The sequence below is a fragment of the Lepidochelys kempii genome, chromosome 1, assembly GCF_965140285.1.
Source record: "Lepidochelys kempii isolate rLepKem1 chromosome 1, rLepKem1.hap1, whole genome shotgun sequence".
In the NCBI taxonomy this organism is placed as follows: Eukaryota; Metazoa; Chordata; order Testudines; family Cheloniidae; genus Lepidochelys; species Lepidochelys kempii.
Genome location: NC_136380.1, coordinates 244,301,166 through 244,526,035, shown reverse-complemented (window position 1 = coordinate 244,526,035; position 224,870 = coordinate 244,301,166). Strand labels below are relative to the sequence as shown.

General features: G+C 42.1%; 1 protein-coding gene across 5 annotated transcripts; it reads left to right on the top strand.

Moving 5' to 3' along the window:
• The first annotated feature begins 43,043 nt into the window (after positions 1-43,043).
• TMTC1 (transmembrane O-mannosyltransferase targeting cadherins 1) lies at positions 43,044-224,389 on the top strand. 5 transcript variants are annotated; one of them, XM_073321270.2, is made up of 20 exons: positions 43,044-43,107; positions 55,466-55,643; positions 57,567-57,640; positions 58,083-58,259; positions 60,117-60,323; positions 101,647-101,728; positions 102,781-102,884; positions 117,571-117,760; positions 134,515-134,636; positions 159,997-160,164; positions 169,420-169,533; positions 194,954-195,097; positions 202,758-202,866; positions 210,454-210,556; positions 214,163-214,298; positions 216,799-216,943; positions 217,550-217,687; positions 218,294-218,416; positions 219,428-219,505; positions 220,503-224,389. In XM_073321270.2, the coding sequence occupies exons 1-20, from the start codon at positions 43,058-43,060 to the stop codon at positions 220,641-220,643; spliced, it is 2,583 nt and encodes an 860-aa protein (XP_073177371.1). In that variant the 5' UTR covers positions 43,044-43,057; the 3' UTR covers positions 220,644-224,389. The 5 variants fall into 5 exon arrangements, with proteins under 5 accessions (XP_073177371.1, XP_073177362.2, XP_073177365.2 ...); XM_073321261.2 differs by lacking the exon at positions 43,044-43,107 and adding an exon at positions 43,405-43,895; XM_073321264.2 differs by lacking the exons at positions 43,044-43,107; positions 60,117-60,323 and adding an exon at positions 43,755-43,895.
• Positions 224,390-224,870: the final 481 nt, after the last annotated feature.

The following is a 224,870-nucleotide window of genomic DNA, read 5'->3' as shown; positions in this document are numbered from 1 at the left end:
TCGTCTTTCAGACATCTTTGCTTCCCTTGTAGAAAAATTGGACTGGTAATAGGATCAACAGGTGGGAAAAAATGTGTAAGGGTCCGGTTTGTTGGGGGAGATGAAAGAACCACTTGTTGACAGTGAATGATTGGTTTCTGTAACACCAGTGTTGTCCAGATTAGCAGTGAACACCTTTGTGTAATGCTATAGATAATATCTAGCCCTATTCATTTTCTTTGTTGAAAAATTGAGCAGTTAATTTAGGGATAATGAACTGGGATATGATTTGCGTTATTCAGTATGTAAACACTGAATGGAGTCTTTGTATTAATGCATTTTGATACATTTGTGTTTTTAACAGGCTGATGGTTTGGTGGATGGGGGAATACAGTGGACGTAATATACCTGGACTTCAGCAAGGCTTTTGGCACAGTCCCACTGTGACATTTTCATAAGTAAGTTGGAAAACTGTGGGCTCAGCGGAACTACCACTAAGTGGATACATAAGTAGTTAAACAACCACAAACAAAGAGTAGCTATTAATGGAATGTCAGATTGGAGAGAGGTCTCAAGTGGGGTTCCACAGGGATCTGTTCTGGGCCTGTTGTTGTTTAGCATCTTTATTAATAACCTGGATGTAGGAATTGAGAGTACACTGATCAAATTTGCAAATGATACAAAGCTAAGAGAGATTGCCAACACTTTGGAGGATACAGCTAAAATTCAGAGGAATCTTGATTAAATTGGAGAACTGGGCTACAGTCAACAAAATTAAATTCAACAAGGACAAATATAAGGTGCTACACTTAGGGAAGAAAAACCAAATGCACAAATACAGAAATGGGGGAAAACTGGCTTGGCAGCGGCAGCACCGCTGAAGAAGGATCTGGGAGTTGTGGATTACAATTTCAACATGAATCAGCAACGCAATGCTGTTACAAAAAAAACAAATGCAATTTTAGTTGCATCAGCAGAGGCATAGCATGCAAGTCACAGGTGGTGATAGTACCACTGTACTCAGTGCTGGGTAGGCCTCAGCTGGAGTACTGTGTCCAGTTTTAGTCACCAATGTATCGAAAAGATGTGGAGAAACTGGAAAGGATCCAGAGGTGAGCCACAAAAATGATCAAAGGGATGGAATGCAAGCCATATGAGTAAAGACTGAAGGAACTGGATATTTTTAGTTTGAAAAAGAGGAGATTAAGAGGGATAAGATAGCGGTCTTCAAATACTTGAAAGGCTGCCATAAAAAAGATGGAGAAAAGTTGTTCTCTTGCCACAGAGGGCAGGACAAGAGGCAATGGGTTCAAACTACAACAAAACAGATTTATAGTAAATGTCAGGAAAAACTTCCTAAGTGTAACAAATGTAGGACAATGGAACAGGCTGCCTAGGGAGGTTGTGGAAGCTCCTTCACTGGAGACTTTCAAAAGGAGGCTGGGTATCAGACTAGATGACCCTTGTGGTCCCTTCTCTGATTCTATGCATGTAGAAGTTTGCAAATTGATTGCTTGATTATTTGCTTCATTATCTTTCCTGATACAGTTCCACATGGGAAATTATTAGTTAAATTGGAGAAGATGGGGATTACTATGAGAACTGAAAGGTGGATAAGGAACTGGTTGAAGGGGAGACTACAGTGGGTCATGCTGAAAGATGAACTCTCAAGCTGGCTGGAGGGAGCTTACTAGTGGAGTTCCTTAGGGATTGGTCTTGGGACCAGTCTTATTTAATATTTTCATTAATGACCTTGCACATAAAGTGGGAGTATGCTAATAAAATCTGTGGATGACACAAAGTTGGAAGGTGTTGCCAACATGGAGGAGGACCAGAATATCATACAAGAAGATCTGGATGACCTTGAAAACTTGAGTAATAGAAATGGGATGAAATTTAATAGTGCAAACTGCAAAGTCATGCACTTACGGACTAACAACAAGAATTTTTGCTGTAAGCTGGGGACTTATCAGTTGGAAGAAACAGAGGAAGAGACAGAAGAAGAGAGAGACCCAGGTGGAAGGTCTACACTAGAAGAGCTACATCGGTGCAGCTGCACCAGTGCAGCTGTGCCAATGTAGCACATCTGGTGAAGACATTATATGCTGACGCCGACCAGTGCTTAGGTTGCTGTAACATGTGTTGCTCAGGAGGGTGTCTTTCTCTAACTATCAGCTTAAACAGTTAATATAGATCTGCCCACAGGATGACTGAGCCGTGAATGTGATGCGGCTGTGAAAAAGGCTAATGTAGTCCTAGGATGCATCAGGCGAGGTATTTCCAGTAGAGACAGGGAAGTATTAGTACCATTCTACAAGGCACTGGTGAGACCTCACCTGGAATACTGTGTGCAATTCTGGTCTCCCATGTTTAAGAAAGATGAATTCAAACTGGAACAGATGCAGAAAAGGGCTACTAAGATCAGAGGAATGGAAAACCTACCTTATGAGAGGAGACTCAAAGAGCTTGGCTTGTTTAGCAGAACTAAATGAAGACAGAGGGGAGATATGACTGCTCTTCATAAATACATCAGAGGGCTAAACACCAGGGAGGGAGAGGTGGTATTTAAGCCGAGTGCCAGTGTTGACACAAGAACAAATGGATATAAACTGGCCATCAACAAGTTTAGGCTTGATATTAGATGAAGGTTTCGAACTCCCAGAGGAGTGAAGTTCTGGAAGAGCCTTCCAAGGGGAGCAGTGGGGCCAAAAAACCCAACTGGCTTCAAGACTGAGCTTGATAAGTTTATGGAGGGGCTGGAATGATGATGGCATGTAGTATCTGCATCTGCTAGTAGCAAATATCCCCAATGGTTGATGATGGGACACTAGATGGGGAGGGCTCTGAGTTACTACGGAGTGTCTGGCTGGTGGGTATTGCCCACATTCTCAGGGTCTAACTGAGCTCCATATTTGGGGTTGGGAAGGAATTTTCACCTAGGTCAGATTGGGAGAGACCCTAGAGTCATTTTGTCTTACTCTGCAGCATGGGGCCTGGGTCACTTGCCGGTATAAATTACAGTAAGTGGTGGATTCTCTGTAGCTTGAAGTCTTTACATCATGATTTGAGGACTTCAGTAACTCAGCCAGTGATTATGGTGGGTGGGTGAGATTCTGTGGCCTGCAATGTTCAGGAGGTCAGACTATATGATCATGAAGGTCCCTTCAGGCTTTAAAGGCTGAGTCTATAATGTATTTCCCATTAAAACAATGTACTGATGACACTCCTAACTTAGCCGGACACTGCTATTGACTTTTCATTAAATTACACATACTAGGAGAAGTAGCAGTACAACAAAGAGAGGTAACTTTTCATTCCTCTGTAGAGTTGGGGGAAGGGGAGAGGCATGCAGAGCAGTTTGTTTATATACCCAGGGATGTCTCTTGAATTCTCCTGAGAGATCTTGATGGAACTTTCATGGAGGTATCTGCAGTCCCCTGCCAAAGGTTTCTAGGGATGGCAGCTTTATTTCTTCCTCTGGAGTAGGACACTTTCCCATGCCAGTCAGCGATAACTTTGGCAAGCACCATTTGCAGTACATAGGCTAGTGGCATATGGGCCTGGGCAGTTTCAGGATGTCAGCAGCAGCTGTGCTCTGTGCCTTTGTTACCCTCAGGAGTAAGATATCAGCTAAAACCACTGCCTGTGGAAAATGGTGCCAGTGTTTAGTGCCAGTGCCCTGTACTCATAGCTTAATGTAACTGAGCAATTCCCTTCTCATTTCCCATATCCCTGGTGGGTCTTATTCATCATGGCTGGAGCTGTGAGTGGTGCCGTACACAAGCACTCTGAAGCAGAAGTGTCAATAAGCATGTCTTGCTTAAAACTTTAGGGGAGCAAGGAAGAGGGTTGTGATCTGGGATTGGTCCTGCTTTGAGCAGGGGGTTGGACTAGATGACCTCCTGAGGTCCCTTCCAACCCTGATATTCTATGATTCTATGAACCGTAACTTTTGCTTTCTTGTGTGGCTATACTGACAGCGGTGTATCTGTGTTTTCTCAGTATCTGCCACTCTGGCAGTTCCCTCTCCACATCAGCAGAACATCTAAGACCGATAAGGAGGAGAAAGAAGAGGACTTGGGATTACATATTCAGTGAGATCCTGTAAGCCAGTGCTGCATCGGAGTGTGAGCAGAGGATCTGGAGTGTTGATATTTCAGACTGGGTAGAAGAAAAGAGCTGATAGGAGGCAGATCCAGGAATCCCAGAAGGAAAAGAGGAGCGTGAGTAAATAGTACCATCACCCCTTCAATCGATCAAAACCACATTCAACTGTCATTCTGCACCTGCTGAGCTGGTAGTTGAATCTTTCTTTGGTGCTGTCAAGGTGGCTGGAGTGCAGCTTTGTGAGCTGGGAGGAAAGGGATAGAAGGGGTCCCCCAGGATCACTGTTGGCATTTCAACATTGCCAATCGTAATCTGCCGGTCGGGAAAGCAAGTCCCTGCTTGCAGCTTTCAGAACACTGCTGTGTTCTTAAAGATTACAGGTGTCCTGCACCTTCCCTGACCAACCAACGCTGTTGGTGAAGCATCACCAGTAATCCACCAACACTTGCATAACCATAGAAAAGTAGCCCTTTCCGTTGATATACTCCAGGGCAACATGGGCTGATGCCAATATAGGGTATTCATGCTGTCTATCACTTCACTGCAGATCAGAAATCCCGTTGCTGCAAATCCATCCACTATGTCCTGCATGTGGCCAGGAGTCAGTCCTGTGTAGCAGGAGACGATTAATGGCTCTGCACACTTGCATGACAATGCCCCCCACAACCCTCCAGTGGATTTGCCAACTCTGAAATGTTTTCCCATTGACTGGTAGCAATCTGGCATTGCAAGTTTCCACAGTTTGATCACCACTTGCTTCTCTACTGTCAGTGCAGCTCTCATTCTGGTGTCCCCTATTCTGGATGGCTGGGGTGAGCTTGGTAAATACAGGATTGTGGCCTGTCACATCCAAAAATTCTACAGTCACTGCTCTTTGTCCCAAAACTTTATTACGATGCGAGCCCTCCAGTCAGTGCTTGTTTCGTGGTCACAGAAGCAGCACTCCTCCTTCTGTAGCTGCTCCTGCTACCAACACCCTTGAATTGTTTTTTTACAATATTGCACAGCAATCTGTTCTCCACAAAATTGACACATTCCTTGCAGATGCAGTCATTCTTGGGGCGCTGCAAATACCAGTGGATCATTCATCCTGTGCTTGCAACACTCACGTCAACAGTGCAGAATTCTGTAGGGTCCATACTTCTGACAGAGGCGCTTCTGACAGGACCATAAAAAGGGCTGTGCTGGTTCCTGGGACTTTTAAGAAAAGGCATGAAAAGTAAGGGGTATGGATGATATGGGATGGGGTGGTGCGGTGGATTCATCCTGCACTGGATGGGGAAGGGTTATCTCCACATTGTGGGCTGAGGAAGCCATGCCCCCTCATACCTACTGGGCAGTAGTATAAACGAGAGCAGCTCAACTCCGTCTGGACTGACAGCCGAGGAAGAAGGATGCTCGCTGCAGGCTCTAGCCCAGGAGGTGCCAGAGGCTCCGACAACAGAAACCAGGGATGCTGACTCAGGCGGAGACTCAGATGCCGGCGGAGTCCTGGGAGAACCCAGGGTCACCAGGAGCCATCCACACCTAAGAGACTGGAGACCCCGGAGCACAACTACAAGGGATATAGTAGGAAGTAGCCGTGGAAAATTTCAGCCCAGACAGTTCAATTGGAAAAGTTATAAGCAACTGAAAACAAAGTCTTATTATTAGACTTGGCTGAATTCAATTTTTATTTTTTTATAATTTTGCCACATAATATTGATATTTATTTTGAAACTTTTTAATTTTTTTTCAAGTTACATTTCCACAGTTGTACAAAATGGTGGGTGCATTAGTTAGTAATCGTTTAATGACAGTAGGCAGCTTCAAAAAACTAAAGCTTTATAACCGTTAAAACAAACTGTCAACATCACATGTCAAAATATACAGAGTAAATATCCTTAAATCAAACTCTGAGTTCTCAAGCAGCATTTGTCTTACTTTGCCTATCTGTTAGTTTCAGTTATTATTAATGGAAATATATTTTTCGACAGTTTATGTGGGTACAGTGATGTTCAGTGTTTATCTACATTTACCAATAAAAATTAGGGCTGTCGATTAATCACAGCTAACTCATGCGATTAACTCGAAAAATTTAATAGTGATTAAAATAATTCATTGCTATTAATCAGTTTTAATTGCACTGTTATAAACAATAGAATACCAATTAAAATTTATTAAACATTTTGGATGTTTTTCTACATTTCATATATATTGTATTCTGTGTTGTAATTGAAACCAAAGTGTATATTATTTATTATTACAAATATTTGCACTGTAAAAATGATAAACAAAAGAAATAGTATTTTTCAATTTACCTCATACAAGTACTGTAGTGCAATCTCTGTCTTGAAAGTGCAACTTACAAATGTAGAATTTTTTTTTGTTACATAACTGCACTCAAAACCAAAACAATATAAAACTTCAGAGCCTCAGTCCTACTTCTTGTTCAGCCAGTAGCTAAGACAAACAAGTTTGATTACAATTACAGGAGATAATGCTGCCCTCTTCTGTTTTACCTGCATTCTGCCATATATTTCATGTTATAGCAGTCTCGGATGATGACCCAGCATATGTTGTTCATTTTAAGAACACTTTTGCTGCCGATTTCACAAAACACAAAGAAGGTACCACTACGAGATTTCTAGAGATAGCTACAGCACTTGACCCAAGGTTTAAGAATCTGAAGTGCCATCCAAAATCTGAGAGGGACGAGGTGTGGAGCATGATTTCAGATGTCTTAAGGGCGAAACACTCCGATGCGGAAACTACAGAACCCGAATCACCAAAGAAGAAAATCAACCTTCTGCTGGTGGCATCTGACTCAGATAATGAAAATGAACATGCGTCGATCTGCACTGCTTTGGATTGTAATAAAAAATATTTGTACTAAAAATAAATATAAAATGAGCACTGTACACTTTAAATTCTGTGTTGTAATTGAAATCAATATATTTGAAAATGTAGAAAACATCCAAAACTATTTAAATAAATGGTATTCTATTATTGTTTAACAGTGCTATTAATTACGATTCATTTTTTTAATCACTTGCAGCCCTAATAAAAATCAAATCCTTCCAAGCCTGCTTACGATGGAAAGTGTTAGGTATCCTTAATTATAGTTGTTACTACCAGGTGTGTGTGTGTGTTTATAATGTATCCTCTCTTCATTACCCCCAGTTTATTCTGGTATAACTCTCTGGAGTAAATGGAATTACAACAGTATAAATCTGATGGAACATGGTGGAGAGTCGGGCCCTGTGTGTGTGTTTGTGTGTGTGTGTGTGTGTGTATAAATAAGACTAGTCGTGAACTGAGGAAAAACAGGCTGCTTGTGCGTCATGTAAAAATGACTTCTATATGGTGTATAATAGTTACTGGAGAGAAACATGATGACAAGTTTGTCAGAAACAGTGGCTGGAATGAAGCTGCTGATTTAAACAGCCTCATCATCCTGAAGCCTAAGCAAAAATGAGAAATCCCCATGGGCATGGGGCACGGTAACATTTACTTTTTATTTTTTATTATAATCAGATGTTGGTTGTGTTTACAATTGTTTACAACCAATCCTGGCAGACAGACTCTATTAGCACTGCCAAAGCTGATCATCTAAGCTGAGACCAGTCTGGGATTTTACTTGGGCCTGGGAGGAGAGCAATGGAGGCTCAGGCCTTTTATTCCTGGATTTTATTTTAAGATGCCCCTTCATTGCCCCCCTACCTCCCCACATTGTCTTGACCTCTGAGGCTGGGCTAAGGTCATGGGAAAGTCCATCCTTTTCCCCAAACCTAGATATGTCTAATGTTCTGGGCTGCTTGTAATGCTCCATCTTGATCTCAGGCATCAGGGAAGGAGAACTCTGAATGGGGGAAAAAAGTACCTTCACTCTAATAGTCCTTGCTAATTCTTCTTATAGGAATTCTGTAAGCTATGTCTGCATTATGCAAGATCATCCTTCATATTCAGCTTCATAAATAAGATTATTGACGACTCCATGAAGGATGGCAAGTTGGGGTACACTGTATCAGCAGGGATGCTTACCACATGGATATTCAGCCTTAATATGTTCTTCTAGATATTCTAAACAGAACTTGGCTTAATACTTACATCTTTTATAATGTTGGTTTCAATTGCTTTCTTCTGTGATCTTCATTTCTAAGGTCTTCACTTGCCCATCATATTTCTGTCTCTTTAATAATTTACCATTATTATTTATATAGCAACGTGGGTGTGCATGGCACACAGCAATATTCCTGACCCAAAACATTTGCAGTCTCAGTGTAGGCCTTCATCCTCCAAACACTTAAGCACGCGCTTCACTTAAACACTGTAGGTGCAATCCTGACCCCACTTCAGTCAGTGGCAAAACTGCCATTGACTTTGGCAGTCAGGATTTCACCCCTTGAGTAGTTCCATTTATTTCAGTGGGGACTACCCACCGTGTATAAAGTTAGGTATGTATGTATGTAAGGGCCTTGAGAGCGACACTCTATCTTGCAGTTCTAGCCAGTGCTCAGTACATGGTCCATATCGGATAAATCCATCACCTAAAAAATTTTACAAATGCAATTTTTTAAAAAAGGGCTTCACCAAAGCCCATTTCCCTGAAAGTGAAAGAAAATCCAGTGCAGGCAGCTGAAAATAAGCAACACCACGAGCTGTTCGGAATGCTAGCATTTGTTCTCATGGTGCCACCAGAATAGCAGGTGCAATGATGCAGTAGAACATCAGGCCGCTTTTGTCAGCGGAAGTTCAGCGGGGTGCAATATGTGAATGGGCATGCTGGAGACAACTTCATCGGTTTTCTTTGGGCTAACAAACCAAACAAATGGAAGCATAGCCAGTGAGGCACACTACCATGCTGAGAAAGAGAGAGTTTGTGCTCAGTTTTTTGGGTCCCTCTATAGCAGCTAGTGGACATAGAACTAACGGAGTAACTCCATTAACTGGTAGCAGTAGTAGGTGCTTGGTATGTTTGATGCTGACATTCCCCGTGCTATCCTAATTGATGATCCATGGTGGGTGTTGCTTGAGGTTTCCCTCAGTCCTGGTCCTTACCTTACAAATAACAAGGTTCTTCAGTGGGAAGCAAAGGAACAGAATAAGGAATAGGAAGTGTATGGACTCCGCTACTTTTTCTTTTCTTTATAGGGTTGAATGAAGTCACTGAAGAGTGGACAGGACCAACTTTGATGTCTTTTAATGCCTTTGAGAAAGAAAGACATAGGGTGAAGTTAGGAATAATCTGTCATACTAATTGTACTTGCTCTGCTGCTCATTTGCAGAAAAAAGACACAGATTTTATACTCACACTGCACATGAATTTTCTACTAGCTCCAAGTATTCATAGATTCATAGATACTGAGGTCAGAAGGGACCATTATGACCATCTAGTCTGACCTCCTGCACAACGCAGGCCACAGAATCTCACCCACCCACTACTGCGAAAAACCTCTCACCTATGTCTGAGCTATTGAAGTCCTCAAATTGTGGTTTAAAGACTTCAAGGAGCAGAGAATCCTCCAGCAAATGACCCGTGCCCCATGCTGCAGAGGAAGGCGAAAAACCTGCAGGGCCTCTTCCAATCTGCCCCGGAGGAAAATTCCTTCCCGAACCCATATATGGCGATCAGCTAAACCCTGAGCATATGGGCAAGATTCACCAGCCAGATACTACAGAAAATTCTTTCCTGGGTAACTCAGATCCCACCCAATCTAACGTCCCATCACAGGCCATTGGGCCTATTTACCATGAATATTTAAAGATCAATTAATTACCAAAATCATGTTATCCCATCATACCATCTCCTCCATAAACTTATCGAGTTTAATCTTAAAGCCAGATAGATCTTTTGCCCCCACTGCTTCCCTTGGAAGGCTATTCCAAAACTTCACTCCTCTGATGGTTAGAAACCTTCGTCTAATTTCAAGTCTAAACTTTCCAATGACCAGTTTATATCCATTTGTTCTTCTGTCCACATTGGTACTGAGCTTAAATAATTCCTCTCCCTCTCTGGTATTTATCCCTTTGATATATTTATAGAGAGCAATCATATCTCCCCTCAACCTTCTTTTAGTTAGGCTAAACAAGCCAAGCTCCTTGAGTCTCCTTTCATTGAGTATTGAGATGAAGTATTTAAAGAAAGCATTTTCCAGTAAATTGAGAACATTAAAAAATAGACTTCTAATTCTTTGGTATTCTTGTAATTTAGATATTACTTTAACTGAAGACATTTGTGACAAAGCTGTAATTGCATGATATGAATGAAACACTATGGCACTTTTATATTTAACTTGATATTCTAAATCATAATTTTATCCTTCTGCTGAGCAGCTGTTGCATAGAAGTGTCTTTGATGCCTAAGAGTAACATGATACCTGGACACACTGACACTCCTCTAAATCTCATCTATTTTTTTTGGCCCCCACATAATTCTAAGCGAGAGGTACACTGGCACTTCATAGCTTCAGGGAAATGAAACCTGGATTCAAGATACCTATTTGTTTAGTCGAGGGAAAGTTTTAATAAAATGAAAGGTAAAGTATAGGGCACCAGTGTATAGTGCCCTTAACCCTACTCCACCCCCAGTCTCATAAATGTGGACAGCTAACTAGCAATATTATTAATCTGTATATTTTAACTGTAGTCTGGATCCCGGAGTGCAAGCCATTTGAATGCAGTACTGTATGTACTATATAGTTCAAGTAATTTCAGTTTAAAGATTAATTTTCATGTTAATTTTCCCACTTGCATGTCTAAAGATGAGCGCACAGAGCAATGCAAAATAGGTCCACGTCTCAATTCATTTTGAATCGGAGGTCAATATTGGAGGTCAATTTAAAGATTGCCCTTCCCATTACCATCTGATGCTTTTGAAGTGAAGAGGAAGAGTCCTCTTCCCTTTTTAAAGAAGAGCTTCTTAGAGCCACTCACGGCGTGGGACCCTTCTTCAGATGAGAAAGCTGAAATGGCCTGTTCTTAAAGATATAAGGTTTGTTCCACTTTCTCAGCCCCTTCACCGCTGTCCAATTTGTCTACTCTTTCATTTTCCCCTTGGCATTTTGTTTGATACTATATTCCTTGGAGCAATCCCATGATTTCAAAACATTAAGATTTACTGGGATTTTATTTAATGTAACTAGGCTAAGCGATATAATACAAAATTAAACTCCAGTGGTTAAAACTAGGAGTGAGGACTCCTGGGGTTCTGTTCCTGTTTGTGTCAGCTATTTCCTATATGGCTATCAGCCAAGTCACTTAACCCATCTGTGCCTCAGTTTACTCAGATATCAAATGGGCATAAAATGTGCCTCATGTTTGTGAGTAGAATCGGTTAGAATTTTTTTTTTATTTCTTGCAGAAAGTTTTGACTTTGTCAAAAAAAAGTCTGAAAAAATTCAGCCAAACCCCAACATCTTTTGGCCAAAAGCTGTTGGCTGAAAACTGAAAAAAATATATTTGGAAATGCTACTGTGGTGCCTCAGGGTAGCTATAGTTCAGTAGCCTTGAGTCACTGTTTTCCTCTATGGGCTGGACTCTCTCGCTGGACTGCATCTCCCATGTTGCACCATGTTCTCCCCCTTGCAGAGCTGTCACAGTGCATCATGGGAGATGTAGTCCAATGAGGACCCAGCTGTGCATATCAGGCAGCCAAACTATATCTCCCATGAGGCTCTGTGGTGGCATTTGAAAATCAACAGTTTTTGTTTTTTTGGCAGATGGCTGAAGACTTTTGAGTTTCCAGGTGTTCAGTTTTTCACCAAAAGTTGAAATAATTTGTCAAATGCAGGAATGTTGGAAAACAAATTAGTTTAGTCAAAATGCCAATTTTTCATTGAAGAACAATTGACAGAAATTTTTTTGACCCACATCAGTTGAGGCCTAGTTAAATACTTTGAGGCAACTCCAGCCAAGAGTGCAAGTAGTGAGTTGAGGCCTTCTAGCCCCCAGCCATTGACCCCCGCCTCTCCTCCCGAATGCAGAGGGACCTGCCTAGGGCATCTGATCCAACAGCCTGCCCCCCTCCCTCTGCCTGTAAGTCAGAGCAGTAGCAGCCAGGATGGACTTACAGGGGCTGGGCTTTGGAAAAGTCCAGGCTCTGAGCCCCTCCAAGCTCCATCCTCTACAGGACTCAAAGGATCTGGGCAGAGTCCCAGTTCTGAGAAGCTTTTTATAAATAAGGCAGCTCACATATTTCCTGTCCAATTAGTAAAGAAAAATTTGATATGTGGGTACTGGCAGCCACTTGGAGGTGAATTGTGTGTGTGTTTATGTATATGCGTAAATAAAATATTGGCAAATGAGGGAGGAAACTGCCATGGCTCATAACAACCCCTCCACCTGGTTTTTCTCTGTTTGATTTATGGATGGTCCAGACAGCTGCCGCTGCACAGGAGTCAGCAAACCGAGCTGTAAACAGGGGAGTGTGAGTGGGAGCTCTGCTGGAGGAGAAGGTATTTGTGTTTGGTTTTGTATTGGTAGTATCTGTATGTGGAGAGGCTTGTAGGAGCTTTGTGCTGGGAGAGAAGCTGAGCCCTGATTAGGGGGCGGGGCTTCTCTGACTAGGGGGCCTAAAAGGCAGCAGCCAGTCAGGCCGCGGCACAGACAGCTGCCGCGGCACAGGAGCCAGCAAACAGAGCTGTAAACAGGGGAGTTTGAAAGTGGAGTTTGTCTTGTGGTGCTTGTTTGGGGGTTGTTTTTGTTGTGGGGGGTGGTGTTTGGGTGTGGTTTGTGTTTCCCAGATTAACAGGGTTTAGGTGGGAAGGCGATGACAGATACAGAGGCTGCAGTGGGAGTGACTCATGTAGTGGAAGACACAATGAAGATGACTGGATGTGGAAGCTGCGGTATGTACATGATCCTGGAGGGGGCACCTGGTAAGAGTTTTGTCTGCATGAAATGCCTTCTGATAGAGCTGATGGAGGAAAAGATCCGAGGTTTGGAGATGCAGGTGGAAAGTCTGGTTGAGTTTAGGAAGGGGTTTGAGCAGATGATGGAGCAAAGACATGAGGCATCTGAAGGGAAAAGCTCAGACTTGCAGATGGAAGCAGGTCTGGGAAATTCTGAGGGGAGACTGGGTGAGGAAAGTGGGCAGTGGAAGCATGTGACTAAAAGAACCAGGCAGAGGAAAAGACGGGCTAGTGAAGGAGAAATAGAGCTCAAGAATAGGTTTGCAGAGTTGGAAAATGAAGAAGGGGCTCAGCAGGTAATCACTGAAGATGGAAGGGCAAGGAAGAAGAGAAGACCGGCTAGTCCTATAGGAAAAGGGGAAGAGTTAATGGAGACTACACCAAATATGAGCCCCAGGAGGATACAGGATGTGTTGAAGAGGTTTACAAGGGAGAATAGGAATGGAAAGAACTTGCAGCCAGAGGGAACAGGGGATAGACTGGAGAATAGCACTTTCACCAGGAAAAGGCAGGTCTATGATCGGGGACTCTTTACTGAGAAGAATAGACAGGCCTGTAACCAGAGCTGATCCAGAGAATAGGAGGGTGTGCTGTCTTCCAGGTGCTAGGATATGGGACGTAGACCTGAGGTTGAAAAGGATCCTAAAGGGAGTGGGAAAGAATCCCCTAATTATCCTTCATGTGGGAACAAATGATATGACTAGATTCTCGCTGGAAAGTATTAAGGGAGACTATGCTAGGCTGGAGAAGATGCTGATGGAAATCGAGGCTCAGGTGATCTTTAGTGGGATTCTGCCTGTTCCTAGAGAAGGGCAACAAAGATGTGACAAGATTATGACTATCAACGGATGGCTTAGGCAGTGGTGCTATAAGGAGGGCTTTGGGATGTATGGCCACTGGGAGGCATTCATGGACAGAGGACAGTTCTCTCGGGATGGACTTCATCTGAGTAGGGAAGGAAATAGACTTCTAGGATGGAGGCTGGCACAACTGATTAAGAGAGCTTTAAACTAGGAATTTGGGGGAGATGGTTGGGAGATGTCCAGGTAATCTCCACACCGGATTTTAGCATTGAGAGGGAAGAAAATGAAGTAAGAGAGGATACAACCGTGGGTAGGAGAATGTATATAAGGAGGAAGGGCAGTGTAGATACCAGTCTAATAGGTTATACTGGCTGTAGAATGACCGTGCCTAATAGGGTACAGAATGTGAGTGAAGCCAAACAGCAAAAATTAAGATGTTTGTACACTAATGCAAGGAGCCTAGGTAACAAAATGGAGGAACTAGAGTTACTGGTGCAGGAAGTGAAACCAGATATAATAGGGATAACAGAAACATGGTGGAATAGTCGTCATGACTGGACTACAAGTATTGAAGGGTATGTGCTTTTTAGGAAAGACCGAAATAAAGGTAAAGGTGGTGGAGTAGCATTGTATATAAATGATGAGGTAGAATGTAAAGAAATAAGAAGCGATGGAATGGCTAAGACAGAGTCCGTCTGGGCAAAAATTACATTGGGGAAGAAAACTATTAGAGCCTCCCCTGGGATAGTGCTTGGGGTGTGCTATAGACCGCCGGGATCTAATTTGGATATGGATAGAGCCCTTTTTAATGTTTTTAATAAAGTAAATACTAATGGAAACTGTGTGATCATGGGAGACTTTAACTTCCCAGAAATAGACTGGAGGATGAGTGCTAGTAATAATAATAGGGCTCAGATTTTCCTAGATGCGATAGCTGATGGATTCCTTCATCAAGTAGTTGCTGAACCAACTAGAGGGGATGCCATTTTAGATTTGGTTTTGGTGAGTAGTGAGGACCTCATAGAAGAAATGGTTGTAGGGGATAATCTTGGCTCAAGTGATCATGAGCTAATTCAGTTCAGACTAAACGGAAGGATTAACAAAAATAAATCTGCAACTAGGGTTTTGATTTCAAAAAGGCTGACTTTCAAAAATTAAGGAAATTAGTTAGGAAAGTGGATTGGACTGAAGAATTTATGGATCTAAAGGTAGAGGAGGCCTGGGATTATTTTAAATCAAAGCTGCAGAAGCTATCGGAAGCCTGCATCCAAGAAAGGGGAAAAAATTCATAGGCAGGAGTTGTAGACCAAGTTGGATGAGCGAGCATCTCAGAGAGATGATTAAGGAAAAGCAGAAAGCATACAGGGAGTGGAAGAAGGGAGGGATCAGCAAGGAAAGCTACCTTATTGAGGTCAGAAAATGTAGGGATAAAGTGAGACAGGCTAAAAGTCAAGTAGAGTTGGACCTTGCAAAGGGAATTAAAACCAATAGTAAAAGGTTCTACAGCCATATAAATATGAAGAAAACAAAGAAAGAAGTGGGACCGCTAAACACTGAGGATGGAGTGGAGGTCAAGGATAATCTAGGCATGGCCCAATATCTAAACAAATACTTTGCCTCAGTCTTTAATAAGACTAAAGAGGATCTTAGGGATAATGGTAGCATGACAAATGGGAATGAGGATATTACCATATCTGAGGTAGAAGCGAAACTCAAACAGCTTAATGGGACTAAATCGGGGGGCCCAGATAATCTTCATCCAAGAATATTAAAGGAATTGGCACATGAAATTGCAAGCCCATTAGCAAGAATTTTTAATGAATCTGTAAACTCAGGGGTTGTACAGTATGATTGGAGAATTGCTAACATAGTTCCTATTTTTAAGAAAGGGGGAAAAAAGTGACCCAGGTAACTATAGGCCTGTTAGTTTGACATCTGTAGTATGCAAGGTCTTGGAAAAAATTTTGAAGGAGAAGGTAGTTATGGACAATGAAGTCAATGGTAAATGGGACAAAATACAACATGGTTTTACAAAAGGTAGATTGTGCCAAACCAACCTGATCTCCTTCTTTGAGAAAGTAACAGATTTTTTTAGACAAAGGAAATGCAGTGGATCTAATTTACCTAGATTTCAGTAAGGTGTTTGATACCGTGCCACATGGGGAGTTATTAGTTAAATTGGAAAAGATGGGGATCAATAGGAAAATTGAAAGATGGATAAGGAATTGATTAAAGGGGAGACTACAATGGGTCCTACTGAAAGGTGAGCTGTCAGGCTGGAAGGAGGTTACCAGTGGAGTTCCTCAAGGAACAGTTTTGGGACCAATCTTATTTAATCTTTTTATTACTGACCTTGGCACAAAAAGTGGGAGTGTGCTAATAAAGTTTGCAGATGATACAAAGCTGGGAGGTACTGCCAATTTAGAGAAGGACAGGGATATCCTACAGGAGGATCTGGATGACCTTGTAAACTGGAGTAATAGTAATAGGATGAAATTTAATAGTGAGAAGTGTAAGGTCATGCATTTAGGGATTAATAACAAGACTTTTAGTTATAAGCTGGGGATGCATCAATTAGAAGTAACGGAGGAGGAGAAGGACCTTGGAGTACTGGTTGATCATAGGATGACTATGAGCCGCCAATGTGATATGGCCGTAAAAAAAGCTAATGCGGTCTTGGGATGCATCAGGAGAGGTATTTCCAGTAGGGATAAGGAGGTTTTAGTACTGTTATACAAGGCACTGGTGAGACCTCACCTGGAATACTGTGTGCAGTTCTAGTCTCCCATGTTTAAGAAGGATGACTTCAAACTGGAACAGGTACAGAGAAGGGCTACTAGGATGATCCGAGGAATGGAAAACTTGTCTTATGAAAGGAGACTCAAGGAGCTTGGCTTGTTTAGCCTAACTAAAAGAAGGTTGAGGGGAGATATGATTGCTCTCTATAAATATATCAGAGGGATAAATACCGGAGAGGGAGAGGAATTATTTAAGCTCAGTACCAATGTGGACAGAAGAACAAATGGATATAAACTGGTCATTGGAAAGTTTAGACTTGAAATTAGACGAAGGTTTCTAACCATCAGAGGAGTGAAGTTTTGGAATAGCCTTCCAAGGGAAGCGGTAGGAGCAAAAGATCTATCTGGCTTTAAGATTAAACTTGATAAGTTTATGGAAGAGATGGTATGATGAGATAACATGGTATTGGTAATTAAATATTCATGGTAAATAGGCCCAATGGCCTGTGATGGGATATTAGATGGGGTGGGATCTGAGTTACCCAGGAAAGAATTTTCTGTAGTATCTGGCTGGTGAATCTTGCCCATATGCTCAGGGTTTAGCTGATCGCCATATTTGGGGTTGGGAAGGAATTTTCCTCCGGGGCAGATTGGAAGAGGCCCTGCAGGTTTTTCGCCTTCCTCTGTCGCATGGGGCACGGGTCACTTGCTGGAGGATTCTCTGCTCCTTGAAGTCTTTTTAAACCATGATTTGAGGACTTCAATAGCTCAGACATAGGTGAGAGGTTTCTCGCAGGAGTGGCGGGTGAAATTCTGTGGCCTGCTTTGTGCAGGAGGTCGGACTAGATGATCATAATGGTCCCTTCAGACCTAAAAATCTATGAATCTATGAATGAAATATTGTCCCCTTGAACAGCCTGGTAGTTCCTGGGGCAACACAACTACATGCTGCACCTTGCTCAGGGCTTCTGGCAAAGCTACAGTTTAGCCTGAGTTGGCTCTGAGTTTAGGGAAAAGAGGGTTTTGTGCCCATGGACTAGGTTGTTGCGTTTTGTGATAGGACCTCCAATGTGCTTGGCACTGCCATAACATAGAAAGAGATACAGACCAGGTCCCAAAGAGTTCACAGCTGGAAGAGACAAGTGATGAAGGAAGGGAAAAGACTAAAACACTACATCAAGGAGGCATTTAAATAAATATCAACTATTGCGAGAGGGACCTCTACTGAGCCAATGAGCTAATTTATTGCCAGCATCATGGTACAACTGAATCTTGAGGAGGGATATGTAGGAAGAGAGGGTGGTGACCTTACTAGTCACATGAGGGAAGGGGCGAGATTGAAGATGGTGCAGAGACATTTGCTGAGAAGACAAAAAACGCTGATTGAGGCTGGTAGCACTAGCAAGCTGAGGGATACATAATGAGGCAAGAGTGAATAAGTAGGAATGGGCAGAGTTATTAAGGGATTTGAAGATGGGGACAAGAAAGGAGACCTTGACAAGGTTAAAAATGGGGAGCTAAAAGAGGGATTCAAAATGGGGGGAATATGATCAGGCTGACAGACAAGGAAGATTATTTTAACAACTAAATAAAACAATGGCTACCCAGTGAAGAAGGCTACTAATGGAATGATGCAGACTTTATTGCAGAAATGTGTAGCAAAATAATTTCATTCCAGGCATGATTTATTTACAGGATCTGGGCAGAATCCCAGTTCTGAGTAACTTTTTATAAATGAGGCAGCTCACATATTGCCTGTCCAATTAGTAAAGAGATATTTGAGGACATACAGTATGTGGGTACTGGCAGCCACTTGGGGGTGAACTGTGTGTGTGTGTTTATGTATATGTGTAAATAAAATATTGGCAAATGAGGGAGGAAACTGCCTTGGCTCATAACAACCCCTCCACCTGGTTTTCTCTGTTATTTGATTTACAAATAGTCCAGGAATGAAATGTTAGCTCCTTGAACAGCTGTCCTGCTTTAATGCCTTGTTGTGCTGGGAACTTCATCAATATTCATAAGGACTGGAGGGAAAACAAATTCCCGTAAACAGAGGCCACTGCATGGCTTGGAGTCAACACTCATATTGGCAGCAAGGCCAGCTCCTTTGACACTTGGAGTCACACTTGATGCTAATGCAGGAAATCTGCACTGCCAGTGAAGTGCCTAATTCTGTACTTAGCCTGGGGGGAGGTGGCAGGAATGCTGATGGCTGGAGGGATTCAGATGAGATGCTATGACCAAACTTATCACCTCAAAACAGGAGCAGAAGAAGCTCTAGACACCTTTTCTTGGCTTGTTTAGCCCAACCAAAAGAAGGCTGAGGGGAGATATGACTGCTGTCTATAAATAGATCAGAGAGATCATTATCATGGAGAGAGAGTTACTTAAGTTAAACACCAATGTGGAAACAAGACCAAATGACTATAAACTGGCTATCAGCAAGTTTAGGCTCAAATTAGGTGAAGGTTTCTAACTATCAGAGGAGTGAAGTTCTGTAACAGCCTTCCAAGGGGAGCAGTGGGGGCAAAAAACCTAACTGGCTTCAAGACTGAGCTTGATAAGTTGGTGGAGGGGATGGTATGATGGGACTGCCTACAATGGCATGTGGCAGATTTCTGACTGCTATTAGCAAATATCCCCAATGGCTGGTGATGGGACAGTAGATGTGGAGGGCTCCGAGTTACTACAGAGAATTCTTTCCCAGGTGTCTGGCTGGTGGGTCTTGCCCACGTGCTCAGGGTCTAACTGATCTCCATATTTGGGGTTGGGAAGGAATTTTCCCTTGGGTCACATTGTAGAGACCTGGGGGTGGGGGGGGTTGCCTTCCTTTGTAGCATGGGGCACGGGTCAGTTGCAGATTTAAACTAGCGTAAATGGTGAATTCTCTTAACTTGAAATCTTTAAACCATGATTTGAGGACTTCAGTAACTCAGGCAGAGGTTATGGGTCTATTACAGGAATGGGTAGGTGAGGTTCTGTGGCCTGCAATGTGCAGGAGGTCAGACTAGATGATTACGATGGTCTCTTCTGGTCTTAAAGTCTATGGGACACTTCTCAGGGTTTGCATGCTTGCAGGGTAATGGCATCTGTTGGAAACAGAGCATTGCTGTGAATAGCATACTGGTATGTCTGGTTCCTTGGAGGTGGAAACACTCCGAAGTTATGTGAATGTAATGTTTTTGCAAGGTGCTAGCTTGACAAGACTGTCATTTACACAAAGGCCCCTTTACGTTGTTCTGGCTCCATAAAGTGGCCTTATCGTTGGTATAAATTACATTACATGTACCCTACTTTAAGGCCTGTTTTATTGCCAGAATGAGGTAAAGAGGCCTTAGTGCAAATGAGAAGTGCTGAAATCCTATTTTCAAAAGGACCTAAGACACACAGGCCCCTTCAATGAGGTTTAGGGTTTAAGTGATTTAGGTCCTTTTGAAAAGGGGATTTAGGCTCTTACATCGCTTTGGTGTTTTACTCCAGGTCCTTAAGTCTTCTGTTCACCACCACTGGCCAAGAAAGAAGCAGTGCCAGGTTCCTCTGCACTACCTTGTCATTGCACATGTGTATTGATTTGGAGTAACTGGTATTAGGTTAGGCTCCTATTCAGTCCTTAGCCTTTCTGCTGATTGCCAACAAGGGTGACAGTGATGGTGGTGGATTTTGTGATGTGGGCATCTATTTATGAACAATTGCGTTGAGACCACCAACTCATCTCACACAGACTAACACAAGGTCATCAGACATTGGTGATCCCTGATCACTATTGCAAATCAGTAAGAGTTCCATTCATACCACACTCAGGTGGAACTGTAGGACTCATCTTTTCAACAGAGCATTCACCAGATAACCAGCCCAGAAGTAGACATTGCACTACACTCAGAGGTAAAACCTATGATTAAACCAAGAGCAGGAGAAAGAATTGATAGTTCTCAATGTTTTATATTCAAAAGCAGCATTGAATGTTCTCTGGCCATGTTGCTAAGATGGACAAAAATACCACAGCACACCATGCTTTCAAACTCTCTATTGATACACAAAGGGTTGCACATCTATCTGGGGCCACCTGTGGGGCCACCCCAGAGACTGGTGGATTCACAGGAGTGAGCACGATCTGGGAACTTCACTACACATCTGCTGTGATGCCATCAACTGTGATCACCCTGGCTGGTACAATGGTCTTTAGTAGACTACACGTTTGATGATGATTGATGTTTCTGTAATCCACGTACAGTGAGACGGTACAGTGGTGGCAGGTTCTTCAGATAATAAATACTTACCTAGCTAGATTCAAACCACTAACAGGTTCTCTATGGTACCGGTAATATCCTAAGCAATCCAATTCCCTTTAGTTCAATATTCTACCAGAATGGATTTATATTTCCATAAATGTGGAGAGAAAAAATGGAAATGAAAAGCAAAAAAGAGGAATGGATGGATTTGCTGTATTTTCTTAACCAGAGCTATGAGATGCTCAGCAGTCTCATTTTGCAGGGGGTTGTGAAAGCTTCCCTCCCTGCCCCCAGTTTTAATCTGAATGAAGGTTTGCCTCTTTCTCTCAATGCCCCAAACCTGGCTTAGAGTTTTGGGTTTAAAGTGAAACTGAATCAAAGCTGTTGAGTTTTACCAGATTTCATGTTATAAATTTGACCTGGTTTTGATGTGTAATCAATCACAAACTGGCCCAAGTTCACTCAAAAGTTTAGCAAACATTTCCGTGAGCCTTGTTTATGTTTAAAATTTATAGTGACACCTGAAACCAGGTGCTTGCCATAGTGTCCTGGGGTTTGTAATTAGTTGTCAACACAGCTTTATTTTGATGGGGCCTCTTGTATTGTTTTGTCAAGAGTACTAGACATCTTGTATTGGCAGTTTCTCCCAGAAACATAAGAAGGGGATACCAGGAACTGCTCTTCTTCTGTAAGTGCCTGATCTAGTTCCCACTGAAATCTATGGGAGGCTTTCCACTGATTTCGGTAAAGTTGGATTGTACCTGTACAAAGGGTAGTGATCTGGTATAATAATGATGATAATAAGTTAGTTATGGGCTTGATGTAGGAATCACTTGGTGAAATGCTGAGGCCTGGGTTATGCAGGAAGTCAGGCTAGATGATCATAATGACCTTAAAATCTATGCATCTATGAAAAGCCCAGATACATAGCTAGCTAAGTATTTCAGATCAAGAAGTGGAATTACTTGTTTTAAAGAGGCTCATGAGTGTGCAAAGAAACAACACTTCTGCTTTAGGTTCTTGTTCCTAGATAACCAACATACAGATCCTGAATTTTATGTTATGTTGGAAAAAATGACCAATTATGAATCCATTGCCACCAATTTGTTTCAATAGCAAAAATAAAGGGAAAAGGGGGAGAAAATGTTGTATTTTTTTATTGAAAAATAGCTGATATTTCTATAAATGTAGCCCGAGCTGTGTAGGCAATAATTACATGCCTGATATTTTTGCTTTTACCAAGAATGATTGCTTTATTTTTCAGCTGAAATGCTACTATAATATAAAATAAAAGACCAATTAATTTCTTCACGATTGACCTAATTGAAACAGATTTCAGAGTAGCAGCCGTGTTAGTCTATATCCGCAAAAAGAACAGGAGGACTTGTGGCACCTTAGAGACTAACAAATTTATTTGAGCATAAGCTTTCATGAGCTACAGATCAGCTTATGCTCAAATAAATTTGTTAGTCTCTAAAGTGCCACAAGTACTCCGGTTCTTTTTGCTAATTGAAACAGTATTCCTGTTGCTTGCGGCTTACATCCTTCTCTTCTTGTAATTATTGCCAGTTACTAAAAACATGGCATCCCAACAGTTGGCGTCCACAGGATGAAGGACAGTAGTAGGAGGAGAAAAATCTGCTGAGGTTACACCTAAAAGCAACATATTTAAACCTTGGTCTTGTTAGCTTTTGCAAGAAGTTCAACACTAAAAACCTGCCATCATTAAAGGTGGGCAGCCTTGCCTGGTGTGGGATCCCTTGCCTTTTAAAACACATTCAGATACTTATTCCATCTTCATTAATTTTCTGCCAGTACAATGACTCTGCAGGAAGCCAGCCTGGAAAATGAAGAGCTTTGTGGTGGTTAGGTTTCAACCACAGCATTGTTTGCATTACTTGCAATGTTAAAGCTCAATGTCCACAAGAGATATACCGTAATAGCAAAACACCATTACAGACTACAGTGCATTTTATAAGGATTCCTAATGGTCTCTTGTAATATTTTCATGTAATCTCAGTTTCCCATTTATTAAATCATCGTTTTCCATCTATGACATCCAACGAGAACTGAGCAGAATCTTTAATTTGTTTGCACTAACCTTAGTGAACTCATTACTAACGTTGAAAAAATAAATCACCAGTACAAAGCTATGCAAAAATAATGTAGTAGTATTCCAGGGCCACAATCAAAGCTACATAATAACTGTTAATTAAAATGTTATGGTCCCCATTTTAGAAGAAAGGAGTTCTGTCTGCCTTTGTATATCACTCACTTTGTATGTATGCATTTATGAATTATCTGTTCTTTAGCATTACTGAGCAGGGGCTTATTTTGTCTGGCATGAGATAGTTTGAGAAGAAATAGCAGGTTCAACATCTGTGGGTGTTTGAAATGAGATGTCTTCATGCAATAAAAATCCATCCATCACAAAGGGACAGATTGACTTTCCTTCTAATGCTTTTCATTTCACAAAGTTTGTGATGTTGCTGACAAAATCTAGGAAGCCCAGTTTCATTGGTTTGGACACATACAGAGGAGGAACTAAGAGGACCTGGTGAAGACAGCATGGTAGGAGAAGGCGGTAGGAAAGGGATCCCAAGGAAAGCCAAGGAAGTGATGGATGGATTGCATCCAAGAAGACAGTACTGCCCTTGACAGACAGAGATGGGTAATGGTTACACAATAACCCAACCCAAGGTGATCATAGAATCATAGAATATCAAGGGTTGGAAGGGACCTCAGGAGGTCATCTAGTCCAACCCCCTGCTCAAAGCAGGACCAATCCCCATTTTTTGCCCCATTTTTTGTGATGGGATAAGGGGAAGAAAAAGAAGGTACATGGGTAAAATAGTAGCAGCTGTAACTTGCTGTTCATTTGACCAAATATTGCATGGCTGGGTTGGGTTGTTTCAGGATGACCCAGATGTTGTGATTCTCCTTGGAGCTGTATTCAGTGTAATTGTTAGTTCTCATTTTTTTCCAAGGATTTTAGTGGCAAAGTGCAGATATGTTATCATGTGTGCAAAGCAGACACTTTATAAATGCAGAGAAAGTCATTTTAAAAAGCATATTCAGAAAGATAAGTGGAAATGAATGGAACCCCACTCCATTCTTTTAAAACCTGTGAGTACAGTGTTGGTTTAGGATTTAATGTATAATTAACCCTTTGCACGTTCCACATTAAAAGTGGGTTAATACAGGATGCAACCTGGTTCTTCTGTTGGTAAATATAAATATAAATATTTATCTTGATGAGTTGTACATATGTGTTACCTTATTCCTGAAGTGCAATGTTAAAACTGGACACTAGAGAGCTCCTTGTATCAAATACATGTCACCAGTGCATGGACAGAATCCTTGAGATGTGCAGTTCACGCATTCCTCTTTCAGTTAAACAGCCAAAATGGCTTTACTTTTTTATTATTTTTATATAAGAAAAATTAATATTTTGGGGGAAGCCACATTTTTATGGTCAGATGAATAGTTGCAATTGTAAGAAAACTGCAGTTTTACAAGAGTCATAATCTGAGAATTCATTAGATAATTTGAGAGAGAGCACTGAGAAAATCAAATGTACTGTGGCTGCTCGTCTGGAAATTATAGTTAGGTTTTATTATACATATACACACACACACACACACACTGTGGTTTGTTATTATTGTATGTTTATAAACATATATGGAGTCACATGTATAATCTTGTACTCCCAATGTGTTTAAATTGTCAGGTTATAGCTACAGATGCAGGATGAATTCTAAATAGCTTCTCTGCAGTCACTTTGCTGATAACCTTATGCCTTACAACACATAAGCTATTGCTAAACATTACTCTATTAGCAACTGATAAAGCAAGATGAATACTGGGCCTGTATTTTTCAGTAGCTGGATTTGCACTAATAATTCTTCCAGCTGCTTTTAGATGATCAATCATTTATATAAAAACCAAACAAGATCTCCTATGCTGTCACAAAAAAAGAAAAGGAGGACTTGTGGCACCTTAGAGACTAATCAATTTACTTGAGCATAAGCTTTCGTGAGCTACATGCTCAAATAAATTGGTTCGTCTCTAAGGTGCCACAAGTCCTCCTTTTCTTTTTGTGAATACAGACTAACACGGCTGCTACTCTGAAACCTGTCATTATGCTGTCACCATAAGGGCATTAATATCTGCTTCTCAAACACTGGTATGTGCAGCACCAGTTGTGTTGCGAGATGCTTTAGTGTTTTAACCGTCTAGTCTTCCCGTTTAGGGATCTTATTTTAGGGCTTGTCTGGGGACAGTCCTATCTTGTGCTCCATAGAGGGAGGAAAGGTATAAAGGTTATTCCCACCCCTTCCTTCTTGTGCCCCTGCACCGAGATTAGCCACAAAGACTGGGAGAGCCTAGCATTGCTAGAAACCCCAAATTGATGGGGGAAAGTCATGGGCCCGCTCTCCTCCGTGAAGCTCAATCACTGTAGAGAAGTATGCTGCCTCCAGTGAAAGGGTGTAACAGTGCCCACTGCTGAATGCACTCCCATAAGCACTGCGCCTACCCCTGGCACATGGCCTCCAGAGACCGTCACCAGGGCTGCACACCTGTGGGCACATGCACCCCCCACTTTCCCCAGTGCGGACTGTGACTTAAAAGCCACAAAGGAATTCATAATGGATAACTTCTGTGGTGTGCACAGTGCTGCCCCTCACCAGCCCAGCTGTGTATGCTCTGAGGAAGGATGGCCTCGTGGTTCAGGAAAAGGACTCAGGAAATCTCGTTTCAATTTCTGGCTGTCCCACAGATTTCCCATGGCAAGTCACTTAATATCTCTGTGGCTCAGGTCCCCATCAGTAAAATGGAGATAATAATCCTTCCTTTCTCCCACCTTGTCTGTGGTGTCCATTTAAACTAAGCTTTTGGGGGCAAGGGATTCTGTCTTGCTATGTGTAGCTATAATGTCTAGCACAATGGGACTCTAATATCAGTGCGGGCCTCTACATGCTTCAGGAATACAATTAATAAGGATAAGATTGGGGCCTGGTGCACCCCAAGTTCCACTGTAACTTAGCATGTGCACCATTGAAAAGGAGGCAACAGGACTGGTTGGTACAGCTGAGGTCTTAGTCTGGTGAACTGGCATAGTTGCCAGAAAAGGTTGACAATGATTCATGTATACTGATATTCCAGTATCTCATTTTCCGCTGGATGGATCTGTTCTTCATGAATTTCGATGTGACAAAAATCTCAGGTTGCTACTATGAATCCTCTTGAGAAAGCACATCAGTCTGAAAGTATTTAGATGTGGATCTGCAGGATGATGGTTTTGTAAGGAGCCATGATCCGGGTCAGTTTTACCTGGAAAGCCAGAGAAATAACATTTTGAGTTTTGAAGAAGCCTTCTTTCAGGGCAGTCTGGATACAATGAATGGCAGCGAGATGAAATATGATGACATTACCTCCTCTTTAGTTAGTTTCCAAATGGGACAATAATAGCAGAAAGCCTGACAATAATGGCAGGCTTACTTTGTTTTCTTCAACCCACAGTGCTTTGAGAACATATTGCTTGAAGATACAGAACAACTTCCAGCAGGGAAAAGTTCGGTGCTGCTCCAGCTGGATTATTTAAGGGGGGAAGCCTCTTTTGATTAATCTGAAATAGCTGCTTCTTATATGCCATAAGAGTCCCTGTCTGAGCCTTGACTGTGCCCATATGCAGCCTATGTGCATTCACACACACAGCAAGTCAGCTGAGTGGCAGTCATCCACATTCTTCCTAATTGATCTTATGCTATCTCTTAATGATAGAATTCTCTTAATGATAGAAACAGCAACAGAATTCAGTGTTAATTTGCTAAACTATGGCATTCACAAAGCTAACAAAATTACAAAATATGCTAGAGACAGGGCTAACATGTATCTTATAAAACCTTGGCTTTTCCTAGCAGCAAGCTCTTGGAAAATTTCCATTTTATTGTTTCTAGCCACTGGAGGTTCATATTACCCCAGGACAAATCTGGAAACATATTGTCATCCATCCATCAGTTAGTTTTACAGCATGATAACCGTCTGAGACATTAAAAGCAATTTAAACACATTGAAAATTTTAACAGAATTCTCTAAGTCAGTTCTCAGAATGCCTGTTGAAGGGAATGGTGCGAGGCCCGCAGAAAGGCAATGCGGGAGAAATGTGGATCACAAGATTTTACAGAGGAAATTAAAACACAGCTCCTGTCAGGTCACTTTCCATAAGCCATTCTTTTTGCCACAGCATTTGAGACCATGTGACACACTGAAGAATTAAAATGCTAGCTATGGCAATACACTAGGGTGTTTTTGGGTCCCTTGCTAACTACATTTCAGTTCATCTGTCCAGAAAGTAAATCATTTGGAAAGTATCCAAGGCCTTCACAGCTGAATAACTCTCTGGAAACTACATATATAAATATAATAACACTGCCAATTTAGCTGACAGATGTAGTTATTTCAGTGAGACAGTGCCATGGAGTCTTCTGACCCGCCCTTCTCCAAATCCTCCTGCTATTGCTTTATTTATTTCCCCAAAATATATTGGGATGTGATTTTACGAAAAATGTCTCATTTAATCTCTCATTTATTTATCTGTATCTAACGGGTCTTGATGGATGGACTATTCTTTTCCCAAGACATAATCCACTGTCAAGTCTGACTAATAACAGTTTATGGACTGGTAGTGAACATAAACAGTCTCAGTGACATGAATACAAACTCGGCAGTTCAGTTTACTACAATTGAGAATGGATTAATTTCCCATGGCAGACACCAGCCTCATGCCATGAAGACTAACCCAGTCTTTACAATTTCATGTTCCTGGTAATGGTTAGACTTCCTAAATATGGAGTTAAGGAGAGATGGATCCATCCTGCAAAGCACAGATCTGGATCTGAACTTCCCTAAAGATTGAGGATGTTTGAATTGTTTTTTGTTAAACCCATCTCTAGCACTAACACATATGCAATAATTTGAGAGAGACCCTATGTTATTCTGTAAAGGCTCTTATACTGTGCTCATCACTGTTGTATCCAAACACCTTCCAATAGCGCATTAAGTGGGTTAATAACATCTCTCACATGTGGTTCATTCTTTCTCTCATTCTCTCCCCTGGGGGAGAATTGTGTTCAGTGGTGTGTCTTGGTTTGGAAGAGTTATTTTATTTTTCTGTGTACATGTTGTACTGTGTTTCTATTAAAGATGGCAGGTCAAAGAGGTGCACCTTGCACTTGGGATGGAAGGTGGCGAGGTTTGTTTTGGTCCTTTGTTTGTGTTGGAATTCATTCCTCAGTCGGGATGCTCCCAAGAAAGCTCTGTCTCATGCACACAGATGAGCTTTACCCTTGTGGTAGAAAGTTCTGTTGTGCTTGAGGAGTGGAGTTGTCGACCATGGTCCTTATCCTGGAGCTTTAGATGGCCTTTTAGGTATCCTGGGCCCAGGCCATTGAGAACCTTGAAGATAAGGACCAAGACCTTGCCCTTGATTTGACATTTTATGGGAAGCCAGAGTAGAGAGCAGAAGATGGGTCTGATCTGCTTTGTAGCCCATGTTGTGGAAGAAATGTGCTGCAGTGTTCTGTACTAGTTGGAGTTTCCTAAGCACTGATGACTTCATGCCCAGGTATAGTGCATTGCCACAGTCCAAAAGCGAGGTAATGCGTATAATCAAGACCAGGTCGTCATCTACAAGGATGGGATGGTGTCTCCTAACCAACCAGAGATGGTAGAAAGTATTATTTATAGATGCTGCTACATGAGAGCTTAGTGTCCACGAGGAACCTTGGAGCACTGCTAAACTATGGACTGAACTGACCACTTATGTTCTTTAGTTCTCCAGAGATCTTCTGGGTCCCTACCCTAATGACTTGTGTGTGCCCTGAGGATATTTTTCAGGTGAACCTTGGCTGATTTTTGGTTTGGGGCACAAGGTGTATGAAGTTTTATGGGCCTGAAACCAGACAAATCTTAGTAATTTTGAGGTTTAATTTTGTTTGAACTCAGGATGAAATTCAGAGGGTGTGAAGTCTTACAGACTGAATCTGGGGAAAATTGGTTTGGAAACAGACAGGAAATGAAGTGGGGTGAGATACCTGAGTGGAGGAGGGTCAGACAGAGTAGATGTGGGAGACTGACCAACTTGTCTAGTGATTGTGTCTCCAAGACCAGAACCAACCTTGGTCACTCAGTCCCTATTAGCAGGGAGAGTCAAAATGCTGAACTCCTAAGCATGTACTCAGCCCTGGAGAAAAAACTTGTGAAAGACCTTATGTATCTCTGGGTACATTTACACTGGAACAACAAAAACAAAACCATGGCAGCAAGTCTTAGAGCCCTGGTGAACTGACGTGGGCTCGAGCTGTGGGGCTCCAAAGAGCAGTGTAGATGTTTGGGCTTAGGCTGGAGCCTGGGCTCCAAGATCCTCCCTCCTTACCAGGTTTCAGATCCTGTGATCCAGGCTAAGCCTAAAAGTCTACACCTCTCTCTTTTGCTTGGCAGTTTGAGCCCAAGTCAGTTGACCAAGGCTCTGAGACTTGCTGCTGCAGGGTGTTTGGTTTGTTTTTTTTTTGCTGTGTAGAAGAAGTACCCTCTCAGGCCAAATGAGTGCTTGTCCGTATGAGGATAAAAGGTTATAAGACAGTGTTAGTCAAGGCTATTTCTAGCTCTAGTATACCCACAGAGCAAATTGTATTATAATTTTCTGGTCAACGTAAACCCTATGGGAGTATGGATAAGCCTTGAAGGACCAGCATCACTGAACTGTGGAGGGAGCCCCACTCATGGGTGGCGAGTTCTATGGGCCCGTGGTGCCCAGAGACCAGGAATATTCCTGACCCAGGGGTCCAGCTCCAGTAAAGTTTCCCACCTGCCCACCCCCGCCCTGCAGGCTGTCCCTGCCCCTGCAGCCAATGGGAAGCTGCAGGGGCAGTGCCTGGGGACAGCAGCATGTGGAGACCACGGGCCTGCCACGCCTAGGAGCCGCTGCCGGAGGGGGTGCCTCAGGTAAGCATCGAACCCCCCTCCATCCACTTCCAGAGCCTGCACCCACACCTCCTCCCCACACACCCCCTCTGGCCCCCAAATTTCCTCCTGCACCCCCACCCCCCAAACTCCCTCCCAGAGCCTGCACCCCTCACCCCCTCCTCCACTCCCACCTCCTGCACTCCAGACGCCCTCCCCCACCCAAACTCCTTCCCAGAGCCTTAGGCAGGTCTGGGGCAGAGGGGAGTTTGCGGGGGGAGGGGGTTCTGGGTGTTCTGCTCACCAAAATTTCTACAGACCTGCTGCCCCTGGCCCCACTTATCTTGGCTCAGCCAGAAAGAGGGTCACTATGATGTATGGCCTGTGGGGCCTAGGTAGAGAGAAAATTGTAGGGCTCTCAGAAGACATCCAACTTCTTCCTTCTGCTCCTACACTCCCTAATCCACTGAACTGGAACACGTTGTGCTGAATAAAATTGATTGCTTATATGTTGCTACTTTCATTTTGGCCCAATGTGCAACTGCCCAGATAAATTACATGCACAACTGCATACAGTGGCTGGGTTGCAGTTTTGATACATTATAGTTTGTTTACTTTAGATGCTGTGTGAAAAACTTTATTGCTTTAATTTTAACTGATCTGTTGGCTTCCAGCAAATCTCTCAAATACTTAGTGAAAACAAGCAGCAGCACATGGTAATGTTTGCAGAGGGAAAGCAGACACAAGTAGAGCTCTCCAACTAATGTAGCATTGGAATTGGGTTCAGCTGTTGTAACTGTGCCTGAAAACTTTTTAAAAATCTTTGTTTTGGCTATGATTGATTCAGTCCGTGCATGTTGGTGTCAGAGGACTTGCAGCAAGGATGATATGGTGAAGCAGGGAGGCTGGCTGATCTGGTGTACCTGGGACGTTTGTGCAACATCAACAGTGGAGACTGAGTATTGTAAAAGAAGACCATGTATGCTTGCAAAAATAAAAGCTAAACAAAAAACAAAACAAAACAAAAAAAAGGAATATGAAAAGAAATATACCAAGTTCCTTGCTCAGTAGCTTGTAAGGAAAGTTTTACTCATATTGCAATGATACTTTATAGCTTATTCTGCACTGTGAGTTGTAGTATTTTTACTAAAATTTACTCCAGCTGTTCTTAATCACAGAGATGTGAATAACTTTATTACATTGAGAAGTGTATGGCAGAAAGACCTGACTGCATTTGGTGCTGATTTGTTCATTAATAACTTTATGACATACAAATATATATTTTGTTGAAACTTGCATCATTGATAGTTGATTGAGTGATATATTTTACTGTGATAACATTGTGCTTCCTTGATAACCAGAGAATAAATGTACACCATCTCTGTAGGCTTCAGTTCAATAGCCGCTATGGATGATGCAAGATCTTCTGCGTAATTCAAAACAACTTCTGAAGAGAAAACTGTTGACCAAGTTCCAGGCCAAAGATGCCTGCACAACAAAACCAACTAAGTCCAAGTAGATAAGATCAGGGTTTTTGCCTCCCTACTTAATTCAAGGGACACATTTACAAGCGGATGCTGTGTTGGGGAAAGTATAGCCTGCTCTGAAGCTTAAATATCAAGGAAAGTTAAACAGATCCAGAACCAGTCTCAGCTGAAAAAAGTCTCCCTTTGTCTAAAAGAATCACATTATTCTTGCGAATCTAATTGCTGATGTTCTCCAAACAGAGAGTTCCAACAACCCATTAGATATTGATCAGATGTGGACATACTCTACCTCAACCCACTTCATCGGATGCATCTGATGAAGTGAGCTGTAGCTCACGAAAGCTCATGCTCAAATAAATTGGTTAGTCTCTAAGGTGCCACAAGTACTCCTTTTCTTTTTGCGAATACAGACTAACACGGCTGTTACTCTGAAATCTACCTCAACCATATCTGTTTTTTACTGTGCTTTCGACAAAATGTCCTTCACAGTCCAAGGTTTGACTTTAGAGCTCTAAATTTAATTTTAAATTTTAGAGCAACTAAATTTGTTCTTGGGCAAACATATAAGGGGCATATTTTCAAAAGCACAAAATGCAGTGAGAAGCCTATCTCTCATTCACTTGCAGTAAGAATTAAGCACCTAACTACCATTTGTGCTTTTCATTTTTCTATAGGAGTGATGTCTCCTAAGGATTACAGGATCAGAGAAACGGTCACAAGGTTGATGATGCTGAGAAGTTGTTTTCTCCTCTTAAAAAGAAAAGGAGTACTTGTGGCACCTTAGAGACTAACCAATTTATTTGAGCATGAGCTTTCGTGAGCTACAGCTCACTTCATCGGATGCATGCCGTGGAAACTGCAGCAGACTTTATTTATACACAGAGAATATGAAAAAATACCTCCTCCCACCCCACTGTCCTGCTGGTAATAGCTTATCTAAAGTGATCATCAGGTGGGCCATTTCCAGCACAAATCCAGGTTTTCTCACCCTCCACCCCCCCACACAAATTCACTCTCCTGCTGGTGATAGCCCATCCAAAGTGACAACTCTTTACACAATGTGCATGATAATAAAGTTGGGCCATTTCCTGCACAAATCCAGGTTCTCTCACCCCCTCACCCCCCTCCCAAAAACCACACACACAAACTCACTATCCTGCTGGTAATAGCTCATCCAAAGTGACCATTCTCCCTACAATGTGCATAATTAAGGTGGGCCATTTCCAGCACAAATCCAGGTTTTCTCACATCCCCCCCCCCCCCCATACACACACAAACTCACTCTCCTGCTGGTAATAGCTCATCCAAACTGACCACTCTCCAAGTTTAAATCCAAGTTAAACCAGAACATCTCGGGGAGGGGGGGGTAGGAAAAAACAAGCCCCCAACTAAAACCCCTCCAACACATTATTAAGGATCTACAACCTATCCTAAAGGATGACCCAACAATCTCACAAATCTTGGGAGACAGGCCAGTCCTTGCCTACAGACAGCCCCGCAACCTGAAGCAAATACTCACCAACAACCACATACCACACAACAGAACCACTAACCCAGGAACTTATCCTTGCAACAAAGCCCGTTGCCAATTGTGCCCACATATCTATTCAGGGGACACCATCAGAGGGCCTAATAACGTCAGCCACACTATCAGAGGCTCGTTCACCTGCACATCCACCAATGTGATATATGCCATCATGTGCCAGCAATGCCCCTCTGCCATGTACATTGGTCAAACTGGACAGTCTCTACGTAAAAGAATAAATGGACACAAATCAGATGTCAAGAATTATAAAATTCATAAACCAGTCGGAGAACACTTCAATCTCTCTGGTCACGCAATCACAGACATGAAGGTCGCTATCTTAAAACAAAAAAACTTCAAATCCAGACTCCAGCGAGAAACTGCTGAATTGGAATTCATTTGCAAATTGGATACTATTAATTTAGGCTTAAATAGAGACTGGGAGTGGCTAAGTCATTATGCAAGGCAGCCTATTTCCTCTTGTTTTTTCCTACCCCCCCCCCCAGATGTTCTGGTTTAACGTGGATTTAAACTTGGAGAGTGGTCAGTTTGGATGAGCTATTACCAGCAGGAGAGTGAGTTTGTGTGTGTATGGGGGGGGGGGGGGGGGGATGTGAGAAAACCTGGATTTGTGCTGGAAATGGCCCACCTTAATTATGCACATTGTAGGGAGAATGGTCACTTTGGATGAGCTATTACCAGCAGGATAGTGAGTTTGTGTGTGTGGTTTTTGGGAGGGGGGTGAGGGGGTGAGAGAACCTGGATTTGTGCAGGAAATGGCCCAACTTTATTATCATGCACATTGTGTAAAGAGTTGTCACTTTGGATGGGCTATCACCAGCAGGAGAGTGAATTTGTGTGGGGGGGTGGAGGGTGAGAAAACCTGGATTTGTGCTGGAAATGGCCCACCTGATGATCACTTTAGATAAGCTATTACCAGCAGGACAGTGGGGTGGGAGGAGGTATTTTTTCATATTCTCTGTGTATAAATAAAGTCTGCTGCAGTTTCCACAGCATGCATCCGATGAAGTGAGCTGTGGCTCACGAAAGCTCATGCTCAAATAAATTGGTTAGTCTCTAAGGTGCCACAAGTACTCCTTTTCTTTTTGCGAATACAGACTAACACGGCTGTTACTCTGAAACTTTTCTCCTCTTGTAATTTTGCTGGTAACTTGGCAACAACTGAAAGAAAAACCAAGAAAATATGAACTTTCACACAGCTTGAATTAGACTTTGACAAAGAGAAACCTTCTGTGGCTTAAAACAGACCTAGACACAATCCTGGCTGATGGCAAAAAACAGATCGTGACTAGGATTTCTTTATCCTTGTCCAGTGAAATGTTGAACGGAGAAGGACAGCTATGTTCTGTCCCTTATTCAGGTTCCAGAATAGCAGCCGTGCTATTCTGTATCTGCAAAAAGAACAGGAGTACTTGTGGCACCTTAGAGACTAACACATTTATTTGAGCATAAGCTTTCGTGAGCTACAGTTAGTCTCTAAGGTGCTACAAGTACTCAGTTTCTTTTTCCCTTATTCAGGACTCTTGTTAACTCCACAGTCTAAGTCCTGCTCCGCTAGATTGATGAAATTGGCCCTGATCTACTTAGTTGAGCTGGAGAACACATAGTACACTCAGTGTCTTTCCATGTATCTTCCAATGTAGAAGAAAAGTTCACAGGAGCACCCTGGGTAAAGACAAACCCTTAAAATTCAGATCTAGGTTTTACAACCTTCCTCCTCCTATTCTTTAATAGCCAAGGGAGTTCGGTAGCTGGCTGTTATGCAGCTAAAGTGGTGCATGATCTGTTAATCAAAAGATTACACATATGAGACATATAGGGCTGATGCCATTGAAATGAACTGCAAAACACCCAATGACTTAAATTGGAACAGAAGTAAGGTGAATCAGTAGTTTATTTAAATGTCAATTCAATGCAAAAATATTTTTCTAGACACAGAGAGGCCATAGTCAAATTGACATGTGAACTCTTAACATTCACTTACTGATTTAACACTATGTATAATGTAGCTGGATGAAACTTGTTCAAACACAGGTAAACAGACAGTCATAGAATCATAGACTATCAGGGTTGGAAGGGACCTCAAGAGGTCATCTAATCCAACCCCCTGCTCAAAGCAGGACCAATCCCCAATTTTTGCCCCAGATCCCTAAATGGCCTCCTCAAGGATTGAGCTCACAACCCTGGGTTTAGCAGGCCAATGCTCAAATCACTGAGCTATGCCTCCCCCTTAGTGCTTAAGCTACATACGTGATTCTGTAACTCAGGTACATTTTTTGAGAAATAATTTAGCTTTAAATTTCACAGATCATTGCAGGGATAACTATATAAAATACATCTATAAAAGTTTTCATACTCAACAGTTTAAAACTGGTGTTAGATGGTGTGACAGAATACACCCCTGTGTTTACCCCGTACAGACTATTGTAATAATCTTTGCTCAAGGTATGTCTTGTGAGGTATCATTTGACCTCATAACTTGCTGATTTTGGTAAAGTACACATAGCAATATTATATGTAAAGTTATGAACATAAGCTGAAATCATGACTGAAGTATGTTTCCCAGATAAGTCTGGGGAGCGGTTAAACTAGTTTTTCAAAGACAAAGGGCAAGCTGATGCCTCAGCCAGGTGTAAACAAAACTGATGGGCCATTATCTACCAAGTGGCCATTCTTTGGCAAAAAAGGGGAGTATGGCCAAAGAGATCTGTATCTTAGGAAAGAAACAGCATGGAGTCTCCTTCCTCCAGCAGACTGCCCGTCTCCTCATTCTCAGCTGGAAATACTTTTCAAAGAGGAACTAAAAACTATAAAAAGAAGGGGTAAACACTCCAAGACACTGCTCTCTCTCCCTGTCTCTGGCATCACACCTAAGAAGGCAAAGGAAAACAGCTGCTGGACTTTGGGGGAAGAGGTCTTAACCTAAAGAGTTTGGTCAGTAATGCAGTTGGAACTAGGTGGTGAGAAACTTTGCTTTAAATCGAATATAGTTTGTTAAGTTAGGCACTAGAAAGCGTCTTACCTTGTTTTTCTTGTAACCATTTCTGACTTTTATGCCCCATTACTTGTACTCACTTAAAACCTCTCTCTTTGAAGTTAATAAACTTGTTTTATTGTTTCATCTAATCCAGTGTGTTTAAAGTGTCTGGGTAACTTCATTTATCATGATGACCTGGGGTATATTATTCCCTCAATGGAATAACAAACTTAATATTTCTGGACTGTCTTTGAGAGGGTTGAACAGTGCAGAACATACATTTCTGGGGAAAGTCTGTGTTTGGGAGTGTGTTGGGGTCACCCTGTAGTAGTAATCAAAACTGGGGAGAGCCAAGGTGTGGTTGGCAGGCTGCAGTACACACACAAGCATCTGGGTGCACTGGGATGTTAGTGGCTGTTTGACAGAGGCTACAGAAGCAAGGCACTCCAGGTTACAGGACTGGGGTGACACAGCAGCTCACTGTTCTGGATTGTACCCTGGTATGTCACAGATGAACATTCCTTAACTCTATGAAATCTCCTGCTTTGTTGACAGACATTTGGGATTTTGAGAAATTGACAGACTCTTCAGTTCAAGATGTCATGAAGGCTACAGATGTGTTGTAATGCAAGTGGTTTTCTCTCCCCATGGACTGAAAGAGAGAGAGACAGAGAGTACTGAAGGATGTGACTATTTTCCACAGGTCTTGGTGTTACCCACAAGAGGGCTTCATTTGTGGCTGACTTTAGTTACTCGATCTCTCCAGGGGTTATTTAAGAAAAGAAAGTGCAGGTTTTAAGGCCAGATAGGCACTTTTATTCAGAGCTGAGAAGTGATGCTTACTTTGATTTGACAAGGTTCTTTTATAGGAGACAACGTAGAGGGCATCCTTTGTTGAATCCAAATTTGAGAATCCAATCAGAAAACAGGACAAAGGGTATCCAAGGTGGTAGAAGAAGTGGTTCCCCTTTGGAAGGTCCCAATTTTTATGTCATATGCAAGTGTGATGGGGAGTCTACCCCACACTGACCCTGCAGTGTTTAATGCAGTCCAGATAGGCAGCTAATTAAGGAGGTCCAGCTGGGCAGAAATAGGTGGAGCCTAAAAAGCCCAGGAGCTAAAAGCAGAAGAGGCTGCTGGGAAAAGGCAAATATTCTCAGGAGAAAGAGAGGAGTAAGTGGAGGCTGTAGCCACCCCGTGGGAAGAGGCTTTGGGAAGTGGTAGGTCCAGGAAGTCAAGGGAAACCAGTTGTAGGAAGCAGCCCAGGAACAGAGAAATGAGGCCAGAGAGAGAGGGCCCAGATTACTACTCTGAGGGGCCTTGGGCTGGAACCTGAAGAAGAGGGCAGGTTCGGGTTCCCTGACTAGCCTCTGGGTGAGTGGCATGGAGACAGTGAGTGAGAAGACTGGACTTTAACTTTTTAAAGTTAGGGTATTTTAGTGTTAAGCTGGACTCGACTGGAACACACTTTCAGTCTTAATTCTTTTTTAAACAATATCTTTGTGAATCTTCCTATTTGATATTTAATAAGTGTCAAAAATGTAACTCTATTAACTCTGGTGTAAAATCTCAATAAAAAAGTGGTTGCAAGGGGGAGGGAAGTAATAATATTTTGAGCTCCAGTAAGGCCTTGTCCTATACCAAAAACACAGACCAAAAAAAACCTTTCCCCTGTAGTCTAGATAAGGCATAAGGAAATGGGAGATGTGATTGTACTAAAGAATTTATAAAAATAATCTTGAGGCAAATTAGAAAAAACAACTGTTTTACTATGTGTTTAATTAAACTACGCAAGCAAGCTGACAGGGCTAGCCTCTGGCTTACTTCTCATCTCCACCCACACAATTATTCTGCAGATACTGAGTGACACCACTCTCAGCCAGTGAAACAGTGGATAAAAACCTATCCAGAACAATTTTCTATTGAATCTTCCTATTTGTTTCTTAATAAGTGTCAAAAATGTAACTCTATTAACTCTGGTGTAAAAGGTCCTAAATTCATTTTTAGGCATCTCAATAAATAGTTTCCTGAGATGCGAGCACCCATTGATTTAAATAGTTCTGCACTTTCTCACAATTTGACCATTTTTACTTAGATGCTGATATATGGATTTAGGAGCCTAAGTGTAGGTACCCAGTCTCAATGGTTTTGAGCATAATAAATACCAATAAGCTATAACAGATAAACAGGCTGAGGTGCTGCCAGGAGCTCCAGGGAGCCGTTTGTTAAAATTCCATCACCAAATTGAAGGGAAGGTTTGGACGATGCCCCTCTTTCTGATGGTGTTTTCCTCTGTGCTGCATGGAGTTAGAGTCAGTGGTGAGCTGGAGCCGGTTCGTGGGAACCGGTTGTTAAATTTAGCAGCCCTTTTAGAACGGCCACTCTGCCCTGCTTCTCCGCCCCTCCCCCCCCGGCTTCCTGCGAATCAGCTGTTCGCGCGGGAAGCCTGGGCGGGCTGAGAAGCAGGCAGCGGCTTCGCGCTCAGGTCCAGGGAGGCGGAGGCAGAGCAGAGATGAGCTGGGGCGGGACGCGAGGAGGGCAGTCCACGCCGCAGCAGGTAACCCAGGAGGGGGCACGCAAGGGAACCGCTGCCTGCCCCAGCTTGCCTCCGCCTCCCTAGGCCTGAGCACGAAGCCACCGCCTGCTTCTCAGCCCGCCCAGGCTTCCCGTGCGAACAGCTGATTTGCAGGAAGCCGGAGGGGGGGGCAGAGAAGCAAAGCAGGGCGGCGTGTTCAGGGGAGAAAGTGGAGCAGAGGTGAGCTGGGGCCGGGCATGGGGCAGGGAGCTGCCGGTGGTGGCCCTGCACCTACCAAATTTTCCCCGTGGAGGCTCCAGCCCCGGAGCACCCATGGAGTTGGTGCCTAAGGTGCCACTTTTCATGTGATCAGTGGGGGAGCAGCTGCTCCCCCTGCTCCCCCCCCCAGCTATGCTACCCCGCCCCTAGGAGCCAAAGAGACCTGCCAGATGCTTCCTGGGAGCCGCCCCAGGTAAGCACCGCTGGGACTCCCCACCTTGCCCCCTGGCTGGTCCCTCTGGCTCTTAGGGGCGGGGCAGGGTGGGCACCCACTACGGTGGCCCGCGAGACCCTCCTGTCTGGTTCTGAGGGCAGTCAGGGGACAAAGGACGGGGATGGATGGGGCAGGGGTCCTGGGGGGGGTGTCAAGGAACATGGGGGGTTGGATGGGGCAGGAGTCCTGGGGGCCTGGGGTGGGCCTCGTGGAGTGAGGAGGGAACAGGTTGTTAAGATTTTGGCAGCTCATCACTGGTTAGAGTGGACTATTGTTCCTCAGGCCCATAAAAATACTTTTTTGCATTTGGAATGCACCAGTGAGACAGAGTGCTGGGCAACAGCAGCTGTAGCAGTACCTGATCAGTGTATCACCAATTAAATTGCCCCAGTGTAAACCTGACAGGCAAATCTCTCCCTAATTGACAGACTGGAATAGTCTGGGGAGAGTTCAAGTGCTAATCAGCACATTAGCTCAGGGAGTAGAAGACCATACAGGAAGGAAGTGGAAGATGGGGGGAGAGAGAGGATGAGGCAGGCTTTGAGAGTTAGAGCCAAGACAGAACTTGGAGGGAAAGCTCTCCTACCTCTCCTCTCATTGGTCTAAGTGGCTGAGGAATTCTATGTTATAGCTAAGGTGCTGTATGATGGTGTAAAGATGAGGAGTGGCAGGGGGAGACACACTGTAAATAAACCATACAAGCAGAGAGTCTCCAAGCAGACTGCGTGCACAGAAGATAGTTGGAGCAGAGGGGGTGCCAAGTTCACTTAGGTTCCTGTCTGGGGTCTTGCCTTGATCCATGCAGAGGGAGAACTTTGCAGATGGTAAAGACCCTGCAATGGTTGTTGGAACAATAAAAGGAGATGGAGAAGACCTATAGCTTCCAGCAGTCACACCATCTGGAGAGGCAGGCATCACTCAGCGGGCAGGTGGAGTAGCCGAAGAGTCTGCAGGACTTTAAACAAGAGCAAGCAAATGTGTAGCAGCAAGTAGAATAGAATATGGGGGGGAGGGCAGAGTTTGAGAGCCAGAGGCAAGAGAAATCTGGGAGTGAGAGATCTTCTCCCTCATCTATCACTGCTCCAAGGGGTTGAAGACTTGCATTTATTGTACCTAAGGTGCTGCACAGTGGTGTAAAGGTGATTGGGGGAACACTGTAAATAAACCACATGTGGTGTTTATGAGTAGAGTCCATAAGTAGTCTGTGTATACAGAGGATGGCGGAAATGTAGGGAGCACCCTGTTACAACCAGATAGCACCAAATGTCAAGTATTAGTGCAAAAATAAATAAATGAATCCTGCAGGAGGGTAGTTCTGGATGGCTCAACAAAATCTCTTCATTCCTCGTCCACACACATTTCAAATAATATAGATTGAATGCTGTGGTATAGTCGTATGTTTTTCAATAACCAAAACTTAAATTAAATGCATGCAATGGACATATTTAACTTTGTTTTGCCACCTGGTATTCCCTGATTGTTTGGTGATAGGAAAGGTGCTTTTGGTTAAATCAGAAAACAAATTAATATATTACTTAGTCTTTTGCCTTGTGTGTGTCTGTCTCCGAGGCTAAGTGGGAGAATTTTAATAGGACCCCATCTTAAAATATTGTCAGCATATCACTGGTCTATTGAAAGAGTGCATATGTTCTATAGGATGACAATTAAAAAAATATGGCAGGAGTGTTTTTAGATGATTTTTGAAATAGATGAGATTTTGTCAAAAGAGGTGGCTTTGGAACAAACTGATAAGTAGTAATATGTCACTGTGACCAGATGGCATTCACCCAAGTGTTCTGAAGGAACTCAAATATGAAATGACATACCACAGTTAATAATTCTGCAACGTGTAGCTTAAATCAGCCTCTGTACCGGATGCCTGGAGGATAGCTAATATAATGCTGATTTTTTTAAGAGAGTCCAGAGGCCATTCTGCCAATCACAGGCCCATAAGCCTAACTTCAGTCCCAGGCAAATTGGCAAAAATGGCAGTAAATAACAGAATTATCAGAGACCTAGATAAAAACAATAAGTTGGGGAAGAATCAACATGGCTTTTGTAAAGGGAATGTATGCCTCACCAATCTACTAGAATTATTTGGGGGTGTCAACAAGCATATGGACAAGGGTGATCCAGTTGATAGCATGTACATAGACTTTCACAAAGTCTTTCACAAGGTCCCACATCAAAGGCTCTTAAGGAAAGTAAGCAGTCGTGGGATCAGTAACTGGTTAAAAGATAGGCAACAAAGGGTAGGAATAAATGGTCAGCTTACAGTGGAGAGAAGTAAATAGTGGGGTCCCTAAGGATCTGTATAATGTATTCATAAATGATCTGGAAAAGGGGGTTAAGAGTGAGTTGGCAAAATCTGCAGATAGAAAATTACTCAAGATAATTTTTCTTCCTTAGAAGTTTTTTAAGGTCAGGCTTGACAGCCCTGGCTGGGATGATTTACTTGGGGATTGGTCCTGCTTTGAGCAGGAGGTTGGACTAGATGACCTCCTGAGGTCCCTTCCAACCCTGATATTCTAAGTACAAAGCTGACTGCAAAGAGTTACAAAAGTGGGTGACTGGGCAACAAATGGTAAATGAAATTCAATGTTGATAAGAGCAAAGCAATACATGTTGGAAAACATAATCCCAACTATACATACAGAATGATGTGGTCTAATTTAGCTGTTACCACGCAAAGAGATCTTGCAGTCAGTGTGGATAGTTCTCTGAAAACATCAATGTGCACCAACAGTCAAAGAAGCTAACCATCTTAGGACCTTTAGAAAGGGATAGATAAGACAGAAAATTTCATAATGCCACTATATAAATTCAGGGTATATCTATAATTTGAATGCAGCACTAGTCACGCTATCTCAAAGAAAGATATATTAGAACTGGCAAAAGCACAGAGAAGGGTAACAACGATTAAAGGTATGGAACAACTTCTATAGGAGGAGAGGTTAAGAAGGCTGGGACTGTTCATCTTAGAAAGATATGACTAAGTAGGGGAGAGGGGAAGGATATAGAAGTCTATAAAATTATGAATGGTGTAGAGGAAATGAATAAGGAAGTATGATTCATCCCGTTACGTACCACAAGAACTGGGGTCACAATGAAATAAATAGGCATCAGATTTAAAACACACATAAGGAAGTACTTTTTCACACAACACACATTCAATCTGTGGAATTGTTGCCATGGGATGTTGTGAAGGCCAAAAGTGTAACTGGGTTTGACAAAGAATTAGCTAAGTTCATGAAGGATAAATCCATCAATGGCTATGAGCTGGGATGGTCAGGGATGCAACCCTATGCTCTGGATGTCTCTAAACCTACAACTGCAGAAGTTGGGGCTGAACAACAGGGGATGGATCACTCAGTAATTGTTCTGTTTTATTCATTCCCTCTGAACCATCTACTGGCTACTGTCAGAAGACAGGATACTGGGCTCGATGGACCACTGGTCTGACCCAGTATGACCATTCTTATGTTCAGAGGGATGGGCTGAAGCAGATGTCCAGAGAAAGCAAGTTCCATATGCTAGAAGCCATCACAACAGAAGATCATCCATCTGCCCACAAGAAACTATGGTGGAATTCCTTAAAAGGCAGATGATGTCACAATGCAAATACCTGTCTAGGAGGAGCTTTTGTATGTTGTTATTCTTTAGTCAGGAGAAATTAGAAGAAATCCAATTCACAGAAAATGAGGCTTATCCCAGGCTGGGATACAACATGGCATAGTCATGACAGAAAGAAAGGACCTCAGCAGCAGAGGAGGAAGAGGCTCCTGATATTGAAAAGTGTGAATTCAAGTATGCCCCAATGTAAGTGGGCCTTTAAAAATGATGGATGTTGAAACACAAAACTCATTGGCCCTATCTCATTGTACCAGTTACTGTGTTGCTGAGCTGGCTTGTGTAATTATACAGAAGAACCTAATATTTTATGATAGCCAATAGGGAGGGAGAATGGTGGGATCTCACATTTGACATGTTACCTTACAGGTTTCAATCTCCTGGGCTCTGTTCTTGTCCCAGGTGCTGAAAAGGTTAGATAACTGAAGCATGCCTTGCCTTTTGATACCTCCACCCTCTCATGTATCTTCCAGCCTGTTTGGTTTAAGGGAGACAGGAACAGGTCAGCTGCGGAAGCTGATATCCGGACAGTGCTGTGCTCTGCCCAGGGAGGGGCACGGGAGAAGGTCCTTATAGAGCTGGGTAAAGTGGTAAAAAGATCAAGAAGGGGGCAGCATATCTGAAGGTTAGGGGATGGGACCGGGACGTATCTGAGGCAGGTTCTAGTCCCAGTTCCGCTGATTTGCTGCGTGACCATGGTGCCTGCCCCGGGCCGTGTCTCCGTTTCTCCATCAATAAAATGGAGGTAAGGATAGGAAGGTGCTGTACAGAGCACTGTTTGGGGAGCTCAAACGTTGTCTCCCTCCCCACGCAGGGCAGGCGGGCTGAGGCGGCTGCTGCTTTTCCTTGGCAGGCTGCCGCTGCTTTCCCCCCGCCCCGGAGAGGGGGGCATCCAGCGGGCAGCTGAGGCCGGGCCCCCCCCCCGGCAGCCGCTCCCCGGAGAACCCAGGTGGCGGGCTGGGGGGAGCGCAGCAAGGAGCATGCGTGCTGGGACGGGGGGAGGGAGGAGGCGGCGGCTGTTTATTTGCAGCGGGGCAGGCGGAGCCGCGGCAGAGCGCGAGCAGCCAGCAGCGGCTCGGGCTCCTGCCTGCCCCGGCGGCACCATGCTAGCGGCGCTGTCCGCCCGCGCCCGGCAGGAGGAGGATGCCCCGCGCCCGCGAGGAGCCCGCCCAGCAGGATGGTGACAGCCGCCGCCAGCGGCAGGAGCCGGGACCGAGCGCCGCTGCAGCCGCCGTCCCCGCCTTCTTCTCCTCCTGTCCCCGCAGCCGGGGCTGCCGCCGCCGCCGCCGCTCCAGCCCGGCCCGGCAGCTCCCTGGCCGCGGCGCTGCTGCTGGCCGGGCTGTGCGCCCTGTGCTACGGCAGCTCTCTGCGGGGCGAGTTCGTGCACGACGACGTGTGGGCGATCGTCAACAACCCGGACGTGCGGGCGGCGGCCCCCTGGGCGGGCGTCTTCGCCAACGACTTCTGGGGCAAGGGCATGGCCGAGAACACCAGCCACAAGTCCTACCGCCCCCTCTGCGTCCTCACCTTCAAGTAAGTGCCCCGGCCCGGCCGGGCGGCCACTGCGCCCTCCCGGCGCGCCCGTGCCCAGCTGCAGCCTGGCGCCTCCTGCTGGCTCCCGGGGCGCGCGAGGGAGCCCTGTGGAGCCGTGGCCAGCCCCGGGCTAGGGGGTGGGCAGAGGCGCGCCCGGGGTTAACCCTGGGGGCTGTGAGAACGCGGAGTGCGGCGGCCTTAGCCCTGGCGGCGCCAGCGGGATGGGAGCAGGCGGGTTAGCCGCGCATTCCCCGGCGACTCGCGGGGTGCAGCCGCCAGGGCGCCCCGAGTGGAGGGAGGGCTGGTGGCTGCACCCAACTGGCGGGTTTCCCCGTGTGTGTGTGGGGGGGGGGGAAAGGGGGTATATAGGGGGAAGGGGAGGTTACTTGGCGGGTGGGCCAGCGCGGGGGCGCCTGTGGGTCCGCACTGGGTGGTGGAGGAGGAAGCGAAGGGCTTTTCGGGGCTTGCACCCCAGGGAGCGAGCCGAGGACTGTGCGTGCCCCTCCTGGGTGCAGTGCTCCCCACGGCGCTGGCTGGCCCGAGGGCGCGGGACGGTCGAAGCCCGCCGTGCCCCGTGGGGCAGAGGGCGAGGCGGGGTTCTGGGGCACCAGAGCTGCCCGCCCTGGCCCGGGCATGTTTGGGGCTGGGAGGCGAGCTTCGTGAGTCAGCGTTTCTGAAGGGAACTCGCGAGCAGTGCAGACCCCGGTGGGGTGGGGAGAGAGGAGCCTAGCGGGCTGCCTTCGCGTCAGCACCGGGGCCGCTGCCTCAGGTTGTGCCCGGGGCTCTGGCTTCTCCAGTCCGACTGGGGAGCGCTGAGAGGGGGAAACGCTGGGTTGGCATCAGAATCTGTCTGTGGGGAGGGGACTCGTTCTCTCCGAAAGGCAGGCAGCTCTAGGGGAACAGCTGTCTGGTGCACCTGCCAAGAAACCCTAAAGTTCCTGCAAAAGCTATGTGGCTTGCTGGGTCCACAGCATCTGCAACCCCCCACCGGTTATTCCTTGTTGGTTGGCTTTGTGATCATTCAAGAAGGATAGAAGAAAAACGTTTAGGAAGTGCTTTGTCTCTGAAATGGTCATTTAAATGTTAAAAGAAAAGGAGTACTTGTGGCACAAATTCGTTAGTCTCTAAGGTGCGCACAAGTACTCCTTTCCTTTTTGCGAATATGGACTAACACGGCTGCTACTCTGAAACCTGTCATTTAAATGTTCTAATTCCTGTTCAACCCTCCCTTTAAAGAAACCAAGCCAACTCTAGTGCCTTTTTGAAATCTCCTTTTCTGCAGAAAGAACAGGGACTTAACCTTTGTCTACTGATCACTTTCAGCTACACTTCTGAGAGAAATATATTAGCAACACTTTTTAAAAGAACCATACTCCTAGGGTCTGCCTTAAATATACTACTACATTTCTTACTGTCTGACAGCTGCAGCTCTCACCTCAGTCACTGACTTTAGACTCAGACAGCTATTCTGCATTAGATGGCCCTTATGCATGACATGCAGAATAGGCAGGGAACGTTTTCTGGTACAAAAGAAAGAAGACAAGTTGGGCAGCAGCTGGAAAGTAACTGACAGTTGTGCCCCGCTAATCTGGAAGGGAAAGCTGCCCCACTTTTTAAAAAGGATAGCAGATGGAGTTAGTATAGTGCATGTAATTCATGTCCTTCTGGTTATCTTACTCCTTTTTTTACTGTGTTTTGATGAAACCCTTGATAATATAAAATATTTGATATATTGTAGTAAACAAAATGCATTTTAAAATTGAGGGTCATAAACTTTCTGTATTGCTATTAGAAGACTTATGGGTCACACTTTAAGGTTTTGTTTATAAATAATTTATAAGCATGTTCAGACATAAGCAGTATGTGCTATCGATGGCTATAAGCACATAAGTGGAAGGTATTATACATGGTTATAATCAATTTGTTGACCTGTTGGACTCTAACAAATAATTACAGGATCAAATAATCATTTATAAAAAATCTGCATGAATTGGCTGAAAATGGAACCTTAATATAAACTGAGACCCATTAATGAATACAAAAATTTCTTATTTTTATTTATAAAAAGCTGGGAGTGTTCTTGGTGTTTTACAGGCAGGTCTGAAGATAAGAACCCTGCCTTGAAGAGGCGCACTGGCTTTGCATAGGCAAAACCATTTCTACATGGATCCCCATTGACTTCTTTGGTGGCAGGATCAGCATACAAGGATCTGATGGCAGCATAGGGCCTAAATTATATGAGATAATTAGTGAAGTGCTTTTGAACTTTAACAAAGTACCTGAAATGAAATGTTTCAGTATGCATTTTTTTCTTTGAATCTGAACCAGCATTTGCTTATACTGTTTAATTTAAAACATATTTAGGATGAAATCATGCTTGATTTAGCTATGCAGGTAGTTCTTTTGGCAGTTAGTTGGACTAGTTTTGTTTGCAGGATTTGATACTGAAGTATATTCATTTCAAAGTGTTTACTATACAGTTTTAATTTGATCGGTACCTGGGCTGGTTGTTGGATTGGGAAGGAATCATTTTACTTCTTTGATACTCTGACTGCAGAGTGAAGACTAATTCAACTCAAAGGCCTAAGTAGCCTCTGTGGGACCTTTGTGGTCCCCCTCCCCCCCACCATTGCCAGCAGTAGGGGAAGAGGAGGTTGACGGGATCTGAGCAGAAGTGGGTCATCTGGCCCCACTTCCTGAAAACTGTGCATACGGGACTCTCACTAAGTGGTACTCCACTCCAAGTGTGGAATGCATGCTCCCTGCATAAACATCCAGTCTCCCCCTTGCTCTGCAGAACATCACTGGTTCCACTGCGTAGAGGCACACTTTTCCTCTGGAGCAAGGGGTGGATTTGCCCTACTGGCAATAAAATGCTTGATAGAAATGGACCTTTTTAGCAAAATGGAAACGAAAACAGCATCCCAATACACTTTCCAGAGATGAGAGCACTTAGGATGCTTAAGAAAATGGTGCATTGTGTGTATTTGCAGATTAGATTGAAGTTGGAATGTAATGGCTGAGCTATCTATTCAGCCACACTATGTTGTCTAAGTGAAGATCAAGGGGTTTTAACAGTAGCCAGACCCTGTGTGAGGCACCATTCGTTATTCTCCTCTGGAATAAAGTTATATTTCCAACCATGGAATTTGTTCTATTTGTTCTGTGCACACAATTCAGAGACCCTATGGATTTTGGATTATGTTATAGCAAGGTTCAAAAGAAATTTTTTGGGATTATATCTGCAACTCTTATCATAATATACCAAGGACATTTTATTCTCTTTCTTTTTCATCCTTTAATAGCCATGCCTTTTTGTAGCTATGAAATCAAGAGGAACAATTCAGGATGCCCTATAGACTTTGAATTGACACTGGAACGAAGTCTATGACAGCGACTACCATGTTCTGAAAATTATTTTGCTTGAAACCCCCCCCCCCGCATCCATTAGAAGAATTTTAAAAGGAGAGTCCTTAACACAAAACCAAGCAGTTAAAAATGTCAAACAAGTTCAGAAAGACTAAAATAAAAGATTTTAAAATAAAAATCTTTAATTTCAGAATACAGTTAAGTTACAGATTAATAAATACATATGGATATAATTTATTCTGTGTGTGCTCTCAATATGAACAATGAGAGGAAAGTTGAATGGCCTAGATTATTAGAACCTTGAGCTAAAAGTAAAATATTCACACTCTGGGTGCATTTTTTTGTGTCTGTGTCTATTTCGGATGTTTTTAATTTGACCATAAAAATCAGTTTCTGTACTGAAACTTATTATACAAGACCTGAAACGGATGCACATTTTAAACTGTTGTTCACCAAATACATATATATTTAAGAACGTCCATTCTGAGTCAGCCCAAAGGTCCATCTAGCCCAGTATCCTGTCTTCCGATCATGGTCGATGCCAGGATCCCAGAGGGAATGAACAGAACAGGTAATCATCAAGTGATCCATCCCCTGTCACTCATTCCCAGCTTCTGGCAAACAGAGGCTAGGGACACCATCCCTGCCCATCCTGGCTAATAGCCATTGATGGACCTATCCTCCATTATTTATCTAGTTCTTTTTTGAACTTTGTTATAATCTTGGCCTTCATAAAATCCTTTGTTAAAGAGTTCCACAGATTGACTGTGCATTGTGTGAAGAAATACTTCCCTTTGTTTGTTTTAAACCTGCTGCCTTTTAATCTAATTTGGTGACCAGTGTTCCCTCTAATTTTTCTCACCCATGTGCGGAATGAATTTTGTTATGTGCACCAATATGTAGGTGATGTGTGACACATTACCTTCATATCAGTGCACATAACAAAATTCATGTGGTGGGGGTGGGGCTAAGGGGTTCGGAGTGTGTGTGTGGGGGGTGAGGGCTCTGGCTGGGGGTACAGGCTCTGGGGCAGGGCTGTGGATGAGGGGTTTGAGGTGCAGGAGGGTGCTCTGGGGCTACGGTGGGGAAAGAGGATTCCCCCCAGATCTCTCTCCTCACAGCAGCACCTGGACTGGCGGGGAGAGGTGCCTTTCCCCGCAGTGGCAGCTCTGGGGTTGGGGCCGTGGGATAGGCGCCCCTCCCCTGGCTGTGGCAGGTCCGGGGCTGAGTTGGGGATGTGGGAGGGTCGCCCCTTCCCCGGCCACAGCAGGTCCCGTCTGGGTGGGTTCAGGCTGCTGCATGACCACACAGCTTAAAGGGAACTAAGTTGGTGACCCCTAGCTCTTGTGTTATGAGAGGAAAGTGAACCAGAGTGGAGTGTTTAATATTTAGTAGCAGATATTTGGTGCTGTCTTCATTTATTTCCTTCTTCCTTCCTTTCCTTAGGAGGCTCAGCTTTGGACCAATCTTTCCTCCCAGCTGGAGGAGCCCTGTCAATGCTTTCTGAGTACATTAAAATGAATTATGATTGGTGGCGTGATTGTCTAATGGCATTTCTTTGCATTCGGCCTCCTGTGTTTTGGACTGTTATGCCAAGGCTTCTTTTCCCCCCTTTTAGTTTGTCTGGCTCTCACTTGATACACTCTCACCACCAAGCTGAGACTGGACGTCAGAGCTGAAAGATTATGTAATAAGTTATTTCAAATTCAATTAAAAATTCTAACATTAATCTGGTTTGAAGTCTACCACTGATCGTGCAGAATAACTCCAGTGTAATCTTCACTAGTGCTGTTGCTGATGACTGATCACTGTGATTGTGTCCTTTGAACATGTTTTGATCCTGATCTTCTTTCAAGTGAGTAGACAAGTAGCCTGATGGGGCTGGAAAGCATCTACTTTGCTATACATAAATGTCCACAGCCATTTGTTGTGGTTTTGATCTTATTTAAGAAAAATTTTAGAGGTAGCTTCTGATGATGTGTGGTGTTGCCGCCTTCTTCATAGTTCAACACTTCTATAAAGTGTTCTACTGTATTGTCAATTTGTACATTGCCACAATGGGTCAGTTTTTTTAATTGCTAGGCCACTATGTGAAGTCAAAACTTGAAACCATGTGAATGTTGGTTGCATTAGTTTGGTGAATGTCAAAAACCGTCCAAAGTTTCTGTTGTTTTTGTCTGTGAAGACCCAGAAATATTTGCACATTCATATTTGTCACTCCTGATGAACCATACCTCCATAGCTTAGTAGAAACTTCTGTTGTTCTTCCCTAAAACAGAGCAGAGGTGAAGGGGAAAGTGTTGTTTCCATTGGAGTACAAATTTCAGTACCTGTCTGGTATATGGTAGGTGTTACATTCGAAGAGGATCAGTGGCGGCCTCCAGTTATGAAAGGCTGAAAATGTGGTGGTGAAGAAGCCCTTTGGGGCTTACACTCCACTACACTCAAAGTAGAATAGCACTAAGGAATTACTAGTACAGAGTGTTCTACACTAGAAAAAGGATATCTGTCTTCCAACAATAGTGCAACTGCATCAGTGCTGGCCACAGTGTATATGCTAGTAGGGCTTGGGCATTTTTTGGTTACTGTGGGTTTTCATGGCATGCTGGAGGAAAATATTTGAACCCTGTCTAGTTAACACTTTTTAACAGTTGTTAGCATTGGTGCAGCTGGACCACAGTTGGCATACAGGTGCACACTTTTTTTTAGTATATGGTAGATGCATTCATAGAGTTCACTCAACAGGTTCCACTTTATAGTATAGTGAAATCTTGCAGTAGCATGCCTCGTTGGCATTTTCAGATATAATTTCATGATTTATGTGAAAATGTAAAGAAAATGGAAAACCAGAAAAAGCTTAATTGCTCAGTTGGCCTCCCATTACATTAATTTGTAGAAATATATAAAAGCCTGCATCTAAATCTCCGTCTCTCCAAGATTTGTAATGAACTTTGGGATCCTATAACTGAGAATTTTCATTAGGAATTATTTGCTGTAACAAATGATCATCATTCTGCTATGCATTTCTACTTCATACAGTGTTGTATTTTTGTCAGTCTGTTGAAAATAATAAAACAGATTAAACTAAACACAAGCTGTCCAGGGAAAATAACAAGGTCCAGAAAAACACACACTCTCCAATTATGGTTTACAATATCTTTAAATCATGAGAGTTTTATAAAAAAGAAAAAGTGGAGTGGGTACTTGTGTGTCTAAATGGATTAAAAAGCACTATGTAAGTGCCAAGTGGTGTTAGTGCTTATATATGACAAAACTAACTTTGAGTTTTCTCAAACAAATTCCATTTTTAAGTCACTCTCATGGCATGAGTAGTCCTATTAGTTCTGTGTCAAAAAAAGCTAATCTGCTGAATTCTATTTAACTTTGGAATGTTTCATGGCGATCAAGGCTGAACACTGAGGTCAAAAGTTATGAGCAAGTAGAGGGCTATGCAGATTTTTCTGTTTTTCCCCATGAAGGAAGGAGATGAACAGTAGGATTCATGTGCCTTCATCATTCTGCATGGGAAAGAATACCTTTTCCTGAGGGCTAGACTGTGCTCTTACCTATTCAGCTCGACAGGGCCATAAGGACAAAGGTCCATCCTACACCATACAGTAACATGGTGAGCTGTAACTTACAAGGCTCACTTACATGATAAGGGATCCTTTTGAAACTGTCCCCAAACCAAAGGGATACACCGTCTCTAATGATGTTCTTGAACAGATCTTATTACACTAACAAATCAAGGAATTTCAAAATTAAATGCTTTTTTCTTTTCCTTCTGTACATGGGTTTGGCCATGGTTTCTGAGCAGTGTGTGATGCTATGAACTATATATGATGCAATACTTAGACACAAAGGGATGAGTTGAGGCCAGAGTCTCTGCTTCAGCATGGAATTATCTTGGAGCTCAGGTCTCCTTGGTGAGGGAATACCCACACTGGAGAGTTCCTACTCATGAATTTTCCAGTGAGTTCTCCCATTAGGGATGGGGTGGGTGGCCATTTCCCCCATAGAAGATTCTAGCAGTTACACCTCCTCATACTTGTGGATTGACCCCCCACCCCCAATCTCCTGGAGGCCCTTTGTTCTTGAACTGCTGTTCACCAGTACCTGGATGGCATAATCCCCCACCTGACAGTCACCTTTGAACCTCCTTCGAATTGCAGAATGGGTAGCCATGTAAACTATTGCAGTCTTTAGCTGTGATTCTGCTTCCATTTAGTAGACTGGCAAAGCACCCATTGACTTCAGTGGTGAAGGATCAAGCCGTATATTGTCAGTAACTTCCAGTGAGTTCTCCTATGTATTTCTTCAAGAGGGGAGAAGAATTAGTCAGAGCTTTGCCAGATGAGCTGCTCTACTCCAGAGCCCCAGGGACAGGTGATCACAGAGATCCTATACAGGGTCTTCTGCAGGGTGGGAGGGATGATACCATGGTTGTGGTACTCTTTCTGTGTATCCTCTCTCCAGATGTGCTCCCTTCTGCATGTGGCAGCAGCCTGGGGGACCCTTGTTTTTTATCCTCTTAAATTTACCTATAGGTTCTATACAGCTAAATAGCCTAATCTGAAAAGGGCTATTTTCCTTTGGTGGTGGTTGTATAATGCCTGTTCCCTTCCCTGGGGGTGAGGGTCACTTACTCCATGCAGCTTATCATCATTGGAATGCCATTAGGGGACACGTTCCTTGGCTGATGAGGAAAAATGGAGAGGATCTGGTTGGCCCGAAGACACCGCTTCCTTATTGGAGTCCCCTTACAGAGCTCAGCCAAGGAGAAGCCAGGGTTGGGGAGCTATCTTTCTAAAATATATGCTTTAGCTCAACCATAGAAGTTATAGTCTTGATGTAGGAATTCTGCTGAGTCAGGTTCTCTGGCTTGTGATGTGCAGGATGGTCAGACTCTTAGACCCTAATGTTCTTTCCTAGCTTAAAAAAAATCTATGGAAGTATGACATGAAATCAAAGGTTTCTCAGTTGAAGGCCAGTCTACAATTGGCTAAGTCAGAGAGAAACCCTCAGACACCTGTATGCTACTGTTGATTGGGGGTTTCCAGGTGCTTCTTTCCATTAAGCTGGGGGTGGAGAGCCCCTAATTTCAACTGGAAGTTAATTTCAGAGGACTCCAAGGATCTGTCTTTTGTTTTAACCCTCCCTCACTTTTCTCTCCCACTTGTTGAGCTATGCACAGTGGATACTTAATAGTATAGTAATGCCTAATGCCAAAAGTGAAGAGAGGACTGGACAGAGGCTAGGGTCTGGTGGGTTGTGAGGGGAGGCACTTTTGTCAATTTCCCCATTCCTACTCTGCAGCACTCTGCTGTGGAGTTTTTTGGCTTTACGTAGGAGGTTGCCCTTACCCGTGGCCAGTAGGTGACCCTACTGTGTAGCCTTGTGAAGCTTGCATGGCTTGGAAGACCATGGATGGATTTTTAGCAGATTGAAGTGCTATATTTGTGCACACATAGTGTGTATAACAATCACAACCACTATCAGCATTTCAAAAGCTTTCTTGTGAGATTGTTTCAGGACAAAAGAATGTTTCCTTCACCATTTGGCCTAATTTGTTATGACAAATAATAACCTTAGCAGGAATGAAACAGTACCTGCACATTTTCACATTCAATGTTCATGGACCACCAAAGATGGCAAATTATAGATAATACATGCACGTGCGCGCACACACACACCCACCCATACTCCTACTCAGATTTTACAGTTTAATGGAAGGCCTATCCTTGTAGTGTTTTGTTTTTTAAAAAGGAAAAGCCAGACTATTAGGTTAAAAGAAAAGGAGGACTTGTGGCACCTTAGAGACTAACCAATTTATTTGAGCATGAGCTTTCGTGAGCTACAGCTCACTTCATTGAATGCATCCGATGAAGTGAGCTGTAGCTCACGAAAGCTCATGCTCAAATAAATTGGTTAGTCTCTAAGGTGCCACAAGTACTCCTTTTCTTTTTGTGAATACAGACTAACACGGCTGCTACTCTGAAAACTATTAGGTTACTGCTTTTTCATACGTAGCAGCTACTCTAAGGAAACAACATGAGGTAAATCTCTCCTATTGTAGGCCAGTGAATGCTTGGCCCTTTGCTGGGCATTCAGTGGAATGGATACAAGGAGCATTCCCTCCCCAGTGTGTGCTCTGCCTAACGGTCAGGTGCTGGTGTACCTTCACTGAAGAGAATGCAAAGACTACATTACCTACTCCCTTGGGGGCACATGGCTCCCATCACCAGCACTGTCTCATTGAGTGGGAATGACAGATGGCGGTGGGAGACAAATACCTCCCCATGAAGGCACGCAAAGCAGGCTTGGGGATTTCAAGAAGACTGCCACTCTACAATAGAATGCTCTCTTGGGGCAGGGCAGGACTGCCCCCTTGCTCTGCTCTGTGCATGACGAGTACCATTTAGCCCTGCGGGAGCATGCTGCTGCTGTATATTTTAGACTGAAATTTGGTTTGAATGTATTGTTTACTTTTTTTTCTCATTTTGTGATGGTGGGACTGGGGGTGAGAGGGCAGCTTGTACCACAGGCGAAGCTCAGGGCTGACATATCTCACAGGGGGGGGGGGGGAAGGCTTTATTCAAGAGTTCTAGATCATTCATGTGAATTGAAGTCCTGTCAAAATATAGCTGCATAAAGCATTACTTCAAAGTCCAGGGTTAGGTTATGCCAAAGTTGTATTTTTCCCAAACTCCTTTAGCTCAGTGATTACCTCCAAAGTGTTCCCGAGGGAACAAAAATGGAATACACAAGTAAGACTCCTTCCCTCTTAAAGTTAGATTGACTGGTCAAAATGCAGCCTAGGGTAGATCAAGTTCTGTCAGTTGTAAGCTGTGCATATAGAAAGTATTTATAAAAAACATATGTTGTCTGGGCTTTACAAACATGCCAATTCTCAGCCGATTTAGAAAAACCAAGGTGTTTACATAGTAATAACAAGTCAAGTGCATTGCTCTCAAGCCATGTAAACCATGGGGAACTGCAGTCTGACCCTTAGTAAAAGCAAATATAGGGATTGTTGCCCCTTAATGTGTGGTTTAGTCTACATGCAAAATATTTGAACTGATTTTATTGGGTGTCATTTCTTTTGTTGTTTTTTTAATTCCAACTCTTTCTTGTTTGTATGTGATGTCTAGGTCAGTGTTTCTTAACCTTTTGGATACCAGGGACTGGCTTGCTGTCTTCCTAAACTGTGTCAGGGAGATCTCAGGGACAGGCGCCGGTCCATGAACCAGTCGTTGAAACACTGATCTAGAAGACATAACCAAATGGACAAATTTAATTAGAATTAATCATTTTGATTCTATTTTCAACTGTATGTAAAACAACCCTGTTAACAACTGTTAAATAAGTTGGCGGTAAGTGCAGTGAGGAGACAAGTTTATGAATATCTTGTGAAAATAAATTCTTAGCAGTTAGTCACTCTTTCCTTTTGTGGCAGCCACAAATAATGAGTAGTGCTGTTCTCTCATCAGGAGAGAACCTGATGGCATAGCAACTAATGTGTCCTGTCACTGAACATTCTGCAAAAACAATTTCTGATGGTAGAGGGGTTCCTGTTGCATCTGGATTCCTGGTGTAGACCCTGATTCAGCAAAGCTCATAAACTCAGGCTTAAAGTTAAACACTGGTATTCCTGTTTGACTTCAGTGATATTACTCACATGATCTAAAGTGAAACAGGAAACTGCTGAATCATGGCTTTAATTGGTCACATGTGAAGATATCAATCAGTTTTTCAAAAAAATCAATCTTAATGGATCCATATAATAAAACTACCACATAGCTTAGATTTCTGTGGAAAGTGCCAGTGTTGAAAGGGCACAAATGTTACAGCTTTCATGTTGAAGTGCATGATTTATCCTGGGGTAAGTATGTAAAGCACCTATCTATGAGATGCTTAGCTCAAGTCTGTGTTGTTAGCCTCTTACATCATTTGCAGCGAAACTAGCCAAATTCAACCACACGTTTTAAAAGGCAGTGGGGGGAGGAGGCTGCAGCAGGGAGTGGTTTCTTTTTATCGAGATTAACCAGATGTTCTGAGCAATTTTATCCTAATTAATTTAACAGCCTGTACTCTAAATTACGTATTTCGTCTGGTTTTAATGTGTGTGAATGATGTTGTGCCATTGCAAGGATTCTATGGCCTAATTATATTTATTATGGTTCTGTTTTGTTTTCTTACAGGCTAAACATATTGTTGGCTGGTATGAACCCATTCTATTTCCATGCAGTAAATGTAACTTTACACTGTCTAGTGACTCTTGTCCTGATGTATACTTGTGACAAAGCTGTATTCAAGGACAGTCGACTGGCTTTTGTCACGGCTCTCTTCTTTGCTGTGCATCCTATTCACAGTGAGGCTGTAAGTATATATGTAAAACTGAGATAGTACCTAAAAGAAATACATGTTTATAACTTTCTAAAAAAACCAAACCTTTAATACAAAACATACTGTTTACTAAAAAAGAAAAGGAGTACTTGTGGCACCTTAGAGACTAACCAATTTATTTGAGCATGAGCTTTCGTGAGCTACAGCTCACTGCTCACGAAAGCTCATGCTCAAATAAATTGGTTAGTCTCTAAGGTGCCACAAGTACTCCTTTTCTTTTTGCGAATACAGACTAACACGGCTGTTCCTCTGAAACCTGTCATACTGTTTACTGTGACGCAGTGTGGTACTTGCTTTGTAGAGTAAACAGTAAAAAAACAAAAAAACACAAACAAACCCCCCAAAAACCCCAACCCCTTTTTTCCCCCCAAAACAAACAAAACCCCAAACCTGTTGCATTCAAAATAATCAATAACATACATTAAGAATAAACTTCATACTTGCTGTCTTTCCACGTAATATTAGCTGCAATTCCAATTAACCATCCTAACCAGCAATGCTAAAAATAAATACACAATGTTGCAGTTGTGAGAAAATATGGATCCCCACCATCTCTCAAAACCAGAAAACTTGGTGTGTGTTCTGAACAAGATAATAGGAAAATGCTGATACAGGTCGTAGGTCTATATTGACCCATGAATTTTCTCACACAACTGTTAATTAGAAACTATGGATTTTTTTTTTTTAATCTTAGGAAAACAGCTTCTTTGAGTAAACTTCATGGCAAAGTTGCAGTATATAAGCTTATGTTGCTTTTCTACTAATCACAGAAAAATGCAAGATATCAAAATATACAGATAACTTGTTTTAAAATGACCGCTATTTTAATTTCCATGTAGATAAAATGGTTGGGTCTTTTCTTTCAAATGGGGATGCAGTTTCTTCTGTTTCCAGGTAGACAAGTGTATGTCTAGTTAAGATATTGTGAGGATCGTATTTTGTTATTATGAACTATTGTAAACTAGCGAGAGTGAAATGACTGCCAGTGCTGAGAACTTTTGAGGAAAGAGTGCCTTAATAACAAAAGAGCCATGAGCTTTACAGTTACCTCTTGTGTTGTCTCTGTGAGCTAATCAGCCAGGCTCCTTTAGATAATGCTGCTTTATAATATAAGCGAGGTTTTAGATGAGGCCAGCTTTGAATTTACTCTTGTCTAGATCAGAATTTGGGGAGTTTAAACCAAATGCCAAAGCATTGAAGATTACATAATTAAGTGACCTTAAAACAGCAAAAGCTTCAAAGGACCTTTTAATTTCCTTTATGTGCAGTTTCTGAATCTTTATGGAGTGGAATGCTGAAATATTTTGTAATTTGAATAATTATAAAGAAACTTGCCAATTAGAGTTTGAAAAACTCTCATACGTACCAAGTTAGTTGCAATTTATTGTCTGTCTGAACTGATTATTAACTAACATTTGAGTAATAAGCTTTCTTATTATGTAGGAGTGAGTATTTTAGTCTTTGGGGAGGATTTTGATCTAAAATCAGTTCTCACAGTATTAAAGAATATGATTAAACGTCACAGTTTAGTGAATCAGGCATACATTTCTCTTTTTGATCCGCATTTTAATTATTTCATAATAATCCCAACCACAATTATGTTCTTATTATCTGAATCGTTTCTATAAATGCTTTTTAAAAGAATTTAACTTCGTTTTAGTCTGTCTGTATATTGTTGTTGTTACACAAAATAGCTTATTTACTCTATATAATAAAAAAAAATACCAAAATTCCTACTGATTAGGGTGCCAGGATGTAGGAAAGAAGAGAGAGACAGAAAGAAAGGAGGGGGAAAAAACCCATAAAGCAAAGGCAATTGGTATGGCTCATTGAAACAGTCTCTAAAGGTTTTTTTTAAAGTACAATTTTCCTGTCTTTTTTTTTTTCTCCTCTTAGGTAACAGGTATTGTAGGCAGAGCAGATGTCTTAGCCTGTCTACTGTTTCTGTTGGCTTTTCTCTCCTATAATAGGTATGGATCTTTAATATTAAATGTTATGAGATGTTGTGAGACGTGAGGCTTTTTTTTGTGGGGGGAGGAATCCATATAAAATCCTAACTATTGTATTTTATTTAAAATTGACAAAGCAAGTCCTGTCAACCCATGCTGTTTTTTAAGTCACTCACTCTGTATGTAAAAGTGCTTTTGGACCCTTCTTTCAGTCATGCACCCAACTTGCAGTGATATTAATAAATATATGTAGCCAGTTGCTGCAAACCCTTACTCTCAATAATTTAACTGAAATTAATGGGAGTGCTGACGCAAGTATGTGTTCGCAGCATTGGGTTCATGGTTATTGAGAATATTTTAGTGTTTTAAAAATTATGGAAATGCACTTGGAAAATGTTTAATGAACTAATTAATAAATATGAAAATAACAAATTAAAATATCTATATCAAATCTGTTTTGCAGGAGTGTGGATCATTTTTATGTTGGGGAACATTTCCCTCCCACTGCCTCTCCATTCTTCTTGCTGCTTAGTTTATTTCTTGGGACCTGTGCAATGCTGGTGAAAGAAACTGGAGTCACTGTGTTTGGTGTGTGCTTGGTTTATGACTTGCTTTTCCTGTCCTACAATAGACTTAGACTGTAAGTAACTTAATATATTCTTCAAACCTTGACACCTTTTATGTGCATAATATATATAAATATATGATTATATACAGTATGATAGATGACATTCTGTCCCCATTGAAGTTAATGGGAAACTCCTGTTGACTCCAGCAGAGCTAGGATTTCATCCTATATTTTATTTTATGTTTTGCTTGGTACAGTACTGTTGCTGGATGGGTAGCTAGCAAAGGGTGAAGAAATGATCTACAGAAACACACAACTCAGTTATAGCTAACTTTGAAAGGGTTTGATTTTTATTTTTGTGTGAATTTTGACTGGTAGTATCAAAAGTTTTTAAAATTTATTGGCTTAAGTTCTGCAGTAGCAACAAATTAAAACCCTGTAACTTTTTGTTCAAAATGTGATAACGTGAAGTTAAGTTTGATATCAGATTTGTTCCTTAATTTCTTAATATTTTTTTGTAACATGAATGATGCTTAAATCGGAACTCTTATGAGCCCTCAAGCAATATCTTTAAATGTTTTCTTTTTTCCCCCCTCTGTAAATCTCAATTTGTTAAATATGGAAATATTTTTTTCATCTGTTTTTGGGTGGCTCAAGAATTCCACAGCTGGAGGATTAAGCAGTTATCAACACTTAGTTAAGAAAATTCAAATCCATTCAAGGTGACTTATCACAGTCTTAGTTCTGCCAGTAACTGTATGGCTCCTTATTTATAGTGTTAAGTTCTTCTCTTTTTGATGTAGAGCCTGTTGCGTCCATCTCTCCCCCAAACATTCAGTGTTTTTAAACTTTCTACATCCTTGTCCCCTCTCTCATGTTTTATCTCTTTCCATTGACTTTAACTGGACTTAGGTATGGCCCTATGACAAGATCCCTCACCCCCCCCCCCCAAGTAGTACTAATCAGTGGTAAGCTATGATACATCACTAGAGTATTTCTTCTGTCTTGATTCTATTACATAACTTCACAAATGGTCTGCAAGTGGCAAGTTATGGACTTCTTTGGGGTTGGCAGTCAGAATGCTTGTAGTGCGTACATTTACAGTGGATTGTGTGGAGTTGCAGGAACTCTGTGGCTAAGAATGGCAGAAATCTTTAATTATTCAGGGGAAAACCCATGAACTTATTTTATATCCCTCCTTTTCCTTGGGGTCATGTTCCAGTGGTCTCTGAACATTCTGTTTCCTTGCTTCTGTGACATTAAATAATGGTCATGCCAGGGCCAGAGACCTTACAAGAATGAGAGGCTCTGTGGCCCAGATGTGATGCATTTTAATATTCATTCTAATTTATTGTGCACTAGTGTAGCAGTTTATGGTGCTCAGAATTTTGTCTGTGTGTTTCCTTGATTTTAAGGGGTAGGAGAGAACCTGTAGCCAAATGTTGCAGAGACTCTTTCCCGCACCCCCCGTTTGTTTGAACCAGGCCTGCTTTCTTTTTTTTAGCAAGTGAGCTGTCACAAAGGATAATTGTCTAATGAAATATACTGTGCAATTTCTCCCTCCTCACTCCCCATCACACTCACCGCTGTAAGCCCTCTGAGGTCTTTAAGAAAGGTTAGACTGATAATATACTGCAAGGTTCTTTTACATTTTTTTAATATTATAGTTTGTAGAAGTTTGTACAATAGCTGAGAATCCAGTTATCCTGCCCTCCATCATGCCCAGTAGCGGTGAAGTAAATGCCAGATCTTTGCATATAGACCTCAAGGAAATGTCATGTATTGTATTAAGATAGTAGTTTGGGATAACTTTCCAATACTCCCTCTTTTAATGAAGTAAACATGAAACAAAAGAACCATCTCTTAAAAGGCCTCTTTCCCCCTTCCTACCCCCCCCCTTTTGTGCTTCTCAATTCAATGAGTAATTAGGAGAAATGGAGGGGTGCATCAGAGGTTCGCACGGCAGCCTGCGTCTTCTCCATCTGCTTCGCTGCAGATTCCTCCATCCAGCAGGGAGAATGGGAAGCACCGGTTTGCTCACAAAGGGACCTGGAACTCTTGCCACCCTGCATCACCTGAAGAGCAACGGAGCAGCAGCCTTTCTGTCTCAAACAAAGCGATGTGGGCTATTCTTAGGTACTATACAACCACAAGTGGTTCTGATTTTTTTTTTCTTTTTTTTCTCAACAGGTTGTTTTATATCTTTGTATATTTTTAATGACAAGAATCACTTTACTTTCTTTCACTTTTATAACTATTTATAAAAAAACACCCACGATTATAATTGTTGAGTGAGAAAAAACAGGGGCGGGGGAAAGGGACGGGGAGGAGTAAATGAGTACATTTCTGCTGCTTGAGAAGAAGAAAGGACTGATGTCACTTGACAGCTGAGAAGAATAGGTATTTTTAGAGAAGACGAGTCATTAGAGAGAGGGCTTTGTCCCCCCACCATCTTATCTGGTGGGATGGAGTGCTTCCTTGTGTTTCTTATCCTCCCCTTCCTCTTCCAGAGGAAGAGGATGGGGATATGATGTTGGTTTGAGAGGGGAGGCACAGATCCTTTTACCTCTAAAACCTGGTAGTGAGCACTGGTGCATAGTTTGGAGCAGAGCTGCCATATAGAAACAATCTAAATATTAACTGCTAATTTTTGCCCTGCCTTGTGCCCAAGAATTTGATTATATATAGGCTTGGCAGAATTCTATTTTTATTTTTTATAATTTCAAAAAAATAGTATCAGTTTTATTTGTAAGCATTAAAAAAAATTATCTACTTAAATTTTCACAGTTTGGGGAAATTATGGGGATGGGAGTCAGACAATAACTATGTAATGACCAGTAGATGTTGATATTCAAATAGTTAAAGCTTTATAACTATTAAAACACAAATTGTCAACGTTACATGTCATAATATACAAAATATCCTTAAATCAAAGACTAATAAGTTCTCAAGCAGCATTTTTCTTTCTTAGCCTGTCTGTAATTTTGATCATTACCAACTGAAATATTTTTTCATTGGTTTGTGTCTGTGTATGGTGAAATCAACCTTTACAGACATTTAACAATTAAAAATCTAATCCCTCCAAGTCTAATGATACATGGAGAAAGCTGGGGTGATGGATGATGGAACAATTTTATATCCAGCACTAAGTGAGGTGGTCAGTGCACTCCTCATGGAACTCCTCTGCAAGCCAAGCAGCACCCTTTAAGGCTGAACCACACTCTGAACTAGGGCCAGAGTCTGACATCCTTTGAATGGCAGTTAGTCAGTATAGCAAGGTGCATCTCAACGTCCTCTCTTAAATACTTAAACGTGTCATTTTCTAAATGTCTCAGTCTCTAATAGCATCTAGAAGCTTGTTTCATGGCTTTTCCTCCTTAGTAGGATACTGATACTGCCTACCCATAGTTTTTTCTGATGTTTTTACATGCTGCATCACTGGTTTTAAGAATAATGCAGATTAGGTAATGTGGTAGTGTTTATTTTCAGGCACATGAAACTCCAAAGCTGAAAATCTGAATAATTAGAGAGCCAGGCAGTGGTTTACTTTTTAAAGGAGTTTTTTCCTGAATACAGTTGTTTGAAGTGTGGGTCCCCCCCATAAAAACAAACAAACAAACAAAAAACCCCAAAACCTGAACAGATGACGACTTCTGCAGTACCTTTTAATTGCAATCTTCTAAGGCAGAATGACTTTTTTAAAAAGTCTGCTATAAAAAGCAGCTGCTTTTAGAAGCAGTATGTTGTGATTCTTGCTTTTAATTGCAAAATATTCTCTGGGTTTTAAAATAAGAGGAAAAATAATTAGCAATTTATGCTGTTTAAACAAAGGATAAAATTTTCAAAAGAGACTCTGTGACCTAGCGACCTGAGTGCCATCCGAAGTCAATGGGAGTTAGGCTGTTTTTGAAATAGTACCCAAAGGCTTGAGACACAGGTAAGACTTTTTGGTAGTACTTAGGCCAGCAAGGGCCAGCCAGACTCTTCCAGCAGACAGTCCCTACGTCAGATCATATGCCACCTAAATCCTTTCGGCAGCTTGTGTGCAAGCAATATTTCATAATTATGAAATCGCTCCAGAAAATAGGACACCAACGGAGGTTTATGTTTGGCTGTCAGCAACATGGTAATCATATCAGTGCTCATTAATTGTATAGTCCACAACTATGTTGTTTCTATTTATTTGCAAATTCCATTTTTTAATAGCAAAAAGAGACTCCAGGGTATGTGACCATAAGCGGGGCGGGGGAAGTATTGTCAGGTCAGGTGACCAGTCTTTGCCTTTGATCTTGTGCCCTATAATCCCATTTATGGCCAGCTATAATTGCCCCAAAATATTCTGCCTGGATTACTAGAGTGTTTTATTGTTTTGGTATTATATATGTTTCTGGTGTAATAGTGCCTAGAGACCCCAGTCAGAATCAGGAATCCCGATGAGGTAAACACTTAGTAAGATACAATCTGTGCTGCAAAGAGCCTACAATTAATTAATTTTTAATTAATGTATATGTGATTTTAATTCATGGATAACATTAATTAATGTATTTTTCCATTTGTTTCATGCTACAGATGGAAAGAACTAAAGGTGCATTCAACAAATACATTATTTTGAAATGTACCTTTCTGCTCCATTTGCCCCCAGGTTGCCCAAAATGTCCAGGCTCCCTAGTTTACACTCAGAGGTATTACGATAGAGCCACAACTCGCATATCTGGCCTTTTGGGGAGGAGGATACATTTTAAAATAATTTTTGTATGGGATGCCCCTTTAATCCTTTCCTGCTTGGAGAATTCAATACAAATATATTTTGTCCACATTAACAAAATTACAGGTCACTTTAATTTGTACCCTACGCTGATCCAGATTATCGTCAACTGGGATAAATTGAGTTAGCTCCACTGAAGTCAATGACGCGATGCTGATTTTTCCCTGGCTGAGGATCTGACCCTTTGAATTTAGCCCCTAAGTACATGTGAAGAATCATGACCCAACACACACATTCAGCCACCTGACTGATTCACTTGCAGGAGAAAGCTTGTGTACCTGAAATTAAATAATTGATAGTGTTTTGTGAAGGACAAGAGCAGAATGAAGATGAATTATTAAAGGAGTCTTGCAACAAATATCCCTGTGTGATACGCCAGGAATGTGAAACCCTGCCAACTAGAAGTGATGATGGGTTGGGATGGAAGTCCTATGCGAACCATTTGTTGGAGAGAGTTTTTTGGAGTCACTGCTGGCTTTTATATGTTTTGCCACCCTAAACCAGCTAGAAATTCTCTCCCCCAGCCCTTCAGTCACTAAACAGTTTGCTGCCACTGGCAAGCGGTCTGTGTTTAGGGCAGAACTGATTCCATACAGAGGTTTCTGAAGCCTGTAAGAGAGGATACTGTTCATGGTGCCTCTCGTTGGGCATCTCTTATTAGCCAGTTCATTAAGCAGCATTGACTTTTTTTTCTTGAGTGTTGTGTCAATATCCACTGTAAATACAGGCTATTATATGCAAATCATTAACATGACAGTCCTCTGTGTCACTAATCAATAGGGTAAATGGTCCCAGATACTAGAGAACTTGTAGGATTCAAGTTGATACAGAGTCCTCATGTTCTACCTTGACAATGTGAATTTGCCTGTGGTTGTGTTTTGCTTTAAAGGGGGTGAGGGTTTGGTAATCTTGCATTTCTGGAAACTAGTTAATTCTTCCTTGTCTCAAGTGGAAATGCACTGAATCCTGGTTTCGCTTAGCATTGATCTTTCATGTGACAAAACCACAAAATAAATTAGTGCAGTTGGCCAGTCTCTGCTATTTCTGATCTGGTCATCACTAGAGCAGAGGAGTTGCAGGAAAATAGAACTGTGAGGAAGACTCCAGGATTTTTGGTAAAGATGAGGGTAAATGTTGGCCAAGTGCCAGGTGCTTTAAGGGATAGAGAGTGGTAGTGGTGGGAAACTGCCTACAAAATTGGCTTATAAATCTAGGTTTTTTGCTGCATCCCAGGAGGTCTTGAACAACTAGTAAGCACAGGTGACCATAATGTCTTTATGATATGGCAGGCTGATGGGCTGCCCAAATGCATAGTCCGATATCTTGTCTTGAGACCTCCACTCTTTGTCCTCTGTTTTCTCTCTTTTTTTTTTTTTTGGTCTGTCTTCTTCATCTGTGATTGTCTGTATTTCATCCTTTCTCTGTCAAATACTATGGTGAAACCCACCAGTATAAGCAACCAGATAGATTTATTTCCTCTCTCTCTCTCTCTCTTCTGTTTTGCTCTCTTTCCTCATTTCTTTATTCCCTGTGTTCTGTCTTTCTCTTTTGCTTCAACCTTTCTTGAACTCCAGCTACCTCTCCCCTCCCACAAAACATCCTTTTTGGAGCGTTTCCCCTTTCCACATGGGGGAAGCCTCCATTTTTCTCTTTCTTTGCAGGGGTAGCTGCAAAAGTCAAGTGGCGGTGCTCTACACAGAGCATGGATGCCGAGGGAATCTGTCCAGTATGCTATTTAGCATCAGTTTCCCTCAGCTGCTCTTTTGAGTGTTTAAAGTGTTTCTGTGCATAATGAATCAAGCTATACGTACATAACCATTTTTAATGGAAAAACAGCTATGATTGCATGACTCTTGCCAGCTTCCCTTTTTAGCTGGCTGCATGTAAAGCTCTCAGGAGCTGACGCACAGTTTTGACCACTAAGGATGGCCAGTTGTCTGCTGCTCGTGGTACAGCCAGCCTAGTAGCTGAAAGCATTATGGGATGCATTTGATGGTAGACTCTATAACATGTTTCTACTTAAACATAAAATTCTTGCTTATGTTCATTTTGAAAAATAGAAACCTACTTACTGTTCAGTATTTTATTACTTGCATTGAAAAGCAGTGTTGCAATTAGAGCTGTGAGAATAAGTGATTTTTCAGTTTGCTGACCATTCCAAAAATTTGGGGGGAGGGGATGGTTCAGACTGAACCAAAACTAAGACTTTTCTGAATTTTTCATGAATTGAAAAAGTTGGGAAAATTTTGTTTCAGACTGAACAAAATGAAATGTTTTATTTCCAGGCATTTTTTTTACCTGGAGACAGGAAACTGCTCTTGTAATTTTTAAAATTTCCTTAAAAATGAAATTCCTTTTGTATGTCAGAAAGCAATTTTATAGCCAGGTTTGGATTAGAATGTCTGATTGTCATGTTTTAGCACAAACATAAAATAGCCCATATTGATCAACGAATAGTGATTATGAAAGTGCTTGGAATATAATTACTGCTAGGCTCCCTTTTATATAACATTATATCTGTTTTATAGTTCTCCTCTCCCCGCCCCCAGATTCCATTGAGTTCAATGGGAGCAAATGGGATTTGGTTATTTTAGTTTACATGATGAGATGCACTATACACTGTGCTTTTTTATTTAAAATGTTCATTGTTTTTAGTGCCCAGCATACAACTAAAAAGAAAAACTCAAATGTGTGACTCTGCCCTCCAAAGCATTTTGGGTCTTTGTCCATGTCCATGCAACAACAAAATAGCAGAGGAGGAAATTGAAAATGATATGGAAAGTATGTAGCTGCATATTTTTCTATAATTGAGGCTTCAAGATTCAGCATTTCTTGTGAAATGCCTTTCTGCCATAACTTTTTAAGTTATGGGAATAATAACAACCTTGTATGAAGGAAAGGTCCTCGCTCTTAAGTGAATACATTTGGGAGAGGTGTTGCCAGAATGTTATTCATGATAACTGTAGCAAGGGCACTAGGTTATATGATATTTTTGTGGATGTTTAACTACAAAAATACCTAGACAGTTTAAAGAGACCCTGTCAAAGTTGTTGGGTGCAAATTTTAACTTCTTATAGGCCCAGATGACAGCTGTTTTCCTAGTCCGTGTGGATCAAATTCTGGGAGTGAGGCCTATCTCAGTAACTGATTTATGTCCTAATACAGGACATTTTATATAAGAAAATAAATCTGAAAAAACAACATAGGTATTGAACCTGTCAGACACTTATGAACACTCATAACTTCGCTCCTGTCAGTAGCCCAACTGAAGTCAATTGGATTATTCATGTGAGCCAAGTTTTGCACGTGTTAAATGCTTTGCAGGAGCAGGGTCATAGCGTACAATGGCTGCTGTTCTTTTTAGCCCACTGTCTGTAAAGTTATGTGGGGCTCAGGGACAGCTGTATAAAAGTAAATTGTGCCTCTGCCCTATACTTGTCTTCAACAAGTTTATGCATTGTGATGGACATGGAGCTGCTATGTAATCATCTAAGGGTAATGAGATAATTTTATGAATACTGTATATGACCTGGTCAGTGAGGTGAAGTTACTGTATGAAATATATTGCTCCAGTTTAATAGGGGGCTGCATGAAAAACGAGAAGAAAGGCAACATGATGGATCTAGATAAAACACATCTGAGCAAACACTTGGGAGAGTTGGGGGGAGGGGTCAATTACGAGAACAATGCCTTATTTCCAGGCCCCAGCCCAAAGTGACACAGCTGTTTTGCCAGGCTAGGAGCCAAGCGATCAAAAGAACATTCAACACTTAAAAAGCCACAACCATGGAGAAAAAGGGGAGTCAGCTGTCAGGAGCTGTCCAGGTGGGACAGTTTGACTCAGAGAGAGGCTCTGCAGAGAGAGAGAGAGTTTGTCTCCCTTCGCGGGACCCAGGGAATGGTAAACCTCAGGGAGAGGCAACCATACATATACAAAAAGAAAAGGAGTACTTGTGGCACCTTAGAGACTAACCAATTTAAAAAGGAGTCCACCTAGAATCCTTCTTTCTGTAGTGTTGGTAGGGAGGCCTCTGTGGATTAGTATGTTGTTCAGAGGTATTTTGGAAATATTCCTTGAGTTGGAGACGTCGAAAATAGGATTCTAGGTCACCACAGAACTGTATCATGTTCGTCTCTAAGGTGCCACAAGTACTCCTTTTCTTTTTGCGAATACAGACTAACACGGCTGTTACTCTGAAACCATACATATACACTGGCTTAGTATTTTGAGATCTGTTTTCTCCTGGATGGTTTGGTTCTAAATAAATAATACTTTGCTCAACAAAGGCTGTTTGGTTACTGTTTACCACTGTTATTGCTCCCAGGTGGAGCAGAACTGCAGGCGCTGAAGGTATGTCAGGCCTGCTTAGGTGATCACATTTGATCATAGGGGACTGCAGACCTGGATCCTGTCTGAGAGTGGGAGAATCGCATGATTCCAGCCCAGGAGAGGTGATGGCTTGAGAGCTAAGACCAGAGGGGAGATGCCCTCAGAGATCAGGAGAGGTTAGAAGTGCAGTTAGCCTTGAAATTGTGACATGTTTTCCCTATTGTGTTATGTGATCCTCTCACAGTAGCTAGGTTGCAGTAGCACTGCTCGTCTTTCCATTTTAGTGACTGCTGAGGTCTTGCCTACGTGGAGATACAGTGCACGGCAAACTGGGGGGTAAATCTAGAGTGCACTAGCTTTCTGCACGCTAACTGGCAGTGCGGACCCCGCTACCACTCACTAAACGTTCTGTGCTTTGACCTACTACTGTTTGAAATAGCAGGAGGCGAAAGAGAACTGCAGAACTTTTAGTGTGCAATAACAGAGTCCACACGGTGACTTAGTGCATTGGTGATCTGTACCCTGGCTTGCCATGCTCTGAGTTAGGTTCAACCTCCCTCAGTGAGAGGCATTTTATAGAGATTGAATTTCACTTCTAGTGTTGACATTTGTAGTAAGAGGAGGCCTTGAAACATAAATTCTTGTATCAGAGGCCCAGTCTGAGGCCTGAAGCCTGAACCGAAGTACTTCCAGGCAGTGTTAAGCAAAGCTGGGCTGTGAGCCAGAGGCAGGTCCCACTCACAGAAGTTGGCAAGAAAAGGTTGTTAGAAACACGTGCACACACACACGTAAATGCTAAGGAGAGGAACTTGCACCAAGATGGCATCAGAACACTCCACAGACATAACAAGGAACAGGCAAGTGCATCTTAAAGACAGGGTCAAAAGGACAACATGACGAATAGATTCATTTGAACTATGATGAGTAATCTGTCCTGCAACTGTATAAAAGTAGGTCCGGGAGTGCACATCTTTGTCCAGCCTAGGGGGCAGTGGAGTGTCCCGCCACTGACTGAGCTGTGTCCATTTGCAGGGAGCACAAATTTGTAGGATGCCCTGTAGAGTCTATAGGGAACTATTACTGTGCTTCGTTTGACAATAAACCTGACTCGGGTTCCTTTGTACTTTACAAGAGTCTGTGGTTTTTGGGGGTTCTCTCGGAGTCTGCTGCGGAGTCTGCGCAGAGCTGGGGCAGGGCACAGAGGGAACACACGCAGCCAACTGTTATCATCGAACAAGAGCAGAGCACCGCACCGGTAGCTACTGACAACAACATTCTCTAGGGGGACCAGCACTAGGGGGGATGAGACAGTTTGCTAGTAGGTTTCACAGGTATTAAGCAGGGGAATAGTGAGACTTAGGAGCATTGGCTTCCATTCCAGGCTCAGGAGGGGCGTGTTCTCTAATGGACACAGGCTGTTCTGCCCTGGCCTACACTTGTCTATTCCTCATGCCAGAATCCCCATCCCATTCCCATTCTCCCCTTCTCAAGATTTTTCATTTCAGGCTTAACTGCCCTGCCCAGCAAGTCCTCGTCTTATCCCTTCAGACTTCCCACCCATTCGTTCGTTCCCCCAACTCCCCCAGTCTCAGTCTCCTTGCCCAGACAGCCCAGCTCCTCCTCTGATTTGTCTCTCTTCACGCTCCTACTCTCCAGTCGTTTCTATGCCTCAGACATGTTCCCCATCCCCACTGGCTGTCAGTCCCAGTCTCTCTCTGAGCTTCTTCTACTACAATTTGTGTGCCCCCTGCCTCTTTTGTCTCTGGCTCTTTGCCAAGCCAGTCCCAATTCTTTTCTTGCACTTGGCTCATCATCAGATCTGTCTTCCTCCCCCCCCCCTCCCCCCCCCCCCCCCCGGTTTCTGGTCCCAGCCATTCCCAGTCTCTCCCCTTGTTCTTCATCTGATCTGTCTGTCCCCACCCTGGTTTCACTCCTAGTTCTAATCTCTTTGCACAGCCAGCCCCATTCTTAGATTCCCACTCCCCTGCTTTCCCCAGGCTCTTTGTCCCAATCTATTCCCCCAGGCCAGTCTCTTGTCCCTCCTGCGTTTGAATCAGGCAGCTTCCTCCTCCAAGCTGCCTGGGTATAGGGGGAGGGGTGTTTATTGAGAGCCCAGGACAGACGCTTTGCTCTCAGTTCTGATGCTTGTCCCCAGCCTGGTGCATAGCAGCCCGGAGATACAATTGCAGGGAAAAGGGCATGTGCTAAGTCTCTGACTGAATCAGGGCCTTAGTAAAGATCTTACAATCTGAGGCTTGATTCTTCACTCTCTTACACTGTTTTTATGTTGATGTAACATCAGTAGGGTATAAAAACTTGTTTAACAGTAGAGAATCAGGGCCAGAGTTTTTCTGTGCCCTTAAGGAATGGGAGCTATATCAATATAACCGTTTTAAAAGAGACCAGCATAACTGCAGTTTTATTTCACTGTTTTATTGGCTATTTTTAATACTGGCAGTTTATTTTAATTAGAAACAGAGCAGGTAAATCCTCCCCTAAGCATGACAGCTATAATAATATTAACATCAACAGCCAAAATCTGTTGCTGATGGAATTATCTCTTCTACTTCTGCTTCTCTTGGCCATGCATTTGCTCAGGCAGTTTATAGTAATTGCACATTTGGATTTGCATTGCGAACACCACTGGCCTATTTGCATGCACAAACCCAAGAACTTGTGCATGCAAATGTTCCAGCATAAGAAATTCAGTGAAAAGGTGCCCCTCTAGTACTAGGTAATTTGCATTGGCTTTTAGGATAATTATTTTATCTTTATTTACAGAGATTAAAACATTTTTATTTTTTTTCAGGAAGAGCTGGAAAGTAAATAACATATTCATTGGTCAGCCGTGTGTGACAGGGTCCAGGGGCCCTGTTTTTTTTTCCATATAGCAGCAAGTGAACTAATCACTTAGGCCTCACACAGGTGTACATGCCAGGATAGCAGGGCAGCACTAGGACTGGTATTAGTTTACCTACCTGTTCATGGTTCATTAGCTAACTTTTAAAATATCAATACAGTCAAAAAAACAAAATCTAGGGAAAAGCCTCACATTGAACAAAATGGCATGAGGAGGCAAAGGTAGTCAAGTGTAGGGAATTTTTTCTCACAAAGGATGTTGATCACCTAGGGTAAAATTAACTCCATCCAGAGGACGAATGCAAGTCCTGTATGCCACTGAAGTCCCACTTAAAATCTTGAGTTGCAGGCATTTACCATACAATGTTACTAAATGAAAATCTCTAACTTGTAAGTGCAGTCTGTGTGTTCCAGTGTTGATTTGTGGGAGGCTGTATGTATTCCATCCACTTCACAGCACTGCCTGCCTTTTCACTGTACATGACAGTCTCATTAAATTGATATGGAAATAGATTCAATGTCCATTGTCATTGGGCTTCCTTAGAAGCACTTAAATTCAGTGTCACGGAATGAATGGTGTCTGAGAAATATAAATGCTTGAATAGCATGGACAGAGGAGTTATTTTTTGAGTGAACCAGGCCAGTTTTGTGTAGGGGTTAAAGCAGGGTGGGCAAACTTTTTGGCCTAAGAGCCACATCGGGGTTCCAAAACTGTGTGGAGGGTTGGGTAGGAAAAGCTGTGCTTTCCCAAACCCTAACCCTATCCGCCCCGTCCCACTTCTCACCCCCTGACTGCCCCCCTTGGAACTACCAACCCATCTAATCCCCCCCTACTCCTTGTCCCCTGACTGCCCCCTCCTGGGACCCTCTGCCCCTAACCGCCCCCCCCCCCGCGACCCCACCCACATATCCAAACCCCCCTGCTCTCTGACTGCCCTGACCCCTATCCAGACCCCCACCCCCTGACAGGCCCCCCGGGGCCCCACCCCCATCCAACCCCCCCTAAAGCCCCTTTCAGAATGCGGCCCTGTGAACATGGGCGAAGGACTCAGGAGAAGCAGGGGCAGCTGCGCAGCCAGAGAGAAGCTGCAGTTTCCCCTTCAAAGCGCCGCTTCTCTCTGTCTGGCTGCGCGGCCGCCTGGTGCTCCTCCTGAGTCCTCTGCCCGTGTTCGCTGCGCTCCCACCACCTGCACTGCCCGCCTGCTCCCCTGAGGCTGCAGGTGAGCCTCCCTTCCTGCTTTCCCCTGCCCCCACAGTGCAGCCCCCTCCCGCGCTGGCGGTGCAGCGCGCTGAGGCTGCGAGGGAAGGGGGACAGCAGGGGAGGGGCCGGGGGCGAGCCTTCCTGGCCAGGAGCTCAAGGGCCGGGCAGGACGGTCCCGCAGGCCGTAGTTTGCCCACCTCTGGGTTAAAGTAAGGATTGGAGAGCACTGTCCCCATCTTTCAGAAAATAAAGACCCAACAGTGATAAGTGGCACCCAAATTATTATGGGCTACATCTGTTTCTATTCAAGTTGTCCAACTTTACCTTTCCACACTTTTTTAGCTACCTTTTTGTTAAAGCTTTGGGACACCAGGCAAAAACATTGGCACTGCGCTCACTAGTGGAAGAATCCAGGTATGGCTTCCGACTTCATTGATGGCTGTTGTTCTGGAAACTGTTTAATAAATCCGTTGTGTGCCTAATAGCCATAGGGTTGTTTCGGGTGGAGAATGATGGACTCTGAGGGCTAAGCAGCATAGGTTTGGGTTTCATCTGGATGATTTAAGTAACCCCCCCCCCCCTGCAAAACCAGAAGGGCATCAATCTCATCAACCATGTCTTTAGACAGACGGCTGGAGTCACATTACATGAAAAATTTAGGGTTTTACTGTAATGCAGCAACTGAGGCCTTGTCTACACTACCATGAATAACATAGCTGGAGTCGACATAGCTTAGGTCGACTTACTGCGGTGGCTACACCATGCCGCGTCGATCGGAGCCACTCTCCCATCGACTTACTTTACTCTTCTCACTCTGGTGGAGTACCGCAGTCGACCAGAGAGCGCTCTTCAATCGATTTAGTAGGTCTTCACTAGACCTGCTAAATTTATCTCTGCTGCATTTATCACAGCAGCGTTGATGCCCGGTAAGTGTAGACATGGCCTGAGACTTCAAATTTATTTTACAAAGGCAAAATTTATTAGTGTGCCTAATGCCTCTCCCATCTTTTATGTATAGTTTTTACAAGGTACATAGATTCTGCCTTTGGCTAGACATTTAATTTGCATCTTGACTTAAGGAGGAAGAACAATAAAGGAAGCTAATTTCAGATTTCTAATTCAGTTGCCCCAATATCCTCTTCCAGCTAATACGTTAAAAGCCTTAATCTTATGTGGTCTTTGAAAATGTTGGAAGACAAAATTTAACTCTCAATAGCAGACACTTGAAATGAAGCTTTTGAGACTGTGAATGTCCAGAAGGCTGGAGTGAAGAAGGGAATCTGGTAAATGCATTCCACATTCCCAAACATCTGCATGGAAATTCAGATAATGACCCAAGTGAGCCTTGAAAGATGACATTTGGGCTCATGCTGTTGCAACACTACTATCAATTGTTTGCTCTCCAAGTCTGACAGGTCTCCTAGCATCTGGCAACACTTTGCTTTGCCTTATGAATTCTCATTACCTGTCACAACTGTTCACCAGACAGCTTAAAAAAAGGCAAGTATTAAAATACATTGTAATTAATTTTTAATCTCCCCTTTTATGCTAGGTTAAACAGTTTCAGAAAAGCAGCATCACTTACTATCTGAACAATACAGAGTTCCCTCTTTATACAGCTTCCACTATAAGGTCATTTTATGATGTTTGCTATAGAGCCTCCATTCTGTGGCTGTATGCTAAAATCTACTAAAATCTCTCCTTTTATGAGCTGTTAATTCCCTGTCTTTGCAAACCAGCTGTGGAGTAAGGGCATATTAAACCTTGACTGTATTCTCTAATGAAATGGGATTGTCCATTAATTGCCCTAGTACAAAATATATGAAAAAAACAATTCCCTCTATTCTTTAAAAGATGCCAACAAACCTCTCAGGCACTGGCTTTGGAAAGAGAACATAAGGAGCAGATCTGTTTATTTTTTCTTTTTCTTTCTTTCTTTTTTTTTAAACAGGAACATAAAATACAGGGAGAGAATAATTACTCGTCAGTGGGGAACAAAATGTTGGCATTTTTTTTCCCATTCAGTATTGCTTTGATCAGGCAACACCACTACATATATTGTACTTGGTAAACTATGCAAGGAATTTCTGCAAAGACAGAGTTGCTGTTATGTCCTATGGTTCCCTTACCATATTTTGACACTGTTTGATTTAATTGCATTTAACACTAATTGCTGCCTAATCTGTGCATGGCAGCACATCTCTGCTGTGCCCAGTGATACATTCGGAATGTTGTGAAATTGAGTTGTTTCTTCTGTATTTTGTTAACAAGTTCAGTTCAATATTGTTGTCTCCTTTCCACACCAATCCCCTTTTCAGTGCTAATTACAAGTCATGTAGATTCTTCTACAAGATAAATCGGTGTAAAGAGCAAATTTTATTTGATAGGAGGAGAAGGGATTTTCATCTTTTAGAAAGCTTTTTATCTGGCCTGTGATTTCTTAAATGGCTTTCAGTGCCAGTCTTTCTAGTCAAAACAAGGAGTCCTTGTGACACCTTAAAGGCTAACAAATAAGCTTTTGTGGGCTATAACCCACGCATCTGATGCAGTAGGTTATAGCCCACAAAAGCTTATGCCCAAATAAATTTGTTAGTCTCTAAGATGCTACAAGGACTCCTCGTTTTTGCTGATACAGACTAACACAGCTACCCCTCTGAAGTCTTTCTAGTCAATTATAGATTAACAGTTTTTTCGTCCTTGGGCCCTGATGACTTCCTGCAGATTTCCTACCAGTCCCCTTCAAGGAACATAAATTGTGTCTCCTTCATGGCTATGTGGAACACTGAAGGCCATATCCACTGCACATATAAACCCCTGCATTTGCTTAAGCAGATCAGGTAATTGCACACTCAAATTTGCATTTGCTCAGGCATGTGGTCTAGTGGCATGCCTGAACGCAGGAATTTTTGCATGCCACTACTGCAGTATAAAGGGCTCTTCCAAAAATTTTTTAGTCATGTGATCATTGAATGGTCGTTTTGGATAATCCATTTTAATGCATGCTTCATCTTTTTTCTTTGCAATAAGATTTGGCCATTAAATATTTTCACACAAATATAACAGGCCAGATTGTTAACTGGTATGTGTTGGCATAGTTCCATTATCAGTGATCTTTCATTTAATTTTCCATGGAGCTATGCCAGTTTTACACCACTTGAGAATTTGCCCCTGCATTTTTTTTCTTTTTTGGTGCTGAATGCAAGTATGCTCTGAACATGTAGAAAGGAGAGAGACAGTAAAAACTGGATGGAAGGTGGTGGTCGTGGGGGTTTATTTGTTTCTTTGGCATGTGGGTGCTGGCTTTGGCTGAAGAATGCCATTTGGGCTGGCTAGTCTCTTGGGCCTCAGCTTCAGGGAGGCTGACCTACCTTGAAATGTGCACTGCAAGGCTGATATTAGTAGAGCGAAAGAGAATCATTGAGCTGATATTGTACCTGGTGCCTGTGGGCCTTTAAACAAATACGTGGAGAAGGATTCTACACCCTTCTTAAAATAGCCAGATTGGTGGTAAGTGTTCCTATGCTGAGGCAGTCTGTTAGCTTAATGCAAGACCCTGACCAGTAAGAATGGAGTCCAGAGGCTTTTGCTCACTGTTTTGTTAGGTTGCTCTTCTTCCCCGGCAAAATGCCACCCTCTTCGTTAACATAAGAACGGCCATACTGGGTCAGACCAAAGGTCCATCTAGCCCAGTATCCTGTCTTCCAACTGTGGCCAATGCCAGGTGTCCCAGAGGGAATGAACAGAACAGGTAATCATCAAGTGATCCATCCCCTGTTGCCCATTCCCAGCTTCTGGCAAACAGAGGCTAGGGACACCATCCCTGCCCATCCTGGCTAATAGCCATTGATGGACCTATTCTCTAAAAGCAGCTATGATTGCTGTGGTCACCTTGTGCTCTCTCCATCATACTTATATGACCCCATTACCATAGTATTAAACAGTTGTGAATGTATATGGGGCATGGGTCACTTGCTGGAAGATTCTCTGCACCTTGAAGTCTTTAAACCACGGTTTGAGGACTTCAGTAGCTCAGACATAGGTTAGGTGTTTGTTACAGGAGTGGGTGGGTGAGATTCTGTGGCCTGCGTTGTGCAGGAGGTCAGACTAGACGGTCATAATGGTCCCTTCTGACCGTAAAGTCTATGATTCTATTTATCCTCAGAACATGTCTGTGAGATAAGGAAGTGCTATTATCCCCATTTACAGACAAAGAACTGAAGAAGCATAGAGAGACCAAGGGATTTACCCAAGGTAATACAGGAAGTCTGTCATGGAGCAGGGATTTGAACTCAGATGTCCAAGCCCTAGCTCGTGTGCTTAACCACTGGACCATCCTTCCTTAGGATCTCAGAAGAGGCACTGGCTGCAATATTCCTCCCAAAACAGCTGCTAGAAATGCAGAAACCCAGTGCATGCTGTATCTTGCCCTGGAAGCTGAGTGTTTCCCCACAGACAACCCAAGCCATGATAATCTTTAGCTCCTTCTTTATCCCAGGTCTTTCATATGATAGCTGGTTACATTATTGACTGTGATCTGACTTGATCTCTTCACTCCAGGGGAAAAAACAGCTTTTCAATGTGAATTAGTTAAAAGAACAGTGTGTTCTTCCTTTAACTGCACATTTAGGTACCCTTTAAAAAAAAATTCCCATGTAGCACTCTAGCATTTGAAAGAGGAGATATTTTTCTTGAAAATTTTACTTTTAAAATAGTCCAGAGATACTCTGTACCTTTCTTGCCCCTTTGGAAATCCATTTTATTACAATTCTGATGGCTGTAAAATGCCAGATTCCAATAAGAACCCTCAGCCACCCAGGACCACATGAACAGCTTTCTAATAATAAAGAAAAAATTAATACTGCATCATCCTGTCTCTCTATGGTAGTCAGTGATGAGGTATGAGTACAGAATATGGCAGTTTTCTGAGCTTGCTGATCCATAAACAAGATTATTGCCTAATAGTCCTCCTCCTCTCTGCCATTGTTACATGACAATATTCAACCTTAAATTAAAAATGACCACATTTTAAAGTTTCTTTTTGGAGTAGTGTCCCTATGGGTGCTCCACTGTAGGTGTATGTGCGCTCCTGCGCCTCCAATCGGAGATTTTTGGTAGCAGTGTCCGTTGAGCCTGCGCATGTGCTCTCCCTCCTTCGTGGTCTGCCTTGAGGCTATCTAGCACTGTGCAGGCGAACCCCCCTCACTTCCTTCTCTACCGCCTTTTGGCCTCGAACGGAGCGAGCTGTTGTCCCCCCATCACTAGGTGATGATTTTAAAAACGTTCTGGATCTTACCAAGAGGGTGGCAGATGAGCTGCAGATTCCCCTACAGGAGGTGGCAGATGCACATCATAAGTTGGTGGGTATTCTGCACACCTCCTCCTCATCCAGAATTGCCCTCCCAATTAATGAGGCAATTCTAGATCCTACCAAAGTCATCTGGCAGACACCAGCCTCCATCACACCAACCAGCAACAGAGCCAAAAATAAAAATAAATAAATAAAAATACGACATCCCTTCCAAAGAGGCAGACTTTGTTTCAACATCTGCAACCCAACTCCATCATAGTGAATGTGGTTAATGCACAAAGCAAGCAACAAATAAAATTTTATTAATTATGGGGAAACTCCGTGCATTTTTAGAACTTTTACTCGAGAGCCAAAAGGAACAGTTTCAGACCGCAAGAGGTCAAAACTCTCACTCGGCTCCCTTAAGGTACATCTCGCGGTGAAAACTGCTTTCCACTGCCAGGTAGACAAATGCTCAGTGTTTGCTCACCCGCTGATGCATAGATGCCTTAAGGGCATCGGGAATCTCTTCCCACATGTGACACCACCTGCCCAGCCTGAGACCTAAATCTAGTTCTCAGGGCTTTGACTAGACCTCCTCTTGTTTCTATGGCATCTTGCTCTCTCTTACACCTGTCCATGAAGACAGCATTTCTAATTGCCATCACCTCAGCACATAGGAGAAATAGCGGCCCTGATGGGACACCCACCATTCGCAGTCCCGCCCCTTTTTTTTAAAAGACAAAGTAACTCTAAAGCCATATCCCAAGTTTCTCCCTACTTTCTCTGCACTTTCCATGTGAATCAACAGATCCATCTTCCTGTTTTTTCCCAAAACCACAGGGAGATGATTCTGCATATGCTAGATGTTTAGAAGGACACTAGCATTCTACTTGGACAGGAATAAGGACTTTAGGAAATCCCCTAAACTCTTCCTTTCATTCACAGAAAGATCCAAAAACTCTGTGATATCGGCTCAAAGACTATCCAAATGGGTCTCTGGTTGCATTAATTACTGTTATAAAGGGCGCAATCTGCTTCCGTCCAGAGTCCATAAGCACTTAATGAGGTCAATTTCTACCTTGGTCACATTACTGAGATTGGGATATCTTTAAGGAATCTGTAGAGCAACAACTTGGGCCTCAGCCCATATTTTTGAAGAATATTATGCAATCACTGAAGATTTGGCCCCCAACGTTCTCTTTGACTCCACAGTACTCGCTGTAGTAACAGACTCCACTCCGAAGTCGGGAGACACCTATAGTGGAGCCACCCGTAGGGACACTACTCGAAGAAGAAGAAGAGGAAGTTACTCACCTTGTGTAGTAACGATGGTTCTTCGAGGTGTATGTCCTGATTAGAAATAATAGAGTCAAATATGAGGGGAAATTTGAGAAGGCAGAATCTAGCTTTCAAAGACCGTGTTTGGATAGAACACTATCCCTATTCCTCTGAACACTGTCATGGAATCTTTAATGACTGCAAGTGTTCAGAGCCTCCATTTGGTTTTTCATCTGAAAGACTGCACCTTTGCCTGCACAGTGCTTCCTAACATCTTACTTGACCCTCGTTCACTGAAATAGATCCTGAGAAGATAGGGATGGAAAAGTTCTGCTCGATCGTCTAGTCCATTTCCTTTCCAATATAGGATTGTTTCCCATGGTACATTTTCTAGGTTGTCATCAGCCGAGTTTTAAAAACAGTGATGGATGTGGCTTTGTAGCTTATATTTTCACACTGCAATATATCTCCTTATTAGGAAGTACTGTCTCAGAGGAAAGAAAGTCTTGTCCTGAATCACCAGCAGCACTCACTAGAATATCTCAATGGTCCTTGAGAGTCTCTCATCCAAATATTGCCTTAACTCAGCCTTGCTTAGTTGTGTGAGCTCTACTGGATCATAGCACAAGGAAGTATGTCTGTAACTTTAATTACAGCTTTAATTAAGCTTTTTTTTTTTTTTAGTATGTTTTTGGACATCCTGGGCCAGATCCTCAGCTGGTGTAAATTGGCATAACTCAAATGAAGCTGATTTACATCAGCTAGGGATCTGGCCCAATTACCAGACTACTTTGTCAGCAGCGTAATATTTCATGTAACAGGTTTCACTTAATTACATTTCTTTTTATATCATTACCTCCTCATAAACCCCTCATAAAATTTGAGGTGCAATTTGCAAAACTGAGGAGAGCAATTGTTGTTCCATTACCAACTAATGAAGTGTACATGTTTGTGGACAGAATTATAAATCCAAATATGATAAAGTGCAGTGAGAATCTCAGAATAATTACAAAAGGAGTACATGTGACTTTAAATTTATATTTAATAGATGGTGAATCTTACTGCTAGTGCCGTGTTTAAAAATGTAGGGCAAGAAAACAAAATTAAGTCTTAAAGGTGATTGGTGTGTTTTTCAAACCTGAGATAGTTATTCAGCACCATAAACCACAAAAACTTGTCATCGCCATCCCCAATCAATGTGGGGTGTCATTAGCACCTGCTCTCATTATACCATTGTTATGTCATCAACTGTCAGGTAGTCTTGCTTAGGGTATGGAGCAGGCTTCAGGGAAATCCAGGAAGTCCAGTTCAGTAAGTCCAGCGTTTTTAGTTTATTGTAGTCTCTCTCTCCCGCCCCCCACCCCCCCAGTTACTTTAGAATAGTGCCAAAAAAGTCCAATGATTTGGGGTGACTCAGGTTTTTGGTTTTAGTTTTTATGCTCAACCAAGTGGCTGATGTTCAGAGGTGCTGAGTGCCAGCACCGCTCATTAAAGCTGTGTGGAGTTGTGGGTGCTCAGCACCTCTGAAAACCAGGCCCTGTATATCTTAACTTGGGCACCTAAAAATCCAAGTGCCCCAAAATAATGGATTCTTCTGAACATTAGAGGCTAATTTTTTAATGACCTTGGAGCAGGGCTAACCTGATGATCATGATCCGGCTCTAGCAGAGTTCCATAGTAACAGGGACACATCATCATGATGCATTGCAACAGAGCAGGGATCAGATCCTCAGCTGGTGTGAATTGTCATAGTTCCATTGAAATCAATGCAGCTGTAAGGATCTACCTCCATGAGACAGTCACTTGCAAACTTATGGGAAAAGGAAGGATAATACTAAAGTTTTAATTATTCATTATCTGGATCCCTCCATGCTTAATCTGATTGGGAGTATTCAGCAGGTAAAGGCTGACAACAATGTAATTTTTTATTTAACTTTTTTTAATTGTTGTTTTGATTTTTATATTATTAAACATTGATGTAAACATTGTTTTTCAGTGCATTTGAGGTATATCCTCTTCCTCAGCTCATGCAATGAGAGTTTATGTGCATGAACAAGAGCAGATTTATAGTGTCCAAATTATAATGTAATATATTTGAAAAATAAGCTACAGTGGTGACTTTTAAAAGTAGTGTTTCTGTCCCCATGGCCGAGCATGTGCATCTCTGTCTCATTCTTTTCTTTTGGGTGTGTGGGTGTGTGTGTGTGTGTGTGTGTAAAAAATAAACATACTCTTGGTAAGAGAATCAAGCCAGATGTAAAACTTATGTTAAAGCATCAGAATCTAGCAATAAGTCTTTGTGATATTTTCTCACATACGTATTGTAAAAATAAATAATTCAGTGACTGGTAATGGCAATTTTCTAATCTTCTTTTTGTTACTATTTCATTAAAGGCCAGACTGCATCTCATTTAAGAAGGGCGGAGCCTCTCAAGAGAAGGTTCTTTGCAGTTTACCAGCAGGAAGGATATTGTTTGAAGAATTTTTGCTTTTTTTGCCAAATAATACCACAAGAATTACAGCATGTCCAATAACTTCTATGCTTTGCCTTCTGACCCAGAGCCTTTATAGAAAGTAGTGAAGACTGGAATCTAAAATAGCCGCAATCTTAATTATATAACAGTTAAAAATGACCCAGTTCAATGTTTTTAAGTTCTATCAATGGAAAGATCTAGATTTCTCTACTGAAGTAAAGCTATTTTAAGACTGTAGGGCTGGATTCTGCTCTGTCTCACCAGTGTAAAAAACAGTGTGAGACCAGAATCAGGCCTCTAACCCTCACTCCAGAATTCTAAGATTTTCCTCAACTATTTTGTGTTTTCAAGTCAAGACACTTACTTGCTTTTATTCCCTTTCCACCTCTAATCCCCAGAGGTATTTATTCACCACAGTGCCAAACCTTTCAGAGATTACAATTGTTCTTTTAATGAGAGTGCCGTGAGCTTGGCTTTGCTTATTCATGGAATGCTTTTTATCCATTGCCTTAAAGACTTGATATTGGTGTGAAAGTGATTTGCTTTGTAGGTAGATTATAGAAATTACAGGTGGAAAAGGCCTATTAGGTGATCTTCTTCCCCTCCCCTCATGGCGGGAAACAGCATGGCAAAGACAGACTGGCATGAAGTTGAATCGTTCCCTCCCCCTCCCTCCTTGGCAACCTTTTGTAAAAGGAACTTCTCTTTTAGAAAGTAAATTAGATCTTTAAAATGAGTTTTGAAATGTTCTTTTTCATAACAAAAATAGGTGATATGGTAGAACCGTGTGCGCCTGTGGCATTAGTTGATAAGGGGCTCCATGCGTATTGTGCAGTAATTCAAGGTGGGATCCATTTTGTCCTGAATAGCGGTTACTGGTAAAATACTCTGCCAGTTCATGTGTCAGGATTCAGCCAAGCTGGAAACACATGAGTGAATGGTTTCAGGCTGTTCTCTTTTCAGGCTGTTCTCTTTAGCTTTCTACTTTCCCAGTTCCATGGAAGTATTATACAATTTTCCTTTATGGTAAGAAAGAGGGACAGATGAGGGCTTATGTGGGTTAAGGCAAGCAATGGATTTATGCTTCCTTCTCTACTCTGAGCTCTTTTCTTTTTCTTTCTTTCTTTCTTTCTTTCAGTTGTATTATTCCAGACTGTTCCGATCAGAACGAACTTTCTTCAAATAATTTGTCACCTTTGTAAAGAAAACTTCTTGTAAAGATAAGAGCCTCCCTGTTGAATGGGTTGAAATACTGTCACTCTCTCTTCTCCCTGCCGGTAAAGTAGTGTCCTCCTAGTACTGAAGCCAGAGCTTTTCAGATTTTTTTTCCATTTCTAAAATCTTGATCGATTGACGCTTTTGTTGGGTTTTGTTGCTAGTATTTGTAATGGATGTAACTGTACATAAAAAGAGTAAGCATGTCCTCTCTGAATTTTAGTGCCTCATCTTTACTCTTTAGCCTTGCCACTTGATTTGTCTCAAAAGTTCACCTGGGTAGGATATGCTTTTTATGTTGCTACTTAGCAGAAATTAAATTGGTGATGCAGTTCCCTGTTCCAGTTCCTAAACCCAATAAAAAAAAGGATGTATGTTTGTGGATGATATGCCCAAAGTAAGGAAATGTCCTCAAAGGATTGTAAAAAATGGATGTCTACGCTACCAAGTAAGTCGGCAAAACTTTTTTCTCTCAGGAGTGTGAAAAAAACTACACCCCTGTGCGATATAAGTTTTGCTGGCATAAGCACTCATGTGCAAACACTATGTCGAGGGGGAGACGCTATCCCACCAACGTAGCTACCGCCGCTTGTTGAGCTGGTTTTATCCAATGTCCATGGGAGAGCTCTCTCCTGTTGGCATACCACAGCTACACAAGCGCTCTTACAGGTGTATCGGTACAGCTGTGCCGCTGTCCATGTGTAAGTGTAGACACATATACGCAGTATTAGAAATAGCATTTTAAGAGCTCCATAACTATTGCCTTCACTTTCCCACCATGCTGGGAAACCAGTGGAAATAATTATTCTAGCATAAATAGAAGTACAAATGAAACACCCTGATAACAAGCTACAGCAATTAGTAACAGCTTTGTTTAGAGTGAAGTTGGTGGTATGTGTCTTAGTCACTTTGATGTGGTGCTAATGTAGATGGGCTGGGGTAGGCCCAGAACTGGGAGAACTGGCTTTTAGTTCCCTGCTTTAAGGAGTTGATAGTCTAATCCTGAAAAGCGTTGCACAGTGGGTGTGTTGTGTTGGTAGTTATAGCACAGAATGGGAGTTGGTATTACTGGGTTTTGTTCCTGACTCTGCTACTGATTTGGGGCAAGTTACTGAACCTCCTTTTGTCTTTTGGTTCCTTAGCTATAAAATGGGGATAAGCACTTGCCTATCTCTCCTTGGTGTTGTGAGGTTTGTTTAATGTTTTTGTAACATGTTAAGATCCTGGGAGGCAGGGCACTATAAAAGTGCAAACTTTATTATTATTTATTACAGCGATCCAATCTCCTAGGGGAAAGGCTGACACCCTATAGAGTCTACAAGCATCAGAGCATAATAGGTTTGACATAAAAGTATTTAACGGGGCAAGAGGGGTTTTTTTCCTGTCAACAAAAAAAAATTTCTGTGAAACCTGTACTCTGAGGCTCTAGATACATAACCATACCACTTAAATAAATGGGGTGTTTTCCCCCAAAGTTGGGAATCATCCAAATCCCTACTGCAATCCTGAGAACCATACTCATTTTAGAACGGCTTTTGCTCCCACCCAACCCCAGACCTGGTCGCCTGACAGGATATGTCTGCACTGCAGTTGGACACCCACAGCTGGCCTGTGGTGTAGACATTCGGGCTCAGGCTGGAGTCCAGATTCTAGGACCCTATGAGGTGAGAGGGTCCCAGAGCTTGGGCTGCATTGCAAGCTGGAATGTCTACACCACAATTAAACAGCCCCACAGCCCGAGCCCGATGTGCCTGTGTCGGCTGGCATAGGTTTTTAATTGCAGTGTAGACATACCCACAATGTGCCTTTCAGTTTTATGGATGAGGGCTGGAAAAGAGTCTTCTTTGAAGCTTGTCAGTCATGTTTCTTAGTTGGCCAGAAGTCATCTTTCTTAAGTAATCAAAGGCACTCTCTCCACAGGCTAGCATGATGCCTCTGAAGCACTGTCAATCCAAGAGGGAAAAAGATGCAAAAATTGACCCAACTATCATGTGAGAGTACGGGGCTAGACATCCAGAGTAGGCCCCTTATCTTTTTTCCCTCATGAATGTGTTACTGTTTTGTAAACAGTCCTTCCCTTCAAAGATTCCACCACTGTGGTGAGTGTAGTCAATTGTTGTATCAAAACCAGAAATCGCCACCAGTTTTGTGATTAAACAATCCAGATTTACGAAAAGGTTTAAATTGCACAACCAGTGAGTGATTGGAATGTCCTGGAATTTCAGAAAGCAGAGGCTGCTGCAATCCCACAGTCAAAAAATAACCTTGGTAATGTGAGAGTGCAGGACGATGAAGCAATGTCACTAAAGTAGGGTGGAAAAGTAAATAGTTATCTATTGTTGCAGGATTCTGTAATATTAATAATCTTAAAAATTCTGTGCAAATGAGTGTACAGACAGATAGATATTGGAGAAATGTCATCTGTTGTGGTGCAGTTTTTTTCAGAAGCTTTTCATTTACCTAGTGAAGTTACGTTCACTACCTGAATTTTTTTGACTTGAATCAATTTTTAGGGGCAGAGCTGCAGCCTACAAAATATACTCATGCAAGAAAGCAAAATCATTAGGGGAGTCAAATATTAGGGGTCAGATTCTCAATAAGTGTCATTTGGCATAGCCCATTGACACTAAATTGGGCTCTGCCCCCAGATGTATATTTGCAGCAAAAACTGGCTGTGAAGCAGCAGAGATATTCTTGTGTCCGTGACTCGTCTAGTGAAGTGTAAGGTTTTTGAAAATGGGGGAAGCCACTTGGGACAGAAGGCTTTATATTGTAGTTAAATAAAATGTTAATGTGTGTTGGAAAAGGTTCACTGTACCAAACCTAATCACCAGCAAAGAAGTGTGCGGAAGTTTGCATTGTAGATATTTCCTCCCCGCTCCCAGCATTGATGCCACTGTGAAATTATTATGTGTTGGGCAGATAGATGCGTTACTATGAATTCATTGGTAGAGTGGATTAAATCTGTCCAGAGGCCAGGTTGTTGACACCTCTGATGAAGGGTATCATCATGGTGTGAGTCCACAGAGATCCATCCATCTGATGATTACCTTTTTGCTGCAGGGCACAAGGCTTGACTATACATTAGGGGATACTGATAAATACTGATCTCAAAACTTTTGTCTTCAAGGAAAAGCCTTTGTTTAGTAGTGATTTATATAGAAATGAGTCTCCTAATGAAATTCCATAGCTGGGACCTCTCTTCTCATGCCTAAGTTGCTCAATGTAGCAATGCCTCATGAGCTGTATCTGTCTGAATTCAACTTCACAGTAAGTCTTGGTATTTGGGCTCTTGCTAGAGTAGATGATTGATGCAGGGCTTCGCGTGAGTGAGGCACATGGACAGTCACAAAGTAGATGTCCCTACCTTGTTTTCCCACTGAGTGCCTTTTTCTAAGTGCCCTAAGTCAATTGGCAATTCAGTCTCTGAATTAACTCTATCATGGCTTTCTCCTCTGTGGCCTTAAACCAGTATTACTGTTGCAACGTTATTGGTAGTGCCCTTTTTCTGACCGAGACAAGCTGTCCACATACAGCAATGGTAAGACTACTGAATCCATTATATTGAAGAGTTTGGATCCACCTTGACCTATGGGCAACAAATGAAAGGGCTAAGCCCTTTTGTTTCCTGAGCCCATCCAGGACTCCTTTCAATCAAAGCTAACCTTGACTACTTTATACTGAAGATCAGGATTGTTTTTGGATGACAGTGTCCTGTACTTGCTAGGCCCTTCTGCCCAGTAAATACTGGACATAGAAGGAAGTGCACTTCATGCTACCAGCAGTGTTTTCTTTAATAGCCAGTGAAGCTTATCCCTATGCTGTAGTTGTTAAGGACAGGAGCTATGGAAATACTCTCCTCCCACTTATTTCTAGTTGTTTGTCATTCCGACTTTAGTACACTAGTGGTTTCAAGTTCTTTATTTTAATAAAGTGGAAAGAGAATCTGTCAGATTTACAGATATTCATTATACATGTGATAAACATATATGCAAAGAGTAAAGGAGGTGTAGAACAAAATATGTCCCGAGTTATTTTTTTTTATTGATGTGAACTTACTTGATATGAACAGGGAGTTTCAAGAAGGCAGTTGAAACAAGCAGAGAATGGACACCTGTCACTCTAGAGTTCCAAAGTGTCTTTGTGTACATCCGTTCTCTTTCCGGCTGTGATTATTTGAGGGTAATACAGTTGTCCTCGTGCTACACATCGACAGAGGTACACCTACAGGACCCCAATCAGTCATGCATGTTTGCATGCACATGCACGTTATCTGATGGAAACTATGGACTCAGTCATGAGTCTTGCTGTATGCCCATGTAGAGAAGCCGCCTTGCTACCGACACTGTTGTAGCAATAGTTGCTGCTTCTGCAGGCTGCTAATCTTGTTCTTGCGCTGATCACCAGGCAGTGGTTGGAGGCTTAGTTCTGCCCCCCTTCAGTGTGCCAACTAGCACATGAGATCTGGCTAACGAGGAAGTAATCTGTGGCAGCCGAAGAACTAGTGTAGATTACTTCCCTCTGATCCCAGAACAAAGGGGAACAAGGACCAGATTGTAACATTCAGAATTGCTGTCTGCTTCCTGCTCTGCTCCTGAGGCTGTGCAGCTATGTGCTGCCCTTCCTGGGGCTGGATCCTAGGGTTACAATCCGGCCCTAGATGGTGAAAGAGAAATTTATCTTTTTCTTTTTTAACGAAGCTTCTGAAACTCCCCATCTTCCTCAGAGGAGTAAGGGCAGAGCCAGAGCTGTGACAAATGAAGAAAAGCACAATTCTATTCCAAGACCACAAAAATTACGAAAATAAGAATGGCCATACTGGGTCAGACTAGCCCAGTATCCTGTCTGCCGACAGTGGCCAGCAACAGGTGCTTCAGAGGGAATGAACAGAATAGGGCAATTGTCAAGTGATCCATCCACTGTCATCCAGTTCTAACATCTGGCAGTCAGAGGGTTAGGGACACCTAGAGGATGGCATTGCATCCCTGACCATCTTAGCTAATAGCCATTGATAGAGCTATCCTCCATGAACTGATCTAGTTCTTTTTTGAACACAGTTATAGTTTTGGCATTCAAAGCATGCCCTGGCAGTGAGTTCCACGGTTTGTGCATTGTGTGGAGAAGTTCTTCTTTATGTTTGTTTTAAATCTGCTGCCTATTCATTTCATTTTGTGAATCCTGCTTCTTGTGTTGTGTATTCACTTTTGCCACACCATTCATGATTTTATAGATCTCGATCATCTCTATCATGCCTTAGTTGTCTCTTTTCCGAGATGAACAATCCCAGTCTTTTTAATCTTTCCTCATATGAAAGCTGTTTCATACCCTTAATCTTTTTTGTTGTTGCCTTTCTCTGTACTTTTTCCATTTCTAATATATCTTTTGAGATTGGGCAACCAGAATAGCACATGGTATTCAAGGTGTGGACACACCATAGATTTATATAGTGGCATTATGACTGTTACTGTCTTATTATGTATCCCTTTCCTAATAGCTGCTAACATTGTTAGCTTTTTTTGACTGGTGATGCATATAGAACAGATGTTTTCAGAGAACTATCAACAATGACTCCAAGATCTATTTCTTGAGTGGTAACTGCTAATGTAAACCCCATCATTTTGTATGTATATTTGGGATAATGTTTTCTAATATGCATTACTTTGCATTTATCCATATTGAATTTCATCTACCATTCTGTTGCCCAATCATCCAGTTTTGTGAGATCCCTTTGTAACTATTGGCATTCTGATTTGCATTTAACTAACTTGAGTAATTTTGTCTCCTCTGCAAACTTTGCCACCTCATTGGTTACCCCTTTTTTCCAGATAATTTACAAATATGTTGAACAGCACTGGTCCCAATACAAATCCTTGGGGGACACCAGTATTTATCTCTCTCCATGCTGAAAACCAAGCATTTATTTCTAGCCTTCGTTTCCTGTCTTTTAACCAGTTACTGATCCATGAGAGGATCCCTCTTATCCCATGACAGCTAAGTTTGCTTAAGAGCCTTTGGTGAGGAATCTTGTCAATGGCTTTCTGAAAGTCCAAGTACACTATATCCCTTGGATCACCCTTGTCCACTTGCTTGTTGACACCCTCAAATAATTCTAATAGGTTGGTGAGGCATGATTTCCCTTTTTTCAAAAGCTGTGTTGTCCTTTCCCCCCCACAAATCGTGTTCATTTACGTGTCTGATAATTCTGTTCATTACTATAGTTTCAACAAGCTCTCTATCTTGATACTGAAGTTAAGCTTACCAGCCTATAATTGCAGGGATTGCCTCTGGAGCCTTTATTAAAAATTGGCATCCCATTAGCTGATCTACAGAAGCTGATTTAAATGATAGAGGGTTTGGGAAGTGTGTTATATAACCTAAGGCCCTGATTCAGGAAAGCACTTCAGCATATGCTGAAGTGCTTTCATGAATGAGAATGGTTCCCTGAATTGGGGCCTAAATGATCAAATTACGCCTTCACAGTGTACAAGTTATATGACACTTAAAATAATAGCCAGAAAAGGCTTTGTATTCACACCTTTAATCAGTGTTTAATTACGGATGCAATAAAATACGCCCTCCAAAAGTAATGTGTTTGGGAATAAACTGGGATTTCTACTTAATACATTGTAGCATTCATGGCCAGTTCTTCAGGATCCCTCCTCCTCCTTCTCCCAGCCCGGTAGTGCTGGTAAGAAAGCCAAAGCATTTAAAATGACTGCAAGATCCTCCAACTGCTACAGTTCTCTAATTGCTTACCTCCAGACTTGTAAAACTGGTTCTCTCCAGTTTTCTTCCAGCCCCTTTCATTGCAGAATGAAAAAAAAAAAAGAAAAAAAAAAAAAAGGTCTCCAAGGACCATATGTTTCCCAACTCCCAGAGATGGATTGGATCAGTTTGCCTCAGCATGTTTCAAAGCCTCCATCCTTATTTTGGAGACACTCTCTCTGGCATGCTGTCAGGGAACTGTTTTTAAAGGGCTCTCAAGAAATGGAGACTTCTGTGTCTGATCATGTTATTAAAATAAGCTCATTAGAGGTGGAAAAATTGTGGATTACTAGACTATGACAGGTGCCATTCAATTTGGCAGATTCTTTTTACCTGAGGCATATAGCCTGTAAGGGTAATGTAGCATGTATGGTTCATTAAGGGTTTTAAGCTTGTGTAGAGGATTTGCAGTGTGTTAATGTTCCCTGAGGCACAGCATGTTCACCATCATTTTTCTTTTGGTGCATGGCAACTATTCAGAACATGCTTTCTGGGTCTGTGGGTTTTCTGTGCACTTCCTGAAAACTGCCCTCTCCGTTATATCCCCGAGTGATCAGTTTAAAAGCAAAAGGAATAAGAATCGAGAATGCCAGAGGGAAGTAGACTTGCTTAGTAAATTGCACCTGCACAAGCTCAGTCTCTCTGTAGGAAGCTTCTGTCTGAGCAGCAGCCACTTATGTGGATTTTCACTCTATCAACTATTTTACTGTTCTTCAGAAAGTATCGTTGTATTAGTCCCTGCACTGAGGGCACTTTATCAGCAAACTGTGTAACTTTGTTTTAGAAGCTGCCAGTGCTGAACAAGAGCAGCTTCCAAAACAGCTTCATTTAGTTACTGTCTTTACCCTAAAAACCCCAGAAGGAAGGGGACAACCTAAATATAACAGAGGTTGTTATTGTTTTTTAAGTCATTCCTCATTTAAAGCCACAGGGATTAATAATTTAAATTTAATTGAAACCCCAGTTTGTATATGAAGGTGTATGGTGGGTCCTCTTCCAAAATGGAGGCTTCCATTCTTTAATGGGTGAGACTTGCTGTACATGGTGTAGGACATTGCCTGATTGTGGTGTCCAGACCCACCATTGTATGTAGGGTCCACTCTCTTACATACCATTACCTTCCAAAAGTCCCACGTTGTTCCAGTTGGTATTGCTGTTGCTTCTACCAAAGGTTGGACATTCTCAGAAATGCTGGCATTTCCTGGTGAGCATGCAGTAGTCACTGCTTTTGCTGGTACTGTAGAACCTCAGTTACGAACACCAAAGTTACAAACTGACCGGTCAGCCATACACCTCATTTGGAACCACAAGTATGCAATCAGCAGCAGAGACCAAAAAAAAAAAGTGTACAGTACTGTGTTAAACATAAACTACTGAAAAAAAGGGGAAATTTTAAAAAGAGAGATTTGACAAGGTCAGGAAACTGTTTCTGTGCTCGTTTCATTTAAATTAAGATGGTTAAAAGAAGCATTTTTCTTCTGCGTAATAAAGTTTCAAAGCTGTATTAAGTCAGTGTTCAGTTGTAAATATTTGAAAGACCCACAGTAACGTTTTGTTCAGAGTTATGAACGTTCCCAAAGTATTAGTAACTGAGGATCTACTGTACTGTCACTTCTGGTGACCATTCTTGTTGGATGACTCAACAAGTAGAAATAATTGAAATTTTTCTTAATCTCTACATTTTTCACAACAATTTTCATTCCACAGTTTTTGAACAGAAAATTATTTTTTTTGTTCAAAAATTTTCCTCCACCCACCAACACCTCCTTTTTCCATTTTGCCACTGAAACAGAGAAAACCAAGAACCAAATGTTTGAGGAGGGCAGGGGGTGTTGGAATCAAAATCAGCACATTTTGGGGAAAATGAAAAGATTTCACAAACATTTCTGATTTTGAAGAAAAAGGCCTTTTCTATAAGCAAATATTCATTCAAAAAATGTTGACCAGCTTTACAAATAAGCAGCCCATACGGACACTTTCATGTCTAATTATATTTTGAAATATTGTTTCTACTTTCTTCCCACAGTTCAGGTTGCTATAATTTATTTTTGTTTGGCTTGTGGGTATATTGGATGCTTTTCTTGTTTAATTGCATTTAAACCACTACAGGATATATGGCTGGCACTTGGACTAAGCAAGGCTTTATTTCTCCAAGAATGTTAATGGAATAGCAACTCAGATCACTACTTCACAGATATAACACTTCATCAGTAACTCAACAGTTGTCTGTTTCCAGTCCTAGCTGGACATGTAATCTACTGTGGTTGACTTTCATTATTTAGCCTTCAAGGGCCCATAAAATAAGGCTGCTTAGAAACTCAATACAATAATATGCACAAATGTACTTTGTAGTTAACAAGGTCTTGTCAGTCCATTTATTTAATACTATCGTCAAAAATTGCAAAGTACAAATATTTAAATCATCCATCTTTTTTTTAAATTGGTTTATCTTTTGTGTAAAATGTAATAGGAATATGTGCAATGCCTTTGGATCTCACTTTTTAGCCTATTACAGTGGGCACAGTGTAGAACCCATATGTGCATGCAGGGATACCTTTACAACTAAATTTGGTAGAAACAAGTGCAATTTATTTTTTTAAAACCGGACTGGATTGAATTGCTATGAAACTGCGGGACAAATAGTACTGGCTGGAGTGGAGTATAATGAGGACAAGCATTTTGCGAACTTCAGCCACATATCTCTGCCAATCTGTCTCACGCCAGATAGGCAACATTCTTTCTAATGCTTGGTCTCTGCAGAAAAGAGGCTGCCAGTTATACAAAGTTATGTGTTCATGTGGAAAAATGTTTGCTAAAATGAATCCAAGCTCCTCTATCTGTGATCTTCCCGTAAATGGTTTGGTGTCCTCAGAGAATGCCCTGCAGAAGGTATTTTTTGTCAAGGTCCAAATTTCTTGGTCAAGGTATAGTCAACGTCCACACTCCAGAGAAATATTTTTCACACCACAATAACAATGATGCTAATAACAAAATAAAAAGATTTTGGGGTCTGACCAAAAGCATCTGGCAGGCCAGATTCGACCCGGGGGCTGCCTATTGAATTCCCCCTGCCCTATAGACTGTTACTAAATCCCCAAACCAGAAAATATACTTTTTGATTTGTATGATTTCAAAATTGAGTGGTAAGCTTTTGCGGGGCTAGATATGCAGGCTCCTTCATGTCTGTCGTGCTTTTAAATGTCAGAATTCAAACTCAGATTCGCTAAGGTGCAAAACTTCCTTGATGATCCACTGGCTTTTCTCCCTCTAGTATAGTCCAAGAATCAGTCTGAGATCATGAACAATAATTTTTTTATTCACCCATCTGTGAAATAATATGCAGATTCAAAATGGTGTAAAGGAAGATTTCAAAAAGATCTTACTCACTTTAGACAATATTGGATGATTTGTGGCTTTGCTTCTCTGACAATAGATGAGACTGAACTGTGGTCAAAACAGGATTAAGTGTAATTATTTTTAGGGTTTTTTTAAATGTAACCCAGATTTTTAATTATTCTTTTTTGATGTAGGTATTGTCTTTACCATATATTATCTATTTAGGTGATTTATATAGAGGATGGCTTTGTAAATAAAATCAACTAAAGCGAGTTCTAATCTTTTACCTGTCATTGCAGATTCTAGTTTATAATTTTTAAAAGTTACCCTGTCATAATGAAACTATGATTAACTGTGATGAAAGAACTGGTACACTTTTAAATCTGAGAACTTGGGGATTTGTGTGTATGTGAGAGAGAGTGAAAGAGATAAACAGTTGTTGGAAATGTATTGTTTGGTTCTTCGTGCCAAAACTAACAGCATAAGTAGAATTGACTCGAAGTGCTGCTGATAAAAGGCCAATGTTTGGATTGTTTTGTTTCAGTGTAACATTAGTGCAGGGCTGTATTTTATTGTAAATACAGAAAAGCTGCAGTGAAAAGATATGATCTCTTTACCAAGAAAGAATAATTGTTACAATTCTGTTGGCAATCTGGGAAGAGAATAAGCCATTACTGAGACTCCGTTAAAAATAGCACAGTACTTCCAAACAAGAAAAGAGAGAGGAAACTTGTTACCATTTATTTTTGTATTTAGATATTGCTGTGGAGTGTCCATGGGCTGCTTTATTTAACCTGATAGAAACAGGGGATCTAGGCACACATTAGATTAGAATGTCAGATTAGGATTTTTTCCAGAGAGGAAATAACTTTTCCTGATGGGTTTAACATTATTGGCATTCATTTAACTACTTTTGAAATGACTTGTAGGTGGGTATTATTTTGATAAAGGAAATGCTTGTGGAAAACAGGCAGGCCCTCCATTTTAAACAATACAAGTGAATGTGGGGCCACTACTACTTTTGTTGGTCATTTTTGGCAATCATATCTGGAGCCAAACAATCTGATTTCACCCTCCCTCCCCTGCATGTAAATCTGATGACCTCCTTTGATGAGGTAATGTTTCAATTGACTTAAACATTGTTCAGGAGAATTCACACAAACTTTTCTGCTTTTCACATTGGATTTTTTTTAAATAAACAAATGAATATTACTATTTTATCAGTGCTGAGTGGACACGGCTATGGCATCCGTTGGATTACTGTGTCCAGTTTTGGACTCCCCAGTTGGGGAAAGATGTGGACAAATTGGAGAAAGTCCAGAGAAGAGCAACAAAAATGATTAAAGGTCCAGAAAACATGACCTATGAGGAAAGATTGAAAAAAATGGGTTTGGTTAGTCTGGAGAAGAGACAACATGATATCACGACATAACAGTCTTCAAGTACATAAAAGGTTGTTATAAAGAGGAGGGTGATAAATTGTTCTCCTTAACCACTGAGACAAGAACAGGACAAGAAGCAATAGGCTTAAATTGCAGCAAGGAGATTTAGGTTAGACCTTAGGAAAAACTTCCTGACTGTAAGAGTAGGTAAGCACTGAAACGAATTACCAGGGGAGGTTGTGGAATCTGACACTGAAGGCTTTTAAGAACAGGTTAGACAAACACTTTTCAGGGATGGTCTAGATGATACTTAGTCCTGCGTCAGTGCAGGGAACTGGACTAGATGGCGTATTGAGGTTCCTTCCTGTCCTACATTTCTATGATTCTATGAAATGCACTGGCTACTGTACAGATGTATTTGTACAGTGCCTAGCACAATGGGGCCTCAATCTTGGCTAGGGCCCACGATTGTTAACTGTAATACTAATAGCCATAATAATAATATAGAAAGACATAGTCCTGCCCTGCAGAGCTTACCATCTACAAGGACAGAGGAGGAGGGAAGGGGATACAATAGACAAATTAATGCTCATCTACCTCTCTAGTTAACCATTGCTTGTTGGTTTGTTTGTGGCTACTATTTTATTGTTACTTGTTTTCAATTCCTGCCTGGTTTTTGGTTTTTTAATGATACCTGTTGCCAACTTTGAATTGTTAAGTAAACTTTAACTCTTGCCTATTAAGCCTTGTGAAGTTCACTTTACAGACACCTCCCTCTTACTGTTTGCCCGGGAAATCCAACCTACCTGCTCCTCTCTCCACCCTGCCCAGCCACATAAGAGATTCAGACTTAGTGGCAAGGCAATGGGTTGAAATTCTCTGTGCCAGAGATGAGCTTCATACAGAGGTCCAATGTGTGGACTGGAATATGCAGAGTTTGCAGGTCAGGATTAATGCACACTGATGGAAAGTGCATTCCCACTTAATGGGGGAAGCTTGTAGAATAACCATTGTGGTTAGGCATTTAAAAATAGTCTATTTACGAACAGCTAGCCTAGTCTCCTCCTTTATGTAAACATTTGGGAGTATATTTTCTGGTCACGCACAGTGCTACCATTACTGTGAATGGAATTTATGTAGGTGCCACTACTGTGAGACAACTCTCCAACTAAATATTTATAAACAAGATAAATAGTACTGAAAATGTCTGGGCTTACTGCATTTGTTTTTTGTTGCTTTTCATAAAGGCCACAAAGTACTGTGACTGAATCAAGCCATTGGATCATATTCTGCCCTATTTTATGCACAGGTAACCCCAAGGACTTAAAAGTAAGTAGTCGGCATTTGGTAAATAATGATTTTGGTATTTTTCCTATCCCGATCTCAGATCCAAACAGGTAAAGCTTTTTTTAAAAAAAGCATATGGAGAAACTTGTGATTGTTTCAGCATGGGGGGAATCCCCCCCTCAACAGTCTGAAATGGCATAATAAAGCTACCAAAATCAGTGGCTGTGAAGGCTTCATTGTGTTTAGAGTTAGCCTCCCGGTGCACAGTGTAAGAGAGGAAAGATATCGTGGTATAAATAGGAAATAATACATTAAACCTCTAATAGCACTTAACCATTCAGGATATGAATTGAGTGCCACAAAAGAATGGGAGGGAAAAAAATCTGTCCTATTTCAACAGTCTGATTATTTCTATGGACAAATAAATGGTGCTGTGCGGGCAGCACTTCTCTTGCATGCAGAACCATTTTCGGTAGGGACTGAGTGACTAGTAACACATTCCATCAATAAATACGTCTAGCAAAGGAAGGCTCCTTAATAACCCAATCCATGGGTAGGAGAGGGAGTGTGTGCACACGTGCACATCAGGAGCTGCTAGAAACCGCAGGGGGCAGATGAGGCCATGCAGGTCTCCTGCCCTACCAAATCAGGGAGCCCCATGAGAGAAAAGAATCTCTGGCTTCCTCCACAGATTGAGCATAGCTATTTGCTGACAGCAGAGGAATGTAGAGACTTGGGGCTCCTGAGTTCAATTCCAGGTGCTGGAGGGGAGTGGGCTCCAGTGGTTATAGGCCCTTCTTCCCTTGTCTCTGTCCATCTCTGTTCCTGCCCTCCTCCTCCTATCGACCCCACCCTTCCTGGCTCCCTGCTGCTCCTCTCCTACACCGCACCCCCTGGACCCTGCTTCCCACTCGCTCCTCCAGCTCCTGACCCCTCCCTCCTCTTTTTAGTTCCAAAACACCCCGCCCCATCCTCTGGCTCCAGACCCAAGTTGGAGCATGCTTGCTGCACAAGAACTCTTTGGAGGATTTATCTGCTAGACTCTAAGTCTCTACTGAGCATGTGTGAACTGAGATTTTGTCAGAGGCTTGTAACTTGACCAAAGTTAGGTGAATTTTTTTGGGAACACTCAAAGGCACATCCATGATGCCTGGGCAACCTCCCTGCCAAATTTCAAGTCTGCTCCAAAAACTGGAGATACTGGAGTGGGCTTGGCCAAATGGTTCCAAGAATTATTTTAGCATAGGCAAACCAATGTATTTTTCCCAAATCTGTTCTTGGAAATGGCTTAATAGTTTTAGCTGAAACATTAAAAAAAATCTAAAATAAAAATTTAGTTAGAGACAGACATCCAACATGGAAAAATTTCAGCCCAAATGATCAAAGTTTGACAAAGTTATAAGCAACTGGAAACCGGGACTATTTATGGAAAATGTCAGACAGCCGTAACTATAGGCATCACTACCTGCGCCACCTATAAAACACACATTTTAAGAGCCCTTAATTGTCCTGTGACAAGGGATCACCAGTTCTAAATGGATACTAGTAGATTTCCTCTCTTCAGTGGAGTATAAGTGTCTGCATGGTGGGGGGTTATTTTTCCTCTTAACTATGCTCCTTCTTGTCTGCTCATCATGTCTATGAAATGTCTGGTATGAAGGGAACGTCTTATTCATTCTCCACACATCTTTGGCTTATCTCTCTCTCTCTCTCCCCCCTTCAAATATCCTTTCTTCCCGTTCTTCCATGCATACCCTGAGGGCCTTTGCAAGAAATGAAATTTATACAAAATATCATAGAATGGCCATGGATAGAGGGGGAAAGTCGCCATGTGGCAATGCAGTTTGTTTTCAGACCTCATGAGAGGGATGTTTTGGATGTCTATTTGTTTTAGCAACTGAGCTCTAGTTTGAACCTGTGTTATGTGAGTAGCTGGAGGAGAGCGAGTATGTGCAGTGCTGAAGAGCAGCCTACTGGTCAGGACATTTCCAGGTGATTTAGGCACTGGTAGCTCGATTTCCAGAGGTTCTGAAAACCCCAAATCTCTCAGATGCCATTAGGAATTAGATGTGCTCAGTATCTTTTTATATCAGGATATGTTTAGTTTTCATGTTTTTTTTTAACTTTGCAAATAAGCCTCTCAACATCTAATATTAATAGAAATATTTTCAAGAATGAAAAACAAATCAATGATAAGTTTTCAAACTTTAAAAGGTTCTCTTTCAATATTGACATTCCAAAGATTGCATTAGTGAATGAGTCTGCAGTAAAAGTTAAACAGAAATTGTAACGGACAAGTTTCATATTGCAAGCTGAGTTAAGATTCAATCTTGAAAGGGCCTGATTTTCAGAAAGTGCTGAGCACCCACCATCTAAAAATCAGGGCTCTTTAAGGTGTCTCAGCCTGAGGACCCCAGAACCAAGGCACTCAGAATCACTATTAACTTCTGAAAATTGAGTGCTAGCTGTTAGTAAGACAACGGCATAAAAATAATTGTGAATTTTTTTAAAGCTGACCATGTCCCTTTAAATTGCCAACAACGACTTTTCTGTGTACCTGCCTCTGTGTGTGTGGGGGTGATGATTGGGGTTTAACAGTCTCCGGAGAGGTAAGGGAGCTGGGATACAACACATGTGCTGCAAGGAATGTCAAGTCTAAAGAGGAAAGCAGGAGACCTTTCTTTTCCCCCTCATTACGTTTGTAGCTGTGATTGATATTTTATTTCCCGGCACTGACAGGTATTTTAAGTGAGTTGAAAACCTGCAGGCATCTGGAATATATTTGTTTATTTTTCAGCTTCACCCTGTGTCTGTGTTTGGTTCTTGTTTTCTCACTGGAATGTCATTGACAGCTTGTCCCACAATGTCTCTCTTCATACAGGAAAAATAAGCCTGACTAGGGTGCAAAGATACTACTTGAATACAAAATTCAGTTGGCTGGGCAGATTATGATGAAGATGTGAGTAGGTAGAAAAGGAGACAATTTTTTTTTACTGAAGGAATATTGACCATCCCCACAAGAGAACTGCATTTTCAAAGGATGGCTTTGTCACTGGATATAAGCTTCCCACCCATTTCCTAATAATGCTCTTATTTTGCTCTTTGGTATATGTGGGTTTTCATAGTGTTGTGATTGTTTTGCCTCCCCCGCAACTGGGCTAGAGGGGGCTTGGTTTGACAGAGAGGCTGTGGGAATGGAAATGGAAAACTGTGTTCTTCTGGAGATGGAGTCTCCTCTCTCCAGCTCTAGAAGAATAAGACACTAAAGGGGGGGCGTGTGTGTATTTAGCAATGTGATCTCACCTCATTCCTTCTGGGATCCCTGATGTTAAAGTATTTTTTTTAATGTTTTAACTGTTTGTTGTATTTCTGTAGTGCCCAAGGTGATTGGGTGGAGGGTGGAGAGGAGGAGAGAAGGAGTTGCTGTTTTATACAGAAAAGAATTACTTTACGGATTGGGGCTGATCCTCAGCTGGTGTCAATTGTCATAGTGTCACGACAACTTGGGATGCCTCAAATGTTAAAAGAAAAGAAAAAAGAGGTCTGTTCCTTAGAGAACTTTGTTTTGATTAACACACAGTCCATCTGGTACCAGGAATTTTTACGTTGCTGTAAACTGCATGGTTTTGAGTTTTACTAGGCTACCTACCTGCTGTCCTCAGTTATAAAATCTCTGAATTCTGTGATAATGTAATTGATTTCAGGATGAGCTGTACTTTTCAGGAAATCAAAGCTGCCAAATATCTGTCTTGGCCTCTGTTCGAAGTGGGTAAGAGAAATCCTTGCGTTATTAAGCATTTTTGGATTTATTGTGTCTTTGTGTTGCTTCAGGGAGTATTCCTCTCAGGCTTTTAAAAGACAGCAAGTAGCCAGTTACATAGTGGATTTTGCTTTGTGGGAGAGTTGGCATGAAGGCAAGTTGAAACCTCTGTCCAAATGTTCTTTTTTCACACTTGGTTAGCAGAAATGGCAATCTGGATTTCCTGCTCCAATTTGCTCTATTCATTAAAATCAGTGAGATCCACATCTTGAAATGTTTACTGTATTATTATGATGAGGCACTAATATTTTGTGAGATCATTCTTTTTGTTGCACAGAGCTACTGGTAATATACAGTTTTCTTCTTCTCTGTGTCCCACCCTGACTCCAGTATGGGGTGTGCATGAGCACTAGGAATCTGTGTTCTTGTGCATATGCGGATGGAGCTGATGATGTGGAGTGATCCTTCTGAACGGAGAGGTGTCTTAGGGTATGTCTACACTGCAGTTAAAAACCCACAGCTGGCATGTGCCCGCTGTCTCGGGCTCGCGGAGCTGTTTAACTGTGGTGTAGCTGTTCAGGGTCAGGCTGGAGCCCAGGCTCTTGGACCTTGTGAGGTGGACAAATCCCACAGGTCAGGTTGCAACCCAAGCCGGAACATCTACACCCCAGTTAAGCAGCCTCTTAGCCACAGCCTCAAAAGCCTAAGTCAACTGGCATAGGCTAGCCGTGGGTGTCTAATTGCAGTACAGACATACTCTTAGATGTTTGACAGGGCTGTGTGGCTAGCAAATGAATAGAATTCTGATCTGTGACTGACTCGGTATAAAAGGCAGTTGTTTTTATAAAGGTACAAAACAATGAAATCTTGCAAAAGTGCAAAACAATTACATTTATTATTTTAAATATCCTGGTTAGCTTACCAAATAAGAATCATTAGCAACTTACAAACCAAACAAGCAAGCTGCACTAGAAAAACAAACCTGATCCAGGTTGTGTCTCTAAGCTGCAATTTTACCTTGTGTATTTTGGAAGCTGTGCATGACTGCTATTTAGAAAACTTACTTTTCCTGCTTGATCTGCAGCTCTGTGGAATTTGCGACAGGAACAGTGAATTGTCCTTTGCTCACATTGGCCACAAGTAAGATGTCTTCCTAGTTAGTCTTTCTGAGACCAGTAATACCACCCATAAGACATCCAGAATACACCAGGGTTCTGGCAAAACAGCATTTTGATGAGCTAAGTTACCCATATCGTTACCCATGGGTTGGTATTTCATATATGCCACTTCTCTAGCTTGGATGGCCAGGAGAGCTGGATCAACAAGCAGAGTATGATGTTATTATCTTTCATGGTTTTCCTCGTAGATTTCATAGCACAAGCCCTTTTTAAGTCAGAAAAACATATTTCGTAATGGAATCTGCATGAAAAGAAAATTTGACAGATGTTAACCAAGTGTAAGCAGGCTATTATAATGGGAAGTGTTAGGCAACCTTAACAGTAGGCTGCGCTACAAGCCCCGTCTATAATAATGTAAACAAAATACAACCAACCACTTCTGTTGCTTACTAAAAGTCATAAGAGGTTTGAATTTCATGAGACATTCCAACTGGCACAAAAGTCCAGGGCCTGATCCAAACCCTGTTGAAGTCACTTGGAGTCTTTCCCTTGGCTTCAGTGGGCCTTGAATCAGGGCCATAGTGAAAACTTGAAGGCCAGTCTGACCTTTCATGAAGTATAAAACCTGAAGACTAGTCTGAGTTTCCTTGTTCTGGGAAGTTGGGGCCTGATTAAAATCAGTGGGAGTTCAGAAAACTTTTCACCTTGCAGGATTGGGGTCTTGAAGACCAGTCTGACATTTAAGTCACCTCCTACTCTTAAATGTCAACATTTATAAATAAGTAGACGACAAGGGACTGAGGTTATCCAGCTTTCTCTACAGTACATAGTTTGGGTTACTATGTTTTAGGAACGATGCTTACAGAAGGTTTTTTAAAGAGATTGCATTTTTTAGAGTATATCCAGCTGCACTCTCTTTTCTTTTTGTTGTTAACCTGTAATTCCTTCTCATATAGGTTTTGGTTCTGCTGCTTTTGTCAGCAGTGAAAGCTTTTCTTCATATTTCAAAGGTGCCTAGCATCACTAACTTCCTGCTATCGAAAAGTTGAACAAAAAGCCACAAATTAAGAATCTCTCTTTCTTGAGGAAGTGTTGTGACCTCATTTTTGCTGTGACTTGAAGGGCTAAAGGTAGTTAGACGATCCTGTGTATTGAGAGATTTCGAGAGGAAATCAAAAATAAATTTCTATACTAGATGTTTGCAGGAAAAAGCATGACTCTTTCCTTGCATGGAGTGCTCACTTGAATACAAGCACTGTAAACTGTTTCATAATCTTCGTAGATTGTACAAACTGATTTTTTTTATTCCTTATTTTTAACACTTTCCAAAAAGCTGAAAGATAATGTTTCTTCTGTTTTCTCTAAGTTAAAAACATTCTTCACCTCCTAAATACTTATCCCCCTCAACTGTCTTCTCCAATGTTTTACTTGTTTTTCTTCCTCAGAAAAACGAAAAGTTTGTAGGGTCCTATATAAGCATATTTAGTATTTAGTTACTTTAGTGCCATAGTGAGGGTCATTAATTATTTTAAAATGCATATTAGAATTTGGAGAACATTTTACTGTATTAGAATAATTTTGAGAGATCAAGTTTTTGAGCTTTATAAGGCTTGACCTCAAGCCTTTAATTTTACCTGCCTGTGGAGCAGGGAGGGTTTCTACAGACAAAGGGCATCCTGTAGAATCCTAGAGTATCAGGGTTGGAAGGGACCTCAGGAGGTCATCTAGTCCAACTCCCTGCTCAAAGCAGGACCAATCCCCACTAAATCATCCCAGCCAGGGCTTTGTCAAGCCTGACCTTAAAAACCTCTAAGAAAGGAGATTCCACCACCTCTCCAGGTAACTCATTCTAGTGCTTCACCACCTGTGCATTTGACTCACTTCAATTAATAATCATAACAAGCTAGTCAAGTGACTTGTAATAGAAATGGAGTATGTGAACTCTACTTAAAAAGAGAGATGTTTTAAAGAAGCTCAATTCTTACAGACTATGCCTCCTTCTCTAGTTTTTGAGCACATAATTGGGTTAAGGAGCTTCTGAGTTTTAACCATGGCCTGATAGTGACTTCTTCCTTGCTGGGCAAGTCATACATGGAGATTTGTGAGCATTAAGTAGTTGATGGTTGTAAATAGAGCTGGTTGGGGAAACAATTGTGATAATTTCTGCAATTTTTTTCATTTGAAATTTTGTTAAAATTTAGAAATAAAATGTTGACTAATTCTAATTAGAAAATGCTTTGAAAATGCAAAATGATACAAATGCTTATCGTTATAGCTTTATTGTTAACACATTGATAGACATAGGATGGTTAGAGCATTGTGCCAGTGATTTTTCAGTGTGAAAAACAAGCTACTTTCTACTAAGTATTAAAGCAAGTATTTGTTAATTTGCATTTCAGCTACCTGACTGCAAGTAACAACCAGAATTTCTTGTATACTGCAAGGCCATTTTTGAAGAGGGCTGCTTTAGTAATAAGTTATGTAAGTATGAGTGATTTTAAAAATGTGGTGTTGTACACCTAAATAATATTAACATTAATGTTGCTGAATAGTATCACCAACAAAACTAGAAAGCTGAAATTGCAGCTGAAATTCTATTTTAAGTGGTTGACTAGGTGGTGTTAACTAACAGTTAATCATGAAAGATAGTCCAATAAAATTTCAGCTGGACAGTTAGTTAAAATTCTCTTTTAGTTTACATAGGTCGTCATTTAAAAATCAACATTTGCAAATATCCCACAGTTGATCCTTTTCTAAATAGTGGGGAAATTTACAGTGTAAAATATACCACTGTGGCTTAATTGGAAAATACTGACTTTTCAATGGTAATCACTGCAAGTGTAAAGAATGAACCCCATCTCCAGAAAGAAGGTGACCATGCTGCTCCAGCTAGCAGGACAGGCAGTAAGGAGAAATCAAAAGCTTGCTAATTTTAAAGCATAACTTCCCTGTTGCCCCCTACATGCCAGATTCTGTTTCCCTTACCTGGAACAGTAGCTAATGACACAAGTAATCCCCTTGAAACCAGCTCAAAAATAAATCTGTGGAACTCGTGCAGAGTGAGGTATTACTCAGCATGAGAAAAGGTATTGACACATTCATACTCACAAACATTGTCTGTTTTGAGAAGGCTTGATATCCCATACAGTCCATGGCAGTAGTACACACTTACACTGTGGCGGGACACTATGACAGAAAAGGGTAGAAAATTATCCAGATAAATATTTGTGAAATTCCTTTTATGTATATTCATAACGTGGTTTGTTTTTTAGTGGATGTTCAAGGATTAACATCCTGCTATGCCACTGATGCTAATAGGAATTGATTCCATAACTGCCCTGGAAATTAATTTGATATCAAGCCCTAGTTTGTGTTGATTTCTCTGCAGTGTTTGCTAAATCTTAAAGAGCCATCTAAAAAAATATAAATAAAAAAAATTTGAGTCTTCATTTTAAAGATTTGGATTTCCATGTATGGTATAATATTGCTCAAAAGGAGGTAACCATTTCAATAGATGTTGTTCTTCTCTGAAGGTGATTCTTGTTTTATATTTCCGTTTCTGGATAATGGGAGGTTCCATGCCAATGTTTTCAGAACAGGACAATCCAGCTTCATTCTCACCTTACTTACTTACAAGGTACAGTACCAATAACTGCACAAACTTATTAACTACATGTAGTTTTCTTGAACTAAAATGTTTTAGTCAGGGAACGAACAGATCTTTGTTTTGTTGGTTAACTTCTACACTTAACTGTATTTCCTTATTGCTCTCCCAAGACTAGAAAACAATTGGCATTATTTGAATCACTGAAGCATGCAACAATGCCTGTGGTATTATGGTGTTATTGTTTGTTGTTGTTGTTTATGCTTTTTTGTTGAAACCAACAAGCTTATCTTTATAAGGGCAAGGTTTGTCGCCTAGTGGTTTGAGCATAGCAGTGGGAGTCCAGGTATCCCAGCTCTGATGCTAACTTTTTCCTGTGATGTGGGGAAAATCACTTGACCTTTTTGTCTCAGATGGAGATTCTGTAAAATGGAAAAAATGATACTTAAAAATCCCTCTGGAGTGCTAATGAGCAGTTAGCACTTTGACGATATAAGGCAAGATAGGGGTCTCAGGTATTCTTTTTGCTCTTACAAAGATATATCTCTAGCTGGGCCTGGCTGCTAGGGATTAATTAAAAGTAATGGTCTGACACTTGCAATTTATGTTAGCAGAAGGTTTTGTTTTTTATCATCAGATTCATTGGTGAAATAGCATAAAGAAGCTGATATTGGAGCAATGATGTTTCATTGCCCTCATAGTCAAACCAAGGCTGGGGTGTTGTCACTTTCCACAACCTAAGTTGGACTAAGTCAGTACTTGGATTTGAGGTCACACTGGAGCTTCCGGAAGTATTGTTATGATGCAGAAAATGACCTTCTTCCCTCTGAGTCAGACCAAACCAGTATTTTAGGATGATGATGGGGAGCTTTTTTATATTCAGGGGCTTTGCTTTAATTGATAAAACAAAGAATATGCTTGGCTTGATAATGCAAGAAGGATCATAGTTGTGGGGATGTTGTTTTGAAGAGAGGATGTGAAAGTAATTGAAAAGTTTTTGTTCCAATGTCCCCGTTGATTCCAAATGAAAGGAGTAGCAGTCCTGTTTGATACCATTTTTCTGGAATGCTGATTTGTTGTTTTTAAAGACTAAAGCTCAAACACAGCTGAGACTAGCAGACTGAGATTGAGACACTGTTGTTCAACATCTGGAGCAAAATTGAACTGGATCTCATTTGAGAAACTACTCTAATAACGTGCCAACAGCTTCCTATTACTAGCAATACTAAAATTGCTTCCAGGGAACATGCTAGCTAATCTGGAAAGCTCTAAATTGTTACATATGATGCATGTTTAGAATTTACATTAAAGTGTCTAATAATAACATATTTCTTAAATCATAGTATAAAAGACTTAGCTGTTTGTTCCTCTATTTAACATGTTTATCCTAAGAGTAAGGTTATATAATATAAACCAACCCAGTATGACTTGTTATTTATTATTCTGTAACTGAAAATGTTTTATTATATTTGCAATTAACATTTTACATTGTCTGCAATGACTGGGGTAGCTTTTAAAAGAAAAACTAAATTATTTGGTATAAGAGTGAATATTTCCCTGATAATAGCACAGGGTTTTTTTTAGTGGCATGCTTCTGAAAGGCAACTAATTGATATCACTGCAGACTGAGCTCCTCTTTATCTGAAGGACAGGTGTGGTACAGAGAGCAGGCCGACCTTCCCTGTGTTGTCCCATTGATATGTGTGAGCCCTGACTTGAAGTAACTATCTTTAGAAGGAAAGAAGAGTTCATTGTCCAGTGCCCATTCTGTTCTTAGCCTGTGCTATAGCTGCCAACAAGGGTACCAGCTATAAACATGTTTTGTTTGTAGAGCTGGACAAGAACCAGAATTTCATTCCCACAGAAAATTTTGTGTTTCAGATCCCCTCCCCCCCATTCCAAATCAGAAATACACAGTTTTTTGTGGGATGAAAATTTTTGAAAGTTTAGAAGAACCAAAATGGAATTTTCTTGAAAATTTCTGGATTGGCAAACTGGCTGCCCAGCTGGACAGCCTATCAGTCAGGAGCCCAGAGAGCCAGCCAGCCTGCCTGCCTGCCTGATTTCCACCTAAAGTTTTGTTGCAATCAACACATTCTTATGGAACATTTCAATATTTGAATCAGTGTTTTCCAATGGAAAATTTTTGTTCAGCTCTAGATTTTTGTAATGTGATCCACTGTGAGCTGGACATGGACCATAAACTAATTCACCAGAGCCTAATATTTATTGTGTGACTGGTATGGCTTTCCCAGTCTTCAACAACACAAGCATGTGCATTAACCTCAGTAAAACTATATATTTCCACATTTCTTAACTGTCGGAAGTAGATGTATTCTATAATTGTGACAATGTGAAATCTTTTTAAAGTGAATCAGTTGTTTGTTCAACCTCCTAATAAAGTTTCTGCAATTCTGTTGCATGTGCAGGGATACAAACGAGTAGCTCAAAGGTCAGAGTGCGGGCATGTGTATGTGGTAATCTACAGTGCCCCAGCTTGGTGCTCACTAACTTGCCATGTGGAGCCTGCTATAGGGCAGGGAAAGTCCCGGAGTGCAGCTTGCCATACTGCACTTTGAAGCACTGTTACTCTAAGCCACACTCTGGGTCTTTCACTGCACTGTATCACTGTCCACTTGGGACATTACGGCACAGAAAGCCGGTACATAGTAGGTTCTCACCCTGGCTTGCCACTTAGTAACTTGCCGTGTAGACAAGTCCTATGAATGCTTTAATGGACAGACCCTGCTGGACAGTACTGTCTTCCAGTGTCACCAAAAGAATTTAAACTTTCAGTGAGATCTGCAGCATACTCCATTGTGATGGCCTGTGCCTCTAACAATGACCTCCAGTAGAGGTAATGCTAGAATGGCAGAATAGGCCTGTTACGTGATTGATTCCATCTTTCAGCCAAGGCAGAAAATAAAAGGTACAGGAAATCCTACTCTTCTTGAAGACTCACTAGAGATGGGAAATGGGACCTCCTGTATCCCACACAAGGAATCCCGGTCTAATGAACCACTGGTTATAAAATTCATAAACTTGAGTTGAAGTCGCTGCAAGTTGCTGTCACAAGTTTTGCTATGGATAAGCAACTGCAGCACAATGTAACTTCAACCAAGCCTCTGTGACATGCTTAATGGGGTTAGGATGAAATGGAGGAAAGATGTAATAGTTATAAAGGGATTGAGCGATACAAAGCTTGATGTAAACTTTTTACTGAAGTGCAGTTAGAGTCTTAGCAGGGCATTCAGCAGTAGGCTTGGCATGCTTCAGACATTCTGCACAACGTTTCTTTATTCTGCTGTTCTTGAGGGAAAATATTTGAGTCCTCTGAATAATGATGAGTACATATTGTATTACGAACACCTTGTTAAGACTGAGGAAAAATATTCAATGTACAGTATGTCTCACAGATAGTGTAAGAGACAGATAACAGCAGCAACCTTACCAATAAGTTCCAAATAAAAATATTTAAAAAAATAAGTTTCTCTCCAAGTGTAATTGTATAGTAACCATTGCAGGCATTGGCTGTGTGACAGCCATAAATCCATCTATTGCAGCCATGAATGAGCCCTAACTGTGTCTTTTAATTTGCTTTACAATATGACTGCTTTGGTAGATAGCATTTTTTATGTGGTCAAACTACTTTTTTTTCCGTAGTTTGGCTTTTGTGTGTGTGTTAAGTGTTTCAATCAGATATGTGAGAATTCAACACAGTGGAAATTCAGAAACCCGAAGAAACACTCATCCACCAAAGTTTACTTCTTTTACACTTCATTTGGATTTATGTTTGTTTTCTAAGTGACGCATTTAATTATGACTGTTGAGGCTTCAAAGGGAATAGAGCTATTGAGCTCAAGGAGCAAACGTCTGCTGTGGAAGCAGATCGCTGCGCCAGCTAGGTTTGTCTGGCAAGGCAAGGGAAGTCAGAGGCAACAACCCCTATGGGATTTGCACTAGACCCTAGGCTAGTAAAGCAATATTAAAACCAACCTCTGCAATATACCAGCCCATTAATTAGCCATCCAGAGCATTCTGACTCTTGGCCACACTTTCTGAGTTTAGGAGCTCTTGCTGCTTTCTCAGTGTGTTTCATTTAATCTGCATTTCAGTATAATATGTACAATAGACTTTTTATTTCAGTGTTCACTTTTGGGTAAGGCAGGAAAATGCAGAGACAGCAAGAAGTCCTGGCTCACTAACATGGGGACCCCCTCAGTCCATATATTAAATTTTAAAATATGTTTTCATTTAAAAAAGGAGGGGGTGGGACCCTCATGGTAAAATGACAAAGCACAAGTCTCTCTCCTGAAGTGTGAACCTGCCTACTCCAGGCCAAAGAGTTGAACATGTCTCTTACTTAATCTTATATGGTTTAATGAGCAAACCCTGATAAATGTTGCTATCCTGAAATATTGGTTGTTAACCGGCATTTATAATGGGGCTGTGGAGCCAATTACAAACCCTGCTTGTGAAACAGAATATCCTGTGAATGCAAATACCTGGACACCCAAAGATAGCTTTGGGAAAAGAGGCACAGCTTAAACATTAGCATCAGACATTTATTCCTCTCAGCCATGTGTTTCATTTTTAAAATCCATTGCCAACACAGGGCTGGAGAAAGTAGCTTGACCCCTTGAGGCAAATAGCCAGTATCTTTTTTTTTTTTTTTTTTTTTGTATTCATTCCACTTTCTGTTGGCACTGGATAGGTAAAGATAAGGCTGTTTTCTCTGGGGTCCCATGGCCTTTTTAGACCATTTAAAAATGTCTATCTCGACTGATTTCCAAGAGATCTATGTTTTTAACTTCCTGGGGAGTAGTAATCCATATGTCAGTCATTGCCCAGGGGACTCACCATTTCCCCCCTACTGTAAACCTTGGTTGAAGCCCTGGTGTGTAGCCATCAATCTGTTAGATTGGCTTAGGGTGCCCCTTGGAATCCATTGCTACCATTTTTTAGCTAGGAAAATGGATCACATTTGAACACAAAACTCTCAGGGATTTATAGGTTTGGGGAGAACAAGATCAGCCCCAGGGTTTTGCATATTGCAACATTATCAGGATGATCCCCAAGAGCTCAGGTTTTATTGGAAGATCAGTCTCGTTTGAATGTCTGATTTGAATGTGCCTCATTCTTAAAAATCTGATATTTTCAACTAGTTAGCAGCAAAGTTTAGGAGGAGACTCAGAAACAGACCTACTAGATTAATGAATAGAAAGATCAGTACAGTTTATACAGCATCCTCCTCCACAGTTGTACCTTGTAGTAGAAGGTACATCTTACTATTCAGCAAGCTGCAGCTGCTTGTATAGCTCTGTATTTCTGTACTCTGTGTACCCAGCACTGTATTGATAGGCAGCTTTTCTTCTAGTTGCCACAGCTCTGTGATGATGAAAGGGATTATATGGAGCCATTATATTTTTTGCAGTTGAGAGGGCTTTTTCCCCTCCATTAATGTTTATGCTGACATTTGGATCTTGTCTCCTACTGATGATGTGAAATCGGACTTTGTGAGACCGATCTATCATTTTATTTATTTAAACAAATGTGATTTTACTCTATGAACACAGAATGTACTGGGCAGAGAAAGAACGTATTATTTTATGATTATTATAAGAAAATGGTATAGGTTGACAAGATACAAGTAAATTCCTGCAGAAGATATGACTGGACTGATAAGCTGCTTGAGATATGTGCCCTAGAGGATATGCAAATAAATATAACTCAAATACAATACCTTAAATAACATCACCAGGTTATAATTGCAGCAGCATGTGTTTTACAACAGTGTCATGAAGTGGCTCATCATCCACACTTGATTTAGAGCTTTGCAAACGGTGGAAAGAGCCTAGAGATGAAATGAGTTCTGCTGTTAATATGTGAGTGAGAAACTCTTCTCCTAATAAAGGACATAAATGAATTCTTGTCACCATTAGAAAGAACTAAAACCCCCTTGCGTACCAGGTAAAGCGCCTGGGTTATTTAAACAAGGGAGTGATGAGCTAAAGGGTTCTACATCCATAGTGGCCAGGATGGTGTTATCAGGAAAATCACCGATGGATTGTAGTTTCCTCAGGAAGTCAGTGGTGTCTCGAAGGTAGCTGGGAGTGCTGGTAGCGTAGGGCCTGAGGAGGGAGTCTCCATAGCCAGACAATCCTGCTGTCAGGGTGCCAATGCCTGAGATGATGGGGCGCCCAGGATTTCCAGGTTTATGGGTCTTGGGTAGTAGATAGAATATCCCAGGTTGGGGTTCCAGGGGTATGTCTGTGTGGATTTGTTCTTGTGCTTTTTCAGGGAGTTTCTTGAGCAAATGCTGTAGTTGCTTTTGGTAACTCTCAGTGGGATCAGAGGGTAATGGCTTGTAGAAAGTGGTGCTGGAGAGCTGCCGAGCAGCCTCTTGTTCATATTCTGACCTATTCATGATGACAACAGCACCTCCTTTGTCAGCCTTTTTGATTATGATGTCAGAGTTGTTTCTGAGGCTGTGGATGACATTGTGTTCTGCACGGCTGAGGTTATGGGGCAAGTGATGCTGCTTTTCCACAATTTCAGCCCGTGCACGTTGGTGGAAGCACTCTATATAGAAGTCCAGTCTGCTGTTTCGACCTTCAGGAGGAGTCCACCTAGAATCCTTCTTTTTGTAGTGTTGGTAGGGAGGTCTCTGTGGATTAGTATGTTGTTCAGAGGTATGTTGGAAATATTCCTTGAGTCGGAGACGTCGAAAATAGGATTCCAGGTCACCACAGAACTGTATCATGTTCGTGGGGGTGGAGGGGCAGAAGGAGAGGCCCATCGGTGATCTTCCCGATAACACCATCCTGGCCACTATGGATGTAGAAGCCCTCTACACCAACATTCCACACAAAGATGGACTACAAGCCGTCAAGAACACTATCCCCGATAATGTCACGGCTAACCTGGTGGCTGAACTTTGTGACTGTGTCCTTACCCATAACTATTTTACATTTGGGGACAATGTATACCTTCAGATCAGCGGCACTGCTATGGGTACCCGCATGGCCCCACAGTATGCCAACATTTTTATGGCTGATTTAGAACAACGCTTCCTCAGCTCTTGTCCCCTAACGCCCCTACTCTACTTATGCTATATTGATGACATCTTCATCATCTGGACCCATGGAAAAGAAGCCCTTGAGGAATTCCACCATGATTTCAACAATTTCCATCCCACCATCAACCTCAGCCTGGTCCAGTCCACACAAGAGATCCACTTCCTGGACACTACAGTGCTAATAAACAATGGTCATATAAACACCAGCCTATACCGGAAACCTACTGACCGCTATTCCTACCTACATGCCTCCAGCTTTCACCCTGACCACACCACACGATCCATCGTCTACAGCCAAGCTCTGCGATACAACCGCATTTGCTCCAACCCCTCAGACAGAGACAGACACCTACAAGATCTCTATCAAGCATTCTTACAAATGCAATACCCACCTGCGGAAGTGAAGAAACAGACTGATAGAGCCAGAAGAGTTCCCAGAAGTCACCTACTACAGGACAGGCCTAACAAAGAAAATAACAGAACGCCACTAGCCGTCACCTTCAGCCCCCAACTAAAACCCCTCCAACGCATTATTAACCTATACAACCTATCCTGAAGGATGACCCAACACTCTCACAAATCTTGGGAGAAGGCCAGTCCTTGCCTACAGACAGCCCCCCAACCTGAAGCAAATACTCACCAGCAACCACATACCACACACAACAGAACCACTAACCCAGGAACCTATCCTTGCAACAAAGCCCGTTGCCAACTGTGCCCACGTATCTATTCAGGGGACACCATCACAGGGCCTAATAACATCAGCCACACTATCAGAGGCTCGTTCACCTGCACATCCACCAATGTGATATATGCCATCATGTGCCAGCAATGCCCCTCTGCCATGTACATTGGTCAAACTGGACAGTCTCTACATAAAAGAATAAATGGGCACAAATCAGATGTCAAGAATTATAACATTCATAAACCAGTCGGAGAACACTTCAATCTCTCTGATCACGTGATTACAGACATGAAAGTCGCTATTTTACAACAAAAAAACTTCAAAGCCAGACTCCAGCGAGAAACTGCTGAATTGGAATTCATTTGCAAATTGGAGACAATTAACTTAGGCTTGAATAGAGACTGGGAGTGGCTTAGTCATTATGCAAGGTAGCCTATTTCCCCTTGTTTTTTCCTACCCCCCCCCCAAACTTTCTTGTTAAACCCTGGATTTGTGCTGGAAATGGCCCACCTTGATTATCATACACAATATAAGGAGAGTGGTCACTTTGGACAAGCTATTACCAGCAGGAGAGTGAGTTTGTGTGTGGGGACGGGGACGGGCGGGTGAGAAAACCTGGATTTGTGCTGGAAATGGCCCAACTTGATTATCATACACATTGTAAGGAGAGTGATCACTTTAGATAAGCTATTATCAGCAGGAGAGTGGGGTGGGAGGAGGTATTTTTTCATGCTTTTTGTGTGTATATAATAAGATCTTCTACACTTTCCACAGTATGCATCCGATGAAGTGAGCTGTAGCTCACGAAAGCTTATGCTCAAATAAATTGGTTAGTCTCTAAGGTGCCACAAGTACTCCTTTTCTTCTATTCCTAGGCTCCCAGGCCCAACATCTTCTGGCAGCCATAACAAAAGTAACCCAGAGGATTAAATTGTGCCACTTAACAATGTTCCAGTTTGTTACACCATCCCTTTGGGGGCTAGAGTGGGGGAATAGGCTGCATAATCCTTTGTGACAAAAAGAAGGCGGGTCATGCTCTATCTTCTTCCCATACCATTTGCAGGGGTTGCCTGGAGGGGGCAGTCCTTGCACTTTCCAACGACAGTCATGGAGATCATCCCTGGCCTTCATGCACTGCCTGTAATAGCGGGCGAGGCTGTAGGGATGGAGACACCTACAGTCAGAAACAAGCCTGAGTGAACTTCACAGAGGAATCAAGTCAGAGGGGGAGAAATTAACAAAATTTACAAACCGAACAAATCCTGAGCCTAGCCTAGGGTTGCCAACTGTCTAATCACACAGACCCAAATACTCTTGCCCTGCCCTGCCCCGTCCCGCCCCTCCTCCGAGGCCCCGCCACGCTCCATCCCTCCTCCCTCAGACACTCGCTGTCCCCCACCCTCACTCACTTTCACTGGGCTGGGGCAGGGGGTTGGGGTGCAGGAGGGGGTGCAGGCTCCGGGAGGGGGCTGGGGCAGGAAGGGATTGGGGTGGAGAGGGGGTGAGAAGTGCGGGCTCTGGGAGGGAATTTGGGTGCAGGAGGGGGCTCTGGGCTGGGGTTGGGGTGAAGGACAGGGTGCGAGCTCTGGGAAGGAGTTTGGGTACAGGAGGGGGCTCTGGGCTGGGACAGGGGGTTGGGGTGCAGGAAGGGGTGCGAACTCTGGGAGGGAGTTTGGATGCAGGAGAGGGCTCAGGGCTGGGGCAGAGTGATGGGATGCGGGCTCCAGGAGGGGGCTCAGGGCTGGGGTAGGGGATTGGAGTGGGGAGAGGGTGAGAAGTGCGGGCTCTGGGAGGGAGTTTGGGTGCAGGAGGGGGCTTTGGGCTGGGGTTGGGATGAAGGAGGGGGTGTGGGCTCTGGGAAGGAGTTTGGGTGCAGGAGGGGGCTCTGGGCTGGGGCAGGGGGTTGGGGTGCCGGAGGGGGTTTGGGATGCTGGCTGTGGGAGGGGACTCAGGGCTGGGACAGAGGGTTTGGGGTGCTGGCTCTGGCCGGGCAGTACTTACCTCAGAGCAGGGAGCCTGCCTTAGCCCTGCTGCGCTGTCGGACTTTTAGCGGCCTAAAATCTCCCGGTTTGGCTTCAGTAGCCTCCGGGAAATAAAGTCCAATTCCAGGAGACTTCTGGAGAAACCGAGAGGATTGGCAACCCTAGCCTAACCCCGTGGGTGTTGTTTGGTATCCTCCTGCATCTGTAGGGGAGAGAAGAGCATTCAAGTGCAGCAGGCTCTTAGCAGAGAAGGCCTTCTCAGGATTTAGTGTTGCCAACTCTCACAATTCTATTATCTCTCACAATATTTGGTGTTTTTCTTAAAGCCACACTCCTGGCACATGTGACTAGGCAAGGAGATCAGCCTTCTCTTTAAAAAAAAAAAAGAAAAAAGAAAAAAAAGAAAAAAAAGGAAGTCATTGTTGCAAAGAAAAGCCTGAAAACCTGAACCCTTGAGTTTCAAAAACCAGTCCAAAAAGCAAATTATACACACCCACCCAGACATGATTTTTTTTAGCAGACTCAGTGATTTCTGTATGGTTGGGGTTGGCAATAGTGAGACTGTGACTTTTCCATTCTAAATCATTTTCAGTTACTGCCTGGGGCAACAGACAATTCTTCAAGTATTTGTGCCCTATATTGTTTGAGTTTAAACAGTGGCCTAACATAACACTCTTTGCACTAACGGCAACCAGTTCAGATAGCAGAATCATGCTCCTGTTTTCTGCAACAGATGCAATAAATGATGTGCCAAATAAAGCACATGACATTAAATCTAGCCTTAGGGGATTTGAAAGTATGGGTCACCATGACGGCGTCTAAGAGCTAAAGAAAGCTTGCAACTTCTGAATATTTCAGAGACTGTGGGACTGGGAAAACCACATTTGACAATTGCTGAAACTTGTATTTCCATGTTCAATGTGCAATTAAAAATTGATCTCCACTGCAATGCAAACCCAGTTAACTGGCTTTGTGAGGGTGGGAGGGACATGTCAATTGACAGTACGTGATGCCAATTAGGAGGCTAATTCCTCCAGTTGTCTCCTCACCATGACAAGTTAGCCTATGTTATCTGGGCTGAAATGCAGCAGGTCTGACAGAGAGAAATGTTTTAAGCACTGTACTTTTTCCCCCTCTTGAAATTCCAGCAGAAATGAGTAGTAATACAGGGGCGATGATTAATTTAAAATGTAATTTATTGTCAGACAACTAATTAAAAGGAAATATTTTAGTTGCTGACTATAGCTAGGCCCCTAAAATGTAACTAGTGCTTGGAATAATTCCAGGAGGTTTCATTTCTGTTTAAAATTGCAAATTATTTCTATCCTATGTCAGGTTTTGAAATAATGTTTTTGAAAGGTTATGCCTGCACTGAACTTTTTTCTTTATTCAAACATGCTAGGTAAGAGATGTAGTGCTGGATTTACAGGCAATCACATGGGTGCCTGAATGTGGCTCCTCCCTTCCCCCATCTATTTAAATAATGGAAGCAAAAAATCTAAGAAAATTTAGTCAGTTCAAGAGATTTATATTTTATCTAAAACCTGTAGCATATTTAGTCCCTCCCTTCCAATACAATGTGCAGGGGTGCAGGTTCATACATTGTAAAAATTTATTTCACATCACAGAGAACCCTACACCATTCCCTTCTATCTCGATAATTCTCTCACCTCATTGGTCTGTCTGAAAGCATTGGAGAAAAGTTTTGAATGCTGCATTGCTCTTTACAGAAACATTTGCTTTTACCACTTTAGCTCAGTCTGAGAGATCACATTGAAGTATAGATGGTAAAACAGTTATCCACTATTTGTGGAAAACAAATCTTTTAGACCTGGATATTCTGCAGGGTTTCATGCATATTCATGCAGGACTTCATGGATATTCTGCAGTTTTGCAAAAACTGTGTGTAAATTTTCCAGTTTTGACATAAAAATTGAAAACCACCAACATTTTTAGGTACACAACTGACAGAACATTCAAGATTACCAAAATTGAAAGACTGCCCAAATTGTTGGTGACAAGAAACATCACTGATAGAATTTTTGCAATTTGAAAAGGCCAGCTGGAAAATCATTTTTTTTCAGTTTTGCCATTCTGGGATACATGGTGCATGCATTCTAAACCAAGTAAGTTAAATGAGAGCTCTCAGGACTGACAACAGGAGAAATGGCCAAGGGTTTTCTATTCTGATGTACGGCGATGTGCCTCAGCCAACTGTACATGGTACGTAATGTCTTTTGTAGGCTTTGAAATAGTTCACTGCTGTTGGCAAATTGCATTTAAGGAACCCGAGTGTTGCCATAACTGAACAGAATAATTGTCTGCCTACTTTGGTACCCTGCCTCCAGAAGTAGACTGTGCTTGAAGTTTATGGGGAAGGCAAAAACACTTCAGTGAGGGGGGAAATAGATCCATTCACAAAACCTTTCATCATCAACCTGAACTAACTTCCCAGCAGAGTGTACAGCTTTATATTACACTTGCCTATATATCTATTTGGAATTCTTTTTTAAATCACATTAAATTGATTCAATTTGCTGTAACAACAAATTCCACATTTTTGTTACATGCTGCATAAAGTTTTATCATCTCTTGTATCCTGGAGAGTGGATGCTGAAGACCAGCCTGTCTGTTATCTAAACCCATCAGCATTTCACTTGTCTGTATTAAGTTGTTTCTCTCTCCCTCCCTTGAAGATAAATAGTTGAAGTGTGATGAGGCTTCACAATTGCCTGGTAATTTGATGCATCTTCCATATGGGATGACAGTTGAGATGCTTTTTGAACATACCAGTACACAAGTTGCCCTAAGGGCCTTTTTTATTAACTCGGATAACTCATCCGCTGAAAATTTAAGACATTTCAAGTTGGATACCCAAAATTACTCATCACTTTTGAAAATCTTAGCCACGTTTATAACAATGTTACAGCCTGGCACTATTCACTGAATGATGTGAATGGCTTTCATTTGGAAGATGATGACCTCCTGAGGTCTCTTCCAACCCTAGTATTCAATGATTCTATGATTCTGTGATTCTATAAAGATGGCAAGTCATGCCATACGACATTGTGCTGTATAATCCCATCAAGGCTAAGCTACATCATTTTTGGATTGGTGAATCTCTGAGGAACCCCCATGTACTGCAGGAAGTGATTTTGCTGGCTTAGAAGATGGTATTTTTCATTTAGAGTAATGAGCCAATGGCCCAGTGTGACGAGGGGTAGAACTGATCAAAATTTTTTATTCAAAACTTTTTTAGATGAAAAACTGACTTTCATATTTTTCTCCTATGGGAGGGAAAAAAACCCCTTCCTTACACTCTTTTCCTTTCCTTTTCTTTCCCTTTACAATGGCAAAATGAAAAAAGGAGGAAAACAATGGGGGAGGGGAACCTAAAAATTGTGGGATTTACAGTCTTTGTATCAAAATTGGAAAAACTTCTTTGCAAAAACTATCCTGAAAAGGAAATTTTTCCAGTGAAACATCCTTACAACTTTTTGATCAGCTCAGGTGTTGGGACAATATGCTGCTGGAGATAGTGTTTTTGGGATGAGAAATAAAATGAAAATCCCAACCACTTGTTGTTTATTAAACTCCCCCCCCCAAAAAAAGTGAGGGTTGTGAGTCCCTGTGTTTTAGCCAAATTCCAATATGGGTAATTCTATACTGCCTGCCTAAAGTCATTGTTAGACACAGTGTCCTGTACCTCCTGTCCTAAAATACTGTGTAGTGTTCTCCATGCTGAGTAATTGCTCTGTTTTCACAGTAAGTGGTGGATGAAATGATCTTTTATATATGTTTGTACATGTCTTGGGAGTCCTTTGGGATCACTTTAATAAATCTTTGAGCTACCAGAGTGTAATATACAAAAACCAAGCCAGACTGATGAAAAAGTGCTATATTGTATAAATTTATTATTTATATGCAAGTCTGTGCGCTTTCTGGTTCTATATATTTGCCTTTTTTAAAAAAAAAACAATGAAAGTTTATAGACTGTGAATCTCACAGTTCTCCTCAGTGGACTTTGTGAGTATTCGACCAATTTTAGCAGTTCACAAAGAAATGTATTTAAACTCTTCTGTAAACATGGTTTGAGGGAGCAGCTTTAAGGTTTGCAGATAAGTAGCTGCCAAATGACTCAGGGTCAAATTATTTACTTGGATGCATTCATATTGCTCCTGTTCCAGTCCACAGAAGCTTTCACGTGTCCCAAAAGGTAGCATGTTTCCCATGCACCCACCTCCCAATCCCCTCTGCATTACAAATAGCAAATTACAAAGTTAGAAGTCTCTTTCCCCCTCTACTTTTGCAGCCTCCCTTATGCCAACTGCTCATGCCAACTGCTCATGCCCCCCAAGGGCTACGATGGGAGCCAGAAATCACCAACTTTGGTCTGGGCTTCTTGCCGACTGTGCCAGAGAGCAGGCAGGGGGTCTGATGTAGAAGCTGGTGTAGCAGCTCTAAGCTACATGAATTCCTCCGCACAGAGGGAATCTTCAGATGGCTGGTTAAGCTAGAATTAGGGATGCTTTGCATTGCAGGAGTCCAGCAATACTGCTGTAAGAGACTGATGGGTGGGTCTCTCTCTCTCTAATTTTAACTTTTATTTACTCTTTTGTAAAAATAAAACATTACATAGAATTAAAACAGGTACAAAAATAATTATTCACCTCAAAAATATAACATTCCAATAATATATGTAGAACAGTCAAGCCACTCAAAGTTGATGTACAATTCTCATATAGAGATAATTGGTTTAAAGTTTTATGGTGTTTATAAATAACACATGTTGAAGACTTATATTCATAGAATGGTATGTTGCTGTCTTCATATATTTTTATTTTTTCTCCAGTATAAGGGACAATAATTGACTATATCCTGGATCACCATGAACTCAGTCTGCTCTCAACATAAGAAAAAACTTACATGGAATCGAGAACATTCTACGTATTGTATTTCCATTTCATCTTTCAGATTTCTAACTTATTCGTACCTCCTGGCGTTCAATTCCTGGCTTCTGCTAGCACCAATTACTCTGTGCTATGACTGGCAGGTCGGGAGTATTCCTTTAATTGAGTCGATATGGGATGTGAGGAATTTAGCTACAGTTCTCCTGGTGGTGGTGATGATATTACTCAGCTTACATTGCATAACAGCATTCAAGGTAATTTTTAAAAAGTACACTAAAATCTTGTAGTTTATATGTTATTTTTGTTACCTAATCATTGAGGAAATCACCAATAAAAACAATTGAGGTTGTTTTTTTTTCCAAACAATAGACAGTAAGAGGAAAACTACTTCCCTATAACTCTCACAGGCAAATCCAAAAGGCTAAATGCTGCCATTGAATGTATGCATGCTGCTCCCATTTGTTTGGTCTGAGACCAGAATTTAGCCAAAAGTGCTTTATTAAATTACTATTAATCACCCAAAGCCCACTGAAGTCAACTGAAAAACTCTCCTTGATTTCCATGAGCTTTGCTCATGACCCAAGGGCCCAATTCAATTGCCATTAGTCAATGGGAGCTTTGCCATTGGCTTCAGGTGTCTGTCACTAGCATTTGAGGATTAAGTTGATATTTTTATCTATACCTCTAAACCAAATAAAACATATATATGAGACACAATAAGGAGGACAAAATTGAGTGTAATAAGTTGAAAATGACCTGGGAATCATTATTTAGCATAAATGACATGTTGTTTAAATACAAGCTGGTCCAATAAAAGATATTATCTCACCACTGTCTCTCTAATATCCTGGGACAACATGACCACAACCACACTGTGGACAATGTTATTTAAATCCACTTTCACAGATCAGTATTGCAGATACATGTTGCACTGCAGATGTGTAAATGAGATTATACTGGATTTGCGTGGGACAGAGATGAAATATATGTCTAAAGTAAGAGGCATCCCCAGTAATAAGGGATAGTTACAACTGGTGAAGTCATCTCTTTTGATAAAAGTGAGAAGAAATAATTACCTAGTGGTTTGTTGATCATTTTTAAGAGTTCCTTCCTTAAGTGTACAGATAACTATGCTGAAAAACCATTATATGGTAACAGACAGCTCTTGAATTATGCTAAAAAGTGCAGGTCCTGCTCATACTGCTTGCACGCCCAGAGTTCTACATGTGCTCTTGATAGGAGGATAAAAATGACAAAGATTTTTGGACCGTTGAGTCCTTAATTTGGATTCTTTAAAATGTCAACTGATGCCATAGGGAAAACATGGGAAATCAGTCTATTTAGGCATGCTGTAGTTCTGCCTACAGGTCATATGTCTTCTGTATTTATCTTGCTTTTATTTTTTATTGCTAGCTACTTTGATGTAAAATCAGAATCTTTGGAGAGGATTTTCAAAAGGGCTTCGCTTTGATCTAACTCTGCTCCAACTGAAGGCAATAATAAAATTTCCCATTTGCTCAACACTGAGCAGTTCTGAAATCACACCCTTTATTCCTTGATGTTTCTCTAGCTTCTTATCTTTTACCAGTTGTCAAAATTAGGGTTGTGTGCAATGCAGGGATTTCATTTCCTAGGAATGTGCTTGTTTGCTACTTTGAGCCTTGTGTAGTTGGTTCCCCTCCTCCCCGCCTGCACCCCCATTTTTCCTTGGAGATCCTGGTTCAACTGAACAACAAAACACAAAGTAAAATGCATCCCAAACTATCTGGTTTCATGTCCAACCCCTGTTAAACCATAAATGTCAGCGTTTTGACATGGAACGAGGTTTACCAGCCTTATAGCAAACCTGCTCTGAACTTGGAGTTAGTAACGAATCCTGGATTAAGGGGTACTACATGTGAATTTGTTTTATTGTGACAGCTTAGTCATAATTAGAGAGGGCTGAAATATTCTGAATTTCAGTAAGAAAAAAGGATTTTTTGATAAACAGTTTTCCCATTTTTTTTTTACTAGCTTTTGCAATAATTTGCATCATTACCTGCTGTGGAGAGGATTATGATGTCCCAAGCAGTAAGAGTTAAGGTGGGGAACAAACAATAAGAGCAGATGAATTTTGTAGAAACAAATTATCCTGTTTTCATGTGTATGTTACTATTTATAAAGTCAGGGAGGGGGAAAAGGAGTACAGAGAACATGACATGCAGGTACAATTTCTTTTTATTAGACTCTTAAAAAAATCGCATTTCTAAATGAGAAATCAGTGACTTTTTAAGATGACGGAACTCACGTGTACAGGCAAAGACCATCGTTCTACCAGACAAATGGCAGGCAGTCTTGGCTGGTTTGCTTATGCTATTTGGCATGAGGCATATCAAGTTATTTCACATTGAATCAAATCTTCTGCTTTCTTTTTGAAATAGTTCCATGAATTCACATTTTAATTATCTGTTCACCTTTCTCCTCTTCCAATAACACAGTATAACCTGGAAGTGATAGTTCACAATTTTGCTAAGGAATGGGTTTAACATTAATAAGGCAAGGATTATATATATGTGTATTAATCTCTAGAAAGACAAGGTGGGTGAGGTAATGTGTTTTATTAGATCAACTCTGTTGGTGAAAAATACAAGCTTTCAAGCTTACACAGAGCTCTTCTTCAGGTCTCTGTGTATGCTCAGAAGCTTGTCTTTTGCACCAACAGAATTTGGTCCAATAAAAGATAGTACCTCACCCTCGTTGTCTCTCTAATATCTTGGGACCAACATGGCTACAACAATGATGCAAGCTGCTATTCTCTATCACATGTGCAAACACACACGTGCTCTGGTTGCCAGTAGCATTTTCTGTTCTGTGGTACTAAGAATAGGAGATCCTGCATGCCAATGACTGTGGCAAAATCAAAGATATCAGCACAGTAAATGTTGAATTGTTTTCCGGCGGGGAGGGAAAGGGGTGCATGCCCATGTGACATGCGCACACAGAGAATTATAGAATATATTACATGGACTGTAATTACAGAATGCATGTGTTGGATTGATGGCTTTGTCGCCACTAAATTTTAAACAGGACTAATTTGTTGTTTATGCTTGTGATTAGGGTAATCACATTGTTGGAATGTATGTGCAGTACTGATAAAGGACATCTAAGCCATGAAGGTTGATTGTTCCATTTAATTTTATGAATGCTCTATATTTATACCCCAGAAAGAACATAGACTGATAGCTCTGAGGTTTCTTCTCACTAGTTTTGCATATGCTATGCTTGGAACAGAGCCACATATTTCATTGGAGAGAGTTTTACACTGAAAACTGCATGAATTGGAAACGCAGCTGTCCAGTTTTCGATTGTTTAGTAGAATGAATGTCACTGCTTCTTTCTCTTTCCCTTTGCTCCTGTTGGTTTCAACTTTGCTACTCTTCTTGTGTAACAAGGAAATGCATCAGTAAACTCTATTGCCTAATGATCTGTTTAGGAGCCTTGATTAAATGGGTTCACAAAAGGTCTCCTGTTTTCTGCGCATCTGTAACCTACTGGTGACTTTGTTACAGGTCACCCTCTGTGACACATTGACCATAGTTCCTCTTTCTGGAAAACATGCTGTCTAGGTCTCCAAGGACAGAAGGAACTGCACCACCACCTGAATAAGACTTGCCATTCTGTTTATACCCTTTATATCTGCAGGCTCATTTTTCAGCTGCCACAATCTGTCCCATTACACTCAGCTGCCAATGACTGTAGCAAATAATGCCTGATGGGGTTTAATAGGCTTGTCTCCTGTAGTACTTCTGGATTCCCCTGTACTGTGAGTGAAGAAAGACTCCGCTACAATCGCAGGCCAAGGTTTTCAGTAGTGACCAGTGATTTGGGGTTCATCTGTTTGGGAGTGCCCAGTTTGAGACTGCTTAATGAGGCCTCATTTTCAGAAGGGAGGTGGTTAACTTTTTCTGAAAATCTGGCTCCTTTCAGGTGTCTCAAACTGGACACCCCGAATTGCTAGTCACTATTGAAAGTCTTGGCCTCAAACTCCAGTCGCCAATGTGAAAGTGTCCTGAGTGGCTGTTAGAGAGAAGAACTTTCCATAAACAACCAGATCAATTAAGAAAGGTATTGAAACTGATTGAGGTCTGTGTGTATGGGGGGGGGGGGGGGAGAGGCAGAGGGGAAGGCTAGAAAGGCAGAAACCCTATTGTTAACCCCAACATTTTATACAAAACTTAATGAAAAGAGACGGGGCAGGAATAGAACATTGTAAACCCAACCTTAGCGATGAAGAAAGGAGCTGCTATATTTTCTAGATTTAGGGGTAGGTGAATTACAAGACAGTCACTGACAATAAAGATCCAGTTTTAAATTCTGGCTACCAACTAAATAAGTCAAAGCATCTACTGTCCCTCTGATGCTAGAAATGGTCAGTAGTACAAGCAACTACTTATAGTTCCTGGCTTTCCATGCAGAAGGGAACTGTACCTGCTGAGACAGTGGGGAGAAAGGAGGCCTGGCATACTGTCAGGCCAATAGCTTTTTCATTGGTGTATCACAATTATTCAGGGAGCATGAAAGGAATACCCTTTAAATGGTTGCTCTGCCACTCTCCTTGGCATTTTTAGGCCATTGCTTTATTACTAATATGATTCAATTGCAACTTGTCCTCTACTTGTAGCTGTAAAATTTACAGAGCATACAATGGGTCAGATTCCATGCTCCTTATGCTGGCAAAACTCCTGTGTGCTTAGGCCCAATCCTAGACTTTATTCAGGCTATGTTGGTGTTGGGGAAGAACTGGGTAGGTGTGGGCGGGGTGTCATTCACAAAATCAATGTGGACAGGAGAATCATAAAACTGAGGATACCATACCTGAAAGAGTTGGAGGTCATTTTAGGGTGAATTTAATGTGCCTTGTCACTGACTTTATTCCTTCTGCCTTACCACTGAATTCTCCTTGGCCTTTGTACTCATGACCAGTATTGCCAAAGCACCTTATGGCAGTTTCTGCCTCAAACAAGCATTAAGTGTTATGAATATTAGCTAAAGGGTATTCCCCGTTTTTTGTGCCTTGCTGGGAAGGAAGCATTATTTATGTTTTTAAAACCTAAACATCTCTCATGGTCTATGTGTTGCTTTTAGAGTATTTGCCTTGCTGCTATATGTAATGTAGCTACATATGGTGCAGGAGGGTTTGGTGCTTTTCAGATTATAGACACTATAGGCAATTAAGGCAAAGTATTATTATCAAACCATTTTATTATATATAGTTGTCCATTGGCTTTTACTTTAAAATAGAGCTGGTTGTCACATTTCTGTAAGTATGTTCCTTAGTTATAGCAAGATATTTAATGTAGAATTATTTATTTCTTCCAGTAAATTGCATGATATTTCCCTTTACGCGGTGGTTTATATGTAGGGAGAAAAGCAAGGAAGTTTCCAAACTCTGCATTCCCTGGCTCTAAATGTTTAATAACCATATTTTATATATATTTTTTTATGGTTTTCACTGGCACTTGTTGAGTATATTCTGTTGCGCTATTTATCTTAGTCTACATGTTTGAGACCTTTGCATGATTTCCCATGTTTGGCATCTCATTAGTAAATCACTGTCTGCGGACCTTTCTCAGAGCAATTACCTTTTAAAATATCCTGTAATGCTAACAGCACAGTCTTTGAAAGTATGTTTAGCAAAATTCTTCTGCCTCAACCACTGAGAACAACGCCTTTGTTCCCAAGTGCTTCAAAGACACTGCAAGGTGAATAAGGCTATTTATCGACTGCGTATATCTGACTAGCTGGAAACCACAGTCATTTTCATAAAAGGATCATTTAAAATAAATCCTGCTTTCACTTTCCTGAGGGCCCACTTTCCTGAATTCCTAACACCAAGCTAAGGTCAGTACTGATGTTCTTAATGTTTAGCAGTGAGGTTTTCTGTGCCTTGTCTGTTGTTAACGTTTGCTTCAGGGAGGGAGCAATAAGCCATAAAGACCTTGCTTAGCTAAAACTGAAGGAAGGGAAAGAAAAAAAGCACTTGGAGGAACTCTGCATGTCTTGCTGGCTGACTTCTAGGAGTATGGAAAGCTGCAGGCTGATTGGCTAAGTATCCTTGCCGTTGATGGAAAATACCATAGAACTCTTCTTGAGGTTATAGGTATGTCGACCAGAAAATGCAAGCAAAAGAAGAAAGTGACTGTAATCTCTCTATATGCAGCTGCCAAACTTGTAAAAATACTTTCTGTCCATGTTCTTTTATTCATGGTGGTAGTTTTAGTTGAAAGGAAAAGCAGGCTTGACATGTACAAGGTAGATGTAGCCCAAACTGAAGTACTTCTGTTAATTTTCATACATATGAGCATGCTCGGCATGTCACAGCACAGAATCCTTAGCTCCTGCAGGATTTTTTCATGCACGTAAGTAGTTTTGGCATTTCCATCCCTTTTTTGCACCGAAGAATTATGTTTTAGGGGTCTTCTCTTTGTTTATTAACCTGAAGGAAAAGAAATGTAGACTGTCAAGGCCCATTTAAAGTGACTGGAAAGACTACTCGTGACTTCTTTGGGCCTTGGATCAGGGCCTCAGACAGTGAATGAAATGAATAAGGTAGACAGATTAATGATTAAGAAATGTCCAGGGTAATGGGAAAATGTTTCCCGTTTTGAGTTGGTTTGCAATATACAGTAAAGTTTCAAGGTCTGTCCCATAATTTTTAATGGGATCCCCTTCTCACTTGTTTAGGAGGGAAACCATTCCATCCTATATTGAGAACATAGTCAGTTCTCCAAACCATATTACCTGTATTCATATAACAAGCACTGTCTAGGCTAAGTTTTACCTTCCTTTTTTCTTCATGTACTGTAGCAACTTGAGGTCTGAATTAAAAAATAAATTCATAAGGTTCAATTTAAAAAAAAAAATCTGGAGCCAAATTCTTTTTTATTTCCTTTCAGAATGCGCCAGGCTATTTCAAGGATGCACACCCTCTTGCATCCTGTTCAGAGGAGGCCATGAAGTGTGCAACTAGAGGATATAGGGGTTGAGGCAGATAAAATGAACCCATTGCTTCAGAGAGCCATTGGAAGACTTAATAATGAAGACTCAGATGTGATTGATTTCCCTGAGTTTGAATGTGCCTTATAGTTAGCTGTAAGAAAACACATTTGGCTGTGTAAAAAAGAAAGGGAAGCTGATAGATATAGCCTATTGGGGGAAAAAATCCAATATTAAAATAAAAAGAAATCTCAGTAAGTTAAATTTCTGCCTCTTTGTTGGGTCATTGAATTGTAAATGCTCTGCATACTGTTTTGTTCCATATTGAAGAGCCTGACTTTCAGAAGTGCTCTGCGTCCACATCTCCCATTTACTTCAGTAGCAGTTGTAGTTATTTAACACTTCCGAAAATCAGGCCCTAGTTTCCATTATGGCATATTAATTCCCCTTTCTGAAAGCAGAAAGTGAATAGCAATAGATTAGTTCCCAGTGGCTGTGATCAGTGCTGAAGATTTCCTGAGGCACTCCCTGGTCAGGTAGCCAGTGACGCTGGATCAGTTCCAGCCTTGTGTGTGTACTTGTGTCAAGGTTCCTCCCCCACTCTGAACTCTAGGGTACAGATGTGGGGACCTGCATGAAAAAACCTCCTAAGCTTATCTTTAGCTGCTTAGGTCAAAACTTCCCCAAGGTACAAAATATTCCCCCCCGTTGTCCTTGGACTGGCCGCTACCACCACCAAACTAATACTGGTTACTGGGGAAGAGCTGTTTGGACGCGTCTTTCCCCCCAAAATACTTCCCAAAACCCTGCACCCCACTTCCTGGACAAGGTTTGGTAAAAAGCCTCACCAATTTGCCTAGGTGACTACAGACCCAGACCCTTGGATCTTAAGAACAATGAACAATCCTTCCAACACTTGCACCCCCCCTTTCCTGGGAAATGTTGGAATAAAAGCCTCACCAATTTGCATAGGTGACCACAGACCCAAACCCTTGGATCTGAGAACAATGAAAAGGCATTCAGTTTTCTTACAAGAAGACTTTTAATAAAAATAGAAGTAAATAGAAATAAAGAAATCCGCCCTGTAAAATCAGGATGGTAGATATCTTACAGGGTTATTAGATTCAAAAACATAGAGAACCCCTCTAGGCAAAACCTTAAGTTACAAAAAAGATACACAGACAGAAATAGTTATTCTATTCAGCACAATTCTTTTCTCAGCCATTTAAAGGAATCATAATCTAACACATACCTAGCTAGATTACTTACTAAAAGTTCTAAGGCTCCATTCCTGGTCTATCCCTGGCAGAAACCAGCATACAGACAGACACAGACCCTTTGTTTCTCTCCCTCCTCCCAGCTTTTGAAAGTATCTTGTCTCCTCATTGGTCATTTTGGTCAGGTGCCAGCGAGGTTACCTTTAGCTTCTTAACCCTTTACAGGTGAGAGGAGCTTTCCCCTGGCCAGGAGGGATTTCAAAGGGGTTTACCCTTCCCTTTATATTTATGACAACTTGTTCTGCTGAAGAACAAGGAAGTTGTTTTTTGGTGCTGCTGAATGCTAGGAACAGGGACAGAGACTACTAGGCAGTTAAAGTGCACAGAATAGCAACTGTAAAAAGACAACTGTGTGGCTCCATACATATTGTTTCTCAGTGACTCCATGTCAGATTTGCCCACTTCTAGTCAATAAAAAATATTGATGTTTTTTTCAGTGCTTAGAAGGGAGATAGCTAGAGAGAGACCTAATTATTAAAGGAGGGTGTTGCTAGTGACTTGCTGAACTCAGGCCTGGTATTTAAGGGGCATTGTGCTCTTTGGATGGAAAGTAAAACAGAGTTCCTGACAAGAGATTAAAGAACTCATGCTGCTTTCTGTAAGCGTAGGGCTGTTCGAACTTGGCCAGGACACCAAGCTTAACTTGGGTAACTACACTTTCACCAAAAATTTCACCTGCAGTTTCAATTGGATTGTACTGTTTTCTTTATTTCCTGACCTTTAGTGTTGTTGCAAGCTGGTAAATAAATACCCACTATGATCCATCCTTGAGGTGGCTGCAGTTCAGTGGCAGGTAAAGTGATTCCTCTATGTCCCTGGGATGAGTTTGTCATCCCATCTCTTGGCATCTGAAATTGTGTGAGTTTTGGCCCTAATTCACCAGGATATAGTGCACAGAGGCATCTGCAGCTCTCTAGTCTCTGACTGCTGGGCCCCACCAGAGGGCCTACTCTGACTTCTTTTGCTGACGTAAAGGAGTTTATGGCAATAGGAGATCAGTCCTGACATGACCCAACCTTCTGCTTGGACCAAAGGAAGTGGAACAGCTGGCACAAGAGATCATTACTGTGCATAGGGATGAATCTCCAGGAGAACTCTCTGGCTGGCTTTATACCACTTATGTGTGAGTTTAAAGAGAATTTAGCAAACTGGAGAACCAGCTCTCTTATCTTTACTGTTGCATATGGAAGGTGCAATTAGACATTTGCAAATCTTGCCCCCTTGTAGTATGCAATGTGATGGAGTGTGATGTTGACAGTGACTTGGCATAGGCCTGTTGAATAGTGAAGTTAAAAGATGGTTGAGAATTGTGATGAGCAACCAGTATTGTAAGCACATGTGAAGTTACCTTCTGAGTTTGTATGGGGTTTAGAGGTCTAAACACATCCATGAGTGCCAAGAATAAACTGCAGAGTTGTAATCCTGTCATGTCTTTGACTGATTCCTTTTGTGGTCACTTAACCTCTCTGTACCTCACTCTTCTCATAGATAGATTATTTACTTACCTCCTAGGATTGTAAGCACTTTGAAGATGAATAGCATTTATTGCTGTTGTAGAATCATATGCATCCATCCTCCTTGCAGTACTAACTTCTCTGTGCCTGAAGTTAGATGCTTGAAACATGGGCCATCTAAGACTCACTGACAGAATGATTCAGCTCTTTGTTAAGAAGGCACCCCTTAATCTATTGAGAGAGTTCAAAAGGAGGCGAGATGGCTTTTGTCTTGTCCCTGTAATAAAGGAGAGAGAGACATCCATTTAATAGCCACAGGCAAATCTTGAGTTTCAAATAAGCAAACATGGGTAAACCACTCAGGAAATGTTCAAAGAAAGGAAGGAAAACCTCTCACAGTTGCTAACCAGCTGCTCTCTTATTGCCAACTCTAGCTGTGCATGCCAAGAAAGGGGTTCTAAAGAGCTTTCTCAGTGAAGGGATATGGACTTTCAAAGTGCAATACTTACTCCAGGACACAGATTCATCATGCTGTGTCTTATGACAGGTGGGTCAAGCTCAGTTTAGAGAGGCTCTACATTTTTTCCTCTGAGGTCTCACTTTGAGAAGAGTATTGTGATTTAATAGCTCAGGAATCTGAGGATACAGAATATGTCCTTCTGGAAGTTCAGTCTCTAGTAGTTTCTGCCCCTCCCTCTTTTTTTTTTTTATCTTTTTTAAAGTTGCCAAACTAGCAATTTAATAAACTTATTTCTCCTTTCATATATTTTGGCCTCTGAATGAGTCAGAGAATTCGCTTCAATTTTGTTTGATATAGTGTGACTAATTCTTGTCTCGCTTATATGAAAAGAGCTTATATCTTTTGAATCGATGATACGAGAGTGAAGCTTTGCGGATTTTTAAAATCCTTCTTTATTGATTTTTGATTAGAGTAAAGGAGACTAAACCTTTAAGAAGCAATAATAGGCAGGCATATGAATAATAATAAAAAAAATACATTGGATAAATATTATTTTCATTCAAAGAAATCCGGCGTGTTGTCAACAAACCAGGGAGTTCTAAGGTTAATTCAAAGGTCTCTTCCATGCAGAGAAAGTCATTTTGGAGTGCCTATAAAGACCTTAGCATTATATTTCCAAAAGGATGAAATGTCTTTATCCAGGCAGAAAGAGCTGGCTCTTGTTAGAACGAAGTGATTGCTAATGTCCAGCCCAAAGTTTGCATTTTAAGAAAACAGAAAAAATATAGAATCACATATCTGCCCTTTCTGAAGCTTCAAATGGTGCTCTAGGGATGTGGGTGAAGCTGGGGGTTCTACCATGTTCTGCAGCCCAGTTTGTCCCTAAATTGGCCCGTTCCACCAGAGTAATAAAATGTGTGTTTCTAAACAAACTGTCAGCTAAACAAACGGTCTAAATATCTGAAGTATCCCATGTCAGAAATGTAACAAATGCCTTGTTCTTTTGCAATTCATTATGTTTTGGGGGCAATTTCTTAAGAACTGTTCTTGAAATAAGGTCCCGCTTTTCCCACTTTCTAAAGATATGCAGTGTTGGTTTCTGAATCAGTTCTGTCTTCAGTTGTTGATTCACCAATAAATCTGGCAGCCTCTCCTGAGGAAGAAAGGACAACAGTTGGGCATACTAAATAAACTTGCTTGGAAAAGAGAGAGAGGCTGAAATTCTGGCCCTGTTGAAATCAGTGAGAGTTTTCCAATTTTCATTAGGGCCAAGAATATCACCCATAGTACATAAGCTCCTTTCAAGTCCTTTAGCTATTTATTGTGTTCCTTCTCTTTCCTCTTTTATTTTTCCTTAAGTCTGTAAGAGAATTTTAGTGCTCATTAAAGTCATCTAAAGAAACCTAAATTCTCAGCTTTTAAATGGTCTATCTTAAAGCAAACTCACTAAGTATAGCAAGGCAATTAGTCCTGTTCTTAGCCCACAAAAAGCTAACGATTGTTAAATGACTTGCCGCCGCACCAACTATTCCAATATTTGGCAATCTCTGTTCTAGACAGGACCATCACATCAAACTTTGGACCCTGATTCAGGATTTGAACCAAAATTTCCAAAAGTGAAAAGCCAGTGCTGTAACCCATTAGACCACCTCGAGTCCACTGTGACTCATCCCTCTTATATGGTTTTTGTTTTTTTTTTAAATTAGTGCCAGGCTAGAAAGGAGGTGCTGTAGTCCTAATAAACAGGTTGGATTATGAACAGGAGGCTGCCAGGCAACTCTCCAACACCACATTCTACAGGCTCTTATCCTCTGATCCCACTGATGGTTACCAAAAGAAACTACAGCATTTGCTCAGGAAACTCCTTGCTACAGCACAGGAACAAATCTACACGGACACACCCCCAGAGCCCCAACCAGGGGTATTCTATCTGCTGTCCAAGATCCATAAACCTGGAAACCCTGGATGCCCCATTATCTCAGGCATCAGCACTCTTACAGCAAGATTTATCTGGCTATTTGGACTCTCTCCTTAGACCCTACGCTACCAGCACTCCTAGCTATCTTTGAGACACCTCCGACTTTCTGAGGAAACTACAGTTCATTGGTGATGTTCCTGAAAACACCATCCTGGCTATCATGGATGTAGCAGCTCTTTGCACCAATATTCCACATGAGGGTGGACTACAAGCTCTCAAGAACAGTATCCCTGATGAGGCCATGGCACACCTGTTGGCTGAGTTTTGTGACTTTGTCCTCACCCACAACCATTGCAGATTTGGGGACGACTTATACCTTCAAGTCAGTGGCACTGCTATGGGTACCTGCATGGCCCCACAGTATGCCAACATTTTTATGGCTGACTTAGAACAATGCTTCATCAGCTCTCGTCCCCTAGCGCCCCTCTTCTGCTCTACTCCGCTACATTGATGACATCTTCATCATATGGAGCCATGGAAAGGAGGCCCTTGAAGAATTCCACTGGGATTTCAACAATTTCCACCCTCCTCCCAAGAGATCCACTTTCTGGACACTACCGTGCAAATACGTGATGATCACATAAACACCATTCTATACTAGAAACCTACTGACCGCTATACTTACCTGCATGCCTCCAGCTTCCATCCAGGACACGTCACATGATCCATTGTCTACAGCCAAGCCCTAAGATACAACTGAATTTGCTCCAATCCCTCAGATAGAGACAAACACCTACAAGATCTTTATCAAGCATTCTTAAAACTACAGTACCCACCTGGGGAAGTGAGGAAACAGATTGACAGAGTTAAATGGGTACCCAGAAATTACTTACTACAGGACAGGTCCCACAAGGAAAATAACAGAACACAACTGGTTATCATGCACAGCCCCCAGTTAAAACCTCTCCAGCACATTATCAATGATCTGCAACCTATCCTGGGAAATGATCCCTCACTCTCACAGACCTTGGGTGGTAGGCCAGTCCTTGCTTACAGACAGCCTCCCTCCCCACCCAACCTGAAGCAAATACTCACCAGCAACTTCACACCACACCACAGAAACACTAACCCAGGAACCAATCCCTGTAGCAAAGCTTGTTGCCTGCTCTGTCCCCATATCTACTCTAGCAACACCATCAGAGGCTCAATCACCTGCACATCTACTAATGTGATATATGCCATCATGTGCCTGCATGCCCCTCTGCCATGTACATTGGCCAAACCGGACAGTCCCTACATAAAAGAATAAATGGACACAAATCGGACATCAGGAATGGTAACATACAAAAGCCAGTAGGAGAACATTTCAATCTTCCTGGACATTCTATAACAGATTTGAAAGTAGCTATACTTGAACAAAAAAACTTCAGAAACAGACTTCAAACAGCAGAACTAAAATTCATTTGCAAATTTAACACCATTAATTTGGGCTTGAATAGGGACTGGGAGTGGCTGGCTCATTACAAAAGCAGCTTTGCCTCTCCTGGAATTGACACCTTCTCATCTGTTATTGGGAATGGACTACATCCACCCTGATCGAATTGGCCCTGTCAGCACTGGTTCTCCACTTGTGAGGTAACTCCCTTCTCTTCATGTGTCATTATATAATGCCTGCATCTGTAATTTTCACTCCATGCATCTGAAGAAGTGGTGTTTTACCCATTAAAGCTTATGCCCAAATAAATCTGTTAGTCTTTAAGGTACCACCAGGCTCCTTGTTGTTGCCATGCTGACAGAGAGGTAAAAATGTTCTTTGGTTCCTCTGCAGAAAAGTAGACTGATTCATTACTGCCTTTGGGATGTTATTCCACAACACTAGGGTAGAACAAGTGAGTAGAAGATTTTAAAGGAGTTTAATAGAATTTTGACCCTAAGTTTTGCCTTGTAAAGCAAGAGTTCACATGGAGTCAAATAACATTGACTTTAATACTTTCAGACCTAAAGGCCTTCAGGAACCAGCCTCTTAATGAACTCTTCAGCCTGAGCTGACTTCCTTAAAAAGGGCACTGTTAGCTGTCAAGTAATGTTATTTATTTTAGAAGTAACTAGCAGCATGGTGTTTTCACAATATTGATACTAGTGTCACTGGGCTCTTTTGCACATGTGCTGTGCCCCTCTGTGATGTAGATGCTTGTTCTGCCACTCTTTGTGAACCCCGCCAGAGGGATTGAATGACCAAGGCTCCCTGGCATCCAGACAGCGCTGCGATACTTTATACAGAGAAGTGAGGAGATTAGATCGCCCACTTCAGCCTAACTGATATATGTATCTTACCCTTTTCCATTCAACGTACGTTTAATTTATTTGTTTTCTACTTCCTGTGGTTTGAATGGAATTTGATTGTTCTTGTAATTCCATGTCCTTACAATACATCTCTTTGTTCATCAACTTAATGGACTGATCTCAGTCTCAGCTCTGTGAACAGTGTATCTAACTTTGCTGCTGTGGCTACAAAGCAAATTCATAATGTTTTATTGCGGGCCCTATGCAAAATTCTTGCAGGATGGTGGTGGTGTCTGTCTAAGTGTATTAAAAAGAGGGTAAGATGAGTGTGCATTTTAGTTTTTAGAGAGTATTTTTACAGCTGAGGCCAGGGATATGACTTGTACGCCGAAATTTGCCTTTGGCTTCCTTTCTGAACCTGGGCAAATCACTTTTACCTCTCTGTGCCCTATCTGTTCAATGAGGATAACAAGATTTCCCTTCCCTATAATGAAGTTGTGAACCTTAGTTCAGTGGGTCTCAAACATTTTTCATAATTGAAAAATCTTGATGGAGAGGTTCTCATGGACCACCTTCGATCCTGTGGACAGCTGCACAGATCACTTCCCCTCCCATTTGTGATTGTACAACATCCTCGTGGCAACTGGTGCTGGTTGGCATTTTTCAAACAAAGTTTTATTGTTGATAAATGAACTTTTTTCTAATATGAAAAATTTTACAAAACAACTTGATCTTTTTTTAAAAAAAATGTAGTGATATCATACTGCTTTCTCTTGCATCTGTGACAAGGAAAATTCTATAATTCAGACTCCTCATCTTCCTCTTGGTTACTTATTTAGACAGTGTTTTCCCCCCCCCATTAAAAAGTGTCTTCCTCCTACATTGCACAATTCATGCTAGTGCTGTGGTGGTTCTTTCTTCAGAGATTTCTCACAAGTTTTGCGAAGTGTGGTAACTGCAAATTTCATGAATCTAAATTTTTTGTAAAAGGTAGTCTTGGGTGACCAGATGTCCTGATTTTATAGGGGCAGTCCTGATTTTTGGGTCTTTTTTCTCACATAGGCACCTGTTACCCCCCACTTCCTGTTCCAGTTTTGACACTTGCTATCTGGTCAGTCCTGTAGAGTCTGTGGGAAGAGTAATCAGTTTTGTGCTTGACGTGGTGTTTACTTCTACTTGCTAGTATTGTTATATAGGGGAGCTTAGGCACTTAACATAAGGAACCGTTGCAGTCAATTTGTTTGTAGCACTGCAAGTGTTATATGCTCAATAAACATACTTACAGTGCATATGTGATGAAATCTAGCAATTATTGTTAAGCCATGGGTCAATGTCTGTTACACCAGTGCAGTGCCAAAGCAGATTGTACTGGTGTAAGTGAGAGCAGAATTTGGCCTTAGGTCTTTTGCTGGGCTGCATACTGCTACGTAGGCCTTGTTTGATATTTCCATTTTTAGATCCCTTCATGTAAAGCTTTGTAAGGCAAATAGGCTCTCCAGCACTGAGAAATAGACCAAAATGATTAGAAAAGCTGAAAAGACTAAGTGAGTCAATTTGCATCTGCCTTTAAATGTTACAAAGCTAGACCTCACAGAATGAATTCCCCATCATTTAGGCATGGTACAACAATGACTGATTAAACTAGGGTATTATTGGCCAGCACAAGAAGGCACAAATGTCTAGACTGGGTGATTTAACTAACTAAATTCTGTTCTTTCATCTAAAGAAACCTAAATTCTCAGCTTTTAAATAGTGAGTTTGATTACCTTAATTTGATCTTTAGTGAGCAACAGCAGACATTACAAACTGATTCATCCAATTGGACTGGAGCTAGTAGAGAAATGGAATTAGCCTTCATCTCTAAAGTCTGTGGTCCCTCCAGATCAGGACTGAGGCCTTTGTAGTCTGGCAGTATTTGGAGCAGCTGTGCAAATCACAATAGTTTTGACAAAATCACATGTGACAATTTCATTTCTCCACTCATAGCAAGCAAACCTTAAAAACAGCAGTATGGACCAAAGACATTAATATTAATGTACAGAATGCCTCAAATGTTGAACACTGTATTGGACATAAGTATCTTGTATGATAAAGTATAATTAAAATTTTATAAATCTCCAAAGGGATAAAAAGACTGTATTAATGTGCAGTTTTGGGTTAATTTTCTTCATACAGAACATTACAGATATAGCTGTCACTTCTTAATTGTAAAAACTTGAGACTGAACACAGACATGTGTGTCTATGTGTACACCCCCACTATTTTCATATATAATATTTCAGTTGCACATTGTAACTTTCTGAGGTAATTTACAGGCAATCTTAAATATCGATGTACAGTAAAACTGACCTCAGAAATGTTGCCAAGAGTAATACACACTGTATTGTATCTGATGTTTGTGTAATTCAAACAATAAACGTGTTATGGGTATGTCAACTGCACAATACACAAACAATATGTAAATGTAAGGAACTGCAGTGTGGAATAATTCCTGTTTTCAATGCAGTACATTGATCAATCATTAATCTGATTAATTTATTTTATTAATAAGAATCTGAAAATGGAAGAGGGGCAACTTAATGTTGATTGGAAGTTGGATTTCTTTTTCATTCACATGCATTTCACTATTGTGTTGTTGCAGAAACTGGAACATAGAGAAGTTTTAGTTGGCTTGTTGTTCCTGGTTTTCCCATTTATCCCAGCCAGCAACCTCTTCTTCAGGGTGGGGTTTGTGGTGGCAGAGCGAGTCCTTTACATGCCAAGGTAATTATTGCAATTGAATTCCTTTATAATGAGACCCTCTCACCCATTTTGTAAAAGCAGGTAAGATTTTTTTTTAATTTTTCGCTTATTATTGTGATTCAGACATTATATTTTATTTATTTTTTGTCCAAGCACAATATACGTTTGAATTTTTGAGCAGCAACATCAGGAAATATGTAGCCTGTCAAGGCAGGCTACTTGGCAGAATCAAAGCTAGTTCCATTCCACTGTTACGAATTTTTTTGAATGTGGTTGAAAGTATCTGTACAAAGGGAAGCAGCGTGTTGTTTCTTGTACGTTGTCCTTTTGTGTTTGTACGAATTGTGCTGTTTCGCTAAGCAATATTGTCAACTTAAATTGTCCATGTTCTCTAATGTAAGCATAGTATTTATAGGGTTAACCATTATTATTACTATTTATATATTACTAATAGCCAAGGGGGTTCATTGTGCTAGATTCAGTATAATCACAAAGGAAGACAAGGTCCATCTCCTAAAAAGTTGATAATCTAAGTCTCTGCTGCTGCAGGTGGACTGTTTCACCCACACAGTCCCATTGCCCATGCACTATCAATTGCAGGATCAAGGCCTATGAAAGAGTTTATAGTCTAATGGGTGGAGGTAGGAGAAGACTCCCATACCTTCCTCAACTGTAACTGCAAATTTGAGTTCACCCTAGTTTCCACCTAGATATAATTTACATTCTAGACTGACTAGCTGCTAGGGGGTTCTGGTGCTTCTTGCTGCTCTTGCAAGCAGCATAGTTTTGAACTACTCCTTGTATCTCCATCATATCCAGATCTAAGGCTGAAGCAGTAGGAAAGGCCAACCATCCAAGATGCAACTAGTGATTGCCTGCTTGATCCAGCCATAAATAGAATTACATTTTCATAGCATTGTAGCCATATGTTTACATTCTAAGAGCTCAGTTTTACCATCAGGTGCATACTCAGTTCCCATTATCTTTCATGGTGATTGAACTTACAGAGCTGATGGCCCTAAACCCCAGATTGCTTTATGCTGAAATAACTGCTTTATTTCCCCCTACTTTTTAAAATTGGATTGCTGAAAAAGCAAATAAAAACAGAAAACCCGGAAAAATATTTTCTGTAGTCCTGATCCTGCAAAGGCTCGTGTTTCTACTTAATTTTATGCCTATCAGTAGTCCCATGGACTTCAGTAGGCCTACTCTCTGGTCTTTGATAGACTGGGGCCAGAGTCTATAGTTTTACATAGCTGAGATATATTTCTGCCTCCTATTATATCAGTTTGTTTTATGGGCCATATCCTGTTTACCTTATTCACAGAAGTAACCCCCTTGAGTTCGATGAGACTGTTCACATGGGTAAGGTGAGTGAGATTTGGCCCTCTGAGTTATTCTGGGAATCATCACCACAACTCGTGATTCTTGTTACTGTCCATTATTTTAAATGGAGAAACCCATCAAAGCTGTTAAAATAGATATTGAGAAACAAGCAGACCAGCTTGCTTCTAACACACTGCCGTGTTGTTCTCTCACTTTTCTGGCTGTGGAAAGAGCAAGGGCTTGAAGTGCTGCAGACGCCAGCATCTAGCTCTACTCCAGATGAGATTATTGATATCACGGCGTGCCTTTTGAAGTTGGTGGTAATGAAAGAGGACAAATAGGCAATGCTCCAGGAGGACTTTGCGGAAGGAATATGAGCATATTTAATATGTGCATAGGAACGCTGCTTATATAATATTTTTCATCCTTCTGTGGGTTTTACAAACATACAACCTGTGAAGTAGGTAATTAAAGTGACTCCCTTTTTTAGGAGGAGATACTGAGGCAGAGACGTTAAATGGTAAACACTAAGAGTGAGTATGTGTCAGAGTCCCTGGGTCCTGTTCTGTTTTCAGTCCACTAGAGACCATTCATTTCCTCATTTACAACCTTTTTTCACCCCAGGTGGCAGGCCACTGAACTGAAATTTAAAATGAAGAACTAACATGGCCGTTAATTGTCACATCAAAGAAAGTGTGTGGACAGCTCTCACTCTCTGTCACCAGATTCTTTGTAGGAGAAGGAAGGATGCTCAAAAAATTATATACATGAGGGTGTTGAGAACTAAATTTACTGCCTGCAAAGTTATTGAATACCAGTGAGCACTCTTTCTGTCTCTCTATAAACAGATTGGATGGGGGAGTGTTAGCCTTCCATGAGCATTCATAACTATTGTGAAACCACAATGACATCTCTTTATTTACCCCCTCTCCCCACCCCGAGGTACTTGGCACATAATATTGAGGATATAAGAGAAAGAGGGGCGGTGTTCTTTATTTGAAACATTCTTTAGCAACTGTTTCATTGCTTGCATTTTGCCAAATGCAATATACTTTTCTTGAGTTTTGTTCTATTTTTGCTCTAACATCAATTACTAAATTGGAATATTTCACCCCATTTGAAAGATTTTTTTGAGGTGAGAAAGCTGACTCAGTGTGTGGAAAACACATTGATGATTGTATCATTCTTGGTTATATTTAAAAGTGCTCTTCCACCCCCTTTTGAAATGAAAGCCTTTTATAAATATTTGTGTGCGTGTCACAGTTGTGCATATTGCAATCCATGGATCACATCCTGAACTCTTTACGCAGTTTTATTCAGTCCTTACATGGGCAAAATTCAAGTGTAGTGAAGGATTTAGGTAAAAGGTTTGTAAACCAAAAAGGAAGCTAGCAAACAGAGCTGTAAACAGGGGAGTTTGAGTGGGAGTTTGAAAGGGGAGTTTGTCTTGTGGTGCTTGTGTGGGGTTTGGTTTTGCTGTGGGTGGTGGTGTTTTGGTGTGGTTTGTGTTTCCCAGATTAACAGGATTTAGGTGGGAAGGCTATGACAGATTCAGAGGTGGCAGTGGGAGTGACCCATGTAGCAGATGACACAATGAAGATGACTGGATGTGGAAGCTGTGGTATGTACATGATCCTGGAGGGGGCACCTGGTAAGAGTTTTCTCTGCATGAAATGCTGTCTGATAGAGCTGATGGAGGAAAAGATCAGAGGTTTGGAGATGCAGGTGGAAAGTCTGGTAGAGTTTAGGAAGGGGTTTGAGCAGATTATGGAGCAAAGACATGAGGTATCTGAAGGGAAAAGCTCAGACTTGCAGATGGAAGCAGGACTAGGGAATTCTGAGGGGAGACTGGGTGAGGAAAGTGGTCAGTGGAAGCATGTGACTAAAAGAACTAGGCAGAGGAAAAGACGGGCTAGTGAAGGAGAAATAGAGCTTCAGAATAGGTTTGCAGAGTTGGAAAATGAAGAAGGGGCTCAGCAGGTAGTCACTGAAGGTGATAGGGCAAGGAAGAAGAGAAGAGCGGTTAGTCCTATAGGAAAAGGGGAAGAGTTAATGGAGATTACACCAAATATGAGCCCCAGGAGGATACAGGATGGGTTAAAAAGGATTACAAGGGAGAATGGGAATGGAAAGAACTTGCAGCCAGAGAGAACAGGGGACAGACTGGAGAATAGCACCGTCACTAGGAAAAGGCAGGTCTATGTGATTGGGGACTCTTTACTGAGAAGAATAGATAGGCCTGTAACCAGAGCTGATCCAGAAAATAGGAGGGTGTGCTGTCTTCCAGGTGCTAAGATACGGGATGTAGACCTGAGGTTGAAAAGGATTCTAAAGGGAGCGGGAAAGAATCCCCTAATTATCCTTCATGTGGGAACAAATGATACGGCTAGATTCTCGCTGGAAAGTATTAAGGGAGACTATGCTAGGCTGGGGAGGACGCTTAAGGAAATTGAGGCTCAGGTGATCTTTAGTGGGATTCTGCCTGTTCCTAGAGAAGGGCAACAAAGGTGTGACAAGATTATGACTATCAATAGATGGCTTAGGCAGTGGTGCTATAAGGAGGGCTTTGGGATGTATGGCCATTGGGAGGCATTCATGGATAGAGGACAGTTCTCTCGGGATGGACTTCATCTGAGTAGGGAAGGAAATAGACTTCTAGGATGGAGGCTGGCACAACTGATTAAGAGAGCTTTAAACTAGGAATTTGGGGGAGATGGTTGGGAGATGTCCAGGTAATCTCCACGCCAGAATTTAGCATAGAGTGGAAAGAAAATGAAGTAAGAGTGGATACAGCTGTAGGTAGGAGGAAGGGCAGTGTAGATACAAGTCTAATAGGTTATACTGGTCGTAAAATAACCGTGCCTAATAGGGTACAGAATGTGAGTGAGGCCAAACAGCAAAAATTAAGATGTTTGTACACTAATGCAAGGAGCCTAGGTAACGAAATGGAGGAACTAGAGTTACTGGTGCAGGAAGTGAAACCAGATATTGTAGGTATAACAGAGACCTGGTGGAATAGTAGTCATGACTGGGCTACAGGTATTGAAGGGTATGTGCTGTTTAGGAAAGACCGAAATAAAGGTAAAGGTGGTGGAGTAGCATTGTATATCAATGATGAGATAGAATGTAAAGAAATAAGAAGCGATGAAATGGATATGACTGAGTCTGTCTGGGCAACAATTAAATTGGGGAAGAAAACTATTAGAGCCTCCCCTGGGATAGTGCTTGGGGTGTGCTATAGACAGCCGGGATCTAATTTGGATATGGATAGAGCCCTTTTTAATGTTTTTAATAAAGTAAATACTAATGGAAACTGTGTGATCATGGGAGACTTTAACTTCCCAGATATAGACTGGAGGACGCGTGCTAGTAATAATAATAGGGCTCAGATTTTCCTAGATGCGATAGCTGATGGATTCCTTCAGCAAGTAGTTGCTGAACCGACTAGAGGGGATGCCATTTTAGATTTGGTCTTGGTGAGTAATGAGGACCTCATAGAGGAAATGGTTGTAGGGGATAATCTTGGCTCAAGTGATCATGAGCTAATTCAGTTCAAACTGAATGGAAGGATTAACAAAAATAAATCTGCAACTAGGGTTTTTGATTTCAAAAGGGCTGACTTTCAAAAATTAAGGAAATTAGTTAGGGAAGTGGATTGGACTGAAGAATTTATGGGTTTAAAGGTAGAGGAGGCCTGGGATTATTTTAAATTAAAGCTGCAGAAGCTATCGGAAGCCTGCATCCCAAGAAAGGGGAAAAAATTCATAGGCAGGAGTTGTAGACCAAGCTGGATGAGCAAGCATCTTAGAGAGGTAATTAAGAAAAAGCAGAAAGCATATAGGGAGTGGAAGAAGGGAGGGATCAGTAAGGAAAGCTACCTTATTGAGGTCAGAATATGTAGGGATAAAGTGAGACAGGCTAAAAGTCAAGTAGAGTTGGACCTTGCAAAGGGAATTAAAACCAATAGTAAAAGGTTCTATAGTCATATAAATAGGAAGAAAACAAAGAAAGAAGAAGTGGGACCGCTAAAAACTGAGGAGGGAGTGGAGGTCAAGGATAATCTAGGCATGGCCCAATATCTAAACAAATACTTTGCCTCAGTCTTTAATAAGACTAAAGAGGATCTTAGGGATAATGGTAGCATGATAAATGGGAATGAGGATATGGAGGTAGACATCACCATATCTGAGGTAGAAGCGAAACTCAAACAGCTTAATGGGACTAAATCGGGGGGCCCAGATAATCTTCATCCAAGAATATTAAAAGAATTGGCACAAGAAATTGCAAGCCCATTAGCAAGAATTTTTAATGAATCTGTAAACTCAGGGGTTGTACCGTATGATTGGAGAATTGCTAACATAGTTCCTATTTTTAAGAAAGGGAAAAAAAGTGATCCAAGTAATTATAGGCCTGTTAGTTTGACATCTGTAGTATGCAAGGTCTTGGAAAAAATTTTGAAGGAGAAGGTAGTTAAGGACATTGAAGTCAATGGTAAATGGGACAAAATACAACATGGTTTTACAAAAGGTAGATCGTGCCAAACCAACCTGATCTCCTTCTTTGAGAGAGTAACAGATTTTTTAGATAAAGGAAACGCAGTGGATCTAATTTACTTAGATTTTAGTAAGGCGTTTGATACTGTGCCACATGGGGAATTATTAGTTAAATTGGATAAGATGGGCATCAATAGGAAAATTGAAAGGTGGATAGGGAATTGGTTAAAAGGGAGACTACAACGGGTCCTACTGAAAGGTGAACTGTCAAGTTGGAGGGAGATTACCAGTGGAGTTCCTCAAGGATCAGTTTTGGGACCAATCTTATTTAATCTTTTTATTACTGACCTGGGCACAAAAAGTGGGAGTGTGCTAATAAAGTTTGCAGATGATACAAAGCTGGGAGGTATTGCTAATTTAGAGAAGGACAGGGATACCCTACAGGAGGATCTGGATGACCTTGTAAACTGGAGTAATAGGAATAGGATGAAATTTAATAGTGAGAAGTGTAAGGTCATGCATTTAGGGATTAATAACAAGACTTTTAGTTATAAGCTAGGGACGCATCAACTAGAAGTAACAGAGGAGGAAAAGGACCTTGGAGTATTGGTTGATCATAGGATGACTATGAACTGCCAATGTGATATGGCTGTGAAAAAAGCTAATGTCGTCTTGGGATGCATCAGGTGAGGTATTTCCAGTAGGGATAAGGAGGTTTTAGTACCGTTATATAAGGCACTGGTGAGACCTCACCTGGAATACTGTGTGCAGTTCTGGTCTCCCATGTTTAAGAAGGATGAATTCAAACTGGAACAGGTACAGAGAAGGGCTACTAGGATGATCCGAGGAATGGAAAACTTGTCTTATGAAAGGAGACTCAGGGAGCTTGGCTTGTTTAGCCTAACTAAAAGAAGGTTGAGGGGAGATATGATTGCTCTCTATAAATATATCAGAGGGATAAATACCAGAGAGGGAGAGGAATTATTTAAACTCAGTACCAATGTGGACACAAGAACAAATGGATATAAACTGGCCACTAGGAAATTTAGATTAGAAATTAGACGAAGGTTTCTAACCATCAGAGGAGTGAAGTTTTGGAATAGCCTTCCGAGGGAAGTAGTGGGGGCAAAAGATCTATCTTGCTTTAAGATTAAACTCGATAAGTTTATGGAGGAGATGGTATGATGGGATAACATGGTTTTGGTAATTAAATATTCATGGTAAATAGGCCCAATGGCCTGTGATGGGTTTTTAGATGGGGTAAGATCCAAGTTACCCGGGAAAGAATTTTCTGTAGTATCTGGCTGATGAATCTTGCCCATATGCTCAGGGTTTAGCTGATCGCCATATTTGGGGTCGGGAAGGAATTTTCCTCCAGGGCAGATTGGAAGGCCCTGGAGGTTTTTCGCCTTCCTCTGTAGCATGGGGCACGGGTCACTTGCTGGAGGATTCTCTGCTCCTTGAGGTCTTCAAACTACAATTTGAGGACTTCAATAGCATAGATATAGGTGTGAGGTCTTTTTTAGGAGTGGTGGGTGAAATTCTGTGGCCTGCATTGTGCAGGAGGTCAGACTAGATGATCATAATGGTCCCTTCTGGCCTAAATATCTATGAATCTATTAAATGTTTTAGGATTTTTACCCCCATAATAATTTAATTTGACTTAGAAAAACAGGGAATTGTACAACCTTTTGATCATGCACTAGTTGTAGAGCTTGACCCTGCCTTCCAGGACTTTGTGTACATCTTCAAAAGCCTGAAAAAAATCAAAAAGATTTTTTTAAATTTTTGTTAAAAGTTTTCACAGGATAATAGTTTCCCAACCAGCTGTAAACATTAGTGTAGATTGGGGCAGGACAGAATTCATAGGACAGATTTTCAAAAAAGTTCCGTTCCCATTTAGGCACCAAAATAAGTGACCAGATTCTCAGAAGATTCAGGACACTGAATGCTGACCTCTTCTGGAAATCTGGCTCTAACTGCTGGTGCTGGTCACTTTGAAAATCTGGTCCACTTAGTGCAAAACATCACAATTGCATTTAAAATGAAAAGAACAGTTAATCGTATTGTTCCTAGTCATGAAGAATCTAATTGAACATAACCTGGATCTTTAGCGCTGACTCTGCAAGTGCTCCTCAGTGGAACAATTGGACACACAAAGTGTGACGGTGAACACCTCTGATGTGATGCTAAACACTCTGACCTCCCATTTACTGTAATGGGAGTTGTGGGTTCTCTGGACCTCTCAGGACTGGACCCTTACTGTAGGAGCAATTTCTCTGATTTGCTCAACTTTTTGCACAACTCCCATTTCAGTGGCTCCTGGCTGTGGGTTTGTTTGTTTATTTACAAACACATTTGTTTTCTAATTTGCTTCCAGATTTTTAGAAAACTCCCCTGCTAAAAATAGCCAACCACCTGAGCCAGCTAAGCATGTGCACAGTTTCCAGATCAAGTGCCTGTGTGCTAAATATTACAGAGTTTAAACACCAGAAGCAATCACTTATTCTTCCTGGCTAATAGTTATGTCACTGACTATTTTTACCAGCCATGAGAACCTTCCCAGTTTAGCAGTCCATGGATTTTGAATCATGAATGACAAAAACAAAGATGAAATTAAAAGAAAGTGTTGAAAGTTGCACATATTTATTGCAGAAAGTGTGATATGATCAACTAAGGGTCAGTCAGGTCACCACTAGTTCCTGTGTATGTGCTTTGCTTTCAGACATATATTCGCAGAAATTTAAGTGATGAAAGTTCTGTTAGAAGTAAACTATATAGCCAGTCAGGAGGAATGCAGATGAGGGGTTGGACTAGATGACCTTCTGGGGTCCCTTCCAACCCTGATATTCTATGATAGGACAGGAAACTGACCTTTTACATCAAAAGGAGAAGTCCTGTGACCTGATGCATCAATTACAATAACAAGTGTCCTGCTTGCAGATTTTGATTACATCACTGATTCAGTACATTCTCAGGCAGCTTTTGATAGTGGAGTCCTGTGCGTTGGGGTCCTAGGGAGCCCAAGATGAAAATAAAAGCTGCTCTCCAATGGTTAAACCCCAGCAGCACAGTGGCAGAATTACTGCCAATCTGACTATGCATCCCTCTAAGCATCCCTTCGTCCATTGCAACTACCACCTTAGGCCCAGCAGAGAGTAAACTGTACCCCGTTATCCCTGCAGTGGTGAATCAATAGGCACCAGAGGTGTTCACTGTCACACTTTGTGTGTCCAGTTGCTCCACTGAGGAGCACTTGCTGAGTCAGGAGCTCTTAAAGAGGAGCACTCTCTGCCTTGCAGGTTGCATGATTCTGCCAGAGTCTATGCATGCCTTTTAGCCATGTTTATTTACTGAATCAGAAGTACACCATGGTAAGTTGTAAGATCCATACTTATAAATGTCTCTGCCACCTTACCAGAAAGTCAGTATCTGGACAAAATGGTCTAGGTTTCTCAAAAGGATCAATCTCTTTGTATCAGCCTCTTAAAAATTCATACAAGACCAAGTGCCCCATGAAGCTTTTGTTTTTACATGCTGTACTTTAAACAACAATACAGCAAATTGCTGCCTATCCTTGCTAATGTGTCCACTTCACTTAATATAACCCAGGGATAGGCAGCCTATGGCATGTGTGCCAAAGGTGGCACGCGAGCTGATTTTCAGCAGTACTCACACTGCCGGGTCCTGGCCACCGGACCGGGGGGCTCTGCATTTTAATTTAATTTTAAATGAAGCTTCTTAAACGTCTTAATCTTATTTACTTTACATGCAACGATAGTTCAGTTATATATTATAGACTTATAGAAAGAGACCTTCTAAAAATGTTAAAACGTATTACTGGCCCGCAAAACCTTAAATTTGAATGAAGAAATGAAGACTCGGCACACCACTTCTGAAAGGTTGCCGACCCCTGGTATAACCCCTCCATTAACATTTGCAACATACTAATTAAACACTAGAAACTGATCCATATTATGGTAATGAAGTCTGTGCAATTTTGCAATTTTCATGAGATTGTGACCCTGAATAATTCTGAAGAGAACTTACCTTCCCCCACAAAGCAATAATTTGAAGATGGGTTTTATAATATGCCTGCCTTTGGCATTATTCTCTTCCTTGATTCATTTTTCAGTGGATGTAATGTTATGCATTTTCACTCCGCCTGCCACACTTTTTCACTTTTTTAAACCCATGTGTCAGTCAAGCTTGAGGATCTGAATTCCCACTTACTTGTCTCGCATTCCTTTAATATTAGAACAGATATTGTGAGTGTTGATATAACTTCTGCTAATAGAAGATCCTCCCCCACCCCACCCCAATTAGAGTCAAATCCTGGCCTCAATGAAATCAGTGACAGAATTCCCATTAACTTCAGTGGGGCAAGAATTTCACCCAACTTATTCAACAAAGCAGTTAAGCATTTCAGTGCATAAAGTGAAGCAAATGCCTGGCTGCTTTGCTGAGTCAGAGGGCATGTCTTCACTATGGAGCTAAATCAGTGCTTCTGCAGTCAATGCGGTGGTCTGGTGAAGATGTGGAGAGCGCTCACCCTTTGATTTCTGTACTCCACCTCCCTGAGAAGTGTAAGGTAAGTCAGCAGGAGAGCATGTCCCGTCGACACAGGACAGTGTAGACACTGCGGTAAGTGGATATAGCTATGTTGACTTCAGCTATGTTGTTCATGTAACTGGAGTAGCATAGCTTAGATCAATTTACCGCAGTCGTGTAGGCCTGGCCAGAGTCTGTGTGTGTATTCCCAACTGTATCTGTTTAATATACTTACTAAAAAAAACATTTTTAGTGCTCTTATGCTCCTGTTAGCCGTACAGAGCTGATGAAGTTAAGAGGGAGTGAGCTGGATTCTATTCCTTGTGAGTCATCAATCAGCATGATTACAAGGGCCAGTCAGATATACCTCTCTATACCCTGTGAAGGCAGTGGCATTGCACAGGTGTCACTGACAGCAAGTAATCTGAAAATGGGCCAGATCCTCAGCTAGTCTCAATTGAAAAGGAGTACTAGTGGCACCTTAGAGACTAACCAATTTATTGGTTAGTCTCAAAGGTGCCACTAGTACTCCTTTTCTTTTTGCGAATACAGACCAACACGGCTGCTACTCTGAAACTAGTCTCAATTGGTGTATCTCCATTGACTTTGATGGAGCAATGCTAACCGCTCCAGGATTTCAGCGGAGGCTGTGATCTGGAGGAATAAGCACAGGGTTGGGATTTTGGTGGTCTTGAATTCTAATCCTGATTCTGCCAGTGACTCAGTATGTAGCCGTGGGCAAGTCACACCAGCTTTCTTTCTCATTTTCCCCATCTGTCAGATGTTAATAATATTTATCCAGCTAGTTAATTAGTTCACGTCTGTACAGTGCTTTGGGTGAATAAGGTGCTATAAAATGATAACTGTTGTAAGTATTCAGCCTTTCAGATGTGTATCCAAACATGGACTTCTAACTTTTGTGGCTTTGCCCATTACTATTAAACACTCTGAAGAGAAATAAAAATAACACAAGCAAGAAATGATGAGATGCTAGTGCCAGATATTTTGGTGAAAGCCAATAAATATGTAGGAAATAGAGCCAAGTAATTCTGCAAAGATGAAAAAAATTAGCTCATGGTGCTTTTGGTCTAGACTAGTCTCAGCTGCTTTAACTGAATATGAAACATGCCTTTGAAAAACACATTGCACTTTGGCCACACACAAATGGTTTCAGGGAAAGGCTGAATTTACTATGATTACTACCACTTGCATGTTAGCTTTAATGGAAAAGCTAAAAAGCTTTGTTTTATTGTTATTGTGATAAATTAGGTTAAAGAAACAAATCTTAAAAAAACGTTTCTTGTGATCAAAATAAATAAATAAAATAAATAAATAAATAAAATAATCTGGAGGCCCAAAATATGTATGGAAGTCTTAGCTGAGGTGGAAAAAAAATCAGAAATTAAAAAAAAAAAGTGTAATTTAATAGAAATAATCCACTCAGGCTTGTCTACATGTATAGTGCTGCTGCAGCACTTCTGGTGAAGACACTTTTTGCCAGGGGTGGGCAAACTTTTTGGCCCGAGGGCCACACCGGGGAATAGAAATTGTATGGTGGGCCATGAATGCTCACAAAATTGGGGTTAGAGTGCAGCTGGGGATGAGGAGTTTGGGGTATAGAAGGATGCTCTGGGCTGGGACCGAGGGGTTTGGAGGGCGGGAGGGGGATCAGGGCTGGGGCAGGGGCGTGGGAAGGGGTGCTGGTTCCAGGTGGGGGTGTGGGCTCTGGGATGGGGCTGGGGATGAGAGGTTTGGGGTGCAGGAGGGTGCTCTGGGCTGGGATCGAGGGGTATGGAGAGTGGGAAAGGGGGATCAGGGCTGGGTCAGGGGGTTGGGGCATGGGGATGCAGGTTCCGAGCAGCGCTTACTTCAAGCAGCTCCCAAAAGCAATGACATGTCCCCTCTCCAGCTCCTATGCAGAGGCGTGGCCAGGTACTCTGCATGCTGCCCCATCCGCAGGCACCGACCCTGCAGCTCCCATTGGAGCACATAGGAGCCAGAGGGGACCATGCCGCGGCTTCCAGGAGCTGTGTGGCCCGGCCCCCGACCCAGCGCCCCGGCCAGAGTGGGGCCGAGCCGTGTGGTTTGGCTCACAGGCCAGCTTAAAATGGTTCATGGGCCGGATTTGGCCCATGGGCTGTAGTTTTCCCACCCCTGCTTTATGCCGATGCGAGAGAGCTCTCCAAGCGGTGTAATAAAACCATCTCTGCGAGAGGCGGTAGCTATATCAGCAGGAAAAGCTCTCTCACCAATATAGCGCTGTCCACACTAGCATGTATGTTGGTGTAACTTATTTCGCTTTGGGGGTGATTTCTTTACACCTCTGAGTGACATAGGCTGTAGTGTAGACATAGCCTCAGTCAAATGGATTGTAATTGTAATTTTTATTTGTAAAGGAATATCATATGTAATATAGAATGATCTCCGTTTTGTTTCTTTTTAAACCTCCTTATAACATTTAATGTAAAATTATATCCTTACTATAGAATTCTACAAAGTGGTTATAAAAAAATCCTATAGAAAATAATAATTACCTGCAAAATTATGTAATATTTTAGAGTAATTTCTATGAAATCTTGCTGATTTAATCCCTATTAAATTCTATAGGGTTTTTTCTTTACAATGCTAAATAATAAACACATAACTGTTTCCTTTCCAAAATAGCTGTAATAAAGGTATACAAAAGTCCATGTTATCTGGAAACACTTCAGATAGGAATCTGCTCAAAATGAAGTCTTGGAATCAAAAAGTGTAATGAAGTGAATCTGTACAGTACATTATTTTTTATGGTGACAGCAAGGGAGAGAAGGAAAATGGACCCAAATGTTAACCAATCATTCAATGATTAGCTGAATAATTTATTTAAAAGTTAACACATTTTCTGTCAAAGAAAATAGTTTTTGAGCTCATTAAATTTTATCTAGTTGTCTCTTATTGTGAATAGAGAACCAGATGCTTAGCTGATGTAAATTGGTTTAGCTCAAAAACCTGACCTAGTGCCCTTAATGTAGCCTGAAATAAGAAACCAGCTTTTCATTTGGAAATAAAGACCAATTATGTCATCAATCATCTGCTCAGAAGGTCCCTTTTCAAATTAGGTCTGTCCTGCTGGAGTTTGGGATTCTCTTTGTACTACTCCCTGCAGGTCTTACTCAGGGACTGCTCCTGTTGACTTGAAAGGCAAAACTCTTTGTGGAAACATACTGGCTTTGAAGTTTAGTCAGTCAGGAAGGATTCTCATATCCAGGATGGGATTTCTGGTCAACATGAGAGAGAGTGACACACGTGCGCGTGCCAAGTGGTTAGGACAAGCTGGGATGTAGGAGACACAAGTTCAAGTCCCTGCTCTGCCTGATTCAGAGCAGGGACGTGAACCTGGCTGTTCTGCATCCCAGGTGAATGCCCTAACTACCAAGCTATTGGCTCTTTTGGGGTGGGTCTCTTTCTCGCACGCTGTTTGTGGGGAAAAAATTCAAAAAGTCAAGTTTTGGTCTGATGTGAAATGAAAACAAGTTTTAAAACCTCAATATTTTTTCACAAAATGGAACTCAAGCTTTTCCAGCCGGCCCTTCTGCTCAGGACAATTCAGCAACCCAGGCCTGGTCTACACTAAACATTTAGATTGATATAACTACACTGCTCAAGAGTGTTGAAATTTCAGACCCTGGAGCGCCCTAGCTGTGCCATACTAATCCCAATGTAGACGCAGCTAAGTTGATGGAAGAATGCTTCTGTCAACCAAGCGACCACTGCTCAGGGAGGTGGAGTTCCTACAGTGGTGGAAAAACCCTTCCCATCACCTTAAGATGTGTCTACACTATGGAGTTACAATTGCATAGCTACAGTGCCACAGCATGCTGCTGTAGCCCCTGCAGTACAGACCCGCTCCTAGTCAGGTGTTTCCAAAAACCTCTCTAGCAGAGTGAATCCATTCTTAGGGCCTGTCTACACTTAAAATGCAACAGCTGCATCGCTGTAGCGCTACACTGTAGACACTACCTGTGCTGATGAGCGGGGTTCTCCTGTTGGCATAGGTAATCCACCTCCTCGAGAGGCGGTAGCTGGGTTGACGGAAGAATTCCTCCATTCACCTCGTCGTGTCTGCACTGGGGGTTAGATCAGTATAGCTGTGCCTTCTAGGGTTGTGGATTTTTAGCTACACCGATGTAAAATCCTAGTAAAAAGAAAAGGAGGACTTGAGGCACCTTAGAGACTAACAAATTTATTAGAGCATAAGCTTTCGTGGGCTGCAGCCCACTTCATCGGATGCATAGAATGGAACACATAGTAAGAAGATATATATAGATATAGATTCTATTTCCCCATGTTAAGTATCCTCACACCTTCTTGTCAACTGTCTAAATGGGCCATCGTGATTATCACTACAAAAGTTTTTTTTCTCCTGCTGATAATAGCTCATCTTAATTAACTAGCCTCTTACTCCACCTTTTCATGTTCTCTGTATGTATGTGTATATATATATCTTCTTACTATATGTTCCATTCTATGCATCCAATGAAGTGAGCTGTAGCCCACAAAAGCTTATGCTCATATAAATTTGTTAGTCTCTAAGGTGCCACAAGTACTCCGGTTCTTTTTGCGAATACAGACTAACACGGCTGTTACTCTGAAACCTACAATCCTAGTGTAGACTAGGCCTTGATGTGCTTCTGTTTACCAGTTCTTCCACCTTCTGTATCTGAAGTAGTGCTTACTGAAGGAGGAGTCGTTCAAAAGACATGCCAAGCCCTCTTTCTACAATCAGTTGCTTTCCATTAGAGAAGTGATAGTACAGCCATTTATGTTAATAGGGATGAAGTGACTTTAAAGGTCCCTTCCCACACACACACAGCAGCTGTGCCTGTGAGCAGTGTGTTTTAAATCATTTTGGTTCTTCGCGTCAGTGTGTGTTACATAGAGTGTCAGCTCAGGCTCTAGAACTAGGAGAGGAGTTTGTCTATGTTGTATTTGAAATAGCAAAGAGGTTTTTTCAAGGGCGGGGTTGGTGGCTCAGTGTAGAATTGCTGTCCATGCTTAAGTCTGTTAGGCCCTGATCCAGCAAAGCACTTTAAGTCTTTGACTGGTCTCCTTGATTTAAGTGGCAACACTCAACAGGTACATCTACATTGCAAAGACAAACCTGCAGCACCAAGCCTCAGAGCCTGGGTCAATTGACTCAGGTTCTGAGGTTGCAGTCTAAAATGAGCAGTGCTCCATGACCCTCCTTCTTCGCTGGATTTGAGAGCCCAGGCTCCAGCCAGAGCAGGAACATCTGCACTGCTGTTTTTTAGCCCTGCAGCCTGGGTTCTGTGATTTTTGTATCACCGTTTTTTCTTTGCAGTGTAAGCATCCTAAAGGCTTTAGGTTAAAGTTAAACACTAAAGTGCTTTATTGGGTTTTGGGCCTTATTCTGTAGGCTGGGCAGGCCATGTGAGTGCTTGAGGTTTGGGGGATTTTTTGGAGAACTGATGTGTCCATCCTGTGTATTTAAAATATAATGTATATTTACAGCACCTGGATGCATGTTACAGGTGCTTAATAAAAATCCAGTAGAACTGGAATAATCTCAGACAATGAGGAAATCTGAAAACATATGTTGCCTAGCGACGAATATGTGCAGCTGAGACTTGGAAACTTGTAATAAGTTTTTAAAAGCAGAAAATTGCACATGTTCATGTTGTCAGTCAGTACTGACCTCAGACTCCATCCTCTCACAATGCTATTCTCAGTACTCTCTGAAGAGTAGCAAAATAAAAATGTGTAGTTAATTGGTGTGATGCACAAAGTGGTTAAACTTAATTTGGAGTAGCTTCAAAGCAAGGTTTAAAAGAACAAAATGGAGTCATCTAAAGTAAGTGCTGAAAATCAACAAGGTTAGTAGCCATAGAGAAATCCTCCTGGGTGAATTGTCAAAGTTAACTGCAGTTTCTGTTCTCCATATGTTTTTAAAATAATCCTTTTGTTCTGCTTATAGACACTATACTGATCCAGTAGCCCTCACGTGTCCTGACATACTGTTTTTAGATGGATCTTTTCCTAATTGATATGTAGGGGTCAAAATTCTTATCTCAGTTCCACTGGTTTACATCTGGAGTAACTCCACTGAAAATCAGTGGATTTTCTCCAGATTTACACCTATATAATCTGGATTAGAATCCACTGGAAAAGAAACACAAAGATTTTAAGATCCTGAAAATTCTTTCAATTTTTTTTTTTTTGGCGGGCGGGCGGTCATCTTTCACAGATAGTTTCTTCCACTCAGTTTTACAACCCAGCCTCCACTGGTTAAACATATCAGTACTTCTCCTAGATTGTCCAGAAAGGTCACTGCAAAGCAACACAAGTTGTCTGCTCACTGCTAGAGGCTGGGACTTGCTTACCCCTGCCCCAAATTTTTTATTTTGTGTCCCAAATAGTTCTAATATTAATGGAACCACCTTTGACCAGTGTGCCAAGGCTAATAGAAGTATATTAAAACTTATTATTTATTAAATACCTAGCTCTTTAGATCAGTAGACCTCAACGTGCTTTACAAAGGAGGTAACTCTTACAGGGTACTCGCAAATGTGCAGCTTGCTATAACAGAATGTGATGACAATCTACCGTTGGGGTGTGGCAATAGCTACCCTGTCTCAAAGGAAGCAACGTAATCAAGAAACAAGTGCAACAAAACCACTCCTAATGTTTGATGTAAACTGGTGCAGGGTGATGCCAGAGATAGAGGGAAAATGTTTAAAGCTCTGGCTTCTGAAATTAGACACAGTGGTTAAAGAAAAGACTGTGAGTTATTAGATATAATTACTGAACACTGAATGAGTAGGCTGCAACTCTTACATATCTGCACTCTGGCTCTTATTTAAACCCCGCAATTTGTCTTTTACACCCTGGGAAATGTGGCATTCCTGTCATCTCATTCCTCTCTTGTTTGTGCCTCGCTGCAGTGCATATGCTCACAAGGGAAGTGCTGTTAACAAATTGCAGAAATTATAGAAGAAAATCATTCATCCCACAACCCTCTGAGTGAATTCTGCCAAAATGCACACGTGAATGGTGCACAACGGTTGCCTACTAAGTGTAGCCCTGACTTCGTTATAACTGAGGACATTCCTAAGATACCACTTTTGTACAGCAAGAGACCACAATGCCAGGAGTCAGAAAACTGTCAACATGTTGATGCATGTGCCAAATAGGAAGCTCCTATGTATACCCCCCTGCAGGGTTGAGGAATTTGTGTAGCTGCTGGTTCTCCCGTAATGAGTGTTCTCATCCTGAACCTGTGGAAAAGCTATTAAACATTAAATTGTGTTCCTACTTAGAGAGCTCCTTCAGATTTGAGTCTGTGTGCAGGATTGTGGTGGGGCTTTCACAGTTGGAAATGGTCACTGTTTCATTACTGCAGTTGGCTGTATGTTACCCCAAAGAGAAAGCAAAATCTGTTTTGGTTTGATTTTTAAATAATCTGATTGGAAACTAGGGCTGGGTGGGAGAAGGGATATTAACTTCAAAATAAAAACAGCTGGTGCTTTTCTCTTAAATAACTGTTTTGGAAAACCACTGTTCAATCCAAATGATTATGGTCAGCACAAAGATCCATTAAGATAAAGACAAAACCTGGCAAAAAAACATTAGAATGGTGGCGGGGTGGATCCTGTCTGTGTGTGTGCATGGCAAGAGAGCGAGAGAGAGATTTTTTTTTTCTTCAGAAGTAGAAATACTGCCAAATTTTTTTTTGCTGGAAAATGGCTTTTTGATGAAACAGAGTTTTTTTGCAAAAAGTCCATTTTCCCCTCAAAATATTTTGTGAGGGAGAGGAAAAAAATTCCCAACCAGCTTTAATGTTAAGGGCAAAATTATCCCTTCTGCCAGAGTAGGTAGCCAAGTTAGTATATGTGAGGGGAAAAGAGCACAGGGAACCACTAACTTACCCTCTCACTGTCCCCTCACCACCCATCCCCATGCCAGAATTAGGGCAGAACTCCTCCATAGTGCTTAAGGCACAGCTGCAAGTTATAGCCATATATGCTGACTTGCACATAGGGGCAAAATTTTCCAACTTGAAAGTATAAAGTCAGTTGCCTGAATTAGTAGCCTGATGTTTTCTCAGCTCCAGTTGAAGATAATGTGAGCTGGGAATGCTCAGCATCTCTTTTAAGCAGGATCAGGAGCCTAATTTTGGATTTAAGGGCAAAATTTTCAGAAGCACTTAAGTGAAACAGGAGCCGAAGTCTCATTGATTTTCTGTGTGCACCTAAGTTTTAAGTATTTTTCCAGAGGTTGGGTCTGTGTGGGTGTAGGAGCATACCTGCTCATGGTGGTGCAACCCTCATAATAAATTACAGAGCCCCTTGATAAATTATATTCATCAGGAACCTTAAGCTGCTTCACCTGTACTCTGCTTAGCAATTCATCTCTGCCTGGACAGTTTCTAACATTCCAAAACTCTAAGCACGGTCAAACTCCGATACATTTAAAAAAAAATCTGAAAAATGTTTCTTTCTGTCCTCACTAACTGTGGAATTCCCACTCTACCCTCCCTAGGTTCCACTGTCCTGAAGTACAGGACAGGGAATATTCAATCAAGGACTAGTAACAGGTTTAAGGTTTGGTATCTCATGATGAACAATCAGTGCTCATTTCCATTACAGCATGCTGTTATTGTAGCCATGTTGGTCCCAGGCTATTACAGAGGCAAGGTGGGTGAGGTAATATATTTTAGGTGGCCTGAAGAAGAGCTCTCTATAAGCTGTAAGCGAAAGACACATTTCAAGAAGTTGGTCCAACAGAAGTTATTACCTCACTCACCTTGTCTCTGTATTTCCATTACAGTAACCCGGTTGGGAATTCATTGTGCTAGCACTGTACAAACATATGAAGACAAACCCCAGCACCAGGAGCTTCAAGTTTAATTTAAGATAAAACATAACTGGTGGAACAAACAAGTGTCTGTGAGAAATGTGGTGGCATGGGAGGAGAATGGTTAACAGTAGTATAAGCATTGCTTTTGATAGGATAGCTGTGTGCACAGTTTGTAGAAGTTTGTTTGTCTGTTTTTAATGGATACAAATAACCAGATTATTAAATATTAAATTTAATGGATATTAAATAACCAGACTACTAGTAGTCTCAGCTCCCCACCTGCTTCCCTATTAACTTCTGGCAGGGTGCTATAGGCATCACGGTGGAAATTAATCTTAAGGAGGGATGTGCAAAAGGCTAAAGGTAGTAGGGTTAAGGATTAGTGGGAAGGAATGTTCCACAAATAAAGGGTGGCATGGGAGAAAACATATAAGTGCTTATGGCAACAATGGATTTTTTAGTGTTCAAAGGTATTTCATACTGCTTGCTCTGTAAAAGAACCTGGAGTTAGAAACTTTAAATCCAAACCCCTGAAATAAGCAATACTGGGTATGAAATAACCACTAAGAAAAGCTGTGTGATGAGATGTGACTGTAACAGACCGCTCCAATGAAAAGTCTGTGACAAGATAATGGGAGCTCATCTTTCTCCAGCCATTTTGTTGTTGTTTGGTGAACAGAGATAGAACATTGTTGTCTGTACTTTTATGTCAAACTCTTATGATTTTTTTTAAATATAAAAGCCTCAAATAAATGCTCTGTTTCAAATTTGTTTTTTGTTTGTTTTGGATGCACTTCCTAATACAGATACATTCATTACAGTGTAGTTACAGAACAGTCCTAGTTTGTTACAGTTGCCACTAATTCATTTAACTGGAAGCTATATTTAAAGCCTACCTTACTTAGTATTTCCCCTTTTAGTCTCATACTTAATACATGTATTATTTTGTAGAATTCTGGTACACAGCCACATTGCTGTTATAGCGTAATTACTATGAAGTTATACTTTGTGATGTATGTATTTGTTACAAAAAGCTACAATCAGAAGTTAAATTATACGGGTGCACTTGATTTATAGTGTAGCTTTGAATTACCTTCCCCCTGCATTCTTACGGAGGTACAAGGAATTTTTGGGTAGATAATTCAAAGTCCTGATGCAAGTTCAATGTATGTCTCTGGAACTCTCTATGTGGTGATTAGGGCACCTGGCTGGGGCTCAGGAGACTTGGTTTCTAGTCCCAGTTCTGCCACTGGCCTGCTAGATGACCTTGGGCAAGTCACTTCCTTTCCCAGTGCCTCAGTCTCCCCATCTGTAAAATGAAAATAATCATGCTGTCCTCGCTTGTAATGTACTTTGAGATCTGTGAATGAAAAGCACTATGTAAGAACTACTAGGAGGTGTTATAATGTAACTATAGTTCCCACCTTATCGTTCCCACTTTATAGTTCCCACCGTATTTTGAAGTGAACCCTTATTTCTGTGTAATACTACATTTATCCATGTAACTACCACGAAGCTTAATCAAAAGTATATAAAAAAGCCTCTTCCCAGCAGCTGTATAAACGGTCATACAGCTGTATCTGTATTCAGCACAAGCATACTGAAGACTGCTGGTGAGAACAAGAGTATATCAGCATTTCCCAATAGCTGGGAACTGGGTCCGTCCTGCTTCTCCCCTCCTGTAATATGAGCTAATGAAACTGTCTGATATTTCCCAGATGTTTCCACTTGTTCTCTGGGCACGTGCAGTAGACTGTTTGGAGAAGCTGTGTGCCTAAAACTGCAAAGGTGAAAGGATCTTCCTTTTGATACTTCGTGATAAAGAAATTCAACTAAATAATGTTCACGTTAAATAGGTAATTCCCTGGGCAGAATTAAACTGCTGAAAGACAATATATCAATCAGAGTGGAAACTGTCTGCAGGTTTTTTGGGGAGTTTCTTGTTGGCCTGATTATTGAGATTAACTTTTCAGAGACTTGAAAATGCAGTTTAGTCACCATATGGACTGGATGTTTTAGCTCAATAGAAGCACCAGATAGTCAATTTGTATCTGCAAATGTCTTTTTGCAATTAATGCAAACAGAAATAGTGTCAATTCAATAAACATAGTGCAAAAAGTTTATGGAAAATGCAACTAAGAAAAGTAACAGTAATGTATTGCAACAAATTAGAAGCATAAAATAAGCATTCAAATCCACCTCTGAAAAGGGTAGGTATTACAAAAATATCGTATCCGGGATATACTTGAATGCTGATATTGCAGCTGGTATTTATTTATTTTTTTTGTTTCTATTTGTTTTTCAGTGGTTGCACAGAGCTATTGCAGTGCTTATATTTTGTGCTTTTGGGAGGTGCTTCCCCCCCACCCCCCGTTTCTGAAAAAAGTTGCAGTGTGAATTTCAATGCTAAATATTCTGTTTCCTAAGTTCTTTTCCAGGGTTTTTCACTTTTTAAGGAAACGTTTGACATTTAGAAAGCTATTTTAGATGACTTCTGTGTAGTTTTATTTCAGAAGTGAATTTTTGAAAAAAAGATGGTTGTAGTTGCTAACAATCTGACCCTGAAGATTTTATGACTCTCAATGCTCCAGGTTAAATTGTATCTGGAGATCTGGCTACAGTGCATTTGTCCATCCTGAGACACAGGTAAAGCATCTTTCCAGTTTGTTATATAGAAAGGACCTTAACCATGTTTACAAACCATGCTAAAGTCTCCATTCAGGAATGTGGGAAGTTCATATCTGTGCAATAAGGCTTGAATTCTACAGACAGTGTACACATGCTTAATTTTAAGTACAGAAGTAATCCCACTGAAGCCAAACTTCAGTTTAAGCATGTATCCAGGTGTTGGTAGCACTAAGGTAAATTGGATCAATCATGTTATTGCATCCCCTGCCACAGTTGTGCGTGCAGTATAGACAAGCCCACAGTCATGTTAATGGGTCTACTCACATGAGTAAGCGTTACCCATATGATATGGGCGCCTCTATACTAAAAGCCCTACCAGTGTAAGTTGGCATAGTGAGGAGTGTCTGTTTCCAGATGGTTTTTCGATTGTACCCATAGCCCACGCACTGTTTCGTAACAATGATCCAGGGATACATTGGCGGGGGAAGCAGGAGAGAGGAAAACACTTGTATCTTCTGAGTGCTGATGAGGCAAACTTGCTTCACCCACAAATCAAGCTTCACCCACTGGAGATGCCAAAAAACCCAGAGAAGAGCAGAGAGGGCCATACATGTCCTGTAAAAAGCAGAATTCAGATAGCACAGCCTCCTGGGCATTGAAGCGTCACTAAAAGGGAACTAAGTCAAAGAGCAGAGCTCTTACATGTATCTAAATCCCATAGAAAGGGAACCAAGTCCACAGAGCTCAGCAGATCACACATAGTCATATTTAGGACATCTGCACAGTGTATGGTGCCTGGCATCTCAAGAGGGCAGAGCTTGAGAAATCTGAAATTAAACACATTAGGAACTCCTCAGAAACCTGCATGTTCCATTCTGATTTATATATTGATGTTTCCCATACTATTTCTTCAACTGGGATTACAAGGGGAGAATTTTTTTACATGATTTCCCTCACCACAAAGCAGTTTAAAAGGGACGATCCTTTCCTCTTAGGCATTTTAGGCACAATCCATGTGGGTATGTGAACTTGCTCTCTGTGCTGGCTGGAAAACAAGGGGAGAGTTCTCAGAGCTGTAGATTTCCTGTGTTTCCAGGTAAACATACTTAATTGTGATGGGTGAGAATGAGGATGTGGTAGCTACTGGGAACAGCTTTACTTTCCTTTATGGATAGACTACACAGCGCTGCAATGTTCAGCGCTGCAACGCCCCCCTGAGTGCAGCAAGTTTCAGCGCTGTAAAGCACCAGTGTAGGTAATGCACCGGCACTGGGAGCTGCGCTCCTCATGGAGGTGGTTTCTTTAGAGTGCAGGGAGAGCTCTCTCCCAGCGCTCTGCTGCAACTACACAAGCTACGGTAAAGCCCTGCCATGGCAGCACTTTAACGTCTCCAGTGTAGACTAGCCCTAACTTTCGTTCCAGAATGTTCTACTTTGTTTTCTCTTCTGAGAAGCTACATGGACTTGGACAGAGAATAGGTCTTCATTATTAAATGATTTCTTTTCATGTGTCATTACATGTGCAGGTCCGTGAATGTATGTAGGAAATGGAATGTTTTCCTGAAAATTCCATGTAATTACCAGAATGTTAAGAAAGCAATTAAAGATGCTCCATTCCCAGCTCAGACATATATAGCATAATAGAGTCTAATTGCATACTTAAGTACTTGAATCAGTTTGGTAGTACACAGGAATAAGGGTTCACTTGCAAATATGGGAGCTATATGACCATTGCATATACAAACCCATGTAAGCACACAGGAAAGTGAATCTGAAAATTCCATCCGATAGCAGAGGTCAGGCAATTCAAATATATTATAGTATAAACTATGTAATTAAACTTCAGAGTCTTGGATTTTATAGTAAATATGTGTATCAAAAAGTATATCTTCGTAGTTGTTACATTGGTGTTACCATGGCGTTTGTGTACCAGGATTCTTTAAAAAAAAATTAGTGGTAATTACATGTAACAAATAAGAACTGTACTGTAAATACAGTGTAACCACACTGTAGTTAATATATATGCATGATGAAGTGTATCTCACATCTCTACTTTTGCCATTAGCACTTCTTTTTTAGCAATTCTAAACATTATGGGCCCAGTTGTTGTTATTATTTGTATTATGGTAGCATGAAGAGGCTGCAGTCAAGACTGGGGCACTATTGCACTAGGTGCTGTACAAACACCTAGTAAGAGACAGTCTTTTCCTCCAGATTCTGCCACCTTCAGGTTGAATAGCACCTTACTTAGGGCTTGTCTACACTGGCAATTAACAGCGCTGCAACTTCCTCACTCGGGTGTGAAAAAACACCCCCCTGAGTGAAGCAAGTTTCAGCGCTGTAAAGCACCAGTGTAGACAGTGCACCAGCGGTGGGAGCTGCGCCCCTCGTGGAGGTGGGTTTTTTTAGAGCGCTGGGAGAGCTCTCTCCTAGTGCTGCGCCGCGACCACACGAGGCATGTTAAAGTGCTGCCAAGGCAGAGCTTTAGCATTGCCGGTGTAGACTAGCCCTTAGTTAGTCTGATTCTTACAGAGTAAGATACTATTTAAGGCCTTGTCTACACTACGGGGATAAGTTGACCTAAATTACGCTACTCCAACTACGTGAATAACATAGCTGGAGTCGACATAACTTAGGTAGATTTACTGCAGTGTCTACACCACGCTTCTTTGATGAGAGATGCTGTCCCATTGACTTACCTTACTCTTCTAATTCCGGTGGAGTACTGGAATCGACTGGAGAGCGCTCTGCGGTCAATTTAGTGGGTCTTCACTTGTCAATCGCAGCAGCCTCGATCCCCGGTAAGTGTAGCGTGGAGGTTAGTGAGAGTGAAGGTGGCAGAATGGGCTTTATATATGTCGTTGTTCTCAATGTCAACCATAGTCTGGTATCATTAATGTTACAGCACTCTTCCGGTATCATGTACAAATTATACATCTGTAATTTATGTAAGCTTCCAAAATAATAATTACATTTAAATTCCTACATGTAAGAGGGGAATAATCTGTGCACAGGACCTAAAAACCATGAACTCCTGACTTCTAATCCTGCAGTGGCCTTGGATAAATTACTCAATCTCTTTTGTTCAATTTCCCCATCAGTAAAATGGGCATCAGAAAAGCTACCTGGCAGAGGTGTTTTGAGAATTCATTAGTTTGTGACACACTTTTCAGTTGTAATCTTCTGTATTCTTGCAAAGGATTGTGTTATACTTTCTAAGATTTTTGGTTAAGAAAAATAACCTGCCTTTCACATATAGTGCCATGTACACATAAGTACTGTTGTGCTATGTGGTACTATGTTTATTACTGTATTTATAGTTGATGGGTGTATAATTTAGAGCTTGTCAATTCATAGAAGTTGTAAATAGATTTCGGGGGGGGGGGGGAAGAGTTTGAATTTGTTTCCCTGAAAAATGAAGTTAGCTTAAAAACTATTATTGGGCAAGAGATAAAAATGCTGAAATCTTGTACATGAAGTATAATACTGGAAATAGCAACTTTCCCCCCCTCCTGTTTGTTTTTCCAGTATGGGGTACTGTATCCTTTTTGTCCATGGTTTGAAAAAGCTCTGTGCCTGGTTAAATAGATGGGGAACTACTGCCCTGACCCTCTCTGCTTTGCTGCTGCTGCTGCTGTTCTCTTGGAAAACTGTGAAACAGAATGAAATCTGGTTGTCAAGAGAATCCCTCTTCAGGTATGATCAGCCACAGGAAAACATTTGCTATCTCTCTATCTTTAAATTTATTTGTAAAGAATCAAGAAATACATGGCATGTTATTGTTGCATGGAACAAATCATTTTTATTAAGTAAAAGGAATAATTCTACTATTATGTTGTTGCTTGCCATTTTTATATAGTGCCAAAAAGTGCATGTTTTTAATAGAGAGAAGGAAGACAAGGTTCCTGCCCTGAGGATCTAGTAGTTCAGATTATACATTTTAAATATAATATGTGCTCTAAAAGAGAGGGGTGGGTAGAGGAATTTTACATAAAACTAACATAAAGATCAATATTTTAAAATGAAATTATTACTAACAAAAAAAGTCAAAGCAGTTTTTGTGGGCAGATTTGAACATTCCCCTGCAGCACCATGACCCAAACTGGATTATGCTAAAGCAGGGGGTCTCAACCAGGTCTGGGAGGTGTGTGTCCTGAAACTTCTTTCAGTTATGAGGTTGCAGTCCGGAAGATATTGAGAACCACTGTGCTATGGTGTGAGAACCAGAAGGTGAAACTGCCTGGAAATAAAAGTGACATGAACTCTTCAAGCTGAGTGAAATGCAAAATGTAAACAAAAGGAATACTGAGAAGGAAATGTGATCTTTAACATTCTTTCTGGTTAAGTAGGCTACATTTTTATTAGTAACACAGAGAAAGAAATATGTCCTTGTGGGATTGTTTTGTTTTTGTTTCTCAAATAAAGTAAATGGAACACTGCTGAGGAGACTGAAAGGTTTTATAAAGGATAAAAGGAAGAAAATGACTTACCAGTAATTATTTTCTCACCTAATATCTAAAACCATTGTGCAAACACTGATATCAACACTGTATCTGCATATGAACAAACTTTGATTTTGCAAATACGACTATTTTTTTAGACATTTTAGTTTAAAAAGAAAAACCCAGCAAAATCTTTGACTCAGTGATAATTATTGCTGTGCCTTTATTTAAAAAATACTATCATATTCTGTAGGTATGGTTCAAAACATGGTAGTACCACCACTGGAAAGATGTAGAATGTATTTTAGAAAATTTTTTATAATGGTAGAAAGTAGGGCTGTCAGTTTAATTGCAGTTAACTGACGCAATTAACGCAAAAAAATTCATCAAGATAAAAAAATGTATTGCAGTTAATCGCAGTTTTAATTGCACTGTTAAACAATAGAATACCATTTGAAATTTATTCAATATTTATGGATCTTTCTCTACATTTTCAAATATATTGATTTCAATTACAACACAGTATACAAAGTAGACAGCACTCACTTTATATTTTTATTCAGTTTTGTTGGCAAACTTATTAAATTTACTTCCTGATGCTTTTTCAGCAATTGTCTAGTTGTGAGGGCATCATGGTAATGCAGGTGATTTATACATCAATTGTTTAACTTGATTTTCAGAGCTATTCACCAGAGCAAAGTTTCATTTTCTCATTATTAATGGGGATGACATTACTGCTAAACCTTTTTATATATGCCATGCTATAGAAGCAGATGGAGCTTTGTTAGAGAGATATTTTTGAAAGATATGGAATAGGAGCTGCTTCAATATAACACAATTCATTGCCTATCTCCTAAAACACGTTTACCTCTTAAACAATGGAAACCATGGTGATGAGATCCTGGGCTCAGATGCCAACTCATTTTAAGCACTGGATTTCAGTCCAAACCTTCCAGGGTTAATGCCAACAATTCAAAAGAAAGCCCTGGCCTTGCAGTTTGGCAGACTCTCTTCCTTTTGAAGGGGAGGAGACTGTAATTACTTGTTTGGTGGTCATAAAATCACCTTGTAGCAACTGCACTTGAGATGGATTCAAGAGATATTGTTGACTGGATAGACAGTTTTTCCCCGCTCTTTCTGAGAAACAAAGAACTCCTGGACTATTTCATGTGCAGAATTAATAAGCTGAATTCGTTCCTAGTTTAACTGGATTGAATTCATTGGGGTTACATTAGCACTGAGGCATCTGTTCCTGCCTGACAGTCTTCCAATTTGTAATATTTGCTCATAGAACACATGCAACCATGTTGTCAGTGTGGTTTCAGCAGCCCAATGACTTGTGGTTTATATACTTGCTCTTCAAAACTGCACTGTTCTAATCTGCTGAGTAGATGGTGGTGCACATGCTCCTGGCATCTGCACCCCTTTGAATGGAGATGCAAGCACGAGTTTTGGCTTTTCTTTCATTGTGATCATGAGTGTGTCCATATGTGCAGAGATGGCTGGGCTGGGAGAGACACTGCCAACCTTGATTTGGTTGCCAAAGCAGATCTACCATTGGCAGCATTTGGAAGAGGCAAAGAAAACCACAAGAACTTAAGATAATGGGGACCTGGCCCCCTTCCACTTTATTCTCAAAGAAAATGCTGTTTTAGTAGTCTGAGAAGGTGGAAGATCAAGTCTCCTGCCTCCTAAATTCTTGTGATTTATGTTGCCTCTTTCCTTTGCTCTTAGTGGCCTAGGGAGCAGGCTCAGTACCTCTTCCTCCCTGTTGAATCTGCAGGCCAGCATAAATCATAGAATCATAGAATATCAGGGTTGGAAGGGACCTAGCAAGTAGACCTAAGCGAGCCCTAAAGCAAGTAGGTTTGAGACAACAAAGGCTCCCTCCCTGCTGCTTGCCAGAACTCCTCTGTCATCTCACTTCATGCTGTGGGTGGCCATCTTATGGATGTGGGGGCTACTCGGGGGCTGGAGATATTTGATAGCTGCTCCCTGGTCCTAGGGTGCTGGAGAGAGATCTTTGGGCTGAGGCTTGGTGAGAAGAGCTATGCAGTAGCATTAATAGGGAATGGAACTCTGGGATAAGAGTTCAGATTGGGCTTTTAGGGAACAGGAGCTGGGAGGGAAGTGAGAAAGGTGCATTGACAGGGAAATTCTGTCCTAGGAGAAAGTGGGGGAGAGGACTTTTGACTAGATTGGGTGAAGGGGAGACTGTCAGTGAAGACAGGGGAGAAAGGAAACAAAGAGAATGAATGCAGGGAGAACAGCAATAAGCCAAGAGGGAGAAGGCAAGGGGAGAAAGTGGGGAACAACAGGGGCAAATAAGAGGAAAAATAAAAGGGGAGCAAGGAGAGGAGGAGACGAGCACAATACAAACTTACATGTGGGAAAGAGACAAACATCAACTGATTTGGTAGATGGTGTTTGTCTCTGTGCATAGGCACACTTGCACGTTGTGGGGAGAGTCTTTCATATAATTCCTGTTTTCTCCATTCTCCTTTCTGTCTCCCATTTCAGCTTTTCATTAATTGTTGCTTTTTGTCATGTCATTTTGTGTGTCGCATCTATTTTTAATTCCTCTCTGTCTTATCCTTGAATGGACTGTGGTTCTTTGGTTTTGGCCATTGAGGGAGACTGCCTCTATTATATACAGATTTCTCTAACCTGGTCAAGATGCACTTGAATGTACAACATTGTAATGGGCTGGCCTCCTTCAATGCACCCCTCATAGCGTAGGGTCACGCTACAGGCAGCCTGCTTCACTTTCCCTTCTTGGACTGTTTAAGCAACTTTTCTCCATTCCCATCCTTTCTCAGGTTCTGCTTTGTTAAAATAACAAACATCCAAAAGTCCTTACAAACAAAGGTTTTTCTTCCTCCACACCTTCCTGCCTGGGGGCCCTTCCTGCTTTGGCAGTCCACAGCTGGGCCCTACCTGGCTGGAGTCTCAGTCCTAACTCCCAGGACTCTCTGCTAGAGCCTGCTTACTCCTAACAGTCTCTAAGACATGAGCATTCCCACTTTTCACTGTAGACTCTTTCTAGGGCAATCACCATGATCCCTTCCAGGTGTGGCTCATTCTGTAATTAGGGTTGCCTAGCCCCAATCCTCCAGGGGTGTAAGCCAGCCTGTTACAAACATGGTACCAATTAATCACATTACACTCATTTTTATCATATACTCAGGGTGAAATTCACCCGGGTGCATGTAGCAATGCAAGGCTCAGGCACTGTTTGTGCTGGCCGTCTCTACACACAGATTAATTTTACCCACTGAGAGCATTCCTTCAATCACAAATGTTATAATGTTAGGAAACTGAGACAATATGCTATCTGAAGGTGTGGTGGCCAAATACAAAAATGCACTGTCACCACTGACATTAATTAACCTGGTGGTTTGCAACCTTCCACACAAAAAAACAAGGATTGATGGATACCCCCATAAGGGTCATCAGAGCTCAGTGGGCCAAGAGGGGTCTAGACTCTGCTCCTCTTTGCTGTACTACCCTTCAATCAAGCTACCTAGTACTCTGTTGAGCTTTAGAACAGCAGTTCTCAACTCAGAGTCTACGAGCCCTTTCAAGGGTGCTGCGGGGCCCCACGGTTGAAAACCAGAGCCTGAGCCCTAGCACCCCTCAGGAGGCTGAAGCCAGGAGGCATGGGGCTGAAGCCCTGATTTCTGGCACCCCCCACGGGGCTGAAGCTGGGAGGCACGGTGCTGAATCCCGGAGCCCCACGCTCTGGTGGTCCCTGTGGGGCAGAAGCCCTGAGCCCATGGGCAGAGTTGGAGACATGGAAGGCATTGCCCCCCCTAAACTGCAGCACAAGAGCATGGCAGTTTGGGGGCAGCTCCACACCTCATCCCCCCAGCCAGGTCAGAGGTGGGAAGCTGGAGCTGGGCAGCATGGAACAGCTGCTCATCTGGCTGGTGCCATGGAGCGGGCAGCGACAGCGTTTCCTTGTCTCCTGCTGGTGCCCCGGGTTGAAGCTGCTCCCCAGCTCCAGCCCCTTTTGCTCATGCAGCAAGTAAGAGCTGCCTGGGTGGGGAGACCCCTCTGGGAACAGGGGGAGCCCTCCTGGCACACAGCCCCTAGCTACGCCCCTCCTGGCACCCTGAGCTACACCCATGCCTGAAGACAGCCCCTAGCTACCCCATCTGCACCGTGAGCTACTCCCCTTCCCGCACACAGACCCAGCAATCCCCTCTCTGCACTTTGAGCTACTCCCCTGCCTGCACACAGCCCCTAGCTATCCCCTCCCTGTAGCCTAAGCTGTTTTCAAACTTTTTGAGCCAACCCCCCACCTTTGAGTTATAATTTTTGGTTGCGTGCCCCCACTCCAAAACCCAGACAGGCTGGGTGCCCTGCTGAGGTGAGTCATGGGGTAGAGGTAGCACTCACTCCCTGGACCCCACCATCTGGAGTTGGCCAAGCCCCGCTGGCCCCTGTCCCCCCACAAATGGAAGTCAAACTATGCCTATACCCAAGGCCTCTGACCCAAGTCTCTCTCCCCTCCTTCCCCCTGGACCCTGGAGTTTTTATAGCATGTCAAGGGGGGTCTCAGAGAGAAAAAGGTTGAGAACCCCTGCTCTAGAAAGAGTTTCCACATCATCCCCAACTTGGGAGAGTGCTTTAAATTGCAGGTCTGCTCTGAAAAGCAACTATGTAAAAATGGTTTCAGAGTAGCAGCCGTGTTAGTCTGTATCCACAAAAAGAAAAGGAGTACTTGTGGCACCTTAGAGACTAACCAATTTATTTGAGCATAAGCTTTCATGAGCTACAGCTCACTTCATCGGATGCATGCAGACTAACAAATTTATTTGAGCATGAGCTTTCGTGAGCTACAGCTCACTTCATCGGATGTCCGATGAAGTGAGTTGTAGCTCACAAAAGCTTATGCTCAAATAAATTTGTTAGTCTCTAAGGTGCCACAAGTCCTCCTTTTCTTTATGTAAAAATAGTACTTTTTGTTTACGAGCAAATCTGTTTCCTGAATCACTGATTTAAATCTTTAAATCACTTTAGTCAGGTAAAAAAGAAGAAGAGGACAAAGCAATTCCTACTTTTTACTCCTGTTAATTCTGCAAAGAGTGAGTTGGCTTCTATTCCATTTGTGCATCATCAGCTGAATGTTTTCAGTTCCAAGCATTTTACGCTTGTGAAAATCAACGGGCTAGGGCTGCACATGTGTCACTGAGGGAATAATTGGCCTGGAGATCTTTTATTAGTGGCGATGATTCACAAAGCAGAAAGAACTCAGCGCAGCTTGCCTCCCAGAGCCCAGGTTGGGTGTCCAGGACTGACGATAGAAAATCTTTTTGCTTATAAACTGAGCACAATTCATGTGGGCATCACTGAAAAGCATTAAAATGGTGCCCCAGAGAGACTGACTTGTAAGAGTAGAACCTGTGCTTTAGGACAGAATGGGGGCTACTGAGAGAAGGTTGTTTCCAAGCATTGGCCAAGTAGGATTTGGCTAACGATGATGTTTGAAGTTGGGAGTGCTACTGGTAGTTAACAGGGTGTTGTATCCCACTAGGATGACTTGTAGCTTAATCTCCGAAAGGAAATATGTGCAAAATGGCTTGCATACATTTATCTTTCATTTATGACAGTTAAAGGTAGCAGGATAGTCAGCAGGGAAGAAAAGCCTCCTGAGAAGTGACTTTCATGCTCAGCGGATCTGTTTCTTTCTGGAGTTGGCTTGGTTACAATAAATTCTGAGACGGGGAAAAAATTGGAAATACATATTGGAAAAATGTGTGTGCAGTGCTGGGAGGGGGGCTTGGTGGGAACAGAAATGGAAAAACATTGTGTGCTGCTTTGTTGTTTATACTCCACCCTTTCCCATTTGGCTTTGGTTAGGAACGTGATTGTTTCCTCTTTCAGTTAGAGAACAGTGTCCTGTTCTAATCAAGAACCACATTTCAGAAGTGTTATTTATTTACCTAGGCATTCATCCTACATGTACCTGGTGTAGTGTCTGTTCTTGAGGCATTCAGTGAAACTGCTTATACTGTGTCATAAGCATTTGCAGGATCAGCCCATCAGCGTGGATATGAGAAGAATAAATAGGTCAACAAGAATTATTGGCTGAGCACAGAGGAATAAAGAACAAAAAAAGAGCACTAATACAAATATTATCCTTCCTTCCTATCCAACACGCAGACATATGGTAGAGAGAGAATGTTTATCTAGGGAGGTCTTAATAAATGGAACCATAGTGATTGATTAATTATACTTAAAGGGAAACTGTCAAAAGAAAAATACTATTTAAAAAATGCCTGTCTTACTAATAAAACTGTGGTTCATTAGAACTGAAATACGTAATGTACTTCTCACCACATATTCATTTTGCTGTGTTCGGGCTGGGACTATAATGAGCTCAATCACTCATCAGAGTTAGGCCACTGAATAGCTCTGAGATGGTAACAGTTTTGAGCCACTACCTATGTTTTCACATAAAACGTAGTCATTGATGTAATGATACAATTTCCATATAAGAATTAATACTCCAGTAATGCCCAGAATATTGTGAGTACTTAATAGCTCCCAAGCCAATGGAAATTAATGCAGCCATAGCATTCACACGTTACTTGCTGCTGGTGTATAATATGTTTGTAAAAACAACTATAGAGAATCATTCTCTTAAGAATAGCATCAATTAACTGATTTAGTTCAACAATTAGTCACAGAATGGCTTGTGCCTTAGTGCTTCCTGATAAATAATTTAGAAACACCTTATGGTTAGGAAACCAAACAAGTAGTGATTTTTAACTCTTATAGGCAAAGCACAGATCTGTTGTGCTGAACACTAAGTTACGGTGGATAAACCTGTGGAAGGGTTCTCCTTTCTACCATGCATGCACATTCGTCTGCCTTTCCTTCTCTCATCTCCACACACACTGATGCCATACTGCCCCATCCTCATTCCCACCAAAGTCCAATATGCTTTCTTCCCCTTTTTATCCAGGCCTCCTATGAGACATCTACAACTGCTCCTCTCCTGGTCCCATCCTGGCCTAATCCCATGACCTTTTACAGTGGTGTGGGTCTCAGAAGTAGCTCTTTAGTCTCTCAGGTGGACCAAGACTTGGCTTCTTCTTTGGAAACTAATACGTCAGTGCACTCTCAGATTGGAAAGGAGGAACAAGCCAAAGCCTGGCAGAAAGGCTGGAAATGTGCTGATCTCTGCAATTGCTTACTATAGTTAGGAGGATCTGATCTGGTGGATGGGAAGAAGGAAGCAGCAGTAAAACAAGCGTACCTTAACCAAATTGTGTGAAAAGGAATAGGGCTGAGGTTTGAGCCAGTTCTTATTCTTTATGACATGAACCAATTCACCCATCTCTATTCCTAATAACCCTTAGAGATCCTCTGGATGTCTGGAAGCTATATTTCTCTGCTTTATGTAACAACAAGAGAGTGCCTAAGTTTCTAGCTCTTTGTAGGAGAAATGATTTATGATGCGTCTTCTGTTATTTCTTTTAGTGTCCAGCATCATTACAGCATTTCTCTTAGGGCCTGTCTCCACTTACCTGGGGATTGACGCACAGCGTTTGATCCACCAGGGATCAATTTAGCGGGTCTAGTAAAGACGTGCTAAATCGACCGCCAATCGCTCAGCCGTTGACTCCGGTACTCCAACAGAACAAGAAGCATAAAGTAAGTCAACAGGAGAGTTTCTCCTGTTGACCCAGTGCGGTGTAGACACCGCAATAACTCGACCTAAGATACGTCGACTCCAGCTACATTATTCACGTAGCTAGAGTTGCGTAACTTAGGTTGCCTTATCCCGTAGTGTAGACCTAGCCTTAGAGTCGCACGGTTTTGCAGTCCTATGTAAATCTAGTCATCAAACAGCTGCTGAGTCATGCATTTTATTGATTTGGCAATGGGTGGGCATTTGTGTGTGTTTTTCTTCCTGTGTTCTAAGTGATAATGCCAATAGTTCAGCTCCTTCTCAGCCCCAGGTACACTCCGCTCAGTTTTTCTGCTGTTTATAAATACCTGTTCAAACCACTGTGCAGTGTGCATCATGCGTCCCCCTCTAGGGGCTGATTCAGACAGACTAGCTACCTACTGCCATGTCCAGCTAGTGGACTTAGGTCAAGATTTTTAAAAGTGACTAGTGATTTTGGTGCCTCGGTCTTTGGGTACCCAACTTGAGAAGCCTTAAAAGGGCCCGATTTTCAAAAGTTGCTAAGTGCCTGCCCTCTACAAATCAGGCCCCTTCAGATGCTATAAATTGGACATCCAAAAATTGATGCACCTAAAATCACTAGTCATTTTTGAAAATGTAAGCATTAGTCCTTCAGCTCCAGCGGCAGAGGTCTTTGGTGCTAGAAACCCCATGCTTAATCCCTGGTGCTAGCCTGTGATGAGGATGTTGCATCTACACATGGATGTGTATACAAAACTGGATCTGTTTTGTATAGGCTGAAGCTCTGAATCTGTGGGCACCTGTCTTAACAGTTAACCTCTTTCCATTTTTTGTTCCCATTTGTAGGTCAGGTGTGCAGACTCTGCCCCATAATGCCAAGGTACACTACAACTATGCCAATTTTCTGAAAGACCAGGGTCGTAACAGCGAAGCCATCTATCACTACAAAACCGCCCTCAAGTAAGTTCCTTGAAACCACTATTAAGACTGTTTACTTAAACTTCCTCTTGTGGCACACGAAGTGTTGTGTTTTCTCTTTTCCTAACAATAGACACCTCCCTGGTAGCAGTTATGGCTTAACTTGAAAGCTCTTTGGCTTTCTCCCACTGTGTGTGTGCGCCTGTGAGAGAGAGTTAACTATGTGGCATTTCAAAGTTTCCATAGCTACACATTGAGTTGTGAGGTGTCATTTACCCGGCTGAATGTACACTGCTAAATGGGAGGGAGTTGCCATAGCTGTATTTGCAGGTGCTCAGGCCATTTATATTAATAAATTATTAATGGTGCATGTATGAAAAATACCAAGTCTGTAACCAGCAAGGTAGAGTAATGATAATACTTAACACTTATACAAAGCTTTACATCTTCAAAGCACCATCTAAACACTGACTATTAATTTATCCTCAGAACATCCCAGCTTGGTAGGTGGGTAAATAGTATTATCCCCATTTTACAGATGGAGAAACTAAAACAGCAAGATGAGTTGACTTGGCCAAAGCCACATAGTAAGTTTGTACCAGAGCCAGGATTATAACTCATGGCCTCATGATACCCAATCCCACACTTACTCCTACAGACCACGCTGCCCCTCAGTATGGGTGCAGCAGTGCAGCACCACTGTAGTTAAGGTTGCATCCTGAGTTCTGTTTAAAGATTGATCTTTCTAAACTCTAAAATTGGCAGGCTTGATCAGATTCCTTTGAAATTTGGTGTGCCTCAGCATCATGGCCGGGTCATGGGTGTCCAGATCTGGTAGTCAGAACCAGACTCTGCAGTCATGAGACAGGAGTCAGGATACCAGGAGGTCAGAAGTAGGAGACAAACTGGAGACCACGACAAGTCAGATGCCTGGGGTGAAGCCGGAGCAGGTAGCAGGACTTGGGGAGGGAGCAGAAGGCACACAGAGTAGAGTGGAGCCCAGCTGTTCAGACAGCTTCCTGTTCCTGCTGTCGGCTTAATTAAGGCCAGCTGGCCAATTGGGATTTCACCAATCGGACCTCAGGGGGCGGAGCCTCACACTGGGGCTGGGCTTTGTGGGTCCCAGATAAGCTATTGTCAGCAGGTTGCCAGGTGGCTGCTCCCATAAACCCTATGGGCCTGGGTTTGAGACCTGTGGGTCAAGACACTCAGGAGGGTGAAGGATAGGGTTATTGACCCAAATGTGGGGTCATGGGGTTGTGGAAATATGCCTCCCCTTCCCCAAATAGCCAATTTTCAAAAAGTTTCTCAGGTGTGTGTGGTTTTTTTGTGCTCAGAACTAGAGATCAGGCTATTGATAAGATGATGGCCAGAATAGTCTCAATCTGTCAAGTTTTACCAGAGATAGTGCATGGTGCCCGCTAAATCTTTTGGGGACCCAAACTAAGAACGGTATTTAAGTAAAGTTATGTTTTTACAGTGCATGTGCGCTAATCCAGAAAAATGGATAGAGGGCTTCCATTCCCACCAGTTTTTACATGCTTGTCAAGCTTGACTATTGTTAGTGCTCTAAAATCTGAATGGTTACTTGGATTGCTTGGAAATTTGTTGTGCCCCCCGGAGGCCTGGGGCAGTGTTCATGATCCAAATTTGGGGTCAGTTCATCAATGGGTTCCTGCATTTCAGAACTCCCAAAAATAATTTCCTTCTGTTGCCTTGTGCAGCCTGGCCCCACAGCTCAATGAATGGGCACCCTTGTAGCATATAGCCTCCTTCTGAGTTGTGGAAATGGGGAAGGGGGAGCCTCTCCTAGAGAAGCAAACACAAGAAAAAGAACAACAATAAAAGACCAAGAGAAAAACAGAAAGCAAAAGCCAAAGATACAAAAAAAAAAGAATCACAGCAGAGAGGAAAGAGACAAAGACAGAAAAAGAGAAAAGATAGGCAGAAAAAAGAGACAGAAGAAAGGCATGTAGGACGTAGCTTGGTGCAAGGGAACATGTGCATATAAGGGGTATCATCCCTTGCAAACTAGGGGTTCTGACAGAAAAATGGCTGGGAACCTTTTCTTACTGATCTGCAGCTTGCTTAGTCCCTAAATGTGGAGGAAGGACAGAAATTACCTCTGTCCAATTAGACTGTGTCTGTGCTAATGCCCTCTGGCAAACTAAGGAATAATATTGATGGCTCTGAAACGGAGCCCCACCCAGTCATGATTAACTGGAAGGATGGTATTTGCTGCCACCCACCATGTCTGGAAAATGGATGTGAGAGGCATTGGACAAAATTTTGGACAGGGATACTGAGGACATCACAGTTTGTTTTTTTTTAAAGAAGTATTAGCAAATGCTACCCATCTGTAAAAGTGAACTTACTAGTACCCAGGGCTGCTTAGCCACTCCCTCCTCCGATCTTGACGCTGCCACTAGTGCAGGCATCTGTTTGTGTGTTCCTCAGAGTTTATAGTATTTGCTGACAACAGATTTTGCTCAGCTGTCTCTCTAGCTCAGCAGCACCCAAAAATCATAGAATCATAGAATATCAGGGTTGGAAGGGACCCCAGAAGGTCATCTAGTCCAACCCCCTGCTCGAAGCAGGACCAATTCCCAGTTAAATCATCCCAGCCAGGGCTTTGTCAAGCCTGACCTTAAAAACCTCTCAGGAAGGAGATTCTACCACCTCCCTAGGTAACGCATTCCAGTGTTTCACCACCCTCTTAGTGAAAAAGTTTTTCCTAATATCCAATCTAAACCTCCCCCACTGCAACTTGAGACCATTACTCCTCGTTCTGTCATCTGCTACCATTGAGAACAGTCTAGAGCCATCCTCTTTGGAACCCCCTTTCAGGTAGTTGAAAGCAGCTATCAAATCCCCCCTCATTCTTCTCTTCTGCAGGCTAAACAATCCCAGCTCCCTCAGCCTCTCCTCATAAGTCATGTGTTCCAGACCCCTAATCATTTTTGTTGCCCTTCGCTGGACTCTCTCCAATTTATCTACATCCTTCTTGTAGTGTGGGGCCCAAAACTGGACACAGTACTCCAGATGAGGCCTCACCAATGTCGAATAGAGGGGAACGATCACGTCCCTCGATCTGCTCGCTATGCCCCTACTTATACATCCCAAAATGCCATTGGCCTTCTTGGCAACAAGGGCACACTGCTGACTCATATCCAGCTTCTCGTCCATAATCATAATTATGGTGCTGTCTTCTGCTCCGCAGTACTTCAATTATACAAGAGGCTATTTTAGAATTGATTGCAGGCCATGTTTATTCAACTTTATTAGATATGTAGCTTGTCATGATGATGATATCTGCAGTGCTTGTGTCATGTAAAAGACTGGATTTTCAAAGGAGCTGGGCAGCTTCAGCTCCCTTTGTCTTCAGTGGGAGCTGGGTTGCTTGGCACCTTAGAAAATCAAGCTGCAGGTGTGCATCCTGTGGAGTTAACGTTCTAATCCTGTTAATAAGATACATAGGAAAACAAATGTTGTCTAGTGCTTGGAGCTTAAACTAAGAGTTGTCTCTCATAGGTTCTGCTTCTCACTTTGCCATTGACTAGCGGTGTTACCTTGATCAAATCATTTAATCTCTCTGTGTCTCAGTTTTCCACATCTGTAGAATGGGGATATTAATATTTATCTATGTAGTGCTACTCCTACTCCACTTCTCTGTCCATCTTCTCTCTTCTCCTGTCTCTTTTTCTCTTTTTTTTTCCCATGTTGTCTTTTCTGCCCCTGTGCCCGCTCCCTGACTGTGTGTCACAGAATGTTGGGGCCTATATACTAAAATACAAAGCAGTGTAGGTACAAAATTGTAAATAGACGTCCACCAAGAATGCTGTACTATAAATTACGCACAATCGCTCCCAGTTTTGAAAAGTCCTGAGTCAGTAGGTAGGTCTTGCATCATACATTGAAATTCAGCAAATTCCAGCTCTGTTGAACCAATGGAAAAGGTTAGTAAATAACATGGTGATGGGTGCAGTATAGGATCCTAGATACATGCCATAGATACAAGCAAATCCCAGCGCCAGGCTTCCTGCAGTGAGTATAACCTGCTCCCCAGTGTTCCAGTGTAGAGAATGTTAGCAACAGCACCCAAGCTGATCCTAGCTGTTGCACCAGCTCTTTCTCACAATGTGACTGTAATACTAATGATACTGGGTCGAATTCTCTGTTGGTGTAAGTTATTGGAGTCCCATGGAAGCCAATGAATTTGTTACAATTTACATCAGCAGAGAATTTGGACCATTAAAGTTATGTTTGGCAGTCTAGTGGTAATCCACTGTCCTGCCACATATGGATCTAAATTTATCTACTGATCTTGGTCCCTGTGGGACCACTGTACTCTTCCCTGGGGAAGGAGAGAGTAATTTACACCACTTTAAAATAATCTCCCTTAAGAGCAGCATTGAGGGGTTCAGAAAGGAGCCTCACTGAACCACCCTCCACTAGAAGGAAAGATTGCTATACCACAGAGTGTGTGAAAGTAGGGTGAAGGAGGTTTAAGGGGGAGAATTAGAGAGGCTATCATAGGACTTCAGTGACACTCCCAAAATGACAGAGGAAACTAGTGGTAGCACAGAAGGCTACCATATAAAGACTGAGAGATCAGCAATCGTGGTCCCTTCCTCCTGTGTCAGTGATGGTGGGGAGCACTGCAAAGGTCAGGTATGCAATTGCTTGGAGTTGGGAAAAGGAGAGCCTTGCATCACCGTACAGCAGCTCCTTTGCGTAAGGAGCAGTGTTGGTGGCCCCTTGATCATTTTAGCTTGCTTTCAGAGTTTTATGGCAAATTGCAATTGATATAGTTTTTGTTGCATTTTTAATGTATATTGAGATTAAGTATAAAAATTTGCTAAACAAAAATTATCATGATGTCACAGTGTACTTGGATGTCTTAACTACTCACAAAATTACTATTAATAATAATAAAACTTAGCACTTACAACACCTTTCAGCCAATGTTTAATTACTGTGCAACTATTTAGTGAAGTACCGTAACACCCATGTGAGGTAAGTAATATTATAACTGTTATACAGATGAGTAGATTGAAGGGCACCTGGGTCACACAGTAAATCAATGGCAGTCAGGACTAGGTCTCAGGAATCCTAACTCTCAGTGTTTTAACCATTTGTTTACATTCCTATTATTCCCAGATCCTCAGCTGGCATAAATTGGTGTTGCTCCATTGATTTCAATGTAACTAATCAATGACACAGAAGAATGTATTTTCTGATGATAAACCTGCAGGACAATATATTTCTAAAGGACAGAAGTCCCATTGACCACCTCTTAAGATGAATGTTTGTTTAAAATGGCTGCAGATCACTCTTTAGAAAATTCATTAAGCACTCAATGTGGAGGACCCAATCATGAAATGTTCTGGTTTATCTTGGCTTTGTGAATTAGTGTGTATTTATAAAAAGAAAAGGAGTACTTGTGGCACCTTAGAGACTAACCAATTTATTTGAGCATAAGCTTTCGTGAGCTACAGCTCACTTCATCGGATGCATACTCTGCAGTTTCCACAGTATGCATCCAATGAAGTGAACTGTAGCTCACAAAAGCTTATGCTCAAATAAATTGGTTAGTCGCTAAGGTGCCACAAGTACTCCTTTTCTTTTTGTGAATACAGACTAACACGGCTGTTACTCTGAAACCTGTGTATTTATATACTGTGCTGTAGCTGGGGAACATGAAAACCGAGACCAAATGTAAAAATATAGAGGAACACGATCATTTTAAAGAAAAGCTTAACTCTGTATGTGCATAAGTGTGCAAAAGTCTCTCCTTTGTGTCAGGTTCGGAAATGAACATTAAATCTAACCTGGAAGCACAGCCCTTTGGGGATGCAAACTAACATATGTATAAACCAGAGTTCATGAATAGTTGGCATTCTGGAATTGTAGTAATGGGTTATAAACCTTTTAGCTAACCTGCAATGGAACAATAAGCACATCACTGTAATCGACCTCTTTGGTAGTTTCTCAATCATGCTGTAGTGGCCCCAGAAGAAACTTGTTGCTTCACAAAATAAAAATAAATTAAGGTAATAAAAATACGATATGGTAATAGGGTAAGGAAAATTACCTTTTAAGGCTAGTCTAAAGGCTTGCTGCTGTTGCAGATTTTCTACTTCTGCTAGTTCTGCTTGAGACCCCCCTGTTGACAGAGATCAAAAAATATTCGTCTTACATGAAATAAATCTTGTCTGATCACCTGCGTGAGAGAGAGAGAGAATATCAGGTCACTCAATTTCATGCTGATGTGATGAATATTTACAATGTGCTAATGAATACTACTTGTTGTTGTTGATCGCTGTTGAATTTTGGTGTTTTTCCGTTCTTCCTAAACTCTGTGTTGCTGAGGAGACGTTTTTATTATTCATCAGGAATGAATGTAAGCTTATGCACATGGGTGAATATAGCAGAGTTTTAAAAATCAATTCTAGGAAAGTGGTATTATCTCTTTAATAAGTGTTCTGGCAACAAAGGAAAAAATGCAAACTTGAAAAATTGTGGTAATTCAAAACTAAGTTTTCAAAGTGGCCTCATCCCATCCTCTGTATTTCCAGGGCTAAAATTGTGGACACGAAGTTTTAGACATGAAGTTTTTGTTGGCTGAGTTTTGCCCCCCCTGAATCTTTGGTTTGTGTGTATCAACACATTTGTGTTAAGGAATTGTCATGTAATTAGAGGCTTTGCTCAGTTTGGTTGCACAAATTACATTTTGTGCAGCCCAAGCTAAGTTTTGAGGTAGGCAAAAATTTTGACACCCAAAATTGAACCCCAGAATTTTTGGACATTCAGATTTGGAGGCTGTCTCTGAAATTTGGTCCTTACCCTTTTTTAGCAGAGTATATTGTTGTTTTCAAATTAAGATATAGACACAGGAGAGAGTTATCTTTGGGTCAGAGATGATAAAATGATCTGGAAATGGACAAAAATAATTTATTTATAACTGAATACATTATTTATAATTGATCTTTGCTGCTGGGTGAATACTCACAAAAAATGAAATGGGGGAAGAAAATGGGGAAGGCAGGGGAGGGAGGGACAGAGATGATATTAGCAGGCATAGGGAGTTAGGCATCCTGAAGCAATCCAGAGCTACTTTCCACGGTGCTGCTATCTCCCATGGGAAACATGGACAAAGAAATGAATTGGTTCCTGTTTCCAATCTGAACTTTAATTTTATATATGTGTGTGTGTGTATAAAATATTTGGTATTTGATATTATATAATACAACATAACAAGGGTGACCAAACTTACTAGCGCTCCAAGCCGCATCTGACAATCTTCAGAAGTTTGAGAGCCAGGGCATTCCTGCCAAGGGCCAGAGCTCAGAGCGTCAGCCCCGCAGGAGGTTCCTGACGGGGCTTGGGGCTTTAGCCCAGCTCCTGCTGAAGCCCCGAAACCCCCCTCTCCACTAGGCAAAAGCCCTTACCCCACCATCTTGCTGCAGGGCAGAGGTCCTGAGCCTCCCACTCCAGTCTGATAGGTGGAGAATGCAGTGGAGGGGACTCCGCGAGCCGCATTTTAATGGTAAAAGAGCCTCATGTGGCTAGCGAGCCACAGTTTGGCCACCCCTGCAATGTAAAGTATTCATATGTATATACATTGTGTGTGTATAAAATAATATTTTTTGTCCATTTGCAGATCATTGTATCATCTCTGATCCAGAGATAACTCTCTCCTGTGTCTATAACTTAATTTGAAAACAAATATGTACACAGTAGACCTGCAGAATTACAGACAACCTCGGGAACGGAGGTTGCTCATAACTCTGAATAAAGCACAGTTCGGACTCCAGATCCAGCAGCTGAGATGCCAGGCCATGTGTCAGCAACAGCTGAGCTGCTCCTTACTCAGCCCTGGCATGAGTCTGCAAGCTTTTCCCCCTCCCGGCAGCGGGGGTGTGTGTGCGCGTGCGTGCGCTGGCCGCCCCGGTGTCTTGCTTTAAGTGGCTGCCCCGCGCGTGAGGGTGGGGTTGGGGAGAGGCAGCCCAGAGGTGCCTACCTTTAAGATGCAGTACAGGCACAGTACAGTATTTGCCTTTTTTTGGCGATCTCTGCTGCTGTCTGATTGGTTACTTCCCGTTTCTCTTGGTGTCTGGTAGACCGGTGAGTCTGTAACTCTGGTGTTCATATCTTTTGAGTGTGTGTGTGTTTACATAAATGTAAAATGAGGGGGAATATACAGACACACCCATATGTATTTTGTGTGTGTGAGTGTGAGAGAGAAATTCAGACAGCCCTTTTGGGCTTTCTTTTCTGACCTCCTCCCACCAAGTGGAGCACCTCGAGAACATCTGGGCAGCGAAGAGGACTCCTGAGGTGGTTGTCCCATAGACCTTAGGGAGAACATCTGACTCAGGGGGAGAGTTCTGGGTGGAGGAAGAGCTAGGAGGCAAACAGACTGGCTTACTGGTTGGAAATACTAGTATTGCAGGGGAGGAAGCATCTGGGCCTTGCAGAACCCAAGTGCAGTCACTTAGGGCTTCATTCACATAATGGAACCTGGAAATTTCAGTGGAAATACTGACTTGCAGTACCATGACATGTAATGAGATCTTGCAGGAGAAAGGCTCAAACGAAGGGGGCATAGGTATATGTGCCATAGCCATATTTTCTGCTGCCCCATTTTGAGAAAAAGCTGTGCCATAACATCATTTGTGGTGGGTTGGACATTAACCAGTCGCACCACTCTATTCCCTCCCCCACTTAAAAATAAAACCATAGGGAATATTACTGAGACTGTTTTTCTGCTAAGCTTTCCCACACACTTACCCACTGACTTTTTATGTATTTTAAATCAGCAGTATCTGGGGTTATTTAAACTGTGGTAAATTGCACACTGTATGTATTAAAACAAAATCTTGTTCACATGACCTTTTATTTAATATATAATATGTATATAGAAGAACTCCTTTCAGCACAAACTGCAGGTGGCCTGGGACACCAGCTGCACTTTATTTCTGGAAAGATTTACAATACCAACACCATTTGTTAGCCTGTTTATACAATGAGTTAGAATTTGCGCTGTTACCCTGTTATAGACATGGTTGCGTTCACTCCTGATGCTTTGAATGTCCTTATGACACCCAGAGTTATCGGCTATCTCTGTCGTTTGGGGTTTGATGAAGCCATATTTGGAAAGAATAAACTAATAGACTGCATTAGTAAATGTAGATAACTTGAGCTAATTGCTAAGTGATGTAATAACCTTTGCTGGCTGAAAAGGATGCCTGGTAAAAACCTGAGCCATAGACTTAACAGTTGTCACAATGAAGTGCAATGGAGTGTTAGGCACATTGCTTTAACCAAGGGAGTTTATTTTAAAATTTATTTTGTGGAAAACATGCAATACAGTACATTCCACCCCCACACTCTTGCTCTGCTTTATACTGGCCAAGTATCAAGCAAGGCCATAGTTTTATTTATTCAAAACAAAGGGATATACATGGGACCATGAACAACAATACAAAGGATCCTTCTGCAGGGTCCTGTAAGAGGATCTGTAGCATTCCAGACACCTCTGCTATGGCACGGCCCCGTCTGGTACAGGAATGGCCTGTTGCCTTGTGGCAGTGCGATAAAAACTAAAATGTCACTGCTCTATTGATTTTATTTTCAGTGGAGAAAACATCTCTAGGTCCGTTCATAGCCTTAGTGGAGGAAGGGAAGGCAGTAGCCAAGGCATCCTTTCAGGTGGCTCTCAGCGCAGTGGTCATGATGAGACAGTGCTCCTGGCTACAGGCCTTCAGACTCCCATCTGAGGTCCAGAAACCATCCAGGACCTGCCATTTGCAGGGGGCTTCCTCTTCTTGGAGCAAACGGACTCAAAGCTCCATAGTTTCAGAGACTCCTGGGCCACCTTGAAGTCATTGGACCTACATACACCAGACCCTACAAGGAGGTATTTTAAACCATGGCAGTTGGGCAGGTTCTATCCTGCACATCAACAACATCAGAAGCAAGACTTCAGTAGGAGGAGAAATAAGGACTATAGGAGGTGCCCTCCTTCTCCTTACTCGACATCAGCCCAGACATCCACCTCGGCGAGACGCATGGCAGGCTCAGAGCAGACTTTGTGACGGTATGCCTGAGGACAGCATACTGGAACGTTACCTGGATCCTACCTCCCCTTCGTTTGTGGCCTGGCTGTCATCTTGCATTACTACTGACCATTGGGTGTTGCACACAGTAGAAGTGGGATATATCCTACAGTTCAGTTTTTCCTCTCCTTTCCAACCTCCCTCTCCATCCCTCTTCAGGGACCCTTCTCATGAGAGATTTCTGGCTCAGAAGATGCAGTCGCTCCTAAGGGCAGGAGCAGTGGAGGAGGTTCTTCTGTGTCTAAGGTGCAGAGGGTTCTACTCCCATTATTTCTGGATCCCAAAGGCTAATAGCGACCTCAGACCCATCTTGGATCTGCGAAACCTCAACAGATTCATAAAGAAGCTGAGGTTCCGCATGGTCTCCCTGGCCTCAATTATCTTGTCTGGATCCAGGGGACTGGTACGATGCCCTCAACCTAAAGGATGTGTATTTTCAAATCACAGTATTCCAAGGACACTGGAAGATGTCTATGATTTGTGGTGGACCACAGCCATTATCAGTTCACAGTGCTACCCTTTGGCTTGTCAGCACTCCGAGGGTATTCACAAATGGCATGGGTTTTTAGATGGGGTAAGATCCAAGTTACCCGGGAAAGAATTTTCTGTAGTATCTGGCTGATGAATCTTGCCCATATGCTCAGGGTTTAGCTGATCGCCATATTTGGGGTCGGGAAGGAATTTTCCTCCAGGGCAGATTGGAAGGCCCTGGAGGTTTTTCGCCTTCCTCTGTAGCATGGGGCACGGGTCACTTGCTGGAGGATTCTCTGCTCCTTGAGGTCTTCAAACTACAATTTGAGGACTTCAATAGCACAGATATAGGTGTGAGGTCTTTTTTAGGAGTGGTGGGTGAAATTCTGTGGCCTGCATTGTGCAGGAGGTCAGACTAGATGATCATAATGGTCCCTTCTGACCTAAATATCTATGAATCTATGAATCTATTAGGACTCGGTGCTTCAAGACCATTCCATTCACCTGGCGTCTTATTATAAAACAGTCTCTCTCTCTCTGTGCAATAATTTGATTTTAAATACGAAGTGCAGGCAATGGGAAATAAGAGAATCATTGAAATGTGGGGCTGAAAGGGACCTTGAGAGGTCATCTAGTCCATCCCCATGCTGTGAGGCATGACCAAGTAAACCTAGACCATCCCTGACAGTGATGGTGGATTCCACAACCTCCCTTAGAAACCTATTCCAGTATTTAACTGTCCTTATGGTTAGAAAGCGTTTTCCTAAATCTCCCTTTCTGCAGATTAAGCCATTGCTTCTTGTCCTGTCTAATTAGATATAGAGAACAATTGAACCCCATTGTCTTTATAACAACCCTTATCATATTAGAAGACTGTTATTGGGTCCTCCTTCTGTCATTGTTTTTCAAGACTAATGTCCAGTTTTTTTAACCTTTCCTCATAGGTCAGATTTTCTAAACCTTTCATCGTTTTTGTTGCTCTCTTCTGGACTGTCTCCAATTTATCCACATCTTTCTTAAAGTGTGGTGCCCAGAACTAGAGAAAGTACTCCAGCTGAGGCCTCACCAGTGCTGAATAGAGTGAGACAGTTACCTCCCATGGCATAGATGAGACACTCCTGTTAATGCACCCTAGAAAGATATTAGCCTTTTTTTCAACCTGATCACGTTGTTGGCTCATATTCCATTTTTGATCCACTGTAGCCCCCACATTCTTTTCAGCAGTACTACCACCTTGCCAGTTATTACCCATTTTGTATTTGTGCATTTGATTTCTTTTTTCTTCCCACATGTAGTAGTTTGCACTTGTCTTTATTGAATTTCATCTTGTTGATTTCAGACCAATTCTCCAATGTATTAAGGTCCTTTTGAATTCTAATCCTGTCCTCCAAAATGCTTGCTACCCCTCCCAGGTTGGTGTTCAGATTTTTGTAAGCATACTCTCCACTCCATTATCCAAGTCATTAATGAAAATGATTAATACTGCTGGACCCAAGATAGACCCCTGCGGGCCCCGCTGGGTATGTCCTCCCATCTTGACAGCAAACCATTGATAACTACTATTTCAGTACAGTCTTTTAACCTGTTGTAAGTTATTTCAGAATTATGTATAGTAATTTCGTCTGGACCATATTTCCCTAGTTTGCTTATGAGTCACGTGGGACTGTGTCAAAAGCCTTACTAAAATCAAGATAAATCATGTTTACAGCTTCCCCTCCATCCACTAGGCCCACTAACCCTGTCAAAGAAGGAAATGAGGTTGATTTGGCATGATTTGTTTTTGACACATCTGTGTTGGTTATTACTTATCACCCTATTATCCTCTAGGTACTTACAAATGGATTGTTTAATAATTTGTTCCAGTATCTTTCTATGTATTGAAATTAGGCTGACTGATTTATAATCCCTAGGGTTCTCTTTGTTCCTCTTTTAAAGGTAGGATGTTTGTCCTCAGGGCTGGCTCTAGATTTTTTGCTGCCCCAAGCAAAATATTTTTTGGCCGCCTCCCCTCTTTTTTGGCTTTTACACGTTTGCACTTTGCAATGGTTGTTTGTTTGTTTGTTTGTTTGTTTTTGACTGTTTCAAATAAAAAAAATGAAAACAGAGAATTTGTAGTTAGTGAAATATAATTTCCTACTAGTGTACTCATTTAATTTTAACAAAATCACAATTACAAACAATTTGGGTTCAACTGTACACTGTAATGAAAAACGTTAATGTCTTCCAATGCGCCCGGTTTCTCATAAATTAAAATAATTTATATGAACTGAATTTTTCTGGTTTTTATACTTGCCTAGTCTTTTAATAATTCAGTGAAATCTAATTTTTTTGCATTGGTACTTTCAGCTGAAATTAATGCAAGTCCTGACAAACAATTTTGAGACATGGTGGACCTCAAATAATTTTTTAGTAATTTCAGTTTTAAGAAACTGCGCTCACCAGAAGCCACTGATACTGGTAACGTTAAAAGAATGCATAATGCTATAGCAGTGTTTGGAGTGAGGTGCTTGGGGCTGTACATCCCGTCTAAGCCCAATCTCAGACCCGGCCTCACCCCCGCAGAGGGACAGTAACTGACGGAGTGGCTGGGGAGTGGGTCAGCCGCGGGGAGGGGGGCGGACCAGGGGCACATGCCCAGCGCCGAGCTGCCTGGGACAGCGGGTCCCTTACTGGCCGCGGGTCCTGCCCCAATCTCAGGCTCTGCTCTGCTCTGGCTCCTCTGCCACTTGTGACACATGCGGCAGGGGTGGGCAGGGGGAGAGGAGCCGCATTACCCCGCTCCCCCGGCGGCGGGGGGCCAGGGCGGGGACTCATTGGTTGACTGAGCAGGGCCGGGGAAAAAAAAAGGGTGGCCGGAATGCCGCCCTTGGAAATGTGCCACCCCAAGCACATGCTTGCTTTGCTGGTGCCTAGAGCCGGTCCTGCTTGTCCTCCTCCAATCCTCTGAAACTGCACCTGTTATCCATGAGTTCCTGAAGATTATTGCCAATGGATAACAATTATTTTGGAGAGACTCAAGTTCATTTGTGATTTTGGGTTCACATGCGTTTTCCCTGCTCCCCACAACCATATTTTTCTCCTCAACAATCCATGAGACTTCTGTGCTTACCTTATGAAGTTTTTTGGATCTCTCCCAGTAATGTCTTTGAGTGGATCACTTCAGGAGTCACTGGGTGGCCATGGCTTCCTACTGTATCATCATAGAAGATATTTGCTTTCTCCAATCTTGCCAAGGCTCCTCTAGGGACAGTGGAAGACTTGCTTCCTGTCCAGCTTTTGTCTTGTGAGGACATGGGGTTAGGACTGTCTGAACACTGTTAGCAGTATTGAGTGGACACTTGGCCCAATCAGGAACCCTGGCTATTTCCAGGTTAGGGTTACAGTCTCATGGAGATATATGTATCATAGAGTAGCCCCACAGCTGCTCCATCATATTCTGAATTATGCTAAGGGCTGAGGAGGACCCCAGTCAGCCCCAGAATATGAGAAGGTGCATAAGTGGCTTACCTTTTTGTCCTCTTTCTTCCTCTTCTGTTCCAGCACTGACTGTAGGTTGGCCAGAACGGATAGACAGGACTACTTGACTGTCAGACCTCTTGTCTGTCAAGTTGAACTGATTCTGTCTGTGTATAGGATTCCTACCCCATTGGGTCTGTTTGGTGTAAGAGCTGGACCAGTGCCAGATAGGTTGGATGCCCACACTAACGCCACAGAGATGAAGAGGTGGATGCAGAATAACTGGCAGAATAGGAGTGTGGATGGGACTACACTATGTTCTAACCAAAGTTACCAAACTTTGCTAAAGTCCAAGTCTTTCCAGGACTTCATCACATGAAGTCACACGAGTTTCATAACATGACAGTCATGATTTGGTTGTGTCTACACAGGCAAGATGCAAGGAGCTAGATTTGGAAAACCATTAATGCACTGTGATTAAAGAGACAGAAGATAGGTTACATACCACAGTTAGTATAACTATCATTTAAATCAGCTTCTCTACCAGATGACTGGAGGATAGCTAATGTAAAGCCAATTTTTAAAAAGGCTCCAGAGGCGATCCTGACATTACAGGCTGGTAAACCTAACTTCAGTACCAGGCAGATTGGTTGAAAATATAGTAAAGAACAGAATTGTCAGACACCTAGATAAACATTATTTGTTGGGGAAGAGTTAACATGATTTTTGCAAAGGGAAGTCATGCCTCACCAATCTACTAGAATTCTTTGAGGGGGTCAAGAAGCATGTGGATAAGGGTGATCCAGTGGGTATAGTGTACTTAGTTTTTAAGAGAGCCTTTGACAAGGTCCCTCACCAAAGGCTCTTAAGCAAAGTAAGCTGTGATGGGATAAGAGGAAAGGTCCTCTCATGGATCAGTAACTGGTTAAAAGATAGGAAACAAAGGGTAGGAATAAATGGTCAGTTTTCAGAATGGAGGGTGGTAAATAGTGGCATCCCCCAGGGGTCTGTACTGGGACCAGTCCTAATCAACATATTTGTAAATGATCTGAAAAAAAGGGTAAAAAGTGAGGTGGCAAAAGTTGCAGATGATACAAAACTACTCAAGATAGTTAAGTCCAAAGCAGACTGCGAAGAGTTACAAAGGGATCTCACAAAACTAGGTGACTGGGCAACAAAATGGCAGATGAAATTCAATGTAGATAAATGCAAAGTAATGCATATTGGAAAACATAATCCCAACTATACATACAAAATGAAAGGGTATGCATTAGCTGTTACCACTCAAGAAAGAGATCTTGGAGTCATTGTGAATAGTTCTCTGAAAACATCCACTCAATGTGCAGCAGCTGTCAAAAAAGCGAACAGAATGTTGAGAATCATTAGGAAAGAGATAATAAGACAGAAAATATCATATTGCCTCTACATAAATTCATGGTACACCCACATCTTGAATACTGTGTGCAGATGTGGTTGCCCCATCTCAAAAAAGGTATGTTGGAATGGGAAAAGGTACAGAGAAGGGCAACAAAAATTATTAAGGGTATGGAACAGCTTCCATATGAGGAGAGATTAATAAGACTGGGACTTTTCAGCTTGGAAAAGAAATGATTCAGAGAAGGTATGATAGATGTCTAAAAAATCATGATGGGTGTGGAGAAAGTAAATAAGGAAGTGTTATTTACTCTTTCTCATAAGACAAGAATTAGGGGTCACCCAATGAAATTAATAGGCAGCAGGTTTAAAACAAACAAAAGGAAGTATTTCTTCACACAACACATAGTCAATTTGTGGAACTCTTTGCCAGAGGATGTTGTGAAGGCCAAGATTATAACAGGGTTCAGAAAAGAACTAGACACATTCATGAAGGATAGTCCATCAATGGCTATTAGCCAGGATGGGCAGGGATGGTGTCGCTAGCCTCTATTTGCCAGAAGCTGTGAATAGGCGACAGGGGATGGATCACTTGATGATTACCTGTTCTGTTCATTCCCTCTGGGGCACCTGGCATTGGCCACTGTCAGAAGACAGGATACTGGGCCAGATGGACCATTGTTCTGACCCAGTATGGCCATTCTTATGTTTTGTTATATAGTCCCCAATAATTTGGCTGCGTAGCTGAGCCAATAATGTCCTGCACTTCATTATACTTGTAAAGTTTTCTTGGATTATGTAGTGATATCTAAACTGTTCTCTCTTTGTATTAGTCAGGCATATCATGGCTGCATAGCCTTTTGTTAGAGCTCAATTTTTTAGAAGTTTTGTACGGATTCTTCAGGAGCTGGGAATGATCAAAAATGCATTTTCATTCATCTAGTGGATTACTTTGTTTAGAAAGGGGGCTAGAAAAAAGTTAGATATGCTTTGAGGATTTTCAGTGGGAAAGTGTAATGTGTATGAATTCTTGTCGTTTATTTACAAATGAGAGGACCTGAAGAACTATTCTTATTACAGCATGTGCCTAATAGCTCAGCATCACTGGGAATTTAGAGTTTAGCAAATTAGTTTTTATTTTTATCCTCAATACTGTTTGACATAAAATCCTTCTTTTTTATCTCCTCTGTATTCAGTCTGCAAGTTCTTTTTCCCCAGCAGGTTCTTAAAATGTCATGAAAATTCATAAAGTGAAATGGGGTTTAGTATAGTACAAACTTGGTTGTGTAACTTAATGCTCTTGGGTATGCTTTTTATGGATGCCAAGCTTGAAGAATCATGCTGCTTCTGCCGACTTTAGATTAGATATATTTTGCTTCTCTCTTCTCTTTTCTTTCTTTTGGGGAAAACACTCCCCTGGATATTGGGATGCAGTATGGCTGTTCTGTGCTGGCTGCTGGCAGGCTCTGCCAAAAAATGTGGTATAGCCAGACATGAAAGGATCACGCCAGGAAAAGAAGAATTTTCTGGTGGCATAGAACCAGCGTAGTGATTCCTACACCACCCCCATTTCCTGCTGCTGGCATAGCAGAGGATGGTTGGGGGGGAGGGATAGCTCAGTGATTTGAGCATTGGCCTGCTAAACCCAGGGTTGTGAGTTCAATCCTTGAGGGGGCCATTTAGGGATCTGGGGCAAAAATTGGGGATTGGTCCTGCTTTGAGCAGGGGGTTGGACTAGATGACCTCCTGAGGTCCCTTCCAACCCTGATATTCTATGATTCAACACCCCACTGACTCCTGGCTACCATGTTGGCACTCTATTAAATTTAACACAATAGCACATAGAAGTCCCAACTGCTATCAGAATCCCATTGTATTGGACACTGTTCAATACACAGACAATCCCTGCCCTGAAGAGCTTGCACTCTACATAGATAGAGAAAAGGTGGGAGAAAGATGAGGAGCCAAGGCACAGAGTAATGACTTATCCAAGGTCACACAGGAAATCTGTGGCAGTTGAACACAAATCTCCAGTGCCTGAGTTTACCCACAAAGCCATTTTCCCTTGCAACTACCATCGGCTGGTGTAACTTACACCTGAGAATGGACCAGTGCCTGGCTTAGAATCAGGCGAGCAGACAGGCCACCTTTGCACACACAGCTGCTGGGCTGGGCAGGGCTGCGTGCTGCTTGGCTGCAGCCAAGGATCTGACAGATTTAATACATCCACTGAAAAGGACTATGGCTGGAATTTCCAAAGGAGCCTAAGTGTGTTAGACACTCAGCTAACAATAATCATCAATGGGGTTTGTGTGCCTAACTCCCTTAGGCTCCTTTGAGAATACCAGTCTGCAGTGATTTTTTTTTAAGGCTGGAATGAACTAAATTTGGAAAACCATTAATGCACTGTGGTTAAAGAGACAGAAGATACCTCTCAATATTTCAATATATGCTTTTGTCCTTTACAAAAATATTAAAATGTTCCTAGGAGACAAATTTGGAAAAGACCCTGATCCTGTGAGTTGCAAACCTCTTTGCCCATGTGGCACAGTCTGTTGGATCGAGACCATACTGGTGTTAGGTCATACACAAGGCTACGATTTAGTCATGGAGGTCGCGGAAGTCATGGAATCCATGCCTTCCAGTGACTTCCGTGACTTCAGCCTGCAGAGGTCGGGAGCTGTCGTGTACCCCCGCCACTTCTGGTGGACCCACAGCTCCTGGCCCCTGCAGGCAGCGGGGGCACCACACAGCTTCCAGGCACCGAGGGGGAACCCAGCAGCTCCCAGCCCTTGCGGCTGGTGGGAGACTCCCAGAGCTGCGGGCAGCAGGGGCCCCCACAGCTCCAAGCCGTGGGCAGTGGGGGACCCTGGAGCTCCAACACCCAACCTGCAGTGTGGGCTCCTGGAACTCCTAGTTGCCCCGCAGCTGCCCTGCTGCAGGCTGTGTGGGGACCCACAAATCCCCATTTTGGCACAGATATTTTTAGTAAAACTGACGGACAGGTCACGGCTTCCATTAATTTTTCTTTTTTATCCATGACCTGTCCGTGACTTTTACTAAAAATATCGGTGACAAAATCGTAGCCTTCGTCATAGAGCCTCTCCTTGCCAGAGCAGGATTGTTCCATGTAGTACCCTTACTCCTCAGATTTTATTAAGTATAGTTTTAAATCAATCTGTCGCACAGTCTTAATAAGGTGCATGGAAGTGAATGTGATGTAATATTAGAATTGGTTTGAAATAATATAGTGGTGTATATAAATGTGTAATGTAAACATTTGGCTTGAATGATCTATTAATGTAACATTCTTACTTTTGTTGGCACAATGATGTCAATAAAATATTAAGGTGCGTATAGGGAGAGTGTGGGAAGCATGTCTAAAAAGACTTGCCATCCTCCCAGCAAATGTTTTTGCTTATTTAACTAGGGCCTGATTCTACCACACTAAAGCACGTTGAAGTCAGTGGTACTCCTTTCATTCTTACTTGTGCTGAGTGTTGACTTCAAGGAGGTTATGTGTGGATTGGAAGAACCCAGTCGTGTGAACTGGGAGAGAAGATACAAAGGGACATCCTGCAAATCTAAGATATGACCTGCCACAGGCTGTCCCTTAAACTCTGCCTCAGTTTCCCCATCCATAAAATAAGAGTAATCATACTTAGTTACCTCGCAAGAGTGTTGTGGTGATCCATTAATCATGGCTGTTTTGAAGATGAAAAGTTCACATTTTTGCTAAGTTCCTTAGTCAAAAGGAGCATATAAAACAGGGCAACCTAGAATTAGCCAATGAAATTAGTTACTGATTTCTCCCACTGGCTTTCATGATAAATGGCTGAATCTGAAATCCACTGAAATATTTTTTTGTGACAACACAAACAGGCTTCACAGAATCACCAGTGCTCTAGAGCGCTGGTGGGCAACCTGCGGCCCGTGGGCTGCACGTGGCCCATCAGGATAATCCACTGGCAGGCCACGAGACAGTCTTTACATTGACCATCCACCGGCATGGCCACCCGCAGCTCCCAGTGGTCGCGGTTTGCCGTTCCCAGCCAATGGGAGTCGCGGGAAGTGGCGGCCAGCACTTCTTCTTTTTTTTTTCTTTCTTTCTTTTTTAGCTGTGCTAAAGCAGTCCCTTCTTACAACAGCCTTGCAGGGCCAGGGCATTGTTTGAGACTGAAATTATCTTAGGCCTGGTCTACTCTGGGGCCGGGGGGGATCGATATAAGTTACGCAACTTCAGCTACGTGAATAAAGTAGCTGAGTCGACGTACTTACATCTACTTACCGTGGTGTCTTCACTGCGGTAATTCGACAGCTGACGCTCTCCTGTTGATAGTCTAGTCTCTCCTAGACTAGACGCGATAAATTGACCCCCGCTGGATCAATCGCTGCCCGTTGTTCCAGCGGGTAATGTAGACAAGCCCTAAGACTCTGATCTCCTCTGACAGGTTCCTTTGTCATACCTGAGGCCACTGGCAGCTGTGAGATCCCTGAGACCCTCGTGCTTCTGCCTTACCGTTCCCCTAAACTCATTGTCTGTTTCCTTGGGCAAGTGTGAATAGTCACATTCCCTTTTGCTTTCTGCACTTTCAGGCTTATGGCCATGGAAAAATATAAAGAACTCAGTAGAAGCGGGTAGGGAGTTGTCAAGATAATGCCCTTTCCCCCTTTAATATCTTTGGTGGCAGATCAAGAACCCTTTAAATGCAGTACCATGAACAGGACTTGTCATTTGTTTAAGTGGTTTCCCAATATTCAAATTAAAAGTTAAATTAAAATTCTTGGTGGATTATAGATTGTATCCATGACAACAAATTCCCTTTCCCCCCTTCCCTTTCAGAACTGTCTTTTACCACAGAAATAAGTGAGCCACTGAACAGTTTTTACTAATATGCTAGGTAATAAATACATTAAATCAAAAGTAAAAGGTCATTGGTATTTAAAGACTGAAAATCTGTTTGCGTTTTATGCTCTGTGTCTTCTGTGAGAAAGTAGAAATCTCTTGTCTGTGCCAGTCAGTGAGGCTTTTGTTTGACTGTATTAGAGGGAATATTGCTAGCCTAAAAGAACTGGAGGATAATTACTAGCAGGAGTTTCATGTAGTGTATACCTGTAATAGTTAAAGACATGGCTGCTTAAACTTATTCTGACAATTGCAGCAGCACTGGAGGAGCTATCTGAATTATTCATTTTGCCACGAGAAAACATGCCACTTGTTTTTGCTTCAGAACTCAATGCCCGACCTTATTTAAAGTACACTTTTATGGGGGAGGTTTTAAGTGAATTGTGCTGTGTCAGGACTTCTGCTGTAATTGCCAACGAAAGCAGATTCTTAAAGAAAATACTTAGGGTTTCTAAAAGAAGGGGAAAATTGATTTTTCACATAAGCTGCTTTTTGTAGGGAGAAGTTTAATGAAATTCAGCTTTCTTTCATAAATAATGCAGCACTTGCATTTGATTATGTGAAGCCTAGAGGAATTTCTGCCTAATCAGATACATAGCAAGAGGGATGTTGCCTGCAGACTGTTACCATTACCGATGATGTACGTGCAGGTGGAGGGGTCCATCCAGATGGAAAGCTCTGTGTCATAAAAGAAGCTATAGGACAACATGTAAATTTGAACAGTTGACTCTCAGCATCTCAAACTGCCACAGCTATTTATAAAACAAAGTCTGTGTTCTGTGCACTGTTGTTACTACTACTGGAGTGCTTAGAGGCCCCAACTGAGAGTGAGACCCCATTGCTGTACAAACACATGGGACGAGAATGCCCCTGCCATAAAGAACTTTATGTTCTAAACAAGACAGACTGACAAAGGGGGACACTGGGCTACATTTTGAAAATCTTCTTTTTAAAAATATGCAAAATTGGCAGGTGTCTCAGTTTAATTAATAATAATAATAATAATTAATAATAAAAACCTAGAACCCTTTTGTACATGCAAATGATCTGCAAACTTTGTGGGACTGTTTTTAGAGGCCTTGAATCGATTAAGCCATGAGGTGTAACCTGAGTGCAAGCTTACAGTGTTCTCTCAAGTCTAGCCAAGGACTATGTTCTAATCTCTCATTTACCTCCCTGACGTTGATACTGAAAACACTGGAGTTCGTGCACAGAAGGCAGATGGAATAAGACCATGATCCCCTTAGGGCCGGACTGTGTCCCTTCCTGCCCCCTTATTGCATTGAGTAGCATCTTACTCCTTGATTTCAATAGCACTACTTGCAGAATACAGTATTCAACATAACTAAGAGTGGCAGGATCAGACCCTTTCTCATGAACCCATTGAACACCATGTCATCTCACTACACATTGGTTTTTCTCTGCTGCTATCTCTTCTCCTAATGCTTGTTTGGATGTGGTGTGTGCGACTGCTCTGGTTTTCTATTGCTGGTAAAATTACAAATGGCTTCGACAAAAGTGCTCTAAATTTAGGACCAAATCCTCAGCTGGTATAAATTGGTAAAGCTCCGTTGACTTTAATGGGGCTAAATCAATTCACACTGGCTCAGGAGCTGGTCCTTAGGGTATATTATTTTTTGTAAAGGGCCACATGACCATAAGTAAATCTAAAGCACATGAAGTACAGCCTAGTACAGCTGGAAGAAGTGACTGCATACTATAATTTACTTCATTTGATGGCAGAGGCTTTAATGCGAGTTCAAGTCCTTTATTTATGGAGCCGCTGGTAGGAGTTACACAGTTGAAGGATGAAACCAGCTCTGTATTTTCAACTTGAGTTTTCATTCCCTTCTAAATTTGCCCAGAAAATTCCCTTGGGACTAAAATTTCATGTGAACACTCCTAGGCCAGAGGAGAATTTATTTCTGAAAGTTTGAGGGGAAAAACACTAGTTAAAGGGCTGTAAAATGTTAATGTATTTCAGACTTTTCCAATAAGTGTCTTAAGTCTTTGGTCCACTTAAACACAACATGGTGTCAGGTGTTAAAACCATCTCCTGCTTTGTGAGCACTGACTATAAAGTAATGCACAGGTTTGTTTTGAAGCAGAAATAGAAAAAAAAATTGACCTAGAAAGTCCCTGAACTTTTTTCCAATGAAATCAATGGCAAAATTCCCATGGACACCTATGGAAACAAAACTGAGCTCTAAGATGTCTGTCGGTCTGTCTGTTTGGTGGCTACATTGAACCTTATCCCAGAGTCCCATGTATGGAGTGGCAGCATAGCTGTGCCATCCCTGAAGCAGCCCAAGAAAGCTGCTGAGACTTGATTCATCCCTGTTGCCCTGTAGTTCTTGGGATGAGGAGTTTCCTACAGCATGTACCATCTTGTGTCCATTCAGTTCTGCTGTCTAGTGCATTTGGGGGATTGACTCAGGGCTTCACTCATTTCCCCCGCAGCCCCCAGTCCCTGCCCACCTGCTCATGGGGTGGAAGTAGCAGTTCGGTGGAGCCTGCCCTTCCTTCCACACCTAAAGGGGGACTACAGGCTGGTTGTACGGGGAGATGATGGGCTTCCGTGCCCCAGTGCAGCTATGTTAGGGTCAGCCGCAATTTGTAACTTCATTTGTAACTCATTGTTTATATGCTAGAAGACCCATTAGGGAAAAAGCGCACTGAATGAGAGGTAAATAATTGTACAGTTGGTGAATGGTGGTGCCGATGGACTATTTAGATGTGCAAGATAAGGGCTTATACATCCACGAACTGTCAAGTAAACTTTCGCAACTGAGTAGTTGCAGCAACCAAAGTCTCTCATGGATGAACACGAGGAATGTTGGCAGAATATTTAGCCATCAGTTGTAGTACAGTGGCAGTTAAATAACAGACTATGTTTTTAAAATGTATATGGTTGCATCCAGGAAATACTGAGAGATCAGTTACACAGCTATTAGTACCTGTACATTAGGGATTGTGGTGTAGGAATAAAATGATTTTGAGACATTGGATCATGCATATTTGTAGAAAGTTACCTATGTTTTCCACCAGAACTGCATCACTAGTTGTCTGAGTTCCCTCATACCTTTCCAGGTCCTCCCACAAACAGGCCTCTTGCCAGAATTGTTCATATGCCACAGACCCAGAAAGAGACTGGTGTAAAACTAGAATATAAAATCAGTGACAAAATACAAACATTTTCCTGGTACTTAAGAAAAGAAAATCCCCAGGCTGTCATTCATGACATCATGAGAAAACATGGGGTGAAAAATAGGGAAATTACCAGATAAAGTCAGTGTTCTGTTTAACGGAGGCACTTATGTGGCCCCCATTATTATGGTATCTGAGCACCTCCATCTTTAATGTATTTATCTTCACAGCACTCCTGTGAAGTTGGAGAGTAGTATTACCCCTATTTTACAGATGGGGAACTGAGTCACAAAGAGACTAACCACAGCGCCCACGGTCATGTTGGAAGTCTGTGGTGGAACTTAGAATTCGAGCTGGGTCCCAAACCAGCATCCTCACCATTGGACCGTCCTTCCTCCTTAGGGTTCATAACAGGGTTACCATATGTCCGGGTTTTCCCCGGTACGATCTCTTTTTTGGTTCTCTGATCTCCATCCAGGCTGATTTTTGAAATATGAACAAATGTCCGTGATTTTGAGCTGGGCGGCTGGAGAGCCGTGTCTGTTGGCCGGCCACCCAGCTCTGAAGGCAGCACCACTGCCAGCAGCAGCAGCAGCAATGCAGAAGTAAGGGTGGCCTGGTGTGGTGTTGCTGTACCTTCCCCTTTTCCACTCACCCTCCATCTGGCAGCGTTCTCTATTTCAGAACTTGAAATATGAAAACCCTGGCTCATAAAAGACACCCCACCAGCAAAATCAGTTCTGAAAGAGCTACAGAGAGCAGGGCTGGAGAAGCAGCTGTGCAGTGTTTAAATTAAACTTCAGTTTATCTGGATTAAAGCTCCCAAATCAGATTCTTATGAATTCAGGCAAGAAGGTGACAGGAGGTAGGCAGAAAAAGCAGTCAGAGGTGAGAGGCTAAAGAGAGAGGGGAAAAACTATCTGGGAGCACCATGCCCAGCACAATAAGGCCCTGAAGTTGATTGAGGCCTCTGGGTGTTACTGTAATGTGTTTATTTCATAATAATAATAATAATAATAATAATAATAAACTTACACCTTCACTATCTTCTCTCTCTAGGAACCCGCATTTCATTTCTCACTTTTTAGGGAAACAAACCAAAATACTGACTTAGGAGCCCAATTTCAATTGAAAGTTGAGATTGGTGTTGGACCACAAAATGCTGTGAATTCAGTAAAATTTCACAACAGATGAATTTGGCATGTTGTGCAATGTTATTGCAACACAGAAAGGCTGAGTTAAGGCTCTATTTTGAACTGCTAATTTTTTACCATTCAGTTTATATATTAACTAGACGTTAAGGAGAATTCATACTCACAGACAAAAGTGTATTTCCAAAGTTTGATCATTTTGTTTTATCTGGATAATGTTCTTCTACAGCTGATTTTGTAAGTGGGAAATGACTCGAATGAAATGTTTTGTTTTGAAATTGAGATCGTCCCTGAGTTTTATTTCAACTTTTATTGGTGAAAATGGAAAAATGTTAGAAAGGAGGGTTTTCTTGGTTTTCGGTGGAAACAAATGGAAAAAAAAAACAGAAATGAATGTTCCTCATGAAAATTTCCATTTTGACGGAAAAAATGTCAAAAAAAATGCAAATGAAAAATTTTGACCAACTATAACCACTCTGTCTTTTGCTAGGAGGACAAGCTATATAATAAACATCCTCCTTCACCCCAGCTGCCGGGAGAGCTGTAAAAATAGGTCTTATTTGCATTTTTCTCTGGAGGCTGAGCACATTTTCCCTCCATCCTTTCTTTAGAACGACTATCTTGCACATGGTGTCTTTGCTTCAAGACTCCCAACTCTTTCTCAGCTGCTGCAGGGGAGGAGAAATACGTCAGCATTGATCAGAAGTTTATTTCACTTACAGAAAGGAGAATAACTGCAGTAGCCTCGTCTGGTATTGGGAAAAGAGAGTATTAAAGCTGATAGCTTTGTTTGGCAGTATCTGAATTACTATGATTTGAAATGTCCCCTTTCCCAGATTGTACCCTCGTCATGCGAGTGCCCTGAACAACCTCGGCACGTTGACCAAAGACTTGGTGGAAGCAAAGGAATACTACAGAAGAGCTCTTCAGTTAAACCCACAGCATAATCGCGCTCTCTTCAATCTTGGAAATCTGCTCAAGTAAGTTTAACATTGAGGTCTAACAGCTTCGATAAAATTAAAATACTCCCCCCTCCTTGCCCTACTGCCCTGTTACAGCAGCAGATTGTCTACTCAGTGGTAATGAAGAGTGATGTTAAGCTCTCACCAGGACCTCTTTGGGTTTTAGGGCAGAGGTGCTGGTTGTTTTTTGGTTCTGATGTGCTATTTGTTACTTTTTTGCTAGCTGCGAGTTTACTTTTTGGGAAGACACACCACTTTGGCTCAGACAATCTTGCAAAGAAGCTAGCCAAAGAAAGAAAGTTAGCAACATTAGGCCAGATCCTTAGCTCCATTAAGATGCCTTTCCACCAGCCTGCTGGCCTGCAGGTGCTCAAAACCAAGTGCCTCCATCCATAGGCAGGGATCCTCTGGTGACACAGAGGGACAGTAGTGATATGTATGTCACTCCGTTCCCCCACTCCCATCCTTGTGGTCAGCAAGTTGTGGGGCTCATGACTGGCGAGAGGGGGCATGGTTAGGACGTCGGCTGCTGGGGCAGCTCAGTAGGGCTATCAGCTGCTTGTACAACTTAATACAGCCCTTAGGCTGCTCTAAATTGCACCAGGGAACTGGGGATCCAAAATCAAGGGAGCAAAGTTGGCTTAAGGCCACCTGCTGAGTTGCACCAAATGCTCCTCAGCTCAGAGTCTGGCCCCTTGTTATTTTTTACATTCGATCATAGGCTAGGAACAAAGAGGACAACACTAAAAATCTTTTGCTAATATAGTAATATCAGTTAATGGTTCGACTCCTTTCTAACAGCATTTCTGTGCCAGCAGACGCTCTCGTGTAGCTGTTGTTTATGCTAGTAGAAAAGTGCTTTTGTCAGTATAGCTTGTGGCACGTGGGGAACCGGTATAAGCTATTATTTAGTATAAATAATATAATAGTAATATTTAGTATAAATAATATAATAGTATAAACTATTATAAAGCATTGGTTTTTCCCCCATGTAAGCTGCATCTGCAGTACGAGGGTTTGCCTGTATAGCTATGCCAGCAACCCTTTTCTAGTGTAGACCTGGCCTTAGTATTGGGTTGGTTACAAAACAACATTATCTTACCACAACGTATTTTAGCTGTACTGTTCTAAATGTTGCTTTGAATAAGGCTCCGTATCAAAGGTAACAAAAGGCTACAGTACTTAAATTCTGCCTTGTACCGGCTACACATTATTGGTAACGGAGAATTCACCATGATAACCTTACCCTGGGGCGGGGGGGCAACCTGAGTCTGAGAAGGAGCCAGAATTTACCAATGTACATTGCCAAAGAGCCACAGTAATATGTCAGCAGCCCCCCATCAGCTCCCCCAGCGCCCAGGTCCCAGCGCCTCCTGCCCACCGGCAGTCCCGCTGATCAACGCCTCCCCCTCCCGATCAGCTGTTTTGTGGCGTGCAGGAAGCTTTGCGGGGGAGGAGCGAGGGCATGGCAGGCTCAGGGGAGGGGGTGGGAAGGGGTGGAGTGGGGGCAGGGCCTGTGGCAGAGCCAGGGGTTGAGCAGTGAGCACCCCCCGGCACATTGGAAAGTTGGCGCCCGTAGCTCCAGTCCCGGAGTCGGTGCCTATACAAGGAGCCGCATGTTAACTTCTGAGGAGCCGCATGTGGCTCCGGAGCCACAGGTTGGCCACCCCTGACCTTACCAGTCAGTACTACTGGTTTGGACTAATATGTGAAGAACAAGGCATTCCTGAGAAATAAAAGAGTAGGTCAATATTGTATAGAACCATTGAAAACACAAATTTGATCCAAAAGGCAAAAAGAGTTCTTGCATTATTCATTACAGTTGGCTGAAGTGCTCCTGAACTTCTCTGATCCCCAGTTGGTGAGGACCATTCCGAAACATCCTAACATAGAGAAGTGCAGATCAGCCTCTAAGATCAAGGGGGTGCATAAAGCCACATTTGCCCCCCACCCTCAAATGCCCTAAGTCAGCCCATTATCTCCTATATCCTGACCAAGTTATAACATGGGTAATTACATTCTTTCTGTTGTGGTTCATGTCCCCTCTTAAAAACCATTGCACAATGAGGCTGTTAAACAGGCTCTGTGTTCCATCCCAAAGGCAGCTGCTTTAAAGCAGTGGCTGTGTGAGTTCTGTAAGTGTTTTTGAATCCTTCAGGTTAAGAAGCGCTAAAAAAAAACAATTATTACTAAGACCACAGCTTTAGAGCTATTGCAACCTGTAATAAAGTTGAACTTAGATACACAGCCTGATTCTCTGTTGCCTTGCACGAAGTATAGACCTCTGAACCTGCGCAAAATGCATACAAAACTCTGCCACTGGTGTAATGGAGAACTCCGATTTGATAACATTTTCTGCCCACTTTGCACAGGCATAAATGACTACACCAGGGAAAATCAGTGGAGAACCAGGCCTGCAGTATTTAAAACATATCCGTTAATAGTCTTATTTACACTAGGACATTGGAAAAATTATTCTGAGGGAAGTCAGAGTCAAATTCTGCAGAGTTTCGTATGTTTATATCTACTTATTTTGGAGGAAGCCTGCTGTGCACTTCATTAGATTGCACTACCACTGGAGTTTCGAGAAAAGGAAACTTCAGTATTTTGGAGAAATGAATTTGCTGTTAACATGTACGAATCTGCCTCTCCTTCCCCTTTGGAAATAACCTGTCTATCCAGACAGCTGTTCCCAGTGATCTGGGCTTGAGTAAATTTGTTTTGGAATCCACAAGATGGAATCTTTTGGTTTTTTAGAGTAGTCCCATTTTAAAAAAACTTTCCATTTCCCGTTTTGGCCACAGTACTGACAGCAAGGGGCCAGAAGATGAATTTTCACAGGAAGCACTACATGATAACAATGAGTTAATGAACCCCTGGCTTTGTTTACATACTCTGAAAGAAACTTGAATGGCATCATTTTCTTGCCTTGTATAAATATCAGACAAAGGATAGCTAAACCGTGCAAACAGCTTTCTCAGTAAAAAAGCAATCACTAATAGACTCACTTCAAATGAAAAATCACATCCCCATCCTTTTGTAGCCCATGATCGTCATGGCTCAGAATGCCTCTCCCTTTGAGCTTAATATTTCTTTTAAAGCTCTGCATCATGGAGATATCTAACTCATGTCTATATATTCAGAACTGGTGAGATTTAACTTGCAAAAACAGAGTAATATGGAGTATTCATACCAGAATTTCTCATACAGATTTTTTGAAGAATTCCGTTAAAAAAGATATAACAGTTTGTAAATATATAGGAGAAGTGAATACGCATGAACACACATACATGTGCACACATAACCCTGAGTTTGTTACTGCAGGAAGAATAGGAGAGAATGTCCTTTTTGCTGTATCCCTTCAAATGTAAGGATATATAACAGGCAGTACGGCACCTCTGTCTAATAAAAACTTCCATACTCTGTGCACTGTAAGTATGTTATGGCTACACTTTCAAAGAAAAGATTGAATGCCTCGAGGCCTGTTAACTGAAATCTAGAGCTTATTCCTAGGTCAGACTACACAGTACATAGAGGAGCATGCAAGATGTCTAGTACAGTTATTGCAATGATTTAGCCCAGGTTTACCAAGACCACCTATCCTGAGGAGGGAGAGATGTCAGTCTGCCCTCTCTTCTGAACTTCTCAGATTCAGACTGTGGGCCATAGGTGTGAATGTGCTGAAATAGCCCTGTGTGTTTGTCTGAACGGGGCAGAGGGTATCATGGATAAGTTAAATTCATCAGAAACTTTGCATGATTAATAGCTTTTGGAGATTAAAACATTTCCCCTTCCCACCAAACGATCAAACCGAATGCTGCTATATCTTAGGGACATCAGTCCAGAGTTTGGGTAGAGTCTTTGATTTGAAACTCTACATTGTACTGACAGTATAAGCATGCTTCTTGAACCAAATCATATATATATAACTTGTTGACCACAGTACTGTGTACATAGTTTTACCCCTTTCAGAAAAATGTAGCTATTTTAAAACTGGAAACAGGAAGATTCTGTATTGTAGATGGATGCCAAAGGAGTAAGTTGTCCGTATTCATTTTAACACACATTGTCCAATTTGTTTAGATATTTATTTACAGATAAGCGTAGCTAGAGACAGTAGATGTCTTTTGCTTATGATGCTAAACCAAGATCTTTTCTCCTGGCTTTTGGTAGCTATCCAAGTAGAAGTTAAAAGACTCCATGGCATTTTGTTTGTGAGAAGAGGATAACTCCTGTGGCTTGGCTGATATATTTTCTATTGAGGAAAACTCTGTTAAGGTTGTGTGTGAGCCACTACTGAGTGCACAGTGGACCCAGTGTTTGTGCAGACATTGTTCTACCAGTATCTAATGCTTTACTTTATGAAGTCATTTGGGATATTTTGAAAGTAAAAGGTGCTACAGAAAATCAAATCCTATGCTATTCTTTTCTCTGCCTGTGAAATTTATCCCACTACAGAGACCCCTCACAAGGCCCTATGAATCACTTAAGCTCCATGTTATGGGTTTAAGTGGTACCTCGGCCTCTGTGTAGGATGAATTTCACCCTCTCTGTATAGCAGTGAAGGTGTCCATTCATCTGGCTTTTGCCATGATAGATAACGAATGCATAGAAAATAAGCATATAAAAAAATCCTCCCTTTGCACCATACAATATGAGTTTAAACAAATCGTTTTTAAAATGAAAAAAACCCATACGGTCTCCATCCTGCAAGATGCTGAGCACTTTGGCTCTGATCCAGAAAAGCATTTCAACACATCATTAACTTTCTACTTATGTGCTTAAAGTTAAGAATGTGTAAATGCTTGGCTACATCGGGGCCAGAGTACTCTGCATCGTGCAGGGTTGCGCCCTGTTAGAGGTTGTTGTATCTGTTCTTTTCATATAATTTGGTCTGTCACAACAAAAAGATTCCGTAATCTTTTCCCCCTTCCCTTTAAGGAGACACATTGTTCTGGGATCAAACAAAAACGGCTATTCAGAAAAAAAGAGTCATTAAGAGTGCATGCTTGTGGTTAATGGGGACTTTTACTGCTGTCGAGTGGATCACTTAATCCTTTTATTTCTGTATCTGGCATTTCCTACATTCCTGCCAAACCGTTGATAACTTTACAAAGCAGACGTCTGTTTTCAATTTATATAAATGTGTCACAAAACTCCAGCCAAAGAATCCAAAAGTTTTCTGAATTGACAAACTACCTAGCCTTTAATTAGTAAGGGGGAAAGTGGTTCTGTATTTGTTTTTGCTTATTTGGGTAATTTAGATTGAGTACCACTGTAAGAAGGAAAAGACTAGCCCAACTGTTTTTACTTAACTTAAAGCACAGGGAAAATATTCTTTCAGTTATATAACTAGAAAGGAGAAAAAATCTGAAAAGCCACAAATACTATCAGCTGAAATTTTCACCTTATAAACAAGATCTGATTTCTTGGCCTTGTCGCCCAGATGAAATCCAAGGCAAAGGCTGCAACTTTTCACATATATCCCATGCTTCAGAGTCCTTTGTTTCTTTTCAAAGGCTACAATGTTCATATTACTTTGTGCACCCAACACAAAGAAAGCTTGTTGGCTCAGTCCAAATAAACATCCATAGCCACTCACCCAGGGAAGCTGCTCCCTTTTCCAAGGCGAGAAATACAGTAAGCCCTTCCACTGCAATGGGAGCTTACCACATTAGGCTTTCCACAACCATCTCTGGCCATGCCCTTCCTAGGAGCAGAGTCAGGGACTCTCCCCAGCCCAGCAATGGTCAAGATGCTTGGGAATGGAGTTAGTGATACTGGGCTGTCAAAAACATGAAAATATATTCCACTTAAAATGTATACTATGCCTATATAACACATTTTTATCTAAAGGATCTCAAAGCACAAACAGCTTTAAGGTTCGTAAAGCCCTTATGGAGTATGTAAGTTTTATTATCCCCATTTTGTGGATGGGGGAAGCAGAAGCAGAGAGAGGTTTCCCATAAGTGACCTTTTCCAGGTGAGTCAGTGATAGACACGGGAATAGATCCCAAGCGTCCTGACTAGCAGCCCACTGTTCTAAACCCTAGACATTTCTTCCCATAAGGCAAGTGACTTCCTAATGGCTTCTGTGGGAGAGTTCCATGTCAGGGGTAGGGCATTGTGCTCTGATGAAATTTTCATTAGCTTGCCTTTGACTTATATCTAACTCGTGACCAGTCAGAGTTTCATAGATTTGTCCTCTTTATAGACTCCAGAATTAAAGACAAATGTGGCTGGAGTTCCATAATTTTATAAACCATTATGTTTGTATTTTTGCAAGGGGAGAATATGGCATGTACTGATTACTATGTAGACAGTGTGAAATGTTTTCATGCCATGTAGAATACTGCAGAGTTCACTTGTATGCATTACGACTTATCTGTTTTGCCTTCATCTGAAGCATCAGATAATGGCCACCACTGTAGCCAGACTACCACAGTAATGGAGCCAAAGGTCTAATCCGTTCAGGAACAAGTACTCCTTTTCTTTCTGTTGGCTCCAAACTCCCTTATATGAGAATAACCTGCATCAGGGAGAGGACATGCTTTTAGTTGAAACTCTCAGAAGTTCCATGATTATTTTTGTCTGTAGTGGGCAGATTTTCTGCTCCCACAGAAGAAACCAGAGGTTGGGTTCCCTTAACCTAAAGATCTTGAGAGATACACATGATGTAAAGGATATTTGAGTGGATGCCTCTTGCCTCTCCTCTACCACATGGCCTTATTGGCTTATTGGCCTTCATAGAGCTGACTCCTGAAGAGTTAAAGTTGTGTTTCGCGTGGCTTCCCCAATCATGGCTGGTTCTAGAACCTTCCCTGACTACTCCACCTAAAACCGCCTTCTCTCTTTATAACATGGAAGGGGAAACCGCACAAATTACCAAAGCATCATGCTGTATTTTGGTTTACTCCACACCTGTCAAAAGAGGAATAACCAGAGGAGCTCAGCCAGCTTTCATGCCCCTCCCTGCCAACAGAGCTGGAATGCTGCAAAAGTTGCCAGTGAACGGCTGCTGCAGAGATGAGACCCCACATTACCATTTCTTAAAGGGATTCTCTTATCTCTTCTCAAATCACTCTGAGAGTTTCCTGGTAGGTTTGTCCAGCTGATGTCAGCAATTACTGTGAAAACAGGTCCCACTATAGGCAACGTGTTGCAGGGGAGGAGGGCATGCGGGGTCATGTGCCTTCATTTTTGCTGCTCACACAGACTGAGCATGCTCAGTAACGTCTTGTGAAGTTACTGCCCTCATTCTGCCCTTTCCCTTGCTCCCCCCAATGGCACATATTGGTCATCTCCCCTGCCTCCCCCCACCCCAAATATATAGAGAAGTGCTGTAGATGGAGAAGAATCTTTGTGTTGAACTTGTATATTTCACAGCAAGCTCTAGAAATCCATACAAGGAATCTGCAGGTGCCAAGGTACAAACTTACCATGTATCCGATAACTTCAGTTCTTGACTTTTCCTCCTCCCGCTGACAGAGAGGCTATGGAATTTTATACTGCCTCAGGAGATTCTGGTTACCTAGACTGTGGATAGAAGGCCAGAGTTAATTAGTTAGCCTTTGTTGAAAAGAACAAGACAGGGACTTTGAAGTCTTTTTGAAGTATTTAATCGATAGGTGACGTAAACATGTTGTTAAAAGAACTTTGTTTCTTTTATGACTTGCAGGTCCCAAGGGAAGAAAGAGGAAGCTGTGTTCTTATTGAGAGATTCCATAAAATATGGTCCAGAGTTTGCCGATGCTTACTCAAGTCTTGCTTCCCTGTTGGCTGAACAGGTAACCAGTAACATTTACACTTGGGTAGCTCATTCCTTCTATGCACGATGCATTGATGTTACCTTTTGACATGCCTAATTTTTGTCTGAATACAATAAAAACTCTCTCACCAATACATGAGAACAGCCATTCTGGGTCGGACCGATGGTCCATCCAGCCCAGCATCCTGTCTTCTGATGGTGGTCAATGCCAGATACTTCAGAGGGAAAGAACAGAACAGGGCAATTTCAAGTGATCCATCCTCTGTCATCCTGTCCCACATTCTGGCAGCTGAAGGTTTAGGGACATCCAAAGCATGGGGTTGCATCCCTGACCTGTCCCATCCCTATCATATATCTGTTTTTAAAAATGTAATTCTGTGAATATCTGGGTATGACAGCTGGTGTATTTTAAAATAAATTGCTTCAGAATGGCAAACCCACTTTGAGATAGTAATTTGATGGAGCTGATTTGAGGTTATGTTAGTACATTGTGAACTCTTTTAATGTAATCGGAAAGCTTTTCAAGTTATTGAAGCTATAGAGAAATCATGATCTATTACATAGCGCACCTAGAGTGTGATAATAGGCAAACTATACAATACATTACATACAAAAAACACAGTGTTTAAAAGAACATTATTAAGGGTGCAAAGTCAAGCACTGAAAAGTTAGGAAGTGCCAGAATTAAGCTTGCTTGGGCAATCTTAATTTGGTCCCCCTTCTTCATATGCATTATGATTCAGTCTTTAATTATGTGATCGCGTACTGTTTTTACACAAGACCACTGCCTCACTCAATGTGCAGGATGGATAGTCTTCACTTAATGCACAGTTGTTCAGTGTTTTGTTTTCTCCTCAATATGTGGTTCTAGGCCTGCTTACTGCACATTGTTCAAACCCCACTCTGAAGACAGAAATTATTAATTTCCTCCTGGGCTTTTCTGCTGCGCTTATCACTATAATATCTGAGTGTTTCACAAATATTTACTTTATTTTCAAAATACTCCTGTGACATGAGTGGGTTTTATCCCCATTTTACAGATGGGGAGCTGAGGCACAAAGAGATTAAGGTCAAAAGTATCCAGTAATTTTGGGTGCCGAATTTGAGACATTCAGGACCTGATTTTTTAGAGAACATAGCATCACATAGCACTTTGTATGTTCAAAATGCAGCTCTCATTGATTTCACTTGCAACTGAGAGTGCTCAGCGGTTCTGCAAATCAGATCCCAGGATCTTAAGTTGGACTCTCCGAAAATGAGAACACGCAATCAGTGTCCACCTGTGAAAAGTTGGGTTTCAGTGACTTTAGCATCACATATGAACTCTGTGGCAGAGACAGGACTAGAATCTAATTCCCAAGGCAGCATTCAACTGCCTTAACCATGAGACTGTCCTTTCTCTTCCTACAATCCCCTGCCTCATTCACTACACACCTTCCAACTTCTGCAACAAATAAGGCAAGGGTCCAACAGACGACAATTTCCTTCTCTCTACAGTCCTCATTCATCCCTAGGGCATGTCCATCCTGTGCACTGAATAAAGCAGGGGTCCTGTGGAAAAAGTAGCTTGTGACCATGCAATTAAAGACTGTACCATAAAGCGTACAGAAAAGGAGGCCGAATGATTAGAAGTACTGGTCATAAGGTTGTCAGGACAATTAAACAATATAGTGTTGTAAGGCCGTATGTCCAAAGGAAATGTCCTTAGCTGTAGTTCCCTTGACTTAGAAATGCAAAGTCCACTAATAATGGATCTACTCCACACACAGTTTGTCCATCCTCTTGTGGGTTGTTGACTAAGTGGAGGAAAAAAAAGATGGTCTGTACCGTTTCCCCAGATGGTAACAACTTCCTTTAGCTTTTTAACACCTCCACATTTCAAACCACACAAGATTAATAGTTGACTCTGCAGTCCTTGTACTGCGTACCGCTTACAGAAACAGACCTGTTGACTTCCATGGGACTGCTCATTCAAGTAAGTTCTATTCCACATGATTAAGGGCTGCAGAGTCAGACCCTAACTGTGCAAAGCTCCTTGAGGAATACAGTACAGGAAATTCTGCCAGCATTGGCCTGATGATATATGTGTTGGGAAGGAGAAATTAGAACTCATTTTTCAGTTGCAGTCTGATTTCTTCCTTTTAAAGAAATGTATTATTTGTAGTTCTTAAAAGGAATTAAGTTCATGGCCTTTGTTCTTTCTATTTGGAGCATAATTTGGAACACACATTTTTGCATTGTTGGATACTTTTAACACACAATATGCAAAACTTATCCCAGTAACAATTTTTTTTTAAAAAAAACGGTGTCTAGCTGTGAGGGAGGGAGTATTACAAGAATTTTATCTCGCACATGTCTGAAAAGGGGGTTGGAGTTACTAGAAGTTGCACACTTAATTAGCTCTCATGAAATAACCATGCTTCTGACAAACTACTGTCTCTGAGGTGGTGCGTGATGGCTAAAGAAGGCAAGAGCAGGTGGGAGTGACACAGTGAGATGGCATCTTGATTGCCTTGGTCCTACACAGTATGTTCCCCAGTAATTTGAGAGCTATGAATTTGAAATAGGCCTGAAAGTTACTTTGCTCCTGGAGTTGTAAAAGATGCTCTTAAGAAGAAAGTCTCATGCTCAAGGGATTTAGTACAGACTGCTGTAATTCAATGTCTTCTAGTCCCTTACAAGGTGACTTTCAAACCAGAGCAGGCTCAACAGGAGAACACTTACACAACACACAGTTTCACTTGGTCAAAGCTTCCTATGTTCCCTTTGCTGTTTATGAAGATATTTGCACCATTAAGCAAAGATGCCTCTCTCACTGAGAGCCCAACTCCTCCCCCTGCTTGGTCTCAGTTGCAGCTGGTTGTTTGTGCCATGCTAATATGTTGCCATGGAAACGGTTGTGATCTCAAAGTGTGATATCACCAGTTTTACAGTGATGTAACTCTACTGCCTTCACTGGAGTTTGTGCTGATTTACTCCGGTCTCCGCAGGATTGCCAACTCACCTGGTTTTATCCTGCGACTCATGATATTTGATGTTTCTTCTTCAGACTTCAGCTTCCGGAGTCAAGTTGTTTTGTGAGAATCTCCACTTTTTTCTTTTTCACAAGGAGATTTCTAGCCCTTGTGGTTGCAGAGAAAAGCCAGAAAATGTGACCTGAACTCACCCTACAGGCTGAGAAGGCAAATTAAAAGCTCCCAGAAATGTTGTGTTTAAATCTCATAAAAATCTTGACGAATTCATCAATCCGTCGGCGTACAGAGTATCTATACTGAAGCACTGCAGCAGTGCAGTTGTGTGCTGTAGCGTTTTAAGGGTAGACAAGTCCTAACAGAGGATTTTCTCCGAAAGCTGCCCTTTGTTTTAGTTAAGAATTCATGATGCTAACTGTACTTCTTATTTTCCCTGGTAGAATACAAGGGGGTGGTAATTCCATATAGGGATATGCAAACTGAACATGTTTAAAAATGTTTCTGTGTGTTATCACACCCTATCTTTTTTGCTGGTAAATGTGAAAGCACTTAACTATGACAGCCATTTGCTTTCATCAAGTCATATTTTTTCAAATGCCATTAATTTCAGCTTCCCATTTCTTAAATGAATATGAAGAGACGAGCTGGTGCATTTAAAAAAAATGTGTGGGCCATATTCTGCTCTCCGTTACACCACTCTAGATCCAGAGTAAGTCCAGTGAATAAGCTCTGGGATTCACTGGTGTAACGACTGAGAGGAGAATTTGAATCTGTGTCAAGAAGCAAAAACATTCTGGTCCACTCCAGGTATTAGGAAATTCCGCTGTGAGAAGATACTACAGCCAACATTTTCCAGTGCCCAACTTGGCACTCTACAGCGGCCTCATTCTGAAAAGTCCTGAGCACCCAGAATCAGGCTCCTTTTAGAGTGTGTCAACTGGGGCACCCAAAAAGGCTGGTCACTTTTGAGTATCTTGGTTTAAAGATCCTTGTAACAAAGCATAATCAGTTATTTGCAAATATATATTATATAATTGATTGGGACTAAAGTGGTGCAGTGGGTTAATAGCCTTTTGCTATTTTAAACTTAGATTCAAATCCTGGTTGTGAAAATCCCTCTTGGTGGTCTCACAAGATTATCAAACAGCTGATCTCATTTGGGAGTCTCAGGAAGAGGCCCTGGTCTGTCATTGCAGGGTTGTTCCAGATTTTTAAGGTGCAGGAACAGCAACAGAGCGGGTGGCAGAAATTTGCACAACATCTATCTGCACCATGTTTGGCTCTCACCATTAAAATGCTTCCCTTTCACAAGCATTAAATAATATCACCCACAGCAAATGTATGAACTGAGAGGGGAGAGAAAAAACAGTAATTCTTTAACACTCTTATGTATGAGCAAGCAGGTAGTTTTCTCATACCAGCTGGACTGTGGGAAGTGGGAAACCTGATAACTGCTATTCGATCAGAATTAAAGACCTTATTCTCCTCATAGTGTCTGGCTGCATACTCATGAAATTCACACTAGAATCATAGAATATCAGGGTTGGAAGGGACCCCAGAAGGTCATCTAGTCCAACCCCCTGCTCGAAGCAGGACCAATTCCCAGTTAAATCATCCCAGCCAGGGCTTTGTCAAGCCTGACCTTAAAAACCTCTAAGGAAGGAGATTCTACCACCTCCCTAGGTAACGCATTCCAGTGTTTCACCACCCTCTTAGTGAAAAAGTTTTTCCTAATATCCAATCTAAACCTCCCCCACTGCAACTTGAGACCATTACTCCTCGTTCTGTCATCTGCTACCATTGAGAACACTCTAGAGCCATCCTCTTTGGAACCCCCTTTCAGGTAGTTGAAAGCAGCTATCAAATCCCCCCTCATTCTTCTCTTCTGCAGGCTAAACAATCCCAGCTCCCTCAGCCTCTCCTCATAAGTCATATGTTCCAGACCCCTAATCATTTTTGTTGCCCTTCGCTGGACTCTCTCCAATTTATCCACATCCTTCTTGTAGTGTGGGGCCCAAAACTGGACACAGTACTCCAGATGAGGCCTCACCAATGTCGAATAGAGGGGAACGATCACGTCCCTCGATCTGCTCGCTATGCCCCTACTTATACATCCCAAAATGCCATTGGCCTTCTTGGCAACAAGGGCACACTGCTGACTCATATCCAGCTTCTCGTCCACTGTCACCCCTAGGTCCTTTTCCGCAGAACTGCTGCCTAGCCATTCGGTCCCTAGTCTGTAGCTGTGCATTGGGTTCTTCCGTCCTAAGTGCAGGACCCTGCACTTATCCTTATTGAACCTCATCAGATTTCTTTTGGCCCAATCCTCCAATTTGTCTAGGTCCTTCTGTATCCTATCCCTCCCCTCCAGCGTATCTACCACTCCTCCCAGTTTAGTATCATCCGCAAATTTGCTGAGAGTGCAATCCACACCATCCTCCAGATCATTTATGAAGATATTGAACAAAACCAGCCCCAGGACCGACCCTTGGGGCACTCCACTTGATACCGGCTGCCAACTAGACATGGAGCCATTGATCACTACCTGTTGAGCCCGACAATCTAGCCAGCTTTCTACCCACCTTATAGTGCATTCATCCAGCCCATACTTCCTTAACTTGCTGACAAGAATACTGTGGGAGATCATGTCAAAAGCTTTGCTAAAGTCAAGAAACAATACATCCACTGCTTTCCCTTCATCCACAGAACCAGTAATCTCATCATAAAAGGCGATTAGATTAGTCAGGCATGACCTTCCCTTGGTGAATCCATGCTGGCTGTTCCTGATCACTTTCCTCTCATGCAAGTGCTTCAGGATTGATTCTTTGAGAACCTGCTCCATGATTCACTAGCTAGAAGGTGGGTAACAGCGTGCCTTTCGTACGCAGGGTGTCGCCAGGTGCATTACAAAACAAAGAATTATAGCGTGATCTTCCGGAAGTGCTGAACACCCACAGATCCCATTGAAATCTATGGGGAGCTGCAAATGCTCCTTTGGGCTCATTTGATCCTGTTAATGTAGTGCAGGGGTGTACAGACAAGATAGCAGCATGTATTCAACAATAACTTAGAGCAGCCTTAGGGTGTGTCTACCTACAATAGAGGCTGCAGCCGCGCAGCTACGGTGCTCTAGTTGTGCCACTATAGTCCAGACACTCCCTGCGTCGATGGAAGGTTTTTTTCAGTTGATGTAGGTAGTCTGACTCTCCTCGAGGCAGTAGCTAGGTCATTGGAAACATTCTTCCATCAATCTAGCTGCATTTACCGTGGGGGTTAGGTCAACCTCACTACATCACACAGGGTGTGAATTGTTTCATAGCCCTGAGCAATGTAGCTAGAGCGACTTACATTTTAGATATAGACCATGCCTTAGACCAGTGATACTCAGACTGCAACTCACCAGCTACAAGTGGCTCTTTAATGTGTCTCCTGTGGCTCTTTGCAACACATGATATTAAAACACTGTGTGATTTAATTGTTAACCGGTCTAAGTTATTAACCAATCAGGGTGCTTTTACTATATTATTAACCAATTAAGTTATCAACTTGCACTAAATTATTCACTTATTTGCTGTGAGAATTCTATATATAAAAACTAAATATTTCCCCTGCCCTGCTGTTGAAATATGAATTGTACTGTAATAAATTAATTCACACTATTGTGGCTCTTTGGGGTAATGTTGATTGCTAATTTGTCTCCTGAGCCACTGGGGTCTGCATATCACTGCCTTACACCTTGGAACCCATTTTATTCAACAATCCACACCAGGTACTGCAGGGGCATGTGCAGGAATTTAAATTAGAATACTTTTGGAGGGGCACGTTAAACACACACAAATGAAAGTTTCACATGCCCAACCCCCATTTCTCTGGAGGCCTCTGGCGGCGAGGAGGCAGCCACTCCCCCTGCAGCCCAGGGAAGGGAGGAAGCAGCAGGGTGGCTGGCTGCAGGGTCGTCCCCACAACCCTACAGCTGCAGCCTGCAGCTTCTCCTTCCCTGCTGCTGGAGTCCCAGTGTTGCTGCCTGCTTTGCAGATGTCTGCTGAGTAAGTCAGGGGCTGGCGGCAGAGGAAACACCGGGGACTCCAACAGCAGGGAAGGAGAAGCTGCAGCTGTCGGGGGAGGAGGAGCTCTGCTGGCAGCCAGATGCCCTGTTGCTTCCTCCCTCCCCGGGGCTGCAGGAACACACAGGGGTGGTGCCCCTGCTCCCCCCCCCACCCCCGCCCCCACTTTGTGCATGCCCCTGACACCAGGACAACCACTCAGGGCTGGAACTGAGTGAATAATTGCTGTTTGGCAACATTTACCAGCAACTGTGACACAGTTACCACAGCTATCTCCTGTTGTTAATGTATGGGGAAGTGGAGGTAATTGCTAGTACCCCTGTGAGGTAACAGTTGGCAAACATTGACTCTGTGAGTGAAATCCTAGCCCCACTGAAGTCAATGGAGTAACTCCCATTGATTTTAATAGGGAACAAGAGTTCACCCTATGTGCACAGCCCCTGAATACCGAGATGAAATGACATGGACTGTTGAAGTTGTGTGTGATGATAACAAGGCATTTCCATGAAATATCTGTATGCAGTAACAAAGCTGGTGTTACCACGAATAACAAATCTTCTTTTGTTTAAGGAACAATTTAAAGAAGCCCAGGAGGTTTATCAGGCTGGGATAGAGAATTGTCCAGAGAGCTCTGATCTGCATAATAACTATGGTGTTTTCTTAGTTGATACTGGTAAGTGAGATGGAGCTATCAGATTTATGTTGCTGGCTTATTTGCTGTCTTGAGTGGGTCTGGTTTATTTAGTAGTGTATTTTTTAAAGATTGTCAAGGGCTCCCAGAGCAGAGGATGGACACACTTACATTGTAGCTTGTAAAACTCCTAATAAATACAGACTGTCCCTGCTGTCTTGAGACTGACCACAATGCTGAGGTTTGAAGAGATTTGTAACAAATGCTAACACTGTACAGCAGTGATTCTCAGTGTGTTTCCTGCCACATTTGTCTCGCCATACCAGTGCCTGCAGCTATATTCTCAAGGATGAGCAATGCATCACACAGTGGCCTGACGATCCTGTGATAATTTCCCCAGGAACACATGACCACTCAAAGCCACAGAGAGACAGACAGACACACCCATGTCACTTTTGTGGCTGTTTGTGACTCTGCTCAGTGACAAAGAAGCTGAATGCCACTGCTTTAAAATAAACAAAGCTTTGACACTACCATCATTTGGCAAAACAAAAACTTACGACTCTTGTGGAGAGAATGGATTTCTCAGCGGATTGGTAATGGGATACAGAGCCTTTCACTTCTATGCTATTGGTTCAAATCCAGCTTCCATGGCCCCGGGCAGTTCCTGGCATCCACATAATAAAAATCACCACCCCAACTGGCACCTTTTATTGGCAGTTTTAGAAGCAAGTCCAAGTTTTGACAGACACAGAAACTACCCTCTCGCTACCAGAGGTGGTCCCTGCAGAACTGGGTTGAGACATTGATGAAGTACTGCAGACATAGCCGATACCCATTCTGTGCTTCAGGCTATGCTGTTTTCACATCTAAAGTTAAAGAGGGGCAGACTCAGTTAATACTTGGAAGGGAGTCCTTGGAAAGCCAGGATCGAGAAGAAGTGGTGTTTGTGATTCTGCAGGTGGCACTCTTCCTTCTGAGTTGGTACAGATCCCTCACTCTTGTCTGATGTTAGTGGGCACTGTACTGCTGCCAGTAGAAAACAAAAGCGCTGAATATGTGGGGCCATGAAAGAAATCAGTGTGTTAAAGGCAGAAGTAGAGATTTTACCCTTGTGTCTTGACAAAGTTCAAACTTCCCTTCTAGTCCTAAACTGTTGTGTGAAGCTGCCAAGATGCCCTATTCCATTCTTGAGGTTCCATTTCAATTTAGCACGAATCCATTTCTCTTTGCACTTGTTCATTCTGCAAAGGGAAAGGGTAATTTGTTCCTGTTCTGTTGCCATACAGTTTCCCCCACACATAACTTTAAAAAAAAAAAAGGCTGAATTTTGAAACTTGAAATATAAATAATCCTTTTGTGGATATGACCAAGTCTGAAGACAACTGGACAATAAAGTTATGAATGTTTGAAAAATGGCTACTGCACTTATGCAATGGAAAATTGTGTTAAGTCACAGATGTTAAGTCACTGAAAGTTAATTTGAGCAATCTACCCTCAAGTTTACTCCTCTCCAGTTAGCCTACCTTGAGTGACAGTGGCCATGCTTCAAATAACATGCAAGCTGCATAGCGTGACTGGATTAGCAGTTGATGAGATGCGCTAATTTGAATTCTCCTTCCCGGGCCAGCTAATTCAAATTAGAAGCACCACTGCCCTTAAGCTACAGCTTTTTGTGTGTAGATAGGGCTCAAGTTAGGGACAACACTAAAGTTAAAACTCATGTTATGTCTGCAGTGAAGAGAAGCCCTCAGTGGGCACACCGATAATGAGATGCACTCCTCCCTCCTGCGTAAGTGTGTACCTATTAAAGGTGCACCTAATATGTAGGCATTAGTTGGCCTTAAAGACTTAAGTTCTCTCATTAGCTGTGGGTTAAGTGCTTACTCCACTGTAAATATTAAGGCACTTCAAAGATGGAATCTTCTAAAGCATTCATTGTTCATCTGCTCATCAATGCGGGCAGTGTTAGGCCATCACTGAATATTCTACCCTGAAGGGTTATGTCCTCTGCTGGCTTTGAGGTATTTTAAGTGCTTATCATTCTCATTATGGATTTCTCTCTTGCTTTCCTTTAAAAATTCAAGGAAATAGAATAGAAAAAAGTGTTAATGTAATGTTCTATGTTGTACAGATAAGTATTCCCTACCTTTTTGTGACTAAGTTTAGGTTCTAGCCCTATTGCACATGTGTACTGTTTTTTTCTGGCTAAAAATATAGTTTAATATATTGCTGTTTGCTGTGAAATGATTTGTCATAAAACATATGAAGGGACAGATCTTCAGCAGCTGCAAATAGACCGTTCCCGCTACGGTGATTTACACCTGAGAAACTGACTGAGAAACTGGCCCAAGATATGCAACATCGCTGAGTTAACATCTACTGAAGTTTTCATATTTGCATTGCTGGGATGTTAGTGATTGCAACTATGCCTATGCTTATTTTGTAGTTAATATGCAGTGTGTATGTGCGTAAAGTATGGTGAGATCCTTCAGTATGAGAGGCTGTACATAAAATTATTATAAAGACAAATTCACTCCCAGGACTAGCAATCTGGCACCTTTCTTCAGCACAGAATGAACTTCAGCATTTTTTTAAAACGTGAGGTGCAGAAGAATGATTATAATTTTTCAAGTAACTTGCACAATATTTTGTTTTGTATTTGTGTCTGATCTGGTGGATTTCAGAATCGCATTTGTTATTTTGTGTGTAGATAGGTAAAATGCAGTGACACAGTGCCACCCAATGGTTCCTCTGAAGCATAGACATCTTGATTATATTCTACAAAACAAGCATTTTCTACCAATACATTCTAAACCCTGAAAATAACTACACCAGCGTGGGGATTAGTGATCTGTTGGAGTCTGCCCCAGGTGCCTTTTGAGTCCTGAGTGCAAAGTCTGTGTGTGCCCTCAGCCACCCAAAAGGGAATCAGTAGCCTGCCATTGTTGCAAACTGTGGAGTAGGTTATTATTTGTGTATGGCTGCTGGATTTGAATCTTTTTTTCCAAATATTAAAAATGCATGGTTGTCCCGTTTAGCCTTCACAACAGTAATTCTGAGTGGAAAGAAGTAATAACACTGTAGGGGTAGGATTGAAATACCCTTTCTCTAAGTTTTGATTATATTTATTGTCAAATTAGTTTTTAGTTACTACTTTTCTTATTCCAGATTACCTGGATTTGAGAGATGACTTCTCTCTGTTCCCATTCTATGAGCCTAACTGTCCTTTCAACTACTGCTTGTAACCCAGTAGCCACTTACTGCTCCCACTTTCTATCAGAAAAAAATTATTTCCCTCAGTAGCCACAGTCATTTTAAAACTGGAGCTGTTTGTCCTGTCTACTTTTTTTTTCAGCCTCTGTCCTTTACAGCTGGGTAAATTTGTGCCTAAAGTTAGGCTCCTAAATCTCATTTTCCCCTTACTCTTTTATTTGAATAGCAATTTTCCTTTGTGCGTCATTTCAAGAAGAGATGAGACCGGATTTCTCTCTCATGATGGTTCCCACCTTCCAAGTACACTGAACACTGATGAAAGGAGTATTTTGCAACTGATGATGATGATTCTAAAGAATCAGAAGCCTGATTTAGTGCTGAAACGTTTGAGACTTCCTTAAGGCACCAGCCTAACAGTCTTTTGCTTTGCAGGGGCTCCTGAGAGAGCAGTGTCCCACTACCAGCAGGCCATCTGGCTCAGCCCAAACCATTATGTGGCCATGGTGAACCTGGGCAGGCTCTACCGCTCTCTGGGGCAGAACAAAGAGGCTGAAGCTTGGTACAAACGGTAGGTAATAGAAATAGGATGAAACTTAATAGTGCAAAGTGGTTGTGCACTTAGGGACTAACAACAAGAATTTTCCCTGTAAGCTGGGGATGTATCAGTTGGAAGCAACAGAGGAGGAGAAAGGCCTAGGTGTACTGCGTGATCACAGGATTACTATGAGCTGCCAATGTGATGTGGCCATGAAAAAAAGGTTAGTGCAGTCCTAGGATGCATCAGGCGAGGTATTTCCAGTAGAGACAGGGAAGTGTTATTGACATAATACAAGGCACTGGGGAGACCTCCTCTGGAATACTGTGTGCAATTCTGGTCTCCCATGTTTACAAAAGATGAGTTCAAACTGGAGCAGGTGCAGAGAAGGGCTACTAGGATGATCTGAGGAATGGAGAACCCACCTTATGAGAGGAGACTTAAGGAGCTTGGCTTGTTTAGCCTAACCAAACAAAGGCTGAGGGAAGATCTGACTGCTCTCTCTAAGTAAACATCAAAGGGGAAACACTAGGAAGGGAGAGGATTTCTTTAAATTAAGGGCCATTGTTGGCATAGGATATAGATTGGTCATCAATAAGTTTAGGCTTAAAATTAGATGAAGGTTTTTAACCATCAGGGGAGTGAAATTCTAGAGCAACTTTCCACGGGAAGCAGTGGGGGCAAAAAACCTAATTTGTTTTAAGACTGAGCTTGATAAGTTATTGGAGGGGATGGTATGATGAGGTTGCCTAAAATGGCATATGACTTACCCATGACAGCTATTAGCAAATGTCTCCAATGGGAGATGGAACACTAGAGTGGGAGGGCTGAGTTACTACAGATAATTCTTTCCCTGGTATCTGGTGGTGGGTCTCACCCACATGCTTAGGTTCTAACTGATCACCATAATTAGGGTCAGGAAGGAATTTTCCCCAGGTCAGACTGGCAGAGACCCTGCAGGGGTTTCACCTTCATCTGCAGCATGGGGCATGGGTCACTTTCTGGTTTGAACTAGAGTAAATGGTAGATTCTCTGTATCTTGAAGTCTTTAAATCAAGATTTGAGGTTGTCAGTAACTAAGCCAAAGGTTAGTTACCTAGTACAGGAGTGGCTGAGTGAGGTTCTGTGGCCTGTGATGTGCAGGAGGTTAGACTAGATGAATACAATGGCCCCTTCTGGCCTTAAAATCTATGGGTACATCTACACTGTGATAAAAGACCTGGAGCATGGCTGCAGCTGGCCCAAGTCAAGTGACTTGGGCTGCAGAGCTATAAAATTGCAGTGTAGATGTTTGAGATCAGGCTGGAGCCTGGGCTCTGAGACGCCATGAAGGGGGAGGGTCTCAGATCCTGGGCTCCAGCCCAAACCCTAACATCTACACTGCTACTGGTAGTCCTGCAGCCCAAACCCCGCTTGCCCGAGCCATCTGACCCCAGGCTCTGAGACTTGGTGCCAGGGGTATTTTATCACAGTGTAAATGTACCCTTTGAGTCCGTGATTCAGGACGGGAGGCTGACTCCTCACTTGTCCCCACCCACATCCAGTCTTTGTTACAAGACCTTACGAAGATTTGTTAGCATTTTAATCTTCCAGTGCAATGTTTCTTACTTACTCCGTCCGTCTGAGTGACACATGTTCACCATTGTTGCTGAGTCTGGCTGGTTTTTGAGGGTGCGCAGAGCACTGTGATTCAGTTGACGATCAGCCGGCCTGGACTGTTCAGTAAGTGCCTTGCTATGGTCCTCTTGAGCCCAGCCCCAGGACATCCTCTGCCACTTTCAGCTGCAGGGGTGTTCTGTTCATGAGCTCAGTGGTTTCTGGTTTGTTATCAGTAAACTGTTAATGCTGGTCACATGACACTAAAAGCATTCCAGGGAGGGACTGTCACGTCTGTATTCGAGTATGTAACTGCCAGGCAATCCTGAGCCAAGGCCTACACCTCCAAGAACCCACGCCTTCTTCAGGGCGTCTTCTGTTCTGCAATACAGCACTGCACTGTGTGCTGAACAAACAGCTTCTTTGGGATTTTCCTCCCAATGGGTAAGAGGGGATGGACTTTCCTTTGCCTCCTTGTTGGAACACCTCCCTTTTCTTACCTGCATTGCCACCCTCATCCCACAGCCAGTGGTTCTGGAACAATTTTTACAGTGTGGGTGCTGAAGGCGGAAACCATTATATTTGGGTTGATAAACACTACTTCAAGCCAGGGGCTCTGGCAGCACCCTTAGTTCCAGCACCACAGCTGCAGATTTCCATTCCCTTCGAACCTGTCCCTTCTGCTCCTTAGCAGGCCAGCTGGATTGCTGGTGGGGGCACTCCCTTCTCCCATCAGGGACTATGAATGCTGCCTCTACAGCTCTTCCCTTCTGGGCTGGCTTGGAGCAAAAGGTCAGAATGGGACCAACCCTTAGGCTCTGATCTGGCAGTGCAGAGCACTAACCTTTCCAAGGCAAATCCCACAGCAAATCCCACTCTTGTCTTACACTCCGATCCCAGCATCACCTGAAGCCATTTCGTTCTTCCCAACATGTAGAGCGTTGAAAGTATCGCGGAAGGCAGAAATTCTGTCGCCACTGGGAGCTCTCTATTACAACACAGGGCGGTATGAAGAAGCTTTACAGGTTTACAGGGAAGCTGCAGCACTGCAGCCTTCAAACAAGGAGATTCGACTGGCACTGGTGAGTGTGTGATGAGAAAGTTGGTGACAGGGTTATGTTAGCATTTAGAAATATTATCCAAGGCGTGGCACTCTTTCCACATGGATGATAATTACTGTGAGCTTTCCCTAGAGCAGGCAACTGAGCAAGTCTTGGTTTTAATTTTGTCCTGAGGCAGGAAGGGGTCTTCCTCATCTGTGTCGAAGCCCAGAAAATTGCCCTCCCACTCTTTTGTCTTCTCACACCTTTAGGTCCCATATTGTAGCCACCACCCTTCTAGCTGAGGAGGACCAGAAGTGACTTGCTCCAGAGCCAGCCAGGCCTGCTTCTTGTTGACTTGAGGGCATATTATTGAGCAAAGCCTGGTCATTCCTTCTGTCCTCCAGGTGGTGCCGAACCATTGCCATTAACACTTCCACCTTCTGCCTTGCCAGAAAGCAGGATGCCAGGACTAGATGCTGGGTCCTGTGCTTAGCAGTGCATGATAGCTGGGCCCACTGTATTGACTCTGATCTTACCAGCCAAGCAGGCTAGCCTAAGTTTTCACAGCTCTTTTGACATCAGCGTGTGACGAAAGAGGAGTGTCATAAAAAGGGATGAAAACTCTTGTTTACTATTGATCTCTAGGCACAGGTTTTAGCAATGATGGGACAAACAAAGGAAGCTGAAAAAATGACTAACCATATTGTGACAGAAGAGGCCAAGTGTCTAGAATGCTACCGCCTTTTATCAGCCATCTACAGCAAGCAGGAGCATTACAGCAAGGTACAGTGAACTCCGTGTGCTGCTGTCCCATACACCCAATCAAAGGGCTTGGGATGAATTTTCATCTCTGTACAGCCAAAGGCTAAATCATATCCTGAGATGTGCATAGCAAGGGCATGTAGCCACATCAGTGACTGATACACTTTGTGCAGGTAAAGCTGGATTGCTTTATCCGATGCTTCCATTCACCTAGGTCAGTGTTTCTCAAACATTTTGATACAAGGGGCCAGCTTGCTGCCTTCCTGAACTGTGACAGGAAACTCTCAGGGACCAGCACCAATCCACGGACTGGTTGTTGAGAAACACTGGTCTAGAAATAGGATTGAAAGCCAAGAGCTTGAGTTTTTTTTCAGAGGTGTTGAGTACTCAGCTTCTACTGACTCCAGCTGACGGGGACTGGTCAGCATCTTGGAAAATCAGGCTGTGAGCTACTAGAGTTTCAATTTCTGAATGTGGTAACAGTCCTCAAGGTAAACAGAAATCTGGGGCGCAGGGTGATGATGCTGTGTACTGCTCAGCGGCTCATGTGCTCCAATACCATAGTGATGGGCACAGGAGAAGAACCTGGATAGAATAGAATATTGTGTCCTCTCTCTCTTTCTGCAGGCCCTTGAAGCAATAGATAAAGCTCTGCAGCTAAAACCAAAGGATCCAAAAGTCCTATCGGAGCTCTTTTTTACTAAAGGAAATCAGCTAAGAGAACAAAACCTTCTTGACAAGGCTTTTGAGGTATAGCAAGCAACCACTCTAAAGCACACGGCTGTGTTTATAGTTCAAGAACTGAGCTCACTAGCTGAAATTAACATTCAGCAGAGAGCATGCATGCTGCTTATTCACTTATATAGCTCATCTGGTCACCATATAGGACAGCTGGGATTATGGAAGGGTAGTATCAATTCCATAGTTAAAGTTACAACAGTGTTCTCTCCGCCTCCTTTCCTTTTTGAAATACTCCTACACAAAAAAAGTCTCCCTCCAATTTGGTAGATTACTTGTGAAGCCAAGGGATAGCTCTCTAGCTATTAGAGATCATAAATTTAAGTCCTGAATCATAAGGTTTAACACCCTGTCCAAATTCTCTGTTATAATTAATTAGAACTCTGAGTATACTTGTAATCCATATAAATGTCCAGACACTCTTTGAATCCTCCTCAGTTATGATGTCCCAAAAATAGAAGTGATCATCAGAGTCCAGAGTTTTTTTTAATGATTTCCCTCCACCTTTGTAGAAGCAAAATAAGGGGGTAGGGGGGAAGCTACCTATGGTCCTTATTAAATCTGCACACAGGTATCTGTGTTGTAAGAAAGGCTGTAGCCATTCATATGTTAAAACCTTGCCAATGTTCTCTCCCTCCCTGCACACATACATGCTGATGTGGAGTTATGGAGATGCTTTTCTTATAAGGTAAATACCATGTGCAGAAGGTAGCTGTAAAGTGCAGAGCATCCCTGCAGGTCAGGATCAGCAGACGATAATGCACTATCCTGGAAGTTGCCTTGATTCCCTGCAGGACTCTGCAGACAAAGCAAATTCCCCCAGATAGGCCCTTTGGGGAAATGGTCGCTTCATTTGTCTCCACTTAAGACTCTGAAACAACGCGCATTTTGTATGTAAAAAAAATCAAGAAAGAAAACAATCATATTTTAAAGAGATTGGTGTGGGGGAGTTATTTCACCCCAATGTGGCTTTTTGTCAGGGACACAAGCATCTTAACCTGAAGACATTTCATATTTATTTAGAGCTATAAAGTGGCTGTGGAGCTGAACCCAGATCAAGCTCAGGCATGGATGAACATGGGAGGGATTGAGCATATCAAGGTAGGAAAGTCCCTTGCTTTTCTGCTGGCTGTCAAGCAAAGGGACTATTTCTGTTCTTCAGAATACATTGCTGGACTTGCCTTCAGGCAGCTAAGAAGTGCATGTTCAGTGTGTCTTTTTTTGTCCCCCCGCTGAGTTGGATCCAAAGAGGATGCGAGTCTGTTACAGCACCAGCTAGAAATACTGGCTCTAACTCAAGTTGTAGAGATTTGTGCCTTTAGCTCTGGAAAGCCCTAGTTCAGTCCCTGGTGTGTTGGTCAAAATGGCTGTCATCACACAGGTATCCAGTGGATCTTGGCATGACATGGTGGGGGAGGGCACCTGGATCGAGCACTAAATCAGAGGGGAAAATAGCAGCAATATGGAACCCTGAAGGGCTGTCTCTCTTCAGAGAAAGGTTGATCATTCAAGAAGTGGGTAGGAAAACATCGGAGGTGGAAAGGCTGGGAGCATAGTCCATCTTTTGAAAGGGGTGCTCCTTCGTTAGCAAAGCTGTGCTTAGCCCATAATCTACAATGTGTGGTTTTTAAACTGTTGGATAAGTATTTCCAGTCTATGCAGTTGAGAATCAGCCCTTTAAATTCCACCTTACCTAATCCACTTGATGATAGTGTCTAATGCATAATACTGACACCAGTTGATGGAAATATCGTGACAAGACATGTGATTTCATACTTGTATGATTACTGTAGCATAATTATTCTGAATGTCCTAAAGATATTAGTTTAACTCATATTCTACATATCTTCTACTTGGACATTATAGCATTGTTTAAATCTGCTTCTTGCCATGTCCCTATTGACCTAATTTAGGCACAGAGAGAGTCCTTCTGAAATACCAGTTGATCAATTTAATAGTGAGTGGAGTGTTGCTGTTTCAAAACATGTCATACACACTTTATAAATTGCTTTCTCCATCCATTATGGATCTTGCTGGTCTCAGGCAATGATGTTTCAATGTCAGAGAATATGAATGACACTTTTTCCCCCTTTTATAGGGAGATTACGTCAATGCACGTAGCTATTACGAGAAAGCTTTACAACTGGTTCCAAACAGTAAGCTGCTGAAGGAGAATCTGGCTAAACTGGATCGCTTAGAGAAACGATTGCAGGAAGTCCAGGAGAAAGATCAGACGTAGCTAGTGGAAGGACCGTTGTGCCCCTTGCAGAAGAAAGAGAAGTGGAAGCCCATTGGCAGAAGTGACACAGAAGGAGCTGTGATGTGACTCAGAATTAAGGAGGGCAAATTTGGGGTGCACATTTGTGTATCACCGAAGTTGCTAGAGACCCATCATTTCTATAGGGTATGCTGAAAAATGAGTGAAAACCCTCTTTTAATCAAGATTTATGTTTGGGTTGGATGCATATCACTGCCATTAGTGCTGTAAGTGGGAGATGCACCTTTAATGTCCTGGTCTCTCACTTCCCAAGCTGGGTGGGCTGTAGAGGCAAAGTTCTCATCCACTGTGGCAAGGCATGGAGCAGTGCCTCTTGTTAGTCAACACTCACCCATCTAGCCCGCTTAAGGAGTACTATTAATGGTCTCTAAAGAATGCCCCATAAGGTCCTCCTCAGCCAGGACGATGGTGACAATGATCAGCAGAGAGCATCAAAGGTCGTTACAGGGTCAAAGCTGAGAGAAATGGTGGCCATTTTTAGGTCTCCAACAATGACTTGAAAATGACCCCCAGGAAATGGAGAATGATGTCTGGACATGGCTGTCTCTGAAAGTGGTGATTCTATGACTAGGGCTGCTAGTCCTTTGAGGAAAAACCTCAGTTGAATGGTTTACTCTGAAGATAATCATTTTTGTAACTGTTCAGATTCATGATATCACAAAATTGTCAGAAATCACATGACTTTTTTTCACCCAATCAGAATTATAATTTCTATGAAAAATTGGAACTGTCCGATGGAAATATGGAATTCTTTAATGGCTCCACCTCCCTCTGTCCCCCACCCCCCCAAATCTATATTTTTAAATACTGAGTGGAAAGGCAAGTTTGCTTCAGAATATGGACATTTATTTTTGAGTGTTATTTATTTTTAACTTATAATAAAATGTTTAATATATTTTACTGTGTTTATAAGAGTTGGACAACATCCCTCACAACTGGCAATGTGGCTTGTGATTGTTGCTTTTATTGTATAAAGTTAGAAAATACGGCACCACAAGGTTGTGTTTGAATAATTCTCCCTGCTGATATTTCTAAAGCAATTGGATATAGGACCAAATTTTCATTCATTCATTACCATTGATTTGTAGGGTTGTACCAGTTCAGCTGAGATGAGCGTTTGATCTGTTGTCAATAGAGGTAGCTGAGAAGGTTAGCTGGGGCAGTGTAGTGATGTGAGCTCATCTCACAAGTTTATTGTTTTCATCTTAGCCCCCATCAGGAAACCATCATACAGTTTGTTTCAGCCTGATTGCCATAACTTTGCTGAAGAGAAGCGCAGGTCATGGAATTAATAGCGGATGGTTCAGGTGGGGTCTAAAGTGCATTGATACAGCTCTTTCAGGGAAGGGGAAGCTGTCCTGGCCCCCCAGGATAGTAAAAATCTGGGGGGAAATTTCTCTCTCTCATCCCTCCCTTGCACCCGTGCATCCTTTATATAAAATACTCATTTGTCACTAAAGTTAAATAGGTGTTAACAAAATCAAACAAAACAGAGTTTTTCAAAGTGTGATTTTAAATCTCTTCTCCTTTCCATTGCTCAGTTTTCTGTCTCTTGACTCTTGTGATGTCATCATTTCACTAGTTCTGTTATCGTAGGCTTTGTCTGGACTAGCATTTGTCCTCCTGTAGTAATTGACTGTAAATGCTAATCTAGACACCAACATTTGCAGAGTATCAGGACATGGGGGCTCAGCCTTGGGCAAACCACAAAACTGTGCGCTCCAGAACAAACATTTGTGGAGCGCCTCAGTTATCAACATAATTAGCATTTATGATCAACTAGCTCCAATTATAACAAGGCCACCAGCTCTAGTCTAGACAAAGCATGAGCCCCAGGCTAGACAGGACCTGGATTTTTAATATAAAAGGAGGCAACATAAATGTATCTTCCCTCCCCAAAACAAACATATAAACAAAAAAAACCCACATGCAACCCCAAATCCTCATGTCTTCTTTACACATTAGAAGAAAATCAAACAAAGGTACAGTCTCAGTTATTGCCCCTTTACAGATTACCTTTAAAAATGAAATGATCCTTTACATTCCTAATTTCTCCAAATCAGGGTAACTGCCGACTTGATGGGGCTGAAAGACTGGATCTGGGTGTGAAAATTTGTCCCTTTCCACCATTGCATGTACATACAGAACAGAGAGCTGGGAGCACAACAGAATAGGTTAGGGTAAGAGAAAGCTGATTGGGGAAAGAGGCCCTCAAAAAAACCTTGTCTTGAAAATAGCCACAGGGTGGGTTTAGTAGTCAAGATTTTTGAGGTCATTTAAGTGAGATACAGTTCCACTAAGAAAATAATGTAACATCCAAATTTTACACTTATAACTTTTTTTTTTTTTTACACATACGTGGGGCTCAAAGTATGGCTCTGATGCTGATATTATTCTCTTGGGATTAATTGTGGATAATTTCCACCACCCATTTCCCTTTTGGGGAAGCAATGATTCAAAAGCTATTCAGGGACTGGGGTAGAATTTATGGTACAAATTTAGGCCATTTGATCAAGAGGTTCCCAATATATATCCTTCCCCTGCATTATGAGCTTCTTTCAATTTTCATAGTACTCTAAAATCCACATGCATAATGAGATTATCTAAGATATTGGTACGCCACAACAGGGGCAGTGGTGCAAGTTTGGAGTAATTTGGTTCAGGCGTTCCTCAGATACTGTTCTCTCCCCCTGCCCCCCCCCCCCCCCCGTAAGAAGAAGCTTTTAATATTCCAGTTGCTCTAAAACCGATGTTCATAGTGAGATTACCTTGAACAATGGTATTCCACAACTGAAACTGAGGTGGAGGGGAACTTCCATTGAGATGACTGGGTCATTTCACACCACCCAGAGCTATTGTGTTAGACTATTAATCTCTTTGGAGCATCCTAATTCATCTGAGTATACCCCACTGAGCTGAATGGGCCATTCCACACATCAACAGTATGCCTGTACTGCAGAGGGCTTTGCAGAGCCCCTTCCTTTACACTAGCTCCCTGAAGTCGATACAAAGTCTGGGGCTCCCTGCTATTCCTCTTGCTGCCTCCAGCTGGTAGACGTGCTCCTCACAGCCCATCAGTTACCATCCTCCTTTCTTCCCATGGCCCTTCCAGCCCTACTGGGGGCATGGTGGGACCAGGAGGAGGGCAGAGCTGGTAGCTAAAGTGGCAGATCATTCCCCTCCCGCAGGTAGCCTCCAATCATACCCCCTCACTAACACCTCTTCCTCAAGAAACAAGGGAAATTAACTGCCCAAAAACGTGGTTAGTGCAGGCCTTGTTTATACTACAGCGCCTTTGCCAGTATAGCTATGCCAGCTAGACTCACCCCTGCTTAGTACCCTCTTCCATTCAAGAAGTGCGTTTCAGATTCTTACTGGCACTGCCAGTCCGACGTGCCTTCTCTGGCTTGTCAGATTGGGTTTACACCTGCTGGTGAACCACAGCACCACTCATTAAACTGCTTCCCAGGCTGATGAACCACCTGTGGTTCATTAATTTTATACCAGTGTAACTCCGCTGTTTTCATTGGGGTCGCTCCTGATTTACACTGCTACAAGTGAGGAGAGAATCAAGTGAGGCACTGACTCCAAGCACCCGTGGAAAAAAATAGTTGGGATGATCAGCATCCACCAACCACAGCCATTCAGCTGGGCTGCCATTCAGCTGTTTGGCAGCTGGCAAGAGACCTTGAGGGAAGGGGCAGAGCAGGGACAGAAAGAGGTGGAGGGAGGGTGGGGCCTCGGGGGAGGAGGCAGTGTGGGGCGGGGCCTCGGGCAGAGTGAGGGTGGAGCACCCACTGGGAAAAATGTCAGCGCCTATGTGGTATGGCATGCAAGGCTGCACCACCGGCCCCTGCAGGCGTGGTTAGCGTCAGTGTACTCACTGAAAAGATGCCACTTGGACTCAGTACTTACAGTTCCACCCGGGTGCTCGACTGGTCGAAGGACCCCGGTTGGCAATGGCAGGTGTTCCCTTTGTTGCTCCCCCAGCCATCAGTGTCCCTAGTGTTGGATGCTTCAGACCTAGGCTGGGGAGCCCACCTTGATCCCCTCAGGACACTGGGCCTGTGGTCACAGGAAGAGCTCTCCCTGCATATGAATGTCAGGAAGCTCAGAGTGATCTGCTTAACTTACCAAGTGTTTCTTCCCCAGATCACAGGCAAGGTAGTTCAAGTACTGACAGACAAC

What these genes read in the sequence shown, in the direction of transcription:
- TMTC1 (XM_073321261.2), top strand. Translation starts at nt 43,540, where the DNA reads ATGGTGACAGCCGCCGCCAGCGGCAGGAGCCGGGACCGAGCGCCGCTG. An exon ending in TCACCTTACTTACTTACAAG is followed by an intron (nt 102,885 to 117,570) that starts GTACAGTACCAA and finishes TTCATCTTTCAG; the next exon opens with ATTTCTAACTTATTCGTACC. An exon ending in TGTTTTCTTAGTTGATACTG is followed by an intron (nt 210,557 to 214,162) that starts GTAAGTGAGATG and finishes TTTGCTTTGCAG; the next exon opens with GGGCTCCTGAGAGAGCAGTG.